The sequence below is a fragment of the Chionomys nivalis genome, chromosome 9 (assembly GCF_950005125.1).
Source record: "Chionomys nivalis chromosome 9, mChiNiv1.1, whole genome shotgun sequence".
In the NCBI taxonomy this organism is placed as follows: domain Eukaryota; kingdom Metazoa; phylum Chordata; class Mammalia; order Rodentia; family Cricetidae; genus Chionomys; species Chionomys nivalis.
In genome coordinates, this window is record NC_080094.1 from 44161409 (window position 1) to 44421925 (window position 260517).

The following is a 260517-nucleotide window of genomic DNA, read 5'->3' on the forward strand; positions in this document are numbered from 1 at the left end:
GCTGACGCGAGTCCCCGCCCAGGGCGCGTCCGCGAGTATGGCTGCTGTCCCCCACCGAATCCCCGCGACGCTGCAAGACCTTAGGGCCTGATGGTGTGTTGTCCTGGAATCGGGGCGCCCCGAATCGGTCCGGTCCAAAAGCCGCACGGTCAAGCGCTCGGCCCCGAGCTCTCTGACGCCCCCGCTGCGCGCGCTCCCGCCCCGCCCCCACGTGCCCGCGCGCGCCTGCCCCGCCCCCTCGGCGCGCCCTCGCTCCGCCCTGCCGCTGGCCCGCTGCGGTGCCGGCCCCAGCGACCCTCCGCGGCCCCGTGGTCCTCCACCTCCAGCCTCCATGGACTCGTTCGCCACACAGCAGCCGGGACTGCCCCGCGCGCGCTTCACTGGCACCTCTGGCCGTGGGGCGGCCTCCGTCAGGTACGCCGGGGTCGAGGCCGCCAAAGGGTGGCCCGGGATGCGCGGTGGGGCGGCTACGCCTCGGGCGGCAGGGCGTGGTCTGATATGGCTTCCTTGCGGAGGATTGTTTGAAACGGCTCCCCGAAGAACGTTTGCCTGGGGACGGCGTCCTTCCGGGGGGGACAGTGCTGTGGGTGAAGCTCGACAACCCACCGCGGTTCCCGGGAAGACCCTATTGTGACATCCCCTTCCCACGGACTGGTTTCCACACAGACAACCCACCGCTAGAGGCCCTGTCTTCACGCGAGTGGCTCCCCCAGAAACCGCACGAACCCCTGCCTGCGCTCCTAGGTGTCCAGAGCCTTTGCCCCAGACCGTAGCTCGGTTTAATGTTCCTAGCCCCCTACATACACATAGGCAGCGCCTCCCGTCACCTATCCCTGGCCATTGCATCCAGCCCCCCCCCCGCCCGTTGCCGGGATGTGAAGGTCATTGAGGGCGTAAGGGGGGGACCTGGATGGATAGGGAGAGAGGGCCCAGGACCCCCAAAAGAGCTGACAACAGGACCCTGTTAGAATCCAAGAGTGCTCCACGAGTGTCGGTGCACGGGGAGGGGAATAGATAATTAGGGAGGGCCTCCTACCCTTTTCTGTGTAGAAGGTCTGTTTCCGATTTGTGCTTTCTGTCTTTGGGGCTGACCTTGATAATCTGGGCATTGTTTGTGACCAAGCTGGTTGGAGTGATGGAGATGTTGCAGAAGGAACCTATAAAAAAGGGAAGGGAGAGTCTCTGAGGTTTGAGCACTGCTAACCTGTCATTAAATCAGAGGAGGCTTTTTTGTTTGCTTACTTGCAGCCATTTGGCAAAGCAAATATGTTATTGTTCCTTTGAAAGGGGGCTGTCAACTAATACGTTAGAATGGCTTTTCCTGTATTCTGTTTTTTTTTTTTTTTTTTTTTTTTTAAGTTGAGACAGGCCCTAACTCTGTAGACCAGGCTGGCTTTAAACTCACCCACCTCTGCTTCCTGAATGCTGGCATCAAAGGCTGTGCCACTATGCCTGGACTGCTTTTTCTATGCTCTTGTTTGGGTATTTATGTGTGTATGTGTGAATGTATGAGCCTCCAGTGTTGAGGAGCAAATTCCAGGACATTGCATGTGTTAGCAAGTGCTGTATCACATTCAGCCTTGTTTTCTGTAGAGTTTTGTTGGGTTTTATTTTTATTTATTTATTTTTTTACCTAGGGGGTGTTGTTTGTGAAGAGTCAAAAACTATATTTATTTTTGAGACAGAGTCTTGAATTCAGACCCACCTGCTTCTCGGTGCTGGGATGAGGGACATGAGCCACCTTGCCTGGCTTCTTTCTGAATTTTTAAATTAAATGTATTTATTCTGTGTCTGTCTGCCTGCCTGTGTGCACGCCACAGTGAGAGTATTAAAGTTAGAGGACTCCTTGCCTGGAGTCTTTGCTCCTCTCTCTCCTATGTGGGTCACCAGGATTGGACTCGGTCAGGCTTGGCAGCAAGCGCCTTTACCCAAGGAGCCATTCTGCGAGCCCCCAAACTAATTCTCCTCTTTCATTTCCCAGGGTTCCTTCACACGTTCTGGCAGTGGAAGAAGAGCGAAGTGATTAGATAGTAATGAAACAATGTGTTTAGGAGTCCTGCTCTGCTTCCACTCTGACACTGTGTGAATTCCTCTGCCCCTCAGGAATTCTTTCTGCTCTTTACAGTGTGTAGTGGTTAACCGCTTGTGGAAACGGCCTCCAGTCTCTCTTGAGTGCTTCTGCCCGAGAATACCACTGTTTGAATGTATTTGAACGTTGTACGAATATTGAACAGGATGCTTCAGAACTCGGAGCAGCCACCTGATAACTCTAGGCTTTCTGCAGGGGTGGGTGTCTGTCTGCGAGTGTCCACGCGCCACACTTGTTTGGAGTGGTGCTGGAGATGAAACTTGGGGTCTTGTGCGTGGCAGCAGAGCGCTCTCCCTCTGAACTGTATCCACATGACAAGCTCAGTAACCTTTACTTGAATTTTAAAAATAGTTGCATTTTAAAATACTTCAGTTTGGATTCAAGTATGAATGTACCGTGTTTGTATGTGGGAATGTGCAGATGAGTGCAGCTTCCCAGTGAGTCCAGAAAGGCGCTGGATCCCCTGGAGCTGGAGTTACAGGCAGTTGTAAGTTGTCTGACACGGGTGCTGAGACCTGATCTCAGCCCCTCTACAAGAGCAGTAGATGCTCTTAACTGCTGGGCCACCTCTCCAGCTTTACACTTTTATTTGCTTAACAAAGTTCTGTGTATGTGTCACAGAGCACCTCTGGTGGCCGGACAACTTTGGGGAGTTGAATCTTTCCACCGAGCTGGTCTCGATCCAGTTTGTGTTAGCATTCTTGGTGGCGAACTCCTTTACCCACCCAGTTCTTTTGCAGGCTTTTCATTTGAATATTTTGAGACTTGAGGGTGGAAAAGCAACTTTACCATAAAAATCTATTTCCAAAATAAATGAGACCTACCTACTTGCTTCTTGTTTCTCTTTTTTTTCTGAGACAGGGTCTTCACTATTATAGCCCTGGCTGGCTTGGAACTTGCTGTGTTGACTGAGCTAGCCTTGCACTTGTGGTAATTTCCCTGCCTGTCTCCACAGAGTGCTGGGGTTAGAAGAGTATGTTTACTGGCCTATTTACTTTCTTTTTAAATTTTTTTATTATTTATTAGTAGTGGCTTTGTGGGGGGCAGGCACGTTGGTCCCATGGCACATGTATGGAGGTCAAGAGGGTGATTTCTTCTCCATGCACAGTGGATCTGAAGATTGAACTCAAGTTCTCAGGCCTGCACAGGAAGCACTTTTACTCACCGAGTCTTCTCTGACTCCTTAGTTTCTTTTTTTTCTCTTTTTCTTAGTTTCCCTTTGGTTTTTTTGAGACAGATTCTCAGTAAGTAACCTTGGATGGCCTGGAACTAACTATGTAGACAAGGCTGCCTCTACCTCCCCAGTGCTGGGAGCTCTTTACTGTCTTGAAGATAGTGTTTTTACGTTAAGATCTATAGAGAGCTGGGAGTATCCAGTGCCCTCTTCTGACTTCTTCAGGCATTGGCACACGGGCAGCATACACTCACACAGACGAACATACAGACATCCATACATATTTTAAAATGAAGACATATATGTTGGATGACTTTATTAGTCATGTCTAAACCCTGAATTTTGCATAAAATGGTTTGACTAAAACTTGGCTTTAGACCGTGCATGGTTTAACATCAAAGGAATTTTGATAAAAGATCCCCTCATTTCTCCACCTCCCTGTAGTTGGACATGCCTTTCTTACTATTCAGGTCTTGCCTTATTTTCCCTACTGGTTTTGAATTAAGTCTCATTCTGCAGCTCAGGCTGGCTTTGAACTTGGTTGATCCTCCTGCCCCAGCCTCCCAAGTGCTGAGATTTCAGGCCTTTGGCACTATGCCTGGCTTTCCCCTCACGTTGCCATTTGAAGGTTCATGTCAGGTTTCAGCCCAGCACTTTGTTGTCAGCTACATTTGGTTTCTTTCTTGGAGTTTGGTTTCTTTGTTGCTCTCTGTCTCCAGTGATGAAAGAGGCAGGCTTAACTAGTGAAGTTACATTCCTGGAGACTGTAGATAGTGCAAGTGCATTGAGTAAGGGAGTCCATTCTCATAGATGGAGAATGGAGATCAGAATTGAAAGTACTGTCCTCAGAATTAGAGACTCCTTTCTCAGGTTGTGATAGTCATCATACTGTCTATCAGGTAATTTCGATTTCTGTCTCCCAAGCATGTAGAATTAGAGTCGCTTTCCCTTTTCAAATTGCTTGTGAGTTGCTCTTGGTTCATGAAATGTGCATAAGAATCACACTGTAGTCCTGTTCAGTAAACGCTTCGGCAGTGTGACTTGTCACTCTTGTCTCTTCTGCTGTGGTGGCTGTTACTGCACCACATGGTTGCCCCTCCATCACTCTAGAACCGAGAGTGAGCAAGAGAAAGAAGTTAAATGTCTCTGGAGTTTTGAAGTAAAAAAAAAAATTTTAATTTTTATTTGGATTTTTAAAAAAATTTCATTTTATGTGTTACTGTTTTGCCTGTGTGTATGTCCATGTGCATGCTTGGTGCCTGCAGATGTCAAAAGAGGTCATGGGATCTCCTGAAACTTGAGTTACAGATGGTTGTGAACCACCATGTTGGTGCTGAGCATCAAACCGAAGTCCTCTGCAAGAGTATCAAGTGTTGTTTACTGCTGCGCCATCTCTCCAGCCTGAATAAAAAGTTTTTTGGTTTCGGGTGGTTGATATACTCCTTTAATTCCAGCATTTGGGAGGCAGAGGCAGATGCCTGTGAGTTTGGGACTAGCACGGTCTACATATCTTTTTCAGACCAGCGAGGACTGAATAATGAGACTTTCTCTCAAATAAAAATAAAATTTTGTTTTTTTGTTTTTTTGTTTTTTATTTTGAGACAGGGTTTTTCTGTGTAACCATCCTAGCTGTCCCTGGAATTTACTTTGTGCACCAGGCTGGCCTTGAACTCACAGAGATCCACTTGCCTCTGCCTCTCCAGTACTGGGATCAAAGACATGAGCCACCATTGCCTGGCTTCAAAAATTTTTAAAGAAATTTGTGTGTGTGTGTGTGTACGCACATGCGCTTACACAAAACATGTGCCACAGGGTATGTGTGGAGATCTGAGAACAGCTTATCTGGAGTAGGTTCTCCTGCTCTGTAGATCCTTAAGTCCCTGGGATTAAAATCAGATCGATGAGTCTTAGCAGCAAACACTTTTACCTACTGAACAACCATCATCTCTTTGGCCCTAGGATTTTTCCTTAACCAAAGTATAAATAACCTAACTTATCTGAACTAATACTAAGGAATCAGTGGAAATCTTTCTGAAATATACTGCCCTATCTACTTCAAAGTATTTTTCTGCAGAAGAATCTCTTTCAGGAACTTCAGAAGTTCTTTGGTTGTATATCCAGTTCAAGGTCAGTCTATGTTACCTCAGACTCTGGCTGAGGTAACAAGTAACAACAAAAACTCTTCAAAAATCCCCAAGCAGCTTGTAATACTGGCTAGGAAGGCTCAATGTGGTTTTAGGAGAAGCACAAAGATCTGCTTGTTAAGATTTGTAGCTTCAATCCCAGCACTTGGGAGGCAGAGGCAGGTGGATCTCTGTGAGTTCGAGGACAGGCTCCAAAGCCACAGAGAAACCCTGTCTCGAAAAACCAAAAAAAAAAAAAAAAAAAAAAAAAGATTTGTAGCTTCATTTCTGCCCAGAGGTAGTGGCCTCACTGTTTGCCTTTGCGCTTAGGTCTGGGGTGACAGTGCGCTTGCTGTGTGCCTTCAGTTCTGTGACATCCCTATAGCACAGTAATGTGGCAGTGTCCCCCAACTTCGGCGCTCCATGCTACGCAACTTAAACTTTTGGTTTTGCCCTGAAATTTATTTTCAAAGGGTCTGTAGAGGTAGCTCAGCAGTAAAGGTGCTTGCCACCAAGCCTGAGGATACATGGTAGACAGAGGAACCCAGTTCCACACCTGTGTGTATATGCCGTGAGATATGTGTGCCAACACATACAATATACAACCCAGACAAATAAGTGAATACGTCAATAGGAAAAAATTAAAAAGAATAAGGCATTATAGTTTGGGTACTTAAAACTGGCACCTTTGATTTAAAGCCTAGTTTGAAGAAAAGGCAGCTTACTTGGTATTTTATTTATATTTGAGACAGGGTATCAATGTATAGCCTTGGCTGACCAGGAACTTGCTCTGCAGACTAGGCTGGCGTCAAACTCAGAGAGATCCATTTACCTCTGCCTCCAGGGTGTTGGAATTGAAGGTATGTGCCACCACACCTGGTTTTATTTAACATATTAACATTTTAAATTATTTACTCTGCGTGTGTACACGTGTGTACATGTTGGTGCCTATGGTATGGCAATCAGAACTACTTGAGGGAGTAGGTTCTCTCCTCTTCCACCACATGAGGCCTGGGATTCTAACTCAGGTTGTCAGACCTGGTGGCACGTACCTTTGCCCACTGAGGCATCTCATTGGACCCTTACCATGCCTTTTACAAACTTCAGTTTTGAAATAATTTTAGACTTATAGATGAATTGTAATACAGAACGATGGCGCATTTATTACAACGAAGGCGTCAGTGTTGGTGCAACACTTTAATTAGTAAACTTTTGTTTACCTGGAGTTTAGTCCTCCGAACTTTATTTCCCCAAATGAACTCTCTATTCTGAGATCTAACCTAGGCTTCCACGTTCGATTGTATTTGACATCCTTATAACAGTCAGCGATGCGAGGGAGGATAATTGTGGGTGCTTCCTGAGTGAATATTGTGGCGCTGATTTTACAAAGAGCAGGAAGTGAGAGAAGTGTTCACAGTCAGCCAGAGGGAAGGAGCAGCACGGAAAATATCTACAGTAAGCAGACCTCTAATGGCATTTTCTGTTTGTGATGACTCGTTTTCTGGAATTCTTGAATTTAGCGTCCTTTTGTTGTTTTATATTGGTTTGGTTTTTCAAGACTAGAGTTTCTCTCTGTAGCCCTGGCTGTCCTGGAACTCACTCTGTAGACCAGGCTGGCTAAGATCCACCTGCCTCTGTCTCCCAAGTGCAGGAATTAAAGGTGTGAGCCACCACTGCCTGGCTGAATTTACCATCTTTATTAATACAAATTCATGAAATTTGTATAGGTATAAGTTTCAACTGAATATTAGCTTTTAACCATTTTAAATCAGGTGATCTGTAAGGAATTACATCCAGTAGTTAGTAAGAGATTCTTAGCGAGCGTGAGTTGCATATTTATTCTCTGTTGCAGAAGATGTTCTCCAGAGGAGACAGGCCTCTTCTGGTGTAAAGCTATCAAGGAGCCAGGCTGCTTCTGTGCTTTATTTGGTGACATTAGCAGGTAGTTTTCATAATAAGAGGAGGAGAGTAGTCCTCTTAGTTGAGTCAGTGCCCCTACAAGAGATGCTTCTAAGCCGGGCGGTGGTAACGCACGCCTTTAATCCCAGCACTCGGGAGGCAGAGGCAGGCAGATCTCTGTGAGTTCGAGGCCAGCCTGGTCTACAAGAGCTAGTTCCAGGACAGGAACCAAAAAGCTACGGAGAAACCCTGTCTCGAAAATTAAAAAAAAAAAAAGAGAGATGCTTCTACACAGCTTCTGAACATGCCTCCTTAGTCAGATCGCCCTAGAAGCAGAGGAATCTGGCTTATTGCTAACCTAAGTAAAATGTGTGTATTATTAAAGAAAGGGAAAATGAGTATGGTTGTACCCCAGTGATAGAACTGTCTAGAATGAGGATGAGACTGCACTGGAGTGTTGGGGTCGTGTGGAGGTGGGTGTTTTAGTCAATGTTCTGTTGTGTGAAGAGACACCATTACCACCGCAATCCTTATAAAGAAAAACATTTAATTGGGTCTGGCTTACAGGTCAGAGTCCAGTCATCATGGCAGGAAGCATGCTGGCACACAGGCATACATGTTGCTGGAGAAGTAGCTTAGAGGTCTACATCTGTATCCTCAGGCAGCAGGAAGAGCAGAGACACCGGGCCAGACTTGAGCGTTTGAAACCCCAAAGCCCACCCCAGTGACACACTTCCTCTAACAAGGACACACCTATTCCAACAGAGTGCCACTCCCTAAGCATTTAAATATATGAACCTGTGGGGGCCATTCTTGTTCAAACCACCGCGTGATAGTCGGATGTTCTTCAGTCATACCGCATGTGTGTCAGTGTGAGCCATTTTATGGCTAGTGGCTAACCGCTTTTGGTCATGATAGCAGCAACATTTGTCTTACCTGTCACCAGTGTAGGACATCAGTGGAAATGGTATTTGTTGCCTTGCCACATGTCTGCCTCTGCCTTTCTTCAAGTTTCTTAATTTTGACAAGGGAAGTAGATGGTAGTAGCTTTACTCTAAAGACCAGGCCTCGTCATCTGTCTCAGTCCTGTAGTGAGCTCATTCTGATCTAGACCTGAAGTCTAGGTTAATACGGATATGGTAGCCTTTGTTATTCTCGCTGTGATTCCCTCTAGCATTGCAATATGAAGAATCTCTAAAGTTCAGAAAAGCTGAATTATTCAGTGAGTATTCCTATTTGCCATACCTAGACTCCATACTTACTGTGTTTGTTCTTTCTATGGCGCTGCAGTCAAGCCAGTCAGTGCTTGAGACCAGTCCCAGTGCTCTGGGATTGCTAGGCAAGCACTCTGTCGGAGAGCTGGGTCCTCAGCAGGATCATTTATTCTACTTTTGAATATGGCTTGATCTTCTGTCCACCTGGAAGAGATGGAGATCACCAGAGCTGCTTGAAAGAGACACTCTGACCTGTTGAGCCGTCTGTAGTCTGTGCCGTGAGCTCCAGGTTCCTGCTTTTGTGCACTGTCGCCTGCATTGACAGCTCTGTCTGTGAGTCATTTCTGCTCCTGTCAGGAGCCCCAATAAAACTCACTGGTTCACCAAGTTGAACTTCAGTGGTTTCCTTACTTTGGTCTGTCCTAAGTTCCCAATCTGGGATGAGTAGACATTGATTGGTCTTCCCAGGAATAGTGTCTTACAACACAACTTGAAGTCCTGACCCTTCCATCTCTACTCCCAGTTGTTGAGGTGACAGTTGTGTGTCTGTCAGTGACTTTTAATTGACCTCCTGGAATCAACCTATTTCCCTTCACTCTGCTATCAGTTAAGCCAATAGAGTCATTTATTGAAGTATGTGTCATTTCATATGTCATTGCTGTTTTCAGAACACTTCTAGTAAAGGCTCACCTGTGAACCGGGGGTCTGGAGAGGTATGTGTGTGGAGGTCAGCGGACAGCGTAGGAGTCAGTTCTCTCACCCACGATATGGATCCAAGACCAAATTCAGACTCTCCTATTTGGTGGCAAGGCTCTTACCTGCTGAGCCATCTCACCTGCCCCTCAGCTGTTTTTGGTTTGGTTTGGTTTGGTTTTTGTTTTGTTTTGTTTTTGAGACAGGGTTTCTCAGTAGCTTTGGATCCTGTCCTGGAGAACTAGCTCTTTTAGTCCAGGCTGGCCTCGAACTCACAGAGATCCACCTGCCTCTGCCTCCCGAGTGCTGGGATTAAAGGCATGTACCACCACCACCAACTCAACTTGCTGTTTTGCAAAGAGTTTGTATCCAACACCCAAGCTAGCATCTCACAAATGCCTGCAACTCCAGCTCCAAGGGATCTGATGCTCTCTTCTGACCTTCACAGTCACCTGCACACACCTGGCATATACATATCACTTGTGAACTGGAGTTTTCCAGGGGGGAAAAAAGGCCAAACCTGTGTGAAAGATTATCCAAGGCTGCTGACTGACTAGAATTTCATGAAAAGAACAGAGACATGTCATTTGTTCAGTGTCTTTTTAAGCTAGACACTGGTTTGGATAGCTTGTAGCATCTTTTCTAGTTTAAATGGTGAAGTAATTGGGAAACTAGTGAGTAGAAAAAGATCATGCATGGGTTTCCTGGCCTTTGAAGGAGGCATCTGCTCATGTGTCATGAGAGCATGAACACTAGCTCAGGCTGGCTCTCCAGAGGTGTCTGGCTCACCCTCCAGCTGGGGGTTGATAGCCAAGTTGTTGCCACTGTAGCTTTCTGCAGCCATGGTGGCAGCCTCGGGTTCTCTTCACCCTCCAAGAGCTTGCAAAGCAATTGTGAACCTGAGAATGCCAAAGGCTCCACTTTTCTGTTATGTGCCCATTGGTGACAATTGAGTTGTCATCTCTCATGCCTAAACTGTTTCTAAACCTAAGGAAAACCCAAAAATTAATAATAGTGTAAAAGCAGCATTCTTCTTTGAGGTCTTGAAGAGTGGATCCAGGATATTGTTATGTAAGTGCTTTACCATTGAGCTATATTACCACCCTGAAACAATTGTAGAATGTGTGTGTGTGTGTGTGTGTTCTGTATTAGGGATTGTACCCAGAGCCAGGCAAATGTTCTGCCATTGAGCTATATCTATCCTCAGTTTATCCATGAGTTTTTTGTTGTTTTGTGGAGTTTTTTTGTTTGTTTTTGTTGTTCTTTTTTTTTTTTACATTTATCTTTTACTTACTTGGTTGGGTGGGGGACATGCTCTCTAGGTGCATATATGGTGGTCAGAGGACAACTTGGGAGAATCTTCTTTTCTTTACCATGGGGTCCTTCCTATCCAGCCCAGGTTTGGTGGTAAATGTCTTTACCCCTTGTTATTAGGGTTCCTATTGCTGCGATGAAACACCATGACTAAAAGCACTGGGGAGGGATGTGTTTATTGGCTTATGCTTCCTTATCGTTCATCACTGAAGGAAGTCAGCACAGGAACCCAAACAGGATAGGAACATAGAGGCAGGAACTGATGCAGAGGCCACAGAGTCGTGCTGCTTACTGGCCTGCTCTCCATGACTTACTTAATTTGCTTTCTTATAATTGCCCAGGACGACCAGACCAGGGGTGGCCCCACCCGCAGTGGGCTGGACTCTCCCACTTCAATTGTTAATTAAGAAAATACCCTACAGGCTTGTCTACAGCCCAGTCTTGTGGCAGTGACTCTACCTTGTGTCAAGTTGTCATTAAACTGGCCATCACACTCACTCCATGACTTCTGAAGGTAAAACTCTGTAAGTTGTGAACAAACACAGGCCTATCCAGGATGTACCAGCCTTGCTCAGGTACTGTGAGCTGCAAAAGTGTTGCTGTAGACTATCGGGTATATTCATGTAGACACATAACGAACTATCTTAACCTTTGGTTATTAGAATCAATGAAAACTTTAGTTTTGTACAAGTTTTTTATTCTTTCTGAAAGGACAATAAACTAGTATTTTATGCATATAGTTTCAAAAAGCATTAATATGAATAAAGCAGATATGCCAAGATGTTAACTGTGATAAATTCTGGGTTATGGGTGGGAATAGGGTGATTGTACTTTTCTTTGAACTCATCAGGACTTTTTTTTTTGCTCTTAGTTAAAAGTAAATAATTAAGTAGCTGTAATGCTTCGTGGTTCTGTGACAGATCGGCTGTATTCTTGTTAAAGATTAAATCTGAGAAACAAGAAAACGTACAAAGGGAAAAACCTGAATTTAGTTTTACCCATTTGATACGAAAACACTAATCAGGATAATATTCTACGTAAGGAAAAAAGACACTCTTTACATTTATGTGCGCCTGCTTTATTTGGACTGGACAGGGTACAAGTAGGAAAAAAGTCTCCTATTTTCAGTATTGTCTTGGCTTTCAACAGCAGTTGCCGGGGAAACACTTTTGTTTCTTGGTCACATGATCTGGACATGCTTTTTGTCAGTGGCTGGTTGTAAGTTTGTAGACCAAAGAGCTCTTGGTAACCTTGGCAGTTAGTCAGCGTGCTGTCCTGAATAGAAAGTGGGCCAGAGGGCCAATGTGCAAAGTCTTTCTAGTGGGGAGATGACTAAAAAGGAAGCATACAGGGGAAGGTAGACGTCATTCCTCAGGGAAAGAAGTTTATTTAATATTAAAATTATCTTGCCATTTTTACACTGTTGCTTCTAAAACCTTGTTATTCCATATGACTCTTTCCTCATAGCCTCTAATTGTTATTATAAAACTACAGAAAAAGTAAAAGGATAGTATGATAAATACTCATGAAGCCTACCATATAGTTTATTTAATTTTTGAAATAGATCTTACTATGTAGCTCTAGCTGGCCTGGAACTCTGTCATCTCACTAGCTCACTAGACCCATATATTTTAGAATAGATCCCCTCACCCCCAAGACACAGTTCTTCTGTACAGCATGTGCAGCATTAGAGCCTGTCCTACAGACCAGGCTGGCCTCGAACTCACAGCATGTGCAGCATTAGAGCCTGTCCTACAGCCCAGGCTGGCCTCGAACTCACAGAGATCCGCCTGCCTCTGCCTCCTGAGTGCTGGGATTAAAGGCGTGCGCCACCGCCTAGCTAGAATAAACTTTTCTATGTCCATAAAATTTTTTGGCAGTTGATTGGAATTGTGTTAAACCTACATGCTAATTTGAGGAGAATTGATATTTGTACTATGTTGTGTAACCACACCCCTGAGTAAAAATGACTCTTCCTCACCTCGCAACCATCAACTGCCAATAGCTTCTCAGCTAGAGATGGGAGCTCAAGAACCCTTTCCCCAGCTGTGTTGAAATTTTGACTGTAACTGGGCAATGGTGGTGCACGCCTTTAATCCCAACACTTGGGAGGTAGAGACAGGTGGATCTCTGCAAGTTTGAGGCCAGTCTGGTCTACAGAGCAAGTTCCAACACAGCCAGTACTACACAGAGAAAGTGTATCTCAACCCCCCACCCCTGTAAAAAAGAGAAGAGGTATTTTGGCTTGCTCTTGTGCAGGTAAGCACACCCACTGTGAGTTCATGGGTGCAGTGTTGTATCCTGTCTGGAAAACAGCACTTCACAGTACAGCTCCCTATCCTCCAGCTCTTAGTCTTTCTTCCTCTTCTGTGATGTTCACCAAGCCTTGCTGGGGTGGTTGTGGGGTTCCTATGAATGTCCCATTTAGTAACTCACAGCCACCTGTTTAATTCTCAGCATTTTGACTAGTTGTGAGCTTCTACAGTAACCACTAACCCAGTGTGAAAAGAAGCTTCTTTGAGCAAGGTTGGGAGGAACATAGCTCTGTGAGTCTAAACAAATACTTAGAAAGCAGTTCGATGACTTCTAGTCAAGAATACAATAGTACTAGGTTTCCCCTGGTTCCTGTGACCACCCCAGCCAAGGGCTTTGGGCCAAGTTTACAGTACCAGACATGGATTTCCTTCTGTGGAGCAGGCCTCAAATCCAGTTATAAGGTAGCTGATTAACCCATAACATTCATGATATTATTATTATACCAGTGGGCACATCTTGCCTGGAAGGTTGTTATTGTAGCATGCAGGGGCTGGTGTTGGGTATAGCCACTGATGTCTTTCTCCTCTGGAAGCCTGTATAATATATTCCAGCATCATGAAAGCTGGCCATCAGGGAGAGAGCTCACTAGTTAGTTACAGATGTATTTCTCTGTCCTGCAGTGAGAATGTGGGATGTCTTCTCCAGTAGGGTTTTGTTTGTTTATTTGTTTGTTTATTTGTTTGTTTTTTCCAGAGAGAGAGAAAGAAAGAGTCTTTCATTGTGAGTCCTGGTAGCTCTGGAACTCATTATGTAGACCAAGCTAGCCTTGAACTTAAAGAAATGCACTTACCTTGGCCTACAAAGTGTTGGGATTAAAGGCACCCACCACTGTGCCCAGCCTGAAATATATTTTGTGAAATTTTTCATGTGCATATTTTGTCTTTATGCGTTTCTATATATCACATGTGTGCCTGGTCGCTCACGGAGGCAAGAACAGCATGTCAGATTCCTGAACTGGACTTATATATGGTCGTGAGCCACCATGTGGATGCCTTAAACTCAAATCCCCTGAAAAGCAGCCAGTGTTCTTATTACTCAACCATCTCTCCAGCTCTTTACTCTCTGTTTTTGGTAGACAACCAAGAGCAGTGGCAATACCCTGTCTTGTTTTGGGGAGCCTTTGGAGCCTCCCTGATCAATAACTTATAGGGTAGGATCTATGCCTGGTACTGGATTTTCATTTAATAGCCCATGTCTTCTGGGAGCAGCATTGTCCATCCATGCAGGGTACCTCCTTTCATCTCTTTTTAAGTCATATTTTTCAAGAGGGGTGTGTGTGTATGTGTGTGTGTGTGTGTTGTACCATGTATGTACAGGTGCCCCAGAAGGCTAGAAGAGGGCATTGGATCCCCTGGAACTGAAATTACAAGCAGGTGTAAGTTGCCAAAGTGTGTGCTGGGTTCTGGACCTGCATCTTGGGAACTGAACTCTGGTTCTTTGGAAGAGCAGCAAGTGCTCTTAAATACTGCCATTGCTCCAGTCACTTAAGTCATAGTTTAAAATGACACAGTAGTGGGTTTCCATGAGAGTTTTCTTTTTATAAATCCTTAGTTTTGATTAACCCATCCCTACTCCTTTCTCTTACCTCACAACCTTAACCCCAACCTACTTAAACCATAAACTTCCCATGTTCTCCCCTCTTCCTTCATAGCACCTGTTTTCTACCATTCTCTCCCCCAGTTCAAGCTTCTTGCCCTCCTCCTTACCCTTTCTGGTATCTTGACCTCTGCAAATATTACAAGTTAAATATAGAAATCTAAAAATTTGAAGCTAGGTGCTGAGACAGTGCTGCTCTTGCATTGGACCCGAGTTAAGTGCCTAGTACCACCATTGAGTGGCTCACAACCATCTTAACTCCATCTCCAGAGTGATCCTGTGCCTCTGACCTCTGTGGGTACTTGCATGCATTTACACATAATTAACATTCTTTAAAAAGAAAAGAAAACTCAAAGCTAGAACTGCATGTAATAGAGACATGCAATGTGTGTCTTTCTGGGCTTAGATTAGCTCATTGTTAATATTTTCCGGCTCCATCTGTTTTCCTGAAATTTTCATAATTTCATTTTTTTACAGCTGAATAAAATTCTGATATGTGTATTATCACATCTTTATTATCCATCAGTTGATGACCATTTAACCTGATTCCATTTCCTAACTATTTTGAATTGACAGCAATAAACATAGATGTGCCAGCATTTCTGTTGTAGGTATGAGTCCTTTGTGTAGATGCTCAGGAGTGCTAAGGCTAGGCCATATGGTAGTTCTATTTTTAGTATTTTGAGAAGCCGCCACACACCATTTACCATAGTGTGTGCACCCGTTTATACCTCTACATGCATATATCCCTGCCAGCTAGTAAATAGGGGTTACTGTTTCCCACATGCTTGTCAGCACTTGTGATTTGTTTTCTTAATGATAGCCATTATGACTGGGGTAAAATGGAATCTCAAAGTAGTTTTAGTTTGCATTCCTAATGGTTAATGATACTGAACACTTAAAAATGTTTATGGTGGGGTGTGGGCTAAGACCTGGGGGTGGTGAAGGATCAGGCTTGACCATGACATTGGGTACTCATCTTTGGGGTTACTGAGAAGGAATAGAGGGAGATAGGAAGGCAGAAGAGTCCATAGAGATTTCATTGTTTAGGAATACATGTTTTCTTACACTTTGCCTGGGTGCAAGAAATGTCCCTTCTGCCAAAGGAGTAATAGCTCTCTAGAAATCAAGCGTTTCTCCTGTGCCGAGATTCCATGAGGGTGGTCAAATGGATGAATTGGAGCTGAGTTTGTTGAGCCATTTATGTCAATTTTTGTTTGTTACTTTTGATACAGACTGGTAAAGACCCAAATTAACCTAAATCAGCATGGAAATTTGTCTTTCAGATCCAACAAAAGTAAAAAGGCGTTGGGAGTTCTTGAATCATCTCCTGATTGTTTATAAATGGGGCCTTGGTGTCATCCTTCACTGAACCAAAGAGCCACTGACAGTCTGGTTTATAATCAGTAGTCCAGGTAGTCTTTAGACCACTTATACATAATCATCTGGTCCAGAAAATGGAGGAGAAGGCTATGGTTCTGATTAAAGAGACTAGTATCAGCATCCGGACCTAACAAAGCCATCCCTCCTGCGTGTGCCTTTTAGGGATTTTCATACAGTGCTACACTCAGGAAACTGTTGTTCTGTTACAGCTGCAGCCGTCTCCGCCAGGTTCAGAGCATCCTGACACAGAGCAGCAAGTCTCAGCCTGATGGGATTCTCTGCATCCTAGGTCAGTGCTTTCATGAAATGGGACTCACAGTGGCAGTGGTTTGCATTCTTGATCTCAGGAAGATAATAATAATAATGCTATCATGGAAGGTACATTGTAGGGTAGTGTCTTCCCAGTTCTCTTCCCTGTGAAATCTCCTGTTCTGTTGTGGGTGAATATTAAGAGATGTCAGTGAGATAAGGAGCTCTTACAATTCTTGGAGCTCCTGCTGCAACCCATTCTTTCTAAAATCATATAGACAACAGCTACTGACCCTGATCCTGCCATCCTGCACATGGCTGTAGGCTCGGGATGCCTCAGACATTGAGAGGCAGTGGGAGACAGTGTCATTTAATTTCTGTTGTCTCTGGTCACACCTTTCTAGATAGCCTTAGTGAGGGCCATCTGCAGGAGCATATATCACCACACCACACTCAGAGTGCATCCCTTCTGATGCTTGTGAAGGATTAGGGTTTATTGTTCCACCCTCTTGTCTTCATCTTTTTCAAACCACCGATCACACATTTTTCATAAAGATCTCTTTGAGATCTATTCTTGGGCTAACTGAAAGTATTCCAAGATCTTTAGTAAGTCAATAGAAGACCATAGTTGCTGGTTCTTTCTGCCCTTAAGAATTGCTTTTTATGGGGCTGGAGATGTCTTAGTAGTTAAGAGCACTTGATGTTCTTTCAAAGGACCCAGGTTCGATTACCAGTACCCACATGGTGACTCACAACCATCTGTAATTCCAATTCTAGGGGACCTTATGTATCCTGGAGGGTGCTCTTCTTGCCTCATTGGGCACCAGGCATACATGGTACACACACATACATATGGGCCAAACACCTATATATGTAAACTAAAAACCAAAAGAAAAAAATGCTTTTCAGAAATCAACAGCCTTAGTAATATTTGTTACTTAATTCTCCCATCTATGTAGATCTTGAGATCCAAGAAAGGGGTCTTAAGGTTCAGCCTGTTTTTTTAACAAAGGGGTTGTTTATTTAGTTTTAGCTCAAAACTGGTTTGAACTGCCTGAAGCCATGAGGGCTTTATCACTGGCGTTTATTGTGTTCCATGGTATAAGACTGCTAAGTCACAGCCTTCCTTGCCTTGCAGGAATTGACAGCAGGTACAACGAAGGCTGCAGGGAGCTGGCCAATTACCTTCTGCTCGGATTATACAGCCAGAATACCACTGATTTTGAGAAAACAGGATTTTCTGAAGAAATTCTAGATGGTAAGTTTGTATTATATTGGCAAATGGTAGGAGAGAGTGGTTTATTTCTTTGGATCCTTAATTCATGATTTTTTTTAAAAAAGTTTTAATTTTAATTTATTGTGTGAGTGTTTTATTTGCATGTTTGAATGTGCACCTTGTGTATGCTTGGTGTCCTTGGGCCAGAAGAGGACATTGGATCTGGAACTGGAGTTACAAGTGGTTGTGAGCCAACATTCAGGTGTTCGGGTTGAAACCCAGTCCTCTGGAAGAGTAGCAAGTACTTTAATTGCTAAGCCATCTCTCCAGCTCCAATTCATGGGCTTTTGTTTCTGTGGGTTTTTTGTTGTTGTTGTTGTTTCTGTTTCTGTTTTTATGGGTTTGTTTGTTTGTTGTTTGTGACAGAGTCTTGTGTAGCTCTAAATGGCTTGAAGCTCATTTGTAGACAAGGCTGACTTTGAACTCTGGCATCTACCTGCCTCTGCCTCTCTAGTGCTGGAATTAAAGACATACACTCAGCACCCCATGCATGATTTTTTTAAATGGGAAAATGTGGTCGAATTTTAAGTAGTTCAATGCTCTGGTAAATTCTTGCCTTATTTTGCTTTATTGGCTGAATGATGTGTGACGTCCTAATTAGTCTTGAAATTGGCAACCCTCTGACCTCAGCCTCCCAAGTAGCTAATATTAACAACTGATAAGATTTTGTCTTTTTAATAGTGAAAAGTTGCATTTCCTAATTGACCTATTAAGTAATATATTCTGTTGGTCACACACTGCATAACAGACTATCAACAAGCAGGTTCCAGAATACATTTATTGGGTAAATCATCTTTGAGATCAAAAGCTGACCTCAGGGTTTGGCATTCTCTCTTGGCAGTGCGCGAGTTTTTCTTAGCACTGCCTACTGCTGCTTTTCACCGAAGGTTTAGATTGTGTGCTGTTGCCCACTGAAAGCACTTTGAGCTTTGAGGCAAGGATGATTTGTTCTTGTAAGCTGCTCTTGTGAGGAAGAACACTTCATGTGAATGGTTAGCTGAGGAACAAGGGCCTATTGTCCTGCTGTCCTTGGGAATTGTTTTTCGTGTGACTTTTTACAATGCAGGCTTTCTGCCTGCAGTCTGCCTTCTCTGGCTTGGAGACACTGCGTGTGTTGATGCTGCTGTGGGCTGTTGCCCAGAAGCTATCTCTGATATCATATATTTAGCATTATAAATTGTCTGCGAGATGAGTCAGAAGACCTACAACAAACAAGTGAAACTGGACAAGAGACAAGACGCTTTTGCAGGGCAGCTGGGGAGGGCATGAAAGCAAACATTTGATGTCAGATGATCTCACTTGAGTATAGTGGTTCTCAGCTGGGGGGCAGTTTTGTCCCTTGGGGGACATTTAGCAATGTCTGAAGACATTTTTGATGGCCATGGTTTGGACCATGGTACTACTGGCATCTAGTGGATGCCAGGGCTGCTGCTAAACATCTCAAAATGCACAAAAAGCCTCAATTAGATGATGAAGAATTATCTGACTTCAGCTGTCACTAGTTCTGAGTCATAGACTGTTTGAGAATTCTGTCATGCTAAAGTCCCCAATACTGTTGATTCATAGTTTAGTTAAAGCTGTTACGAATACAGAAAAAGCAGACTGAAATTACTCTTTTTGTTACCATCCTTTCCTCCTTTTCCTTCCTTCTTTCCTCTTTCCGTCTGAGGTAGGCGCTCTCTCTGTACTCAGACTGGCTTCAGATCCACAGTGCTTTCAGCCTCCTGGGTGCTAGGTTTACACGCATGAGCCACCACTGTTATCTTCATCGGTTCTTTTTCTTTTTAATTTTTGATATTAAAATAAAATTATAACATTTTTCCTTCCCTTTCTTTCCTCTAAACAAGTGGTTCTCAACCTGTGTGACTCTTTTTGGCAACCCTCTACCTCCAAAAAACATTTACATTATGATTCATAGCAGTAGCAAAATTACAGTTATGAAATGGCCAATGAAAATAATTTTATGGTTGGGGTTTACCACAGCATGAGGAACAACTGTATTAAAGAATTCCAGCCTTAGGAGGGTTGAGAACCACTACTCTAAACCCTCATATGTCCTTCCCCCTCCCTTCAAATTCATGGCCTCTTTTTTAATTATTATTGAGTACATATACATATATATTCCTGCATATAATCTTCTCAGTCCATATAATGTCACTTGTACGTATGTTTTTAGGGCTGACCATTTGTCTCTGGACAACTAGTTGGTGTGCTCTTCCCTGGAAGGCCACCTCTCCTTCTCCCAGTGTTTCTCAGTTGCCTGTAGTTTTTTGTGTAGAGTTGAGGCTTCAAGGGCTTTTCCCTGTCCACTTAGACATGTCCATTGGTAACGTCCTTGCTCAACTCATGTTTGGGTGGTCATATTGGTGAGACTTTTATGGATGTAGCTTCTGACATTACAATTGTTTTTTAATTCATCTGTTTGCTTATTTGTTTGTTTCAGATTTTGATTTAAAATTACTTGGCCAAGGCGGGTGGATCTCAGTGAGTCTAAGACTGGCCTGACCTACAGAGTGAGTTCCAAGACAGGCAGGGCTTGAATAAAATAAAATTTCTTTCAGGGGGCTGGAGACAGGACTCAGTGGTTAGGAACATTGACTGTTCTTCCAGAGGACCTGGATCCAATTCCCGTACCCATATGATGACTCAGCTGTGTACAGCTCCAGTCCCAGGGGATCAGAGGCCCTCGTCTGGCCTCTCTGCATGTACCAAGAATACAAGCGAGACACAGACATACATGTAAGCAAAACACCCATACAAATAAGATAAAGTAAACATCTCAAATATAAAATATCTTCCCTTAAATGTAGTGTTCTGGTCAGAATTTATTTTGGAAGCTTGTACTTGTTACACATTTCACTGCAACCATAGTTACAAGGACATATCAGTACTAAAATTAAGGAAAGTGCTTAATTCCTAAAGATGTGTTTTTTCTTTTTCTTGTTTTTTGGCTTTATCCTGTCATTTGTCACAGTGGATACTTAGCAAATAAGCGTTTTTCTCCAAATTAATAAAGTCATTTTTATATCCACCTAGTTTGAAAGCTAAAATCACCAGATTGATGCTGCTGCTGTTTCTCCTTCTTCCCCTCCTTTCTCTTCTCCCCTCCTTCTCCTATCCCTCTTCTTCCTCCTCCTCCTCCTCCTCTTCTTCTTCTTCTTTTAATTTTTGAAGCAGAGCTTCACGATGTAATCCTGCTGTCCTGGAACTTGTTATGTAGGCCACACTGGCATCAAACTCAGAGAACTCGAATTCACAGAGATCCTCCTGCCTCTGTTTCCTAAGTGCTAGGACTAAAGGCACAGGCCACCACAACTAGCATGCTTCTACCTTTATGAGCATAAAAAGGCCAATGTGAGATACTTATTTTTCAGACATTTCAAAAATATTAAACATAATTTTACTACTATTACTACATAATCGACGATGAACGGTTCTCTTTATGTAGCTCTGGCCATCCTGGAACAGACTGTGTAGACTATGCTGGCCTCAAACTCACAGAATTCTGTGATTAAAAGCTTGTTCCACCACACTGGCCAGCCCTACTATCCCTTGTCCTTTCCTCCTCTTCCTTGTCCTCCTGCTTCTTCTCATTCTCCTGCTGCTGTCCTTCTGGAGGGATTTTTTTTTCACACAGTGTCTCTATTTAAATCAGGGTGTCATCCTTGAACTTGAATCATAAGCATGTGCCATGATATCCAGCTTCCCTGCTTCATTCCTCCTCCTCCTCCACCTCCTCCCCCCCCCCCTCCTCTTTCTTCTTTTTAGGTAGAATCTGGCCATCCTGGAACAAGTCACTGCGTATAAAGACCATGCTGGCCTTGAACTCACAGAGATTCTCATACCTCTGCCCCCACTCCCATTGCTTGGATTAAGTGATTAAAGTCACCACACCTGACCATATTTTCTTCTTTATTTGTTTAACTCTGTTAAATATCAGTCTATTGAGAGTACGAAATTTGTTAGCAATTGTTACATTTGTGAGTTTTTTTGTTTTGTTTTGTTTTTGGATCCTAAGTCTTTAGGGTTACACTTCAGTGTATAGTGTGTGTGGTGTATAGTGAATCATGTGTGGTGTATGATGGGTGCCTCACATTTTCAGGTATCACAAAATTTCTCCCTTAGCAGGTAGTCTACAGGGCTCTGGGGGTGGTGGAATATGAGGAAACCCAGTACTGAGACATAAGAGAGGGTTGATTCTTCCTTTGCACTTTTCTTCCAGCAAGTCCTAGCTTAGTGTTGTTAGAAAGAGGTCTAGTGGCACCGCCGTCACAGGAGCCATGGAATGAAGCCCGCTTTTCTTTTGGAATTATGCCTACTTTTATTTTCCATGCCCAGACTAGTTTAATAATTCTGCCCTATTCCATTATTCTCTCTCAGGGATCTTGACTTTGCCTGGGTTTCTTTGCACCCTTGGGATTTCCTTATTTACTTGATCTACCAATGTTGATGACTGTTGTAAATCTGCTGTCTGTTGGTATGTTTCCAGAAGCTCTTTCACTTGCCTGCATTTCCTTCCTTCCAGCCTTTCCTGTGTGCAGAGTTCACTGCTGCACACAGTAACCTTTTCTAAGACTGACAGGCAGTGTCCAGATTCACAGTTTCCTGGAGCCAAGTGAACCTTTGCCCAGAAATTTTAGACACTGGTTTTAGTGTGGAGTCCCTGCTGTTGGTGCTGTTTCTTGACTCAGTAGCCCTGTAATTTCCGTTTGATACTTATCTCCTCGTTGAAGTATTTTGTAAAGCCAGGTGTGGTGATGCACATCTGAAATCCCAGCACTTTTGAGACAGAGGTGAGGAATGCTGTAAATTAAAGGCCAACCTGGTCTACACAGTGATTTCTAGATCAGCCAGGTCTGTGTAGCCTGAAAAAGAAGCCAGGCCTTGTAGCACAGTTCTGAAATCACAGCTGCTTGGGAGGCTGAGACAGGAGTGTTGTTCAAGGCCTCCCTGTGCTGAGTACTGAGTGGAAGGCCAGCTGAGGCAATTTAGTGTGATGAGTGCCAGCCTAGGACCTGTGTAGCTCTAGCTCAGCCTTCAGTAATGCAGCCACTGTCATCAGTTAATCAGTAAATAAAGAAGTAACACAGTACCGCATCTCTGAGTTTGTTGAACTTTGCAGTACACTGCTTCAGCTAATGAAGCCTGCTATTTTGACTTATTCTGGGCACACACTGTCATATCTAGGAGGCCATTGCAGCAACACTAGAAAATCCTTACTGTCCACACTTGACCCTGCTTGGTTAAATAATTATACGTTTAGATTTTTGTTACATTGTTTCTGAAATAGCTGTATGTTTTGGTTTTGAGATTTATTTGTTTGTTCGTTATAATAGAAATGAACCCAGGGCCTGGCCATGCAACCCTGAATTACTGCACTACAATTCATCAGGCATTAGTGGAAGTTACTATTTTATGGGCAGAAAGTGTCTGAAGGGAAAGCCTTTGACAATTTTGTGTTTTGCTTTTTTCTTACAGATGTGATTATATTGATTAAATCAGATAGTGTCCATCTGTACTGTAATCCTATCAACTATGGATACCTTTTGCCTTATGTAGCACATTGGAGAAACCTGCATTTCCACTGCATGACCGGAAATGAGGTGAGGAGGGAAGACAGGCTAAGTACTTCATTCAGCAAAGTGTCAACTTGGACCAGAAGCCCCTTAGCAAACATCACAGATCCAGTGTCAGAATCTGGTCACACAGAAATGAATATTCAAGAAAAAAGCTTTTTAGTTGTTTACCTGGTGGAGACAAAAGAACTTTTACACTGGGCTTCTGAGCTGCCTTCCTCACCTGTTCTGTCCCATGCTCAGGGACTGCTCCTGCAGGCTTTTCCAACCTCCACATTCAGGGCTGGAGCAGGCAAGAATAGCTGCAAATGTCACTCAACACAAAGTTGTAGGCTTATTTAAATAGTTATAGGATCTTTATTTTTATTTATTTGTTTTGGTTGAGACAGGGTCTCACTGTGTAACCTTGACGGCCTGAAACTCAGAGGTCTACTGACTTCTGTCTCGTAAGTGCTGGGATTAAAGGCATGTTCCACCAGCCAAGAAGATTATTATTTTTTAATATAATTTGATAATGCAGTTTTTGAGTGAGTCTAAACTATAGATGGCAAAATAGAGTTACAGTGTCAAAAGACTGGACATGCCTAACAAAGCTTAGAATTTCTTAAACTTTGGGGCATTTATGTCTAGGTTCTTAGTGTCTATTTCAAATAGAAAAAAAAAAACCCTTTGGGTTCTTTCTAGAAAGAAAACTGGGATTTTTCTGCCTGTAACGTCATGGTAGTTTCTACCCAGCATTGATTAAGACCTTTTATTTCCATGTGATTGTTGGGGGAACTTGGAGGAACAGGTCTTATGTCTTCCATTTACATCTCAGTCAATCCATTTAGGGTTGAGTTTTGTTTATGAGATGAAGAAATGGAGACTGCCTTTGACAATAAACAGGATAGGTTGACTTTAGAGCCCAGCCTTCCCTAGTTGACAATAAATAGGAGAGATTGACTTTAGAGCCCAGCCTTCCCTAGTTGACAATAAGTAGGAGAGATTGACTTTAGAGCCCAGCCTTCCCTAGTTGCCATTTAAGACCAATCCTGAGGCTGTACAGTGATAATGTGAAACTTTGGCTGATGTATCTTATCAAAGCTCATCTTCCTTTTAATTTCTCTTTTTAGTATGAAGATGAGGAAGCAGCAGAAGAATTTAAAATTTCCAGTTTTGTGGACATGGTTCGAGACTGCAGTAGAATTGGTATTCCTTACAGCTCCCAAGGTGAGTATCTGACTTAAGCAGTTAAGAAATTTGCTTGGATGATATGCAGGTTGAATACCCTTATCTCTTTCATGGTAGATATTTGGCTAGAAAACCATTTGACCCATTTTCACTAAGGCAAAGGATCAGCCAGAATGAAATTTAGGGACACTCCTATATAAGCTTCTGTTCATAACTGTGAAGTTACCACAATAACATACCAAGGCTACCTGTAGTCAAGGAGAACTGATAAGGGATTTAGCATAATTAACATCTAGTCTGTATCATTTATTACTTAGAGTATAGATATAAGGCATCTTCATAATAGGAAATTGTAGTTTGAATAGCTATTTAAAAAGTATGCTTAGCCGGGCGGTGGTGGCGCACGCCTTTAATCCCAGCACTTGGGAGGCAGAGGCAGGCGGATCTCTGTGAGTTCGAGACCAGCCTGGTCTACAAGAGCTAGTTCCAGGACGGGCTCCAAAACCACAGAGAAACCCTGTCTCGAAAAAACCAAAAAAAAAAAAAAAAAAAAAAAAAGTATGCTTATTGTACTGGCTTTGTGGGAACCTAGCGGGTTTGGATGCTCACCTTCCTAGACCTGGATGGAGGGGGGAGGGCCTTGGACTGCCCACAAGACAGGGAACCCTGACTGCTCTTTGGACTGGAGAGGGAGGGGGGAGGGGAGTGGGGCGTGAGGAGTCGGGGGGGGGGGGGAGGGAAAAGGGAAGCGGGGAGGAGGCGGAAATTTTAATTAAAACATTTAATAAATAAAAGAAAAAGTATGCTTATGAAGTGAGAAAGATGGCCAAGAGCATGTACTGGTCTTTCAGAGGACCTGAGTTTGGTTGTTGGCAGTCATACATATCAGGTAGCTCACAACTGCTTGTAACTCCAGTTCCAGGGGATCTGGCTTGATGGATACCCACACATATATACACATGAGTTAAAATAAATCTTTTTGCAAATAAATCTTTTCGCCAGGTGTGGTAGCATGTACCTTTAATCCCAGCACTTGAGAGGCAGAAGTAGGTGACTGTCTAAAAGTGTGAGGCCAGTATGGTCTGCATAGTGGGTTCCAGGCTGGCCAAGGCTACATAGAGACCCTGTCTCAAAAAAGCAAGCAAACAAAAATGCTCATAGGACATGGAATACAGGGGGAAAGTCAACAAGTTTACTAGTGGTAATATTGTGGAAAGAAAAAAAAACACTGAATATTGAAATTGTTATTACATAAAGGACACCCATTTTGTTTTGTTTTGTTTTGATACAGGGTCTTCCTGTAGCCACTCTTTGCTAGGCTGGCCTCAAACTCTAGAGAGTGCTGAGTGCTGGAATTAAAGGTGTTCAACACTGCTGTTCAGCTTACTTTTTTTTTTTTTATAGAAAACTAAAATGTGAGCATGTGTTGTAGAGAAGTCTGAATTTATATTATTTGCTGGTGATTTTAATTTCTTGAATTTTGCATTATACTTCTAATTTCAGTGTCTAACTCTCTTATTTGTTCATACTTATTTGCTAGAGGAAATGAGATTGGGTTCGAACTGTCATGTCCACAATGGTATTTGATATGTGTTGGTGTATGTGATTCTTCTAGGTCACTTGCAGATATTTGATATGTTTGTGGTAGAGAAGTGGCCAATTGTACAGGCCTTTGCACTTGAAGGCATTGGAGGAGATGGGTTTTTTACCATGAAATATGAGGTATGTATGAAAACTAGTATGTTTGGTTATTGTCACAAAGTGAACATGAAGTTTTAAAATAAGAAGATCTTACGGGAACCAATAAGAGATCTGCCTGTCCCTGCCTTCCAGATGCTGGGATTAGGGTATCACCATGCCTGGCTTTGAAAGAGATGGTCTTTGCACAGTGTTCACATAGAAACTATATTATTTGCAATACTATAATTAAGTATATTAAACCAATAGCTTAAGCATATTTCTGGCTAGCTCTTACATCTTAATTAACCCATTTCTGTTATTTTATATTTTACCACAAAGCTCATGGTTTACCGGCAAGGTTCCAGGACACATCTGTCTCCTTAGGCAGCTACATGGTGTCTCTCTAACTCTGCCTACTCTCTCTGTATATATCTCTTCCAGCCTGGCTATGTTCTGCTCTGCTATAGGCTGAAGGAGCTTCTTTCATTAACCACTAAAAGCAGCACATATACAGAAGAACTTTCCACACCAGCACAGTGTTTTTATTTCTGTATTTTTTGCATATTGGAAATGACCAATAAATATCTGTTGAGATAGATTAATGGGATAGAGTGAGTCTAGAAAATGACACTCATTCATAGTACAGGTTAGTGGGGATGGCCTGGTGACAGAAAGCATCTGTTTGACTCCAGGAGACCCCAACTGATGTGACATCACCCAACAGAAAACCAGGGAGGAGAAGCATTGTCATGCTAGAAATGGGGACATCTTGTTGAAATAGTACATGTAGAAGCAAGTCAAAGGTCTAACATCCTGAGGAAGTGCGGGAAGACTTGCCTAGCAGGACACCACGCTCTCTAAGGCGGTCTGTGAACTTTATAGTTATAGTGTGCAAATAAGGCTTTGGGAGTTGCCCTTGAAATGTCCACAAATTCAAAAGGAACTTGGAGGGAATCAGGCCACAGTAGAAAGAAAGGAAGCCATTTTACAATAATGGTTATTTTTGTTTTATCTTTTCTGGGTTTTTTTTTGGGGGGGGAAGGGTTCAAGAGAGGGTTTCTCTGTGTGTAGCCCTGACTGTCCTAGAACTGACTTTGTAAACCAGGCTAGCCTTGAACTCAAGAGATCTGTTTGCCTGCCCTTGCCTCACGAGGGCTGGGATTAAAGATATATATATAAAGTGATTTAATTTGAACAGTGACTCTCTGTGGTAGGTACTGTTCTGTGTCTCTCTAACAGAGGGATTAAATAAATTTTCCCAAAGATACAGAGCTAGTGAGTAGTGACAGGGCTCGGTCCAGGCCCAGATGATCTGGCTTTAGAGCCTGTGCTCCTAACCTATGCTGTGTCGGGAGGGACATTAAAAAGTGGCACACCATTGATACAGTCCAAGTGAGACAGGCTTTATGGCTCTTGCCTTAAATGTTTCATACTGTGAAGTCATATTCACAAGGGAAAATCCTCCTTCCCTCTGAAACCTTTGAAGGGTTAATATAGATCTTTATTATGGGATCTTGCCTTTAGGGGTGGGATGGGCCATGTGAAGGAAATGGCAGATATATAAGACTACAAATCTTGTAGGCGGAATGTCTCAGGAGCCACTTCCAATTACCATACAGAGGCAGATATTAATTGTAAATGCTCAGCTGATAACTCAGGCAGGCTTATTACTAACTAGCTCTTATATAAGATGATACATATTTCTTATTTATGCTCTACCACATGACAGTACCTTTATTAGCATGGCACGTTCATCTCCTATTCCCTCCATGTCTGACTGGTGACCCCTGTCTCTGCCCTCCTTTTCATCACTCTCAGTTTGGCTTTCCCACCTAACTTCCTGCCCAGCTACCTGCCTGTCAGCTTTTTATTAACCAGTGAAAGTAAAACATATTCACAGTGTATAGAATGATTATTCCACAGCATTTCCCCTTTTGTCTACTTAAAAAAGAAGGTTTAACTTTTTTTGTGGGGCGGCAGTTTCTCTCTGGCTTTGGAGCCTGTCCTAGAACTAGCTCTTATAGACCAGGCTGGCCTCGAACTCACAGAGATCCACCTGCTTCTGCCTCCCGAGTGCTGGGATTAAAGGCGTGCGCCACCACCGCCCTGCGTAAGAAGGTTTTAACTTTATGATAATAAGATTATATACAACAAAAACAGTTAAGAATTACAGTTACAAAATCCAATTCATTTGTATTTGACAAATTAGAGAAAATACTCAACTATCTATCCTATCTTGATGAGTCTAAAGTTTCACATCTAATTTATCTTTTACCGTATATTTAAGAAAAATTATAACTATGAACCTCTAGTCTTCTTTGTCAAAGACCCCAGAAGAATGAAATGTTGCCTAAAGACAGGGACACCTTGCCTGGACAGTCACCCCGAGTTTCTCTGTAGTGTTAGGGCATCCAACTCTGGCCTACAGACCTAGCATATCTAACAGACTTTCCTGTAAAAGATGGAACTCTGAAGAATTGTCCTACCTTGTCTTGGCAAAGTTTGACAGTTGCCTTTTTTGTGTCCTGCTGGTTTAGTTTGGACTGCAGCTGTCAGCAGTTGAGGCAAGGGTAGGTTCTTGGCCCACATGACTAGCTTTTACCATAAAGAACACAAACTCTTTATGGAGTTTCTTTAATGCCTGTCTTCTTCTCTGAAGTAGATTGGTGCTTCCAAGAGCAGATGTGTCTCAGTATCATGAAAAGCCTTAAGTTATTAAGCATATAAAATGCCATATTCTGTACATCTTTGAAGTGTTTGAAGACTCATCTATCTAAATATGTCTTTGAAATATCCTTGAAAACATACCTGACTATAAGTTTCACTATTATAGATGACTATTAATCTGTATTTCTTAATTATGCATTGCATTTTTAAATTAGCTGCATAAAAACAATACCTTAAACAAGAATATAAATATACATACAGTATAACACAATTAACTTTAAATTTGTAACAGTAAGCCAAAATCCTTATCAATGTAAAATATTTAAGACTAGGAGTTGCTTTTTTTAGTTTAAAAGTAGATTTGAGGAGCTGGAGAGATGGCTCAGTGCTTAAGAGGACTGGCTGTTCTTCCACAGGTAGTGAGTTTAATTCCCAGCAACCACATGGTTGGTCACAACCATCTGTAATGAGATCTAGCTCCCTCTTCTGGTGTGTCAACATACATGAAGGCAAAATGTTGTATACATAATAAATAAATATTTTTTTAAAAAAGTAGATTTGATAATCCACCCTTTTATTGTTTCTATATCATATCCCCCTTTCTTCTTTTAGAAAAAGATCTCTGAATCTAACTCCTTTGGTTTTTTTTTTTTTTTTACCATAATCAATAATAATTTGTAACCAACCTCCCTCTAAACAAAGACAGACATTCATAGTCCATTTTTTTGAGAATGTGAATGTAGTTCTTTAGACTACTTCCTATTGTTTGGGGGCACTGGTAATCTTTGGACTCTGAGAAAATTTGGGATAATTGTTAAGTCTTGGCTGTAGACTTCTGTGAGGCTAGATCATCTCAGTGAGCTGCCTAAAAGCAGTTCTGGATGCTGTACCAACTGGGCCATCAGTTTTTATTGGTGTCTGGTCCCTTTCCTCTGAAAATATATAAACTTTTGAAGGTAACATACTTATCTATTAATATAAGTATAAACTGTGTATTGTACACAAGTCAGCCAAAGATGATTTTTTGTTATGTGTTTGACCAGGTGAAATATACATCACGTGTCTTATAGTTCCTTTAGGTTTATCTTTTTATGTCTGTAGTTAGGATTTCAGGGGGTCTTCCTCCATCAGACCTGATTTTCTTTAACCCAGAATGAATCCATAGCCTCTCATTTCCTATGGAAATAAAAACAATCTCTCCCCCAAAGTAACTTACCTTTTGACTTAAATTTTGAAGTCAAGATATTTATAAAATATATAGATTGGTTTAATTAATCAATTTTCATAATTCAATGTCTTTCTTAGCAACCAAAAAATTCAAAGACAACACAATAACATACAGTATCCAGACTCTGTGTATATTCCATCTTTACATAGCTTATTATTTTCTTATTACTCTACTTTTAAGGACATTATTTTGAAACTATTTCAGATCGAAAACTGTGTATATTCTTTCTCCTTTCTCCAACATACCCACATATATTTTCAAGTATACTGTGACACGTTTAGAGACTTTTTCAGTCTGGATCTGTCTTTACTATGTATCTGTAACCTTTTCTGTCTGCATGGTTAACAAGAATTAAATCATGGTTGTAGAGAACTTTTCCTTCCTTGAAGCAACAGGAAAAAAGTTCTTCCTTGGCTCTAGCTTCCTTCTTACTGTTAAGATGCTGAAACTGACAGAGAAACCTTGTCTCGAAAAATCCAAAAAAAAAAAAAAAAAAAAAAAAGATGCTGAAACTGTGACCTGGCAATGTTAAATTTACAGTGACAAGCTCCCTAAAGAAAGGATATTATCAGCAAATACTAAATAAAAATAAATACGAACAAACGTAAGATCTTCAATTGAAAGTTTAATAATACTTAAGAAAAAGAATTTAAGGCTGAAGTTGTAATTAAGTCAGGAGAATGCTTGTCTAGAATGCACAAAGCATTTGGCCTTGAGAGGAAAAGTGCAAGAGGAACAGGCTTCCTAGAGTCTAGAGATGTTGTACTGCGCAGGAGCATCTGCCTGGGCAAGGAGATGGCGGTAGTAGACTGTGGAAGTGGGGGTGATCCTGGAGTAACGAGTTTAGGGTTGAGTTGCTAATCCCAGCACTCAGATGGTAGAGACAGGTAGACCTATGAGGTCATACCAGCCGGGCTACAACACAAGCTCTAGGCCAGCCAGAACTCATGGAGTGAGACTCTGTCTCAAAAACAAAAAACAAACAAACAAAAAAACACCTAACAGCTAGGTGGTGGCAGCACATGCCTTTAATCCCAGTACTCAGGAGGCAGAAGCAGACGGATCTCTGTGAGTTTAAGAACAGCGTGGTCTACAAAGTGAGTTCCAGGACAGGCTCCAAAGCTACAGAGAAACCCTATTTCAAACAACAACAACAACAAAGCAAACAAAGATTATGCTAGTGAAAAAAAAATCGGAGAAGTTAGTATAACTGATGAGGCAATGAGGGTAGAAGTATACTTTACCTAATATTATGGTAATATGTATGATGGTATGTATAATGATATTCGTATGGTGCTATAAACAGCTAATGATGTAGCCAAAAAAGTGATATTAGAGTGTGTGTGTATAGAGAAAAAGTGTGGGGTGAGATGATAGAGACCTGCATCTTTGCATAAGTTAATACTTAACTTCTAAATTGATAAATAGTGAAAGGAATATATGTCAAAGTATAAACATAAATAACAAAAAAGACAAAAACTCTAAGTACTTGTTTCTGATTGAGATTAATGGGCTTTCCAGAAGGTTAAAGTAGGAGTCAAATGTTTTATTATAAGCCTTTTGTACTGTTTGATTTTTTTAACTCACAAGCATGTATTACTTTAATTAAAATTACAAAGAAAAAACAATGTATATATATATATATATATGTATAAGTTTGTATGTACCATCATTGAATGTAATCAGATATAAACTGAAGATTCTGAAAATAATTTCTTTGAATGAGAAAACATTTATTAATTTGTATAGGTTCTAATAAATAAGGTTTTGGTTTATTCTATTGGTGTTAATAAAGCCTTGGTTTAATAATAGTAAATACAGTTAACAAGAATTAATAATTGATAAATAATACAATGTCACCAATAATATAAATAATTTAGTTATTAGTCTAGTAACACCATTTATACAAAAGTAGTAATTTTTGAAGATCAGAAGATGAGAATTGGCTGCCCTGTGATTTGACTTAATTATGTCAATGTTTTGCTCTTTGTTGCAGTTGCAGGATGTGAGTGTGAGTCTATGGAATGTCTACAGCAGGACGGATCCTATGTCTCTGGAGAACATGCTTTCAGAAGTAAGGAGCCCAAGTGCACTTAACATAATTAAGTTATCCTAGCCATGTCAATTATTAAATACCAAAGGTATATCTTAGTTTGCTTTAATCAAAGAGCAGAGTGCCTCTTTCTAGATTGTGCCGAACTCCTCAAGGTAGAAAACCTGGAGAATGAGGCTTCCTCTTCCATTCTGAAGAAAGTCTAGGCCTTTTGCCTGGTGAGGCAGCTAGTTTCACCTAAAGATTTTTATGGTTTGTTATTCAGAGAGAGGGCTGGTTGTAATAGGCTTTAGTGAAACAGTGAAGTTGTCTTTTGTAGCATGAAAAGTTAAGATGCTTAAAGAGATCTAAGTTTGAAAAGAAGTGGCTAGATAGTAATGTTGTAACATCCTGCCTAGGTCCTGGCAGCTGCTCAGCAATATCATTGTAGCACAAAAACTGTTCTAGACAGTGCTTAAACTGGGCGTGTCTGTGTTCTACAGCTATCTTGTTTACAAAAATGTGTCCAACCCTAGACTGTAATGCCAATCAACTCCTCAGTCTTTAAGTTTTCATCTGACCGGGCAGTGGTGGCACTCTGCCAGCAGTCTGGAAGCACAGGATGGTGGAGCTCTGTGAGTTCAAGACTAACCCCATCTACATAGAGTTTCAGACTAGCCAGGACTACACAACACAGTGAGATCCTGTCTTAAAAGAAATAAGCAAAAACAAACAAAATCTTGTTATGGGGTCAGTGAGATAACTCAGCCGGTAGGAGCACTTGTTGCCAAGCCTTAGCCTGTATTTGGTCCCATAAATCCAGAGAAGAGAACCAATCCCACAAAATTGTCTTTTAATCTATAAGATAAGTAAATGGTCATAGTTTACAGAATCTGTTGAGATCTGTCACATGCTCTGTGCTAACCATTTAGAATAGGTAGAGTAAATTGTGTTTACTGTTATTTTTAATGAGCAGTAAATTAAAAAAAAAAAGAGTATCTAAGACTGATCTTCTTGGAGACTACACAGAGAAATTAGAATCTGTCTCTCCCCTTCTTGCCTGTATATTGAAAAAGATAGCCAGGCATGACAACACTTGCTTCTAATCCTGGCACTTGGAGGCAAGACAGGTGAACATCTGTGTGTTTGAGGCCAGCCTGGTCTCAGTGAATTTCAGGCCATCTCATAACCCAGAGAACCTTCCCCCCGAATGTTCAGTACTGATACATCGCCCCTTCCCCTCCTTGTCAAACACAAACAAAAAATGCTTTGGCAGCCATAAACAGATTTTTTTAAAAAGTAAGATTCATGGCGGTCAATGAAGACTGATGAGAAGCCAAGGACAATGGCACTAGGTTTCGATCCTAATACATGAACTGGCTTTGTGGGAGCTTAGCCTGTTTGGACGCTCACCTTTCTGGACGTAGATAGAAGGACCTTGGTCTTCCCGCAGGGCAGGGAATTTGGACTGCTCTTCAGTATCGAGAGGGAGGGGGAATGGAGTGGGGGGAGGAGAAGAGGAGTGGGGATAGGGGAAGGGAAGTGGGGGGAGGGCAATATTTGGGAGGAGGGGAGGGAAATGGGAAATGGGGAGCAGGTGGAAATTTTAATTAAAAAAGAATAAAAATAAATAAATAAGTAAAAAAAAAAAAAAAAAAAAAAAAAAAGAATATCCAGGCAACGCTAATAGGCTTCATTGAGGATTTTCACTTCAGAGCCCCATGACACCAGAGTTGGGGTTGTCTGCCCTGAGCGTGCCTTTCTGTTGGACAGGATCTGATTGGACTCAGTATGGTGTTGCCAAGAGCAGGCTACATTTATGCATCATCAGAACAATATGAATTTAATACATTTGAGTAAGCAAATGGAAAATAAACCAACCGAATTAAAAATGGCAAAAAAAAAAAAAAAAAAAAAAAAGATTCAGGCTGGTTTGGATTTCTTCATTACAAAAACTAAAAACAACAACAACAAAAACCAAAACAAAAACCAAAAGAATGGAACAGTAAAGCATGTGGTGGCACATCCCTTGTTTGTTTGTTTGTTTGTTTGTTTGTTTGTTTGTTTGTTTGTTTGTTTGGGGCAGGGTTTTTTTCCCTGTAGCTTTGCAGCCTGTCCTGAAAGCTGTCTCTTGTAGATCTGCCCACCTCTGTCTTCCGAGTGCTAGGATTAAAGGTATGCGCCACCACTGCCCAGCTTAGTGGGACATCCCTTTAACCCCAGCACTTGGGAGACAGAGACAAGGCAGATCTGAGTTCCGAGCGATCCTGTTCTACAGAATAAGTTCCAGGACAGCCAGGGATACACAGAGAAACCCTGTCTCAAAAACAAACAAACAAATAAAGAAAACAGTAAAACAGTACTTATAATAAACCCCCTCCATAAGTATGACTCTAGAATTTTATATTGTGAAGCAATAAACATTTTGAACATGCATTACTGAGGTGAATGTTTCTCAGGCAGTTAGCTCTACGTGGGTTCTGAGAATCGAATTCTGGACCTCTGAAAGAGTACTGAACCATCTCTCCAGCCCCCAGTTTTTTCTTTTTTTCATGACGAAGAGTTGAAGTTAAATTAAGAGATTTAACATATATTTAAGCACTCAAGTTACTTGAAAGAAAGGCACTTAGGACTAAAGTAAGCATACTAAAGATATTCATGTGCTAGAAGCTGTATGTCTGGGAACCAGGAAGACAGTCAGGCATATTTTCCACAGTAATGTAACTAATTTTATTATTGGGCATATTAAAGAATTTAAAAATTAGATTTTTACAATAGTTACCAGGTAAACTCTAGAACTGAGTAGTAATAATAATTTTTATTTTATTATTTATTTATTTATTTTGGATTTTTCGAGACAGGGTTTCTCCGTAGCTTTTTTTGGTTCCTGTCCTGGAACTAGCTCTTGTAGACCAGGCTGGCCTTGAACTCACAGAGATCCGCCTGCCTCTGCCTCCCGAGTGCTGGGATTAAAGGCGTGCGCCACCACCGCCCGGCTGTAATAATAATTTTTAAAAACAACTTGGTAAGGTGGCAGAGGCAGGCAGATCTCTGTGAGTTCGAGGCCAGCCTGGTCTACAGAGCTAGTTCCAGGACAGGCTCCAAAGCCACAGAGAAACCCTGTCTCGAAAAACCAAAACCAAAAAAAAAAAAAAAAAAAAAAAAAAAACCTTGGTAAGTTAAAACTTTCTTTCAGTTTTTGATAAAGATGAAACTTAAATCAATGTATCAAGAAACAAAGTCATAAAAATCTGTTTATTAATACCTAAATATAGTTAGAACATTACTTAGAAATTTTCAGATGAAAATAAGTATCAAAGGAAATACTAGGGAAGAGAGAGCTGGTGAAAAGGAAAGTAGATGGTTATAGCACTGGCCAGGCAAGCCGGATGCCCTGTAATAATCCCTAGAGTTACACTAAGGTGGAAGGAGAGGGCTGACTCCACAAATTTGTCCTCTGACTTCCACATGTATATTGTGGCATGTGTTCACCAAAATAAATTTTATTTATTTTTAAGAATGTGTCTCGAAAAAGAGATGGAGTCATCTACCCCCTCTGGCTGGCCTTGAATTCAGCAGAAATCCATCTCTCCATCTGCCTCTGCTCCCAAGTGCTTAGATTAAAGGCATGTACTACAGCACCTGACTAAATCGAAATTTTAAAGAAAAATAGGAATTAATGGCTTGTAAAGATGGCTTGGAAGTTAAGAGCATTGAATACTCTTCCAGAGGACCTACATGGCGATGCTCCTCTAGCTCCCACAGTAACTACACCCAGACACACGCCTTTAATCCCAGCACTCAGGAGGCAGAGGCAGGCGAATATATGTGAGTTCGAGGCCAGCCCGGGCTACGAAAGCTAGTTCCAGGACAGGCTTCAAAGCTACAGAGACACCCTGTCTCAAAAAACCAAAATAAACAAATAGATAAATATAAAAATAAAAAAGTTTTTTAAAAATAATTTAATGAATTAGGAAACAAGAAAGTGGAATTCATAAATAAATTCAGAACTTGTTCTCTAAAGCCAAGAACAATAAAGTTGATAGATCATTAGCTTAAGAGTAATAGGATATATTATTATTATTTGCTCTTCTTATTTTTCATTTACTGGCTTAGAAGTTTTCACACTATATATTGTGATTATCTTCTTTCCCTCCTTCCAATGCCTCCCACCCCCCAATTTTATATTCTTTCTCTCCCCCAAAAAATCCAAAATTAAGACAAACAGAAAGATAAGAAAATCAAATAGCAAAAGCACACAAAAACCATGGAATCGACTTTGTGTTTGCCACCACTCCTGAGCGTAGGGCCTTCCTTGAGTGTAGTTGGTGCACTGGTGTCTCTACACTGGAGAACACTAGTTCTCTCTTCCCCAGCAGGTGTCGATTGCAAATAGATTGGTAGATGGGGTGGGACCCTATACATGCTGGCATTCTGGCTGGCTGGCTCCTGTGCAAGTTTGTGTGTGTTGTAATGGTTTCTGTAAGTTCAGATGTATATCAGCTCTGTTAGTCTAAAGATGTTGCCTTGGAGTCATCTACTACCTTTGGCTCTTACAATCTTTCTCCCTCCTCCTCCACATAAATCCTTGACCGTTGGGGGAGGGGCTTGGTAAAGACACTCCATTTAGGACTGAGTGTTCCACACATTGTCCAGTTGTGGGTATCTATGTTAGTTACCATCTCCTACAAGAAACTTCCCTGGTGAGGGTTGAGTCATGCACAGGTCTATAGGTATAGCAATACATGATTAGGAATCTTTTTTTTTTTTTTTTTTTGCTATACTCACTTAGCAGAATAATATTAGTAGCCCATGACCTATTTAGTCTCAAGTTCTTGACTATTCAGCAGTGTCAGATATGAGTCCATCTCAGAGTGGGCCTTAAGTCTGGTTTATTTTCTAAAGTGGCTGGTTACTCCCATAATATATTGTGCCAGTCTATCTTGATGGTAGGTCATGGTTTAGGTTGCGGGGTTTTGTAGATAGGTGAGATTCCTCTGGCAGTATGTATAGAGTATTTTCTAGCATCATGAACAGTAGTCAGTAGGGGTGAAGCTTCTAGTTGAGCACCTGTTCAACTTCTCCATGTTTGGTGGCATAAGTAAGTAGTGTACCTCCGGATTGTGGAAGGTACCAGTAGCACTGTATCATATAACATGATACCTTGTCTCCTCCATTCTAAAGTAACTAAATTTCTTTTATATATGTATACATTTTAGAAAACTTCTATAGCAGCAAATTTCCATATTGCTTTTCAAAAGGCCATTAATATTTGTTATTCCTCTCCATATCCCTTCCTTTAATCTGCCATCCTATCCCCCTGCCCACTTAACTCTCTGTTCTAGTTTCCCCTTAATCCCTTTATAACATTATATCCTAGTTCTTCTTTGGAAGATCTCCTCCTTCCACTTGATTGCTCACAAGATACCTAACCTCTAAATATCTAAGCTTAAGAGCTAATATTCACATATAAGAGAAAGCATGCAACGTTTGTCTTTCATACCTCACTTAGGATGAATGTTTCTAGCTCTAACCATTTATATACAAATTACATAATTATGTTTAATAGCTGAATAATATTCTATTACATCTTCATTACCTATTTTCCAGTTGATGGATTTCTAGGCTGTTTTCAATTCTTGCTATCGTGAATAGAGCCGCATTGAACTTGGAGAACAAGTATATCTGTAGTAAGATATAGAGTCTTTTGGGTATACACCCAAGAGATGTATAGCTGGACCTTGTGGATGATCAGTTTTCAGCTTCTTTAAGTGCTTCTCATCCATTTGTTTTTTCATATTTTGAGAACTATCCGTTTAGTTCTATACCTCATTTATAATTGTTTTTTGATGTTCAATTTTTTTGAGTTCTTTGTATAATCTAGGTACTAACCTTGTCAGATGCATAGGTGGTAAAAGTTTTTCCCATTCTGTAGACTATTGCTTTGCTCAAATGATGTGCTTTGTGTACAGAAGAACCTTTTTAGCTTTATGAGTTCCCATTTATTAATAGTTGGTCTTAGTGCCTATGCTGTCAGGGTTGGTCTGAAAGCCTCTCAGGGTCCTGTTCAGGAAGTCCTTTCCTGTGCCTGTGCATTCAGGTTATTGGCTGCTTTCTCTTCTTTCAGACTCAAGGTATCTGGCCTTACATTAAAGTCCTTGATCCATTTGGAGTTGAGTTTTGTACAAGGTGATAAATGTGGATCTATTTGTATTTTCCTACATGCAGCTCTCTAGTTTGACCAGCACCATTTGTTGAAGATGCTATCTTTTCTACTTCTGCTGACCTACTTTGTCTGCATAGATATCCCTTTTCTGGATATTTTCTTTTAAATAATAATAAATAATCCCCATATAGAACAGCCTGGTATTTCAGATAATCTCATGATTCCTGTTTTTGTTTTCACATAGGACTTGGTGGCATTCGAGCATCAGTGGGCGAGCTTCTTTGCTAACTTTGACACAGAAATCCCTTTCCTGCTGGAACTTTCAGAATCTCAGGCGGGTGAGGTGTGTAAGTGAAAGTCATAAAGAGAAAGTAAAATTGGTTAATTTATTATTGTTTATTGTTGTTGTTGTTATTTTATTATTGAGACAGGGCCTCACTGTGTGGCCCTGGCTGGAATTTACAGATACCCAGCCACCTCTGCCTTCCCAAATGCTAAGGTAAAAGGCATGTGCCTCCATGCCTGGCTTATTAAATTTTTTTTCAGGATACACCACTGTCTAGGTTTGTTTTGGTTATCATTGCTATAAATGATATGTCACAAAAATCCTCTCCCTTACTTATATAAAAAAGTTGTTTTGGAGCCAGGCGGTGGTGGTGCATGCCTTTAATCCCAGCACTCAGGAGGCAGAGTCAGAGGCAGGGGGATCTCTGTAAGTTTGAGGCCAACCTGATCTACAAGAGCTGGTTCCAGGACAGGCTCCGAAGCTACAGAAAAACCGTCTCAAAAAACCAAAAAAAAAAAAGGTTGTTTTTGGAACTGTGAGTGTAGTTCAGAGATAGGTTCCATGCATAGTGTGTTCAAAACCCTGATTTCAATCACCTATGTCCCAAAAATATATTTTTTTTGTGTGTGACAACATCTCTATTAGAGGGATATTGACCTTTCCGCACAGTGGTGTCCCCAGCCAGCAGTTATATTGAGTGCTAGTTAGTAATTCTGTACCTCTGAATACCACCAATCGAGCCCCTGGGGCTATCGTGAGTGCTCTCCTGGGTTCAGTTCTAGCACCACACTGTGTGCTTCCGGCACTTCCTCCCGCCAGCTCTCCATTACCAGGGGCTCAGGTTAGTCGTGGGCTTGTCTGTGCTGTTCTATTGGTGCAGATGAGCAGATAACATGCATTCTTATATCCTCTTCTGTCTTACACTAAAGAGTAGTGTAGAGTCGTTTCTGACAGGTGTGGTGCCACACCACCTATAAACCAGCAATCCTGGAACTCTCGCCAAGTCAGTTCCTTGGGAGGTTCTTAAGTTTTTCATATAATTCATAGTATATATTAGATTTATCTCTTATAGGATATGCATATTTAGGTTGTTCTCAATATTTTGCCATTGAGAACAGTACTGTCATAGTAAATAGATCCATACTTGAACATTTTTATATTCAATATATTATCAGTATAAAAATGTTCAAGTATGTATCTCTGTGATTTAGAGGCCAGCCTGGTCTACAAAGTGAGTTCCAGGACAGCCAGGGCTGTTACACAGAGAAACCCTGTCTCAAAAATTAAAAAGAAAAAAATCTTACTATACATTTTGAGTATTTCTTCCATGTTTATTGCAGTTGAATTATTAATGATTTTCCTTTTTGCCATGAAAACGTATGTAAATTTATCACTATACATTTGTGTATATACATGATATACCTGTATATTTGTATCCATGTGTATTCTGCACACATGGTGCCCACCTACATATAGAGGCCAGAAATCAATGTCAGGTAATTTCCTTGATTGTATTCCATCTTATTTTTAAGGATTTATTTATTGTTAGTTTATATGTGTGAGTGTTTGCCTACATGTGTCTCTGTGTACCACATGTGTATGTGGTGTCTGCAGAGGCCAGAAGAGAGTGTTAGATCATCTGGAACTGTAGTTATAGATGGTTGTGAGCCACTGTGTTGGTGCTGGGAATTGAATTGGGGTCCTCTGCAAGAGTAACAAATGCTCTTAACTCTTAAACCATCTCTGTAGTACCTACAGTAATCATCTTGATATAGAAGATTCAGTAATAGTATTTTTAGAACAAACAATAACTTCAGTATAATCAGTAATAGTCTATGGATGTAATAGAAAATTTGCCAAAATGTTAATGGTTACTAGAGATTGTATGTGATTTATTATATTCCGCAAGAAAGAAATATTGACTGGTTGAAAAAATACAAGAGATGTTTACTGGAAGGCACTGAAATTTTTTTGAAATTTTGAACCATTCGGACATGAGACCCTGTATGGTAAACTTTTGATTGATAAGTTTAGCCTAATACTTCATCCAAAGTCAAGAATTAGTTCTTTAATTTCCTAGGAAAAGTTTATTATTATACTTCTGTGTTCTTTAATCCCCGATTACTGATTGAATTAGCAGTTATACTTGTGTTTTGGTTTTTTTTGTTTTTTTTTTAGATATAAAACTGATAGGCCCATTAGCTCATGCCTCTTATTAGCCTATTGTTCTTATCTATGCTAGCCACAGGGCTCGGTACCATTCACAGCGGGGCAGGTCACGGTACCATTCACAGCGGGGCAGGTCACGTGTTGCTTCTTTGGTGGTCTGGGCTGGACTGCAAAAGAGCTTCCTTCTTCCCAGAATCTATACTTGTGTTTAAAGCTATTGGAATGTAGGGACTTTAACAGAAGAGAAGAGACCAGGTAAGATTAGTGGTTTAACTATAGATGCTGATTGGTCAGGGTTCTTTTCTATAACTAAACACTATGCATTTGAATGGTTTTGCTTTGTTTTTCTTTGCAGCCTGTTTCTGTTTTCTTCACTATGTTTTGTTTCATTGCTATACCCCAAATTCATGATTTTATCTACCACATTATCTTTCTGTGTTTTTATACTCGCTACACATATCTGTCTCTCTGTTACGTACTACTTATTCTCCTGATGTGTATATGTACATGTACACATGTGGAAAGTCTTACTTTCAAAGCTGTTGTCTTACATCAGATGTTGGCTCTTTTTTAGCCATTCAGAAGCTACTTCAGTCATGGGATGCTCTCCAGTCATATTACTGAAAACAGGTATGTTCCCTGGGAAGGAACTGCAAACGGTGATAGAGAAAATGGAGTTGAAAACAGGGGTGTTGAATGAGGGAGTGAGTTTAGAGTGTGAGTTGAGTATAGTTACAGCAAAAAAAAAAAAAAAAAGTTATTTGTGATGAATTTGTCTTGGTGCTTTGAACTTTTGATTTGCTTTGTTTTTCTGTAATCTTTTAGTAAAATGGCTTTAAAAATATTATAGATAATCTGCTTCAATCTAAAAGAAAGGAATTTTATTCTACCTCTAGCTCAGGAAAGCAACATGAAGCAGTATCCCATTGCAGACAAGGAACAGCAGTATTTGGGGGAGGGGTTAAGATGGATTAAGCTAAGAAGCCAGCACCTTGCAAAAGATGGGGTGGTCAGAGTTTCTGAGCATTTCCTTCAGCATCTTTGTCATGATCAGCAGGAGTTTTCTTTGGTGGGTAGAGGAGACAGACTCTGCTTTTCCCCAAGTCCAGTTCAGTCTAATAAACAAATCACCTTCCTGGGTTTCAAACAAAATCATTTCTGTTTAAAGTGTAACTTAGCTTGAAGAAAGTTTCAGGAGAAAATGAGTCATGGTCATTTGATTTTTCTAAATGCTACATGTGAAATTTCCTTGGTGGCTCTTAGGAAAGCTCCCTGACTAAACTGTCTGGAGGGATTGGTTAGAACACGTGCAGAATGAGCAGGAAGGCGAAGTCTAGTGAGAGGCGAGGGAAGATGACAGGACTGGCAGTGGGCGCGTGGAGGTGGTGCAGTAGAGGACCACCATCACATCCTTTTCCTTCTGCCCTCCTGAAAGGTTCTTAGAAGTTGGCAGCTGCTCTCTTGTCTACTGAATCTGGGTAGAGCAACCACTATGACTTTAAAGCTGTATTTCTGTTAAAATTTTATCATATAAAGAATTGGGGGTTGTCATCATTATATTTTTGATAGCAGACTCCAGGAAATGGTTTCTTAAAAAGGAGGTCAAGTGGGAAGGCATAAACTTTGCAGGAGTATAGTTATATCCTGAGTGCCTGATCCCTAGGGCTCTCTAGGAAGAGTCAGCGACATCTGGCATCCCTTCCATGCCCGCCAGGGACATTAGGTAGAGTGCCCATCCTATAGTCACAGCACTCAGAAAAGCCTGAAGTCCGGTCATGGAACCTTGTCTAATTACATTTTGCTTACTGCTCTAGCCCCCATCGACAGCCGTTTGTTTTCTTTGGTAACCACTCTACACGAGACAACCTGAGCGCGGGAAGCTTTAACTTCCCTTCTGAGGGGCACCTGGTGCGCAACACTGGTCCTGCGGGGAGCTTTGCCAAACACATGGTGAGTGGCCAGACTGTCTGGTACTTGATGAACTTTACTGTCTAGTAACAAGGAAGGGCTTCTGGCCCAAAGGAATCTTTTTAGTTATTATGTTGACTTGGTCCTGAATTTGAAGTTTTTTACAGTGAAAAGAAGTGACTCATAACTCATTATATATGTCTATTTTAATAAGTATTGGGTATGTATTTGAAAACACGTTTATTTTATTTGTATATATGTAATGTGCAGAGAGGAGGGGGTCACCCATGTATCACAGTACATGTGTGGATGTCAGAGGACAAACTTGATGGAGCCAGTTCTTTCCTTCTATCTTCACATGGGTTCCAGGGATTGAACTCAAGTCATTAGACTTTATCCACTGAGCTATCTCACCTACTCTCTGATTATTCTTTATTACATGATGGTATATTGTTTGCTGTATTCTTTAAAAAGAAACTACCGGGTGGTGGTGGTGCACAATTTTAATCGCAGCACTCAGAGGTGGAGGCAGGCAGATCTCTGTGAGTACAAGCCAGCACTATCTATAAAGCAAATTCCGGGACATCTAGGACAGCCTTGGCTGAGAAACCCTGTCTGGAAAAGAAAAAAAAAAAGAAGCATTAGGGTTCAAGACCTAGTGTTTAGATACCCAAAACCCACATAAAAGCCAGACAGGGCAGACAAGTATGTGTGATCCCAGCATACCCCTGTCGGAAGTTGGGAGGCAGGAACGGGAGACTCCAGAAGCTTGCTGGTTAAGTTTGCTAGCCTAGTGTCTGCAGCAGCCTGTTTTAAACAAGATGGACAAGCAGAGACCAACACCTGAAGGGTATTTAAACACATACCATGGCATGTTTATGCCTGCACCCATATAAACAAACATGTGCAACCCCTCCCTCTCATACACACATGCAAATAAAGTAACGGGATCATTATACTTGAATGTGGGACTCTAATGATTGTCAAGGTCAGTGCTGTCTTAGAAGAATGTTAAGTATTTTCAAATATTTCTAAGAAAGTATTTTTTAATGTTGTAAGAAATTAGGAAAGCTGGAATGGTAGGTGTTTTTAGTTAGGATTTTGAGAACACAAGACCCAAGTGGATATGGTAGCATTCTAAAAGCCTTGGGCCACCTCCAGCCCAGCTTAGGTCAGAGGACTACCAGAATACATGTGCTATAGAATCTTGCTGTCTTGTTGTCCCAGGTAAGCAGTAACTGTCAACTTGACACAATCTACAGTGACCTCAGAAATGGAGTCTTCACTGAGTAACTAGCTCTTTTTATCAGACATGTGGCCATGTAAGGGATTTTCTTATTAATTGATGTAGGAGGACCCACCCAGCCCACTGTGACATTACCCCTTCCTGGAGTAAAGAGTGATCTTGAGCTGCATAAGAAAGTTAAGTAAGCATGAGCCTGTGACCAAGCCAGAGAATGAGCCACAAGCCTTGTCCTCCATAGTTTCTGCTTCAGGTTCCTGCCTTGATTTCCCTCAGTGGTGGACTATGACCTGGGAATATAAGCCACATAAATCTTTTCCTCCTCCAAGTGGCTTTTAGTCATAGCAATGGAGATGAAATTAGAAAACTCCATTTTAATCTCCAGAATTGTTGGAAATACGGAAAATGCCAGAGGAAAGGAAGCTCTGTATAATGTTTCTGTTGACCTTATGTGTTAAATCCAAATAAAGAAGATAGGATGAGCCGGGCGATGGTGGCGCACGCCTTTAATCCCAGCACTTGGGAGGCAGAGGCAGGCGGATCTCTGTGAGTTCGAGACCAGCCTGGTCTACAGAGTTAGTTCCAAGACAGGCTCCAAAGCCACAGAGAAACCCTGTCTCGAGAAACCAAAAAAAAAAAAAAAAAAAAAAAAAAAAAAAAAAAAAAGATAGGATGACTTGTATATCCCATTTTTTAAAAATTCTTTTAATTTTTTTTTTTAAAAATGGTATGGGTATACTTTTCCTTTACCTGCTAGGTTCATTTAAATTCCTTGGACATTTGACTCTGAAAGGTGAAGAGAAAGAGGCAGACAGGCTAATAAGTTCAGCACCAAAACCATGAGGTGAAGTTTTCTGTATATCATAGACACACACACATACAAGTGGTGGTTAAGTTTTCTGTATATCACATACACACACACACACGCACACACACACACACACACACTGGCTACTCAGAAATGCCCACAACTATCCAGAGAACCAAAAGACAGCCTCCTAAGACCGAAACTTGTGGATAAAAACTTCTATGCAATACCACAGAAAAGCATCATCCCCTACCTCTTCCTAGACATACTCCCTATGGACCGGAATGAGAACGAGATGCTATTCCACCTTGACTCTTCTCAGTGTCATCTCAGAGAAGGCCAAGTGTCGTTACCAGCCTTTGACACCGCCCAGCCAACAATAACAAGAAGCCTCTCTTCTGGGCAGAATCCCTGAAGGCCAATCAAGAATCATGACTTTCTGGACAGGGAGAGATTACTCAGTGGTTAACACTGGCTGGGATCAGTATTTTGGCTGGGCAGTGGTGGTGTATGTCTTTAATCCCAGCACTCAGGAGGCAGAGGCAGAAGATCTCTGTGAGTTTGAGGCCAGCCTGGTCTACAGTACAAGTTTCAGGACAGACTCCAAAGCTACACAGAGAAACCCTGTCTCGAAAAACAGAAACAAAACAAAAAAATGAGGACCCAGGTTTGATTCCCAGCACCCACTTGGTGGCTTACAACCATCTGTAACTCTAGTTCCAGTGAATCTGATGTCTGAATCTTTAGGCACAAGGCATGCAAGTGGTGTAAGACATATATCATACAAAATACTCAAACACATAAAAAATAAACAAAACTAATTATGAATCTGAAGTGTTAAAAAGCTATTCTTAGACCAGTTCAAACTGCCACTCTGAGCTCTGGAGGTCAGGTAAAACCAAAGAGCCGCATTCAGTCCCCTCAAGTGGAAATTGTCCAAGTTACTCCTTCAACATCACGTGTCTAAGTTGCTCTTTTTTACAAAGTGGATTATTGTGTATATGTTCATGAAGCAGGGCCACAGCACATGAGTAGAGGCAGAGGACAGTTTTGTGAGGTCTGTTCTCTGCCTCCATCTTTGCCTGGGTTCTGGGGAATGACATCAGATGGCCAGGCTTGGAGGTGAGCACAGTTAGCACTGAGCCAGCTCAGCAGCTCCCAGCTCACTCATCTTTCTTTCTCCCCCATATTCAGGTCACTCAGTGTGTCTCACCAAAGGGACCGCTGGCATGTTCAAGGACATACTTTTTTGGCGCTACTCATGTTCCTTACTTGGGTAAGTCCCCATAAATACCTAATGGTATTTCCCATGAAGGAGAAGTTAGCATGCAATTTACTATTTTATGCAAAATACCATCTTGTGGGCCTTGACTCCCTCCCTGATTGCAACTTGAGAGTTGATGTGTCTGACTCATTCCTCACAGAAGATATTTCAGGAGAAAATCCATTGGTTCATCCTGTAGTTTGAGGTTTAGCCATGTGTTTGCCCCGCGCTCAGGGTCAGAAGATGAGATCTAGCCTTGTGTGTATGTACCCTGTGCTCAGGGTCGGAAGATGAGGTCTAGCTTTGTGTGTACCCTGTGCTCAGGGTCGGAAGATGAGGTCTAGCCTTGTGTGTACCCTGTGCTTAGGGTCGGAAGATGAGGTCTAGCCTTGTGTGTACCCTGCGCTCAGGGTCGGAAGATGAGGTCTAGCTTTGTGTGTACCCCGTGCTCAGGGTCGGAAGATGAGGTCTAGCCTTGTGTGTACCCTGTGCTTAGGGTCGGAAGATGAGGTCTAGCCTTGTGTGTACCCTGCGCTCAGGGTCGGAAGATGAGGTCTAGCCTTGTGTGTACCCTGTGCTCAGGGTTGGAAGATGAGGTCTAGCTTTGTGTGTACCCTGTGCTCAGGGTCGGAAGATGAGGTCTAGCCTTGTGTGTACCCTGTGCTTAGGGTCGGAAGATGAGGTCTAGCCTTGTGTGTACCCTGCGCTCAGGGTCGGAAGATGAGGTCTAGCCTTGTGTGTACCCTGTGCTCAGGGTTAAAAGATGAAGTCTAATCTTTTGTCTGCCCTGTGCTCAGGGTTGGAAGATGAGATGTAGCCTTGTGTCTGCCCTGCGTTCAGGGTCAGAAGAAAGGCCGAGATTACTGAGGCTTAGTTGGAGATAGCAGGGATGTGGGTGGCAGTGTGAGTTTGGATAACATGACTCAAGTCCTGTCTAATTGCTTTTGTGAGAAGAGGGAGAATTGGCTGTGATAGGATGCCCCTGAGTCCTTCAGGAAGGCTAGGCTGAGCAGGAGGACCCTACTGGAGTACTCTGAAGCTTCAGGTATCCAGAGAGACATGGGGAAAAGTTTTGAATTGAGCTCCCATTATTGCTTCCCAGAGGTCAGTACATCAGTGGTCATTACTACAGAAACCAGGAAACTCTAGAAAGAAAGACTACTTAGGTCAGATAATTAAGGAAATATGGAAGGATGGAGGAAGCAGAACCTCAAATAAAACATAAAACATCCCAGAGCCTAAGATTCTGTGGAATGAGTTGAAAAGGGTCAGGAGGTAAAGTCTAAGAAAATACTGGGGAAAGCCATGTACCATGTACCACTGTTGTCTGTGCACATCTGTATTTAACTTAAAAGGAAATATTTCCCTTTACAGGCGATGATGACAAGCTGCCCAGTACAACTGAACAAATGTAAGTTCTGTGTTAGTTTTATTTCTTCTTCTCAAAACTGAGTTTCTCTCCTGCTTGCCCTTGAGGTCAACAGTGACTAGGATGTCCGGTTATGAGGAGACATCGCTGTGCATTTTCCCAGTCAGTCCCCAGAGCCTCTCAGCTTAGAACCCAGGCCAGAGCTTTGCCAGCTTTGCCATCTGCTCCTTTCTCTGGAACCCCTCCCAGACTTCCTGTTTGTATGCCCATATACTTGTATGACATAACTTACTTGCATACATTTCATACATGGTGAAACATATTTAATTGAGGTTTTTTTCCAAAACCAAAACATTCTGCAATTCCTTGGGAAAAATCTGTTATCTAAGGTGGTCTGAAGAGTGTTTTCTCTGGACTTGACATTGAGTCTTGTGGAACAGAGCTGTGTAACTTTAGGGAGGCCCTATTTAGTACTGACTTCCCTCCCTTTACATAAAGAAGGAACCCACAAGGCCGGGCGGTGGTGGCGCACGCCTTTAATCCCAGCACTTGGGAGGCAGAGGCAGGTGGATCTCTGTGAGTTCGAGATCAGCCTGGTCTACAAGAGCTAGTTCCAGGACAGGCTCCAAAACCACAGAGAAACCCTGTCTCGAAAAACCAAAAAAAAAAAAAAAAAAAAAAAAAAAGGAACCCACAGACAGGAAATAAACGCATTGAAGTTCCAAAGGGTATCCTCTTCACCCAAGTGCCCAGTGTAACTATGAGTTCTAAACTGCTTCTTTCAAAGGCCAGCAGGGTTGGTCACAAATAGTTGTCTGTGCATGACTTCAGAACGAGTAGGTTTCTGTGTATGCGGGTAATCTGGCTGCAGCATTCCTGTTGAATATCAAGGTTGCTTGGCTAATCTGCCTTGTTAGTGCCATCCCCTTCTCGCACAGTCTGTGTACTCTGCAAAGTGATGAATTCCTTCTCCAGTTGGAGGGAAGTGATAGTCCAGGGAGCACAGGTATTGCAGTCTCCTGTGAGAGTCTCTAGACAAGCTCTCACGACCGTGCGCTGATCATAGTGACGCTTCGCAGCACGTGACACTGCTTACTGCACGTGACATTCTGCTCACCACATCTTTTTTTCTTGAGACAGGGTTACTTTCCTTGTCACCATGATAAAATACCTGGCCAATCCGCGTGGTAGTGGCACACGTCCTTAATCTCCATACTTGGGAGGCAAAGACAGGCGGATCTCTGTGAGTTTGAGGCAAAGTCTGGTCTACAAGGGCTAGTTCCAGGACAGCTAGGACTGTTACACAGAGAAACCTTGTCTTGAAAAACAAAGAAAACAAAAAAAAAACAGCAAAAAGAATTTTAAAATACTTGGCCAAAACATTAAAATTAAAAAGGGAGGGGGAGCAAGATGGCTCAGCATGTAAGAGTGCTCACTGCCAAACCTACAATCGCTGGAACCCAGGGAGAAGAGAACCAACTCTCCTGAGTTGTTCTGTGACCTCCACATGCGTGCACTGCACCGTTGTGTGACACTGTTCCTGGAGACACAAACATCTACTCGCTTTACCACAAAAGTTCAACTTGGTGGGGGGGGGGTAGAGAGATGGCTTAGAGGTTAAGAGCATTGACTGTTCTTCCAGAAGTCCTGAGTTCAGTTCCTAGCAACCACATGGTGGCTCACAGCCATCTGTAATGAGCTCTGTTGCCCTCTTCTGGCCTGCAGGCAAACATGCAGACAGAATATTATATACATAATAAATAAATAAATCTTTTTAAAAAAGCTCAGCTTGGTAAACTAGTGAGTTTATTAGGGTTACTTGTAGAAGCGTGGATGACTCAGAGGCAGCTACAGTTGCGTCCCTGCCCACTCCAGCCTGGGTGATGAGGCTCTGAATGGAGTCTTCTCCGCAGCCTTTTCTGCTCACTTAACCCTGGAGACAGAGGGGCCTTGTACAGTTGGTTAGTTTCGGGGACTTCTGAGACTTAACAAGTTGTTTACTTTCTGAGTCTTCATCAACTTTTCTTTAGAATTTCCTGAGTCTTGCCAGGCATGGTCAGGAGGCAGAGGCAGGTGAATCTCTGGGTTCAAGGCCAGTCTGGTGTACAGACTGAATTCCAGGACAGCCAGGGCTACGCAGAGAAACTCTGTCACAAAAAAAAAAAAAAAAAACTAAAAAAAAAATCAATAAAGAAAATAAAATTAAAAAATAGAATTTCCTGAGTTTTAATGAGCATTCCCTTTAGGATGGACTATTTCATATAGGAGGGAATTGCTATACAGCATGGGTGCAGGCTGCATACCCTCCTATATACAAGCCAATAAATAAATATTTTTAAATGAAAAATAAAGAGCCATCAATGGCTTAACAGGTAAAAGCACTTTCTGAACAAGCTAGATGACCTGAATTCTATTACCAGAACCCAGAAAAATCTGGATGCCATGGCTTACATCTGTAATTCCAATATTCCTGTGTCAAGAGAGGAGGCAGAGACAGAGGAATTACCTGGAATCTCATGGGCCAGCTAGCATAGAGTACATAGAGCAGCAGGACAACCAGAAAGACCCTGACACAGGGGAGTGAAAGGAGATAACTGACTATGACAAGTTGTCCTCTGTGCATGTGCTGTGGCAGTGCGCACGCCTCACCCCGTAATACACATAGCATACATATACATTCAGTAATAAATGATGATGATGATGATGATGCAATGAAGCTAATATGAAGAAGGATTCATTCCTGCTTACAGTAAGAGTGTGCAGTCTGTCATAGCAAAGACTTCATGGCAGGAAGAACATAAAGTGGCTGATCTTATTGTACCCACTCAGGAAGTCAAGATGACTGCCTTGTATTCGTAGGTGGTGAAACCCACATTTAGGTAAGTCATCAGAAATGACTTAATCTAGATAATCTATTACAGACATGCCCAAATCTTCCTCCTGGGTGAGTCTTGTTTCTGTCAAGTCTAGTTCAAGTCAAGTTTCTGTAAGGGTCTTGTTGTGTAGCCCAGGCTGGTCTGGATTTGCTGAGCTCTCTCCCACCTGTGTCTCCTGGGTGTTGGAATTACAAGTGTGAGCCAACCTTGCCTAGATTAGTCTCCCTTTTATTGTGGTGGGGGAGAGCCAAGTGTGGCAGCTCACACCTGCAGTCTTGGCACTGAGAAGGATGAAGGAGGTGAATTGCCACAAGTACAGAGTGAGTCCCTGTCTAGGAAAATATAATGCAAATTATGTAATCAATACAAAAATATGAAAATAGAGAAGGAAAATAGACCATCCATAATTCTCTCTGGCATTGCCTTTAATATCTTCTATGCAGTATATCTTCCTGTGTACCTAAAGCAGGTTCTATTTTGGGGGACTGGAGAGACAGATAGCTCAGTGCTTAAGAAAGTGTACTGCTCTCATGGAGGACAAGAGTTAACTTCCCAGCACCCGTGTCAAGCTGCTCATTTAAATTATCCACAATAGTTATTTATTTTGCTAATTAAGCCAAATAAAAGTATATGAGTTCTTGTATAAACTGGCATTCGAGGACAGGCTCATGCCTCAGAGTCTATGGGGGTTGAAGCTTAGGAGTACAGCATTTTGGTTTGGTTTGGTTGGGCTTTTTGGTGTTTTGGTTTGGTTTTGGTACTAGTGCTCTGTCTGCATGTATGCCTGCATGCCAGAAAAGGGCATCAGATCCCATTATAGACGATTGAGAACTACAATGTGGTTGCTGGGAATTGAACTTAGAACCTCTGGAAGAGCAGCCAATGCTCTTAACCACAGAGCCTTCTCTCCAGCCCAGGGTAAGCATTTTTAAAAACAAACCCAAATTACATTAGTGTTTGAGGGGGATCGAAGCAACTTCTTTCTGCAAGCTTGACAGTATTTTCCAGACACCGCATGCCAGTGTTTTCTGATTTACACTTCCTATTAGTTGTTTTAGTTTATGTTTTAGCTCGCACAAAGATCGGTTATTCTGCTTGATACTTCTGGACCATGGTCAGGGCCACGGTCAGTCCCAAAAGAGTTGACACAAGATAGAGTCAGGACAAGATGTCATTGCCATTTGATCACAACCACGTGTAGCTCCATATGTAGGAGGTCTGGTGCCTTCTTATGGCCTCTGGGGCACCTACACACATAATTAAATTTTGAGAAACAAAAGATTGTGTTTTTAGATTATATGTTACTTTAACCATAATGTATATATCAGGTTTTTCTTTTTTTATATATATTTCTTTCACTTTAATAGAAAGTTGACCCTTTTTTCCATTTCCCTGCCCTCTGTGCTTAACCACTGTCTAGGACCTCATTCTGGACCATTTGATATTTGCCTAAACCAAATCCATTCGAGCCTTGCACCCAGGGTTAATATTAAGGGGTAATTAGGCCCATGTCAGATATTCCAGATCACGGTGCTAGTGGGGACCTGGACCTCGTGGAATACTGGTGAAGGTGACACTAACAGTACACAGGCTAGTAAGTGGCTTGGTAGTCAGGTGTTGGTTTCTGTATTGACATATAGTAATACTCTGACAAAATGACAACCAGAAGAGAGTCTGGAGAGATGGTTTAGCGGTTGAGAGCACTGGCTGAGCTTCCAAAGGACGCAGGTTCAAATATCAGCAGTACACAGTTTAAGGAGCTATGAATTAAAGTTGAGAGTTTCTTTTGACATAAGTTTAGCGTTCCATTTTTCAGTTAGTTCCATTTTGGTACTTTTCTTGGTTTATTTAAAACCATTATTAAAAGTAGATTTCTTGGGAGGCAGTCATGGTGCTTTATGCCTGTGATACAAGCAGTTTGGAAGGCAAGAAGATTGTTTGACGCTAGCGTGCCTTACATACAAGACCCCATCTTTTTAAAAGATTCTTATGGATCATTTATGGGCATAGAACTTTTCTTAAAGAATATTTTTTTAATTTATTTTACGTGAATAAATGTTTTGTCTACTTGTATGTTGTATACCGTGTATGTGCAGTATCTTTGGAGGCCAGAAAAATGACATCGGATCCCCTGAAACTGGAGTTACAGACAGTTGTGAGCTGCCATGAGGGTGCTGGGAATTGAACCCTAGTCCTCTTGAAAGAGCAGCTGGTGCTTTTAACCACTGAGCCATCTCTTTTGCCCCAGGCATGCAGTTTTTTATGAGACTGTGTGATACTATATTAACCATTATTTTTTGTTTTTAAAGTAGGCTCTTATCCCAGATATATGCTGCTGTTATTGAGGCTGTTTTGGCTGGCATTGCATGTTATGCTAAAACTTGCAGTCTGGCAAAGGTAATTTAAGTACCATATTTCTGTTTTGGTAGTCATTATTTTAAAGTAAATCATCCTAACCGTTTTGTTCTTTGAAAGCCTTGCAATACTCACTTTTGTGTGAGTTGGGGTCTTGGTAGCCAAACCTGCAACACTTGAGCGGCTGCTGCCTGTGGCCATGATGCTGTTATTTTATGAGCCTTTTTAAACACCTGTTTGTGTTAAAGTCATTGTTTCATTAATAGTTTAGATAGGACACTTTTAAAAGTCAAAAATAGTTTATTCTGTTGAATTTTAATGAAATTAGTAAAGCTTATTTTGAGCTATGTAGTTGTTTCCTGTAATTGAGTTTTTAAAACTCAATACAGGCTAGAAAATCTGACTTACCTTTTCTAGGCAAGCCTGCTTATACTTGCTCTCTGACCATTTTCTTCCTTGCTGTTTTGCGGTTAACCTGCCCTGCTGTGTTGGATTCCTAAATCTGACCCAGTAAGATGAGAAGAGACGGCTTGATGCCTTCCAAAGCCAGTAGGACTTTTCCTGAAAGAAGCCAGTTGACAGTGGAAAGGTTGTGTATGATGTAGATGTCAGAGGGGCTGTAGCTGTAGTCACCAGCTCCTTGGCAGCCCCCTTCCTACGGAACTTGAATCCTGGTAATGATATGGGTGTTCTCAGCCCTTTTAGCTGCTTCGTAGTAGAAAGCCTCTGCAAAGCCATGAGCTGTCCTTCAATATACATTCTTACACTTTTTCCCCTAACTGACATCCATAGATTGAGTTATTTGAATAGTCTTAATGTCTAGCAGAAACTGAAGGCATTGGTCCCTCCCCAGAGCCAGGGGAGAAGGGACGAACCGGCACGTTTCTAGTGCTTGCACAGCAATCCAGCTGCCTAACTGGCTGCTTCCATCTCTCCAGCAGATCAGATGCCAGTGCGCCCCTGCCTAAGTACAGTTTCCTGTGAGTCCAGCAGGCACCTGTCCCCATAACCTGATGCTTTCACTTTAATCTTTTGAGGTATACAAAGTAGTTACATAGAAGGGAAGGGCTCTGGCCGCCTTTTAGAAGGGCCTTTCCTATCAGTGATATATATACTTTTGCTACTTGAAAGCTAATTGTTCTGTTGCTGCTTTTACAGGCCAAGGAGGTAGCAGAGCATACTCTGGAGAATGGGCTAGTGTTCTCTGAGCTGGTTCCACTCAAAGCCGATCTACGGTAAGCTACAAGTGATATTTTTATGATAATTGAGAAAAATTCAAAGACTTCTTATCCCTTATAGTTTATATTCCACCCTTCTCTCCTTTTGAGAAATGTTCCAGTAAAATAATAGGCAGAAGGAGAATCAATCATGATGAGGATGGAGAAATTATATAGGTTTTGAAAGTAGAATATGAGGCAGATTTGTACTAGAACTGTGGGAGTCCTGATGGGCCAGGTCCCAGAGATAGAGGTTGTGAGGGTCAGGAGACTTTGGCACATGAAGACAGTCACTAATTAAAAGCGCCTGCTCTGGAGCTCCCTGCCTTTCAGGTGGTGGGAGCCTGGCTCCTTGTCTTCCTGTCGCACCTCCCAGCATGCCCCGTTACAGCTCTGCACTGCCTTGGTCCATAGCTGAGCTCTGTTGCACTCAGTCCACTCCCCCCTCCATCCCACAGGACTATTGTGTGTGTGTGTGTGTGTGTGTGTGTGTGTGTGTGTGTGTGTGTGCTTGTGTGCGTGTGCGCATGCAGTTTTATACAAAGGATATGAAAGACTAATACTGGAAAGTTTATTTAAGAATACTTCTAGCCAGGCATGGTGGTGCATGCCTTTAATCAGAGACAGAGGCAGGTGGATCTCTATGAGTTAGAGCCAGGCTGATTCACATGGCAAGTTTCAGGACAGTCAGACCTACATATTAGGAAGACACCCTATCTTTAAAAAAACAAAAACAAAAGATACTTGCAGGTGTACATTGCCGTACTACCTGCTACCGCATGCCCCACATTTTTTTCCACATCTGTGGTCCTGAGTAGTGAGAAGGGAGCATTTGGTCAGATAGGTTAGTTGGCTGACATAATAGGAAGAAGAACTCTGTTATATGGCTGCAGCTCCATGAGTAGAAGGAAGAGCCGGAACTCTGGTGCAAGGCCTTCATCTTGTTTCACGTCTCCTTTCCCAGAGGTCCTGGCTATGAAAGGGGAGAACTAGAGGAAGCCCCTTCTCCTACGGTGCTGACATGTGCCGTCTGTTCCTTAAGGCCTTTGCTGAGGAGCCCCTTTTCCTTCCCAGCTGTGCTGATTTAAGTAAGATGGGGAGCTTTCACATCTGTTTGTGGAGCACTCACTTTGTAGAGTGATTGGACATGTAGATCATAGTTGCTGTGGTGGTGAGGCCTTCTCTGTCGCCACAAGGCTGACACAGTCACTCTGTTTCCCCTCCAGCTCTTGCCCCTGCCACCATCCTAGCTGGAGAAAGGCAGAAGGAGAAATCACTGAGCAAAACGAAAGTCTCTCAGGCTTCCCTCCACCAGGATCACTTCACTGAGGTCCCTAAGTTCATACATTAGCATATCTTCCCCCTAGAAGGGGAAGGAAGGAGGAGCAATTAATAGACACAGGAAACTCGTGTGTTATTTCATCAACTAGTTCCTGCTAAGACATGAAATTATAGACAAATGCAATTTAAAAAGTTTCTTAGGCTGGCAGGATGGCTTACTGGGTAAGGTCACTCACTGCCAAGCCTGATGACCAGAGCCCACATAGTGAGTGGAGAGAACTAACTCCTGCAAGTTGTCATCTGACCTCCACATGTGCAAGGTGGTATGCACACATAACACACATATACACACATGATATAAATGTTGTTTAAAAAAACTTACAGAAAGAATAAGCCAAGGCTGAGCATGGTGGCACATGTCTGTAACCTTAGCACTCAAGAGGCAGAGGCAGGAGTATCACTGCAAGTTTGAGGCCAGACTGATCTACAGAGCAGTTTTTAGCCAGTCAAGGATACACAGACTGTCTCAGAAAGACCCTTGTCTCCCAGAGAGAAAATAGAAAAGTTCTTCAATTCTGAAGGTTTGACCTGCTATGGCTTCATAACAGTGGACTTTGAATAGCAAAAGCACCTTCTGCTTGAGTACAGAGCAGGGCTGGCAAGTTGACCCAAGAGTACTGAAAAGCAAGAGGAGCCTAGTCATCTTGTAGACACTGAGCAGCAGAAGCCCTGGCCAGGAGAGGACCGTTCCCAGTCAGTCTGCATGGGTATTACACCTGCTTACAGCCAAGAATTGAGGCAGTCTTGAGAACCAGCACAGATACGGGGCTATGGATAGAATAAGATTCTGGCTGTATACTTGGTGATGTCATGGGACCTTAAGAAAGACATCTAAAATAACTAAGCAAGGATGACACTCCAGCATTAGTGGCACATGCCTTTAATCCCAGCATTTGGAGGCAGAGACAGGAGGATCTCTATGACTTAGAAACTAGTATGGTCTACATAGTTCCAGGACAGCCAGAGAGCTACATAGTAAGACCCTGTCTAAAAAAACAAAACAGCAACAAAAAAAATATGACAATATGACATCACTTGATTGAGTGGCCTTGATGGTCTAGGGAAGATACATTGAAGAAGCAAGTATTTCAGAGAATTCTGACCCAGTGCTGAACAAGAGTCTTGACTTCTGTTGTGTTTCTTTTCTGGTCTACAGCTCCAGGGTGACCTTTCATATACATGCTGTGAACAACCAGGGAAGGTAGGTGCGATTACGGTGTTTCCTTTCATGGGAAAGTATGAGGATGAAGATCGTGGCTCATTCGTTTCCCTACTGCTCAGACCCGAATAACCACACAGAAACTCTATTAATTACAACACTGTTCGGCTAATAACTCAGGTGTAATTCTAGGTAGCTCTTGCATCTTGAATTAACTCATTTCTATTATTGTATCGGCACGAGGCTTTAGCTTACTGGTAAGGATCTAGTGTCCGCCTCCTTCGGCAGCTACATGGCGTCTCTTTGACTGTCTGTCTGTCTGTCTGTCTGTCTATCTGTCTATCTATCTAATCTATCTCTGTTCTGATTTCCCACCTGGCTTTACTCTGCTAAGCCATTGACCCAAAAAGCTTTATTCATCAACCAGTAAAAGCAACACATATGCAGAAGGACATCCTACATCACAAAGAGAAGAGACTGTCCAGTTGTGGTACATGCATGGAATCTCAACACTCAGGAAGCAGAGGCAGGAGGATCAAGAGTTTGACACCTGGGGGCTGGAGAGATGGCTCAGAAGTTAAGAGAACTGGTTCCTCTTTCAGCACCCACATGGCAGCTCACAACTCTCTGTAATTCCAGTCCCAGGGAATCTGACACCTTCACACCAACGCACATGAAATAAAGTTAAATAAAATTTAAAAAAAAAAAAGAATTTGACACCTGAAGACCAGTGAGATGGCTCAGAAAGAGCAAGAAGATCATAAGTTCATGGTCATCTTGTGATACGTAGAAAATATAAGGCCAGCCTGGGATACATAAGGCTGTATTTGAGAGAGACCTTATAGCTGCTACCATTGTTGGCCTCAGCACATTTCCACTCTGGGAGAGGTGCCATTCCAGATGGGACCTATGCTTGCTGTGCTTGTCTGGGTCCCTGTACCCAAGTTTTGTCTCATGAAATTATGAGTCTGGAGTCAGATACTAGCATTATTCTTTCCGTTGCCAATTCTGGATACATGTAACCCAATGTTTGTTATTTTGTTCTTTGTTGAGATGGGTCTCATATAGCCCAGGTTAGCCTTAAACTTCTGTCTTCCTGCCTCTTCTCCTCAGCTGCATAGTGAGTGTGAAGCCAGCCTGGTTACATGAAGCCCTGTTTTAAAACAAACAGAAACCAAAATCGTTTAATGTTTTTCTCTCCTGTCTCTTTCTTCTAGAATTGTGCCTCTGGATAATGAAGATAGCTTATCCTTTGTGAAAACGGTAAGCACTTAACAGAGCTCTTCAGAGTCAGCCAACTGGGAATGGCTGCAGAGGGTCATCCACAAAGGACTTGGTGCAAGTAGATGACTGAGAAGTTCTGCAGGCAGCTAAGATCGTGGGCCACTGCATGAAAACATGAACTGAGCACAGCAGACAAGTTTTCAGTGGTTCATTTTTTCCTTTTTTAAAAAGATTTTATCTTTATTTGTGTGTATGCTACATGTGTGCTAGTACCCAGTGGAGACCAGAAGAGGGTGTCAGATTCTCTGGAGCTACAGGCAGTGGTGAGCTGTCCAGTATTTTGCTGGGAACCGAACTCAGGCCTTCTGGAAGAGCAGCACATGTCCTAACTGCTGAACCGTTTCTCCAACCTTCCAAGGTCTTCTTTTCACTATAAGATCTGCACTGGCTGCCTTCACAGGAACCAGGGGATTTATGGCTCAGTGGTTAGGAGCACTGACTGCTCTCCCAGAGGATCCGGGTTCAATTCCCAGCACCCACATGGCAGTTCATAAGTGATTATAAATCCAGTTCTAAGGTATTCTGACACCTTCACACCATTGCACATAAAATAGTTAAAATAAAAGTTAAAATATATCATAGATAATAGTCCTCAGGTGCCTGTATGTCTTGTGAAGTCAGGTAGTCAGAGCAGGGTTTTACATATCCTCTGCTAGGGCAATGGAATGATTTAAAAATAAACTGAGCCAGGTATGATAGTGCACACCTTTAATTCCAGAACTCCAAAGGCAGAGAGACCTGGCTGGTCTCTGTGAGTTCAAGGCCAACCTTGTCTACAGAGCAAGTTCCAGGACAGCTAGGGCTGTTACACAAAGAAACGCTGTCTCAAAAACAACAACAAAAAAAATCACTTGATACTGGAAGTACTTTACTTTTTATTTTTTATCCTATTCTAGATCTGTTTTAATTTTTTATGCATGAGTGTTTTGCTTGATCTGTGCAACACATACTTGCAGTACCCTTTGATGCCAGAAGAGGGTGTTGATCCCCTGGGGTTGGAGTTACAGAATGTGTATATCAGACTTTCTTTCTGAGTGCCTCTCCTTCTCTTTAATGCATGAATCTGTGTTAAGATATTTCTTAGCTCTGCCAAAACAAACAAAAAAAACAACAACAACAAAAAAAAAACCCCTACTTGTCTATGAGCATTTTAATACTATGACAAGTCAGTCTGATAACTCAGACAACTATAAGCAATAGATAAGTAGTATATGAACTAGAGTGCTGTGGACAAAGGGATGATTCATATCCTAAGCAAGATGGAGTGAGACAGCATAAAATGTAGTCATTCTTTCTTGAATGGAATACTGTTTAAAATCCATGCATTTCTTCTTTCTGGAGTTGAACATTTAATACTTTTGTGCTACCACTGGCCCTGAGTAACTGAAATCTCAGTGAGCATAGTCATGGCTAAGAGGGAAGAAGGCTCTACTGTGCTGGAATGATCGTTTGCAGCTGTGTGCTGCTGTGCACTCATAAATACCCATGGTGACAGATGTGTATACCAACTTAATGAATACCTTTCCTGGCTCACCGAGAGAGAACTGCAGCCTAAACCAGAGGATTGTTGGACGTGTGATACTGTGAAAGTGTGAAGTGGATGGGCATTCAAAAGCCTGGAAGAAACACCTCTGACTCTGTAGGCTGTATCCAATCATGAATAGGAATGAAGAGTTAACTCAGTGGTCTAGAGTACTGTCTGCTCTTCCAGAGGACCTGAATTAAATTCCCAGCCACCACATGGTAGCTCACACCATCTAAAATGGATATGATGCCCTCTTGTCATGCAGGCATGCTTGCAAATAGAACACTCATACATATAAACAAATTTTTAAAAAGATAAATTTAAAAAAAAAAAAGAAGGCAGACTGTGGGCCTAGAGAGGGGCTCAGCAGTTAAGAGTACAAACTGCTCTTCCAGAGGACCCAGACTCAGTTCACGACCCTCATGTGGGGAGGCTCACAGCTACCTGTAACTCCAGCTCCAGGGGATCCAGCACCCTCCTCTGGCTTCTATAAGTACCTGCACACACACAACATACACATAAAAAAACAGTTTTAAGTTTAAAAAAGAAAAGGGAAAGAAGAAAGATTGTGTTATTTTTTCCGAGGATGACAATCTGAGGGAATTCATAAGAACATAAACACACTGTCCTTCCAGCCTATGCATGTCACAAGTCTAGGGTCACCTGCTGGAAAGTCTGAAGGCATTTCTCCGGTCAAAGTGTATGGATCCTTCGAGATCTAAGCATTGATTTCAGCATAGATCCTTAGAGATTTATCAGTATTCTTTTGCCATGTACTTTAGAGCGATAGTCCTGCCTGTTCCCTCTGGCTCTCCTCCTGAAGTGCTAAGCTAATAATGGTTCTGTACCTGCTTCTCACTCACACAGGCTTGTATGACCGTCTATGACATTCCTGACTTGCTGGGAGGAGGAGGATGCTTAGGATCTGTGGTCTTCTCAGAGTCATTTTTGACTTCTCGGATCCTAGTTAAAGAAAAGGGTAAGTGTGTGTGTGATGTCTAGAAGGCAAACGTTGAAAAATTTATAAAATCATAAATTAAGCCAAAGATGACATAAACTGATTAATATGTTAAACTACTTACAATAAGCAGATGGTATATATTCTAACTAGTGAATAGTACTTATAAATTAATAAGAAAAAATATACTATTTAATAGTTACATGAGCAAAAAATACAAGCAGGCTGTTCACAGCGGTAGAAAACAAAAAATAACAGCCTGGTCTACAGAGCTAGTTCCAGGACAGGCTCCAAAGCCACAGAGAAACCCTGTCTTGAAAAACCAAAAAAAAAGAAAAGAAAAGAAAACAAAAAATAAGGCTGATGGGCTTATGTTTATGAAGATATGCGGCCTCTGTAATGGTCAAGAGGAAACAATTTATAAAATAAAAGTTAGATACGACTTGTTATTCCTTATATTGGCCAAAAGAAAAATCTGCAAAGGATGATATTGTGTGGTACTGGTACTGTCACCAGTTAACCAGCTGGTCCTTTTGTTCTGCCTTGACAGAAATCAGCATAAGAAGTCCACCAAGTGCTTTGGCACCTTTTGTAAATTTCAGTGTTTGGCAGCAGCAGCAAGGGCCTCTCTAGTGTTAGAACCCTCATTACAGGCCTAGGGTAGCAGAACTCCCAGTTTTCCAAGTGTGAGCAGCTCTCTTATACGCCTAGGAAGCTAGGACCCTGAACTGTACAAGTGTCAACTCCTTTGTAGACTTAGAAACTTGGGATTTCTTAGCCCCTAGCAGCAGCTGGTATAGCACCTGGTGGGCCAAGGTGTCAGAATTTCTTTGCTGTTGACATTTGCCGTTGTCATAGCTCCCAGGCCTGAAGTGTCTGAGACTTTTAGCCTTAAAAGCTTACTAGCACTCTGAAACTTTTCCAAATATCAGGACCTGCAGTTTCTCTTAACTAATCTTTATGCTTTTTTATCCTTTAGCACCAGCTATCCAGCCTCTCCCTAATTCTGCCATCCCTCTTGTTCTCACCTCAGTTACCGTCAGACTGTCCCTCTGCCTCTTGTTGTAAAGTAGCTAGCGGCATTGCTGCTGTGCCTGGCCTGTGATCTGTTCCGTATAGCCCCTCCTTTGCTACCTCTGCTGTCACTGTCACTCTTTGCTTGCTTGTTTTTCAAGCTAGGTTTCACTGTTTAGCTCTGGCAGTCCTGGAACTTGCTTTGTAGACCAGGCGAGCTCACAGAGATCCACCTGTCTCCCAAGTGCTGGGATTAAAGGTGTGCACCACCACCCTTTATTGTCACTGTTACTGTCTTTGTCCTTCTCTGTGTTACCAGGTCAGTCAGTACCACTAAAAGTAGGTAAGAAAAGATCACTTGAGAGAAGCCTATTGCAGTACCAGGGAAGGCAGCAGAGGAGTATATTGTATAGCCGGAGAGGAGGGATTACAGGTTTGCATCAATCACAGTTTATCTTACATATAAACAAAGGTGTATTTTCACTAATCACACCATTGTCTCTTTAATGCCATTCACAGTAATCACTCTGCTAGGCCATTGGGGGAGTGCCCCACCTTTGACCTCAGTAGAAATGGCTGGTGGGTTATCTATAGTTTTCCAAGGTTTGTGATAGCGAAGTCTGGTACAAACTGAAATACTTCTTGCTGAGTCTACACCTTCAAGAGCCAGAACAATAAACTCTTAAAGTTGTGTAGAACAGTTAGCATGCATGTCATCTAGCTGGCCCTTTGACTTGCAGTCCTGTTCACAACAGCCAGGGTAGCAACAGGGAGTCCCAGACTGCCAAATAGCCCCATCTTGTACCAGTTTTGCTTGTTTACAAGAAAGTGAAACATAAGTATAGATGGAAGTCTCAGTCCCACAGTTGTTCAGTCCCAAAGAAACACACAGAAGCCTATATTAATTACACACTGTTTGGCCTATTGGCTCAGGCTTATTATTAGCTAGTTCTTACAACTTACAACCTTTTCTCAGTATAGCATTCTCATCTTGCTTCTTCTGCATCTGGCTTTCTGTCTTCCTCTTTCCACAATTCACCTCATCTGGTTACCCTGCCAATACTTTCTGCCTGTTACTGGCCAATCAGCATTTTATTAAACCAATATGAGTGACAAATCTTTACAGTGTACAAAAACATTCTCCCACAGCACATAAGAAATGCTTGCAGTAGTAACTTAACTTATTTGTGATGGTGAATACAGGGCATGTCTGTAATCCCAGGAGTTGGGGGCAAAAGCTGGAGGATCACTACCAGGAGCTCAAAGCCAGCTTGGTCTACATAGCAAGTTCCAGGATGGGCTCTATAGCTACAGGGAAACCTCTCAGAAAAGCCAAAAAAAAAAAAAAAACCACAAACGTCATTACCATGAAACAGGATTTGAGTAGAGTTTTTTGGAGTTTAACCCCTGTTCAGTCATCCAGTGAGAGGACAGTCCTCTTCATCTTTCTCAGTAAAAGTGTCCTGCTGTCTTAGTTACTGTTCTGTTGCTTTGAAAAAACACCATGACCAAGGCAACTTAGAAAAGAAGGTTTAATTGGGCTTCTGGTTCCAGAGGGTTAGAGTCCAAAGCAAAGGCATGGCAGCAGGAACATCTGAGAGCCAAAAGCAGAAGACAGCATTCTAGGAATGGTGGGAAAGTTTTGAAGCCTCAAATCCCTCTTTTGTGACACATCCCTTCCAACAAGGTCACACCTTCTAAACCTTCCCAAACAGTTCCAACAATGAGCCTATGGGGGCCACACTCAAACCACATCATTCTGCTCCCTGACCTTCATAGACTTTTAGCCATATCAAAATGTATTCAATTTAACTCCAAAAGTCCCCATAGTCTTTCAGTTTCAACACTGCTTAAAAGTCCAATTCCAAAAAGAGCTAGTTTTTTTTTTTTTTTTTTTTTTTTTTTTTTTGTAATTCCATTCACAAAGTGTAAGAATTAACTGTTGTAGCTCAGCTTGACCCACATGGGGTCACATAGACGGCACAGGTGGGGCCTGGGATGCTTTCTTTCTTTCTTTCTTTTTTTTTTTTTTTTTTTTTTTTGGTTTTTCGAGACAGGGTTTCTCTGTAGCTTTGGTGCCCATCCTGGAACTAGCTCTTGTAGACCAGGCTGACCTCGAACTCCCAGAGATCCACCTGCCTCTGCCTCCTGAGTGCTGGGATTAAAGGCATGCGCCACCACCGCCTGGCTTACAAGAGCTAGTTCTAAGACAGGCTCCAAAGCTACAGAAAAACCCTGTCTTGAGAAAAAAAAAAAGTCCAATTTTAAAAGTCTCTTCTAAGACTCAAGGCATTCTCTTTAATTATAAGCTTCTGTAAAATCAAAAGACAAATTACATGCTTCTAACATACAGTAGCACAGAATATACATTAAAAAGGAAAAATTACAAAAAGGAAAAATCAGGGCATAGTGAGTAAGTACTGGACCAGAGCAAGATAAAAACTCAGCAGGACAAACTCCAAATCCCATAGCTCCATATCATATCAAAGGACTCTTGCCTTCCAGCTTTGTTAATACCGGATAGTGGTAGATGTGGCATACATCATACTTGTTTTTTATTTTATTTATTTATTTTTTTATCTTTTATTATTTATTTATTTATTTTTGGTTTTTTCGAGACAGGGTTTCTCTGTGGCTTTGGAGCCTGTCCTGGAACTAGCTCTTGTAGACCAGGCTGGTCTTGAACTCACAGAGATCTGCCTGCCTCTGCCTCCCAAGTGCTGGGATTAAAGGCGTGTGCCACCACCGCCCGGCTCATACATAATACTTGTACATCTTGATAAAAAATGAAAAGTAAACGGACTCATCTATGATTACTCATTTATACCCATTACATTCTGAAGACTACTCGGCCACCTTTCACCATCAGCTTATCAGTCTCCCTGTAGCTAGGTGAAGACGCTCCCTTTGTGTTGGTGGGGGCACTAGACTCTGCTAAAAGAAGCCCTTGCTTCGGAGAAGTGAAGGGGAACTTTCTATCAGAGTAGGCCTGCAAGGTGTGCTAAGATGTCTAGGCATAACTGGCATGTCTTTGGTCTTCCTACAGGTGGCACTATTACACCAGAAACCAGTTACATCATCCTGACAGCTGCCATCCCCAGATTCTCTTCCTGGCTGGTTAGTATCAGGCCCTGGTCACAGGGAACCTAAACCCAGAAAACCCTGGGGCAGAGACTTAAGGGGGAACCTCTTTAAGGAGTCCCTGGAGGGCTGTCAGATTGTGATCTAGCTTTTATTTAGGAATAGAACCTACTCATAGTAGTGGAAACCTTCAAAAAGGGAACAAAGTGATTTGTGCAGTCACTGAAGGAAGACATTAACACCCTCAGGTTGCAGATAAGTACACTAGAGTGTCTTTAATCCCAGCACTTGGGAGGCAGAGACAGGTGGATCTTTGTGAGTTTGAGGCCAGCCTGGTCTACAGAGCAAGTTCCAGGACAGGCTCCAAAGCTATACAGAGAAACTCTATCTCAAAAAGAAAGGAGGGAAGAAGGGAAGGAGGGAGGGAGGGAGGGAGGGAGGGAGGGAGGGAGGGAGGGAGGGAGGGAGGGAGGGATGAAGAGAGAGAGAGAATACAAACATAACTACACAACTAGAGTTTAGGCTGATAGCCAGGGACTAGTTCTAATACTCCATTCATCTCTCACTCTGACCAGGGATGTCTTGCTCCTCCGGCCTCCAGCTTTCAAATGCTAGGCAGTTGTGAGGACTACAATCACTACCATTCCCACATAGGTTTTTTGAGACATAGAGAAGATGTTAGCAGGGAATCTGGTATTAAACAGTTTAAGTACTTCAGGGATACATGAATTTCTTGATGATAGCATCTCAGACCACGAAAAGAAGGGTGATAACCAGAGACTAGCTGATAAAGCAGTGCTCTGAATGTTGGCCTAGATTGAGTGGTAGGTTAGGTGACTTCAACACAAGAACCTACAGCCGAAGCCAGGAGCAAATCCAGTACCAGATTGAGCCAGTGATCTGACTCAGAGTCAGTGATTTCCACCAGAACCAGCTATCTAGGACAGAGAGTGAACAAGCTCCACCAGGAGCAAAAGCCAGGAGTAAATCCAGTCCCCAGGAGCCAACCCAGTCCCAGGACACTGACAGATCAGGATTGAGAGAGCGACCAGATACAGAGTCAGCGATCTCCACCAGAACAAGTCCAACTCCAAGCCAGGGACTTTTGCAGGAGGAGATCCAGACCAGGATTTACAGAAACAGGGCAAAGCCGCAACCTAGGCCAAAGTAGGCCTGAGACAGCAAACTCCAAGGGAGCAGAGCATAGCACAGGAGCGCTGAGCTATCTCCAGGACACCGAATAACCAACGGGGTAACTAGAACTGTGACACTGACTGTACCACAAGGAACAACCATCTGAGCTTTGGATTTTCTGGCACCTAGAAGATTATTCAACAGAATCTCAGACAGCCCCAACCACACCTATTAGAGGAAAAGATGAATAGAAAAGGTAAGATCACACGCTACACTACAAAGAATGACACAACACCAGTAAAACCTAAAGATCCTACAACAACAAGACCTGAGCAACCAAATATAGATGAACCAGAAGAAAATGACCTAAAAAATAACTTCAAGAAAATGTTTGAAATTCTTAAAGATAAAATGAGAAATTCCCTTAAAGAAATTGAGGAAAAGACAAACAAAAAATTGGAAGATATAAGTAAATCACTTAAAGAAAACCAAGAAAAAGAAATCAAACATATAAAAGAAACTATTCAGTATTTGAAAACTGAAATAGAAACAATAAAGAAAACACAAGTCGAAGGAATTATAGAAACAGAGTCATGAGAAAAAGATCAGGAACCACAAACGCAATCATGAACATCAGAATACAAGAGATGGAAGAGAGAATCTCAAGCGCTGAAGATACAATAGAGGAAATCGACTCATCAGTTAAAGAAAACATCCAATCAAATGGACCTAAGAAACAAGCGGGTGTAGCTATCCTAATATCTAACAAAGTAGACTTCAAGCTAAAATCAGTCAAAAGAGACAAGGTCATTTCATATCAGTCACAGGAAAAATCCATCAAGAGGAAATTTCAATACTGAACATCTATGCCCCAAATATAAGGGCACCCTCTTAAATCATACATTAAATTCCACACACTAATAGTGGGAGACTTCAACACTCCCCTCTCACCACTGGACAGGTCAGACAAAAAAATGAACAGAGAAATAAGAGAACTAATAAATGTTATGTCTCAAATGGACTTAACAGACATCTATAGAATATTCCATTCAAACAGAATATACCTTCTTCTCAGCACCTCATAGAACCTTCTCAAAAATTGACTACATACTTGGTAACCAAACAAACCTCAACAAATACAAAAAAAAAAAAAAAGCAATAATCCAATGTACCTTATCGTATCACCATGGTTTAAAACTTGAAGTCAACAGCAGTACTAATTCCACAAACACGTGGAAATTAAACAATGCTCACCTGAATCATCAATGAATCAAGGAAGAAATAAAGGGGGAAATTAAAAACTTCGTAAATTCAATGAAAATGACCACACAACATACCCAAATTTATGGGACACAATGAAAGCAGTGTTAAGAGAAAGTTCAAAGCACTAAACGCCTACCTAAAGAAGCTGGGAAAATCTCACAGTAGTGAATTAACAGAACATTTGAAAACTTTAGAACAAAAAGAAGCAAACTCACCTAAGAGAACTAGACAGGAGATAATCAAATTGAGAACTGAAATCAACAAAATAGAAACAAAGAAAACAATACAAAGAATCAATGAGACGAAGAGCTGGTTCTTCGAGAAAATCAACAAAATAGACAAACCTTTATCCAAACTAACCAAAAGATAGAGAATATCCAAATTAACAAAATCAAAAATGAAAAGGGGGACATAACAACAGACACGGAGGAAATACAGAGAATCATCAGATCATATTTTGAAAACCTGTACTCCACAAAATTGGAAAACTTAAAGGAAATGGACAACTTTCTGGATAAATACCACTTATCAAAATTGAATCAAGACCAGATAAGCAAATTAAACAGACCTATTACTGCTGAAGTAGAAGGACTCATCAAAAGTCTCACAACCAAAAAAAGCCCAGGATCAGATGGTTTCAGCTCAGAATTCTACAAGACTTTCAAAGAAAAACTAATACCAATACTCCTCAAATTATTCCATACAGTAGAAACAGAAGGAACATTGCCAAACTCTTTATGAGGCTACAATTACCCTGATACCCAAACCACAGAAGGACATTACTAAGAAAGAAAATTACACACCAATCTCACTCATGAACTTTGATGCAAAAATACTAAATAAAATACTGGCAAATCGAATCCAAGAACACATTCAGAACTATCATCCACCATGATCAAGTCGGCTTCATCCCACAGATGCAGGGATGGTTCAACATACGAAAATCTGTCAATATAATCCACCATATAAACAAGCTGAAAAATAAAAACCACATGATCATCTCATTAGATGCCGAAAAGGCTTTTGACAAAATAGAACATCCCTTCATGATAAAGGTCTTGGAGAGAGCAGGGATATAAGGACCATACCTAAACATAATTAAGCAATATACAGCCAGCCAACAGCCAACATCAAACTAAATAGAGAGAAACTCCCAGAGATTCCACTGAAATCAGGAACAAGACAAGGTTGTCCATTCTCTCCATATCTATTCAGTATAGTTCTTGAGGTCCTAGCTAGAGCAATAAGACACCAAAAGGAGATATAAATTGGAAAAGAAGTCAAACTCTCACTGTTTGCTGATGATATGATGGTTTACATAAATGATCCCAAAAATTCTCCCAAGGAACTTCTACAACTCATAAACACTTTCAGCAATGTAGCAGGATACAAGATTAACTCAAGAAGAATTCAGAGAAATAACACCCTTCACAATAGCCACAAATAGCATAAAGTATCTCAGAGTAACTCTAACAAAACAAGTGGAAGACTTGTATGACAAGAACTTTAAATCTGTGAAGAAAGAAATTGAAGAAGACACCAGAAAGTGGAAAGATATCCCATGCACTTGGGTAGACAGAATTAACATGGTAAAAATGGCAATCTTACCAAAAACAATCTGCAGATTCAACGCAATGCCATCAAAATCCCAGAAAAATTCTTCAAAGATCTTGAAAGAATGGTACTCAACTTCATATGGAAAAGCAAAAGACCCAGAATAGCCAAAATAATCCTGTACAATAAAAGAACTTCTGGAGGCATCACAATCCCTGACTTCGAAGTCTATTACAGAGCTGCAGTACTGAGAACAGCCTGGTATTGGCATAAGAACAGACAGGAGGACCGATGGAACCGAATAGAAGATCCAGATATCCATCCACACATCTTTGAACACCTGATATTTGACAAAGAAGCAAAAAATATCAAATGGAAAAAGAAAGCGTATTTAACAAGTGGTGCTGGCATAACTGGATATCAACATGTAGAAGAATGAAAATAGACCCATATCCATCACTGCACAAAACTCAAGTCCAAATGGATCAAAGATCTCAACATAAATCCAGCCACACTAAACCTTATAGAAGAGAAAGTGGGAAGTACACTTGAACACATTAGCACAGGGAACCACTTCCTAAATATAACCCCAACAGCACAGACACTGAGAGAAACAATAAATGGGATCTCCTGAAACTGAAAAGCCTCTGTAAAGCAAAGGACACAGTCAACAAGACAAAATGACAGCCTACAGAATGGGAAAAGATCTTCACTAACCCCACATCAGACAGAGGTCTGACTTCCAAAATATACAAAAAACTCAAGAAATTGGACACCAAAAGATAACATAATCCAATTTAAAAAAAAATGGAGTACAGTCCTAAACAGAGAACTCTCAACAGAGGAATCTAAAATGGCTGAAAGACACTTAAGGAAATGTTCAGCATCCTTAGTCATCAGAGAAATGCAAATCAAAACAACTCTGAGATTCCATCTTAGACATGTAAGAATGGCCAAGATCAAAAACACTGATGACAACTTTTGTTGGAGAGGTTGTGGGGAAAAGGGAACACTCCTGCATCGCTGGTGGGAGTGCAAGCTGGTACAATCTCTTTGGATGTCAGTGTGGTGATTTCTCAGAAATTAGGAAAGAACCTTCCTCAAGACCCAGTAATACCACTTTTGGGTATATATCCAAAGGATGTTCAATCGTGCCACAAGGACATGTGCTCAACTATGTTCATAGCAGCTTTGTTTGTCATAGCCAGAACCTGGAAGCATCCCAAATGCCCTTGGATCGAAGAATGGATAAGGAATATGTGGTACATTTACACAATGGATTACTACACAGCAGAAAAAAATAATGACAGCTTGAATTTTGAAGGAAAATGGATGGAGCTAGAAAACATTTTGAGTGAGGTAACCCAGATACAGAAAGACGATTATCACATGTACTCTTTGGTGCTTTTTAAACGTAAAGCAAAGAAAGCCAGCCTGCAAATCACAATCCCAGAGAATTTAGACAAAAATGAGGACACTAAGAGAGACTTACATTGATATAATCTACATGGGAAGTAGAAGGTATAAAAAGACAAGATCTCCTGAGTAAATTGGGAGCACTGGGACTTTGGGGAAGGATTGAAAGGGGGAAGGGAGAGGCAGGGAGGGGAGCAGAGAAAAATGTAGGACTCAGTAAATATCAATTTAAGAAAATTAGCCAGCATAACTGACCTTGTTTAAAAAAAAAAAAAAAAAAAAAAGAGCCTATAGTCTTTCTTTCTCTGAGCTGTTCCAGGAGCACTGCAGATACTTTTGTTAGAAAAGGACCAGGGTGAAGGGAAGTCTCAGTTTGCAGAGGGCACTGATTCTTCGTTTTTTGTTTGTTTGTTTTTTCAAGGCAGGGTTTCTCTGTGTTACCCTGACTATCCTGGAACTCACTCTAACTGGCCTCAAATTCATAGAGATCCACCTGCCTCTGCCCCCCTAAGTCCTGGGATTAAAGGCATGTGCCAGCACCTGACCCTATAACTCTTATTTATTGTAAGCTCTACATATAGTTTGCTTCCACTAATTAAATCTAAGTCATTTGAGACTAAACACACACAGTCACATAGTATGCATACCATGAACAAGCATGGCAGCTCATACTTGTAAGCCCAGCCCTGAAGGCTGGAGCCAGAGGACTTCAGGTTTGAGGCTCACCAGGATTATATAGCATTACATAGTGAATTTTAGAGTAGCCTGAACTGAATAAGGCCTGCCTTTAAAAGATGACGTCTTAGTACCTATTTTAGAATCTGTTTTTGTATTTCTGATGTAGATAGGGGAGAACAAAGAGTCATATTCTAACATATGTTCAAGTAAGGAGCGCTGTGGCCAGGCATGGTGGCACACACCTTTAATCCTAGCACTTAGTAGGCAGAGGAGGTGGATCTCTGTAAATTTGAGGCTAACCTGATCTACATAGCAGTTGAGGGCCAGTCGGGGCTACTTAGAGAGATCCTGCCTTTTAGTATACTCTGGAAATGCTTCAGTGTGTTCTCATTCATCGCAACATGGGTTTCCCCCTACTGTAAATATCAGTGGAGATTATGCATTCTCCGTGTGTCTGAGCTCATTAGCTGTGCCTGAGATCCTATCTGGAAAACCCATCTCAGCCTAGTGCTTGAGTTCTGATGGCCAGCAGTGTCTTTGCCAGTATGTCAGGGCCTGAGAGGATTCGATGTCACAGAGGAACTACCTAGGGAGAAACAGCAGGATTCTATCCTTGAAGCACTAAATTGAAAATTCTTCTTTTCCATTGGATACAGGTAGAAGATAATGAAATAAAATTGTCTGAGAAAACTCTGCAAGCAACACGGGTAAGCAGCATTTTTGTTCCCAGTGATAACATCATCATTAACATGAGATGGGGCTAGAAAGACGACTCAGCAGTTAAGATCTCTTGCTGCTCCTGTAGGGAACCTGGGTTAGGTTCCCAGCACCCACATGGTGGCTCATAACTGTTCATTGCTCTAGTTCCATGGGATTCTGTGTCCTCTTCTGGCCTCCCTGGGTAGCGCACACACATGTGGTGCACAGACATACATGCAGGCAGAGTACTTATACACCTAAAATAAATATTTGTGTATTATGGTCCAAATATAAGCAGGTTGTAATGATAAAACATTTAACCTTGGGGCTGCAGTGATGGCTCAGCAGTAAAGTTCACTGGCAGCTCTTCAGAAGACACAAGGTCTGCTCCTCGCACCAACATGGTAGCTCACAAACATTTGTATCTCTACTCACAGGGGATCCTATGGCCTCCAAGGACACCAAGCACACTTATAGTACATAAATGTACATGGTAGACAAGACACCCATGCCCATAAAATACATAAATAATTTTTTTTTTAAATACCTAACTCTTAGAAAAAAAGTTTGTCTTCGATACCTGTTAGCATTTCCTGCTTCCTGTTAGGTCTCTGATGGAAGAAAATGCTTTCAGGGAACAAAATGAAAGAGATTCTACCTAGAATTTTTAATGTTTTAAAAAATCTCCCTGTGCAATTTTTTTAATATTTATTTATTTATTATGTATACAGTATTCTGTCTGTGTGTATGCCTGCAGGCCAGAAGAGGGCACCAGACCCCATTACAGATGGTTGTGAGCCACCATGTGGTTGCTGGGAATTGAACTCAGGACCTTTGGAAGAACAGGCAATGCTCTTAACCTCTGAGCCATCTCTCAGCTCTTCCTGTACAAATCCAAAGCCTTGAGCATTCTAGACAAGAACTCTCTACCATGGAACTGTCTATCTCCCCATCCTGTCTTAAGCACTATTAAAAGCAGTTTCCATGGGCTGGGTGGTGGTGGCACACGCCTTTAATCCCAGGACTCGGAAGACAGAGGCAGGTGGATCTCTTAGTTCGAGGTCAACCTGATCTACTAGAGCTACTTCTAGGACAGCTAATAATGTAACACAGCGAAACCCCTCTCTCAAAAAAAAAAAAAAAAAAAAAAAAAAAAGGAGGTTCCAAATTGACCTACCCAGAAGCTGAGATGACAAAAGAGGTGACTTTTTTTTTCACAGACATCAGTGTGGAAAAAGACCACCCCAAGGAGAGTACAAAGCCAGGTATGATAGGCCATTCACACCTATAGTCCCTGCAGTCAGTAAGCTCAGGCAGGAGGATCACTGCAAGTTCCAAGCCATCCTGGCTACAGTGAAACTTTGTCACAAAACCAAAGCTCACAATGTTGGTGATTCACCAAACGAACCAGATTATGTCAAAGCACTTGGTATCCGTTGCAGTCAAATCAGACTCACCTTTTTATACTGACAAAATGAATAAGTTTTTGATTCTGTAAGTTTTTATGCTGTAAATCACCAGCTTTTTGTTGCTATTGTTTTTAAAGGGGGACGAGTGTTTCTTGGGCACATTGCTAACAGGAGGAAAAGGAGCATACCTTTATTCCAGCAGTCCGCAGTCCGGGCCTGAGGAAGGTAAGCAGCTGTGATTGTGTTCTTGGCTGTGTCTAAGTCCCTTGTTTGCAAGTGTTAGCACAGTGTTGTAGCTAATAATACACCTGCTCTCTGAAAAGACATGCTGGCAGAGAAGGGTTCTCCTGAGCTGTTTTCCTTTGGCTCAGCTACTTGAGGAAACTGGTGCTGGCTTCACGAGCATGGGTGTATCCCAGAACTACATGTGGTCTCCCTTCTTCCATTGCTTTGTCCTCAGGATGGGCCAAAGTGGCAGCACTTCCAGCAGGAAGCCATGACCTACACAGTTTTCTCCTGTGTAACAAGCTTACTGGTTTCATGTTTTAAAACAACTACTTGATGGGCAGTGGTGGTGCATGCCTGTAATGCCTTTATTCCCAGCACTCGGGAAGCTAAGGCAGGCGATTCTCTTGTGAGATTGAGGCCAGCTTGCTCTACAGAGTGAGTTCCAGGACAGCCAAGGGTACACAGGGAAACCCTGTCTCAAAAAAACAAAATACCTCATTATTGACTCCAAGTTTTGCAAGTCAAAACCCTAGGTGAACAGGGCCTGGTGGCACATGAGTAAGCCCAGTATTGGGGGTGGGGGCAGAGGCAGAAGTTCTGCCTGTGTGCTAAAGGCGGCCTGTACAACACAAGGAGTTTGATGCCATACAGGTCTGTTAATCAGATAGTCTTTTTTTTTTTTTTTTGGTTTTTCGAGACAGGGTTTCTCTGTGGTTTTGGAGCCTGTTCTGGAACTAGCTCTTGTAGACCAGGCTGGTCTCAAACTCACAGAGATCCGCCTGCCTCTGCCTCCCAAGTGCTGGGATTAAAGGCATGCGCCACCAACCGCCCGGCTAATCAGATAGTCTTGATGAGAACAGACAGACATGTATAGATAAAGGTCTAATGAGGCCGAAATCAAAGGTGAGCCAAACCTGACTCTTCACTGTAGAGGCTGTGGGGGAAGAGTCTGAGTTGTTGATCTAGCACTTCCTTTTGTTTACAGGACTGAAATCCATTTTATACCTCCTGCTAGATAGAGACTGGTCTCAGACCTCCCTTAGCCCCAGCAACAAGTGAGGCCATCGCCTCTGTGTCAGCTCTCACATCAGTCTGTCCCTGGCTTCTGTGACACACACCATTTCCTCATACATGATACAGTCATGCCCTTGCAACCATGGCATCCCTTTATGGCAGCTGTTCAAATCTCAATATCATGGGCTCAGATATTCCAGATCCCATCATCATGATTATCTCCAGGGACTGGAAAGATGGCTTAGTAGTTGAGACTGCTTTGCTGCTCTTACAGAGGACCCAAGTTCAGTTCCCAGTCAGACTACTCACAACCCCTTGTAACTCCGGAGAAATCCAATACCTTTGGCCTCCAAGGGCTCCTATGCTCAAGTGCACATACTGACACATAGAGATAAACACACATAATTAAAAATAAATCTTTTTTAAAAAATGAAATGAATCCTTAGCCAGGTGGTGGCAGCACATACCTTTAATCTCCGGGAGGCAGAAGCTGGTGGATCTCTTGAGTTTGAAGCCATCCTGATCTACTAAGTTCCAGGATAGCCAGGACTATACAGAGAAACCCTATATTGAGAGAGAGAGAGAGAGAGAGAGAGAGAGAGACTGACTTATTATTTAATTTATTTTATTCCTTATTAATTTTTTTTTGTTGAATTTTTTTTTTTTTTTTTTTTTTTTTTTTTTTTTTTTTTTTTTTTTGCAACAGGGTTTCTCTGTGTAACAGCCCTGGCTGTCCTGGAACATTATTTTCTTTTTTGTTGTTGTTGTTGTTACTTATTTATTATGTATACAATATTCTGTCTGTGTGTATGCCTGCAGGCCAGAAGAGGGCACCAGACCCCATTACAGATGGTTGTGAGCCACCATGTGGTTGCTGGGAATTGAACTCAGGACCTTTGGAAGAGCAGGCAATGCTCTTACCCTCTAAGCCATCTCTCCAGCCCCCTGGAACATAATTCCTAGACCAGGCTGCTCTCAAACTCACAGAGATCTGCCTGTCCCTTCCTCCTAAGTGCTGGGATTAAAGGTGTGCACCACCACTGCCAGGCCAAAAATTTTGTTTTTTAAAAACAGAACGTCTCTAGCCATGTCCAGCCTATGGTTTATGGGGCATCTGTGACACAGGATAGCTGGGAATTATAGCCCAACACAGAATCATGAAGTTAGTGCAAACATTGAGACTTCCTTTTTTGCAAATTTTACGGAATTCAGGGGACTTGCTTGTGTGGCTCTCAAGTATGACCTTTGTAGACAGCAGTTGTGTTGCAGTGTTAAAAGGCTGGGCACACCTGAACCTTATATGGATAAGGCTCAAGACAGTAATCAAGTACAGGTCTGAAATAGAGTTTTCTCTTTGTGGACTTACGAAACTGAAGAACTAACTACTTGTTCCTCACTCTCCCAGTAGACAAAGCAGAACTAGCATGGGATAACCCTACAACTTCAGGTTCAAAGGGGGAGAGTTGATAAGGGAAATGAGGTCACCAACTTAAAGCAACTTTAAAATCAATTTCGGCAGACTGGAGAGATAGATGGCCCTGAGGTTAAGAGCACTGGCTGCTCTTCCAGAGTTCCTAAGTTCAATTCTCAGGAACTACGTGGTGGCTCACAACCATCTATAATGGGATCTGGCGCCCTCTTCTGGCATGCAGGCATACATGGAAGGAATGTTCTATGCATAATAAATAAATACATACATACATGCAGGCAGAACAATGTATACATAATAAATAAATAATTGAATGAGTAAGTAAATAAAATCTTTTTTAAAAAAGTTCTAGCTGGACAAGTAATACATGCAGGCAGAACACTATATACATAATAAATAAATACATACATACATAAAATCTTTTAAAAAAAAAAAAAGATCCAGCTGGGCAGCAAGCTGAGTCTGGGGGTACATGCTTTTAATCTCTTTTATCAGCCATAGGAGAGTGAGGCAAGAAGATCTCGGGCTCAAGACCAGCCCCTGGGCAGCTTAGTAAAACCTTGTCTCAGAATAAAAGTAAGGGAAGAAAATTGGCTCAGTGGCTAAGAGCACTGGCCACTCTTCCAGAGGACCTGGAAGCACCCACGTGGTGGCTCTCAACTGTGTGTAATTTCAGTTCCCAGGGACCTCATGCCCTCTTTTGGCCTCCAGTGACACTCACTGCACATATATGGTGCACTTACATAGGTATACATAAAAATAAAAAATAAGAAAAAGAAAGTAAAAAATAATTCTTGGATATAGCTCAGTGTATAATGCTTATACAGCATGTTCTGAATTTGTTGCCTTGGTTTAGTATCCAACACTGGGGTGTGGGTGTTTAGTCAGGTGTTCAAATTTGATTCTTTGATTATTATCAAGGCCTGAGAACTGTTCCTCGTGGCTTTCAGCTCTGTCCTTTGAGGTGTTAGTTTGGGGTTTGAGGGTCTCCTGTCTCCTAGGGTGGTCTCAAACTAGAGGTCTTCCTACCTTTGCCTCCTCCCAAATGTTGATAATACAGGTGTGTGCTCTTACACTCACATTGTATAGTATGCTTGTTGTTTTGATTATAGGGTACTGGGGGTTGAACCCAAGGCCCTATGAATGCTAGGCCAGCTTTGTATCAGCTACTTCCCAATCCTTGGGTCATTTTGTTTTGTTTGGGGGCAGGGACTCACAGTATGTATTTATTCTTGACTCATCTGGAACTCACTATGTAGACCATGTTGGCTTCAAATTCATAGATACCCACCTACCTCTGTCCCACCAGGTTTTTTAAAACAGTGGCTTACTTAGCCCAGACTAGCCTCATACTTACTGTGTAGCCCATAATGATTGAACTGCTGCCCACCTGCATTTATTTCCCAAGAACTGAGATGTATGTGCCACCATGCTGTGCACCAAAGGCTTCATGTACACTAAAACCAGTCTTCCAGTGGAACTACATCACCAGACCCTGCATACTGCTTTAAAAGTAAGCTGTAGATACAATAAAAAGGTGGTTGTGTGATGCCATCCTTGATCCATTTTTAATAGTCATCTGGAATATGTGCCAAAATTAGTTTCTTTTCAGCAAAGGACCTTATTAGAAAACTGATTTTGTATTATATTGTGGTATCCAACAAGATTTAATTTATCCAGCTCTGTGTAAGAATGAAGGTCACAACTAGAGGTTTCTGGGTCCTTATTAGTCACACTGTTTATGTTCTACACAACTCCAGTTCTTCTGTATGTTAGGCAAACACTCTACCACTGGGCCACTCCCCGGCCCAGTCACGCCATTTTCAGATCTTAAACCTAAACTGGGTATGCTGGCACATGTTTGTAATCAGCACTAACTCCTGCTCCTAACTTGGAAAATTGAGGTCGGAGGATCACCAATCCAAGGCCAGCCTATTCGCATAGTAAATTCAAAGCAAGTCTGGATAGCAAAGCCCCCTCCCAACCCTTTTTACCCCCAAGAAAACTTAAATTTCACATTTATCTAAGTTTACACAGCTTGATACTACAGAACAATTCTATAGAAGCAGAAAATTTTAAGAAGCAAGTCTGTGTATTAAATATTTTACCACTTTAAAGTCAAAAGATTAACTGACCTTTAAATTTATGTCATTTAAGACCACCCACCCTTGGGCTGGAGAGATGGCTCAGCGGTTAAGAGCACTGACTGCTCTTCCAGAGGACCTGGGTTCAATTCCCAGCACCCACATGGCAGCTCACAACTGTCTGAAAATGCAGTTCCATGAGATCTGACACCTTCACACCAATGAACATAAAGTTAAATAAATCATTTAAAAAAAAAAAGACCACCCACCCTTGTAGTACTATAAATTGACCTTCAAGCCTTACACAGCCTAGGCAGGAACTCCTTCACTAGACTATATCCTGCTTGTTACTATTGCTATTTTGAAGGGGGACAGGGGTTAAGACAGGGTTTCTCACTGTAGCTTTGGAGCCTGTCCTGGAACTAACTTTTGTAGACCAGACTGGCCTCAAGTTCACACAGATCTGCCTGCCTCTGCCTCTGCCTCCCAAGTACTTTGATTAAAGGCATGTGCCACCACTGCCTGCTAAATTTTATTTTGGTGCAGGGTCTCTCCTAGTTTCCCAGACTGTCCTTGAACACACTCTAGACAGAGAGGCCTTGAACTTGAGACACCGCTACTTCGGGAAATCAAAAGCAAGTGCTTTGTCCTGCTAGAGCTCTCTTAAAGGGCCTTGGAGGGGGATTGCAAAGATGTGAAGAGTTGTTAGTGTCTTAAAATCTGCCTCTAATTAATTGGAATATAATGAGTTTGAAATTGGTATATTCCCATCCCTCACAGTATTTATCTTGAGCTCCTCAGCGTGATTGGTCAAATTCTGAGCTCTGTGTCGTGAACACTTGCCTGTGGTTGTAGTACGGCTGGCAGCAGCATCTGTAAAGTTCAGCTCTAGACAGCTGCTCAGCCTTTTGACTTTCCTCCCAAGTACTCAGGACTGAGGATGGCATTTCTTTCCATGAGCTGCCCGTCTTCTTCCCTTCCCCAGCCCAGGGACTTTACTATTATGAGACTTCTTGCTATTCTGCTTTGCCTTCTGCTTTGCCTTCTTCGTATCCTTCATGTGCCCTTGTCTTCTGCTCCTGCTGTCCTTGGCCAGGCAGGCTGCCCAGTAACTAATCCTTAAAAACTTGGTTTAGACTCAGATCCATATCCTTAAACATGTTGTTTTAAACTTACCCCAAATAAAATCACACTGTGTGTGCTGTCCTGGGGCTTGCTTTTGGATTCAGTATTATGCTCCTAGAATTTATCCCCATTGTGTTTGGTTTGGGAGCAGCACACAGCAGTGCAGTGCGGATGGAAGAACTTGCTGTGAGGATGTGCTTGCACAGCAGACTGCTAGTGCGGTCAAGGAGGCTGAGACAGGGGAAGTTTTTAAAGACAAAAATGAGGAAGGTTACATCAGATATTTTGAAGCCAGATGTGGCATTGATGCTGGGTGTCAGTTCCAGGATGAACAGATAGTTGCTGGGTAGATTCCTGGTAGAAGTACTTTTTATTTAGAGTCGCAGTGGACTCTGCACCAGTTCAGGCTTGGCACTTTTCTGTGATAGCCACTACCAAGCAATCACGTGTAAAAATTCATCCTTCTTAATTTGACATTTTTTACCTTTTGGGAGGATTGACATAAAGTGACTCAATTTAGATTCTCAAAATTTCCACTGATCATAGTTATAAGTATTCATATAGTTCACTGATTTTCATAGCTCCAAAGCATCCTCATATGAAAATATGACATTTATCATTTTTATTTTATGTGTATAGATGTTTTTCCTTACCTACATGTATGTCTGTGTACCATGGGAGGCTGGAAGAAGGTATCATGTGGGTGCTGGGAACTGAACTTTTCCATCTGCCTGTTTGCTCTTAGAAATTGAAGGGGGGGAAAAAAGAACTCTCTACTCTCTCTGCTCTGTCATCATCAAAATCTGTGGAAGTGGTAGCATACTTGCATAAAACTCCTGTACCGCAATCAGGTCCTGTACTTGAAATCATTTCTAGATTATTTAGTGCCATGTAAATGTTATGTCAATAACCATTAGCCTGTATTGATTAGAAAGTAATGACCAGAAAAGTTGTCTGTGGGTATTAAGAACAGATGTGACCCCTAAGGTGCAACCACTCAGTGTCTGTCCTTCCCAGTAGCCCAGCCTTTGTTTTGAAAGCTATTCTTCGCCGGGCGATGGTGGCGCACGCCTTTAATCCCAGCACTCGGGAGGCCGAGACAGGCGGATCTCTGTGAGTTCGAGACCAGCCTGGTCTACGGAGCTAGTTCCAGGACAGGCTCCAAAGCCACAGAGAAACCCTGTCTCAAAAAACCAAAAAAAAAAAAAAAAAAGAAAGCTATTCTTCACCTGAACTAGTTTGTGGAACCCAGAGGTGTGTCCTCTGACATCTTTTTATTATGCCTTACATAATGCCACTAATCTTATCTGGTATGTATTTCTGTATTTTTCATTTCTAAAAGTTTGTTTGAATCTTTTTAAAATTATCCTTCATATGCCAAGTAAATGTAGTTCCTGAACATAGAGAATATGATTATAATCATTGACTTGAGCAGGCCCCAAATGTAATGGGTTGTCCTGTCCCTTTAAGAGACTAGTCCTGCCTACTCTCCTCCCCAGTCTGCTAAGGCAAGCAAATCTTCTTTCTGCTTCGAGTTCCTTTCTGTCTCTCTTCCGAAGAAGCAGAAGCAGCTTCTGCCTCTCTCCCTTCTCCCCTCCCCCGTTTCTCTTTCTCTCTGCCTCTCTCTCTATTCTTCTCCCTTCTCCCCTTTCCTTCCCTTCTATAACCTACTAAATAAATACCCATCTTCACTCTGCATGCCGTGTGCCTATTCGTCTCTGTCTCTCACCCACCACTTGGCTCCCTGCCTGGGACTCACTGCTCTCATGGCCTGCAGGACCCTCAGGGAATATCACCATTTTATTTTTACCTTAACACCAAAGGCCCTGCCTCTGTGGGGTTGTTGTTGCAGCTCAGTTGCCATTCAGTCGTCTCTTTCCCTTACTCTTTCATGTGATTCTTTGGTTTAGGGGTTTTGTTTTGTTTTTTGAGACAGGGATTCTCTTTATAGCCCTGGCTGATTCGGTACTCACTTCTCTAGACCAAGCTGGCTTAGAACTCACAGGAGATTCCCTGCCTCTGTTTCCTAAGTGCTGGAATTGAAGGTGTGCACCACCACACCTGATGTCTAAATCTTACTTTTAAGCTTCATTCATTAGACAGGAACTTTTTCTTACCTGATTGGAATCCTTCTTAGTACTCAATATTCCTGTGAAGTAATTGTTATGCCCAGATCATGGGGACCACCAGATCACCACCATGGAGACCGAATGCCATATGTAAAAGCAAAGAGCCTTTATTCAAGCCCGAGCTCGGACTCTCCAACTGTCCAACACAGCAGTTGAGAACAGAGTGCCCAGCCCAGTGGGGTAGGGTTTTTTATTATACTAGAGTTTGGGGGCGAGGGGGTTTCCAGGGTCCAGGACCCTGACTGATAATGGTTTAGGGATATCTTGGCAAAAGTGGAATAGGTGAGTCCTGGACTCAGGGACATGTGGTGATCTTATCTAATGGTTGGAATGTTAGATACTGCCCTTTAGATGCTGGCCCTCCCTGGGTGGTGTCAACTTAGGGCTTTTCCCGGAACCTGGTTTTGCCTGTCAGTAACCCCGAGAAACCCAGGCCTACTTTTTAGCTGATCTCGATCAAGCCTGCTATGGCAGCTGTGCTACCTGGGCCCCATATGTGTGGCCAGGCTGCTCTGGGCCCCACAGTAATGAAATTTCGTCTGTGGCTGGTGGCATGGGATAGAATTTCCAACATAAAGGGTCTGTGTGAATGTTTGTTTTACATATGAATATCCAGTTTTTACTGCAGCATTTGTTGAAAAGATCTTCCTTTCTCCTTTGAATTGTCTTTATTGAAAATCAACTGACCGTGTATGTACAGGGTTATTTCCTAACAGGCCGTGCTAAATGGTTGCTTCTCACTCCTTCATTCTCCCTATAGCAATTAGACTTGATAGTGCTTTGTTTTCTTTTGTTTCCTTCAGGAGAATTAATTGTTCAGCAGTGAGGAGCAGAGGCACAGGTCACACACCTGGGACAGCGAAAGTGATAAGACAGTCTAGGAAATGAAAATCCGCCTTATTCTGAACCCTGTTCCTTTCTCTTATGTTTGCATGAAGCTGGTGACAGACACTTTAAAAAAGGAAAGGGGGCTGCAGAGATGGCCCAGCAGTTAAGAGCACTGGCTGATCTTATGGGAGAAGAGGGTGTGTATTCATGGACAGCTCCTGAAAGGCCTCAGTTCCGTGTCCAGTTTGCATTCTCACTTTGTACTCTAAAACCACAAGATGGGGTGAGCAAGCAAAAGACATTTTACAGAAGTGTATGTGATAGTCAGCTTTTTTTTTTTTTTTAACAAGATGTATATATTAGTTGACTGGTGTAAGCTTTAAGCTTTATGGTCAAGTTGTTAAGGACAGTGACCCATTGTTTCAGGTATTTCACCAGGTCACTCTGTTCTAGGTAACAAATGAAGTCATGCTTGGAAATAAGTGGTACAGTAATGCTCTAAGTAAATCTCTAAATAAGTCAATAAATCAGTATCTGATCATTTGAAGGCGCAAGTCATAAACAATCCCACACCAGTTTGGAATTGTGATTAATAGGGTGGTATTTATTTAAAGGGGAATAAACTTACAGATCACGGTCCCAGACAACAGCCCTCTGCGCACGCAATTGGGAAGAAGTCTAGTCGCCGGAACCGGAGCAGGAAGTAAAGAGAGAGAGGAGGGAAGTGGCCGCTTTTTTTAAAGGGAAAGATACCACGCCCCAATGGGCTGGTATCTTGGTGGCTATTGGCTGGAGGAGCGGAAGGACCTCCCGCAACACCTCCCCCTTTTATTTAAGTAAGAGAGTTCTAAACCTACTATGAAATTATATACAATAAGTACAAATATCCTATTCTAACTAGCTTAGGTCTTATATAATAAATAGCTTGGCTAAGTCATGAGTCGAAAGTAACTACATTTATATAGTCTTCAACCCCATCGAAGATCTGAGAAGGGAAATAATGTTACCTGAGTAATTAGGAAGTGCAATCAAACAACTTCTAAAACATGCAACAAATCACAGAGACAACTAGCTACCTGGGCAATCACCCAAGGTCACGTTTGCAGCGTTGAAGCAACCAACTTTGGCTAAGGCCTAACATAACTGACACACCATTTTCAAAGGCAAGAAACTTGTCAAAACTATCTTACCCTGTCTTGGCAGGATATGACAGTCCTGTTTTTTCCATTCACAGATACTCTGTATTTCTGTCAGTGGTTGAGGTATGGGCATTTCTTTACCCAAAGGCCAGTTCAGCCAAGAAGAAAGGCTCCGGGTGGAGTGTCTTTGGTGCTCAACATTCTCTCGGGAATAGAGCGGTGTTGCCAGGAGCAATTGTGTCTCACTACCACAAAACTCTGAGTTAGATTAAAGGCCATTTTATACAGCTCTTTGAAGAGGTTGAAGATTATCTATCTATACTGAGTATAATCTCTATGTATCTAAAGAACCTGATTAGTCTAATTATAAATGACAAACTTAGAATACTATTGATCTATATAATTCTCAATACCTATCTAACTTAAAGACTAAGACAATAAATAACTGTGAAACAAATGAGGACAATGACCTCCAAATATAAGCAATGTACAAATATACATTGCAGTATGGTAAATATATATCAATACACAAGCAATATGTAAATATCTTAATCAGAGGTAGAAATGTACACTGCAATATGGTAAATATATACAATATATATCAATACAATATATGTCAATACATAAAAAATGTTTTTAAACAGAGGTAGAAACATGCATGCATACAATAGTCAATATAATTTCACTTTGTATCAATATATAAGAATCGATACCAATACATTTGTCTCAAAACAATAACTCACAAGTACCAACAAGTACCAATCTATTATCCCTCTTTTTTTTTTTTTTTTTTTTCAAATGATCCCTGAGCTTATTATAAAATTCCTTCCCCAACCCTCAACCATATACCAATTTATAATCAACCCCTAAATGATGTCCCTAAACCCAAGGGCAAACTTTACTGGGAGAGGGGACGTCGTCCTCTAGAGTTACTTCCAGCTGTCATGGGGGCGACGTTCTTTCTGGGGGATCCTGTGAAAGTAAAATGATGGTTAAATTTCAAGATCGATGTCTTTTAAAATTGCAAATAGTCTCTGAGTATTTTGTGCAGGTCTGGCCAGAATGTTGTATAAGAGGTGCACCATTTCAGCTAACCAAGTTGGGATCGTCTTGTGCAGCTGGTACCCAAAACAGGTCTTGTAGTAGCGCTATCGGTATCATGACGTCATATCAACCAGGTGGAGTCGTTGTTATGGGGCCCCATCTTCTTCCTGGAAACTTTAAATGTCACTTCAGGAAAAACTCATTGTTCATTGTGAAAAACTTAAACATCAATCATATAGACATACACACACACACATACACACACACACATATATTCAATGAAAGGAATGATAGATATATTCAATGAAAAGTATGATAGATATGAAGAAAAGCAAAGATGTTTTCTAAACTCATATTTCTTTCTGTCCCCTATCATGGCTCTTGACATGAGACAGAAACTCCAGAAACTCTGGGTTTTTCTCTTACCAACAGGCTTGGAATTGGAGAGGGACTGAGCCAGAGTCCAACTTCAAAACCAGCTCTATAAATTTAGAAATATGATTTAGTATATTTTACTTACACAACTTATTCAGTTTTCTTAATAGTTCCTATTGGGCAAGTATTTTTCCATCTGTCAGTATCCAAACATCCAGGATCCCTTGAATTTTTTCAAAGATGAGTGTTTTCCTGTGGAGATAAGAACAGAACCCTGCCCCCATTCTATATGTTTTTCTTACCACCTGTAGGAATATCATCATTGTGGATGAGTTGTCATTTCTCCTTTCCAAGAGGTTTCTCCTCTTCAAATCGAACCTTTATTAATTTTGATGGTATCCACAATTTTTCTTCTCCTGTGGAAACAAGAGCAAAACCCCTTCCCCAACGTAGCACATCTCCTGGCTTCCATTGAGAGGTCAGCACATCTTTGAAATAAATTGGTTGATTTAGTTCAGCAGACTTTTCCATTATCCAATGTCTTTCTGCTGCTGTCGTTCCTTTCTCATTAGCGTTAAGAAAATTCAAGGTCAATAAAGCATTATGTAATCTATTTCTGGGGGTATTTTCGGTCCCTTTCTGTTTGTTCAGCATATCCTTTATAGTACGATTTGATCTTTCTATAACTGCCTGACCTGTGGGATTATGTGGTATACCTGTAATGTGTTTTATATTATAATAAGCAAAAAAGCGTTTCATTTTCTTAGATACATATGCTGGACCATTGTCTGTCTTTATTTGTGCAGGTATTCCCATGATGGCCATAACTTCCAATAGATGTGTGATTACTGAATCAGCCTTTTCTGAGCTCAGGGCAGTAGCCCATTGAAAACCTGAATACGTGTCTATGGTGTGGTGTACATATTTTAATTTACCAAATTCCATAAAGTGGAACACATCCATCTGCCAGATTTCATTTCTCTTAGTACCCTTTGGGTTACTCCCTGCAGGCAACGGTGTTTGATTATAGAAGGAACAAGTAGGACATCTCTTTATAATGTCCTTAGCTTGTTGCCATGTAATGGAAAATTCTTTCTTTAGGCCTTTACTATTGACATGATGCTTCTTATGAAATTCTGAGGCCTGCAACACGCTTCCAATCAATAATTGATCAATCTCAGCGTTGCCTTGTGCTAGAGGACCAGGCAGACCTGTATGGGACCGGATGTGTGTTATGTACATCGGACAAAGCCTGTTCCTGATTATGTCTTGTACCTGGATAAACAATGAAGTCAACTCTGTGTCATCTGGTATAAATTCAGCAGTTTCAATATGCAAGATAACTCTTTCTGCATATTGTGAATCTGTAACTATATTAAGAGGTTCTTTAAAATCCCTTAGCACCATAAGAATGGCATATAATTCTGCCTTCTGGACAGAATTATAAGGGCTTTGTTCCACCTTACTCAATTCATCTGACTTATAACCTGCTTTCCCTGATTTATTTGCATCAGTATAGAATGTACGGGCTCCAGTTATTGGAGCATCACGTACAATTCTAGGAAGAATCCAAGAAGTTCTCTTTATTAGGTTAAGTCTACCACTTTTGGGATAGTTGCTATTAATTTCTCCCAAAAAATTAGCACAAGCTCTTTGCCATGGTTCATTGTCTTCCCATAACTTTTTTATTTCTTCAGTAGTAAAAGGCACTATAATTTCTGCTGGGTCTATACCTGCTAGTTGACGAAGTCTCAGTTTACCCTTTATAATTAATTCAGAGACTTTTTCCACATAAGTTTTTAATTTTTTACTTGGTTTATTAGGTATAAATATCCACTCTAAAATAATATCTTCCCTCTGCATTAGAATCCCTGTAGGAGAAATTCTGGAAGGCAATATGACTAGGATGCAGCTAAGATTTGGGTTCACCCTATCCACATGTGCCTCCTGTAATTTTTCCTCAATCATTGTCAGTTCCTTTTCTGCTTCAGCTGTCAGTTTTCTTGGACTATTCAAATCTTTATCACCATCTAAGGTTTTGTTTAAATGAACTATTAGATCAGGTGTTATCCCAACAGCTGGTCGTAGACTGGAAATGTCTCCTAACAATCTTTGGAAATCATTAAGAGTCTTTAACCTGTCTCGCCTAATTTGTGCCTTTTGCGTTTTAATTTTCTCTAACCCTATTCTGTAACCTAGGTAATTAATAGAATTTCCTCTTTGAATCTTTTCAGGGGCAATTTGTAATCCCCACCTAGGCAAGACTTTCTTTACTTCTTCAAACATCCTTTCTAAAGTATCTTTATTTGAATCAGATAACAAGATGTCATCCATGTAATGGTAAATTATGGACTTGGGGAATTGTTTACGAATTATTTCCAATGGCTTACTTACAAAATATTGGCACAATGTAGGACTATTGAGCATACCCTGTGGGAGGACAGTCCATTGATATCTCCTATTAGGCTGAGAATTATTATAAGTAGGCACTGTGAAGGCAAATTTTTCTCTATCCTTTTCTTGTAACGGTATGGTGAAAAAACAATCTTTCAAATCAATAACTATAAGAGGCCATCCTTTTGGTAATAGAGAGGGCAAAGGAATTCCAGATTGTAGTGGGCCCATAGGTTGAATTACCTTGTTGACAGCTCTTAAATCTGTCACCATTCTCCATTTACCGGATTTCTTTTTTACAACAAACACAGGAGAATTCCAAGGGCTGGTTGATTCTTCAATATGGTGAGCATCTAGTTGCTCTTGCACCAGCTGTTCCAATGCCTGTAATTTATCTTCAGCTAGAGGCCACTGTTTGATCCATATTGGCTTCTCAGTTAGCCATTTTAAAGGTAGGGCTGTTGGTACCTCTAAAGGTTTGGTATTTGCTGTATGTTCTTGTACAGCCTGAATGGCTGGTGACCTTTTCCCATAATATCTCATCATGTCCTTCCCAGAATTATGAGTTCCTGGAACTACAGGAATGTTAATCTGGGTATTCCATTGCTGTAGCAGGTCACGGCCCCATAAATTTATTGCGATATTGGCAATATATGGCCTTAGTCTTCCTATTTGCCCTTCAGGCCCTATGCATTCAACCCATCTTGTGCTTTGTTTTACACGAGATAGGGTTCCAATTCCCAGGAACTGAACATCTACCTCTTGAAGAGGCCAATTCGGATGCCAAGATTCTGGAGTAATGATACTTACATCCGCACCTGTGTCCAATAAGCCTTCAATAAAAGTGCCATTTATACAGACTCTTAGCTTTGGTCTTTGATCATTAATAGAAGTCTGCCAAAATATACGTTTACTCTGTCCTACTGGGTTTTTTGACTCATCCTCCATGCGTAATTCATCATTTAGACCAGTAATATTTTTTACAGCAGAAATTGGAGCTTTTAATTTTCTTGGTGAGGCACGTTCTCTACTGTGACTGGGAATGACTGGGCCACTGTTGGCTTGGGGGCCTGCGAGAGGCCCCTCAAGGAGTTTCCCGACGGTATCGGGTTGCCTTGTCTGTCTGTTGTTGACCTGCATTCGTTGGACCAATGTCGGCCTTTACCGCATCTCCTACATATACCTGAAGGCCGAGGTCTCCTATTTTTGTCATTCCCAGAAGGGATATTATTCCTAGAAATCCTTTGCCTGCAATCCCTTTTCAGATGTCCTAATTTACCACAATTAAAACACCTGGCAGTTTGATGTCTCCTCATTGCTTTGGAAATCGCTTCTCCTACCCAAGATTCATCATTATAGCTAAACGTCTCGACATTCATTGTATGCTGAATCCATTCATCCATAGGTGCTGATCTAAACTTTAAAGGCCCAATTATCTTTTTGCATTCTATGTTTGCATTCTCAAAAGCTAGAGATTCAAGAAGTAGTCGTCTAGCTTCTGGGTCTGTTACCCCTATGTCCAGAGCCTTAATTAATCTTTGCAAAAAGTCAATAAAGGGTTCTCTCTGTCCCTGCCTAATTCTGGTATATGATTCAACCCTTTTTGCTGGATCTTGTAGCCTATTCCAAGCATTTAAAGCTGCTTGGTGACATAAACACAGTACTTCATCATCATAAAGAGCTTGGACCTGTGGGTCAGCATATTCTCCTACACCAAGAATTTGATCTTGGGAAACCTCCACACCTTTTGCTCTTCCTTGCTGTTCCATATGTTTGGATTCTTCTCTGAAATAGATTCCAAACATCAAGGAAGGTCCATTATCTAAAACTGCAGACACTAACTGATGGAAATCGTGGGGGGTAGCTCTAGCATTAGAAGCCCAAGTCCTTATCATTTCCTTAACATATGCAGAGTGCAAGCCAAAGGTAACTATAGCTTGCTTAATTTCTTTTAGATCATTCATTGCTATTGGCATCCATCTAGCTTCTCTGACTCCCTTTGAGCCTTTAGAAGTTGACGCTTTGTCAGAATGAATTACAGGGTATGTCGCTAAAACCCTGGGTAAGCCAGATCTAATAGCTGGTGGTGGCATTGTATCCTGTCCTTGTGCCTTCTTACTCTGTTCACCAGCTCCAATAATTTCTTCAATCATTTCAAGTCTTTTTATCATTGTCTCTCTTAAATCCTGAATCTCCTGAGCTACATGTGTTTCTAGTGATTTCACTGAGGTATCAATTTTTTGGTCCCCATTCTGCACCTGTGATTTCAAAGTTTTTGAATCCTGAATCTCCTGACCTGTATTAGTTTCTGGTAAAGATTGCATGGTTCTTAGGAGTGCCATAATTTTCCTAAATAATAGAATATTCAAAAGAATACTGAAACCTAGTAACCAGTAAATTAAGTTATCTCCATAGTCGTATAAACCTTGCATGAAAAAACCCATTGTTTTGGTAGTCAAAATAGTAAAATTCATGTTGGAAATGAAAACTGCCATATTACCTATTATCCAGCAGGTGGCGCTGTTCCCAAGTCGCGACGAAAACGGGGTCCTGTTTCAGTGTCCGCCTAGTATTTGTTAAAAACTGGGAAATGCAAGTTGCTCAACAAAGTAAATGTAATTAAATCAATTCCGTACACGGAACCATAAACCCAGAATCCAGGGGTAGAGAAGAGTAACCCGGAAGCTGTGTATGCCTCCACGTGACAGAGTCGTCCCAAGGGGTTGCAGCTTTCCGCAACCGGTAACCGCGTGCTCTGGTTCGCTCCGCTTAAGAGCTGTGCTTGCAAGGGAGATTTGAAAACGATTCAGAAAAGAGCAAACCACGTGGGCAGAGACTACGCGGTCCTGTGGAATTTAAATCCACGTAGCGAGGCAAACGATAGGCTGCGTGGGGACTTGAAGTCAATCTGAAGTGTCTAAAGGGAAAATATAAAGAACTGCAGCAAGAAAAGCCACTGCGTGATGATTTATGTTAAACTGCTGGCTCCACGCACAAGGCACAGGCCGCAAGGCACAGGCCGCGGCCGAACTGGCGGCCAGCAGCCGAGCGGGGGAAGGAGAGGTCCTAAAACCAAACGTTGGGTGCCAGATGAAGGCGCAAGTCATAAACAATCCCACACCAGTTTGGAATTGTGATTAATAGGGTGGTATTTATTTAAAGGGGAATAAACTTACAGATCACGGTCCCAGACAACAGCCCTCTGCGCACGCAATTGGGAAGAAGTCTAGTCGCCGGAACCGGAGCAGGAAGTAAAGAGAGAGAGGAGGGAAGTGGCCGCTTTTTTTAAAGGGAAAGATACCACGCCCCAATGGGCTGGTATCTTGGTGGCTATTGGCTGGAGGAGCGGAAGGACCTCCCGCAACAATCATTGGTCTTTTCTACTTTAAAGTCTATTTAAGTCTTGAAAAGGACTTGGGTTCAGTTCCCAGTACCCACATAATGACTCACAATCATCTGTAACTCCAGTCCCAGGACATCCAACACCCTCTTGTGGTTTTCACAGCCACTGCACACATGTGTTACACACACATACATATAGGCAAACACTGTAATGAGTCCTAGCGAGAGGGAATTTGGAGGGAAGGAGTCAAGAGCCCCAACGATGGGTGAGAGACAAACACGCCATGCAGACAGAACTTACGTGGGGTGTGTTATTGAGGTAAAGGGAATGGGGTAAGGAAAGGAAGAGAGAAAGATGCAGAGAAAGGAGAAGAGGAAGATGGGGGAGAGGTAGGTGGAATTTTGCCTTTTAAAGGGACAGGGAACTGACTGCCATGCACTCAGGCGTGACTCGGAGTGACACACTGTCAGGTCCTCAAGGGACAGGTCCAGGCTCTCCTGGATGATAACATTCCTCCCTTCTTTATTTAAAAAAGAAGATGAGGAATCAGGCATGGCAGGTTAGGGAAATGAGGGCATTGAGCTCTCAGGACTGCTTCCTGATAATCTGGGGTCAACAAGCTGCATCAGAGTTCTTGAGAAGCATAAATTTTACCTGAGTTCATGATTAAAAATGGCAGATATTTACTTGATTGGCTACTTAGACAGTCACCCCAGGGTCCTCCATGGTTGTTGAGGGCAGGCATTAGGGCAGCATCAATCTTCTGGCTGGCAGAAGCAGGCCTGCCAGGCCCCAGAAGATCCTACAGGCTTCTGTGGAGTAAGGACTCATGGGAGGACTTCACCTTTGTCATGGGCAACTTGAGGCAGTTGGTTCCCCAGTGTCCTGTTGTCCATGATCTGAAGAGAGCCTTAGCAGCAGTCAAGGTGAAAGGCTGGTTTGCTCAATGGCTAGTGCTGCCACATGTAAGGCAAGCTCTGACTTCTGTTCCCATCCATCTTCTTATGAGGAAATAGGGGTACTCCCAGGAGCTGACCTGTATCTCTATTATGAAAGTCTTTTTAGTTAAACATTTGAAATGGCATAGTCTCTAGATCTCTGAGCCTCTGAGGAATGTCTGTTGAGGACTGGGCATGTCTGAGTTGTGACAACAATCTCACTAGCACAGGATCTGCCTGGAGAGCGGCTCAAGCTGAGAGGTGGAGGAGGAGTGATTTAAGGAGATACAATGAACAGAGTTCACTAGGACTGTTAAAAGAGTTCACTGTGGTTCTTTAAAACTTTAAACAATATTTACATGTACACATACATGCAGTGGAGTTTGAGTTACATATACACATACAGAGTTAAAGCTAGCTTACATTCACACATACAGGGTTAAATCTAAATAACATGCATATACTCACATACATAAATTAAACAGTAAATAAGAAGGGAGAAGCAGTGTGTGCTGAGTGAGAGGAAACTGGCTTCTCCATCTCTGACTCGCATGTTGTAGCAAACAGAGTTCATTTAAAAAGGGAGAGAGTAGACAGACATAAGCAGGTCTTTGAAGAAAAAAAAAAAAAGATTGAAGGTTACAATGGTCCTCAAACTGCCAGCAGGCAGGAGGAACTTCCAGGAGAGCTCAGTCTTATGGCACCAATACAATGATTCTACATGAGAGGAACCTTGGCTGGAAGGAGCCAAGCGTCCCCATGGTGGGCAGGAGACAAATACACCATGCAGACAGAGCTCATGTAGGAGTGTTATTGAGATAAAGGGAACAGGAGAGGGAAGGTGTTACTCCTTTTTAAAGATATAAAAGGGGAAGGCCAGACCCACAAGGGGCAGCCAGTCCCACGAGGGATAGCAGCAGGCAACCCAAGGCCTTGGCGGGTCACCCTGGTAGGTGGGAGACCGCAGCAGGTGAGAAACAGATACATCATGCAGAGAGAGTTTTGAGTATAGAGTTTATTCAGTGGGTTATGGAAGGGAAGGGGAAGGAGGAGAGGGAAAGGGAGAAGGGGGAGAGAGAGAGCAGAAGTTACCTCTTTGGGAGAGAGATGGAAAAAGAGAGTGCAGGCTGGAGGAGGTGGGATATCCGCTTCCATCGGTGGAAGGGGAGGGGTTGGGAGGGGCCAGGACTTGTCTCTTAAAGGGACAAGTATCCAGGTGACAGACTAGGCCAGCAGATCATAACATTCCCATCTCTCTCTTTTTTTTAAATTTATTTTATTTATTATATATAGTGTTCCATCTACATGTTTGCCTGAAGACCAGAAGCAGGCACCAGATCTCATTACAGATGGTTGTGAGGCACCGTGTGGTTGCTGGGAGTTGAACTCATGACCTCTGGAAGAGCAGTCAATGCTCTTAACCGCTGAGCCATCTCTCTAGTCCCCATTTTTTTAAAATATTTATTATTATATTCTTTCTGTGTGTGTGCCTGAAGGCCAGAAGAGGGCACCAGACCTCATTACAGACGGTTGTGAGCCACCATGTGGTTGCTGGGAATTGAACTCAGGACCTTTGGAAGAGCAGACAATGCTCTTAACTGCTGAGCCATCTCTCCAGCCTCCATTTTTTTTTTAATACACTGAAAAACCAAGGAACCCATCTCTTTCTTATAATAAAAAGGCGGGAAGTTAGGCACAACAGGTTAAAAGAATTGGAATGGCAGGTTCTCAGGACTACTTCCTGTATATTTGTGGGCGCTGTCTTGGGGGGACCTGAGAACTCTGGGTGCTGGTCACATCCTGGGGTAGCTGGTCGCTTTACTCCTGTCCAGGGCTTGTGGTGTGGAACTGTCTGGTGTCTCTTGGACCTGGCAAGGTGCTGGCAGAACAGAGGACAGGTTAAGTTTAGGAAGAGAAAAAAATTTTCAGGACCAGGGAATTGGGAGGGGTGTATCTGACCTGTTTAAGGTGGATCCTTCAATTCGGCTCCCTGGAACTCACAAGAATTCTTTGGTTTTGTGAAAACCTAAGTTTTAGACATATACATTGTATAAATAGTAGCATATTTATGTCAAAATGACTGTGACAGATGTTTTTGCACAATGAAAAGTATTTTTAAGACTAAGGAAGGCAGCATGAGAGAGAAATTTAATAACTTGTATCTGTCCTTATACTTTTATATACAGTATACAGTTTAATAACTTGCATTTGTATTTTACTGAAATTTGTTTGATGAGGTTGTCCTTTTAAACTTACAGAACCCCTCAGCTGTCAAACTGCATCAGAGATCTTTGAGAAGGATAAAAGTTTACTTGAGTTATTGATTAAAAAACGACAGAGCACATAGTCGGTTGGCTACCTAGAGCCCCTCCTCAGGGTCCTCCATGATTGTTGAGGGTCGTATTTGCCTTTTGCTGTTTAGTGCAGGGGCCGGCCAGGTTTTAGAAGATCTTATGGGTTAGAAATCTGTAGGAAGACAAGCCTACCCTTACCTGAGCAGCTAGGCTGTCGATTCCAGTGATTCTGTCCACTGTCTAGAGATATTCAGTTTAGATGAAAGACAGTTTTTCCCAGTAGTCAGCGCTTGGCAGTTGGTGAAGCAAATTGCAGATGGATGTAATTCTGTGCCCATTTGTCTTCTGTCTTCTTCGGAGGAAGTAGAGTGCTGCTGCTAGGAGCCAACCTGTCTCTGTTATGAAAAGTCTTTTAATAATTAAATATTTAAATGCCAAATTCCCCAGATCCCTGAGCAGTTGAGGGATATTTATTGGTTGTGGCTGATGAGTCCAAGCTTGGCTGAAATGGCTCTCACTTAACAGGTGAGATTATACTTGTGAAAGACAAAGAAGGAAAACCTGTTTGCAATAGAAGCTTACAATAGTCGAGAACAGCTTAATATATTTTAAAGCAGGGTTGGATTACATATACAGTATTTTTGTAAGAGACTTAAAAGTACATAACAATTTAAAACATGAGACTTACTATTTTTGTAGTCTGGAATGAGATATAATGAAACAGACAATTATTTAACATTTAACAGTAAATATACGTACATGTACACACAGTTGAATTTTTGTTTTATACACATAAAGTTAAATGAAAGGTGAGTGAGAAGAAGCTGGCTGGGGCGGGACCTCATGTGGAGAGCCTGCTGCCAGAGCTCTTTGGCTAGGGGTGGAACCTCTGGCTCCTCCCTTTGTTAAGCTCAAAGAAAATGGCATCAGCCATGTTTGTCCACGTGGTGTGACTACTTAAATTTAGCCATCCACTTGTGAAAATTAGAAATGTGGTTTTTTTTTTTTTTTTTTTTTTTTTTTTTTTTTTTTTTTTTGAGACAGGGTTTCTCTGTGGTTTTGGAGCCTGTCCTGGAACTAGCTCTTGTAGACCAGGCTGGTCTCGAACTCACAGAGATCCGCCTGCCTCTGCCTCCCGAGTGCTGGGATTAAAGGCGTGTGCCACCACCGCCCGGCAATGTGGTTTATTTTAATAGGTGAGAACGTGACAACAGTGAAAACGATGCAGACCCCAGGGCTTTAGCCGGGCATCTCCAGGCTAGTGTGGGGTTTGACAGTAAAGCCAAGCTGATTCCCGGCCCATCGGCTCAGAAACCAGGGCCTAGGACTGGTCCAAGCAGTCCTTACAGTGGAGAGGATCACTTACGAGAGGTCCAAAGACAAAACACACAGACACACACACACACAAAAAAAAAATCTGAGCAGTGTGAGGACCACTCTGAGTGGTCTGCTCACATTTTCAGCTGTGGGAAGCAATGAGGCAGAAAAATATCCGAGGGGCCCTGGGCCCCAAAAACAAATGCACCACTCAGGGAGTGCAGTGCTAAGGGAGAACTAGAGAAAGGGCAATCACATGAGAGGCTCTAGGCCAGAAAGGGACCAGTCTTACCAATTGTCCCAGTGGACTGACGGAAAGTTGGGAAGTGGGCTGGTAGAAGGTCCAGGTTTAGGGTTTTCGCCGGCAGCACAGCAGTGGTAGAAACAGGGCTCCATGAATGGAAGAGACAGATTCCACTACTGCACTGTGAGGTGGGGGGTAGGGGAGTAAGGGAGTAAGAGTGTTGCAAGACAGAATGCCCATTATACCACCAAGCTGGGAACCAGAGCCGAGCCCACAAGATGGAGCAGGGCCCAGCAACCACGGGAGAAGTGGGGAAGGGAAGAAAAAGTGAGGGGAGAAGGGAAAGAGGCAGAAGTTGCCTCTCCAGAAGAAAGGCAGAGAGAGAGAGAGGAGGGGGAAGAGTAAAAGGAATTTACAAACAAAAAACATAAGTAAACCTTGAGACTAGGCAAGGAATACCTCAGTGAAGATGGTAGGAGTTGGTCACCGGGCTTGCCCTTAGTTATGATGGCGGTTAGGTCACCTGACCTTAGTCAAAATGGCGGTGGTCACATGTTGTATGGAGAAACCAATTTTTTTTTTAAGGGAGAGAGAGAAAGAGATGGAGTAATTCATAGAGAAAAGGGGAAGAGAAGGGGAGAGGTAGGCAGAGTTTTGCCTTCTAAAGGGACAGGGTACTGTCTGCCATGCATGCAGATATGACGTGGGGTGACACATTCTGACTGGTCTTTGAGGGGCAGGGGCAGGTTTGCCTGGATGCTAACAAACACTCGTACACATTAAATAAAGTTTTAAAAAAGAAACTCTGTCTGAAAAGCTGAAAAGATAGATAGATAGATAGATAGATAGATAGATAGATAGATAGATAGATAGATAGAAAGAAAGATAGATAGATAGATAGATAGATAGATAGATAGATAGATAGATAGATAGATAAAAAGATTTCAGCAACTAGAGCAACAACCACTCACTTGATAGCTTACAACATCTGTAACTTCAGGTCTAGGATATTTGTCCCTCTCTTCTGACCTCTGTGGGCACCAGCATGCTTGTGGTATACATACAGATATGTAGTCAAAACACTCATACACATCAAATAAAATAAATCTAAAAATGATAGAAAGGAAAAGGAAAAAAAGGCTCTATTAGGTCTTTCAAAATAACTGTACCCATTACTTCTTGGGCTCTCTTTAGGGCTGAGCTAGCTTAGAGACAGAGAATTATGAACTCACCGATGTCTTAGAAACAAAGAATAATCTGAGGGTAGCACAAAGGACCACGCAAACAAAGCAAAAGTAACCTGGCAAAGCAATTTCTTTTTGTAAAAAGGATGTGCCAGAACCCAACGTGTTCTAGGAAGAGAATGAAGAATGAACTAAAAGGAAGACATGACTACTCTTAGAGCGTGGAGATTGAGAGTCCAGGCTGAGCGTGGCCGGCAGCTAAATCTGACAATGAAAGGAGCCACCAACCAAGAGAGGCAGCCCAGGCTAGCCAGAATGGCTGAGTTATATAGGGATCAGACTGGGGGCAGGAAAGGTTTAGGGAAGCAGGGGAGGAGCATTGGGAGGAGCCACAGGTACTGAGTGAGATTCGGCCTGGGTTTGAGACCTAACAGGAAGCACACTTGGTTGTTATTCTAACACAGATGATCAGTTTGTCTTTTCTGATTGGCTGAGATCCAGCCTCACACTCTTTCACGTTTGGCTAATTTAAAAAAAAAAAAAATCAGCACAAAAGAAATGATAGAAAAGGGGAAGGGGACAAGTTCTCTCCGGTTCTGGGAATACAGAGGACGCTTGTGTAAAAAAAAAAATTTTACCAGGTGGTGGAGATTAAAAGATTTGCATGCAGGTTTTACAAGGTAAGGGAGATTTAAAAAAAAAAAAAAAAAATCTCACAAATGGAGCAGATATCTCCAAATTATTTTAAACATATCCTCTATATCCTCTGAAGATACCCAATAAGGGAATGTGAATTTTGCTTCTTGACATCTGCTGACAGTATGTATGCTTGCTGATTTTGGATTGTTTTTCCTTATGGATTTTTATTTTTTATTTATTTAATTTTTTTTTTTTTTTTTTTTTTTTGGTTTTTCGAGACAGGGTTTCTCTGTAGCTTTGGTGCCCGTCCCGGAACTAGCTCTTGTACTCACTATGTTGCCAAGGCTAGCCTTAAACTCCTGTCGGTCCTCCTACTCAGCTTCCAGAATGCAGGGATTATAGGCACTTACTGAGCTGAACACCTACTCATATTTTTTTTCTCATTTTTATGCAAAAACCGTATGTGCTTCCTTTCTCTGTTTGAGACCCTGGAGGTCATTTGAGCTTGCCCAGAGCAGAGGATCAGCATCAGCGCACAGGTTATATAAGTGCACCTGATAGCGGTATCTAGTTACTCTACTGGAGTTGGGGAAAAGCCTGGTCTCTGCAGCCCCAGTGAGGAGTCAAGACATCTTCAGATAAACAGCTCCTGGTTTTGCTGACCATCTCATTAGAGTCTTGGGGGGCAGGGGGATCAAGCAACAAATACAGCGAAACAAGGCTTTTCTATGATTTGCTTCTTTGTTTCTTTTTCTTTCTTTTTTTTTTTTTTTTGGTTTTTTTTTTTTTTTCAAGACAGGGTTTCTCTGTAGCTTTGGTGCCTGTCCGGGAACTAGCTCTTGTAGACCAGGCTGTGCTTCTTTGTTTCTGTCAGAAGAAATAAAGAATATTCTGGGTGTCACACAAAATATGTAGCCCAACTAGCCAGTTCTTTTGTTTAAAAAAAAAAGAAGAAGAAAGGAAGGAAGGAAGGAAAGAAAGAAAAGAAAAGAAAAAAGAAAGGTCTAAACCAACTAGTCACACATCGGGCCAGGACATTGCTTGATTTTTATTCTAACAGGTGATGACTATGTCTTTTTCCTGGGGTCTGACCTCACAGCCTTTTGAGATTGGCTAATTTTTGAAGAGTTGTTGGAAGGGAAATGAAGAAAGGAGGGAAGGAGTCAGACACTTAGGTGACTTAAGTTCTGAGTATATAGTAGGGCCTTTGTCTAACCCTAAACAAAGATTTTACTAGGTTGGAGGAGTAAACATTTGGCATAAAGGCTTTACCAGGGAAAAATAAAAGGATTTGAATACCTTTCCATAAGCAAAGGCTTTACAGTGTTTAATAGAAAACCTGATTTTTAAAAATATTTCTTACAGTTGCCTATGTAATTAAACTTATGATTTTGTTGTTGTTGTTGTTGTTGTTGTTGTTGTTGTTTGGTTTTTCGAGACAGGGTTTCTCTGTAGCTTTGGAGCCTGTCCTGGAACTCCCTTTGTGTACCAGGCTGGCCTCGAACTCACAGAGATCCGCCTGCCTCTGCCTCCCGAGTGCTGGGATTAAAGGCATGCGCCACCACCGCCCGGCTAAACTTAAGATTTTATTGGTTATTTAAATAGCCAATAAAGGTGATATTCTAAAGATGAGTCAGATGTGGACCAAGGGACAGCCACTTGGGGATGTAACAAGGTCTCCCATAAGTATTTTGGCAGAGAATAAATTCTATAGCAGCCTCTCTGTCCTTCATGCAAGGTCCCTCGCCAAACAGGGGTGGACTGCAGGAGAGATGTGGTCAGGGTCATGGATGTTCAAGGTCCTTGCTTAGCCTACATGGCTTTTTTTTTTTTCTTTTCCGTGGCTCTCAAGAATCCAGCAAACTACCACACAAGCTAGGCTAGGCCACCTATGCCAACACACCAGTTAAAGAGACAGGCAGTAGCAAAAAGTAGAGAATAGAAATGGATCCCATATAGTCTCATTAGAAAGAGTCCAATCATGGAGTCCAGTGATGCTTAAGTCTGTCTTCTTGGTTCTATTCGAGGTGGTGTTTTGGTTTTCTGTTTCACTAGTTTTGTTTGGGGGAGGGAGAGGCTTTTTAAATTTATTTTTATTTTATGCTCACTGGTACATGTATGTCTGTGTGAGGGAGTCAGAAGCCCTGGAACTTGAGTAACAGACATGTGTGAGCTACCATGTGGGTGCTGGAAATTGAACCTGGCTCCTCTGAAAGTATAGATAGTGCTATTAACCACTGAGCCATCTCTCCATCCCCAAGAGAGCTTTTTTCAAACTTATTATTTAGTTGTCTTTTCATTTATTATGTGCTTCAAGCTGGCCTTGATTTACTGTATAACCAAAGATGATGTCGAGCTCCCTAATCATCCTGCCTTTGCTTTCTGAGTCCTGGGATAATAGCATAGACAACCACCACACCCAGTTTTATGAGGTTCTGAAGACTGTGCTACATTTCATTCCCAAGGTTTAGGTTGAAATAGTGAGCAAGAAGCCAAGCATGGTGCCACATGGCTTTAGTCATAGCACTTGGGAGACAGAGGCAGGTTGGATCTCTGAATTCAAAGCCAACCTGATCTACATAAAATTCCAGGACAACCATGGTTCATATAGAGAAACCCTGTCTCAAAAAACAAAAAGAGAAGATATATAGAAGGCAAAAGAATGTTCAGTTGAACAGTCCTGAACACAGTGCTATCTCACTCATTGTAGGTTTATCATTATCTCAGCTCTGTTCTAGCCTGCCTGCTGGATAAATTCTCAGAAGTGTTAAAATCTCTTCCTCAGAAGCAGGTTCCTTCTGATGATGTGGGATTTTCCTTTGTATGTTGTGAATATGTTTTATTACCATTGATTAATGAATAAAGCTGCTTTGGCCTATTAGCTCAGGCTTCTTATTGGCTAGCTCTTACATATCTTAAATTAACCCATTTCTGTTATATTTACCATGAGGCTTATGGTTTGTACCTCTTGCTTCTTGGGCAGCAACATGGCATCTGCCTCCTTTGGCAGCTACATGGTGTCTCTCTGGCTCCACCTACTCTCTCTCTCTCTCTCTCTCTCTCTCTCTCTCTCTCTCTCTCTCTCTCTCTCATATATATATGTTCAGATTTCAAGCCTGGCTTTGCTCTGCTAAGCCATTGGCCAAAATAGCTTTATTCATCAACCAATAAAAGCAACATATAAACAGAAGGACATCCCTCATCATTCTCTGACTGGTGTCAAGACTACAGACTTTTCTCTTTTCCCGGCATGAGATTCCTTGGGAGATTATAATTTTTTGGGATCCATTGTTTTAATTGTTGGAGCATAAGTGTCTCTCTTTAGGATATCTCTTTTTCCAGGAAGGTTACATTATTGCTCTAGTACATTCAAGAAGGACACTGGACTCTTGCCCAAGAGTCTAGTACTCCAGCTCTGACCAGCATTCTTTTTCTTCTAGGGAATGTGCATTTCTTCTCTGGTGGCCTCCTGTTTTCTCACCGTCATCATGGAAGTATCATCATTTCCAAGGATCACATGAATTCTGTTTCCTTCTATGATGGGGTATGTGGTTTTTCAACCCTGGCTTTGGTGCTCTAAAATATATTTTACATATAGACCATTTTCCCTTCTCCATTACCGTGTGGCAGGATGTCAGGAACCCCCATTGAAGCAGGCCAGCAGGGGGATGAAGAGAGGCTTGTATATTTTCAGAACAGTTCAGTGCTTTGCTAATAAGGCCTGGGTCAGAAGAACCAACCACGTGGCCCAAGTTGGTCATCCTAAAGATAGTAGAAAGTAGCTGAAAAAGACCTCCAATAGCTCATCACACAAGCCCAAGGCTCACACTTCTGAACTGGAAGGTTCATCTATGACATTGGTGGGTTTCTAACCACAGGAAAGAACTGTATGTGTTCAAGGAGGTGAAAATTGCTCACTTTCTCCATGAGACTTGAAAGCAGAACTGGTCCCCGCCCCTTGCTCATGGATGCAAGGAGTGAAGTAGCCAGGGCAATGCAGGAGAGCGCACCTTTGTGGAGAGGACAAGTAAGAGCTGGTGGGCTGACAGACCTGCAGCTAACCATGCTTCTCCTGGAGCATGTGAACAGACCAGTCTTGCAGACCCAAAACTGCGGTCCCCATGACACAGGGCAACAGCAGGATATCCAAAAAAGTCCCAGTGAGGGCCCAGCATCAGTAGTGCAGCAGAAACCAGAGAGCTTGAACCAGACCACTGACTCTGCAGTGAACACTTGCCAGTAAAGATTTATAGATAAGAGGGTCTACTGCATAACTCACAGTGTCACACTGCAGCTTCCATAACAAGACTGATTTTTCTTTTTTTTTTTTTCTTTTTCTCTTAAATTTTATTTTATTGGGGGCAGGGAGGTTGCAAGGGTAGAGGGCAGGTACAAAGGGATGGGGAAATGGATAGGATAGAGATGCATGATGTGAAAGACAGAAAGAATAAATAAAAAAGAAAGAAACAGTGATCAAGAGGCTGGTGAGGTGGCTCAGCAGTTAAGAGTATTTACAGCTCTTCCAGGGGACCCAGGTTTATTTCCCAGTACCCATGTCAGCTCACGACCACCTGTAACTCCACCTCTAGGGATTCTGACACCAGCAATACATAACAGATACTCCAGCATGTACATGAATACAATTTTAAATTTTTGCTTTAAGAATAAAGAAATGGGCCACGCAGTGGTGTTGTAACTGAGTAGTAGCACGCCTTTAATCCCAGCACTTGAGAGGCAGAGGCAGGAAGATCACTGTGAGTTTGAGGCCAGCCTGGTCTACAAAGCAAGTTCCAGGACAGGCTTCAAAGCTACACAGAGAAACCCTATTTTTTTAAAAAAAAAAAAGAAAGAAAGAAAGAAAAAGAAAGAAAGAAAGAAAGAAAAGAAAAGAAAAGAAAAACAACAAATGGGTTTAAAGAGATGGCTCAGCAGTTAAGAACACTTGTTATTCTTGTAAAGGACCTGGGTTCAGTTCCCAGCACCCACATGTTAACTCATAACTATCCATAACTCCAATTCCAGGGGATGTAATGCCCTCTTCTGACCTCCTTGAGCACCAGGCACACATGTAGTGCACATACACATAGGCAGGCAAAACATTCATAAAATAAAATAAATCTCTAGAAACAAAAAGAATGGAGAAGCAGTCCTGGGAGAGCAAGGTTAGCTCATTGGGGGAGCAGTTCTATTTGTTTGTTTGGTTGGTTTGGTTTTTATTTTGTTTGAGACAGGGTCTCTCTACATACCCTTGGTTGTCCTGGAACTTATTATATAGACCAGGTTGGCCTCAAACTCAGGGCAGTCCTCCTGCCTCTGCCTCTCAAGTGCTGGGATTAAAGGCATGTGCCACTACCATGCCCGAGTGTGGGAGTAGATTCTTACCTCCATTAAAAAAAATTGATGTAGGCTCTGAAGAGATGGTTCAGTGACTAAAAGCACTTGCTCTGCTCCTCCATAGAACCAGGTCTTATTCTTAAAATGTTAGCCATTTACAACTACCTTTAACTCAGACTCCAAGAGGGTTCAACTCCTGCTCTGGTCTCTCCTGACACCTACACTCACATGGAGACATGCACACATACATTTTAACTTTATTACCGGTAGAGAAGAGGCACGCATCCCACAGTGCACACACGAAGGTCTGAGGGCAGTCTTCAGGAGTCAGTCCTTTCTTCTGTCATGAGTTCTGGGCATCAAATTCAGATTATCAGGCTATGTGGCAAGTGCTTTTACTTCCTGAGCCATCTCTCCAGCCACAAATTAAATATTTAAAATTTCATAAGTATATACCAAAATTAAATCAAAACCAGATAAGCAAATTAATTCGACCTATATAACTACAAAAGAAACAGTCATCAAAAGTCTTTCAACCAAAAAAAAAAAAGCTCAGGAACAGATGGTTTCAGCACAGAATTCTACAAGATGTTCAAAAAAGAACTAATAACCAATGTTCTTCAAATTGTTCCACACAATAGAAGCAGAAGGAACATTGCCAAACTCATTTTACAAGGCTAAAGTTACCCTGATACTCAAACCACACAGAGACACTACTAAGAGAACTACAGGCCAATCTCACTCACAAACATTGAGGCAAAAATACTCAATAAAATACTGACAAACCGAATCTAAGAACACACCAGAAAAATTATCCACCATGGGTTTCATCCTAGAGATGCAGAGATGTTTCAACATATGAAAATCTATCAATGTAATCCCACCATATAATCAAACTGAAAGGAAAAAAATCGTGTGACCATTCGATTAGATGTTGAAAAAGCTTTTGGCAAAATTCAACACCCCTTTATGATAAAAGTCTTGGAGAGAACAGGGATACAAGGAATATAATAAAGGCAGTATACAGCAAACTAACAGCCAACATCAAACTAAATGGAAAGAAACTCAAAGCGATAGCACTGGAAATCAGGAAAAAGACAAGGTTGTCCACTCTCTCCATATCTATTCAATATAATACTTGAAGTTCTAGCTAGAGCATTAAGACAACAAAAGAGGTCAAGGGGATACAAATCGGAAAAGAAGAAGTCAAACTCTCACTATTTGCTGACGATATGATAGTATACATAAATGACCCCAAAAATTCTGCCAGGGAACTCCTACAACTTATAAACACCTTCAATAATGTGGCAGGATACAAGATTAACTTAAAAGAAATCAGTAGCCCTCTCTTATATAGATGATAAATGGGCTAAGAAAGAAATCAGCAAAACATCACCCTTCACAATAGCCACAAATAACATAAAATATCTTGGGGTAACTCTGATCACACAAGTGGAAGACCTGTATGACAAGAACTTTAAAACTTTGAAGAAAGAAACTGAAGAAGACACCAGAAAAAGGAAAGCTCTTGGATAGGTAGAATTAACATAGTAAAAATGGCAATTTTACCAAAAGCAATCTACAGATTCATTGCAATGCCCATCAAAATCACACACACACAAAAAAAAATTTTCCATAGACCTCGGAAGAACAATACTCAACTCATGTGGAACAACAAAAAACCTAGGCTAGCCAAAACAATCTTGTACAACAAAGGAATTTCTGGAGGCATCACAATCCCTGACTTCAAACTCTACTATAGAACACAGCTATAGAACTCTACTTTAAAAAACTTCTGGTAGCCGGGCAGTGGTGGCGCACGCCTTTAATCCCAGCACTCAGGAGGCAGAGACAGGCGGATCTCTGTGAGTTCGAGGCCAGCCTGGTCTACAAGAGCTAGTTCCAGGACAGGAATCAAAAGCTACGGAGAAACCCTGTCTCGAAAAATCAAAAAAAAAAAAAAAAAAAAAAAAAAAAACCCAAAAACTTCTGGTATTGGCATAAAAACACAAAGGAGAATCAATGGAATTTAATCGAAGACCCGGATTTAAATTCACACACCTACAAACACCTTATTTTTGACAAAGAAGCAAAAAATATCAAATGGAAAAAAAGAAAGCATATTCAACAAATGCTGCTGGCATAACTGGATATCAACATGTAGAAAAATGAAAATAGATCCATATCTATCACCATGCACAAAACTCAAGTCCAAATAGATCAAAGATCTCAACATAAAACCAACCAAGCTGAACCTCATAAAAGAGGAAGTGGGAATACATTTGAATGCATTGTCACAAGAGACCACTTCTTAAATAGAACCCCAGCAGCACAGACACTGAGAGAAACAATGGGACCTCCTGAAACTGGAAAGCTTCTGTAAAGCAAAGGACACGGTCAACAAAACAAAACAACAGTCTACAGAATGAGAAAAGATCAGGCCAAGATCAAAAACACTGATGACAGTTTACGCTGGAGAGGATGTGGAGTAAGGGACTGCTCCTTCATTGCTGGTGTGAGTGCAAACATGTATAGCTGCTTTGGAAATCAGCATGGCTATTTCTCACAAAATTAGGAAACAATCTACCTGAAGACCCAGCAATACCGCTGTTGGATATATACCCAAAGGATTTTCAGTCATACCACAGGATATATGTTCAATTATGTTCATAGCAGCATTATTTGTAATAGTCAGAACCTGGAAACAACCTAGGTGTCCCTCAAACAAAGTATGGATAAAAAAAATGTTGTACTGCCAGGTGGTGGTGGCACACGCCTTTAATCCCAGCACTCAGGAGGTAGAGGCAGGTGAATCTCTGTGAATTTGAGGCCAGCCTGGTCTACAGAGCGAGTTCCAAAATTGATTCCATAGCTACTGAGAAACACTGTCTTGACAAACCAAAAAAAAAAAAGAAGAAGAAGAAGAAATAAAGAAAATGGAAAATGTAGTACATTTTTACAATGGAGTACTACACAACAGTAAAAGATAATGATATCTTGAAATCTGCATGAAAATGGATGGATCTAGAAAAAACCATATTGATTGAGGTAACTCAGCTCCGGAAAGACAGATATAATATGTACTCACTCATAAGTGGCTTCTAGACATAAAACAAAGAAGAAAACCAACCTAGACACAAAGAGGACCCTAGGAAAGACATAACATGAATTCACATAGGAAGTAGAAAAAGATAAGATCTCCTGAGTAAATTGGGAGTGTAGGGTTCACAGGAGAGGATAGAAGGGGAGGGGAAGGAAAAGAAGGGACCTCAGTAAAAACAATTTAAAAATTCATATATATTCGAGACCAGCCTGGTCTACAAGAACTAGTTCCAGGACAGGCTCCAAAACCACAGAGAAACCCTGTCTCGAAAAACCAAAAAAAAAAAAAAAGAAAGAAAAGAAAAAAATAAAGAAAAAAAAGAAAAAAATTCAGATGTATAAAATATATAAAAATAAATGTTCATTAATCTCTAGGAGCAGAAAGACTTTCTAAGTTTAGGAAATACTTAATAGCCTTAGATGTTGTGGTGCATGCCTGTAACTCAGAAACAGAGGCAAGAAGATTGCCACAAATTTGAGGCCAGTCTGGTCTACATAGGAAGTTCCACGCCAGCCCGGGTTATATAAAGAGAAACCTTGTGTGCAAGCTTTGTTTCTGTTATTGAAACAAATACCCTAACAAAAAGCAACTTTGCAAAGAAAGGACTTAGACATTACAGTTCATTGTGGTAGGGAGGTCACAGTGGTAAGAACTTGAAGCAGATAGTCACACCACATCTAGCTTTAAAATTTGGGTGGATGGATTGCCGGGCGGTGGTGGCACACACCTTTAATCCCAGCACTTAGCTACAGAGAAACCCTGTCTCAAAAAAAAAAAAAAAAAAAAAAAAAAAATCTGGGTGGGTAATCTGAATCTCGCTGAGGCCTCCAGAAAATGATTTTCCCACTAGTTGAGAATAAGACTACTACCACAGTTTAAATTCAAATTTGAAACAAGATTTAATTAAATATTGGCCAGGTCCATACCTGGTTCCTGGGAAATGGCCTAGAATTAAGTATGGCAAGGGCGTAAGAAGGAAAACCCGTAATTCATTGCATTTCCCATCAGGTCCAATCAGGGGCAAGTATGCATCCTGACCTATTTCCTGCCTGTGAACCTCCTACCCACATGTGATCCTTTGCAGATGGGTCAAACAAACTTGGTTAGGGAGGTGCAAATGTGGCTGGCTTGTTATCTCCCATAAAAAAATAGCCTCTAGCCGGGCGGTGGAGTTTAATGTGGAGTATGTGTGGAAAAGAACTTATGGAACTTGATTCTTTCTCCCCTTCGTGTAGATAGATCTCCAGGAATTGAACTCAGGTTCTCAAGCTTGGCAGCAAGCACTTTTACAACTGAGCCGTCTCACTGGCTCAAATAAATTTTAAAAATTATACTTGCTGAGTATGATGGCATATGCCTGCAATTTCAGCATTTGAGAGGCCGAAGAAGCTTACTAAGAGTTCCAGACCAGTCTAGGCTATATAGGAAAACCCTTTGCAAAAAATAAAGGTAAATTTTAAAAGCTTCTGTACATCAAAGGAGACTCTCAAAAGAATGGAAAACAATTCATCAAATGGCAGGAATCCTATCAATCATAAGAAATAGTATCTTAGCTGGGAGAGATGACATAAGCCTTAATCCCAGCCAAGGAACTAGAATCAGGACTACCAGAAATCCAGGGTCATCCTCTACTGCATAGTGAGGGGAGTCCAACCTGAACTTCATGAGACCATGTCACAAATCTGTCCCCATCCTCCCTAAAACAATACCTCAGAAGGAATTTGGAGATGACGTTTTCAATTTGAGAAAATATATATCTAAATCAGTGTGACAGCACATGCTTCTGACCCCAGCTGAGAAATTGAGGCGAGATTGTGAGTTCAAGGTTAATTTGGGTTTTGGTGAGACCATGTCTCCACCAAAAAAAAAAAAGAGTTCCACTATCTCCTGTAGCTAGAAGCTGGAGAGCGTGTCTGTTACTAAATTCAGTAAGCCCTTTTCTGTTGAGAAGTGGACTCTAGCAGGACTGAGGCCTACAAGTGGACTCTGTTCTGACTCTCCTTTCTCTCTCCAGGACTCCACCAGCGTAGTAGCCGCCCTTGTCATCGACTTCAGAAGCTCGCTACTTCCTCACCTCCCAGTTCAGTTCCATGGATCGAGCAATTTTCTGATGATTTTCCTTTTCCCCAAATCAAAGATATATCAAGCGTTTTACTCAGAGGTAACATCAGTTGTCTGTCAACTTAGCAAAATAGCTACTTTTTCCTATAGCAATTTAAATGGTAAGATAGTGTCTTAGAACCTACTGATGGTAATGCAAAGCCAGCCTGGTGGCTCTGTCCTTGAATCCCAACAAATTGGGAGGCAGAGGCAGGTAGATCTCTGTGAATTTGAGGCCAGCCTGGTCTCTGTAGTGAATTCTAGGCCACCTAAAGCTACATGGTGAGACCCTTTCTCCAAAATAAGTGGGGGTTAGGGGACCTGAAGAGATGGTTCTGTGATGCAGAGCACTGGCTGCTCTAACAAAGGCCCGAGTCCCAGCACCCACATGGTGACCCACAACCATCTGTGACTCCAGTTCCCAGGGCTTCCAATGCCCTCTTCTGGCCTCTGAGGGCAGTATACACATGTGGTACCAAACATACAGACAAAACACTTACACAAATAAAAATTAATGTTTTTATAATTAGAACAAACATTGATGTGATTCAAGTGAGAGTCGAAGCCAGGTGTGGTAGTGCAAACCTGTAATCATAGTATTTAGGAGCCTGGTCTACAGGAGCTAGTTCCAGGACAGGTTCCAAAGCTACAGAGGAACCCTGTCTCAAAAAGCCGATAGATAGATAGATAGATAGATAGATAGATAGATAGATAGATAGATAGATAGATAGATAGATAGACAGATAAATACATTTATTTTCTTTTTAGCTATTTTATTAAATAATAAGCCCTACTTAGCTAGAGTTCTCTGTCCCACCCTGTGCTGTCCTTCCCTATGAATTACAATCCCCTTCTTGCCTTTGCAAATGGCTCTACATGATAGTAAGCTTACTATATATGCTTAGTATAATATACGGGAAGGGCCAAGAATTCTGTGTCCCCAGAAGATAGGTGTTACATGCTTGTAACTCCAGCACTTCACCGGTAAAGGCAGGAAGATCAGAAGTTCTGAGATTAACCTCAACTACATAGTGAGTATGAGGCCATCTTGAGCTATATGAGACCCTGTTTCTAAAAGTGGGGAGGGATGAATGAATTGTGTGATACACTTAGAGGACCCCCCCCCCCAAGTAGCCAAAGCCAGAATAATGGGTAGCATCACAACTGGAAGTTCTTGGAAGGCTGTGGTCATAGCAGCTGATGAACAGCGTCCCTTCACGACGGAGTCATAGAATCCAGAGGAGCAGGAACAAGGACTGTCACTGAAGGGTTCTCAGCAGTTGCTTAGTCTAAGTATAGCCCTTGCTGCCCTGCCTGCCTGCCCCCTGCTTCTGCTCATCTGTCCCACTTGGGAACCTAGACACAGCCTTTAGAATCCATTCCTTTCAGCTGTCCTCTAAGGAGCTGTTTCTTTTGAGGCCACCACTGCCTTCTGGTCCTGAAGCAGGAAGGAACGTGCTCTTGCAGCCAGAACAGTGCTACTGACACCACCTTTTGGGTTTTCAGTCTCTGCTGATAGTAACCCAGAAAGGCATTGCTGGCTCTGAAAAACCCTGAACAAAATTGCTTTCCGGCCTCATTTTTGAAGCAAACTTGTTTGTGATAATGTTTTTCTCTGCACTGACAGTGTTGATTTTCAACAGTCATCAGATCCCATGTGGATTCCATATCCTGTTGTTGGGTTTAAAGTGTTCTTTGTTTAAATTCTGTTTTGTTTAGGTCTTCTCCCCTTGGCAACAGCAGGGTAACTCAGGGCTTTCTTTAAAAGTGATCCAGGAAGATGGATTATCTGTGGAACAAAGGAGACTGTAAGTGGCTCTCTCCAGTGTTTGTGCTCAATCCCCAAAGCTTTGTGGGTGTGCTTTCTCTGCAGGGTGACTCACATTATGTAAGAGGGGTCTTTGCTTCTGAAAGGGCCAATAGTCATGTCATTGTTGCCAGCATGCAGATAGCGGGTGTGCTTGAGGAAACAGCCAGACAGATGACAGCCAAGCTGGGAACATTAGAAGAGCACTTGCCTAGCATGCAAGATAGGTTTGATCCCATCCCAGCATAAACCAGGCATGGGGGCACATTCCTGGGATCCCAGTATTTGCGAATTAGAGGCAGGAAGATCGGAAATTCAGAATCATGCTCAGCTATCTAACAAGTTAGAGGCTAGTTTGGGCTACATGAGACCCTGGGGAGAATAGGAGAGGAAGAAATTCACTGATGTTTTATCTAGGTTTCTGCTGCTGTGATAACATGGCCAGGGTAGTTTATTTAGAAAGAAGAATTTATTTGGGCTAAAGAGTCCATGATGGTAGAATGGAGGCAGCAGATGGCTGGAACAGCAGCTGAGAGCTCACACATCTCAAAACCACAGACAGGAGGCAGAGAGAGCAGACATGCCCCCTCCAGGAGGCCACGCTTCCCTGTTCTCCCCAGACAGCCTCCAACTAGGGGCTAAGTATTCACAGGCTCATGACTATGGAGGACATCTCGTTCAAACCACTACAGCTGATAATTAAAACCTGAGACCACTGTCAAAAAAAGAGAGGCCAACCATCCTATGTGAGCAGGCCAGTTGTCATGCCTGCTACCTTATTTTGCTTAAGGCTGTGGGGTGTTTAAGTTGGCACTGTTAAATTATCTGGCTTAGAGGCCTCAGAACTAGTTGTGTAAGGTGCCTTTGCTGTGGGAGCTGTAGCACTAATCTGAGCCTTGGTGTTACAGGCACTCCTGTGCACAGAAGCTCTTCAGTGCCCTGAGCCATCCTACAGAGGAGTGGAGCTCTCCAAGGCTGCTGGCAGCCAGACTTCCTGAGCTGGAGCGGTGAGTTCTGTGCATCTGGTTGAGATGTTTACTCTTGGTCCTTCCTCAGCTTCTTTACACAGCGCTCCTCACGGACCTGAAAGGGGAGTCATGACATGCCATGTACCCTTTCATATCATGAAAGAATCTCTCCTTCTTAATTTAATTTTTAAATTTATTCTATTTTATATGCAGTGTTTTGCTGCATGTATGTCCGTGTGAGGTGTCAGATCTTGGAGTTGCAGACAGTTGTGAGCTGCCATGTGGGTGCTGGGAATTGAACCCCAGTCCTCTGGAAAAGTAGTCAGTGCTCTTAACTGCTGAGCCATCTCTCCAGTGCCAACCCTCTCCCCTTTTTTGTTTTTTGTTTGTTTGTTTTTGAGACAGGGTTTCACTGTGTAACCCTGGCTGTCCTGGAATTTGATCTGTAGTCCATCCTGGCCTCAAACTCAGAGATATCTGCCTCCTGAGAGTTGGGATTAAAGGTGTGTACTACCATCACCTGGCCTAGAAAAAAAAATCTCTTTAAGGCTTACTAGCACTTAGGTAAGAAATCACTAGTGTGAGTTGACATGCCCAGAAAAGCTGGTGACAGTGATGTGACAGTTGTCTTTGTTTTTCTAGGTTTCTCCAGCATTTCGCTGTCGGCAGCGTTGGTCAGGAGCCTGTGATGCGGACCCATCTTCCAGGCCTTCTGCAGCAAACTGAAATCAGCCCTGCTCAAGGATTAGAAAGTGACAAGGTAGAGTTCACCAAACACCCATGATCTTGGGTGAAATACCATAGATGTTTCTCTTTCCATTTATGCTTAAATATGTTAAAGTCTTTTCTGTATAAACTCTAATATTGCTTTTTACAAAAAGGAAATATTTGACTGTGCACGTGTGGTTTAAGGAACTGAGAGGTAGCACTGAAGAGTAGGGAGCAAAACGGGAAATGCTGGGGTAAGAGGGAGAACACAGTGTGAGTTACATTAGTACTTGCAGGGAGCAAAGAGGGACATAGAAACCTTGGTCCCAGGTTGGAAGGAGAGCTTGGGTTTGTGGGTTTCCACAAAAAAAAAGAGATCAGCAGCCATCTCTGTGCTCACACAAGCAGCTGCTGCCAGATGTCAAGCTCAGTGTTAGTGCACATGATCTGTGGTGGGCTGTCTTGATGGTCTCACCTGGTATAAAACAAAACATAGCCAGGTGTGATGGCCTGTCCTAGTTTTCAGGAGACCGAGACAGGAGGATCACTGCAGTTTTGAAACCATTCTGGGTGGCATAGAGTTCTAGGCCAGCATGGGCTATAGAGTAAAACTTTTTCTCAATAGGAAAAGAAGGCATCCTGCAGACAGGCCTTCCTAGGCCTTGCCATTGTGATAAATCTTCTGCGAGTGCATGAGGCTTGTCCTCCTCTGCTAGTCTCCCTCATTCAGTAAATTCCTTGAATGACCTTAGACTGTCTACCTGAGGGAAACCTAGTATTGTGTGCTAGTGTAATGGAGCTAGGACCATTGGGCTGGTTCTTCCTCTTTCCTCCATGAGAGGCTTTCAGAGAGCTTATCATTCCTGGGAGTTCTGAGCCACCACAGGCAGCCCACAGAAGCATCTTCAGGAGAGCTTCCACTGCCCAGCAGTTTCCATACCACTGTAGCTGGACATTGTTTCCCCAGACTTTCTTTCTGCTCCCTAAAAGCGTAGCAAATGTACTATCCCTAAGTGTCTCCTGTACTAGAGGTCTGTGGTCATAAGAAAGTTAGGCTCTCTAAATGCTTAATATTTGAAGTTATACAGTTACAAATGTTCCATAGAAATTTGTTTACTACTTACATAAGTGAAGTTGATGAACCTTCACACCTACCCTGTAAGGTAAGTAGGTATCTTAGCTTGTGTTCTAGAGCTGTGATAAAACAACATGACCAGAAACAACTTGAGGAGAAAAGGGTTTATTTCAGCTTTTCTCTCTCAGGTCACACTCCATCACTGAGGGAAGTCGGCAGGGATCTGGAGGCAGGATCTGATGCAGAGGCCATGGGGGTGCTGCTTACTGGCTTGCTTACTTCCCATGCTTACTCAGCCTGCTTTCTTTTTGTTTGTTTGTTTTGAGACAGGGTTTCTCTGTGTAGCTCTGGAGCCTGTCCTGGAACTCGCTTTATAGATCAGTCAGCCTGCTTTCTTATGTAACCCAGGACCACCTGTCCAGGGATGAGCCACCCCAGTAGCTGGGCCTTTTAACAATTTGCAATCAAGAAAATGTCCCACTGACTTGCCTACAGGCCCGTCTAATGGAGGCATTTTTTCAGTTGAGGTACCTCTTACCATTTGACTCTCGCTCCTGTCAGATTAACCAAGAGAGAGAGGGAGGGAGGGAGGGAGGGAGGGGAAAGAAAGAAAGAGAGAGAGAGAGAGAGAGAGAGAGAGAGAGAGAGAGAGAGAGAGAAGAAAGAAAGAAAGAAAGAAAGAAAGAAAGAAAGAAAGAAAGAAAAGAAAAGAAAAGAAAAGAAAAGAAAAGAAAAGAAAAGAAAAGAAAAGAAAAACCCTACCCAGGACAGTAGACCTTATCATTCACTGTAAATCAAGGAGCTAGTGAGTAGTGGTGCTGAACTTCAAACCCACAAAGTCTTGCTCTGGAGACTGGTTTTCTTTACGTCTTACACAGTGTTCTGTAGTCGAACTAGAAACCCACATGACTTTTCTTTCATGTAGGTCATCATCAGCATTGTAACTGGTCTCCCTGGCTGTCATGCTAACAAGCTCTGTGCTTTCCTGGTCACTCTACATAAGGAGTACGGCAGGTTAGTATGGCTTCTACTTTTGCTTTGGGAAAGAGATTGTGTTCCTGGACCATCTACTGGCATTTAGCATGACATTATTGGCCCAACAGTCATCCGTCTTCTCCTCATTAAATACTGTGTGCTTAGTGCCTTGTTAGTTAAGTGTTTACAGGTTAACCAGATCCTCACATCTAGTGTTTTGTCCTATAAACATTCTTTATTATTTGGGGGATAGTCTCATGTCCTTTGGGCTTTCCTTGAATTTGCTGTAGCTGTAGCTGAGGATGACTTTGAGTTCTTTTTTTTTTTTAATTTTTTTTAAGATTTATTTATTATGTATACAGCATTCTGTCTGCATGGATGTCTGCATGCCAGAAGAGGGCACCAGATCTCATTACAGATGGTTGTGAGCCACCATGTGGTTGCTGGGAATTGAACTCAGGACCTTTGGAAGAGCAGCCAGTGCTCTTAACCTCTTAGCCATCTCTCCAGCCCCCGACTTTCTCTCTCTCTCTCTCTCTCTCTCTCTCTCTCTCTCTCTCTCTCCCTCCCTCCCTCCCTCCCCCTCCCTCCTTTTCTATCCCCTTCCCCCTCTATTTCCTCCCTCTCCCTCCTTTCTTTCTCATGTCTCTTTCTCCCTCTCCCTTTCCTTCTCCTGCTCCCTCTCCCCTCCCATGCCTTTGTCTCTCTGAGATGGTGGCCTCAAATTCATTGGAAGTTCTCCGCTTCAGTTTCTTGGATGCTGGCATTACTGGCTCTTTTCTAAAACATTCTGAGTTCTTGACCTTGCCCATTTCTCACTAGTCTTACCAAGCATGACACTAAAGTCATTTCACTTAGGAAATCACTGCCAGGGCAGAAGTCTCTCTCGTCTGAGGCCTTCTGACCATACGTTACTTTGTCTTTTTTCCTGGTGGAAGGAGATTTCCTACAAACGATCCAAAGATCTGTCTTTTCCTGTGGTGCCACAGTGGCTTTCTCTCCATAGACAGAGTAATTGGAAGCATTATCTTTGAGACTACTGGTCATATTAAATCCATGACTGAGCTTTCTATGGCAGACCATATGTAACCTTATGCTAAGATTACCTTTGCTGCTTCCAGATGGATGGTATACCGCCAGATCATGGACAGCTCTGAATGTTTCCATGCTGCCCACTTCCAAAAATACCTATCCAGTGCCCTGGAGGCCCAGCAGAACCGCTCTGCCCGACAGTCAGCTTACATCCGCAAGAAGACCAGACTGCTGGTGGTATTACAAGGGTGAGTGAGCGATGGAGGCCTGGCATGGAAGTGAGGATGGGGACCTTGTCATTATTGTTACTTTTTATGTACCCTGATGCTAGCGACACTCCTCAGAAAGGCCAGGATGCTGTTGCCATACTGTGGCTAAGGGTAGCTGATAGCTACATACACAAAATCTGGCTTCCATAATGTAATATTCCCAAGATATGAGGAATTAGGGAATCTGGTAAAGATTCTCCAGTAATTTATAGAATGATTGATAATAGTCTTTAAACCTTGCCATCTAGGTATGGGAGCCTCATCTGTCTCACTCCTCCCTCTTTTAGAATTGCAGATTTGGCCCCTATCCCTACATAGTCTGTAAGCCCTACCCACCTCCCTGTTCTCCAGTGGCTATCCCAGAAGACCTTACTGGGACCCATAGTGAGAAATACACATAGTATAGTTGAGCAGGGAGCCTGCTTTATACCTGTAGCTGTGACTGTAGACCCTGAAGTGTCCCTATAAGTACCATTATTGTCAGAGGAAAGATGGGTCTCTGCCCCCCCCCCGTGTGTGTAAGTGTGTGTGTGTTATAGATGTGTGTGTATGAGTGTGCACCCTGTGTGTTCACACGTAGAGCCAGAAGAAGACATAGGATGTCTTTGCATCGTATGCCCTTGCTGTATCTGTCTCACTCCTTTGAGTCGGCATCTCTCACTGACACTGGAGCTAGGCTAGCGGCTCCTGTCTCTGTCTCTCACAGCACTGGGGTACATGTGGGCATAGCCATGTCTTTTCAGATTCACACCTTCATGCTTGCAGAGCAAATGCTTTTACCCACTGAGCCATTTCCCAGCTCAGAACAAAGATTTGGCAGAGTGTGTGCCTCTGCTCCAGAGAACTGTTCACTGGCCCTCCACGGAATGTCTTGCACCTGGGCCCAGAAAAGAATGTGTTGTCAGGGGAACAGAGCAGGGGCTGGGCTTGTTTCTGGTGTTATGGTTGTAAAGAAGCTTTGTGTTATTCTTGCAACAATTACTGTTTCCAGTTAAGAATAGACCCAGTTCCAAAGCTCTGTTTGGGCTCCTAGTTGTAGTGATGGGACCTGGGAGGAGCTAGGATGGTGGTCCTGAGAAAGGAGGTAGGTGGCAGTGTGCACCCTTGGGACCTTCCTGCACTGATAGACCTTGCTGCAGTCGGACCCATCATGCTTCCCTTCTGTCAGCCCTTTAGGCCAGGAATCATCAAAGGGAGACTTGGGCCTTGAAACCGCTTGTTTTCTTGGGGCTTTCTGTTGTTTCTACTAGTCAGAGGAATGGGTCAACCCAGCATCACAACCTTCTGTTCTGCCCTTGTCAGAACTGAGTCGCAGGGAGTGGGGGCCTAGAAGAGAACTTGCCGGTTTGTCAGTATACACAGCTAAAGTCACTTCCATTATCCATTCATTCAGAGAATCTTGTTGACTCTTTATCTCTGACTCTACAAGTCTATAAAAATGTTGGATATTCTAGCTACTTCCATCTCATGCATTATAGACCCAGCATTCACCCAATCATACCACAGGGTATGAGGGACCCCAGTAGATATCCTAATGGACTCAAGTCAGAATAACAGCTAAGCCCAGCCATGATGGCTCACACTTATAATTCCAGCACTTGGGGAATGGAAGCAGGAAGATCAACCATTGGCTATATGAGTTTGAGGCCAACCTGAGTTATATGAGAGTCTCTAAAAATAAAAAAAAAGAAATAGCAGCTAAATGTTGTGACTCTTTACTAAGGCACTTACAGATTTGACCCATTTTTTTAGAGCCAACAGTTAACCTGCTTTATAGCTTGTACAACTCCTTAGCACTAGACATTATATCAGGAATTCTGGGCTAGAGAGATGGCTCAGAAGTTAAGAGCAATAATTGTTCTTCTAGAGGTCCTGAGTTCAATTCCCAGCAACCACATGGTGACTCACAACTAACTATCTATAGTAAGATCTCATGCCTTCTTCTGGAATATAGGCAAACATGCAGACAGAACACTGTATACATAATAAATAATAGATAAATGTTTTTAAATTTATTCTATTTTTAAAATTTTGTTTATTTGCATATCTTTTATGTACTCTGCATGTATACCTGCAGGCCAGAAGACAGCATCAGATCCTAATACAGATGGTTGTAGCCACCAATGTGGTTGCTGGGAATTAAACTCAGGATCTCTGGAAGAGTAACCGGTGCTCTTAACCTCTGAGCCAACTCTCCAGCCCCAATAATAGATAAATCTTAAAAGAAAAAAATAATTCCCTCTGTCTTTCATCATACTACGTAGTCAAGGCTGGCCTCAGATTGTGATCCTCCTGCTTCAGCCTACAGAGTGCTGGAAGTGCACAATAGTCGCCATAACACTTGGCTTGTTTCTTAAATCTGTCTTTTCTTTTCATCAGTATATCTCTGATTTGTTTGCTTTTGTTTTTTTGTTTGTTTGTTTGGTTGGTTGGTTGGTTTTGGTTTTTTGAGACAGGGTTTCTCTGTAGCTTTGGAGCCTGTCCTGGAACTAGCTCTTGTAGACCAGGTTGGCCTCGGACTCACAGAGATCCACCTACCTCCTCTGCCTCCCAAGTGCTGGGATTAAAGGCGTGAGCCACTGCCACCCGACTTTGCCTCTGATTTTTTTATGTATGTGAATGTTTTGCTTCCATGTGTGTTTATGTATACCATGTACATACAGTGCCCATATGGGAACCAGACAAGGGCATCAGATTCCCCTGAAACTGGAGTTAGAAACAATCTTAAACCACCATGTAGGTGCTGGGAACTAAACCCACAACTTCTGTAAGAACAGCAAGTGCTCTTAACTTCTGAGCAATCTCTCCAGTTTTAGTTTTTGGGTTTTGTTATTTTTGGGTTTTTTGGTATGTGTGTATGTGTGTGTATTTATCTATGTATGTCATGTGTATGCTAGTGTTCACAGAGGCCAGGGCATCAGATCCTCTGGAGCTAGAGTGTGAGTTCTGAGGCTCAGACTCAGGACCTCTGGAAGAACAGCAAGCACTCTTTTTTTTAAAAAAAAAAAAAAATATTTATTTATTTATTATGTATACAATATTCTGTCTGTGTACGCCTGCAGGCCAGAAGAGGGCGCCAGACCTCATTACAGATGGTTGTGAGCCACCATGTGGTTGCTGGGAACCAAACTCAGGACCTTTGGAAGAGAAGGCAATGCTCTTAACCTCTGAGCCATCTCTACAGCCCCCAGCAAGCACTCTTAAATGCTGAGCTGTCTCTCCAGCTCTCCCACCTCCCCATCACCAGCATATCTTTGGAGAAAAGATTGTACTGTAGGAGTAGAGGCTTCCTTAGTCTCCACAGTGACTGTTTCCCCTCATTTTCCATCTCAGAGGCTTTGACACTGAATAGAACATTGTTTTAAAAATGAAGTTAAATGTCTTGTCTTGTTTTTAAGACAGGCTCTCATTTCTCATAGGCCAGCCTTACCATGTAGCTGAAGATGACCAGGAACTTTTGATCTACATCTCAAATGCTGGGATTATAGGCATGTTTATGCCCAGTTTATCTGTGCTGGGAATTGAACCTGTGACTTCCACTCTAGCAACTGAGCTATATCCCCAGGTCCTAGAGTGTTCTTTTACCCTTAAAAATCATACTTGTAGTTGCCGAGCTTTTAAGGATAGGGTAAGTGAAAGGGAAATAGATGTAGTTATAAAAGGGATCTTCTTTTTTGTAAGTTTTACATCTTGACATAAAATAAATACATCTTTAAAAAAACAAAACAGGCCTTGTTCCATAGCCTTGGCTAACTACCCACTTGTTACCTTGCTCATGCTAGCCTTGAACTCAAAGGAATCCTTCCCCGTCAGAAATCCTTTATTTTCCAATGTGCTGCTTGCTGTAAGGGCCTGCAGTGTGTAGGGCTCCCCTGTACCCAAGCCTACCCAAGTACTGCACTGGGAATGGATGCACGCATGCCCAGGAAGAGAAGCCAGGGAGTAGAGCCTGGGTTTCTTGAGCAAACCAGGCAGAGTGACTCAGGCTGGGAGTCCTTGCACTTCGGAGGTGGAGGCAGGATTCCACAAGTTCAAGGGCAGCCTGTTCTAGGTAGCAAGTTCCAAGGCACCATAGGGGTACACAGTGAGAGCCTATATAAAATAAAAATAAGTAAACACCCCTGGAGCAGCCTGGCAACCATACCCTGTCCTTCCCATGGCTCTGATGGTTGGGCAGGATGGAGGATGATGCTCTAATCTGGGATAAAGCTGAGTTCCTTTTTACAGGTGAGCTGTGACTAGGAACTCGGGACATAGCCCTGGCGGCTGCACCCACTCCCCCACCTCCCGCTGCTCTCCCAAAGGCCCACACAGACGCAGGTCCCTCTGATCTGCTGAACTGTCATCAGGTCTGACTTCCCTCGTAGACTCAGACCTTTTGATAATAGTCTAGGTCCCTCGGGCCGTGCTGTCGTCTGTGAGGTGAAGAGGCCCCTTAGAGTCGTCCCAAGTTCTGCGGGAGGTCGAATGTCCAGTTTATTGACCTGTATTGCTTTAGGCTTCAGAGACTGTAACACTGAACAGCACGTTACTGAGGAGACAGTGAGGGGACGAATGAGGGAAGATGGGACCGAAGATGCGCACAAAGAGAACAGAGTAACAAGAGGACTGTAGCTGACAGTCGGTGCTTTGTAGGAAAACAGTAACAAGGGGACTGGAGCTGACAGTCGGTGCTTTGTAGGAAAACAGTAACAAGAGGACTGTAGCTGACAGTCGGTGCTTTGCAGGAAAACTGGGGGGAGGATACAAGGCACCCCAAGGACTATTACCATCATTGCACTGTGCGAAGGCCCAAGATGTCTCCACAAGGTGCCACTTGACGTAGCTTGGTGGTGGAGCACTCAGCTAGCACATGCAACACTCTGTGAGTTCGATCCCCAGCACCACAAAAACCAACCGAGCGCCACTTGAGCAGAGACCTGAAGGAAGCCAGCCAGGCAGGCAGATGCCAGAGGAAAAGAACATTCCAGCCTGAGGGAGCAGCATACAAAAGTAGTATGCCTGGCATGCTCAGAAGACCCAGGAGGGCAGAAGGTTGGATCAGGGGAAGGGATGGGATAAGCAATGGCGTCCCCTCTGCTGTGAGAGATCAGATGGCACAGGCTGCCTGGCCCAGGGTAAGGGTCTCGGCTTGTGCACTGAGAGGAAAACCACTCGAGGATTTTGAGCAGAGCAGGGATGTGATCTGTCAAAGGGCCTAGCATATCCCTCTGGCTTCTGTGTTGAGAAGTTTGTAGTGAGGCAGGACAAAAGTAGGGGGGCAGCTGGGAGGCCATTGGGGTGGCCTAAGTAAAATACTGTGAGCAGTGATCTCTTCCGGGTATATGCTGAAGACTAAGAAAAAAGTGGAATCAGAGAGGACACAGATCTTTTGGCCTCGCATCTGAAAGAGTAAAGTCCCCTGGGCTTAGAATAACAGGAACCTGGGAGGAACCAGCTCCAGGGTTTGGACTACAAACATTGGCTCCTAAGTGAAGACATCAGATTGGAGGGAGTTCCAGGCGGAAGATGGGACTAGAAATGGTATTTGACAAATCTGATGACCTTGTGAACTGAGGGGAGGGGACAGAACTAAAGAAAACACAGTCTGGCAGGACTCCTGAGTTGTGACTAGAAAATACAGTCTGTCCCGTCCCGTCCGTCCCCCGTCGCGTCCCCGTCCCCCGCCCCCGGGGTGTCCCCCACACCCCCGGCAGAGCCCAGTTGCTTGCTTCTTATCTCCAGCTTAGGCTGGCTCTTCCACCCACTCTTTAGAGGAAGCAAAAGAAATTGGGAATGAAGGCCAGGCAGTGGTGGCTCACACCTTTCCAGGACAGGCTCCAAAGCTACAAAGAAACCCTGTTTCAAAAAATCCAAAAAAAGAAAAAAAGAAAGAAAAAGAAATTGGGAATGAAGAAGCATGTTGTGGATCATAAAGTGGGGTATCACCAAGGAACTCTGTGACTGTCTTCTACTTTGGGTCTTCAGCCCTCGGCCATCAGGCACTCAGCGCTCCCCTCTTCTCCTAGTCTGTATCCACAGCCAGGAAGCTAACCATGTGCTTTCCCCCTAGTTACACAGATGTCGTTGACGTTGTCCAGGCCCTGCAGACTCACCCAGACCCAAATGTCAAGTCCTACTTCACCATTGGTGCTGTCACCGTGTGTGTGGAGCCCCTGAGCTGCTACATGGAGCACAGGTAGACACGTAAGACCACCTCCAGCCCACGGTGTGGTGTTGAAGTGAACTGTAGTGATTTCCCCTCCCCACCAGACTGAGACAGGCTTTACACAGGTTTGGTTTGTGGAACACATCAGCCTGTGGTGTATGCAGTAAGTACCCCATGACTGATTTGTATGAAGTCCTAAAAGGGTACAGAACAAGATAAAGTAGATTATGGAAGACAGGCTTCATTCAGCTCTGTGAGAATAGGGTTCATGTCTTTTCAATGCTTGGTACATAGTAAGTATTCGTGAAAGATCTGTTGTGAGCTTGATGGTACATCTCAGAGTTGGTGACTTTCCAGGTGTATGTAATAGACCCTGGGTTCAGTCCCAGCACTGAAAAAAAGGATAGAGGGGAACAGAAAGAAGAGAGAGAAGAAATAAATAAATCTGATGAAAATTAAGAATGGCTGCCAAAGACCTGTGATCCCAGCCCTCAAGAGACAGAGATGAGATACAGGCAGACTTTCCTTTCCCACCAGCCACTCCCCCAAATAACCAGAGAGTTAATATTTGTTATACATGCTTGGCCAATAGCTTGGGCTTGTTTTTAGCTATGTCTTTTAACTAAAATTAATCCATTGATATTAATCTGTGTGCTGCCCCGAGGTTCCATGTATGCACTTCCCATCCTGCTCGCTTGTGTCTCATGGCATCATCTCTTCTCCCCAGCATCCTCTCTGCCCCGAAAATCCTGCCTAGTCATTGGCCAATCATCTTTTTATTAACAGTGAGAGTAATATGTCTTCACAGTGTACAGAAGGATTGTTCCACAGTGGGGGGTGGGGGGGTCACTAGTTAGAAGCCAGCCTAGGCTACAGTGAGGCTCTGTCTCAAATTAAAGAACATTTAATGACTAGTCAGTGCTCAAGAGTGATCAGCCTGGGCTACAGCAGAGTGAGAGATCCTGGTTCCAAAAAAAACCAAAACAAATGAGTAAACAGTAAATGGGTGTGCCAACGTGTGTACCACAGACATGATTTAATAAGATAAGACTGGAGTAAAGGATAATTATTTAAATACAGAAGTAAAGCTAAATTGAATTAATGCTTAAATACAGAAGCCAGCCTAGGCTACAAGAACACTGTCTCAAACAGAAAAAAAAAAGAAAAGAAAAAAGAAATTTCAATAACTTTTAGTTGGAAGGAAGCATCAGTGGCAGTGGTGGTACACACCTTTATTCCCAGCAATCGGGAGGTAGAGACAGGTGGATCGCTGTGAGTTCGAAGCCAGCCTGGTCTACAGCATGAGTTACAGGAGAGGCTCCAAAGCTTAACCAAGAAACCCTGTCTTGACAGACAGACAGAAAGAAATTATGAAAGAGTCAGGAAGAAAACTGAATTAATATCCTAAAGTAGGATTTACCAAATTTGGTCCTTATGGCATGTGTCCAGCTGTTTTATGAAATCAATTAAAGAATAAAACTGTGTTCCTAAGCATCTGACTTGCTGATCTGGGAACCATGGAGCTCTGTGGACCCAGACAAACCTAGTCCTGTAGGGAATGCCTTGGGCAAGATGCTCAGCCTCCTTACCAACCCTCCCCCTAGCTTCTCATCTGCTAATAGATAGCAGCGGAGTCATTCCTGACTTCTTGTGTGCTGCTCATCCTTATGAGAACATGATAAAACTCATCAATGGTGGCTCTCTTCTCTAAGAGGATCATTATAATAGTTGGGAATTTTAATTTTTTTTCTTATTTTAATTAACTTTTATTTGTTTGACTTTTTGTTTTGTTTGTTTTTTGAGACAGAGTCTGTCTCTCTGTATAGTTCTGGCTGTACTGGAACTCGCTCTGTAGACCAAGCTGGCCTGGAACTCACAGAGATCTGCCTCCTGAGTGCTGGGATTAAAGGTGTGCACCACCACCACCCAGCTGTCATGTAGGAACTTCTATGGGACATAAACTTCAGTGTAAAACTAAATGTTTTGAATAACTATAGTTCTCTCAATGCTTAGTACCACCTGACACTTGCATTATCAGTCAGATTCATGCTTTTGTGGGAAATAATGACAACTCAAATAAATGGTTTTGAAGTACATTTTTTTTTCTCCTTAGGTTTCTCTTTCCTAAATGTCTTGACCAGTGTTCACAAGGTAAGCAGTACATTTTGTTTCCTGCTTATATGCCCATCACATTCTGTCAGATACAGTAGGCTTTTCTCTGTGCTGCTACCTTTCTGGAATCTACTTCATACAGAATTGGTTCTTGTGTCCTGCTGGGTGGACACATACCCTCGGGAGCTCTTCTTGTGATGCCCTGGCTCACTCAGCAGCAGCACTCCTACCCTGGCCTTGCCGCTGATGAACCTCTAGGTTAGCAAGGTTGTTAGGGTCCTGGAGATGCAGAATAAATTCCTGGCAGTGGTTCTGAGACGCTCAGTGCTATCAGGGGACATGCCTCGGGGAGTGGAGGACATGCCTCGGGGAGTGGAGGGCTGACAGGGGATATGCTTGGGGGGTGAGCTTCCTGAATCAGCACGGCAGGCAAGTTTCCAATAGAAGAAAACAGCTCAATGTCCCCAGCCTGCTTGTACCCTGCTGACCCCTTTGCCAGTCCATGGGGACAACAAAAACAGCACACCAGAGCTGTCTTGGCAGACCGCTGAGCTGGCAGCTGCGCAGGCAGGAGACCAAGGAGGAGTGTTCTTATTGGACTTGGCAGACCAGGTAGTAGCAGTCCCCCTTTGCTTTTCTGAGACAGAATCTCATGTCACTAGCTTCAAGTCAGAGGTCACTGTAGCACAGACTAGCCTTGAACTCCTGATACTCCTCCTCCTACCTCCCAAGTGCTGGGTTAGTATAAGCTGTGGTACCTGCCTTCAGCAGCAACAAAATGGAATGAATGTTTGGGTCCATCCCTAGTGCCTAATCCAAGTAGATTCGGGTTTTGTGGAGGTTGGGTTAGTAGAACCTTTTGACAAACCAGTTGTGGGGCAGAAACTGGAAAAGAGATATTTAGAATGCCTCTGCTTTCTGGTTTAGAGGATTAGGAAAGCTGAAGATAGTCGCCCTTGAATAGAAAGCACAAGAGAGACACTGGAACAGGAGGTAATGTGGGAGGCTTTCTGATCCTTGTTTCTAGGCTTCGAAGCCATGATCAAAGACAAAGGCCCAGACAGATACTCAGTATCCAGACATGGGGTTGAAAAGGTTAGAAGGCCAGAGATGCGAAGGGGATTGGAAAATCCTGGAGCTTGAAAGATGAAACAGGAATAAACAGTACTTTAAATATCAAAGACAGAGAAAAATCAGTTGTATTTAATGTTGCAGAGACCTCAAGGGAAGTACAATTTAACAACAAAACAAACAACAAGCATTGGTTTTGCAAGTGTGAAGGGCACTGGTGACCTCAACAGGAATGTCTGAAGAATAGATAGGTCAGAACTCAAGTCAAGTAGGAGTTAGTACAACAGGTGATCTCTATATAGAACCAGACCTAGTAAGTCCCAGGTCAGTCTGGAACTATATAGTGAGACCCTGTCTGAAAAAAGCAACAAACCAGAATTGCCATTTCTGTCAGGGTAGCTGTGGCAGGCTGAGTAATAGGATCACCTGGGTTGCATAGGAAGATGTTTTCATGTGTATGTATGTGTGTATGCGCACGCACGTGCACACACATGAGAGAGAGTATTTGACATAGGTTATCTCTGCAGCCCTGGCTGGCCTGGAACTCACAGAGACCCTCCTGCCTCTCCCTACCAAGTGTACTACACCCCATCTGTCTGTCTGTCTTTCTTTCTTTCTTTCTTTCTTTCTTTCTTTCTTTCTTTCTTTCTTTGTTTTTTCTTTTTCTTTTTTGGTTTTGACAGGGTTTTTCTGTGTAGCCCTGACTATCCTGGAACTTGCTCTATACATCACGCTGCCCTCTAAATCATAGAAATCCAGCTGCTTCTGCCTCCTGAGTGCTGAAATTAATGGCATGCATCTCTATTGCCAGGCAAGACATTATGGGTTTTTGTTTTTAATGTTTGTTTGTTTGTGGATTATTTGCTGAAAAATAAGCCTGAGGACTGAGAAGGCCACTAGTCTTGATAGAGGGAGTCTGGGAGATTCTAGAGCTAACAGTTAGGAGATGAAAGCTGACTCAGACTGTGATAACTTCCAGGGAAATGGAGGAAGTTGCTTGGCTGGTAGTGCACGCTGGGCTTGGGGGCTCACACTGAGAGCCCAGCACTCAGGAAACTGACGCAGAACTATCAGCTATCAATAGGCTTTAATCCCAGCACTTAGAAGGCAGAGGCAGACAGATCTCTGAGTTCAAGGCCAGCCTGGTCTATAGAGCGAGTTCCAGGACAGCCAGAGTTACATAAAGAAACCCTGTCTAGAAAAACTAACGAACAAAAACAAATCAACCTTAAAAAACTTGTTGACCTTCCTTGACCCTTCCTGTCAGTGCTGGAGCCACCTTCTTGCCACTTTGCCCCTCAGCATCTTCCCACTTTTCTCTGTGAAGCATAAGCACAGATGGTTAGGTTCCCCTGCAGAGTCTTTTTTTAAAATAATTTATTTATTTTCATTTTATATACATTGGTATTTTGCCTGCATGTATGTCTGTGTGAGGGTGTCAGATTTTGGAGTTGTAGTTGTTAATTACCATATGGGTTTTGCGATTCAGGGTTTTTCTGTAGCTTTGGTGACTGTCCTGGAACTCATTCTGTAGACCAGGCTGGTCTCAGACTCACAGAAATCTATTTGTCTCTGTCTCCCGATTGGCGTGTGCCACCACCGCCCGGCTTCAGAGAGTCTTGAGGAAATGATCTGTCTTCATCATCTTTGAATCTGAAGCAGCCTGGGCCGGTATCTCAACCAAAAACCTCTTTTAGTGGCATCCTTCTTTGGGCACTTGGTAGTGTGTTTCATAATGATTCCTTCCAATGCATTGTTCAAAGGCGATTTGTCTAAAGTTTGTACTTGCTAACCTGTGGGCAGGTGATTATGGGGCCATAAGTTGTTTTTTTATTTTATTTTATTTTATTTTTTTATTTGAAGAAAGGGTCTGTCTGTGTATCCCTGGGTTCCAGGGTTCCCTGGAACTTAGTGTGTTGACCGGATTTACCTCACAAAGATCCACCTGCCTCTGCCTCCCTAGTGCTGGATTAAAGGTGTGCAGTGCCACACAACCCAAGTTCTGTCCCACTGAGTGTCAAGGAACTCAGGAGTTGTAGTGCCTTAGTAAATTATCTTCTAGTTGTATCTGGGCCTTCAGCACTCTGAACTGGCTGACTTGGCTCGCCTTAGATGAGAAGGAGATTTAGAAAAAAATGTCCCCCTTCTCATTAGAGGTTCAGTGACTGTTCTGGAAGTGGAATCTGCCACCAGGAGACAAGTTCTTCATGTCCTGAAGGAGCTTATTGCCTCTTTGCTCCTGTTCATGACTCAGACTTCCTGGTTCTCCCCCATCCCACCCACTGTGACCATTTTACAGTATTTCTGCAGTATTTCGTGATAGCAGAGGCTTATGTTATGCTTAGCAAGGCTCATTATAATGCTGACTTAAAGTGAAGGTGTTCTAACTACCTTTAACTGTTTTAGAAGTGTATATAGAGAAAAGAAGAAGAAGGTGGTTTCATCTTTTCCTGGGCTTCTGAAAGCCTTTAGCCTAGTCTGGAGTAGCCAGACAGTGATGTTTCTCTATTCTTGGGAACAGGCCCGGCTGAAGTACCTGCCTATAGCTCAGCTTGTAACCTCAGTTAGTCCTGGTGTTCACTTAGATAAAAGCAGAAAGAAACTCCTGACCCCAGTAAAGCGCAACTTCTCCCTGTGGCTTGTTTGGCCTGTGTGCCAGACAAGCTCCACTTGCCTCACGGATGGCATTTCCTCTTGGCAGGTGGCGGTTTACATAGCTGGACTAAGGAATGCTGGAGATAATCCTTTTGCTCTTTTGCTATGGAGTAAAGCCCTTTTTCTGTACCTAGTTCCTGACCTAGAATCCTACCTCCTACAAAATTAGTCCATACAGTACTTGTATAGCAAGCAGAACATAGACGGGGTTCATCTAACAGACTCCCACAGCCTGGACAAAGAAAGGGACAGGACTTTGTCTGAGACCCTGGCTCACTGCTGAGAAGGGCAGGTTTGTCCTAATTTGACTTGCCCCTTTTAACTAAGGAACTATCATAGTCTCTAGGTCTCTGTAGGTCTCTACTAGCTTTCCTGACTCCTCACTACAAAGGCCCACCATATTGTTCTCTTCTTCTACCCATGGTAACCTCTCAGTCACCTTGCAGGGTCTGGCTCCTTGTCTACCAATCCTAGAATGTCCTGAGACTTCAGGGATTCCATATATTTGCCTGTGGTGCCACATTTTGGGCATGGCCTTATGACCTCAATCTCCTCTGTTTCCAAAGGCTCCAGTGGCTTCCTGTGGTTGCACCAAAGTGTGGGGATCTGGCTTCAGCATTTCTAGGCCAGCCCTTGATGTTTCTCTGCAACCTCCAAAATGACCTTCCCAATATAGTGTCAACATATAGGTACCTCCAGCACCCCCTCATTCAGAGGAGAGGGCTCCCTGGCACTGGCAGAGGGAAGTCTATCCTTTTTGTCTTATTTTGTTTTTCAAAGCAAGGTTTCTCTGTAGCTTTGGAGCCTATTCTGGAACTAGCTTTTGTAGATCAGGCTGGCCTCGAACTCAGAGAGATCCACTTGCCTCTGCCTCCCAAGTGCTGCGGTTAAAGACCTGAGCCACCATTGCTAGTACTGATAATTCTTTTTTTTTTTTTTTTTTTGAGACAGGGTTTCTCTGTAGCTTTGGTGCTTGTTCTGGAACTAGCTCTTGTAGACCAGGCTGGCCTTGAACTCAGAGAGATCCACCTGTTTCTGCCTCCCGAGTGCTGGGATTAAAAGTGTGTGCCACCACCTCCTGGCTGTATTGATAATTCTTTTGTTTTAAATTTATTTCATGGCTGGTGGTGGCACATACCTTTAATCCCAGCACTCAGAGGGCAGAGACAAGCGGATCTCTGTGAGTTTGAGGCCAGCCTAGTCTACAGAGCAAGTTCCAGGACAGGCTCCAAAACTACAGAGAAACCCTGTCTCAAAAAACCAAAAAAAAAAAAAAAGATTGATTGATTATGCACACAGTGTCCTGCCTGTATGTATGCCTTATAGATGATTATGAGCCACCATGTGGTGCTGGGACTTGAACTCAGGACCTCTGGAAGAGCAGTCAGTGCTCTTAATCTCTGAGCCATCTGTCCAGCCCCTTGATAACCCTTTTTTTTAATTTATTTATTCATTATGTATACAGTGTTCTGTCTGCATGTGTGCCTACAGCTCAGAAGAAGGTGCCAGATCTTAATACAGATGGTTGTGAGTCACCGTGTGGTTGCTGGGAATTGAACTCAGGACCTCTGGAACAGCAGGCAGTGCTCTTAACCTCTGAGCCATCTCCCCAGCCCCCACCCCTTGATAACTCTTAAAACCAGAGTTTATTTTCTAGTTTGGTACATATTTGAATGGTTTTCATTCTATTTTATTCTATTAATTTTTTTGCCTGCTTGTGTATATGTTTGTGTACCACATGCATGTCTGCTGATGGTCGGGAGTCAACATGGGCGCTGGGAACCAACTCTGGGTCCTGTTCAATAACAACAAGAGATTTTAGCCACCAAGACATCTCTTTTGCCTCCCATTTGAAATTTTCACAATACAATATAAATAAAAATTATTGAATAGCCAAACAGATCTCTTATATATTTAAGGCCAGCTTGGCTTGATCTGCATAGAGCATTCCAGTACAGCCAAGGCTACACAAAGAAACCCTGTCTCGAGAAAACCAAAATAGTAATAATAAGAAGAATTCCACTGAATAACAAAATATTCTATTGAAGAGGTTCTAGATATATCTAGGCATGATAGCATGCTTGCCTACCATGCTTGAAGTACTGGGTTTGATCTCTACCATCCCATAAACCAGTGCATGCCTGGAATCCAGACCTCAAGAAATGGAGGCAGGAGGATTATAACTTAGTTACATCATGAGTTCTAGGATGCCCTGGGCTAGACACTGACCCCATCCCAAAAAGACAAATAATCTTATAGCAGAAATAGCCTATATTGATAAGAACTTTATAAAATATATTTATAACTAAGAAAATAAGTATGAATTTGGAAGAAGTATAATTACACTAGAATGGGTAATGACTTTGCCGATTACTAAGTTCCCCATAGTTTTGTGAATCTTACCTTTTTACAAGTTGTAGAGCAGTTTCATTGTTATCCAGTCTACAAATCCTTTTTCCCATGTCACTGTATGGAAATCTGTGTCCACACTGGTCTTGCAGTTGTGAGACTCTGAGAATATAGTTGTCAGCACCTAGTGCTGTAGTGAATGCTTGGTGGTAAGCAATGTGTCCTGAGCTGCTGAAGGCAGTGGCATCGGTTCCTAGCTTTGGAACCTGTCCTGGAACTAGCTCTTGTAGATCAGGTTGGCCTTGAATTCACAGAGATCCGCCTGCCTCTGCCTCCCAAGTACTAGGATTAAAGGTGTGCACCAACACGCTCAGCACAGCACCGATTTCTAATAAGGTTGAATGTAAGCAATGCTAAAAAGCTCTTTGATCAAGAACTCCAAGTAACAACCAGAAAATTGAATTAAGAGAAGCTGAAGTAGTTTGGGAACCTATGAGTTGGCTTAGTGGTTAAGGTGCTTCCACCAGGCCTAGGTGACCTGAACTCAATTTCTTTTTTTTTTTTTTTTTTTTTTTTTTGGTTTTTCGAGACAGGGTTTCTCTGTGGCTTTAGAGCCTGTCCTGGAACTAGTTCTGTAGACTAGGCTGGTCTTGAACTCACAGAGATCCGCCTGCCTCTGCCTCCCAAGTGCTGGGATTAAAGGCATGCGCCACCATCGCCCAGCTGAACTCAATTTCTGTCCCGACATGGTGAAGGAGAAAGCCAGCTCATGCCAGTTCTTGTGGTGCATGTGCTTGTGCAGATAGGCTTGGTGGCCCAAGTTTATAGTCCCAACACATAGGATCGTTGTGAATTCATGGTCACACTGGGCTGCATAATGATTTCCAGCAAGCTTAGGCTACATCTTAATAGAACCATGTCTTGAAAAGCATAAAGCTAACCATGTTGCTTACATGTATAATCCCAGCATTCAGGAGGCAGAGGCAGGAAGATCACAAATTGAAGCCCATTCTTGTCTACGTAGTACGTTCCAGTCCAACCAAAGCTACTATGTGAAACCCTGTCTCAAAAACAAAACAAAAACCAAACAAACAGAATACAAATACATGAGATTAGGAAGTGAAGTAACTAAGCATGTACTCTTAAGATGTGGCAGTTCCCAGAAGGGGAGAAAGAAATGTGGCGAGGTCAGTGGAAGGAGCAAAGCCCACATTTGTGTGAGCCTGCATCCCCAGTCAAGATTCTGAAGGTGGTTATGTTTTGGTTCTACTCTTCAGGCTTGGTGAATAACGTGGTGTTTACCAGTCACACGACGGAGCAGAGGCGCCCTCTCCTTGTTCAGCTGCAGACCCTCATCAGGGCTGCCAATCCTACTGCAGCCTTCATTCTTGCAGAAAATGGGGTTGTTACAAGGTAACTTCTGCAGACTCCACTCTGTGTGCCCAACTTCTTTCCCAGATGACACAGCACGGACTAGCCCACAGGGACACACCTGGTGGAAGGAAAGAACCGACTACTGCAAGGTGTCCTCTGACCTCCACATGCATACTGTGCTGCACACACACACACGGAAGAAATAATAACAAATTTCTACTTCATGTATGTAGGTATTTTGCGTGTGGGGGGGTGTCTATCTATACAGCACATGCATGCCTGGTGCCCATGGGGGCCAGAAGAGGGTTTAGAGCCTCTGGAACTGGAGTTGTTGATAATTATGACTTACGTTTTGGATGTTGGAAATTAAACCAGGGTCCTCTGGAAGAATAGCCAGTGCTCTTAACTGCTAATCCATCTCTCAAGTCCTGTAAAATGCTGTTTTTGTTGGATACAGGATGCTACTTTGCAGCCCTGTCTTGCTTAGAATTCAGAGGGACCCACCTGCCTCTGCTTACTAGGTTCTGAGAGTAATGTCAACCACCGCCACCACCACACCACTTCTTAAATAAAGTGCGTTTAATTTAATATTTAATGCTCTGAGGTGTTTTGTTACTCTGTTTTGACAGATTCTTTCTCATACACTGAAGAATTGAAGTCAAAACTGTCTTCAGTGGTCCATGTGTTAAGATGTGAGAGTGTGTTGGGCTGGAGAGATGGCTCAGCCATTAAAAGCTAGGCTTACAACCAAAAATATAGATGTGAGAGTAGGGGTGCGGTGGTGGCGCACGCCTCTTTAATCCCAGCACTCGGGAGGCAGAAACAGACGGATCTCTGTGAGTTCAAGGCCAGCCTGGTCTACAAGAGCTAGTTCCAGGACAGTCTCCAAAACTACAGAGAAACCTTGTCTCAAAAAAAACAGCTGAGGGGCAGGTGAGATGGCTCAGTAGGTAAGAGTCTTGCCACCAAGTGGGAGAATCTGGTTTGATCTTGGAATCCACATCGTAGATGAGAGAACTGACTCCTACAGCTGTCCTCTGACCTCCACACACATACCATGGCCACACATGTACACACACCATTGAAATAGCACTTGGGAGGTGCATCTCTGTGGGCATGTATACGGAAGCCAGAGGGCAACTTCAGGTGTACATTGTTTCGTTATCCAGGGAAACAGTTCAGTCAGTAACGTACTTGCTGTACAAGTGTGAGAACCTCAGGTTGAGCCTCAGCAAGGATCCTTGCTAGCAGGTGCATCACCTACATCCGGTCCCTTAGTTACACACACAGACATAAACTGGAGGGCTGGAGACATGACTGTGTACCATGTGCTTACCTGGTGCCTAGGAAGGTCAGAGGAGGGCATAAAATCCCCTGAAACAAAAACTGTGGACGACTGTAAGTTCCCATGGGAGCCTGGGATCAAACTCTGGTCCTCGGCAAGAATAACAGGTGCTGGGAACAAAGCCCCCACCTTTACATTCTTAAGATCTGGCAGGCACTGTGTTGACCAAGTGATAACAGTAATGGGACAGTCTGATATGATGATCCTCTCTGCTCTGAGTCAGTGAAGCAGCACCACCTGGGTCGTGATCGCCGTCACTAGATAAACCAGGCTTGGTGGTACATGTCTGTAATCTCAGCACTTGAGAAAGTAGAAGTAGGAGGATCAGGTCATCCTCAGCTACTTAGTGAGTTCAAGACCAGCCTGGTCTACATGAGACCTGTGTTCTTGTGTTACCCCCCCCCCAAAAAAGTTTGTGATTCAGTGAGTCACCAGCAGGACCTGAAATTCTGCATTCTGATAGGAGTACTAATTCCTCAGGTGTGGTAGTATAGTGTGGCCCTGCAAGAGAATGTATTCTTCTTGTTTTGGTTTGTCTGTTATAAGACAGAGTCTCTATGTAGCCCTAGATGGTCTAAAACTCACAATATAGACCAAGCTGTCCTCAGACTCACAGAAATCTGCCTGCCTCTGCCTATGAGCAACTATTCTTAGAAGACGCATATTGAAGTAGAAGTGAACTGTTCTGCGTACAACTAATTTTCATATTCTGTGTCAGGAAAAAATGCGTGCAAATGTGGAGAGGTTAACACTGACAATCCTAATTAATCTGGGTCTTCTCTGGTTCTCTGTGTTTTTAAAGGAATGAAGACATTGAGCTGATTCTCTCAGAAAACAGTTTTTCAAGTCCCCAGATGCTACGTTCTCGATATTTAATGTTTCCTGGCTGGCAAGTATCATTACTGAATAGTAGCTTTAAAAAGAAATGTGAGCCACATCTGTAGCAAGGAGCAGCAGAAATGACAATAACATGTATGCTTCGCAAGGGTCACTGTGTTAACTGGGATAACCTGCTGTGGCCAGGAAGCCTTCCTAAGGGGCCAGTGCTCCACAATCTGAGCCTCTGAACACTGTGATTCAAGAGGTCATCCTACAGGTACCAAGTACAGTGAGTGGTACAGAACCAAGACTTAGATTCCTCAGGTAAAAAAAAAAAAATTGCCCTGCCCAATAATCAGCCATCTAGAATAGGTAATCAGTCATCAAAAGTAGGTAGGCTTCTGCTAATGAGATCATGGAATATTCTCTACAGCTGCATCCCAGCCCAAGAACATCACCAAAAAGAGGAGAAAGGAGAGATGCTAAGTCCCCCATGGTCTTACTCTAACACCATTGTCACCTGAGCTATCTCTAGAACTAGCCACATAGCTTCTGAGTGTGATGTAGATGTAAATTAATAAAACTCAAAATTTAGAGTTAATTGTGGCTGCCTATGCCTGGCAGCCACAGTACTGGGCACTGCAGAACCAAAGCATTCCCACAATGCCAGGAAGTTCTGCTGTGCAGTGCTGCTTCTTCAGAGCTTTGCCTGTCTTGGCTTTTTTATTTCATATAAACAAAACACATAATAAATGCCACTATTGTTCACATTTTATAGATGACAGAAGCAGCAAGAGTTCAGTGATGTGTCCAAGATACAGCTAGTAGCCGGGCGGTGGTGGCGCACACCTTTAATCATCCCAGCACTTGGGAGGCAGAGGCAGGCGGATCCCTATGAGTTTGAGGCCAGTCTGGTCTGTGGAGTGAGTTCCAGGACAGGCTCCAAAGCTACACAGAGAAACACTATCTTGAAGAAAAAGAAGGAGGAAGGAAGGAAGGAAGGAGGGAGGGAGGGAAGGAGGGAGGGAGGAGGGAAGGGAAGGGAGAGGGAGGGACAGACAGACAGACAGACAGACAGACGAAAAGAAAAGTCTAAGAACAAGAGAGATGACTCAGTGGTTCAGAGTACTTGCTTCTCTTGCAGAGGACCCGGGTTCAGTTACCAACACCCATGTGGTGCAGTTCAAAGCTTTCTGCAAACTCAGAGTGTACATGGTACAAATACACACATTCAGGCAAAATACATAAACACGTAGAATAATGATAATAAATTTTTTAGAAAACAATGAAAGGAAAGAAAAAACCTATTGCAAGTAAGGCATGGTGGCACACATTCTTATCCCAGCACTCAGGAGGATAGAAACAGGATTGGGAGTTTAGGATTATCCTTAGCTACATAGTAAGTTGTAGTTCAGTCTCACAGGCTACATACAGGAAGCCCTGGCTCAAAAAACTTTAAAAGGGGTTGAGCACAGTGGTGAGTGCCTTTATTCTCAGTACTGGGAAGCAGAGGCAGAAGAACCTCTTAGGGAGCAGCCTGATTACATAGCAATCTCTAGGACAAACCTTTTTAAAGGGCTAGCAAAATAGCTCAGTAGTTAAATAGCAAAATAGCTCAAGCCCCCATGGCCTGAGTTCAATCCCAGAGTCCCTCACAGTGGAAGAAGAAAACCAGCTCCTACAAGCTGTCCTCTGACCTTCATGTGTGCACTGTGGCAAGTGCACACACATACACACACACACACACACACATTGCTGGGCTAGTACACGCCCCCAATCTTAGGACGGTAGGAATGACCCCTCCAGTGGTTCTGTCCTCCCCTGGAGCAGTTCCAAGTCAGAAATAAATCAGGAGTTGAAATGAAATGTCCTTAACTGTGAAGGCTGAATGAAATATAAGGGTTCATTATACTCTCATACTTCTGTTTTTGGTTTAAACTAGAAATTTTCTATATTAGAAAGTTTCACAATGTGGACATAGTAGCTCATACTAACAGTGACAGCATTTGAGAGGAAGCAGGAAGACCAGGGAATCTGCATGATCCACAGCAAGCTCAAGCCCAACCTCGGGAAACACAAAACCCTGTCTTTAAGAAAGAAAAAAAGTTATTTCATCCAGGTATAGTAGTGTATGTACTGATAATCCCATATATTCAGGGTCCTGAGGCAGGAGGATAAAACGTGAGTCTAGGAGTTCAAGACCAACCTAAGCACAGAAATGAGACATCTCAAAGTTTGAACACACACACCACACACACCAAACCCTAAATTTATTTTTTGCGTATTTTATTTTTAAATTTTTTTAAATTTATTTTTTGTGCATTGGTGTAAAGGTGTCAGATCTCCAGGACCTGGAGTTACAGACCATTGTAAGCTGCCATGTGGGTACCAGGAATTGAACCCAGATCCTTTGGAAGAACAGACAGTGCTCTTAACTGCTAAGCCATTTCTCCAGCCCCAAACCCTAATTTAATGCTCTGAGTTTAGCCCTGATATTAATGGCTCTGTGACAAGCAGTGTGATTACACAGCAGTGGCCTCACAACTTCTTAGTTCCTTCCAGAGAAATGTGGATGTTTTAAGTTCCCTACCATGAGATAGACGTGTCTGGAGTGTTGAAAGTAATCCTAGCTGTTTTGAACGCTGAAGTAGGTGTATCTTCAGTTCAAAGTGGGGACAGGGTAGAGTAGGGGTGGCCCCAGCTGTGTTAGGAAGGACTCCTAGTATCGTGAGGTCTGAGGGAATGCACCAGCCCTGGACTTGAAGGAACTTGTGCTAGTCTAGAGAAGTTAGACCTGCACTCTCAGGAAGGTCCTGCTCCAAGGCGCCATCCTGCTTTCCAGTCCCACAGTGAAGCAGAGGTATACACACTGGAAACGGTACTTCAGCCAAGCCTTGTGGTGCGGAACTTTAATCCCAGCACTTGGGAGGCAGAGGCAAGAGGATCTCTGAGTTCAAGGCCAACCTGGTCTACAGAACAAGTTCCAGGATAGCCAGGGCTGCACAGAGAAACCCCGTCTTGAAAAAAACAAACCAAGCCCCCAGTTCAATCCCTAGCCCCATATAAACCAGTGTGGTGCCCCATGCTTTTAATCCCTGCATTAAGAAGGTGGATGCCCAGATGATCAAAAATGTAAGGTCATCGTTGGTTACATAGCAAATTTGTGGCCAATCTGGTATTGATAAGACCCTAGTTCATATAGGAAAAAGAAATATATATTGTAAACAAAATATTGTATTAATTAGTGAGAGAGGATTGAACAATGATGACTAGTTTATCCCAAGATAATATATATAACACTGAACCCCAACACTGAATGGATGAGATGGGGGCAAAGGGTACTACAACTTCTTGTATACGCTCATGAATATGTCAAAGAATTGAACAACAATACTTGTTCTTACGTTTTAAAAACTATTTTAAGGTATGAAGGTAGATTTGATTCCGGATCCGTCTTTCCGCTAATGGTTCAGATCTGCGTGTGGTTTGACCGACCTCTGGAGAAAACCCGCTTTGTGGCCAAGTGTAAAGGTGAGCGTGGCTGGGACACATTCCACCCTCGATGGAAGACTTGTCCCTTCCCTGTGGCCCCATTTCAGTCAGTATCCTCGGGTTTCCTCTTCTCCATACTGTCAGGATCAAAAGCAGGTAGGGGGTTAATGAGATCAGATCTCCGGTTCCGATTGTGTGTGGCCACGCTTGGCTCACTTTGAGGGATGGTGGTGGAGGCCCTGGGCGGGAGGAGATGGAACCTTGAGCCCTACCCCTGGTCCTGACCTTCTGACTCTGTTGATCTAAGCTTGGCCTCTGCCTCCAGGTAGCTGAATTCCTGTCCTTTTCCTCCACCAGCAATTCAGTCTTCCATCAAGCCAAGTCCCTTCTCTGGGAATATCTACCACATCCTCGGCAAAGTGAAGTTCTCAGGTAAATGGGGTGAGTCTTGGTAGCTTGGCACTCACGGCTCCTGGTGTGAGCTCACAGCCCTGCTGGCTCCGTCCTCTTTTCCACAGTGGAGGATCTGTCTTCAGCTCATGGGAACTCCAGTGAGCTGTACAGAGGTTGGGCTGTAGCGCAAGGCCACTGAAGCCCAGCTAATATGTGTCCATGCTTTCTTCCGTTCTTTTATAAAGCTGTTCTTTTTACATTTTACATTACATGTTTTGACAGTACATGTATGGGCACCACATGTGTGTCTGGTGCCCATTTGATCTCCTGTCCCTGGAGTTAAAATTGGTGTGAGCCACTGTGTGAATGCTGGGAATCAAACCCAGGTCCTCAAGAGAGTATTAGCTAGTGTTCTTTACCACTGGGAGGTTCCCCAGCCCCTTCCTCAGGTTGCTGCCCCTCGGGCTGCTAGGTAGTACTTAGTCCTTGATGTCACAGCCAGCCGCTGCATTCAGCCTCTGAGGTGAATCCCTGGGTGTTACTATCAGTGCAGTGGCCTCTCCTTTTATGACAGATCTTGCAGAGGCAGTGGTGAGTGGCCCTGCTTATCTGACCTCTAAGCATTTTCTTCCGCTTGTGTTCCTCTGCCCTATTAACAGTGTGTGTCTGATCACCCATACCTACCAAGCCATATACTAATACTCATCCTTTCCAACTCGCCACTACCCATCCTGTCAGTCCCTAGGAATCTGTCAACCTGCCAGCACTGTTACAGTCTAGCATTCTTGTGGGATTTGTTCTCAGGGACAAATGTGTTCTCTGTGCAGATTCTGAGAAGACCATGGAGGTCTGCCACAACACTTTGACCAACTCCCTGAGTATTATGCCGGTTTTGGAAGGACCCACTCCACCCCCCAATTCCAGAAGCACGCCTCAAGAGAATGGGCAGCCAGAATGCTACCTCGTGTTCATTGGCTGCTCCCTGAAGGAGGACAGCCTCAAAGACTGGCTTCGACAGTCAGCTAAGCAGGTGACTTGTGAAACCAAGTTAACTGAGCCCAGCTATGGCCGGCGCACTCCTCCGACCCTGGCCTCCTTCCCTCTGACACCCACTAGTCTACACTTCAAGGCTCAGTCAGAACTTAGGGACATTTGGGGATTAAGAAGTAGCCTGTAGGGGCAAATTCCAGGTGGATATGTCAATACTGTGTTTCGTTTTGAGTTTGGGGTTGTTTTTCTGGACAAGGTCTCTGCATAGCAGTGGCTGTCTGAGAACTCACTCTATAGACCCTGCTGGCCTCAAAACTCACAGAGATCCGCCTGCCTCTGGAGTGCTGACATTAAAGGCCTGGTCCTGTACACTTTTTATTTTATGTGTATGAGTGTTTTGACTGTATATATGTCTGCACCACATGCATGCTTGGTGCCTATGGAGGTCATAAGAGATCAGATCCCGCCGGGCAGTGCTGGGTCACGTCTTTAATCCCAGCATTTGGGAGGCAGAGGCAGGCAGATCTCTGTGAATTCAACGTCAGCCTGGTCTATAAGAGCTAGTTCTAGGACAGGCTCCAAAGCTACAGAGAAACCCTGCCTCGAAAAAAACCAGAGAGGAGAGAGAGAGACACAAAGAGAGAGACAGAGACAGAGAGACAGAGAGACAGAGAGAGAGAGAGAGAGAGAGAGAGAGAGGAGGAGAGAAGAGAAAGACAGAGTGAGACAGAGAGAGAGAGACAGAGAGAGAGAGAGAGAGAGAGAGAGAGAGAGAGAGAGAGAGAGAGGAGGAGGAGGAGGAGGAGGAGAGAAGAAAGAGAGAGAGACAGAGTGAGACAGAGAGAGAGACAGAGAGAGAGAGAGAGAACACGAACAGATCCCCTGGAATGGAGATATAGATAACTGTGGGCATTAGAAGTCAACCCCAGGTCCTCTGGAAGGACAGTGTTCCATGCTGCTGAGTGTCTCTCCAGCCCAGGCCTGTGTACTTTGACAGCCAGGCGTTTTAGAAGCTGTGGTGCTAAGCACAGACAGTATCAGTGGTTTGCTTTGTCCTGGAACTCGAGGAGTAAAGTTGCCTGAGGTCTTGGGTCTTGTCCATTGATGGTAGTCTTCTAGGAGCTATGAGCTTCCTCGTGTGACTAAATTCTTCTGCTTTTGCTTATTTTAAGGGTTTTTTTTTTTTTTTAGGAGGTTGGGTGTTTTGGCTGAGGTGGTTAGGTGGAATCTCACTGTGTAGGCCAGCCTGGCTTCAGATTTTAATCCTCCCGCTTTAAACCTCCCAAGTGCAGGGATCACAGATGTGTGTCACCACTCCTACTTTAGATAAGGACTTAAATGTTACTAGACTGTGAAACCTCCAGAAGTCCATTATCTGTCATTGTGGTTCAAGCATAAGAATCTACCAAGAGGCAGTTGTGCCCATTTGCAAAGCACTGGGCACATTTGTTTCCAGCTGTCTTGCAGGGCTCTGGTGGGAAAGTAGTTTACTCAGGGGCGTAGTCAAGCAAGACAGCATCTCCATGAAACCTGGTTCATGCACTCTTCCCTCTTCTGGGGTCCTTGATGCTTAACTGGCCCCCAAACTCCTGTGAGCCTTTGGCTGCCCTTGTACTCCCTCAGTCCTGTTGAAATGTGTGTTTTCTTTACATCCACTTAGAAGCCTCAGAGGAAAGCTCTGAAGACCAGGGGAATGCTGACCCAGCAGGAGATCAGGAATATCCACGTGAGTGACTGCCCTCGCTCCCCTCAGTGTTTGTCCTCGACTTGTAGTGCTGTCCTGTTTGTAGGATGTCCTGGCATTCTTGCTGCTCTCAGGACATAAAGGGAGGCTGGTCAAGAAGCCTAACCTTGTAGCTTCAGTAAATGGAGTGGCCACTTCTGCTGTGACCTGTGGATGAAGTGGAGGAGATCTGGGTCTGTAAGAGGACTGGATAATGGGAGAACTAGCCTTCTCATCCTGCCCAAGTAGTTTAGAAGATCTCTGTTTAAGATAAGCAGTCAGCCGGGTGGTGGTGGCGCACACCTTTAATCCCAGCACTCAGAAGGCAGAGGCAGGTGGGTCTCTGTGAGTTCGAGGCCAGCCTGGTCTACAAGAGCTAGTTCCAGGACAGGCTCCAAAGCTACAGAGAAACCCTGTCTCAGGAGGGAAAAAAAGGGTTAAAGCAGTCAGCAGCACAGCTGCAGGCCAGAAAAAGGGCACGTACACAGCTGTTCATGGGAAGGCTGTAGATAGCTGTTCATGGGAAGGCTGTAGACAGCTGTTCATGGGAAGGCTGTAGACAGCTATTCATGGGTGAGTGTTACTAATAGCTGACCAACCCCTAAGCCTCTTCCCCAAGCCCATGCCCACGAAGGCCTTTTAGGCCTTTTTTCAAAGGTCTTGGGACAAAAGACTAAAAGCTACGTTCCGAGCCCCATCATGGGCTGTCACTAGTCCCAAGTCTCTGCTTTATCCTGGTACCTGTAGAAGCCGGAAGATGGTGTCAGGTAATTCAACAGGTTTCTTTTCCAACAGGTGAAACGCCACTTGGATCCCCTACCTGCAGGCTACTTTTACAATGGCACCCAGTTTGTTAACTTCTTTGGAGACAAGACGGATTTTCACCCACGTATCCTTGGAAACAGTTTGGTCCCAGTGTGAAAATCTGGGAGATGCGAGCCTCTCCTGTAAAATTGGTGTGTGCTAGGAGCACCACAGCAAGCCCCAGGAGCAGGCAGCATCTGTAGACCTGGGGGAGCTCGCAGGGACAAGCCCCACAGGCACCATCCATGTTACCCTTTTAAAATTGCTGGTATTAGATGTGCCCTTCACTGACCAGTTGTACTGTCATCCTCTGTGCAGTGTGGTTTGAAGGCAGCATTGGTAGCAGCAGGGTCATGACATACAAAGTAAAGATGGCCTGTTCCAGCAGTCCAGTGTGAAGATGGGCAGGATGAAATGCAAGACTAGCAAGTTTCAATGCGCTTGAACCCAAGAGCTTAGTTCTACGACTTCATGCTGCCTGTTACCCTCATTGTAGCTGAGATGCTCTGTAGTAGATACTTTGGTTTCCCATGCCTTACCTGCCCACAGGTCCCCCTGGGAGAAGCACTCCTTCCTGTCCCCAGGCTCATAGCTCACCTCCTTAACCAGGTACCAGTCATGGACCAGTTCATGAATGATTATGTGGAAGAGGCCAATCGGGAGATCGAGAAGTACAACCGTGAGCTGGAGCAGCAGGAATACCGTGACCTCTTTGAGCAGAAGCCCTAAAAAAAAGCTGGGCCTGTGCCCACGAGAGATGAATGAGTGAATGGGTGTCCATCTTTCCTGAAGGCCCCTCCTGAAGGAGCTGACACTGTCCTCCCTGGCCTGTGCCTGCCAGCATAGTACATGTTGTCTCTATTCTCTCTCCTCTCTACACCCTGAAAGGCATTGTGTTCACCGCTGAGTGAGGGCTGTGCACAGGACGAGCAGCTAGACTGCCCTGTGTTCCAGCGTCTCTGGGTGTCTGATAACAGACTCTCCCGTAGACAGCTGGACACTGAGGCTGAGGAGAACCCTTTGGCTTGCACGGTGCAGCTGCTGGGAGTGAGAAGGGCCCTGGTTGCCTAAGCAGTGGCCAGGCAGAGATCCACAATGCCCTGTAGATGAGAGCACTTCTGTGGGGTGAATGGAAGCAAGATAGGATGCTTTCTGTAAGTGCGAGGCTACTGCATTAACGGTCCTGGAGCTCCGCCGCAGCATCACTTTGGTCCTCTAATTCAGAGACAAGAGTAGGCCTGCTACTCAAGCCTGGCAGTGCTTCACCTCCCAGTCAAGGTGAATATCCTGCAACTGGTTAGTCTTGGGCCCAGGGTCTAATAATTTGGGGGCTGTTGATCTTTCACCCCATCATGGAAGGCAGTGCATTTCAGAAAACCTCCCCTGAAACTGCCCCTGGATATGTTTACTTGATTCCCGAGGACCAGGAATTTCAGGAATCCCCTCCAGTGGTTTTTCTTTTTCTTTTTTTCTTGATTGGGTTGCTCAGCAAAGGTGAACTAATTTGCATCCCAAGACTGACCTCCTAAGTAGAGTGGGGAGCAAGGTCCCTAAAGGTGATGCCTGCTAGGACTTGAGTGCCTCTGCTGCTTGAACTATAAATGTTTTCCGAGTTTCATGGACTTTTTGCATGCCTTAGGAAGAAGCACATAGGGAAAGCCAGCATCGTGTTCTGTAATGTAGAGAGACTTCTGCAGAAGGGTCCTGGCACAGGGGAGATGTAGAGGGAGCATATGAGGCCATGTGCCTGGTAACAGAGCTCTTTGGGCAAAGTAATAATCAAGGCTCGTCAATAAAATATTCTTGTATTATGAAAAAGAGGTTGAAGCCAAACGAGCCAAATTACAAGTTCCATTGGATAAGAATTCTTGCATTAAGAAAAACATGTGAGAAAGGCCCATATGCTCCCATCCCTACTCCAAAACACACTGGTGACAAGGCCCTCCTGTTGAACTCTAGTCTGGAAATCCCTGACTTCTGGCTGGGGTTCAGTAGCATAGATCTTAAGTGCAATTGATTAATAAGCAATGAATTACTATAGCTCCCTTTGTCTTCACCAAGCTCTTTTTAAAAACTAAAATTTGAGCTAGCAGCCTTAGAAAAGGGAAAGGGGGACCACGAAACAATTTCATTTCCTTTGGGGGGTGGGGGTAGACCACAGGCCATTTCATTTCCTGCAGGGTTACTGTGAAGATTTCAGAGGGAGCTCTAGATTAAGGGCTCTGGCTGCTTTGGCCTGGCAGCCTGGCTGCTGCACAAAAGCGTTTTTAAAGAGGGGTTGGGGCCACGCTGTGTGGTGAACTTGGTTTCTAGCCATCGTCCATAGAAGTGTGCTTTTACCAACCTGCCCATCGCCCCCATTCCTCTCATCAGAGGGGAAACTGATTACCTCAACTTGAATATAAAACTGTGGTTTTGAAGAAAAGGCAGAACATTCAGAAGTTATTTGCCCCAAGAGGGCAAAGCTAGCTGAAGCCTCTGTAGATGTTCCCTAACCTGCTTGGGACTCTGGAGGGGCCCTGCAGCCACACACTGTGAGTTCTTTGAGGACTAGGAGGAGACCTTGCTTCTCCTCTGCTGCTCCCCACAACCTGCGGGCCTCTTGACTTCCATGGGGTTTAACATCCACTTGATTCCTTCTGGTCAAAGAGGCTATCTCCAGAGGAAAGCCATGATAGTCTCTAGCCTCTAATCTTAGAAGTGGATGTCAGGGACCCAGCAAGGATTTTAGGGAGCAGTTCCCAGGACAAGCAAAGTCCCCCAGGGGCTTCCATACTTTCCACCAGCTTTCCTGTTAGCAGCTTCAGTTCCCATCACCAGAGTGAGTGGGATAGTGGTGAAGTCACTGAAGTTATGGGTTGTTTTGTTCTAATGTGGGATCTCCCCAAGTGGACTGGGGGGAAGAAGTAGACATTGGTGGCAGGTTGGCCCCACCAAGCCCTCAGGCTCTTTGACCTGAGGCCTGGACACTAGCCCTTTAGGCTGTGATCAGTAAAAATGTCCCTCCTAAATCCTCTTGGGATTTTGGAGAATTTTTGCACAGTAATAAGCTCTGGCTTCTCAAAAGGGAAAAGTTCAACTCAAAGACTGTAAACGGTTAAGTATTCCAGCCATGCTGCTGACTAGTTGGATAGTTGTACCTCAAAAACTAGGTGGGAAGTGGCTTTCTCATTATCCCACGATCAGATACTAATGGAAGAGCTCGCTTACGTGCCAAAATTCACTTTTATACTAGTTTTTCAATGCTTTAATATTTGTAACTTAAATTTTAAATTCATATTTACAAACACTACTATAACTTCAGTGAAACTGAATTGTGTGATTGAAGCTTTTTGCTTATTATAATATTTATTACACTACTTAATTCAGTAAATATATAAAAGTAGCCTTCAATTTATTTTTATATTATTTTACATGTTTTTATCTGCAGTTGTGTCTGTGAATCTTGGAGATTAAGATGTAATACTAAGGACCAATAAACTGTCACTCAGCAAGCTTTCCCTGCCTATTCCTGTGTCTCTGGTGTGGCTTTGGAGGGTGGAGCCCTGGGAACTGGACCCTTTCTCAGTCTGGCTGGGATGTTCCTGGCTAGGATTGCTGAGAGGAGCCCTTGAAGCTCACACTTGGAACCCCAATAGAGGGTAAAACTCACATCATACAGTCACCTACGCTGAAGCTGGATGTGGTGGCCTTTAATCCCAGCCCTGGGAAGGCAGAGGCAGGCAGATCTCTGTGAGTTCAAAGCCAGCCTGGTCTATGGAGTGATTTCCAGGACAGCCAAAGATACACAGAGAAGCCTTGTCTTGAACAAAACAAATCAAAAAACAATCACCTCCCCTGGCTTAAACACTTGAGGAGCCCAGGAGCTGGAGGCAAGGTACACAGAACTAACTGTCCCAAAGAAAAGTGCCCTACCCCCAGGTTCTCCCTGCCCATTCCTCTCCACCTCCCAGCTTTGTTTTATTGCAAGGCTCAGGGTGGATCATGCTGGCCATATGGCTTCATCATTGATCTATACCCCCAGTCCCTCTACCCTCCTTTTTGTTGTTGATTTTGAAATAGGATGTCATGTAGCCCAGGCTGGCCTCAAACTTGCTGTGTGACAGAGGCTGGCCTAGAACTCCTTGTTCTGTTCTCACAGTAGTCGGTGTATAGGCATGTGCTGCCACGCTTCCTCGTGCACCCCTGAACCCCTGAGCACCTGGCAGAGCTTAGCTGCTGCAGCGCCTTCACAGGTTGATCAGCCCCTCACTCTCACTTTAGGAATATGGACGAACGTGCCAGAGTAACTGGCACGGCAGTAGGGACACTGGTCTCATCCAGTTAAGTCTGGAAGAGCCTGTGGAGTGGGGCTGTGGAAGCACAGACTGAGAGCTTCCAGAGTTGGCCTGAGTATTTGCAGCACTAGAGGAATAAAACAAACATAGGCACTGGCATGGGGTTTGGGTCCCATGGCTCAGGCCTCCCATGGCTCCCCTCTATCCTGTCATCCCCAGCCCCAAAGCTGAGAGGAGGGAAAACAGCTGATCCTAGAGGGACACCTCTCCAGGCGCTTCCTGTCCTACCCACAGGGACCTGAGGCAAACGGAAGTGCCCCAAGGGCAGCTTTGGGAGCTAGCCCAAAGAAGTGCTGAGGACTAGCTTCCTAAAGCAGTGCAGAGCGCTTAGGAGTTTAAGCACCACTATACGTGGAAAGGTCCGGCAGAAGTCAGAAAGGCCCACAGCAGTAACCCTAACCCCCAAGCCTCCTGCCTGTGACGACGTAAATGAATGTAGACAGATTATAAAAATATATACAGCTTTAATAGGGAAATAGACTTACAGGACCACAGGTTCCCGCGGAGAACAGGAAAAGCAGAGAAAAGGGGCTGCTGGGATCACGCCCGGCAGATTTATCAGTAAACATTAGCCCAAGGCGAACACGCCCCCAATGGGTGGGGCTTATCCCTACATCTCCCCCTTTTGTCTAAATAAGATAGAACTAAACCAAATACAACTATATACAATAATAACAAATAATAAATATAACAATATTGAGAACAAAAGTTTTGTTAAACATTTTATCTCAAGGAGTCTAAATAACATAGAGAGTAACTACAATTATATAATCTTCAACTCCGTTAAAGATTTGAGAAGGGAATAAATATTACTTAACAAACGAGAGATATCCAAAATGTGTAACAATTGACAGAGACAACTGACTACCTGGGCAATCACCCAAAGTCTCGTTTGCAATGTTGAGTCAACCAACTTTGGCTAAGGTCTAACATAACTGACATACCATTTTTAGAACTATCCTACCCTGTCTTGGCAGGATAAGACAATCCTGTTTTATCCACTTAGGGATATTTTGTATTTTTGTCAGAAGTTGAGGTATGGGCTTTTCTTAACCCAAAGGCCAGTTCTGCCAAGAAGACAAGCTCCCAGTGGAGTGTCTTTGGTGCTCAACGTTCTCTCGGGAGTAGAGTGGCGTTGTCAGGAGTAATTGTGTCTCGTTGGCACAGAAATTTTAGGTTAGATTAAAGGCCATTTTTTACAGCTCTTCGAAGAGGCTGAAGATCATACTATCTATATTAAATATAATTTCTATGTAACTAAAAGACCTGATTAACCTAAAAATAAATATGACAAACATATAATTCTCAATATCTATCTAACTTGAAGACTAAAAGAATAAACAACTGTGCAATATATGAAGACAATGTTCTTCAACTGTAAACAATGTCATAATATCAGAGGTAGAAATGTACATTGTAATATGGTAGATGTATCAATACAATATAGACAAAGTTATAAGCATACTCATACAAAAATAGAGGTAGGAACAACTTACAGGACCACAGGTTCCCGCGGAGAACAAAAAAAGCAGAAAAAAGGGGCTGCTGGGATCACGCCCGGCAGATTTATCAGTAAACATTAACCCAAGGCGAACACGCCCCCAATGGGTGGGGCTTATCCGTACACCTGCCTCACATCTTGCGGACTAGGGAGACCCAAGTTCCAGGAAGATCGGGTGGGGAGAAACAGTGAGTGTCAAGGGCTTGCTCCCAGGCTGTCATTTTGCATCTCCAGTAAGCCTTTTCAGAGCTTTCCTATCAGTCAGATATCCCTGACTGATTTTCATAAATACTGTGTTTTGGTAGTCTTCCCTAGTACAAGTTAGAGGAAGGATAGGGTGTTTTGGTTTTGGTTTTCATTGTGCTAATGATATAATGATTTTTGACCAAGAAAAGGAAAACTAAAAGCTCTCTAAAGGCATAGTGGTACACACCTGTCATCCAGGTAATGTGCCAGTAGCATCAGGAGATCAGCCCTGGCCAGGCCGGGCTATATGAGTCTTTGTCTCTACAACACTGTGGCAGGAGTAATTAGCTGGTCAGTACAGATCATTGCACAGTGTTGCGTGTGCTTTCCGTTTACTTTACATGTGAGAGAACATAAAGTTGGGTGAGAGGGAGAGCTGAGCAAGGGGAAAGAATATAATCAAAATACATTGTATGAAATTCTCAGAAATGGCCTAGTCTGAGGACCTCAGTTCGATCCCCAGAACTCAAGTTTTTAAAAAAAAAAAAAAAAAAAAAAATCTGGGGTCAAAAAGATGGTTCTTCAGCCACCTAGAACGCTAGGGAGAGATGGCTCCTGTTCCAGAGAACCTGGACTTGATCCCCAGCAACCACAGAGCAGCCATCTCAGCCATCTGTAACTCCAGTCCCGGGAGAGCCAACCACACAAGGGATGCACAAATAGACATGTGGGCAAGACACTCAAACACATAAAAAAAAGAAAAATCTGGGTATGGTGGCACATGCATGCAACACCAACACTGAGAGGTGGAACCACGTTAAATCCCTGAGGCTCACTGACCAGCCAGTCAGCCAGCCTAGTCTACTTGACTAGTTCCAGTAGGTAAGAGACTGTCGGGGTTGATGGGGGTGGGGGAGTGAATGACACTGATGAACTTGACAGAGGAAGGTTGTCCTGTGTGGGATATTCCTTTACACTGTATGACTATATGTCACTGTGATTGATTTAATAAAGAAGCTGACTGACCTATAACCAGGCAGGATAAAGTTAGGTGGGAGAGTCAAACTGAGAGTGATGGGAAGAAGGGCGGAGCTGAGGAGTCGTGAACAGAAGCAGAGAAAAGCAAGACAGGCGTGCCATACTAAGAAAAAGTACCAAGCCACGTGGCAAAGCGTAGGTAAGAAATAATGAGCTGGGCAGTGGTGGCGCACGCCTTTAATCCCAGCACTCGGGAGGCAGAGGCAGGCGGATCTCTGTGAGTTCGAGACCAGCCTGGTCTACAAGAGCTAGTTCCAGGACAGGCTCCAAAGCTACAGAGAAACCCTGTCTCAAACAACCAAAAAAAGTGGGGGGGGATAATGGGTTAAATACTTATTTATTTATTTATTTATTTATTTATTATGTATACAATAGTTTGCCTCCATGTATGCCCACACGCTAGAAGAAGGCGCCAGATCTCATTACAGATGGTTATGTGGTTGCTGGGAATTGAACTCAGGACCTGTGGAAAAGCAGCCAGTGCTCTTAATCACTGAGCCATCTCTCCAGCCCCCAATAATGGGTTGATTTAAATGTAATAGTTAGCTAGTAACAAACCTGAGCTATTGGCCAAGCATTTATGATTAAAATTCAGTCTCTGAGTCAGTTATTTGGGAGCTGGTGGGTGAGAAAAGAAGTCTGCCATAGACCTGCACACACATGCACATGAGCACAGGCACATACACCATACGCACACCAAAAAAAAAAAAAATCATTCTCAGGGTAGAGTTGCATAGAGTTGTTAGTGTACTAGCCTAGCAGGCAAGAAGCCCTGGGTCCCACCCTCAACACTGAATAAATTGGGCATGGTGGCACACACTTGTAATCCCAGCACCCAGAGGCAGCAGAGGCAGGTAGACCAGGACTTCAAAGTTATCCTCAGCAGCACAGAATTCAAAACCAATCTAGGTTGCATTAGATCCCGTCTCAAAAATAATAGGGTTGTAGGATGGCTCAGTGGTTAAGAGTGGTTGTTGCTCTTGCAGAGGACCCAGGTTCCATTCACAGCGCCAACATGGTGGCTCCCAAGCATCTGTAACTCCAGTTCCAGGGGATGCAATGCCTTCTTTTCATTTCTGCAGGCACCAGGCATCAACCTGGTGCAGATATACATGCAGGCAACACATACACACATAATAAATATAATAATTATTATTCTGTACATTAAAATTAGCCAGCATGGTGACACATAACTTTAATTCCAGCACTTGGGAGGCACAAGTAAATGAATCTATAAGTTTGAGGCTAGTTTCAGCTAGACAGCAAGTTCCAGCCGGCCAGGGCTACATCGACCCTATGTCAGACAAGCAAAGTAATTCACCGCCATCCCACATATGGAGAAAAGGCCACCACTACCTGACTGTATCGTTCCTTTGCATACCCAGTGCACCAGTGTCTGGGGGGAACCTATTTGACAATCCTTTTTGTCCCTTTAAATAGGCTTATCTGGGAGGAGGCCTGTTGCTCCAGGTTGGTGGTAACAAGTGTACCAAACAAAGAGCCATTTTGAAGGAACAGTTGATGACAAGACAACAGCTGAGCCAAGGGGATGACCTGGAGGTAAAAGTGGAAAAAGCCAAAATGGAAAAAAACCTAATTTCTGACACACTGCCAAACATGTTTCATTCTTCAGAAATCTGAAGGAAAATAAATGTGTTTATTAACAAATTATTCTCCTTTCCCTCTTCAAAGCCTCTGAGATGCTACATTGGTCAGCTTGAAGCATGAGGCACAAGGACTTTTATTTCATATTGGTAAAAACCTGCAAAGGAGAAAAGAATCCGGCAGCTTGAATATGTGTCCACTTACCCCGCAGTGGCTGCTGCTTTCCTGAAGAAAAATTTTCCCCTCATTGTTTCACGTTTTGAGAAATTGCATCTCTGAAATTTCATGCCTGGCTGAATGTACAAATAACAGAGAAATAAGGACAACAGGAAAAGGAAAGATGGACCGATAAGGAACACTGTTTTGGTCTGAGACTAAATCTTCGTGGAATTTTCTAGCTAAAGACTCATTTCCGGGGACTGGGGAGACAGATGGGTCAGTCAATAAGGTGTTTACTATGCAAGCATGGGGCCTGGGTTCCCTCCAGGGCACCCACATAAAAAGCAAAAAGTTGAGTATTCTATCTTGAGCTGCTAATCTAGTGTTGACTGGGCTGTGGAGGCAGAGCCTGACAGCCTAGCTTAACTGGCAACCTCGGGTACCAATCACTAAACAGCCTTTCCCAAAGACAAGGAAGACAGCATCTGAGTTCTAATGGGCAAGGTTGACCTCTAGCCTCCATGCGTGTCCACATTAGTGCATGTCCACAATCCCCTCCCAGTCCTGACATACATACATACACACACGTGTGTGCGCGCACACACACACAACACACCTCCATTTTAACATTTTTTGTTTTGTTTAGTTTTTGTTGCATTGTTTTGGTTTTTGTGGAGGTTTTTTGGTTGGTTGGTTGGTTGGTTGGTTGGTTGGTTGGTTTTGGTTTCCTTAGACAGGGTCTCTCCATAGCCCTGGCTGTGCCTGTCTTGGAATTTTCTATTGGACCTGACTGGCCTCAAACTCACAGAGACTGACTGTCTCTTCCTCCCCAGTACTGGGATTAAAGACCTGTGCCATCATGTCTGGCCCACATTGTTTTTTTTTTTTTTAATATTTATTTATTTATTTATTTATTCTGTATACAGTATTCTGTCTGTGTGTATGCCTGAAGGCCAGAAGAGGGCACCAGACCCCATTACAGATGGTTGTGAGCCACCATGTGGTTGCTGGGAATTGAACTCAGGACCTTTGGAAGAGCAGGCAGTGCTCTTAACCTCTGAGCCATCTCTCCAGCCCCCTGGCCCACATTGTTTTTGAGACAGTGTCTCACATATTTCAAGATGGTGTCAGACTCTCTGTAGGTGAAGATGACCCTGAACTTATTAATAATCCTCCTGCCTCTGCTTCCACCTCTACCTGGGTTACAGCTGGAAACCTATACCTAAGTGAAAGTAGAGGAATCACTGACTTGAAATACCACCAGGTATTACAGGTGTAGACCAGAACTGTCTTCATCTTTGTTTAAACTCTTTCCCTAACAAGCCATGTAGACATGAAAGCCCGACATGAGATTGAATATGTATATGGGGAGACGCTGTTGGGTGTTCAAAACATCATCAGTTTATTACACATCTCGCATTCTCTACCCTGTACCCTGGAAGAACAAACACAGGCTGCTGTTTGTCACGTCTAGCCAGGGGATGAAACCAGACAGCAGCTAGAAAGAATGAGCGGCAGTATTCCCACCCCGGAACCAGGAGAGCCTGCCGAGGAAGGCAGTATTTAACTCTAGGACAGATGAACGAAAAGTCTCTGAGACTTGAAGAATGAACGGGGTCATGTCAAAGCTCCTGAGACTGCAAGGCTGGTTGGAGCCGGTAGTGATGTAGGGGCTGTGACAGTCCCTGCAGGTGGACATCTCTAGGAGCAGGAGGTAGGATGAGGCCAGGGGCAGGCTGTAGCCAGCTTGGGTAGCAGCCCCACTTCCCAGGGCACAGAGTGTGATTCTCTTTGTTGAGTGGGAGGGAAATCACCGGAAGGAAAAGTGGCTTACAAAATGACAGAGGCGGAGACCAGGGGACAAGGCTGGAGATGCAAATGAGCCAATTCAAGCTGTTTTGAAAAGGTAACACTTGTTCCTGGATTTGGAGTCAGTCAGGTGACTTTCTGGTTTGAAGGAGCTGTGTGCCTGGCTCAGAAACCAATTCTGGAGTGAGCGCTCTCCCTTCACCTCTATGTGGGCTCCAGGTGACCAGCACTTTTACACATTGAGCCCCCCCTCTATGAAAGCTCTTTATTTTTTGGAGAGAAACATGTACCACAGAGCATGTGGAGGGTCGCGGTTAGAGAACAGCTTGTGAGACTGGTTCCTTCCCTCCACACATGGGCTCCTGAGATTGAACTCAAGTCCTTAGGTTTGGCGGCAAGAGCCACTACCTGCTCAGTCATGTTGTCAGTCCCCCATTATAAAAGTTTTTGATGTTTTGAGTGGGTTTTAGATCAATTTGTTTTTATTTTATGTGTATGAATGTTGCCTGCATATTACATATGGGCACCCATGACTGCCTGTAGAAGTCAGAAGCAGGCATCAGCTGCGAGCCACTTGTGGGTGCTGAGAACCAAACCCGGGCGTTCTACAAGAGCAGTAAGTGTTCTTTTTTCTTTTTCTTTTTTTGTTTGTTTTTGTTTTTTTGAGACAGGGTTTCTCTGTAGTTCTCTGAAGCTTTGGAGCCCATCCTGGAACTAGCTCTTGTAGACCAGGCTGGCCTTGAACTCACAGAGATCACCTGCCTCTGTCAGCCAAGTGCTGGGATTAAAGGCACAGGGCACCACCACCTACCTGCCCAGCTGAGCAGTAAATGCTCTTAACTAGTGAGCAGATTCTCCACCCTTTTGTTTTTTTTAGTTTTGGTGGTTTTTTTGTTGTTTTGTGTGTGTGTGTGTGTGTGTGTGTGTGCTGTTGTTTTGTTTTGTTGTTGTGAGATTAGATCTCAAAGTGTGTAACTCTGGTTTGCCTGGAACTTGCTCTGTAGCCCAGGCTGGCCTCTGCCTCCAGAGTGCTGGGACTAAAAGTGTGTGCTGCCACATCTGTCTTGTCTTCTTTTTTTTTTTTTAATGAGATACTCAACGGTTGCTTCTCACCCCAGAGCCTAAAAGTGGCAAAGAGCAGGCAGAGCTTAAGGTACTTGGAAAGTCACTGCCTGGAATACAGTGATGTCAGAGACTGTAGAGGGGGAATGAGAGGGGATGTGTGCCTATTTTGGGGTCCCTCAACTTACCTGCTCATATTATCACCAAAGCAAAGGCAGGAGGAAGGACTTCAGTCTTCTAAATCTGTCTGCCCTCAGTCTCTGATCTGCATAGCACAGAGCAGGTGCTGCCTAGGAGGCTGAGGATGGGGGGGGGGTCAGTGCCTCAGTTCATCTAAGTCAGAGGAGGTCACAGGCACGTGCAGGGGAAATGAGCTTTTTCCTCCGTGAGGAGAGAGTTGGGGAAGTCATTCCCCCTGTCGCCAGAGGTTTCCTGGAATAGCCTGGGTTGGAACAACCAGGTATTGGGACCAGAATGCCTGAGGGGGAAGAAGGATCTGGGACCTGTGTCTGCCATTCTACCTGGCTCTTCAGCTTTCCTGAATCTCCATCCTGTAACTCCACAAGCTTGTATAGGGCTGGAACGCTAGAAGATAGAGAAAGGAGGTCCTATGGATAGGTGGAGCAACACGGCCTGCAGCTTCTCCTCCCAGGGATTTAAGCTTAACCCCAACCAAAGCAGCCTGTGGCTGTCCTTGAGTCAACAGGGTTCTAGGGGTGGGGTTCCTGGTAGTGTGCAAGTGAGGAGGGGAGACTTCGAGGCCCTCCATGCCTTCGCTCCTAATGCCTGCCTGGTTCATCATACCTACTTATATACCAATTCCCGCAACACTCTAAATGCCTGCCCTCTGTACCCCCTCTCACTAGGTAGAGGGACGGTGGAGATTACTCTGTGCAGAGCCTATCTACCGCGGAGTGGTAGAGGGGTGGCAGGTGTGCCCCAGAGTCAGAGCGAGGTCGGAGGTCTGTAGAATCTCATACTTGAAAGCCTCGAAGGATCGGCCCGGGGGTGGAGTGGGGTCGGGGAAAGAGGTGCTCATCGTGCTAGCAACCCGCAAGTGCTTCACCGCAGCCCGCTCTCCAGAGACCCCGCCTCGTGTCCTAACCTGAGGAAGAGATGAGGAACCCAGGGCGGGTGCCAGCAGCAGAAGGGCGGGGGCGGCTTAGGGCGCTAGCCCACGGGCAAGTGCACAAAGCAGCGTGGGCCGGGGCCGGGGACCGCCCTGGCAGTCGGGGGCGTGGCAAGGGCAAAGGGGCGCGGCAAGGGCGGTTGTGGGCGGCTCTGCAGCCCGCTAAGGTAGGGGCGGAGCTCCGTCCGCTTTTAAGGCGGACGCTCTCGTGCCTTCGGGGCGCGGATGAGTAGCCCCGTGCTTTGGGACTGTACCGAAACTTCGTAGTCCCTCCCGGGCCCGCTCTCCACGACGCTTGGGCCTGAGCACGCGAGGCGCCACGGATCCGGAGCAGACGTCGCGGGTGAGCGCGCGACCTCGGCTGGAAGCGGCCGCACGGTTGGCTCGTGAGTTTATCACCGGCTACCGCTGCGAGCCCACCCGGAACGGCGGAGTGGTGGGTGAGAAGCCCGGGGCACGGCCACCAGGCGTGTGTGCCAGCGCGGACCCGGGTGGGCGAGAGGCTGTGCGGTCTTCGCGCCTCCGGCGGGGTTCCACCGAAGGCGGCCCGAGTCCCAGTGCGCGCTCGTGGCAAGGGGCGGTCGGGGACGCCGTGGGCATCCCTTTGCTATTTGTTCTGCGTTCGCCGCCAGGACACACCTTCAGTATTTGAATGAAAGATGTAAACTAACCGGCGGGGCGGAGGGTGGGGAACTAGGAAGTAGGCTGGGTGGTGCTGCGGTGTCCTCAGCACCGGCGAACGTGCCACCGCCTAGAGTCAAGACCCACCAGAGCCGGGTGCGTCGGGTCGCTCACCTGCTCTTGGTGTGCTTTGTTCTTTGCTACCGCCCCTAGTGCCTCCGAATCCTGCCCGTTCCCTCATTCTCAGGGCCTGCGAGTGTCGATTATATCCCTTTCTCGTGCATGCGGCCCCTCCTTTGAGTCCTTCCTCGCACAAACATCCGGATAGTACCACAAACCTCAGTGTGTTCTGCATACCCACTCCGCCCCCTACTTTCTGAGCCAATGGCTCTTCTCTGGAGGCCCAGGACCACGGTGACGCCGTGGGATGGAGGCGGTTGCTGGGTCGGTCCCCCAGGTGACCCCTGGAGATTGGGGAGATCGGGAAAACAGCGCCTGAGATGGGCATGTGTGGGCCCTGTGACCAGGGCAGATCTGAGAGGCTCAAGGACACTCCCCCACCCCAAAGTGCTGGGCGTGGCAGGGCGGGATCCAGGAAGGAGGCGAGTTCCAGTTGCCTTCCTCCGGAGCTGGACGCGGCTTAGTCAGAGATGCTTGGGTTAGTGAGCTGAGTACTGATGATTTAGGGATGAACTGACCCGCGAAAGCACCCTTCACGCTCTTTGCATATCTCGGCAGCCTCTAGTAGAGGAGTTAAGGGATTTAGTACCCTAGATGAAGACTGGCCTTCCCAGGTACTGCAGGAGACCCCTGCCCCTTGGCCTGGTCTTCCTAGGAAGGATAAGGAGTGGGGAGGGCTGAGTCAGGTGGGCTGAGTGGAAGAAGGCACAGGAGACTGTCTGGGGGTGGTGACAATTCTTTGGCTTCTCTTGTAGAAGACTGTCCTTTGGCCATGTCACAGAATGGACACCTTGACGACCCCAGTGAGTACTTCTCAGGTGTGTATCTGGAAAGCGCCCATGGTTAGAAATCTCTAGAGAACTCCGCCCATGCACCAGCCAGGAAATGCCAAGCAGAAGTGGCTTGTGTAGCCTGGTGCTGGAGCGGTCAGGGCCCTTCTGGAGGCTGTGCGGCTTGCTGGGCAGGTCCCTGGTGAAGCTGACCAGTGGCCTGCAACCAAGGGTACTGAAGTCCCAGGAGGGCGGATGGCCACCACCACGGCTTGCTGCTTTCTCCTGCGGTTCGCTATTCCGGGGCCCTGCATATCTGGCCAGCATTAGACTATGCCACATGCTATGCATGTCTTGACTGCTCAGTCCCCACTTAGCCCTGGAGAGAGAGGCTGCGATTGTCCCTGCTTCCACTGGTCTAGCTTCTTCCCTGCCTTTGGCTCCATGCTGCCTATCAATGTCTACTCTATGGTTTTTGTCTTTGGTTTTGTTTAAGAAAGAAATCTTATGTATCCTAGGCTGGCCTAAAACTCCCTATGTAGCCAATATGATCTTGAATTTCCAATTATGTCCAAGTATTAAGATTACAAGCTTTTGCTCCCAAGCCAGGTTTATAGGGTACTGGGGCTTGAAAACTCTGGGTTTCACAAGGTAGGCACATACTCTACACACTGACTGGATCCCAGCTCTCCCGTGTTCTTTAGTGGCACAGTGTTTAGGCATCCTGGTCTGTGTTTTCATCCAGGTGCCCAGGGCATGAGGGGCCTTTGTGTCAGGTTGCTAGTTGGCAGGTTATATTTTAACCCTAGCTTTGGAGCCTGTCCTGGAACTAGCTCTTGTAGACCAGGCTGGCCTCGAAATCCGCCTGCCTCTGCCTCCCGAGTGCTGGGATTAAGGCGTGTGCCACCACTGTCCGGCTTTGCTGGCAGATTATCTTTGAGGCTTTGCTATGTGGAATGGCATGGCAGGAGGCCTGCAGAGACCTAAGGGGTCTGAGAGCCAAGGCTAAGAAAAAACAGCTCCAGGTAGAAAAGGAAGTACTGGGCTGAGAATGGCAGCAGACGCAAGACTGGGACTGGAGGGTGGATAATTATTTAGACAGGGTCTCGTGTAGCCCAGGCTGGCCTCTGGCTCATGTGGCTGAGGAACGCTGAACTTCTGATCCTCTTGCCTCTTAAACAGGGCTGTGCCACCTGGCTCCCGTCCCCAGCCCAGGTAGTTTAAAATAAGGCAGGCTTGCCTTAAGGAGGGTGTTTGCCACGTCCTCTACAATATAGGCAGGGAGGACATCTTTCGGCTCAATAGTCCCGGGCCTGGGATAGGGTAGGGTGATCATCAGGTTCTGAGCTCAGGATATCGATGTGCAGAGGACGCTGAAGGGCAGGAGTGGAAGTGAGTCAGGGCGCGTCACTGGCTGTCAGGTGTGGGCATGCCATTGACTTGTCCCTGTGCAGGTGTTTGTCAGTCACTAGTGGGGTCTGAATTACAAAGGCCTTTTTCCTAAAAGTGTCCATAGATGGGGAGCTATAGGGCGGTCTGAAAGAGGTTCTGACTGGGCTGGAAAAGAGGCAGAACTCTGTGTAGGAAGAGTGTACCAGATGAGCCTAAAGATGGCCCTGGAGGGAGTCACTTTGCTGGCACATAGGGCAAGAGTGGGCATGCCCATGGCCCTAGCTGTCAGCCCAAGGTCTGACAGTGAGTGGCCTGAAGCACCAAGGCCTAGGGGAAGGTCACAGGCTGTCTCGGGCTGTGATTTACGGGTTACGGAAGCCTTCATGTAAAGGGTCTGGGAAGGTGGTGGAAGCCGCAGGACTGACCACAGCCCCTGTGCTCAGGAGTTCCTGCTGCATCTTGGAAGGGGCGTGGTGGGAGCCGGACTAAGGAGGCCTTCCATCTTCTGGCTGTTTCACGGGCTTTCTTGCCTCCTGGGTGTTATTCAACTGCTGAATTTGGTCTCAGCCTTGACGCTGTTCCCTCAGTCTCACCTGCCCTCCCTGGGAGGAGAGGCTGTAAGCCCTGCACCAATGAGGGAAGGGAGGTGGGGGTCGCTTGGATCTCTAGCAACTTCACCTTCCTTGGGGTTCCCAGCCTGAGAATTCTGGAAGAAACAGTCTTTTTATCTTTTTTTCATACTCATATACACACACACACAGACACACGTTCAATATGTGGCTTTTTGACACAGGGTTTCTCTGTGTAGCCCTGGCTGTCCTGGAACTCACTCTGTAGATCACGCTGGCCTCAAACTCAGAACTCTGCCTCCTGGGTGCTACAGTTAACAGCATGTACCACGCCGGCCCACTGCCCACCAATGAGACTTTATTTGAGCATATGTTTGTGTTCTGTATTACTGCATACGTGTACGAGGCTAGCAGAGGGTGTCAGATCCCTTGGAGCTGCAGTAGAGGCAACTGTGAGCTATCCAGCATTGGTGCTGGGACCTGAACTCCTGTTCTCAACCACTAAGCCATCTCCCCAGCCCCACTTCTTTGTATTTGAAATATAACCCAGGTTGGCCTAGACCTCCTGCTGTCCTTCTGCCCCAGCTTTCTGAGTGCTGGGCTTTACAGGAATGAACCACTGGCACAAGTTGGGTTTTGTTTGGCTTGGTTTTTTTGAGACAGCGTTTCTCTGTGTAGCTCTGACTAACCTGGAACTCACTAGGTAGACCAGGATGGCCTTGAACTCACCGAGTGCTGAGATTAAAGGTGTGTACCACCATGCCTGGCCTTATAGTTGTTTTCTTTTTTTTTTTAAATTTATTTATTTATTATGTGTACAATATTCTGTCTGTGTGTATGCCTGCTGGCCAGAAGAGGGCACCAGACGTCATTACAGATGGTTGTGAGCCACCATGCGGTTGCTGGAAATTGAACTCAGGACCTTTGGAAGAGCAGGCAATGCTCTTAACCGCTGAGCCATCTCTCCAGCCTCCTTATAGTTGTTTTCATTTTTGTTTTTGTTTTTCTTCTTAGACTGGGCCTCATTGTGTAGCCCAGGCTAGCCTTAAACTCTTGATGTTCCTGCCTCAGCCTCCTGTGTTCTGCATTAGAGGCATGTGCTAGCCTGTGACTCTATATATAGACCAAACTGTCCTTGAATTCACACAGATCTGTCTGCCTGTTTCCCAAATGTTAGGATTAAACTTAAGCTGAAGAATCAGAATAGTACAGAGAGCCCTGGTTCCTTTTTTTTTTTTTTTTTTATTTTGTTTTGTCTTGTTTTTTGCTTTTAGTGACAGGATTTCTATGTGAAATACTCCTGGCTGTCCTGGGACACACTCTGAAGACTAAGCTGGCCTTGAACTCACAGAGGTCCCCCTGCCTCTGCCTCCCAAGTGCTGGGATTAAAGACTTGCATCACAACCACCCTGTGAGCTCTGATTCTTAAAACTGAAAAATCCCCTGGGAGGCAGAGGCAGGTGGATCTCTGAGTTCAAGGCTAGCCTGGTCTACAAGAGCTAGTTCCAGGACAGGCTTCAAAACTGCAGAGAAACCCTGTCTCAAATAAATAAATAAAACTGAAAAATTGTACAGACGACTCCTGGGTGTGAGCCTCAGCTCTGTGTGCCTGCTGCTGCAGTCTGAATGGGGCCAGGCAGGACCAGCATTTGCTTCCCGTAACCAAAGCTCCTTCTTTGACTGGTAAGAGGCCTCTTACTATAGGGTGCACTCAGGCGATGGAGCAGAGGTACCCACTCCTGGGTCTTAGAGCCCTCCTTATGGTGTGTAGCACTGATAGATGGTCTCTCCTGGTGACAGCTGCAACTCAGGGATACTTCAAGAATGAGGTGGAAGACACCCTTGAAGTCCGGGAAGACAGCCTGGGGGATGAGGCCTTCGACACCGTCAACTCCTCCATTGTGTCTGGCGAGAGCATCCGGTTTTTTGTCAACGTCAACCTTGATGTGCAGCCCTCCAAATCTGGTATGGGGACTGTAGGTGGCCCTGCTCTGCTAAGGAGCCCTGAAGAGGTAGGGCAGCATACTGAGCTCTCCTCCCCGTTCCTCCAGACATTGAAGCAGCAACCGGTGGCTGTGTGCTCCTCCACACCTCCCGCAAGGTAAGGCTCATCCTGCGGGGCTGTGCTGGGTCTCCGCTGGGTCTCCAGTCAGGGTTTAAGAAAGCTGATTTCCTTATATCTGCTGTGCCGTTCCCACGTTCTCAGGCATTCATAGCTCAAACTAACCCAAGCCTGGGCCTTCTCTCCTGGATATCGTTCCTAGTGGGCAGGGACATTCATAGACCGTCATAGAGGGCAGGTGGGGGCCAGAGAGACAAGGGTTTAACTCAGGCCTCTGTGCATCTGCACCTGGGATCCTTACAGTATCTGAAGTTAAAGAACTTTGAGGAAGAGGTCCGTGCACACCGGGACCTAGACGGCTTCCTGGCCCAGGCCAGCATCATCCTGAACGAGACAGCTACCTCGCTGGATGACGTGCTTCGGACTATGCTGAGCCGCTTCGCCCAGGACCCCAACCATGCCGAACCCGACTGTGACCTGGACCTGCTCATGGCCAAGCTCTTTACAGATGCTGGGGCCCCCACGGAGAGCAAAGGTAAGGCCAGCTCCCTGCCAGGTCATGTGACAGCGCTGCCCGCACAGCTGACTCTCCTGTATCCTTTCCTCCGTCCTCAGTCCACCTGCTCTCGGATACCATCCAGGGAGTCACCGCCACCGTCCGAGGGGTGCAGTACCAGCAGTCATGGCTCTGCATCGTGTGAGTTGCCGTTACCACCACCACACCTGGTCCCCTACTGTTACCCTGGAGCTAGCCAGGGATCTCACATCCCTGCAGAGACGAACCTCCACACAATGACACAACTGTGGCACCTCCACTTTGAGAAAAGAGGATACGAGCACTCTGTCCTATTCAATCTTTTTTTTTTTTTTTTTAAAGCAAAGCAGCCAGCTACTACCTCTTAGCTCTACCACAGTCTGAATATGGTGATCCTGCCTTCAGGAATCCTCAGAATGATACTAGCTGAGAACTGTCTCCTCCTTTTTTTTTCCTTTAGATTTATTTATTATATATACAATATTCTGCCTGCATGTATCCCTGTGCAGAAGAGGGCACCAGATCTCATTACAGATAGTTATGAGCCACCATGTGGTTGCTGGGAATTGAACTCAGGACCTCTGGAAGAGTAGCCAGTGCTCTTATCCTCTGAACCATCTCTCCAGCTCAATCTTTTTTTTTTTTTTTTAATGTGTTTGGGTATTCTGTGTACATGTATGTATGTGTACCACACACATACCACAGATACCAGAGTTCCTGATGCGTTGTTAGCTGCTTTTTGTTTTCCCTGGTAACCTCTGTTACAGGCTCTGCAGGGTGGCAGCTGTCTGTTTGTTCTCCTGTCTTATCCAGCTGTACCTTGAAGGCCCTACAGAAGCGGCACGTGTGCATCAGCCGCCTGGTTCGACCCCAGAACTGGGGGGAGAACTCCTGTGAGGTCCGCTTTGTCATCCTGGTGCTGGCCCCGCCCAAGATGGTGAGTTTCAGTCTCGGGTGCCTTGTGAGGCAGGTCTCCCGGTTGCTCTGTCGTTTCCTTGGAAACCTCTCTACAGGCTTCCTAGTGCCTGCTCTTCCTCTCTATCCAGTGTTTTATTAGAGATGTTCTTGCAAAGTCCCCATTGCATCTGAATTTCCCTGGAAATGCCCAAAAGATTGCCTTTCCTACTGAAAAGCAGGCTTTTAACGATTACAGATTCAGGCTGCTGGCAGTGTAGATTGATAAGGCCCACCATGTATTCGGCATGTACAAGGCCCCGGATTCAAGTCCCAATAGAATGACTATACACATTAGACCATTCTTTGGCTGGTTTCCTGCCCTTCTTGGGCCATATGCTACTTGGGCAAGGAGATCCTGCTGGCTTTGTTTTATGTTTGTTTTTGCTTGCTTTTCTTTCTTTTTTTTTTTTTCTTCTTCTTTTTGGTTTTTCGAGACTTTGCAGCTGTCTTGGAACTCACTCTGCAGACCAAGTTGGCCTCAGACTCACAGAGATCCACCCACCTCTGCCTCCCAAGCCGTCTACCACCCAGTCGGATACCCTGCTTTTGTGGAGGCTGTTGCTGGTCCAGTCTGGGAGTTCTCCCTATAAAGAGAAAGATTTAAAATTCTGAATAGGCAACTGTAATTCTCTGCCCAAAACTATGGAAGGGCCTTAAATATTTAATGCGATAGTTAAGATTTCATTAGCCACTGTGCTCTGTTTTTCCCCAGAGCTGGGGATGGACCTCAGAGCCCTCATGTACACATAGCGCGCCAGCTGCTCTGTCACTGGCCCACACCTCTGCCCTCTTCAGAAACAAACTGGAGCCTGGCTTTGAACTCCCAATCCTCCTGCCTTCCCAGTGCTGGCGTTATGACCTTCTCCACAGCATCCTTTTTCATTAGCTTTTCGATAACTCTGCCTGACTCTGGAGCCTGCTCGGGATTCTCTGGGATTCCCTTCTAGTCGTCTAATAGCTATGCTGCCCGTCATATTCCCGTGCTAGAAGAGAAGTGAGCACCTCACGAGTTAGCGGGGTGGCAGCTGGCACTGTGGCCAGAACAGTTGGAAGGGGCAATAGCCTTAGTACCCAAGTCACTTGAGGCAAGTCAGGCTGCACCAGCACGGAGTTCTTGCTCAGGAACACACAGTAGGCACAGCCCGGACTGCTGCCCTGCAGCTGACAGAGGCCTCCTGAGACTTGTGCTAGAGAGTGAACAAGCCATGTGATGGAGAACTCAGAATCAGCTTGAAGGACGGAAGGTTGACCTCAGTTCAGGGTCTCAGTCCGTAGCTGGCTGGCTCCACGGCTGTGGAGCAGAGCAGAATATCATGATGGTGCAGTGGTTAGGATCACTGGCTGCTCTTCCACAGGACCTGGGTTCGATTCCCAGCACCTACATAGCAGCTCACAACTGTCTGTAACTGCAGTTCCAGGGGATCTGACAGCCTCACACAGCCATATATACAAAACACCAGTGCACATACAGTAAGAATAAATAAATCATTTAAAATGTTAAAAATAAACAGGCGGGCAGTGGTAGCACACACCTTGATCCCAGCACTTAGGAGGCAGAGGCAGGCAGATATCTGTGAGATCCACAGCAGTTCCTAGTGGGAATAGTGGCAAGGTGCATTAATGTCTGAGCTTAGGGGAACAACCTACAGCCAGCTGCCTGTGCGGGACTGCACTCAGCAAAGACAGGGCGTCCTCCGCTACAGGAGCTGGAGGTGTGACCGCAGCACCTTCTGTTCCCAGAAAAGCACCAAGACTGCAATGGAGGTGGCACGCACATTTGCCACCATGTTCTCAGACATCACCTTCCGCCAGAAGCTCCTGACAACGCGCACAGAAGAGGAATTCAAGGAGGAGTTGGTGCATCAGAGACAGCTGCTCACCATGACGATGCCAAGAGCAACGGGGCACAGCATGAGCTCCCTCCACACTCACAAACACCCTCAGGTTCAGAAGAGAGCTGGGGCGGTGGGAGGGGCGCGGGCCAACCAGGGCTAACATGGGGGTCTGTCTGTCTTTTCTCCCAGCCTCCGAAGTGCAAGGACTTCTTCCCTTTTGGAAAGGGCATCTGGGCGGATATCACGCACCGGTTCCCTGTGTACCCACTGGACTTTACCGATGGTATGTGCCCAGCCAGAGCTCAGCCTTTCAGGCCCCGAGTCCATGGGTGCCTGTCCAGCATCTCCAGCAAAAGCTGTCTGTCCCGCGTTCCTAGGCATCATCGGGAAAGGCAAGACTGTGGGCAAATATGTCACCACCACGCTCTTCCTCTACTTCGCCTGCCTCCTGCCGACGATTGCTTTTGGATCCCTCAATGATGAGAACACTAACGGGGCCATCGGTGAGGGGTGGGGATGGTAGGGATGCACCAGGCCGGACCCTGGGCTGTGGGTGAGCCCTGACCGTGTCACCTCCACAGATGTGCAGAAGACCATAGCTGGGCAGAGCATCGGAGGCCTCTTGTATGCACTCTTCTCTGGGCAGCCGCTGGTGATCCTGCTGACGACCGCACCCCTGGCCATCTACATCCAGGGTGCAGTGGGGTTGAAATGGGAGATGGGGCCCAAGTTCTGCGGCCCAGCCCAGCCCTGACAGCACGTCCTGCCCCGTTGCAGTGATCCGAGTCATCTGTGACGACTACAACCTGGACTTCAATGCCTTCTATGCATGGACGGGCCTGTGGAACAGTTTCTTCCTCGCGCTGTACGCCTTCCTCAACCTCAGCCTGCTTATGAGTCTCTTTAAGAGGTGATTGCTCCTGAGATGCAGTGTCTGGGGGTGTGAGTCAGCCTCATGCCAGGGCCCTATAACCCCAGGATAGATAGTGTGCTTCCCATAGGCCAAGGTGGACTTACTGGGCGTGGTCCCCCGGGGGGGGGGGCTCTTTCCTGGCGTTGGTCCATACAGAAGTTCGGGCAAGCCTCTCCTTCAGTAATCACTTCCCCTCCCCACCCCACCCATGTTGAGGCATTATCACCGCTTTGCAGGTCAACAGAAGAAATCATTGCCTTCTTCATTTCCATCACGTTTGTGCTGGATGCTGTCAAGGGCATGGCCAAAAGTGAGTGCAAGTCAGGTGTGGTGGTGGTACATGCCTTTAATTAGCCCTATCACTCAGGAGGCAGAGGCAGGAGGATTTCTCAGTTTGAGGACAGTTAAAGCTGTATAGTGAGACCAAGCGAGTACCGACCCAGAGAGGGACCCACTTGGACGTGGGAGGGCTCTCAGCTGTGCTCGATGGGGCAGAGAAGAAGGTGTCAAGCTAAGGTAGCGCAGCAGCGGCAGCGCCAGTACTGCTGAAGGGGAGGAGCTTCTCCAGGCAAAACCAGAGAGGGGACAGAGGCATGGGCCAGGCAGGGTTGGGGATCGTCAGCTACAGCAGAGGTAGTAGCAGACTTGGGAGACAAAAGGTAGATGGGCATGGGATGGTTCCTGGTTGACCGAGAAGGCCAGAGCTCTCCCCGTTTATGGTTCCTTCCCTTCCATTCAGCATACCCTACCTCACTTAGGACACCCCTCCACCTTATATCAATAAGAAAGCTAGGCTCCAGCCTCCCAGATCCCAGACGGCTTAGGTCTGTTGACGTGTCCCACAGTCTTCTGGAAGTACTACCATGGTCACCACTACCACACAAAAAAGACTTCGTCCTTGGCCAGCTTGTTGAGCGTTGGCAGAAGCCCCAACACCAGCCTTCACTCTGCGCTCAACACCAGCCTCCTGCCCAGCCCCGTTGAGATGGCCACAGCTGGCAGCCCCAGCAGCACACACTCGGGCCAGGCTACGGCAGTGCTCAGTCTCCTTATCATGCTGGGCACGCTCTGGCTGGGCTACACCCTCTACCAGTTCAAGAAAAGGTAAGGGAGCACCCTTGATCCCAATACTCAGGAGGCACAGGCAGGAGGATCTCAAGTTTGAAGCCAGACCTCCTCAGAAGAAATGAGGGGGCCTGTGGGTGGGAGGTAAGGGCCGGCCAGCCCCTGAGCCACGCTGATCCCCCATTACCTCCAGCCCCTACCTGCACCCGTGTGTCCGTGAGACCCTGTCTGACTGTGCCCTGCCCATCGCCGTGCTCTCCTTCTCCCTCATCGGCTCCTATGGCTTCCAGGAAATTGAGAGTGAGTGGGAGCGGGATGAGCTGGGGGGCGGCATGGCCTTGCTCCCTGGGAACTGTGGGCCAAGCCTGTCCCATATTGCAGTGAGCAAGTTCAGATACAACCCCAGCGAGAGCCTCTTTGAGATGGCACAGATCCGCTCTCTGTCCTTCAAGGCCATCAGCAGCACCATGGGTCTTGGTTTCCTGCTCTCTTTGCTTTTCTTCATTGAGCAGAACCTGGTGGCTGCCCTGGTCAATGCACCAGAGAACAGGTACTGAGGGCTGCGGGAGGGTGGGGCAGGGTCCCAGACTTCTGATGGCCAATAGGACTCTTGTCCATGTGTGCCCACCTACCTCAGGCTGGTGAAGGGCACTGCCTATCACTGGGACCTCCTGCTCCTGGCCATCATCAATACGGGGCTGTCTCTCTTCGGGCTACCCTGGATCCACGCCGCCTACCCCCACTCCCCGCTGCATGTACGGGCACTGGCCTTAGTGGAGGAACGTGTGGAGAACGGGCACATTTATGAAACGTGAGTACGAGCGATCCCTAGGATCCTAGGGCAAGAGCCACGTAGACCTGAAGGTCAGAGGGGGACAGCCTTGGGCTGCAGGTGACCTAGGAAAGGATGTGGCTTAGAGATAAGGGCTCAGAGGCAATGAAGCCCTAGCTAGACCCACAGGTAGCCTTTGCTCTGACCCCGCAGGATTGTGAATGTTCAGGAGACCCGGCTGACCGCGCTGGGCGCCAGTGTTCTGGTGGGGTTCTCTCTCCTGCTGCTGCCCTTCCCACTGCAGTGGATCCCCAAGCCGGTGCTTTACGGGCTCTTCCTCTACATCGCGCTCACCTCCCTGGATGGCAACCAGCTCTTCTCGCGAGTGGCCCTGCTGCTCAAGGAGCAGGTGGGTGCCTGGGCCAGGGAGGGGATGTGGGAACACAGCCGTCGCTGACCGCCAGGTTGCCGCTGCCCACAGACATCCTACCCACCCACCCACTACGTCCGGAGAGTGCCCCAGAGGAAGATCCACTACTTCACAGGCCTGCAGATTCTGCAGCTGCTGCTGCTCTGTGCCTTCGGCATGAGCTCCCTGCCCTACATGAAGATGGTCTTTCCTGTCATCATGATTGCCATGATTCCCATCCGGTATGCCCAGGCTGGGTGGCTGTGGGGAGGGCTCCGCCCACTGCTGGGCTCAGTGTGGACCCGCTATAACCATCTGTCACTGAGTTTGCCTCTCCTTCTATTCTGCAGGTACAATCTCTTACCCCGAATCATTGAAGCCAAGTATTTGGATGTCATGGATGCTGAGCACAGACCCTGACCTGTGCCACCCTCCCCCATGCCTTCAGGCCTGTTCTGTGACATTGTAAGGGGAGGTATGAGCTGGCTCAGACCCAGCCCCATTGCCGCTTAAAGTCCCCGGGGCATTGTGGTTTTCAGTGGTGTGTGCTCACCTCTCACCCCATTAACCTTTACTTTGGGGTCCAGGGACATTGCCAGCGCGGGGCTAAGAAGTGTAGATTTTCTTTTGATAAAAGAGTTGATGCCCAGGAGCGAGCCCATTTCCTTGATTGTGTAAGGAATTCACTGTGCACCATTAGCTAATAAAAGTCTTGTTTCTGTACTTCAACATGCTGCCTCCATCTTTGCTACTCTCCCAGACTTGGGGACAGAAACAAAGTCGCTGGGAGGAGAGTAAAAGGGACCAGTGTTTGTTGAATAGCATCTATATGCTGTCAATGCCAACAGTGGCCTCTGGCCCAATGGTGAGAAGTAGACAAACCAGACCTTTGTGTCATCCTGATGAGAGACTCCTGCAAGGGATGTGTTCTGGGATCAAAGACCCAGAGGTTTGGGTACAGCAAGGTGCTGTGTGGTGAAGAAAGTGGCTCCAGGATATGGCGTGGGTGAGAGAGAGCAGGAACATCCTGTACGGCCAGTGATGTGACTCGGAGAGACTTGGGAAAAGGGCTGATTAGTCTGAGGAAGGAAGAGGCCATGCCTCTGGCTTGATCACAGAGGCACAGATGGAGCCGTTCTCCACGAGTCCCTCTCCACATGCTCTACCTCTTGCCCAGGCCACATGCAATGAGGGTAAAGTTGTGTATGAGTGATAGAGTGCTGGGTACTCAGGTGAGGGGCTCTGCTCCCCATACCCGTCTGGGGGGTCACCAAGCCCAGGTGGATGATCTGCACGTGGTGAAGTGAACTCTCAGAGCAGGATTTGACCCGGAGAATAGTCACAGATTATCCTCCGCCCGTTCCTCCTGCCTTCGCTTTCCTTCTGCCTCCTTTTTCAAGGGTCCCTGAGACTGGGGCTCTGCTGGGGGTGTGAGAGAGATATCTGACTATTCTCCTCAGAAATCCTGAACCCTGGTACCCTCTGGACATTCCTCTGTCTTTGGAACACAGCTGTTGACAAGTCTGGACAAAGACAGGAACAGAAGACTATCAGAATGGATAGACTGCAGTGACCTACGGTAGAAAACTCATGGGCCAGCACCTTCCGTCCAGAGCACTTGCTCTCCCCTGGAGCCCCTGACTTCCCTGGTCACAGGTTGTCTATTCTCTGTGCCAGATAGGAATTTCTCCCTGTGAAGCGGACCTCCAGTCCAATCAGAAACGTGGTTCTATCCACAGCCACATGGGCACTCTGGGTACCAGTGCATGTTGCCTGGCACTTCCATCAACAAGCATGCAAGACCCACAGCTGGGCAGGACTTCGAGGTTTAATTTTCCTCAGCATCCTTAGTAGAAACTTCTGGCGCTACAGGAGCTAGCTCTCAGGGAGGGACACCTCTAGCCCAGTCCCGGCTATTTCTCCAATCAGGTAGGCTCGTCAGCAGTAGGGTCCTGTCACTGGGTTCTGGAAGGCAATCAGCAACTGTGGCAGAGCATTTTTTGTTTTAGAGGCCTCATGGGCCTGTCTGGGAGGTAACTGCTGGCACCAGGGTTCCCAAACAACCTCCTATGGCTTTTAGGGGCATCTGGTTTGATCTTTTGTTTGTTCCTTAGCATTTTCAGGCACCTTGGTGGGTATCAACACAGCAACACCTGACCTTTACACCCCCATGGTGGCTTCTCCAGGTGCACGCGCACTTCCCGTCAGTGACTTGTGTCACCTCTGTGTAAGGAGGAAGACAGAGCCATGATGTGAAGTCCTGAACTCACATCTCAACGTAAAGTGTGGAGAAAAACTCTTGGTGGTGTGCTTGTCATTCTGTCCCCGGGAGTACCCATGTCTGTGTTGTCACCTCCAGGAGTGGGGCTGGCCCTGCTGTGAACAGTAGACAAACTGAAGACACAGTGCGGTATTAGTGATCTGACTTGTGCCCTGGGTTCGGCTCCCAACTCCACAAAATACAAAGTAAATGCTGGGTTAACACCACAGAGAAAATAGAAGATACCTCCTGTTAGCATGCAGTGTGAGATCGGACCTTGGCAGGTCCAAGGTGTCCCACAGCGAGTGAGAGATAGACACGCCATGCAGACAGAACTTACATGGGGAGTTTCATTGGGAGAAGGGAAGGGAGAAGGGAAAGGAGAGGGGAGAGAGAAAGAGGCAGAGAAAAGAGAAGGAGGAAAAAAGAGAAAAATGTAGTCTGAATTTCGTCTTCTAAAGGGACAGGATACTCACTGCCTGCATGCAGCCTTAATGTAGGGGTGAGCCTGCAAGGTCCCCAAGTGAGTGGGGCCGGGTGCACCTGGATGCTAACACCTTTGTAGCATGAATAACAAAAACCCAGAGACAGATGTTGGGGTTCAAGCTGATGATCAGAAAAAGCAGCCAGCTGTTGGTTCTACCTTAGACTGAAATGGGCGATCCTGCCTCCATGAATCTCAGACTGAGACCTGTCTCCTCCCATTTTATATTCCTCTCTAGTGCTGGGATTAAAGGTGTGTGCCACCACCATCACCACCCCAGACTAGTATGGCTGCTGGGATCACCACTCCCTGGCCTATATGGCTGACTAGTGTGGCTGCTTTGCATTCTGATCTTCAGGCAAGTTTGATTTATTAAAACACAAATGATATGCCACTCACCATACACCTCTATACTAGGACACAGGCCCAGCACACCAGCAAGAGGAAACATGACAAGAATGGCAGAAGATGTTCAACCCTCTCAGTAGAGCTGGGTGTGGCTCTGCAGAAAGCCTCACACAATGGCGTCTCCCTGTTTGCCCACCATATTGAAAAGAAAAAAGAAATGAGAAATGCAAGTCAAAAGGGATTCCTAGACTTGAGCTGGCCGTCAACAGGCTGGACGCACTGGATGAGTGGCACACGGGTGTGAACCTGAGTCTAACTGTGTACTAAGGGGGTCAGGTACAGTTTGTTCTCCATAGCTGTTTGTAGAGATGGGCCAATAGAATGGGAGAGATTCAGGAAGGAGCTGAGCAGCAAATACCACGCTGTCTGCTGTCCGTACACCCACCTACCTGTCCACACCTGCAATTCAAGTAGGGAGGGGTGGACTTCCTCAGCAGCCTGGGCATTCCCTGAGGAGAAAGTCTGCCAGAATCATAGGCAGGGGCAGAGAGACTCCCACCCCCAAGTCCTCCATGTTGCAGCCAGGCAGCACCGGGACCGGCACGCAGTTGGGGAGGCAGGCAGGGAGAGCCGTGTTCTATACTCAGCCACACACCCTGCCTGGGGTCGGGAAAAATGCCTTCAGCGTAATGGCTGAACCCCAGGCCACCTTGCCAAGTCTGGGGGCATGAGGGACTATTCCCAGGACTGCCTGGGCACAGAAGCCTGCTTTCTTCCGTGTTTCCCGAGCACACCCTTTCTCATCAAGAGCTGCAGGAACCACAAGGCAGGTCCTGAGCCCAGAAACCCTCCGGGGGGAATGGCTTGGGAAGAGGGGGTACGCATATGGGACAAGGCAGCTTAGGCAGGAGTCCTGTGGGGTTTCTGAGGAGAGGGGGCCTTTAGCATTTATTTGTGCATGTGGATGCAGGGTCCACGCTATGGCATACAGAGGTCGGAGAACAAGCTCCAGGGGTCAGCTCGCTCCCTGCACACATGGGCTCTGGACTGAACTCAGGTCGTTTGTGCACTGTGAACTCAGAGTATCATGTGCACTGTGCCGCTTACAACACCTCGTCCCCAGCATGAAGGTGACACGGGAAAGAGGACAGGCCACGAGTCACAACTCTAAGGACAATAACTCAAGCAGAGACGTAGGATGCCAGCTGTCCAGGCAGGTGAACACCCCCTAAACAGCACTGCCCCTCTGGTCACCATCAGGATGGCTTCCCACCTGTCAAAGGACACTCAAGAGGCAGAGAAGGCTCAAAACAGATATACCATTTATTTTGGAAGCATGCCTTCCAGAATTTACATTTGCTGCCTTATAAAATCAAAGGTTGTGTATTTCTTTGCCAACCCTCAACCCAGCTAAGAATTGTGAACACCCAAAGTTCTCTCAGGATCCCAGAGGCTACAAGAGCAACTCTGGTTTTTTTGTTTGTTTGTTTTTGAGACAGTATCTCACTATGTAGCTCTGGCTGCCCTGGAACTCACTATCTAAACCAGGCTGGCCTTGAACTCGCAAAGCTCTGTCTGCCTCTGCCTCCCACATTCTGGGACTAAAGGTGTGCACCACTATGCCAGGCCAAAGGAAACTCATGAATCCCAAAGGGCAAGGGTTTAGTAACAACTGGCCCAGAGTTCCCCTATGCAGAGCAAACTGCTCCTCCAGACCTGGCTACTAAAGCTGCCTGGATCCCCTGGCAGAGGGAAATCCAGAGAAACAGCTGCCAGGAGTGCCTGCCTCCTGGGGAGCGCTACACTAGTCCTCCCCATCCCACGGCTTTACTGGCCACCAGCCCCAGCAGTCACACTGAAGTACTCTTGTAGCTTGAGCAGGGCCCGGAACCGATGAGAAATGGCGTTTTTTTCAGCCTTTGGCATCTCTGCATACCTAAGAGGCAAAGAGAAGTAGCTCAGAAAAGAGGGAACCCAGATACCAGGAGGATGGGCACTCCACTGTCATCCTGGAGCCCACAGTCCAGTGATTCTGTTGGGGTGGGGAGGTCCCTGTAGGTAAAAATATTGAGGACCTGTGCAAATGCAAGGGGCAGACAGGCCCTAGTACTCCATGTTTGAGCCTAAGCAAATGACCTTCCAACCCCGAGAAAGCCAGAAAATGAGGCAATGGGCCACCAGCTCGTCAGCCCGTTATACCAGACAGTTTTAAATTCTTCTGTAAGGTAGAAACCCACAGTAACGGGCTTGGAGAGAAGCTGAATCTGCCCTAATGTGTCCCTAAGTTCTTAAGGGAAGCTGGGGGACAGGAAGAGAGGTAGGTGTTTGACAGGAAGCAATGGAGCCTGTCAGGTCAAACAATACTGTGGGTTGGGGGGGCCAGGCAGCTGGCCGGGCCAGTTTTGTCCATGTGAGGAAACTACTAAAGAGGTGAGAGGTCACCCCCCGCCTTTAGGCTTCGGAACTAGCTACACGTGGCTAAGTTAATTACAACTGAAGGAAAATGGGGCTGGAGAGGTGGCTCAGTCCCCGGAATCTGACAGCCCTTCTGACCTCTGGCCATACAGTCATCTGGTGCACAGGGGTGCAAACAGGCAAAACACCTATTAACATAAAATAAATAAACAAAATAAAAGTAAACTCAGTTCCTCATCTAGCTAAATTCCAAGGGCTCTGTGATCACCCAAGCAGACAACCATGGATGGGTTGACTAGGGCTGCTTCGTGAGGTGCCAGGTGGGGGAGTTACAGTCTGGAAAGCCTGGTCCAGTGATGGCGCTGTACAAACATGTACAAATGAGAGGGCGCTGTTAATGTGAAGTGCTAAGCACGTGTACCGCTGTGTGGGCTTCAGATGATGAGCAGGCGCTACTAAAGAATGCGTTTTCCCAGCCAGATGGAGCTAGTATCATCCCACAAAACCACAAGGTTTATGCACCTTAATAAGCAGGGCCAGAGGGTAAGAGTCACCTGACATAAAATGGCCAAGTGACTTGTGAGCAGAACCTAGGAAACCTGTGTTGTCCTACTATGGACTAGGTCACCTGGATTCCTTGTGCCCACTCCAGCAGAAATGGCTTCAGCTGGAACAAAGCTTGCCTTGCCCACATCCGCATGACTGTGCACGGGCAAAGGGCCCACCCAAGCCCATGCACCAGGGAAGAAATGTGGGTTCCTTACGTTTGCTCATATCCATCGGGCTGAAAGCAGGGATCCCAGCCAAAGTCCCGGGAGCCTCGCGGCATCACAATCCGGCCCTGTAATAGGGAGGGCAGGTGTGTAACTGGAGACATACTGAACCAGAGTGAGTTTGTTTAGTTTGCAAATCTGACTATACCTGAATTACTCAAAATGTCTAATAGTTCAAAGGATCCGCAGTACCGATAAATGTCTGTTAGGCATCTCAGTAAGGTGCAGAACAGTAGCGGGCTATGAGGGCACGCCTGCAATGGGAACACAAGGAGCTGAGGCAGGAGGACTGCTGAGTCCCCAGGCCAGTCAGGGTTACAAAGTGAGATCTGTCTTCAAAACATCAGAAGGCGAGGGAGACAGCTCAGCTGGTGATTCTCTTGTCTTATAACAAGGACCTGAGTTCAACTCCCAGAACCCACAATAAAAACAAAAACAAAAAACTTTAAAGAAGCCAAGTACAGTGGTGTTTGTAGTGCCTGTAATCCCAGGGCAAGGGAAACAACCTAGTCTATTTAGCAAGTTTCAGGCCAGTGGAGACTGTGTAAAAAAACAATATGAGCCAGGCATGGTGGTACACACCTTTTAGCCCAGCACTTGGGAGGCAGAGGCAAGCGGATTTCTGTATTTCTGTGAGTTCAAGGCCAGCCTGGTTTACAGAGTGAGTTCCAGGACAGCCAGGACTACACAAAGAAAGCCTGTCTTCAAACCCCCCTCCCCACAAAAAAAAAACCCAAGATGAACTCAGTAGGCAGATGCTCTCTGAGTTCGAGGTTAGCCCAGTCTACAGTGAGAACCTGTAAACAAAGCCCCAAGATGAGCAGCACCCTGAGGTTATATGTGATCTTCACACGTTCAAGGCCATCCTCAGCTATAAGGTTGAGAAGGATCTGAACTATGACAAGTACTCAAGGTGGTGGCAGCAAAACAGAAGAAGCAAGACTTCAAGGCCACCAGGGCAAAATGGCACACACCTTTAACCCCAACATTTAGAAAGCAGGCACAGGCAGGTCACTGCATTCAAGGTCAGCCTAGTCTACATAGCAAGTTCCGGTCAGGTCAGCCAGGCACATAGTGAAACCGTTGAAAGAAAGAAGGGAAAGGGCACACAAATTCAAACATAGACACGTCACAAAGATGACAACCAGTGTCGCGTCCAGTGTTATGAAATGCCACGTTATCGAGTAACAAGTCTGATCTGGATCAGGGATGAAGCTCAAGGGGAGAGCTGGGCCAGTACAAGATCCGGTCAGTAACACCACTACTACAGACAAAGCAAGACAAACTGAAGGAGGTGTAATTACAGAAAGGCTCCTAGAATCGCGGTTCCAGGCTGAGGCAGAGCACTCCAAGTTCAAAGCAAATCTGTCGTTTGTGACCAGCACAAGCAACAGCAAGACCCTATTTCGAAACAAAATCCAACAAAAAGGACTGGGAGCCGGGCGATGGTGGCGCACGCCTTTAATCCCAGCACTCGGGAGGCAGAGACAGGCGGATCTCTGTGAGATCGAGACCAGCCTGGTCTACAGAGCTAGTTCCAGGACAGGCTCCAAAGCCACAGAGAAACCCTGTCTCGAAAAACCAAAAAAAAAAAAAAAAAAAAAAAAAAGGACTGGGAATATAGCCTGATGGTGGAGTGCATGCAGAGGATCTGGTGTGTGGGGGAGAGAAGAAGACACAGACAGTGGCCAGTGTGGCTATAAATGATAGAAATTAAGCACATAAGTTGGACAGTGCCAAAGTTGAAATCATGCTTTTGCCAGTGGGGAGCTATGTGGCCAAAGCCAGTGACTGAGGCCCTCTGAACTTCAATACTGCCTGAGGCCAACATTCTTAGCTGGAGCCACAGCAAACCCAGACTTCTCCTACAGTGGATGCTGTAAGGCCAACAGCTACTCCCAGGAAAATGCTGTTCACTACCACTCCGGACAATGTGTAACAAGCACACCAAGGACAATGAGTACACAGGGAGACAAAACAAGGATGAGAAACAAGACCACCTCAAGGAGCGTGGGAGCTGACAGGCGGCAAAGTGCATGGGCAGCCAAAGCTGATGGGAAATCCAGAGGGACTGCAGTACCAGCCAGTCTAAGGCAGTTGCTATTAGTCAGTGCAGGAAGTGGCTAACTGGAGACTTCTGGGAAAGCCACAGGTGGCACCACTAATTATTAACATTCTAACTGGGCTGTGACAGCAGCCCCGACCACATACTGCATGTTTAACCTAAAGGGCTGAAACAGGATCTTGACTCCTCTGCACCCCTGGGTCCCAACAACATCATTCACAAGATCCAAGAGGAGCAACCTGAGGTTGTCAACAAAGAAGCCAATGGAGAAAATATAGACCACGGGAGGGGGACATGTACTCCTAGCTCCTGGGAAGTGGAGGCAAGAGGACCAGAACTTCAAGGATATCCTCAGCTATACAGTAAGTAGGGGCCAGCCTGGGGATACAGAAGACCCTGACTCGAAACCAAAAAAAAAACAAGAAAGAAAAGGATAACACGTGTACATAAACAACAAACCCTCAGCCTGGAAGCTCTGAGAGCTCTGTGTGCTACAGCATGGGCAAACCTTGAGAACACCATGCTAAGTGAGCTAAACCAGGCACAAAAAAAGGAAATACTGAAGCAGGGACCTGGTGGCAGACACCTGAAAATCTTGGTACTCAAGAAGCTGAGACAGGTCAGCCACAGCTTCTTAGTGAGACCTTGTCCCAAAAATAAACACAAACAAAAGAAGGGGGAGGGGACACAGATAGACAGGCAAACAGTGGTGGCGCACGCCTCTAATCCCAGCACTTGGCAAACAGAGGCAGGTGGATCTCTGTGAGCTCAAGACCAGTCTGGTCTGCGGAGTGAGTTCAGGACAGCTAGGGCTACACAAAGAATCCCTGTCTTGAAAAATCAAAAAAATACTGGCTGTTCTTGCAGAGAACCGAGGTTCAATTTCCAGCACCCATACGGCACTCACAACCCTCTGTAACTGCAGTTCCAGGGCAGCCAATGCTCTCCCCGGCTTTGATGGTCACAGTACATGTTGTGGACAAATATACATGCAGGCAAATATTCATACACATAAAGTAACTTTAAAACAGTAACAGCAGTAGAGTAGTCAAACTCTTAGACGTGTTAAATAAAATGGTGAACAAAAAAAGGGGGCTTGCTCAATGTGTATCTCAAACTTATAAGATGCAAAACTTTCTGAAGTCCGGGTAAATACAAATACACTTAGTACACTGAACAGTTAAAATGGGTCTGTAGGGCTGGAGAGATGACTCAGTGGTTAAGAGCACTTAGTGCTCTTTCAAAGACAGGGGTTCAGTTCCTAGCACCCACATCTGATCATCTGATGGCTCACATCATCTGTACCTCCAGCGCCGGGGATCTGGTGCCTTCAGCCTCCATGGGCACCTGTGCTCGTGTGCACATATCCACATGCACACACACACATCTACACACAATTTTAAAAAAAGATGGCTTTGGGTTGTGTCTGGGTTTTGCTTTTGTTTTACTACTATCCAAAATATTTAACCAAAGAAAATGAAACAAAATATCTATGTACAGTCCAACTGGGGAACTATGGACAGGACAGACAGACATGCCGGAAGGAAGACTGGGCGCTGGCCCGAGCAGCTCTAATGGTGGTCTGGTGGACGCACAGAAAATCAACTCAAAAAGCTCAGAAAAGTCAGCCTCGGGTCTGACAAGCAACTCCAGGGGGTGCTGAATGGTCACTGGCAGAGAAATGAACTTAAGAACTGAAATTCTGGGCTGGAGAAGTAGCCCCGTGGTAGAACCTTATACAGCTTCAAGAGAAGCTGTAGCCGGGCGGTGGTGGTGCACGCCTTTAATCCCAGCACTTGGGAGGCAGAGGCAGGTGGATCTCTGGGAGTTCAAGACCAGCCTGGTCTACAAGAGCTAGTTCCAGGACAGGCTCCAAAGCTACAGAGAAACCCTGTCTCGAAAAACAAAAGAACAAAAAAAAAGAGAGAAGCTGTAGGCCGGGTGTGGTGGCACACTACTGCTTGGGGGCAGAGGTGGATCTCTGTGAGTTTTGAGGCCAGTCTAATCTACATAGTGAGTTCCAGGATATAAACAGCTACAAAATAGAGACCTTGTCTCAAAGAGAAAAAAAAAAAAAAAACAGAGCTGCAGGAGCGCTGCAGAGTGGGCATAATGACACAAGACCACTTGGAGGTAGAGGCCACAGGATCTAAAGTTCAAGCTCCATCTTGGCCACATGGCAAGTTCAAGGCCAAACTGGGATAAATGAGAGACTATCTCAATCTCAAAAACCTGAGTAGGGAGGAGACTCTGGTCCTGGCAGAGGAATAAGGCCATCTCAGCATGCTGGCCTGTAGTTTTGGCTTTGAGGTGTTTGTGCACCTGCACTTTACCAGGACCTACTCTGGCAAGATCTGAGTGCATAAGACTAGCAGTCAACTAGGTTTGGGATTGACATTTTTCTCATTGTAGTGTCCAGGTTTGTCTCAAAGCAAGCATATTGCCCAAAAGCCCCTGCTAAGTCTAGCATCTTCTTTTTTTTGGTTTTTCAAGACAGGGTTTCTCTGTGGTTTTGGAGCCTGTCCTGGAACTAGCTCTTGTAGACAGGCTGGTCTCGAACTCACAGAGATCCGCCTGCCTCTGCCTCCCAAGTGCTGGGATTAAAGGCGTGCGCCACCACCGCCCGGCTGTCTAGCATCTTCTTGTTTTGTTCCTGCAGCAGATTACAGGCCATTTATTCAAGTCACAGAGTCCTCTGATGACCTGCAGGACTGCTCAGGTGGGAACACACCGAGGTTTGGCCCCTGAACAGGAGGACTGGCTGCTCAGGTGGGTACGCACCGCGGTCTGGCCCCTGAACAGGAGGACTGGCTGGCTTGGGTCCCCAGTGCTGAGAGCAAATGTACAAAGTGCGTAGGCTGATTTGTCCTCAAAGCCGGCCAGGAGCTGGTGGAGACCTGCAGGCAGAGTTAGAAAGGGTCAGTGAGTCCATGCTGTCCAGGAACCACCCTTACTCCAGAAACCCAAGGGTGTGCAAGAACTCTCCAAATTGGACTGTGTTGGGGTGGGAGGCTGCAAGGGCTGCCTTCTAATCCTCAAGAGGGAGCTGAAGCCCCTCTTCAGGCTCTGACACAAACTAAAAGGTTCCTGTTGAGATTAAAGTCTCATGTAGACCACCCAGCTTGGCCTTGAACTCACTTTGTAACCCAGGCTGTACTGGAATGCTAGATTGCAGGCATACATCACCACCCGTGGTTTATGTGGCACTAGGGACTGAATCCAGAACTTCATGTACGCTAGGCAAGCATTCTGCCAACTGCAATACATTCCCAGCCTTTGCTGTTGTTGAGCCCAGGATCCCAGGTAGTCCAGGCTAGCCTTTACTTACTATATAGCTGAGGATGAACTTCTGATCCTTCTGCTTACAGCTCTCAGGATTATAGGCTTAGTCTACCATGCCTGGCTTTGTTTTTGTTTTTAATACAGAATCTTGCTTTGTAGCCCAGGCTGAACTCCAGAGCCTCCCTAGTGCTGGGTCACATGCATGTGACTCCACATATGGCTGACACAAGATTGCTTCAAAAAGTAAAATGGGCTTTGTTTTTAAGATTTGTTTATTTTTACATTTAGAAGTGTTTTGGTCATATGCATGTGCACCAGTGCCCACAGAGGCCAGAGGATGCCAGATCCTATGGAACTAGAGTGATGGACAGCTGTAAGCAGCCTTGTAGGTGCTGGGAGCCAAACCTGGGTCCTCTGCAAGAGCAACAAGTATACTTAACTGCTGAGCCAACTCTCCAGCCCATTTTTTTTCTTTTGAGACAGGATCTTATGTGTGACCCAGGCTGATCCTGAATTCTGGATCTTTCTGCCTCAGTCCCCTAAGGGCTGGGATTATAGGAATGCACCACTATGCCTGGTTTAAAATGCTTTTAAAAAAAATTTAAAGAGGGCCAGGCAGTGGTAGTGCATGCCTTTAACTCCAGTACTTGGGAGGCAGAGGCAGACGGACCTCTGTGAGTTCAAGGCCAACCTGGTCTACAGATGGAGTTCCAAGTTAGTCACGGCTACACAGAGAAACCCTGCCTCAAAAACAAACCAACAAAACTACAAATAAACCCAAAAACCTAAAGAGAGTTATCTTACACTCCCGAGTAAGATAAGATTCTTGGCTTAGAAAAAGTAGCTCCGTCTCTGAGGATCAGGCTAGGCCATGGCTGAAGCGAAGAACCACAGTCATTAAGGTCAAGTCCCTTGATAACTAGAATCGGCTATGACCCCTTTGTCCCTCAAATTCAAAGCTTTTATCGCCTGTCCCCAACTGTCCACCACAGTGCTTTCCGGACCACAGGTAAAGAGTGAGCTCTAAGCTACCAGTGTGCAAACGGAGAAGATAACGGAGGTCGACAGCAGGGGCTAGAGCAGCAGTTACTAAGTGGGAACTACTCCCCGACTCAGTGCCAAAGACCCATGGGAAGAACCACAGGGACGCGTACCTTCAGGCTTTAGCTTCTCGAGGAACCATTTTCTGCAAAAGAAAGAAAGGAGTCAGTGCCAAGGGTAAGAGCGACCAATCTTCCTGTCATCTACCCCGGCCTACAGCCCACAGGGCTAGAGTTCCCAAAGGCAAGAGAAATGAAAAAGAATGTCTCAAGTCAAAACTTAAAAAAATAATCCAAAGCCTGGGCATATAGCTCAGCAGCAAAGCAAAGAAGGGGAAGAGTGAGGGGCTAAAAGGAGAGTAAACAGAGGCAGAAGGAAAGGAAAGAGAAAGAGAGATGGTGGGAGAGATAGCTCATCCGTTAAGAGCACTGTATTCTCTTCCAGAGGTCCTGAGTTCAATTCCCAGCACCCACATGGTGGCTCACAGCCATCTATAATGAGATCTGGGATCTGGTGTCCTCTTCTGGTCACTGTATATATAATAAATAAATCTTTAAAAAGAGAGAGAGAGACAGAGAGAGAGATATGAGTCCAATAAGAAAAAACGGAGACCAAACAGGTATAAACAGAAGGCTCAATATACAAAGGAAGATAAGGATCTAGAGGGGACTAGGGAAAGATCCAGGCTGAAACAGGAAGACCACAAGTTCTAGGCAAGCTTAGGCTACATAGAAAGTTCCAGGCCAGCCTGGGGGCTACAGAGAAGCATACTCTCAAGAAAACAAACCAAGTAAGCACATGGTAACATTCTACATTCCCGAAACTGCAAACTATTAAAGTCACAACGGTGCCGGTGAGCCTGTGGAGCAGTGCAGGCTGCAGGTTAAAGGTGTGTCCTACTTTGACAAAACAGAATAATCTCTTTTTATTGTCTTCTTTCTTTTTTGAGACAGGGTGCCATATCATCTCAGAAATGAGCAGACACCACTTTTCAACCTCAAAGACCACACTCTCATAATTAAAGAAAACTGTGTCTCTGGTTGTTTGGTTGGTTTATGACAGGATCTCATGTAGCTAGACTGGCCTAGAACTCCCTATGTAGCCCAGGATGACCCAGAACTTTTGACCCTTCTGTCTCCATCTTGCAAGTGCATGCACTACCATGCCTGCTCACCTAGTATACACAGGTAGGAATTAAACTCGGGGCTTTACGGCGCAATAAAGGCAAGTACTCTAACAAGGGCTCGCCCACCTGTTATTCTTTTGTTATTATTTTATGTATATCTATGTTTTGCATACATGTATGTGTATGCACCACATATGTGCCTGCTGCCTGCAAAGGGGAGAAGAGGAGGTCAGGCGACCTGGAAAGGTAGCTACAGATGGTTGTGAGCTGCCATGTGAGTGATGGAAACTGAACCTAGGTGCTCTTTAAGAGCAGCCAGTAGCTGGGCGGTGGTGGCGCGCGCCTTTAATCCCAGCACTCGGGAGGCAGAGACAGGCGGATCTCTGTGAGTTCGAGGCCAGCCTGGTCTACAAGAGCTAGTTCCAGGACAGGAACCAAAAGCTACGGAGAAACCCTGTCTCAAAAAATCAAAAAAAAAAAAAAAAAAAAAAAAAAAGAGCAGCCAGTGCTCTTAACAGCTAATCCATCTCTCTAGCCCCTCTTTTTAAAGAGCAATTTATGTGTGTGCACACGTATCTAAGTGAATGCATGTGCATATGTATAATATGTATATACAGGTACCTGTAGAGGCCAGAAGAGGGTGTTGGATCCCTTGCAGCTAGTTACGGGAGTTTGTAAATTGAATGTGGATGCTGGAATCTAAACTCCCACTCTCATAACTGAGCAACAAGCACACTTAAGGGTTGAGTCCTCTCTCCAGTCCCCTATATTCTTTGAGACAGGGTCTCACTGCATAGCTCTAGCTGGCTTGGAACTCATTATGTGGACCAGGCTGGCCTCAAACTCAGAGAGCTGCCTATCTCTGCCTCCTAGGTTCTGGGATTAAAGGCATGCACCATCACACCCAACTCTTCTTTTCTTTATGTTATATCTAATTGTGTCTGTGCATGTGTATTGCATGTGTGGTGTGTGCATGTGAGTGTGGGTACCCACAAAATCAGGTTCCATGAAGCTGAAGTTATAGACAGTTGTAAGCTACCTGATTTAGGTGCTGAGAATCGAAACTGGGCCCAGTGGAAAAGTAGCGAGCACTCTTAACTAATAAGTCATTTCTCCAGCCCTATCTCAACAGTCTTACTCCTTTCTTGGCGTCGACGGCAAGATAGTGAAAGACCTATAACATTAGGTAACTAATCACCTTACTATTCTAGCACTTTTGTGGATTGATGGGGCCCTGCAGGGCAGGGTGTAGTAAGAGTACTCACATGTAGGGGCCAGGGAGCCCCCCGAGGGCATTGAAGCACAGACAAGTATCCTCTACCAGCACAGGACCCTGCACCTGTAACACAAAGACACACAGCCTGAGATTTCTACCAGAGGTAGGCTTCATTCCCGACCCTGGGTCTACTCAGGCTGGGGCCTAGCCCACAACTAGGTGAGGGTGAGATCTGCAAGTGCAGGTTCATCAGGAGCCATGCAACTCAGCTCTGTCTTCGATTTAGCAATGTGGACACCAGAGCATTGGCAAGGTAAGTCTTGCTTAGCACAGAGGAATGAACTGCTGGAAGCCCGATTCTCTAATGGGTTCCTCCCCACAGGAGTGGGGAGGGGTGGGTATGTGTAGGTAAGATGTATAGCTGGAATGTATGGAACTAAGAACCAGAAAGGTGAGAGCTGGAACACAAGAGGCAGTGTCCCAACGAACTATTTATTCTCTGCCTGCCCCCACGAGGCACAGGCCTCAGGAACCCACCAGAAGACTGAACGGGAGACCATGACGGTTAAGTACCTGGCGAGCGGCCTCCCGACACTTCTGTATGGAAATTTCATCCGGCTCTCCCTGGTACTCAGGCACTTATCGGGGAAACAGACACACAGATGTATAGTCAGGACACAGGAAGGCAGTTAAATCAAACCACTTCTAAAAATGAAGCAAAACAGAAACATACGGTCAATTTTCTGTGCCACCAAAGTGCACGGAAACTTATCTCCTAGAATCTGAATGACCTGTTCCAAAATGAAAGAACATTTGTCACGCCATTTGCTAGTAACTCCCCGCCAGTTCCCTATGACTATGCGAGGTGCTGTCTGCCTTTCTCGTTGGCTAATGTTCCCACCAGTCCCCTAAAGCTTATCCAATTGGGCCCATAAACCTCATCTCAACTTTCAGAGACTCACTAAATTAGCATCCTTTCTCTTCTGCTTTGTTGTTGCTATTTGATTGCAGGGCTTGCTTTTATTTGTCTATTTATCTATTGATTTATGTCCAGTGGTGTTTTGCCATGGGTCAGGTCCCCTGGAACTGGAATTACAGACAGTTGTGAGCTGCCATGTGGGTGCTGGGAATCGACCCAGGTTCTCTGGAAGAGCAGTCATGCTCTTACCATTGAGCCACCTCTCCAGCCCCCCCATTTTTGTCTTTTACCTCCCCCACCCTTCCATCTGGAACACTCTTTTCCCTTCAGAACTCTAAAAAGGCACTCATTCTCCTAGACTAGGAATTCTCTATCAAGGGTTAGCCAGAACAACCTTGCAAAGAGAACTGTTTTATATTTTCACTAACCCCTAGTTAACTTTCACCTTTTCAATTTAGAATACCAAGCCAGGCCAGGCGGTGGGGGCACACGCCTTTAATCCCAGCATTTAGGAGGCAGAGGCAATGAGGAGACTTGCTTATGCTTGTACAAGTCCCCTCATTCAACTCATAAGCAAGTGCTCCACTACCCACTAGCCTCAGGCCCTGTAAAATATGGCAAGGCCATGTGCTCAGTCAGAGGATTGGGGTTCAGCACCCACCGTTCTTCGACTCCATTCAGATGGCACCGCCTGTCTACCTGACTGACCTGGCCTTAGGATCCCAAACCTTTAGTCAGAATGGCTCTGGCTCTTTCAGAGCCCACCCTGGTCCTGTACAGAAATGGCAGGCCTCCCTGTTTTCAAATGATGAAGGTCCTCCTGCTGTGTCACTTGGTCAGCCTCTGAGTCCCCACCGTGATCCTACCTTCTTAGCAATGCTGACTAAAGGAGGGCAAACTCAACTGTGGCTAGAGCTGACACCTGTCAGAGCGTCACTATCTCCTCTCACAGACGGGGAAAAATAAGAAAAACTAATTAAACTAAGAATGAGCATCCATGCCAGGCAGTGGTGGTGCACACCTTTAAACCCAGTACTTGGGAGGCAGAGGCAGGCAGATCTCTGTGTGAGTTTGAGGCCAACCTGGTCTACATAGGACAGCCAGGTCTACATATGTACATACCAAGGCCCTCTCTCAAAACAAAACAAGAAATTATCTGACCTATCCTCACTTCAGTAACAGTCCTACCACATACAAGCAGGACATAATGCACAAGGAAATGCCCAATCTGGATGGACCTGCTGAGTTTGCCCAGTCTGTTAGCACTGGGCCATACCCTTTCTGATCATTTCCACAGGAATGCATCATCAAATCTACATAGAAAACAGCTTCCTCAGGCTAGGAGTGTAGTTCAGAAGTAGCGCAGTGACAGCAATTCTCTAAGTCCTGGGTTAGATCCACGGCACCTACTGTCTTTGGGTCTTCATTCTAAAAGCTGTAGCATGTAAAGCTTAGGCTTGTGTTTTTCTTTCGCTAACCTGGCTGCTGTTATACTGTGACATGCCAGGAATCTTACAAAGTATGGCACATTTCAGATATGGGTAGTGCCTAAGGGTAGTGAACCACAGTGGGGCGTGAACTACGCAGACTGGGTCAACCCCACACACTTCTGTTTGCCATTACTTTTGACGCGGAGAGGTGTCAGAACTTAGGGGGTGATCTTTGCCACAGATGCCACTACTTCAGCTCCCACAGTCCGGTGACTTTACCAGTTCATACCAAAACGGGTGTGGTGGGCCATGCATGTAGACCTAGAACTTGGGAAGCTGGAGGGTCAAGAGAACAAGGTCTATACACGACCCCAAATAATAAGAAATCTAAAATCGGGTTGGAGAGATGGCTCAGAGTTTAAAGGCACTGGCTGCTCTTCCAGAAGTCTTGAGTTCAATTCCTAGCAACCACGTGGTGGCTCACAACTATCTATGATGAGATCTGGTGCCTTCTTAGGGTATGGAGGCACACATGCAGACAGAACACTGTATACATAATAAATAAATAAATACTTAAATCCTCTCGCACCTCAGGGCGCCGCATTCCACGGAGATCTCTCTCCAAGCCCAGCCCTTCCACACAAGCTCCCCGAGGGTCCAACTCCCGGGGTTCCTGGCACCTTCTCCCATGCTTCCCACCCGCGTTCTAGAGGGTCCCCAAACCCTACGACACCTCCTCCAGCTTCTTTGCGTTTCCTGTCACAAACACGATCTTCTTGCCCACCAAAGACGAGGCCATTGCAGGGGCTGGTTACGGCCGAGTATTCCCGGAAGCTCTTTGAGGGGAACCGTAAGACACTTCCGTCAGGAGGCGGAAGTATATAGCCCAATTTCCGGTCCTACCCGAACCCTAAAGCACGCCCCAGGCTGAGGCTACCTGCAACAGCAAGGTGGCAGTCGGGGCAGACGGGTTTCCCCGCAGCGACTGCTGCGTGGGGTCCTGGGACGCGCTGCGGGCAGGAGAGGCCATTCAGCGCCGGGGTCCTCTGCCACGCACCCCTGTGGACTTGGCCAAGGAGGGAGCCGAGACGCCGCCCCTCGGAACCCCAACTTGGGCATGGAAAACTATCTTCTGGACAAGGGGCTCCCAGCCTGGGTTTCTGTCCTAACCTTGCCTCAGCCCCACACCTCGCCAGCTAGATCATCTACTTCACTGCGAATTTAAACAGCGTAACCACATTTGCCCATCTCTTAGGCTGGGGAGCTAGTGTTTCTCTTTTTCTTTTCTCTTGGCCCGCTTATCAGACCCCATCCCTTCCCCAGGGACATTACATTCAGTCCTGTCTCTGCATTGGGAACACAGCAAAGATTAGAATGCCCCTGTTAGCCCCCCCCCATGTGTCCTTGAGACCGCTGAAGCCACAGGAGGGCGTCACGTCCCCTGTAACTGGAGTTACAAGTGATTTTTGAGCTGCCTGATGTGGATGCTGGGAACCAAAGCCAGGTTCTCTGCAAGTTGTAAACTCAGGCTGGTGAGATGGCTCAGTGGGTGAGAACACTGACTGCTCTTCCAGAGTTCTGTTCCCAGCACTCAAATGATGGCTTACAAATGTGTGTAACCCCAGTTCCAGGGGTCCGTTGCCCTCCTTTGGCCTCTAAAGACACCAGGTACACACATTGTGCACATACATGCGCAGGCAAACACTCATACTCATAAAATTAAAACAAATCTTTTAAAAAAGAAGTTCAGGGTGCTAGCTAGACAGAGGGGTGCCCACTTGTAATCCCAGTACTCAGACTTAAACAGGAAGATCATGAGTTCAAAGCTAGCCTGGACTATATATTGTGTCAAGGCTGTAGCTCAATGGTAGAACATTTGTATAGCATGGTCCTGGGTTTGGACCCTAGATGCTCACAGACAATGGAATCCTAATCCGGCCTGGTTGTTTAGCTTAGTATTATTGATCTCTTATAGTCTTGGGTATTTGTGTGTTGCTATAAATGCAACTTGGGGGGTTATGGAACTTCAGAAACCCTGTACCTCTAAACCACATGCCCAGTCCACTACTGATTTTTTTTTTCACTACTGATTTTTTTAAACTCTACAACTGTCCTCACAGGATAGCCACTGCTATGTTCTCCAAAAAGCTTTGCTTTGTGACCTTAATATTATGCTTCACAGCTCAGTGGCTTTGGAGACAGGTCATAGTTTCCCCTTCATCGCCCTCCCATGGTGTTTTTTGTTTGTTTGATTTTAGGATTGGAGCTGACTGGGAAAGGCTGGGTTAAGTACACGGCTCTTCTATGTGACGCTTAACTTTATAAATCCTCAGGAAGGTGGAGAAGTAGAGGAGGTTTTAAAAGCAAAGGTGACTTATTGGATGCCTCAGCTCCAGCCTCTGGCTTGGAGGAGCTTGTCACGAATTTAGATGCAAGCACTGATAGATATCATATAGTATTGTCAGTTAATTCAACGATCCCTAGATACTACATCCCAGGGAGTTTGAGTCCAAAGATTCTGGCAAGGGTGGTGAAGGAATGAAGAAAGGACAGACCACATACACAATGAAGCTGGAACCAGGTGGGGTTCTCTAACTGATAGATACCTCTGCCTGCAACTTCAGCATTGTTTGATCTTCAAATAGTAACTTTGTATCAGCAATGAGCAGATAATTGGCCTGACATATCAGGTCACGCTATTACTTTAAATAAGTATTTAGAAAATCTAAGTATTTGTTCAGTGGTTATAGATAGAAATATAAAAATATGTGCCAAAATACTTGTTTTTCAAACTTACAAAAGAACTAGGAAATTATTATGAACCCTTAATACCCACAGAATATTTATGAACATATATTTATAATTTTAATACCCACAAACTAACTTTTATCAATATCTATTTTTATTACATACATTCTGCCATTTTAAAAAATTTTATTTATTTATTTGGTTTTTCAAGACAGGGTTTCTCTGTAGCTTTTGGAACCTGTCCTGGAACTAACTCTTGTAGACCAGGCTGGCCTCAAACTCACAGAGATCCGCCTGCCTCTGCCTCCTGAGTGCTGGGATTAAAGGCATGCGTCACCACCACTGCCCGACCATTTTTACTTTCTTAAAATTTAATTTTAGCTGGAAGCCCCTAGGTTTATCAACATTGAAAAATAAATTTCTAAATACTCAAAATTTACAGAAAATAACGCAATAGATGCCTAAGTTATTAGTAAAATATTAATACACATGTTGCCTTTTCTCAGTGCTCAAAATCAAACCGTGCATGCTCTGATCTACTACAACGTCCAACCCCAGTTTATCAATCCCCACTTACCCACCCCGCTCTTTTCTTTTGTTTCTTTCTTTTTTTAAGATTTGTTTTATGTGTATGAGTGTTTGGCGTGCATGTATGATTGTGTACAACGTGCGTGCCTGGGGTTAGAGAAGTCTGAAGAGGACATCGGATCCTCTGTAACTAAAATCACAGAAGGTTGTGAGCCACCATGTGGGTGCTGCGATCCGAACCCGAGCCCTCTGGAAGTGCAGCCAATGCTCTTAGCTGCATACGGAAATGCTGGTTTTCGGGTCTCCACTTCCCGAACGCTGGGGTGACAGGCACAGGCGGCAACCAGGTCTCGGTTAACTGAGGTCCCGTTACCCCTGGGCGGGGGCGGAGCACAGCGTGCGGCTGGGCAGAGCGTACGGTAGTGGGCGGGGCCTGGCAATCCGGGTACCGCGGGCGCGCGGGCTTCACGGCGAGGCTGTCTGTCGTCATGGTGGGGCCGTGGGTGTACCTGGCGGCGGCGGTTTTGCTCATCGGTCTTATCCTCTTTCTGACTCGCAGCCGGGGTCGGGCGGCAGCAGGTAGGAGGTGCCGCCGTCCCAGAGCTGGAGGAGTCCGTTTCTCAGGTTCCTGGGCTTTGGTAGGCCGTGGCGTCGCGACTCGTGCGCATGCACTGACGTGTCTTGCCGTGCTTACGAGGAGCTCGTGCGCGGACCTGGGACAGCTCTGCGCACGCGCGTGTGGATGCACTCTGGACTAGTACAGAGCCTAGGGTTGGAAATGCAACCTGGGAACCAAGCCTGCGGTTCTGCTCTGCACCAATCCAATAGGAGAGGCTGCAGGTTTTCTAATCCTGCCCTGTGTGTTCCGCTTACTGGCAATTGGAGGGCGAGGCAGCCTCAGGAAATTCTGAAGGCATCTCCTTCCCCATCAAAGAGGGTCACCCTTGCTGCTCGGCCTCCCCTTCACCAGGCCCAGAAGGCAGTATCATTGGCCTGACACGAAGCAGTCCTCCTTACTAACACTTCTTGTATGCTTAGGAGTTTCTGAATGTCACTGAGGTAAAGGTGATAGCCAGCAAATCTTCCAGGGAGGAGATTCAGCCCCTGACGGTGAAATGTGCTGTCTGGTTGGAGCACTCTCTAAAATTATAGCATAGTGTTAAGAAGTAAATGCCATCTTACAGCGGACATCAAGTGCGAGATGTAAAGCTCAGGGTGAGAGCGTTCTAGTGGGTCTCCCGCGAAGCGGAGGGGAGGGAGTTGAAAGGAGATGAAGGCTTTTTTTTTTTTTTTGGTTTTTCGAGACAGGGTTTCTCTGTGGTTTTGGAGCCTGTCCTGGAACTAGCTCTTGTAGACCAAGCTGGTCTCGAACTCACAGAGATCCGCCTGCCTCTGCCTCCCAAGTGCTGGGAGAGATGAAGGCATTAAAGCAGGTAGGAAATGAATAAGCTTGCAGCATCAGACCAAGGCATGAATAATAAAGGCTTGACTGACCGAAGTTGGAACACTGGGCTGTGGGCAGCTATAGTCTGGAAGGAGGTTGAGCAGGGGAGGCTGAGACTCGCACAGTGCTGTCCCTCCACTATCAAGAGGATGGGCTGCCTGACAGTGTCATGGTTCCTCCCTCCCCGAAGCTGGTGGTGAACCACTGCACAATGAGGAAGAGCGGGCTGCAGCAGGCCAGGTAGCCCAGCCTGGGCCGCGGGAGTCTGAAGAGCAGAGAACTGGAGGCCGGCCACGGCGGCGGAGGGACTTGGGCAGCCGGCTCCAGGCCCAGCGTCGAGCCCAGCGAGTGGCCTGGGCAGAGGTGGATGAGCATGAGGATGAAGCTGTTATTCCAGGTGAGAGGGCCCAGCCTGGGGGGAGGGGGCTGGATTCTGGGGGTTACCCAGAGTAGGTAAGGGCAAGGAGTATGAAGCCACAGTATAGGAAGGACATTTAGTGGTGGGGCCAGAGTCTTGGGCCTGGACTTTGGTCCTTAAAGTCAACATTTGTTAGCCCAATCCGTACCCCATCAGGCAATCCCCCTCTCCCTTCATCTTGGTTCAGTGGGGTTACCTGTAACCCTAGAATAAGTGCTTGAGGATAAAGACATTCCTGGTGACATGCACCTCCATATGTCAGCTACTTGGAGTCTCACGAAGTCCTCAGTATGAAGGGAAAGAATGTCTCTTCTCTGGTACTTGAAGTCTGACTTCAGGGTGAAGAAGAGATTGCTAGACCTTACTCAGAATTTAGGCAAGTTTGGGACTTTTCCCTTGGTTTAACATTTGCCTTGGGATTATTAGCCCTTTTGGCTTAAAAAGAACGCGATAGTGAATTATATGATTATAATTCCTACATCAGAAGACAGAGGCAGGAGCATGGCAAGTTTCAGGCGGATCTAGGTAATATAGCTGTCTCAAAAGCAATACATGCAGCAGGGAAGAGGCCTCTCGTCGCCAGCCTTCCTGTCTCAGAGTTCAGTCATATACTCTAAGGCTCAGACATCTACATATCATTCATTTTCAGCTGGCCCTGGAGTGGTCCTCAGGCTGGGATTATTTTTTCAGTCTGTCTCTGTTAAGGTAAAGGGAGAATCCTGGTTGAATTTGCGGTTGGAATAGATTTATGCTCAAGGTCATTCTTCCCTGGAGGTTTGGCACAGAGACTTCTGTAGGTACAGACACCTGTGAGCCACAAATGTTCAGGGGTTGACATCTTGCATCTGTGCAGTATCTAAAGTCTCATTTGTCCCCGTGGCCTTCAAATCCGTCAAGTACATACGTGTATGTTCTCACACCCACACTCAGGTGTGCATGCACATTTATGGTAGATGCTTCTGAAAGGCAGAGGGGGTGGAAACCCCACTCCACCCCCATCCACCCATCCCTTAAGGAAGGTGAACGGGGGAGGGGGAAGGAGTTCTGCCTAGGACTTCAATTGTTTTCGTCTGACCATACCCAGCCCAGGAAGAAGAAGGCATTGAGAAGCCAGCAGAAGCTATCCCAACAGGGAAAATTGGAGCCAAGAAACTACGGAAGCTAGAGGAAAAACAGGCTCGAAAAGCCCAGCGTGAGGCAAGCAAGAGGATGGGGCACGGCTCCCGAGGGACTGTCTTTGGGGTCCCTTTGATGCTAGGCTGGTATTTGCTGTCTGCCTGGCTTTGTCTCCTGCAGTCTTAGCCTATGTCCTGGCACAGGACTTGGCAGAGGAAGAGGAGATGTATATAAAGAAACCTCTCTCCAGGCAGAGGAGGCTGAACGTGAGGAACGAAAACGCCTAGAATCCCAACGAGAAGCCGAATGGAAGAAGGAAGAGGAGCGGCTTCGCCTGCAGGAAGAGCAGAAGGTGAGATTGACTCCAGACACTGTCGTCTGACCTATTATAGCCTAGCCTTGCTCCTGGATAGCTCCCAAATGTCTCTATCCTACAAGACAGGCCACGGTACCGTATTGGGTGTGGTGGTGGCTCGTATCTCTAATCCCAGCAATTGAGAAGCTGAGGCGGGTCATCTTGGGCTAACTAGCTACCTCCTGTCTACAAAACAGAAGATGGTCCGTGGATCCAGTGCAGGGGCCTGCCCTTGTTTATTCTTTCCCCTGGCCTTAAAATATCACCTGTGGAAGCACCATGGGTTTGAACTGAGGGTTGTTGTTGTTGTATTCAAGATAGTATTTCTCTATGTAGCCCTAGCTGTCCTAGAACTCACTCTGTAGACCAGGCTGACTTTATACTCAGAGATCCACCTGCCTCTGACTCCTGAGTGCTAGGACTAAAGGTATGTGCCGTTATGCCTGGCTCTTTTTTTTTTTTTTTTTTTTTTTAATTTTATTTGTATGGGGTTTAAAAAATAAAAAGCCATACATGGTGGGTGCATACCCAGCACTCGGGAGTCAGAGGCAGGCAGATATCTGAAATTCAGGACAGCCAGAGCTATATAAAGAGACCCTGTGTCAGAAAAACAAAACAAAACAAATTATATGGGTGTTTGCCTGCATGTCTGTGCACCCTGTCACTCTGTGCCTGGTGCCCATGGAGGACAGAAGACATCGTAATTGCAGTTAGAAATGACTGTGAGCTACTATGTGGGTTCTGGGATTGGGACCCAGGTCCTTTGGAAGAATGACCAATGCTCTTAACTGCTGAGCAAACGGGGATGCTGTGACCATGAGCTGCGAAGGACAGAACATTTGCAGAACATTGAACATGGTCAGAGCATCTGGACAGAGAAAGCACTGAGGAGAAAAGGAGGTGGAGAAATAGGGCAGTTCTAGGTCCCAAGGACCTCGAGGTTCTCCACAGTCTGAAGAGATGGGTGAATCCATCCAGGGCCTGGCATAGAAGTGATCCTGGAGAACTGGAGCCACCACAGAAAGGTGGTTCGTGGCTCCTTGTCTGCCAGATTATTCCAGATTCAGGTTTCTAGGAAAGGGGAAAGTGCAAACATGTAGGGTACATAAACAAGAGGGCCTCTGGCAGGCCTTGTTCCAGAGCTCCGTGTCTGCAGGAACCATGGAGGCATGGCAGTGGGAGGCATGAGCAGAGGAAGTGATCATGCCTAATATATCTTCGGGGTTCCGACTTCCTGTTTTGGGTTCCTCAGCAGCTGTATATATGGTACATTTCTCAAAGCAATAGTAATACACCCTTAGATTAAGAGTCACACTTTTTCAGATTTTTTTTTCTTCTTTTTGGTTTTTGAGACAAGGCTGGCCTTGAACTTGCTGTGGAGCCAAGGATATTCTTTCCTTCTGTTTCTCCTTCCCAAGCCCTGAGAGGAGAGGTTGCACCATTATGCCTTGTTTAGATGGGAATTAAACCCAGGGCTTCATGCTTGCTGGGCAAAGACCCCACCAACTGAGCTGCATTCATCCCAGCCCTAGTATTTTTTTTTCTTTTTGCCAGTTATTTTATATGGGTGTTTTGCCTGTACATATGCTTGGGGGCCAGAAGAGGGTACCAGATTCCTCTTGACCTGTAGTTACAGACTGTTGTGAGCCACTGTGTAGGTGCTGGGAATCAAACCCAGGTCCTCTGGAAGAGCAGCCACTGCTCCTAACCACTGAGCCATCTCTCCAGCCCAAGTACTTTTCTTTTGCAGGATCATACCTAACGTACCATGTTTCATTTACTTGTCATTTCTGCTTAGGCCTCTGTGGGATTCAATTGTCAGGTTTTCCTTGTTTATTCTCTTGGTAGATTTGAAGAGTACTGGGAAGGTAGTTGTAGATTATACCTTGGTTTGGATTGACTGGTTTTTATTTCATTTTATTTTCTTTTTAGATTAAAAAAATAAGGGCCGCCCTATGAGTGCTAACAACCAAACCTGAGTCCTCTGAAAGAACAGCCAGTGCTGTTAACTGTTGAGCCATCTCTCCAGCCTGACTTTTTTTTTAATTAATTAATTATTTTTTTTTTAAATTTTTTTTATTTTTCGAGACAGGGTTCTTCTGTAGCTTTTGGTTCCTGTCCTGGAACTAGCTCTTGTAGACCAGGCTGGCCTCGAACTCACAGAGATCCGCCTACCTCTGCCTGGGATTAAAGGCGTGCACCACCACCGCCCGGCTTAATTAATTAATTATTATTATTTTCGTGACAGGGTCTTACTATGTAAAGACAGGCCTCAACCCTCAACAGGGTGTCCCCAACTTGTACTCTGCTTACCTCTGCCTTCAGAATGCTGGAGTGACCGGTGTCTGTCTTGTGATTAGAATGGGGTTAGGTTTGGTTTTGTTTCCCAGTACTGAATATTGAACAGTGCCTGTGCCTTCCAGGGAAGTGCTCCGCTGTTTAGCTATTACTGATTGTTTTACTGTTTTTTCCCGTCTTCACATACTTGTTGAAAGTCAGTCACTGTTCTGCTGCGTTTAGAAAGTAGAGAGCTGGATCTAGAGTGATGGGTCACTGGGTAAGAGTGCTCACTGCTTTGTCAGAGGACCAGAGTTTGGATCCCAGCACCCTCATCAGGCGGCACACCAACACCAGTATCCCCAGCTCAAGAGGGTCTGATGTCCACTTTTGGCCTCTGTGGGCAAGAGGGAGGGCAGCAAAGTGACTGACTGAATAAGAGGCAAGGTGATCTCCTCTGACATGCCCGTTTTGTCTGGGCTGCTCCTGGTAGGTGGGCCTTCCCACACACATCAAGGCGGTCAGGATGGTTCTTCAGGTGAGGCTGTCTACACAGGTAGTTCAGAAGCCAGACTGTAGCGGGCTGGCTGCGTGCATGGGTAGGAGGAAGTAGAATCTACTGGTTGTTTGTGTCTGGACGTGACCAGGGAAAGTTGTGACATTTTCAAGAATTTTCTTCCTACGCATCTCCTGAGCATGGGGGCAGGGGAAGGTCTAAGCAGCATTGCCAGGGTGATGGCGAGGAGAGAGCCTCCGCCTGTTGTTTAGCTTGAGACCAAGGGGCGAGAGAAGCACCTGGAGAAGCACCATTTCTGGTGATTCGTGCTTGTGTCCTGCAGAGACAGCAGGGACAAGAGCAGATGTGAGTGGGCAGCTGCCCCAAATACCTGCCTCTTCTTTCTCTGCATCCGCAGGAGGAGGAAGAGAGGAAGGCTCGGGAGGAGCAGGCCCGGCGGGAGCATGAGGAGTACCTGAAACTGAAGGAGGCCTTCGTGGTAGAGGAGGAAGGTGTCAGCGAAACCATGACCGAGGAGCAGGTGGGCCCATCACCCCTGGGAAACCTGTGCCGCAGCGATAGTGTGTGTTGGGTCCAAGGCCACTCACGCCACCTTAGATCCTTCTGGCTGTGTGCCAAGAAGCAGGTTGGATGCCTGTAAGTGTAGACCCCTGTGACTGTAGCCTTGGTCTCCACAGGGAGTGTTGTCCTGTCGTCCCTTAGTCTGGAAGGCGCTTCCCATCAGGAAATCAGGTGGTGGGGTGGGAACACAAGACAGCCTGCAAGCAAGCAGCATGCGGGTGAGCCAGGAGTGTAGCTAGCTAGGGCCAGGCACACAACTCTGTGCCTCCAGCCAGGGCTAGTACTCACTGGTTTCTTTGCTCTCTAGTCTCACAGCTTCCTGACAGAATTCATCAATTACATTAAGGTAAGAGGCTCAGAGAACTCTGGTATCTTCTCCTGCCATGTGAGTGTGCGTAAGTATCTGTGCTATTTTGTGTACATTGTCAGGACCAAGTAAGGGCTGTCCCATTCAGTCCTGGACTGGAATGGGCATGGGGTCCAGAAGGCTTGAGCTACTGTTTCTTGGCCAGGAAAGTCCCTTCCCTTCAGACCCAGAAGGTAGAGAAGGGACAGTGGTCTGTGTGGGAGGCTCAAGCCTCTGATAGCGTCCTAATTCTTGGTTTGACAGTTCCTCTGCTCTTCAGACCCCACGCTCAATGAGTCATCGTATTTTGAAGTCAATTCACATGTGTTTTTTGTCAGTTTCTGACACTGAGGTGCCACTGAATTGGAACAAATGTCCTGTGCTCTGTGGTCCTGCCTGGGAACTTGGGCCTTCAAGAAGAAGTAGGATGGTGTTTCCATTGTAACCTAGGGCAGCCAGCAGTGTCCCTCCATCCATCGCCACCTCACGGGCTGCCCTGATGCTGCTCTGGGTTGCATAAGCACATCCTGATCTGCTTTGCTGCTAAGCAACTTCTCTCCCACAAAGGATGCGAGAAGGGGAGAGGTTTTTAAGTGCAGCTCAGAGGTGCAGAGGCAGCTGAGGGAAGAAGTGCAGAGGGAGCGGGGGCGATGGTGGGGGTGGTATCAGGGGCTGCCAAGTAGCTGGGGCTTGCATAATCCTCCCCCACCTCTCCTAAAAGAGAGCAGAGTTTAGATGCCTCCCAGCAGCAGTGAGGGGCTGGGCACATGTCTAGGGCCCAGGATCCCTAGAAAGGAGAAGCGATAGCTTCTTCCAGAAGGTCCTTTTCCCTTAGGTTGTGAGCATTTCCCTAATGAAGCCCACACTGCACCCTGGCACACTGCCCTGAGCAAAATTTTTCACACTGTGCCGCCGTTGTTGCGAGAACTTCCTGTCCCTGACTACACGCGGGAAACCGTGTTTCCTCACGAGGCCTCCCAGGTGGGTTAGCGGTCAGCTGCAGGTTACCCTCTTTTCTGCAGAGGCCAGAAGAAAGTGTCCAGGTAGGTCTGGCTCTTACTTTGGTGGCTCCCTGGAGATTCCTGTTTTGTTTTGTTTTCTCCAAGTAGTTCTTGCTGTCCTGGAACTCACTCTGTAGACCAGACTGGCCTTGAACTCAGAGATCGGCCTGTCTCTGTCTCCTGAGTGCTGGGATTAAAGGCGTGTGCCCTCATCATCTTGACGTTCTACAAACTCCTGGAGCTTAGGAATTTGTTCAGCCTGTGCTGGTTTATTCCCTTGGAGCTACCATCTTAAAGGAAGGAAGAGGACTTCTGAAATCCATTTCTTCCAGCTTCTTCCTCACTCCAAGGGACCTTTCCCTTTAGACACAATTTCAGAGCTGGAGGAGGGTTTCTGTACACAGCTCGATTTCACTCCAGCCCCACCATTTTTTATTTTTAAAAGCTTAAAAACAAAAAGACCAACATTTGGGCTGGCAAGATGGCTCAGCAGGTAAAGGTGCGTGCTGTCAAACATGAAGATCTGGGTCAGCCCAGGGAGTCACATGGTGAATGGAGAGAACCACTTCTGAGAATGTCCTCTAACCGCTCCTTCTCGCTCTCTCTCTAAATAATTTTAAAATGTCCGTTTAAAAAAATGGTGTGTAAACCAGGTGGTGGTGATACACACCTTTAATCCCAGAACTGTGAGGCAAAGAAAGGTTGGTAGATCTCTTGAGTTTGAGGCCAAACTGTCTACAAAGCAAGCCCAGACAGTCAGGGCTACATAGAGAAACCCTGTCTCAAAAAAAAAAAAAAAAAAAAAAACCCTTGAAAACAAACAAACAAACAAATGGTGTGTGCATGCATGTAGAAGCCAGGCGACAGCTGTGGGTGCGTTTCTTAGGTGCCATCGACCTTGGTTTGTTTGTTTGGTTGGTTTCTTGTTATTTTGTTTTGTTTGTTTGATTTTTTTTAATTTATTTATTATGTATACAATATTCTATCTGCATGTATGCCTTCAGGTCAGAAGAGGGCACCAGACCTCATTACAGATGGTTGTGAGCCACCATGTGGTTGCCGGGAATTGAACTCAGGACCTTTGGGAGAGCAGGCAATGCCCTAAACTGCTGAGCCATCTCTCTAGCCCTGTTTGTTTGATTTTTCGAGAGAAAACTTCTCTGTAGTTTTGGAGCCTGTCCTGGAACTCACTCTGTAGACCAGGCTGATCACAGAGATCACCTGCTTCTGCCTCCCTAGTGCTGGGATTAAAGGCATGCGCCACCACTGCCTGACATTAACCTTGTTTTTAAAGAGGGAGCATCTCACTGGCTCAGAGCTGGCTAAGTGGTCTCAGCCTCTCTCCCTCTTCCTCATTTTACCTGTAGCAATCCAAGGTTGTGCTTTTGGAAGACCTGGCTTTCCAGATGGGTCTGAGGACTCAGGTAAGCCCTGGAGCGTGGGTTGGAACGTGGAACGCAGCTAGAGGGTCTGTGTGGCAAGTGTGGCTGGCCTGAGCATGGTAAACTGTGATGCCCCCAGGCTGACTCCAGCCAAGAGGGAACAGGGTATAGGAATTTCTTGGCATTCCAGGAATCCTACATTTCTACAGAGATGAAAAGAACAGGAAAGAAAAAGGAAATTCAAATGTCATACTTTAGCCTTCCCTGTGACCAAAGCAGCCCAAATCCAGTTACCTCTTACAAGCTGGCAGATCCTAGGATCAGAGCCCCTCCACTTGAGAGTTCCCTCCGAAGGGAAGCGTGGTCACAGCCAGGGGACAAGCTGTCTGTAGTGGTAGAGGGGTAATGGGTCTGTGGGCATGGGAACACAAGACAAGCTCTGAGACTTGTTTCCCTCATAGGACACCATAAACCGCATCCAAGACCTACTCTCCGAGGGAACTCTAACAGGTGAGAGAGTGAGTCGGCCTGTATATATACAGCCCTGGCCTAGGGGAGTGTGTGACCACAGAAGGCTACTGGGACTTGTTCCAAAGGTGGCTTGGCCTCTCCAAGGTGGGAGGGTTATGCAATGAGGGACACTGAAGAATTGGACTTGGTTACAAGGAAGACATAGAAGCCTCACCCTGACTCATCTAGGTGGGGTTTGATATACCAGGAAGGGCCAGGCTGACAGGAAAACCGAAAAGCTCTAAATCAGTTATAAAGGATAAACGGGCATTTTCAGTCTAGGTAGGGAAAGCCCAGGAGGGCTTCAATCCTACAACGTGCATGTCCCCACAGGTGTGATTGACGACCGGGGCAAGTTCATCTACATAACCCCAGAGGAACTGGCTGCCGTGGCCAATTTCATCAGACAGCGGGGCCGGGTGTCCATCACTGAGCTTGCCCAGGCCAGCAACTCCCTCATCTCCTGGGGCCAGGACCTTCCTGCCCAGGCTTCAGTCTGACTCCAGCCTTGACTTGAATGTATCCTGTGGCCTCCATGCATCACCATCCTTCCTGCCGTCTTGGAGCAGGGATGGAATATGACCAGAAAGTTGTGAGTTAGAGGCCTCTGAGTGCTACTGAACTTCTGTGGCTTGGTGTGGAAGGCCTGGTCTGGGATATCAGAGAAGCAGATGAAATATGCTGTATCTTAGGGTGAGAGGGTCCCTTATGAGGTGGCAGGAGTCCCATTTCATTAAAAACAAACTATCACATATTTATTGTATTCGTTTGTGCCCTGCAAGCCCAGCTCCCTCAATGAGTTCCCTTCTGGGGCAGAGAAAAGTGCAGATAGGAGAGTCTCTGAGGCCATATCTCCTCCAGTTGGTGAAGTCTCACCGTCTTATTTACAGACCCAGGAGTTCCATGTAGAGCCAGGAGCCCTGGGGAGAAAAGTTACTGAGAAATGCCAGGGATAGAGAACCTGGAGAGCTAGGTCTCACTCTGTAGCTTCTGAAAGGGAGGTCTCTGGAAGAAGGACTTGTCAGCTGCTTCTGAGGCAGGGAGAGGAAGAAAGCCCGTTTGGACTGGGTGTCATTGTTCTGACCGCACAGCACATGGACTCAGCCCTGAATCCTCAACCAAAAAAGTTCTGAGTGGCGTGGGTGATTCCACCCGCAGGAGGATGAGGAACATATGCTCAGAAGTGGGTGTGGGATGAGATGTGTGTCTCTTGCAGGGTCGTTTGCTCTGGTTCCTGTGGGCTGTCATACTATACTGAGAATAAGACACATTTTTAAATTATTTTATCTTATGTGTATGGGTGTTTTTGCCTGTGTGGTTTGTGTGCACCGTGTACATGCCTGCAGAATCCAGAAGAGGGCATCAGATCCCTTGGCACTGGAGTTAGAAAGAGTTGTGAGCTGCCATGTAGATGCTGAATACTCTGGAAGAGTAGCTGGTGCTCCTAATTTTTGAGCCATCTCTTCTCTGGCCTCTTGTTTGGTACTTTGATGAGTGAGTGTGTGTGTGTGTGTGTCTGTCTGTCTGTCTGTACAAGATCTCACTAGCTGACTTAGAGCCACTGTATAGACCAAGCTGGCCTTGAACTCACAGAAATCTGCCTGATTCTGCTTCCTAGGTACTAGAATTGAAGGTACTAGAATTAAATTACACCACCATGTACAGCCTTCTTTGCTTGCTTTTTGAGACAGTAGGCATTTTTAGTTAAAAAAAACAAGGGGGGGGGCGGGTGCATTGTTGGTAAGGTGAAGTATACCTAAGTCTTAGTAGGAGAGGAAGAAATACAGATGACCATGGTAAGAGGTAGGGTAGGAGAGACTTAGTTGACAGTGGAGTCAGCTTATCAGTGGTTACCATTCTTAGTTATACATTAGAATAACCTGTGGGGTTCTTAATACTTTCCCCCTAGACTTCCCCCAAGGCCAGTTAAGACAGAATTTTGATATCATCAGAGTCCATCAGCAGGACACGGCCAAGGACAGCAAGTCCCATCAGGTAAAAGCACTATCCACGCAAGCATGTTGACTCAGGTTCAATCTCTGACATCACATATAAAGCTAGATATGTTACCATGCGTGTGTAATCTCAGGATTCCTGTAGGGAGATGGTAGCAGAGCCCAGAAACTGATGGACTGCTAGCCCGGAATATGCAGCGTAACAGCAGACACAGGAGGGATCCTGCCTCAGCAAGTGGCAATGGAGACCTGCTCCAGAAAGTTGTCCTCTGACCACCACACAGGCTCCGCGGCAGAATCACGTTCACTTACACACACACAGATAGCAAAAAAACCCAAACCTCCAGCAGTAGAGGCTTCTCAGTTAAGACAGCAGCTCAAGTACCCTACCTCTACCTAACACATCCTTCCGCATCTGTCTCTAGGTTGCGAGATGCAGCTCTGGCATTGCTAGGCCATTCTCAGGACCATACACCAAGTCCTTTTTTGTTTTGTTTTGAGACAGGGTCTCTCTGTGCTGGAACTCACTCTGTAAATTAGGCCTTTAACTCACAGAGATCCGCCTGCCTCTGCCCAGTACTGGGATTAAAGGCGTGCGCCACCACTATCACCCAGATCTTGTTTTGTTTTGTTTTTTTCGAGACAGGGTTTCTCTGTAGCTTTGGAGCCTGTCTTGGAACTAGCTCTTGTGGACTAGGCTGGCCTCAAACTCAAAAAGATCCACCTGCCTCTGCCCATGAGTACTGGGATTAAAGGTGTGCACCACCACCACCCGGCAACCCAGCTGTTTGACATCTTCTAAAATTGATTTTTTTTTTTTTTGAGACAAAGTCTTATGTAGCCCAAGCTACATCACCTGGCCCCAGCCTTTAATTCATGATGTTCCAAGGGCTTAGTGTAAAAGGAAACATCTAAACTCTGTGTGTGTGTGTGTGTATGTGTGTGTGTGTGTTTTGTCTGTATACCACAGACATATAGTGCCCATGGAAAACGGAAAAGAGCATTGGATCCCCTGGAACTGGATTTATAAACAATTATGAGCTGCTATTTGGATGCTAGGAATCAAGCCCAGGCTGTCTGGAAGAGCAGCCTGTACTCTTTCTTAACCACTAAGCCATCTCTCCAGCCCTTTTCGTTTGTTCGTTTTTATTCTGTCTGTCTAACTCAGGCTTCCCTGGAACTCACTACATAGACCATACTGGCTCTCTTTGTAACTTTTATATTGCTGTGTGAAGAAACACAAGAGCAAGGCAATTGTATAAAAGAAAGCATTTAATTGGTGTCGTGCTTACAGTTTCAGAGGGTTAGTCCGTTCTCAAGGAGGGGAGTATGGCAGCAGGCAGGAAGGTTCTGAACGGTGGTTGAGAGCTCTATGTCCTTATTGTCACACCTCCTCCAGCAACCCTAGGGACACCTCCAACTGACTATCCACTCTAACAAGGTTAACACCCAACCCTTTTCTAACAGCAGTAGACCAAGCATACAAATATGGAGGCCAAGTTCATTCAAAACTGGCATGAACTTTTTATCCTGCCTGTGCCTCTCAAATGCCTGGCTGCCTTAATGTCCTTTTTTTTTTTTTTTTTTTTTTTTGGTTTTTCGAGACAGGGTTTCTCTGTGGCTTTGGTGCCTGTCCTGGAACTAGCTCTGTAGACCAGGCTGGTCTCGAACTCACAGAGATCCTCCTGCCTCTGCCTCCCAAGTGCTGGGATTACCTTAATGTCCTTTTATTCTGTGCGTATTGTCTTATATCAGAGTAGACTAGAGTAACAAATACAAATTCATAAGTGAGATATTATTGAGAATATTGTCCATAATCTTCAGGAAATTGTTTCTACAACTCAGTTACTGTCCCTATTGAGTGACAACTCAGGAAAAGAAAAGTTGACTGAGCAAAGTGAAAGATACAAAGGCGGATTAGGTTGTCACCAAATCTGTCTGTAGTAATTTTGTAAAACAAGCTTACAGGGCTGGAGAGATGGCTCGGAGGTTGAACACTGCCTGTTATTCCAGAGGTCCTGAGTTCAATTCCCAGCGACCACATGATGGCTCACAGCTATCTATAATGAGATCTGGCGCCTTCTTCTGGTCTGTAGGCACACATACCGACCGAACACTATATACATAATAAATAAATCTTAAAAAAAAAAAAAAGGGCGGTTTCCGAAGAAAGCTGAGCTTGGTTGATTTATTCCAGCCAACTATTACAGAACTTAGAACTGTTTTAAGTCTGCACTTCCATGAAATTGGCTGGGTCTCTGTAACCCCAGCAGATAGGAGCTACAAGATGAGGAGTCCAAGACTCTCTTTAGCTGTATTGCAAGCTCTAGCCAGACCGTGGAACCAGAGGCTTTTCCTTCAGAACAAAACAGAAAAATCTCTTCTGCTTCACAAATAGTTGTGAGGACAGAGAGCTTACTTAAGGGTAGTGATGGGTCTTTCTTTTTACTTTGTATCTTGCGAGGAAGTTTACAGTGGTCAAGTACAGGTGGTCCTTGGTATTAAAATATAATCCATCAATTATTTTATTTTATTGTTGTTTATTTAGAGGCAAAGTCTCACTTGGCAGGCCTGGAACTCTCTCCAGACTGGCCTTGAACTCACGAAGGTTCAACTGCCTCTGCAGAGCTTGAGATCAAGGGTGTGTGCCACCACTCCCAAAACAAAAATATCACTGAATGTTGAGACCTGGAGGAACATAAGAGTAAAAACTGTCTACTTTAGATGAGATATGCAGTTAGTTAAAAAGTGATAGAATACAGTCAGGAATATAGTTTTACATTTTTCTCTACCTTTTGGTTTTCGTGCACTGTGTGTGTGCACATGTAAAATCAGCTTATAAAACATTATTAAAGATTGTACCAAGCCCGGTGGTGGTAGTGTCCGCCTTTAATCTCAGCACTTGGGAGGCAGAGGCAGGTGGATCTCTGTGAGTTCGAAGCCAGCCTGGTCTACAAAGTGAGTCCCAGGACAGCTAGGGCTATTACACAGAGAAACTGTCTCAAAAAAAAAATTGCACTAGCCAGGCGGTGGTGGCGCACGCCTTTAATCCCAGCACTTGGGAGGCAGAGACAGGCGGATCTCTGGGAGTTCGAGGCCAGCCTGGTCTACAAAGGGAGTTCCAGGACAGGCTCCAAAGCTACAGAGAAACCCTGTCTTGAAAAACCAAAAAAAAAAAAAAAAAATTGCACTATATACACACACACACACACACACACTTTATTTTATATGTACTGGTGTGAAGACGTCAGATTCCTTGTGAGCTGCCATGTGGGTGCTGGGAATTGAACCCAGGTCCTCTGGAACAGTAGTCAGTGCTATTAACCACTGCGCTATCTCTTCAGCCCCCTTGAGCCTTCTCTCCAGTCCCTATTTCAGTTATAGTTTTATATTGATCTATTTAGTTCTAAGAACCTTTATAGGTAATTTTCATAAATATTTTGTCCAATTTCAGAGATTTTTAGTTTCTCAGTAAGCACTGCTGTAGGAAAAAAAAACCCTCATACTGAAGCTGGGCGATGGTGGCGCACGCCTTTAATCCCAGCACTTGGGAGGCAGAGGCAGGTGAATCTCTGTGAGTTCGAGACCAGCCTGGTCTACAAGAGCTAGTTCCAGGACAGGCTCCAAAAGCCACAGAGAAACCCTGTCTCGAAAAACCAAAAAAAAAAAAAAAAAAAAAACAAAACAAAAAAAAAAAAAAAAAAAAAAAGACAAAAAAAACCCTCATACTGATACTGGGTCTAGGTAGGTGACTCAGCTGGTAAAGTGTCTAATGGGTGCCCATATAAATGCCAGGTGCCAGAATATGTCTATAACTGGGAGCAGGCTGGTGCATACACATGCAGATCCTTGCTCGGCCAGTAAGTCTAGTCAAATCCATGAGCTAGAGCTTTAGTGAGAGACCTTGTTTCAGAAAGCGAGGTGGAGAGCCATCAAGGAAGGTACCCGACGGCCTCCAGACCCCACATCTGCATGTGCACCACACTGCCCTGACTCATATGTAAGTCACACAGACTTTAGTACAAACGCCCAGACTGAGATGTGAATATGTTCATCATCTACCAGTTTGTGTTCGGAGGCACAGTCCTCCCACAGAAGAAGCCCCAAGTTCTCCTTTGAAGCTGAAAGTTTCCCACTTCCGATGGCCATCTGGGTTCCATGAGTGATCTCTTTGCCTGTTCTTCTGTAGACCTGGGGCCTTTGGGATTTTATTCGCCATTCAACAATTTTCATCCTTCTGTGTCTTTCTCACTGCTGCCGTGATGTCTTACCCAAAGCCTGTGCCAGGAAACAACACATTAGTTTATGTATGTAGATATTTTGATGTGTTCTCCTATATCTCAGGCTGGCCTTGAACTCCTTGTATAGCTGTACTGATGCTGAACATATGATCCTCCTGCTTAACTCCAAGTGCTAGGATGGCAGGTGTGCATGCCTGCTCAGTTTTATGTCCTGATAGAGCTCAAACCCGGGACGTCATGCACGCACTGAGTTATAGCCACAGCCAAACGTAGATTCATTACGTTTCAAGGCTTAGAACTCCAACATAGGTTTTACAGGGTAGGACAGAGTTCCTTTCAGGAAATGGCCCATCTCTTTGCTGGTTGTCCTACATCTGCAAAACCAATTATGTCATTCTCTCTAGCCTTTTTTCTATAGCAAACTAGCTTTTCTTCTGTTTTTCCTCTCTTGTTTGTTTAAACAGGGCTTCTCTGTGTAGCCCTGGCCATCCTAGAACTAGATCTGTAGACCAGACTGGCCTCGAACTCAGAGAACTGCCCGAGTTGGGATCAAAGGAGTGCATGACTGCACCCTGCCACATCAGTGTTCTTTTTTAGCAGGTTGCAGCTGCTGTCAGGTCTGAAACTTAACACAATAGAACAGGCTGACCTTGAACTCAGAGAAATCCACCTGCTTTTGCCTACCCGGCACGGGGATAAAGGAATGTGCCACCGTTCCAGACCCAACCATCAGTCTTTTCTCTTTTCCTCCCTGCCTACCTGCCTTTCTTCTCCATCTGTCTCTTTTGACTTTTGCTTTTAATGGCTCTTCTTTCTCCCATTGATAAGAGAGGGATTCTCAAGCCTAAAGTCGCAGGAGCTGCCAAACAGAACACCTGACACCAGACAAGTGAGTTTTTTTTTTGTTTTTTTTTTGTTTTTTTTTTTTTTTTTTTTTGGTTTTTCGAGACAGGGTTTCTCTGTGGTTTTGGAGCCTGTCCTGGAACTAGCTCTGTAGACCAGGCTGGTCTCGAACTCACAGAGATCCGCCTGCCTCTGCCTCCCAAGTGCTGGGATTAAAGGCGTGCGCCACCACCGCCCGGCTGACAAGTGAGATTGATAGCGTGTGTTCCTTAGTGTGCCCACAGCTCACGGGAAGACGATGCTGCAGGCCAGGCACGGCTGCACTGGAGTTGCGCTGAGGATTGGAGACAAGTAGGAGCTGTGGAGGCAAGCGTCCTAGTAGCAAGATGGCGGGGTGCCCTCTAGCTCTGGTAATGCATGTGACAGGCCAGTTTGAGCCCTGGAGCTTTATTCACACAAAGTAGGAGGGCAACCTGTCCTGATTTACCAAAATCAAGGTAGTACATAAGCTTGAGTCTTAATATCAGCTGTGATAAATTAGGGTTCCTCTCTACCCTCCCTAGGTTCTCCCTGTCTAGCTCAGGCTGGCCTGAAAGTATATAACCCAGCTTGGCCTCGAAGTCACAGTAATTCTGCTTCAGACTCACAAGAGCTGGGCTTATAGGCTTGAGCTACCATGACTGGCTTGGGAAATTTTTAAAGTTAATTTATTCTTTGTTTGGAAACTGTATCTCACTATGTAGTCCAGGCTGACCTAGAACTCAGTATATAACCTAGGTTAGCCTTGAACTTTGATCTGCCTGTCTCAGCTCCAAATGCTAGGTATACAGAAGAGGGCCCACTACACACAATTTTAGGTATTGGTTTCTCCTTTGTTTTATTAATTTTCTTAGCTACCGTCTCTCTGTGTAGCCCTAGCTGATCTGGAGCTCACTATGTACCCCAGGCTGGCCTTGTAGCTATCTTCTTGCTTCTCTCCTACCCCAGTGCCCAGTGCTGGGATTACGGGAATATGACACCTTTTGTGGTTTTTGGTTTTTGTTTTTTAATGTGGATGGATGTTTTGCCTGCATGTATGTCTGTGTAAGAGTGTCAGATCTTAGGGTTACAGACTGTTGTGAGCTGCCATGTGGGCACTGGGTCCTCTAGAAGAGCAGTCAGTGCTCTCAACTGCTGAACCATCTCTCCAGCCCTAATTTACTTTTTTGGATTGAGTGTTACTATGTTGTCCAAGCTGATTTCCAGTTTGTATCCCAAGCTCCTGAGTAGCTTGAACTACAGGCATGTGCCACCACACATAGTTATGAACGACCCAATTCTTTTGAAACAGGTTTTTGCCAGGTGGTGGTGGTGCACACCTTTAATCCCAGCACTTGGGAAGCAGAAGAATGCAGAGTGAGTTCCAGGATAGCCAGGACCTCACAGAGAAACCCGAGAGAGAGAGAGAGAGAGAGAGAGAGAGAGAGAGAGAGAGAGAGAGAGAGAGAGAGAGAGAGAGAGAGAGAGAGAGAGAGAGAGAGATTGATTTTCACTCTGTAGCCCAGGCTGGCCTCCGACTCTAAGCACTTTAGCATTCTTCCTGCATCTGCCACCTGAGTGCTGGGATCACCACATCCTCCTTTATGGTTTGAATAGGGACCGAGAATTGTAAAGCGAGTGATGTGAAGTGAGGATAGAGGTGTAATAGAATGGAGCAACAGGAAAACAAAGTGAGCAGAGCCAGATCTTCATGGAGACTGATGAAAATTAAACTTGTGATTGCTAAGAAAAGCTCCACATGCCGGGCGGTGGTGGCGCACGCCTTTAATCCCAGCGCTTAGGAGGCAGAGGCAGGCGGATCTCTGGGAGTTTGAGGCCAGCTGGTCTACAAGAGCTAGTTCCAGGACAGGCTCCAAAACCACAGAGAAACCCTGTCTCGAAAAACCAAAAAAAGAAAAAAAGAAAAGAAAAGCTCCACATGAGCGCTGCTTGCTCAGGGTGCAGAGACATAGTTTATTTGACAGTGGTCATTTAGTGCGACAGTTTGTAGGGATGACTTTTGTGGGTTTTTTTTTTTCTTTTTTCTTTCTTTTTTTTTTTGGTTTTTGGTGGTTTTGTTTTGTTTTGTTTTTTGTTTTTGGAGACGGATTTCCTCTGGTTGTCCAGGAACTCAATTTGTAGATCAGACTGGCCTTGAAGTTACAAGATCTGTGTACCTCTTCATCCTGAGTGCTAGGATTAAGGGTGTGTGCCACTATGCCTGGCTGGTTTTGGTTTTTCAAGACTGGGTTTCTCTGTTTAAAACAGCCCTGGCTGTCCTGGAACTTGCTTTGTAGAGCAGGCTGGCCTCAAACTCACAGAGCTCTGGAATCAAATGCCAGCGCTGGGATTTATCCTGAGTGCTGCGGTTAAAGGCTGAGCTGCCACATCCAGCATGTTATGACTTTTCGAAGTTGAAAAGACATCTTTTGTTTCTAGAAAGTTAACAAATGGTGCTCCTGAGACATATAATAGCAACATGTGTGAGTTCTGAGGATAAAGAAAAACCCCAGACAGATGAGATAGTTCAGCAGGTAAAAGTAGTGCGTGGGACACAACCCAAGTTCCGTCCCCCAAAGCCATGATGGAAGAGGAAAAATGATTCCTGAAAGTTCTCTGACCTCCACACACCTGCCATGGTACACCCACTCTTTCTCTAAACCTCATCAATAATAATTTTTAAAAGGTAAGACACTTTTAAAAACACGGGCAAAGTATGTGCTGTAAACTGATTAGCCAGCCCTGCCACCATTTCCAGCGAGAAGGCAGCGCGGTGAGGCTGGACATGAGAAGAACCCTGTGAACGTGAAGAGTCTGGGAAAGCGTTTACAGATCAGACGCTCAGAAGAACTGTCCTCCCAGAAATTGGCCAAAGAAGGAAAGGAAATCCAGAGCCTCAAACTGGCAACGACATTGAGACCAAGTAAACAAAATTGGCAGAAGCAAAAGAGAACTTATTTTATTTTTCTTTTTTTGGCTTTTTGAGACAGGGTTTCTCTGTGTAGCCCTGGCTGTCCTGGAGCTCGCTTTGTAGACCAGGGTGCCTCTTCCTCCCAAGTTCTGGGATTAAAGGTGTGTGCCATCATCATTCAGCCAAAAAAGAACTTAAAAAGAGGATGTGTGCAGGATTTGGTGCACACTTCTTTAAACCCAGCTCTTGGGAGGAGGCAGAGGCAGGCAGATCTCTGTGAGTTCAAGGCCAGAGTTTCAGGACAGCCAAAGCTGTTACACAGAGAAACCCTGTCTGAGGGGCAGGGAAGGGGATTGTGTGGTGCTCGGTGGAACCCAAGGTCTCACACACACTAGGTTAGTACTATCCCTGGATTACATCACCCTCACCTAGCACTGGGGAGGCAGGGACAAAGCCCATCTCTGGTTTCAGGGCCATGCTGAAAACTTAGTTAATTCAGGCCAGCAGGCAGCCAGGGCTACCTAGTGAGGCCCTGGCTTAAAAAACAAACAAAAATTGAAAAAATTGAAGAAGAAAATAAACAAAAAAAAAAAAACCCTCACCATAACTTCTCAAAATATATGTGTATGTGTGTGTCAATCAAAATTTTCTCTTGCTTGGCACATTGGCACACACCTTTAATCCTGGCACTCAGGAGGCAGAAGTAGGTGATGATCTCTGAGTTCAAAGCCAGCCTGGTCTACCAAGTGAGTTCTAGGACAGCCAGGCTATGTAGAGAGATCCTGCCTCAATGCCCCCCTCAAAAAGAAAAAGAAAATTTCTCTTAGAGAGTCTTTCCATCTTCCACCCTTTCCTCATTGTTTACGCACTGAAAAGGTAGCAGATGGGGCTTATCTGTTTAAAGCAAGTGCGGCATGCAGGCACATTACCTCTCTGACTGGAAAAATTAATTTATCTCGTGATATGGTTGGTGGCCACAAGCCAGGAGGATCACTGCAAATCCCGTGACACACTGGTTTAGAGTTCCAGAACATAAAAGTGATTTGTCATTGACTAATACTTGTGAAATAGGAAGTTAGTTAATACATTTAAAGGCAATCATTAGGACTAAAAACAGGCATTAATGAAGTCACCATAGAAAACAAAAAACAATTAGAGAAAAAAGCAAAAAATAAAAAACTATGACACAGGATGAATATGAATAGGACGTAGGATGAGTATGAATAGGAGGCAAAACTCATCAGGTATCAACAGATATTATGAATTAAATCATATGCCAGCCTCTTGCTGAAGTCTGGGCCTAGCTTTCAGAAGTCTGGGTCTAGCTTGGGTCCCATTCTCATCAAGCCAAGGCTGTAGTTCAAGGCAGTCTTCTGGCAGTCTTTCTGGGCCGCTGGCTCTCACCGCAGTATACGCCACGTGCTTTTTTTTACCAAGGTGGTGATCTGAGTCAAGATCAAGTATTTACACCACTCAGCCTCTTTGGTATGGGAAAGAAGATTGTTAGTTTTTTTGGTTTTTTTTTTTTTTTTTTTTTTTGGTTTTTCGAGACAGGGTTTCTCTGTGGCTTTGGAGCCTTTCCTGGAACTAGCTCTTGTAGACCAGGCTGGTCTCGAACTCACAGAGATCCGCCTGCCTCTGCCTCCCGAGTGCTGGGATTAAAGGCGTGCGCCACCACCGCCCGGCTAAGATTGTTAGTTTTACATGAGCACAAGGTGAAAACATTTAACCCCACTGGAGTATAAAATGCATATTTTCTGTAGCGACAAATTTTTAATTGGCCGGTTTACTGGTGCTTTTCTCCAGCGATATGGTAACCACAGGTGCCTTCACACCCTGGACGCACCTTTGCTGGTTTGAAGGATCTTAAGGTGTTTGTGTTGTTGTTGTTGTTGTTTTTCTTAAATTTTAATGTTCTGTGTGTGGCTGTTCCGATCGCATATTTGTACAGCACCCACGGAGGGCAGAAGAAGGGATCGGTTGAAACGAGTCATTATGTGGGTGGCGAGAATTAAACCAGAGTCTTTGGAAGAGCAGCAGCCAGGGCTTTTGACCACTGAGCCTTCTCTCCAGCCCCAGATTTGAAGGATTTAGGACTTCTGCTTTAGGTCATAGCTGGTACAGGAGTTAAATCCAAGTGGGGTTGTCCCCAAACGAAAGGGTTCATATTTTTTATTCAAGATGTGGGGTTCAGAGAGACTAGAAACCCGCTGGACTACTTGAGAGCAGAAACTGGGGGCTGACCCCCAAAATTTGGTACAGTGTTTTTGTTTTTTGTTTTTCTTGGCAGGGTTTCTCTGTATAACAGTCCTAGCTGTCCTGGAACTAGCTCTTGTAGACCAGGCTGACCTCGAACTCACAGAGATCCAACTGCCTCTGCCTCCCGAGTGCTGGAATTAAGGCGGCTGGTACAGAGTTTAAAAGGGACTGAGGCCGAGTGTCTGTGCCACCCTCCCTGTGGGGCAGGCGGGCCAGCGCTCAGCAACCAAAGGGGTTAAGGCACCGAGTCCCGCCCCCGTCCAGGATTGGCGGTTCCAGGGGGCGTGGTTGGGGGGCGGGCCCGCGTTTGCCGCAGCCGCTGATGGGCGGGGCGGGAGCGAGGCGGGAGGGGCCAAGAGCAGAGCCGGGCCGCGCCGCGCGCCCAGCGGGGTGGGCTTCGGGCTGCGCCAGAGAGCGGGGCAGCTGTCGCTGGTGTCTGAGCCTCTGCGCCGGACTCTGAGGCAGTGAGTAAGTGATACAGGCCTGCCGGGGCGCCCCTCCAGGTTCTCCCTCAGGTCACCATGTCCGCTACATCGCGTACTGCTTTTAGCCGGAGGGAAGCTGGGGAGGGGGCGCGTCCCGCTGCTAGGGTACCGGGAGTTGGGGGATGAGGCCGATGATGTCATGGACGCTTCACCCGGCGACGGGAGGGGGGTGGCGGCCGGAGGGGGGTGCGGCCCGGATTATGTCACCTCTTCTCTCTGCACCCCGCCCCCCCCCGGGGGGCCACGCGCGTTGGTGGGGACCGAAGGAGGTTTGGGTGGAATTTCTCCAACCGCAGAGACCTCTGTGGCACCTTTGCAGAGGATTTGTGGCTGGGGTCTATGTGCTAGTAGATGACGACACCCCACACACACTCTGACACACATGCACAGCAGAGGCAGGCTCCTGTGTAAGAGGGTGGGTGGGGGTGTGCTGTCGGTACTCTCAGCCCTTAAGCACTGGTTTCATCAGAGCCGGAATCCAGGGAATGGGCATCTTCCCCTGCAGGTGCCCACGTTTCCAAGGAAAGAGGAATCTGTTCTCATACATCCCAACCAAGAAGTTCTGCCCCGTGAATCCCTTCCCTTAATCCTTCCTGGAAGCTCTTCCTGATTTCTCTGTCTGAATTCATTTCCTACTTGCATTGCTCATAACCAACATTCCCACATGCATTTGCCTTGCATTTTCTTGATGTCGGGGCCCAGAGACCCCCTAAAGACATCTTTTACGCTCTGAGGTAACACTGGCTTCCGATGGGGAAGCTACACAGTGCAACCTCCCTGGGTCATCCTGAGCTAAGTGCTCCAAGACCCCTGGGGCATCAAGGATGCTCTGCTGAAAAGCAGTATTTGGACCGGTTCCAGGAGAATATAGCCTGGGCAGAGAGCTGAGAATGGGTTGTATGTGGAGTGAAGCGCTCATGTTGGGAGGAATACAGAATGGCTGTCAAGAGAGGCCTCAGGGACTCTGCTACAGGCTCTGTTTGGTTGTGGGTGCCAGAAAGAACACCAGCATTTGACACATTATATGTTCCCTTCTTCAAATTGCTGTAAGGTAGGTGTGAGAATCTGAGGTGGAACGGTCTGCATGAGGTTCCCCTCCTAGTCAGTTGAGCTGTGATTTACACCTGGGGCGGATGCTGCAGGAACTCAAACACCCTGCTCCGGGAAGGGTTTAGCCAGTGTTCACTTGGGGCAAGGGACAGGGAGTCGTTCCAAAGGGTTGACTAGGACAGGTTAGAGTCCTGGCAAGGAGCTCTATGGGAATTGCCTGCTGGTTGACTACAGAGCAGCCCTCATGGAGAGCACGAGAAGGGGGGCTCGGGACAACATCGAGGACCCTAAGCGTCTGAGTCTAACAAGGACCCACTCTAGAGGAAGAGTGACGTGGAGTGGCCCATGTCCACCTCCAGACTGTGCTCTGGTCCTCCTTTGGCCCATGTCCACCTCCACTGTGCTTTGGTCCTCCTTCCTTGGGTTCCAGAAAGGCGAGCACTTCTCAGTTATTTATAAAACATCTTCCCAAGCATTCATTACGTTTTCCCGTCACTCAGAATCAACATAGTCGCTCCTGTAGTTTGTGCCTCCTCCACCCCAGCCTCTGGTGCAGCTCCCTTGCTAGTCCTCTGCCTGCCTCTCACGAGCGGCGTCTGCCTTCACTGTTTCTATCAAATTTTAAATTCCTATCGAAATTTTTGTTTTTTGGTAAAGCCATTAGTGCACTCAGAGAGGAATGGTGGGTGTCCTGCTCCATCACTCTCTGACACATTCCCTTGAGACGGGGTCTCTCACTGAACCTAGAGTTAGGCTGGCAGCGAGCAAATCTTGGTGATCCTCCATCAGTGCTGGGGTTTCAGGCACTGCACAGCCACACCTGGCTTTTTGTGTGGCTGCTGGGGATTTAAACTCAGGTCCTTATACTCACCAGCAGGTTCTCGTACTGAGAAGCTCCCAGCCTGTTTATATTATTATTATTATTAGAGACAAGATCTAATGAAGCCTGGACTGGGCTCAAACTCGATATGTATTCAAGGCAGGCCTTGAACTCTTGATCCTCCTGCCTCTGCCTCCATGCCACCATGCCAAGCTTTCGGGGTTAATTTTAAAAGAAAAAGCAAATGGCCTTTGATTCCAAACTTACTTTTTTTTTTAAATATTCATTTTATTTATTATGTATACAATATTCTGCCTGTAGGCCAGAAGAGGGCACCAGACCTCATTACAGATGGTTGTGACGCACCATGTGGTTGCTGGGATTTGAACTCAGGACCTTTGGAAGAGCAGGCAATGCTCTTAACCGCTGAGCCATCTCTCCAGCCCCCCGATTCCAAACTTTCTTAAGTGAAGGCAAACGCCTCTTCTTCTCCAACAATTATTATTATTATTATTATTATTATTTTACTTCTCTTTCTCTCTTTTTCTTTTTAGAGATAAGGTTTCTCTGTAGCTTTGCAGCCTTTCCTGGAACTCACTTGGTAGACCAGGCCGGCCTTGAACTAACTCCTGAGTGCTGGGATTAAAGGCCTGTGCCACTATCGCCCGGCTACTTTATTTTTGTATTTTATGTACATGGTGTTTTGCCCAAGTGTATGTCTGTGTGAGGGTGTGACTGTCCCAGACAGCTGCGAGCTGCCGTGTGGGAACTGGAAATTGAAGCTGGGTCCCCTGGAAGAGCAGAGGATGCTCTTAGCTGCTGCGCCATCTCTCCAGTCCTTCTCTGACCTCAGCTGTCTGCTCAGGCCTTTCCACCCCTGTGGTCTGTCTGTGTCTGTTTGCACCATTTTCCCAAGGCCGCTCTGACATGGACCCCGATGAGGTTTTCAGCTGCTAAATCCAGGCCACACTCTTCAGTTCCAGTTTTACCTTCTGGACCCTTTTTCTTTTCAACACTAGAAACTGTTCTTGTATTCTTTTCCCTCCCTCCCTCTCTGCCTCTCTCATTTTGTTTTATTTCTTTGTTTTTTAGTATGGAATCTCTTGGTTCTCAGAGTTGTATCAAACTTCTGGACTCAAGTGACTCCCCCCAAGTAGCTCGGGCTGCTCCACTGCTCCCCCGCCTGCCTTTCTTCCTTCTCCTCCTCCTCTTCTTGATTTTTTTTTTTTTTTGTACTAGGGACTGAATCTGGGGTCTTCACTTGCTAGGGAAATAGGCAATCACTGATCACTTTTTTCTTTTTTAAGACAGGGTCTCTCTCCATTGCTCAGGCTGGCCTTGAGTTTGTAATCTTTGCTTCAGAATCCTGAGTAGACAAGATTATGGGCTTAGGCCTCCAGGCTGGCTGTTTTGAACCCCCGCCCCATGTTGGTTTCCAGGCACAGGGTCTCTTGGACTCTTTCTTGCTCCCACACTACCTCCCAGGCTTATGGGGCTCCACCACCCTTGCTTGCTGCTAGGCCCACCCACACCACTCTCAGATGCTAACACTCCCAGCCTTTCCACCCTGTAAGAGGTATCTTTGGGTCTTCTCAGAAACACCCATTTCTCCTAAGCAATCTTTCCCTGTCATGTTAATGATGTCACACCCACACGGGTGCCCTAGCCTCTTCTCATGTTCCCTCCACCTGAGCTCCACCTGCTTGAGGATTTGCCAGTTCTTCCTGTAACCATGCCCAGGCCTCCCTCTCGGCTTCACCCTGCCAGTCCCAGCTATCCCCTACATTGAACTCAGTGAGGATGAGCGAGGGGCAATGCTCAGGGTAGGAGGGGCTTTCAAGGTTGAGGGCTAGCGGGCTACAGCGTCTCCCAAGTGGAAACTGAAGGAACTAGTGTAAGGCAAAAGAGACCTCACTCTTGGGTGGCACACCTGCATTTCAGTGATTTCACTGTCAGGCTGCACGTGGGCACAGAATGGCCTAAAGGAGGAGGGTAGCAACTGTGCTGTTTCCGTACCTGTGGGGATAGGCACTGAAAACATTTCTGCAATGCCGATGACCAGTTTGCTGGAGAACGTACCCACTACCTAGAGCCACAATGTGTATTGTGGCTAGAAGAAATTGAAGGGCACACGTGTTGGCAGCCTCCCTGTTGGCAGTTGGAAGCTGACAGGAAGGATGCAGCATTAGATTTAGGCATCTCAGTAGAAGCATTATTCACGGACCTCTTAATTTTAATAGGGAGAAAGGGTACCCTGCGTGGTTCTGGGGTCTACAGGCCTGAAGAGCATCCCTCTTTTAGAACTGGCACACGTATTTGAACTATTAGAGCCTCATGCCAGTGGCTAGGATTGGCCCGGGATTCCTGCCCATCTGTATTATACAGATTTCCGGGACAGGTGTTCCAAGGTGCTGACTTGAGACAAAAGAACCAGGAAGCAAGCTAGGCCTCTTTGAGCAGGGCCTTGCTCCCCCTTCCGTGGGAGAGAGCACACCCAACAGAACTGGCTCAGAGGACTTCATGGTCAACTGAACGGGGTCAAGGTCCAAAGGGAAAGGGGGGTGTGGAGGAATGGCTAATCCAAGAACTCTTCCTGGTGGTACTGCATTCTTAGCAGGGTTCAGCAGGCAGGGCATCCTCAGGGGTCACCATCGCTGGTTGCACAAGTCCCGCCCCTCCTTCACTCACCTGTGGGAAAAGCCAGAGGGGGTGAGGGGAGGAGCTGGCTGCTGGTGTTTTGGTGTTGCTGCGTTCCTGCCCGGGTCTCTGCCAGTTTAGGGACTGCTATGGAGTACTGATCTCAGAGAGTAGGGCACTCTGGGGCCAGGCTCCCAGGAGGCCAAGTTAGGAAAACCTCCGGGAAGGCTTCCTTGCCACCTGCTGCAGCTTGCAGCCTGTGAACGTCGGTCTGCAGAACTAAGGCTGCGCCCACCGGCGACCTTGGCGCAGGCCGCAGCGGCAGCTCCGCCCACCCAACTCCGAGACTGGGCTTTTTTCCCTTGCCTGCCGCCTCCAGGCGCCTGTCGCGCGGCAGCTCGGTTTTCAATTCTTCCCATTTCACAGAGGAGACTGTAGTGCGGGATGGCTTGGTCGGCTAGTCCAAAGTCATGCAGCTGGTTCGGGCCTAGCCCGGATTTCCAGAGTGATCCACATGGCCCCTGCAGACTCGGCCTCGGAGGGTCCCAAGCTTGAGGACCCGCCCGTCCCCCACCTCTTTGGAAAGGTAAGGAGAGAAGTCTCCCCTGTAGTTAGCTTTCACCTTGTTTACCACCTTAGATCAGGGGGCTGGGAAAGACCCGCACTGTCAGCTTTTTTTGTGTAGGGTTATTGTGTCTCTCCTTCAACCTCTGAGGTCCCCTACTGGATTCAATACTTTCCGAAACCAATCCCATCTTCCCAGTCGAGGAAGCTGGAATATAGGAATCATGACCCAGGGTAAATTCAGTGAAAACTAAACTCTGGGAATTGCAGCACAGGGAAGTCACTGAGTCTGGGAGGCTCATGGGTAGAGTGGGGTTAAGGAGTGAGCCCAGCTGAGAAGGCATGTGCCTGGTGGTGCCTTGGGACAAAGGCAGCTAGCTGTTCTTTCATCTTGGAAGCCGGGATGACTTGCCTGGGGCTGGGGGTGAATTCTGACCTCTCTACCTTCCCACTTGTGCCCACAGTGCCCGTCTGGCTTAGCCATGGCGAAGCTGGAGACGTTACCTGTGCGCGCTGATCCAGGGAGGGATCCTCTCCTGGCCTTTGCCCCCCGGCCTTCTGAGCTTGGACCCCCAGATCCCCGCCTGACCATGGGCAGTGTGGGTAGTGGGGTGCCCCATGCCCAGGAGTTTCCTATGAAAAGCGTGGGCACTCGAACAGGGGGTGGGGGCAGCCAGGGCAGTTTCCCTGGTCCAAGAAGCAGTGGTAGTGGCGCCAGCAGGGAGAGACCTGGCCGCTACCCGTCAGAGGACAAGGTTCTCGCCAACTCTCTCTACCTCAATGGCGAGCTGCGGGGCAGTGACCACACAGATGTCTGTGGTAATGTGGTGGGCAGCAGTGGGGGCAGCAGCAGCAGTGGGGGCAGCGACAAGGCTCCACCACAATACCGTGAACCCAGTCACCCACCCAAGCTCCTGACCACCTCTGGCAAGCTAGACCAGGTTAGTCCCCAGGACCTGAGAGCCTCATAGTCTAGTTTAGAGTGGTGGTGGGTAACCAAGACAGGAGGTTAAGGTGGGACTTCTCAGGGGGAATCATGGGAATCGGGAGGAAAACCATTATGGGGAGTTGTGGCGTGCTATCCCGGGGCCAAGTCTCACGTGTGGATTCAGGACAGAGATGGCTTGTGGGAGAGACTAAGAGGTGGAGCCTCAGGGGAGACTCGGTTTGGAGATATAATTGGGGCAGAGGGGGTTCTTGAACAAGTCTTAGACTAAGGAAGAGGAGGGGCCAAGGATAAGATCTCAATCTGATGCTTCTCCCCCCCCCACCCCCTCTCCTTCTATGCAGTGCTCAGAGCCACTAGTCCGGCCATCAGCCTTCAAGCCTGTCGTACCCAAGAACTTTCATTCCATGCAGAACTTGTGTCCTCCACAGACCAATGGGACCCCTGAGGGACGCCAGGGCCCTGCTGGCCTCAAGGGCGGACTGGACAAGTCTCGGACCATGACACCGGCGGGTGGGAGTGGGGGTGGCCTCTCAGACTCAGGCCGGAACTCACTCACCAGCTTGCCTACCTATAGTTCCAGCTACAGCCAGCATCTGGCGCCCCTCAGTGCTTCCACCAGCCATATCAACCGCATTGGCACGGCGGGCTACAGTAGTGGCAGCAGCGGTGGGGGGCCAGGCTACCAAGATCTGGGGACCTCTGACAGTGGGCGGGCCTCCAGTAAGAGTGGGTCATCATCATCCATGGGGCGGTCAGGCCACCTGGGGTCTGGGGAGGGTGGAAGCGGGGGCCTGCCGTTTGCAGCCTGTTCACCACCCTCGCCCAGCGCACTGATCCAGGAACTGGAGGAGCGGCTGTGGGAGAAGGAGCAGGAGGTGGCGGCTCTGCGGCGCAGCCTGGAGCAGAGTGAGGCCGCGGTGGCCCAGGTGTTGGAGGAGCGGCAGAAGGCATGGGAGCGGGAGCTAGCTGAACTCCGGCAGGGCTGCAGTGGGAAGCTGCAGCAGGTGGCCCGCCGTGCCCAGCGCGCCCAGCAGGGCCTACAGCTGCAGGTGCTGCGGCTACAGCAGGACAAGAAGCAGCTGCAGGAGGAGGCAGCCCAGCTGATGAGGCAACGGGAAGAGCTAGAGGACAAGGTGGCCGCCTGCCAGAAGGAGCAGGCCGACTTCCTGCCCCGGATGGAGGAAACTAAGTGGGAGGTGCGGGCTGGGGGGGCTTAGATCTTTCCTCTCTGGCGCCCTTTCAACTCCTCTTCCTCTGGAGACCTCAGAGCCGCAACTTACCACTGGGTAGTGGGGGAAGTTGTGACAGGGAAGGGGACCAAATCAGTTCAGAGTGACCCTGAGAACAGAAGCTGCCCTTGGGCTGTAGCAGAGGGTCACTTCTGTCCCGAGTAAGGCGGGAGCACCCTGTAGGTCTGAGCCTGAGTCCAGCAGAAGCTCGGTGCCCCTGGAGCGGGAGCTGGGTTGAGATGAGCCTTTACTCCGTCTGCTCTGCCTTTACCTTGCCTTCTGCTTCCGCCTGTCCCTGTCCAGGTGTGCCAGAAGGCCGGCGAGATTTCCCTCCTGAAGCAGCAACTGAAGGACTCCCAGGCTGATGTGTCGCAGAAGTTGAGCGAGATCGTGGGACTGCGCTCACAACTTCGGGAGGGTAGGGCCTCACTCCGGGAGAAGGAGGAACAACTGCTCAGTCTGAGGGACTCCTTCGGCAGCAAACAGGCCAGCCTGGAGCTGAGTGAAGGCGAGCTGCCCCCTGCCTGCCTCAAGCCTGCATTGACCCCTGTGGACCTGGCCGAGCCACAGGAAGCCCTGGCCTCCTGTGAGAGCGATGAGGCCAAGATGCGCCGCCAGGCTGGGGTGGCGGCAGCAGCTTCCCTGGGCTCTGTGGATGGGGAGGTGGATGCTGCGGGAGACGGTGGGACACGGGCCCTGCGCAGGGAGGTGGGGAGACTGCAGGCTGAGCTGGCTGCTGAGCGGCGTGCCCGGGAGCGCCAGGGTGCCAGCTTTGCAGAGGAGCGCCGGGTGTGGTTGGAGGAGAAGGAGAAGGTCATTGAGTACCAGAAGCAGCTCCAGCTGAGTTACGTGGAGATGTACCAGCGCAACCAGCAGCTGGAGCGGCGACTTCGGGAGCGTGGGGCAGCGGGGGGTGCCAGCACGCCTACACCCCAGCATGGTGAGGAGAAGAAAGCCTGGACCCCCTCCCGCCTCGAGCGCATCGAGTCCACAGAAATCTGATTCTCTTATCTGCGTACACAACCTTCTGACAAGTGCTCTGTCTGAAGGTTGGAGTCACCAATGTCCCCTTCCATCCATTTCCTTTCCCCGTGTGCGCTGCATATCCCCAGACCAAAGAGGTTCTCAAAGCAGCTGTGACCAGCCCCCTTATCCTCAGTCCATGCAGCTCTAGCACTGCCTTTGTGGGTAGCCACTCGAGACCCTCCTGCCAAGGAGAACGTGGGGGAGGGCAGAGTGCATGGGGGTGAGGTCCCAGGTGCGGGGGGGGGGGGTAGCATGCTCCTCTTCTGGGAAGCCTCTTGTTGGAGATGGAGGCAGCAGGCTTGCGTTGCCAGGAAGTACCCCAGCCCCCTTCCCAGATCTTGGGCCACCGCTACTGGTCACCTTGTGTCCAATGCTACTGTCTGTGCTCTCCTAGGCCACACAGCCTGAAGGAGCCTGCGTGGGTCTATCATTGCTGACAGACCCTAGGTTCCTGGTCTCTCTCCTTCATGTAGTGTTTTCCTTCCCCAGGCAGATTAGCAGAAGTGGGAGCAGATGGCCTGCCTGTGGTTGAGAGGGCTACCTGCCCAACCCCTCCCCCAGCAAGGTATCTTTGGCTCAGGCCTTAGAGCCTGGACTAGTCCTGAGCATGTGTCCCTCTGTGTATATTGAGGGAGGTGAGAGTTGGGGCTGAAAGCTCAGTACCCAGGGGAGATCTGCCTTCCTTTTCTTGGAAAGGGTCACCTGGAGGCTTCTCAGCCCCACCCTCACCCTCTGGCCAGGATCCTACAAGGCTATATATCCCCTGCTGCTTTGTTGACCCCGCCATACCCAGGGTCACTGGTCAGCTCTAATTATAGCTATGAAGTGCGACCTGCCTCTTAGGTATTCTGTTTGCCTCAATCTGAGGTCAGCTGGATGTCTGAAGTCTTCCCTGTCTTCCCTCACTGTCTCCCCCAGCCTCCTGCTCTCACGCTCACATCATCCTCCCAAGCTGCCTTTTCTTCCAAGTCTCACCTTTGCGCCCAGCAGAGAGCTCTGCTTGACTTTTGGTGCACTGCTCACTCCCCAGCTCCGCTGGCCCAAGTCTAAGCGCGGGGGGGGGCCCCTTGTTTTGAGGGGCCAGTCAGGATTGGATGTGACTACCCCTAAAGAACAAGGCTAACCTTTGGCTGTTTGCCAGACTTTGAGTTGGCTCGTTTGTCCGGGCAGGGATGACTGATATGGGTTGAGACAGTCAGCGTCACTTTCTTATCTAGGATCTCTCAGAGTCTATCCCCCCCCACCAAGACAGGCAGGGAAATTCTAATTTCTCTTTTAAGAAAGTAAATTTCCAATTCACCAGCAATAACAATCAGAGGAGACTTGGCCCTCAGTCCTTGTATTTCTCTTTTTCACTCCCTCTTCCAGCCCCAAGATGGAATTTTGGGGACTGGATGGAGAGGGTTGGTAACTACTGTGAGCAAGTCCCCCAACCCCTGACCAGCCTCCTCCATGACTGGTGACTGTTTAGCGAGCTGTGCACCCCCCACAAAAAGCAGGAGTGCCCTCTTGTGCCCTCCAACCCTCGGCACAGCTCCTTCGGGGTGGTCCTCAATGGGTTTTTGACCTTGATTGGAGGCCACTTTGGCAAGCACTGCCCATTCCTCTAACCCCTCACCGTACCTGCTCCAGGCCCTGGGCCTGGTCCACAGGGACTGGGAGAAGGCATTAACACAAAACAAAACAGAGATGGGGGGAGAGAAAAAAATATGAACAGCTTTGGAATGTCCAACCACAAAATAAATTATATATAGATGTATAAATATATAAATATATATATATATATATATATCTACCATATGTGATGGAAAGACTTTTCATTTTCCCAAAGAAATAAAATGGAGAAAGCCTCTTAAATGGCATTCTGTGGCCAGCTTGTATTTTTGCAAGTATGGGAGGTAAGGTTTGGGGATGTAGGCAAAGCTGGGACAAACATTCCCCAGAGGACTCATTGTGCTATGTGAGGAGATTGACTCAAAGCTTAAGTCTTCCATGTTTGTCCAGGAGTCGTGGTTCTACCTTTCCTACCAATGGGCAGGGACGGGGAGGGGAGGGACAACGACTGGCTGTTAGCAGTGTTACCAACTGGCTATAGGTCAGGAGCTGTGCACTGGGCTGCTGTCCAGAAAGCAGGTGATACAGGATAGCTAAGTAACACCTGCAGCCACTTAAAACACCTCACAGTGAGTACCATAGAATCACAGAATCAGTTTTCAGTTAATGGCAAAAAGACCCATGTATGCTGTAAGAGGTGACCTGTCCTTTATGGTAGTTCCTTCAGTCTTCCCAAAGCCTCACAGTGAATAATTAGTTTTCTGTAAACATCACAACTAGATTTACACTGTCCTGGAACTCACTCTGTCGACCAGTCTATCCTCGAACTCAGAGATCTGCATTCCTCAGCCTCCCAAACGCTGGGGTTAAAGGCGTGCACCACCACTGCCTGGCCTAGATTTATACTTGTAAAGAGTGGCTTATTTTCCCTTCACCCCATACCTCTAGGTGTAGATGTCACAGACACCTCCTTTTGGAGATACAGCAATGATTCTCCACCTGTGGGTCGCGACCTCTTGGGGTCAAACATAGAGTGGCATATCAGATGTTTACATTAAGATTCATACCAGCAAAATTACAGTTATGAACTATCAACAAATATACTTTAATGGTTGGGGTCCCCACACATGAGGAGCTGTAGTAAAGGGCGGCAGCGTTAGGAAGATTGAGAATCACTGCTCCAGAGTCCAGATTTTTCATCCTCCCACTGATCCTACCTTGTTTCCTCTGCCACAGAGCGGCATAGCTCTCTGATGAGTTTGGTTTGTACCACTTTATTGTGATATAAAAGGTTTTTGGAGCCGGGCGGTGGTGGCGCACACCTTTGATCCCAGCACTTGGAAGGCAGAGGCCCGTGGATCTCTGTGAGTTCAATGCCAGCCTGGTCTACAGAGCGAGTTCCAGGACAGCCAGGGCTGTTTGTTACACAGAGAAACCCTAGAGGTGGGCATTGAATTTTTTCTGAGGCTGAATGTGGTGGCACAGGCCTTTAATCACAGCACTCAGGAGACAGAGGCAGGCGGATCTCTGTGAGTTCAAGGCCAGCCTGGTCTACACAGTGAGTTCCAGAACAGCTGGGGCTATATAGTGAGACCCTGTCTCAAAAATAAACAAAGAAAGAAAGAAAAAAATAAAGAAAGAAAGGAAGGAAGGAAGGAAAAAGAAAGTGCCTGCTATACATGAGAACCTGAGTTTGCGATTCCAGCACCCATATAAAAGCAAGCCCTGAGGCCCGGTCTCTGTCTAACCCCAGCACAGGGACCACCAGAATGCAGGTGGTCCCTGGAGTTCATGGCTAGTGTGTATAGCTGAATCTGAAGCCGCAAGCTCCAGTTTTAGTGAAAAACACTATCTCAAAAAGTGAGATGGAAAATGATTGAGAAAGACACCTGATGTTGACCACTGGCCTACACAGACACACACACCAAGAAACCATGCCATAACTCTTCCCTTCCAGTCCTGTTGGCTAGAGAAGGACCAGAAGCTCCTCACACTTCAGAGGAGACTAGGAAACAGTACTTGGCAAAGAGAACCTGGACTATGGTGGCTGCCCAGGAGCAATCAAGATTTTCCCCTGGGTGTGGGATTTCTCCTCCTGGGTTTGCAGGCAGGTTGTAATCAGGTAAGAGAAAGAAAAAGGAAAGGACACGGCTGCTCCTAGGCATGGTAGAGAAGTTTCCTGTCGATAAAAAGGAGACACAGGCCGGGCAGTGGTGGCGCACACCTTTAATTCCAGCACTCGGGAGGCAGAGGCAGGCGGATCTCTGTGAGTTCAAGGCCAGCCTGGTCTAGAAGAGCTAGTTCCAGGACAGGAACCAAAAAGGCTACAGAGAAACCCTGTCTCGAAAATCGAAAAAAAAAAAAAAAAAAAAAAAGGAGACACAGTCAGAGACAGGGACTTCTGGGAGAGTCCAGAGTGGACATAACCCTGAGCCATGTGATGAGAGGGGGAAGGGAGAGGGAACCATGTGCAGCAGCCAAGAGGACTGAAAGAGAGCAGACAAAAAGGGGCCAGGTAACCAAAGTGGTTGATTTTATATATATATAAGGAAAGGTAGGAGGGGGAAGAGCAGCCCAGCTGCTGGGTTGGAGAAGTTTAGGGTAGGGGTTGAGGTAGGGACTGAGGGATGCTGGGAGAACCTGGCAGCTAGGCACCTTGGCTGTTTGTCCCTGACCAGTATAAACCCTGTTACCAATGGTTTACGGGCACAGTGTTCACACCCAGGCAAACTGCCTTTCATAGAATTCAGAAGTTTGGATGCTGAGCTAGAACTTCTTTGTCACCACCTCTTACATTGTCCTGTCTCCCCACCAGTGCCCTGGAGGAGCACGAGGTCTCCATTCTCTTCCACAGCTTTTCAAATAGATGGTAGCCTGGGACAGGGCCTTCTTACTACAAAGGGCTTGAGAGAATCTTCCAGCCTCGGTGTGAGGCCCTCCTAAGGGGGGTACAAGACCATCCTGACTTACCCTCCTCCAGTCTCAGCGTCTTGCATCCATTTTTTAAAAAAAGGCTTTTCTACATAGGGTTTCTCTATGTAACAGCTCTGGCTGTGCTGGAATGTGCTCTGTAGACCAGGCTGGCCTCGAACTCAGAGCTCTACCTGCCTCTGCCTCCTGAGTGCTGGGATTAAAGTTGTGTGCCACCATATCCAACTTGTATCCATTTTTTCTGTATCATTTATTTATTTATTGGCAAGATCTTGCTACATAGCCATGGCTATCCTGGAACCCACTATGTAGACCAGGCTGGCTTCCAATTCAAGAAAATTTGCCTAAATCGGGCCGTGGTGGCGCCCGCCTTTAATCCCAGCACTCGGATCTCTGTGAGTTCGAGGCCAGCCTGGTCTACAAAAGCTAGTTCCAGTACAGGCTCAAAAAAACCTAGAGCAAAACCCTGTCTCGAAAAAAAAAAAAAAAAAAAAAAAACCAAAGCCGGGCGATGGTGGCGCACGCCTTTAATCCCAGCACTCGGGAGGCAGAGACAGGCGGATCTCTGTGAGTTCGAGACCAGCCTGGTCTACAGAGCTAGTTCCAGGACAGGCTCCAAAGCCACAGAGAAACCCTGTCTCGAAAAACCAAAAAAAAAAAAAAAAAAAAGAAAAAGAAAATTTGCCTGTCTCTGCCCCCTGAGCGCTAGGATTAAAGGCATAATACTCCCAGTTCCCAGTTCCTTGTTCCCATTTTTCACCTACCCATTGCTAGTTCCTCTTCTGAAAGCATAAGCATTTTCAATATTGGAAATGCATCATTATCTTCATTGTATAGATGACAAACTAGGCTATAAAAGTTTATGTGGTTTTCCAAAATCATAAAATCTTGATGGTAATCCTAGGATTCGAACCTGAGCACAGCTGCTCAATTACTACCAAAGCGATCCATCCAGCGTACTATTTTACCCTCTGCTCATTCTAGGCTTCCTCTTTACGTCTGACGCTAGAAAATGCCAGTGGAAAACGCTGCCTGGAGTTTTTTTGAGCCTCGGCGGCTCCGGAACTGACGCAGGCGGAAGTAGACGGCCGCTGGCCCGGAAGTGGGCTGTGGAGCCGTTGCTGCTGGAGGGCTGTGTGTGTTGACTTACCCTTTGCGGCCCGGTACTGGAGCTGGGGCGCTACCTTTGCGGGTGTCAGGTGAGTGGGCGGCCGGGGAGGACGTGCTGCCTGCGTTCTGGCCACCGGCCGGTTCTCCCGGGCCTGCTCCGCCGAGGCAGTGCTTCCAAGCCGGCAACCCGGGCGCCTCCCGAGAGTCCCTCGGTATCTGGGCCACCTTCGCCTCTCCAAACAGCTGTGACTGAGGGCAAAAGACTTCTTTGAAAGCTGCTTTTGAGCCCTTGTGAAGTGGAGATCGTGACTGTATGTACCTCACAGGACTGTTAAACATTCTGCTCGGTCCCACTCCACATCCTAGCGTCCACGCGAAGCCCTTAGAAAGTGACTTAGCCGGTTTTGGGTGGGTCCCTAGAGCAGGTCTTTCTTTCTTCTCCCCCCGCCCCCAGATTTTCGAGACAGGGTTTCTCTGTGTAGCCCTGGCAGTCAAGGAACTCACTGTGTAGACCAAGTTGGTCTCGAACTCGGAGATCTGCCTGCCTCTGCCTCCCGAGTGCTGGAATTAAAGGAGTGTGCCACCATCGGCCGGCCGAGTCCGTATTTCTTAACCAGCTTCTCGCCAGAAAGCATTTTTAACAGCGTTGGGTTTAGGGCTTGGGACGGGGTGAGGCAGTGAAACATATACCTTTTCTGTTCAAATTACTGCCCCTTTTCTGTTCAAATCATGACATCTCTTTGCTCTAACTCAAGGAAGGAACTCTGCATAGGAGCCTTTCTACTAGATACATTTGTGAGTCTTCTCGGGGGCTTCCTTGCTCTCTCAGTGTAGACATCCGGGCTTTGCTTCATCCTGTGGAGCGCCTATCTAGGCATTTTAATGTAAAAAATAATTGGTATTTTGTGTTCATGTTTTCTGTACTTTGCCCACACTGTGAGTACTCAAAACAGTAGCTTTCTAGATCTAGGTTCTTAGGCCTACTGCCCTCAGTTGCCACAGGCTAGCCCTAGGTGATTTAGTCCTGCTTGGTAGACCAAAATGAAATCTCAAGACTACTACGTGCTTCATTTAGCTGAGAAAGCGGGGTCACTTTTGGCAGTTGTGCAGGGCTGCTGTGTCTGTATGTCTGCCATACTTAGTGGTTTATTGTTTTCTGGTCCCCAATGAAGCCTTGGCATTCATCGTGTAAATAGGTCAACTTAAGGTTTTTTCTTTATTTTTATTTTCTGTGTCTGGGCGTTTTGCCTTTGAGCATGTCTGTGCACCATGTGTGTGCACTGCTGGAGTAGGCCAGAAGAGGATGTCAGATCTCCTGGGACTTGAATTGTAGTTGGTTGTGAGCCAAAGTGTGGGCTGAGAGAGCAGCCAGTGCTCTTAAACACTGCGTCATCTTTCTGACCAGTAAGTCAACTTTTATATAAAAGAAGTCTGGCTTGGTGTGGTAGTGCACATCTTTAAGTCCAGCACTCAGGAAATGAAGGAGGCACATCTCTGTGAGTTTGGGGCCGTACAGGGCTATAGGAAGACTGTGCTCTCCCCACCCCTCTAAGAAAAATAAATACAAAAATGGAAATCTGAAGTTTCTTATTTTTGAATTTTTCTGGAATTGTTGTTGGGAATTTTCTCTCTTGGCTGTGTGGGTCTTTCTATTTATTTTTACCTGCTCTTTAGCCATCCTCTAAAGTGGAGGGAAGGGCATGCAGGCGTTTGCCTTTAATCCTGTCACACTGGAGTGCAAGGCCTGCCTCTGCTGGCTATGGTTAGGTCTCAAAATCAAGCTAAATGACTGACTGAGGTGCATATTTAACATATCAAAGGGGACCTGGCTGCCAGGTCCTCCCAGCATCCCTCAGTACACAGAGTCATCCTGGCTGCCATACCCTTCTCTAAACTCCCAGCTTCTCTGATTCCTATATAACCTCAGCTATCTTGACTACCTGCCCTTTCGCTAAGGGCCCTTTTTCCTCTTGGCTGCTGCTCTTGGTTCCCACACTCCTGGCCTCTTGACTTCTACCTCTCCCCGCCCACCTCTCCCATATGGCCCTGTTCTATCTGTCAGCCATGTTCACTCTGCACTTCCAGGTGCCTCTCCTTATGCTCTCTTTCATGTTTACAATAAACCTCAACCCATACCTAGGAGCAGTCATGTCCTCACCGCCCCCAACATTCAACTGCATAGTTGAGACCATTCTAGGATACATGAGACCCTGTCTTTTTGTTGTTGCTTGTTTGTTTGTTTAAGACAGGGTTTCTTTGAGACACCTTTTCTTTGGGTAGCTCTGGCGGTTCAGGGATTCCCTCCATAGACCAGGCTGGCCTCAAACTCAAGGAGATCCACCTTCCTCTGCCTCTTGAATGCTGGGACTAAAGGCATGTGCCACCACCACCCAACTGAGACCCTGTCTTAAAGAGGGATGGTTTGTGCTAGATTTGGACTCCCTTCTCCCCAGCTTTGATTTTGTTTTGACTTGGTTCATAGACCCTTCCCTTGACCTCTGCAGTTTGCAGTGTGCCTTAACCTTCCTAGACTACTGGTAGATTCTGCTCCCATGTGGGAGCAGAAGGGAAGAAACGACCTAGTTAACATCTCACTGACAGCTCAGGGTCATTACTGTCAGTTTATAAGCCTTTGTGGCTTTAAATTTTGGTAAACTCCCATCAGGAGACTTTAGCCCCTAATAAAATTTAGGAACTAAGGCTATAGTAAGCCTAGCCTTGAGTTTGATTACTAACACTGCAAAAGAGAAAAGACAGTATGAGAATGAGTAGTTGGTAATTTGTATATACTAAATGTATCATACACTTAATTGACTTACAGTTACCATGGCTGCCCTTTTCTGCCCGGTTCCCTTTTTCTAACTTCTGGACTGTGGTTTAAGATGGCCTTGCTGAGGCATGTATCTGGAAGATAAAAAGGTAAGACTTCTGGCTTCTGTGTTATCACTTCGTCTGGGTGGTTGAGCGGTGCCTTTTGGAGATGCCAACACCATGAAGCTGTGCTATGGTCTATTAGCAGCCCTAAGGAGGAGATAGAGAGGAGGATATTTTTAGAAAATTGAAACTAGGCAGGGAGCTTAGTGCAGTGACGTCAGGTTGGAGCCTTTAATTAAGGAGTCAGGAATTAATTAATTAATTTTCAGCTTTCTCGTTTGTGCTCTGGGAAACCTCGAAGAAAGAAAAGTTAACTAACTCCCTCAGCCTGTTTTCTTTACCTGGCAACAATCTCCTTTGCAATGCTCTTCCTTGCTCTCTTACTCTGCCTCTTCTCTTCTTCCCTACTTTTTTCTTAAAGAAGGCGATCTTGCTGTATAACCATGGCTAGAGCTGGGAGCTTGCTGTATAGACCGGGCTGGCCTCAAAACCACAGAGCTTTACCTGCCCCTGCCTTCTAAATACTGGGATTAAAGTTGTGCACCACTAGACTTGGCTTGTCTTTGTTTTTGGTTTCTCTGTGTAACAGCCCTGGCTTTCCTGGATCTCACTCTGTAGACCAGGCTGACCTTGAACTCACACAGATCTGCACGCTTTTGCCTCCCAAGTTCTGGGATTAAAGACTTGCACCACCACTCCTAGTAAGTTAGACTTGGCTTCTGTTTTAGAGACAGGGTCACGTGTATCCTAGCCTGGCTTCAAACTCAGTGTATAGTTAAGGATGACCGTGACTCCTGCTTTCACCTCACAAGTGCTAGGGTTACAGGCATGCACCACCACACGTCTAACATACATATTTTGTAAATTTAAGTTTTGTTGAAGTTGTGCTTGTTTGTGATTTAAATAGTTCAATAGAACTTGTAACACTGTCAGTTCTTTCTAGTTTCTTCCCCCATTTTTGTTCCCCAAAATCGTTTTCAACAGTCTGTTCCTTTTGGCATTTATTGGTTTATTTCTTTTTCTTTGAGGTTTGATTTAGTATTATAGCAGCATGATTAAGAGAAGTCTTAGAGCAGCTGCTTTCATATACATTTGTATTGCATTTCCTTCCTTCCTCTCTTCCTTTCTTCCAGCTTTTATGTGGCACTGGGTAGTGAAAACAGGGCTTCTGTATGGCAGGCAACGAACAACTACCGAGCTACACCCACGGGCTCTTTTTATTGTTTCTGTTTTTAGATTTTATTTTATGTGTATGAATGTTTTGCCTAAATGGATGTATATGCACTACATACTCTCCTGGTACCCACAGAAGTTAGAAGAGGGCATCAGACCTTCTGGAACTGGAGTTGTAGGTGGTTGTCAGCCACTTTGATGGTACTGGGAGTTGAACCCTGGTCCTCCAAAAGAGCAGCAAGTGCTTTTAACAATGTTGTTGTTTTGAGACTGGACTCACTCACTATGTTGCCCAGGTAGAATTTTGTATCTCTTCTCAGCATCCTGAGTACCTGAGATTTCAGGTATGAGCCATCATATAGCTAGTGTTGCTCACTCTCGATCTCTCTCTCTGTTTTGATTTTAAACAAAGACTCTTAATTTTATTTTACTTCTCTTTATGTATATATGTGAGTAAGTGCCATGTGTATGCGTGTGTTACATTTACGGATGTTTCTGAGCTGAACTCAGACCCTCTGGAAAAGCAGAAAGTTTTCGTAATCATGGAGCCATCTATCCAGACCCCTCCCTCATTTTTTTTTTTTTAATTGAATATAAGTACTGGAAAAATGGCTCAGCAGTCAAGAGCACTGACTGTTCTTCAAGAGGACCCAGGTTCAATTCCCAGCACCCACATGGCAGCTAACAACTGTCTTTAATTCCAAGATCTGACATCCTCAGACAGACATACATGCAGGCAAAATATCCATGCACATAAAATAAGAATAAATAAATAAAAAAAATTATAAACCATATCTCAGTGTAGCCCTTGTTGGCATCAAACTCATGATCTTCCTGCTTCAAACTCTTTTTTAAAAAATATTTATTTATTTGTTATATATACAATATTCTATCTGTGTGTATGCCTGCAGGCCAGAAGAGGGCACCAGACCTTATTATAGATGGTTGGTGAGCCACCATGTAGTTGCTGGGAATTGAACTCAGAACCTTTGGAAGAGCAGGCAGTGCTCTTAACCTCTGAGCCATCTCTCCAGCCCCTGCTTCAAACTCTTAAGTGCTGGGGTTATATGCAGACTACAGCTGTAATGTATACCTGGCAATAATTTCTGTTAGTGTTCTTACTGGCTTATTTTTCTGTCAGTCTGTCCATCCCTAGATTATCCATTAGATATTCCATTCTCAGATACTGCCCATCCATCTCTTGCAGCATGAACTGCTTGCGCTTTTTGTCTGGTCACAGTTCTTGTCCTGGCATCTTTCCTCTATTTTTACCATGAGTTTTCTTTTTTGATTTTGGTTTTTTTGTTTTTTTGTTTTTTTGTTTTTTTGGTTTTTCGAGACAGGGTTTCTCTGTAGCTTTGGTGCCTGTCCCTGAACCAGCCTTCTTTTTTGTAAGATGAAAGTCTGAGTATGGAATCATTGCTAAGCTAGAACTACGTAGGCAATGTTTGCCTCAACTCACAGAGATCCACCTGCCTCTGCCCCTGCCCTCTCGGTGCTGAGACTGCAGGTGTGCGTTGCCATGTCCAGTTATAGAGGTAATCCCCCCTCTTTTTTTTTTTTTTTTTTTTTTTTTGTTTTTGTTTTGAGACAAGGTCCCTTTATATAGCCCTGACTGTCCTAGAACTCTGTGTAGACCAGGCTGGCCTTAAACTCACAGAGAGCCACCTGCCTCTGCCACTTAAGTGCTGGGATTAAAGTTGTATACCACCATGCCTGGCTTATAAAGGTAATTAAAAAAAAATTTTCTAGATTTATTTCTTTTTATCTTTTGCCTGCATGTATGTGTGTGTGGTGTGTTCATGCCTAGTGCCCACAGAAGCCAACAGAGGATGTCAGATCCCCTGGAACTGGATTTGACTCTGAGCCACTATGGGTCTTGACAGCTGATCCTGGGTCCTCTATTAAGACCAGCAAATGCACTTAACCATTGTCTTATAGAGAGGTGATTTTTAAAAATTACTGTTTATGGGTCTAGGGATAGAGCTCACTTGGTCAAGTGCGTGTTTAGTATGCAGGAGGCTCTGGGTTCAATCCCCAACACCTCATAAGATAGGCATTGTAGCACACACTTGTAATTCAAGCACTAGGAGTGGGAGGTAGGACGCTCAGAAGGTCAAGCCATCTTCAACTACCTAGTGAATTTGATAGTAGCCTGAATGACATCACCCATTCTCAGAAAACAGACAAGCAAAAACTCCTAGAAATGAACATTTATAAACTAGATATAGCAGCACATGCCTGTATTAGCAGGTGAAGGAAGCAAGATCGTAGGCTTAAGGCCAGCGTGTGTTTTATAAAATCTTACTTGGAAAAAATACAAACAAATACAAACAAAAATAACTGCAGAGGTAATTTAAAAGTAAACAGGGGGGCTGGAAAGACAGGAGTTTGATTCCCAGCATCCATATGGCAGCTCAAAAGAACCTATGAACTCTAGCTTCATCCAGGGGATTTGACTGCTCTACCTTTGTAGACACACACACACCTATATAATTAAAAACTTATGTATATATAAAAGTAAACAGGATTTGTTGTTAATTGATATGTTCTTTCATATTAACAGTTTTAGTTGCAATTAACTTGTGGTCTGCAGCAGAGGACTGTGAACTGTTTCCATAAAGAGCCAGATAAGAAACATTTTATGTGGGCTGGAGAGATGGTTCAGAGAGATTAAGAGCACTGACTGCTCTTCAGAAGAGTTCAGTTCCCAGCAACTAGACACATGGTGGCTCACAACCATCTGTAATGAGATCTGGTGCCCTCTTCTGGCCTGCAGGCAGAACATTGTGTACATAATAAATAATAATAATAATAAAAAAGAAACACTTTATGTTTTATAGCCATACAGTCTCTGAGACGGTTACTTACTCGGTTCTTGTATTGAGAAAGCTAACACAGACATGAGATATGTCCATATAAAACTTTACTTGTGAAAACCAGGCACAGGGCTTAATTTGGGCCTAAGGATGTAGTTTGGGATCACTTGAGCAGTTGAAGCTGGGCACATAACACCAAATGTAGCCCCAGGTATGGTGGTGCACACCTTTTGCCCCAGCATTAGGGACTTGGAGACAGGTAGAGTTCTAAATTCAATCCAAGTTCAATATAGTCTACCTAATGAGTGTCAGGGCCACATAGTGAGATCCTGTCTTAAAGAAAGGAACCCAGTATATAAAATTAGAACATTCATTCCTCTGTCTCAGAGAAAGAAACCTGGTAGGCAGAATAAAGTCCTTTGGCCTGCCCTTCAGTCCTGGCTCTTTATGGACTCTGGAAAGAAGAGACTGAATGAAAAAAGGAAATAGAAAAGGAATGAACATCACTGGTCCCGGGTTTTGGTACCAGATGAATTAAAAAATAAATAAATAAAAAGGAAAGGACATTGCAGAGGGTCCAGAGAGACTCGGAGCAAGATGCAGAGTCAGTGAGAAAAACACACAGACTTCTTGTCCAAGGGATGAAAGCTTCTTTGTTATTTTTTCTTGTTCTACTCTATTCTTTTTTGCTTCATTCATCTACCCTGGTGTTCCCCTTCTGTGTCTTTCCTGATGTCTTCTTCTGCAGCTTTCCTTCTATATCTTTCCCTTATAGCTTATGTACTGCAGCAAAGTCTCTCAAGCAGTATAAAAATTACAGTGGTTACATTCTGTTTTCCAAGTAAATGATTACAATGAATACCAGTAAAACATGTTTTCCATATCCCTTACATCATTTAAACATTTTATGTATTACAGGTAAAAAACAAGTTGTTCCAAGAACCCACATACATTCATACTCAAGCAATTTGTTATAATTAACAGAGTGCAAACAAACAAGGTATTTTTCTCAGCTAGTTCTTTTGCTGACAGGCTGCATTTTTTGGTTACAAAGAAAGGGTCAATCACTTTATAACTTATCTTAAAAGGCAATCTTTTTTTTTTTTTTTTTCTCTGAGACAGAGTTTCTCTGTATCTTTGGAGCCTGTCCTGGAACTAGCTCTTGTAGACCAGGCTGACCTCAAACTCAGAGATCCACCTGCCTCTGCCTCCTGAGTGCTGGGATTAAAGCCACCACCACCCGGCTCAAAAGGTAATCTTATAAAACTCTTAAGAATCACAAATCTAAATGTTTGTATATGAAAAACAATCAGTCCTCTCTTCTTTAAATACCCACTCATCAACAGTTTTTTTTTTTTTTTTTTTAAGATTTATTTATTTATTATGTATACAACATTCTGCCTCCATATATGTCCGCATGCCAGAGGAGGGCGCCAGATCTCATTATAGATGGTTGTGAGCCACCATGTGGTTGCTGGGAATTGAACTCAGGACCTCTGGAAGAACAGCCAGTGCTCTTAACCTCTGAGCCATCTCTCCAGCCCCTCATCAACAGTTTTTATATCAGGAAGCTGAGGGCAGAAATGGGTACAGGGAATTGGTCACCTTTGATCACCAACCCATCCTAGCCAGCGTTAGCCAGGCTGCCATTGTTTTGTTCTCTGACCTCAGGGAGTCCCTTGCTCAACTGTTTGTCTTTCTAAACTTTAAATTGTTCCCCAAGATTTTCTACCTCAAAGCCATTAACAAAAACATCTTACCCTAACCTTACTAACAATTCTACATGTCTAAATTCTTTCTAAGGGTGGTGGTTGAATCATTAATTTGCCCCAGCAGCAATGCTTGGAAAAAATCTGTCACTATTATTTTAAGTACCAGTAACACTGCCCAGTGAAGGACTAGACACCCCTGAGAGTTTTCATACAACCTGTAGGAGGTTATGAGGGACGTGGTGACCACTAGGGCAACCGTCAGAGCTGTGCTCAATAACAGCATGAGGGGGTCCTCAGGACACATAGTCCTTGGGGCTCTGCCTCTCCGAGGCTCACTCAGGTGTGGCTTTACCAACTGCCCAGCTGTGTTCATGAGTTTAATGTTGCCTGTTGGTCCCCTTGTATGGACCCTGATGGGATATGACTGCTTTTATGTATGGTTGAGGAGAAAGTTTATTTTACATAAAAAGGGGGAGCATTGCCAGAGGCAGAGACATATAGAAGAGTCCAGAGTGGACTTTACCCTGAGCCATGTGAGGAGGCAGGAAGGGGAAGGGAGAAGTGAGAGGGGGAACCAGCTGCAGCGGCCAAGAGGGCAAAAGGTTTAAAGGAGAGCAGATAACCAAAATGTCTGGATTATATAGGGAGGAGCCTCTGGGGGGGAAGTGCAACCAGTCTCTGACCTGGAGAAGTTTAGGGTGGGGGTGGAGGTGTGCCAGCCAGGAGGACCCTGAACAGGTAGGGACTGAGGAATGCTGAGAAAATCTGGTGGCCAAGTGTGCTTTGATATGTTAAGTAGGCACCTCAGCCGGTTGTCCAGGGTTTGAGACCTAACAGGCTAAAAGCACAGAGGAAGAGATTTCAGATCATTCATGGAAATTCTGCAGCAGTAACCCTCTGTGGTCCATTGATTGACTGCTTACATCCCTTTGGACTTTGCTAGTAAGTATATAAAAAAAAAAGAATGCGCATTGAAGAGAGAAAGAATCTGAACAGGAGAAATGACTCGACAGTTAACAGGACTTGCTGCTCCTACAGAGGACTACAGTTCCAGAGGACCCAGCACCTTGCCTCCACCACACACAAATGATGCACAGACATAGAAGCAGGCAAAGCACCCATATACATACAATGAAAAGATAAATCTTTTGCTAATTTGTTTTTTGTTTTTGAGACAGAACCTCATCATGTCACCCTGGCTGTCCTGGAACTCACTATGTAGACCAGCATGGCCTCAAACTCAGAGAGATACACTTTCCTATGTCTTCTGAGTGCTAGGATTAAAGTCATGTGCCACCATACCTGGCAGGAAAAGAATAATATGTATGTATGTATATATATATATAGTAAAGAGGAGGTAGAGAAATACGGGAGAGTCACTTTCATGGCCTGCTCATTTTTTTTTTTCCATGAGAGGAAAATGAAAATTGTACTGCTTCTAGCCAAGTGAGGACCTAATGAGTACCTGGTTCAGTGGCAGCATTGCCCGTCTGCCTCCTCCAGAGGAGTTTCGTGCTGTCTCTGGACTGGTCAGCAGGACAGTCCTGTGACCTGGGATTCTTTGGACCTTGAAGCACAGCTTTGAGTGACTCTTTTCTACCTATGGACCAGCGGGGATCAGGCTTCTGAACTTTGCTTCCGCCCACTGCCATGTATGAGTTTCTGAGTCTGCTTCCCAGCTCCTGATGATCTGTGCTAGTGGTCCAAACTCTGTGATGAGCACCCACCTGCAACCCCAGCATCAGGGAGTAGACTGAGGCAGAAATCCTATGAATTTGAGGCCAGTCTAAGCTACATAAGATCACTCAGAAACCAAAGCAGCCTAAAGAGGGTAGTCAGCCCTTCCTAAGAGGAATAGCACCCAAATGCCAGGACTCTATAGTTAAGCTTGTACTGAAAGGACTGGGAGGGTTACTGTGGTTATAATTCTTTAAAGCTAAGTAAGGGACTGGAGATGGTCAACCTTCTGAGTAGCTGAGATTACAGTCCTCCATGCCAGCATTAAAGTTTCCCAAAGCAGTGCCTGGAGTTCAGGATTCCTCCTGTCTTTTCTTCATATCCTCTAAAATGAAAGGCCTCCTTATTTAGATTTTGTTGACTTTTCTTAGTCCCTGATCCTTCCTACTGGAAAGAATCATCTTGGAGTTGAATTGGTATTTTCTGCTTAGTTCTGTCATTCACATTTCTACTTAAACCCAGCTTATTTCCATTTTAAAACTGGACCTTGGTTGGATGTAGTGGTCTGTGTCTTTTATCCTAGCACTTGTGAGAGAGAGAGAGAGAGAGAGAGAGAGAGAGAGAGAGAGAGAGAGAGAGAGAGAGAGAGGAAGACGATCTCTGTCAGTTCTAGGCCAGCCAAGACTACATAGTGAGACCATGTTTCGAAAAAAACCTGGACCTAGAAGAATAGAATCACAAAGTGCCTGTTGTGGGCTGGAGAGATGGCTCAGCAGTTCAGAGCACTGCCTGCTCTTCCAGACGTCCGGAGTTCAATTCCCAGTGCCCACATGTCTGCTCATAGTCATTTATAACTGTAGTCCCATGGGATCTGATGCCCTCTTCTGGTATGCAAAACACCCATGAAAATAAAATAAAATAAAGAAATGGAATGAGTTGCCTACTTTTACTCCCCGCTTCCTTTTGGAAATCTGCCTTCCCCATCTTGTCCTTTCCTACAAGGAAGTGATTTATATCAAGCTGCAGTCTAGAAACCACCTAATGATGCTTCTGATATGAAGTTTTCTGGTTTGCACTTGATGGCTTGTGCTTTGGGCATTCACTAACATTGAGCATACTTGCATGGACAGTAGTACAACCTGCATCTTTTTATCTTTTTTTCCTTTTGCCTTTTGAGATGAGGCCTTAGAAGATAGTCCTGACTGGCCTGAAACTCCCATAGTTCTTCTTGCCTCTACGTCTTCTTTTTTTTTTTTTTTTTTTTTTTTTTTTTTTTTTTTTGGTTTTTCGAGACAGGGTTTCTCTGTGGCTTTGGAGCCTATCCTGGAACTAGCTCTGTAGACCAGGCTGGTCTCGAACTCACAGAGATCCACCTGCCTCTGCCTCCCGAGTGCTGGGATTAAAGGCGTGTGCCACCATCGCCCGGCTTTGCCTCTACTTCTTAAGTATTGCTTTTAAAGGGTGTGTACCACCATGCCTGGCTGTACCTATTTCTTATAACGTGTAAATTTTGTGTTATAGGTAGAAGCCACTCATTCTTCATCTACCCTTTTTTCAGTATCTGGCACCAATTCTGGCCCCACCATTTGTGGCCCACGACTCTTGTGGTATGCCGAAGATTTACAGGCAGTTTCTGTGAACCACCTCTCTGTCCGTCTCTAAGCAAGCGCCGCATAAACAAGAACTTGCCTAGTCACACGTGTGAGGACTGTGCTCTGACTGCCAAAAAGATCAGTACAGACTCCAGAATGGCAGCCACTCTCAAGTTGTTAAAACTTTTAAAATACCAAGCATCTTGTAATCCTTCTGGTTACTGTGCAGCCCAAAGCATGGCATATTGGAATATGGAAAACATCATTCATCATGGGGGACGGAACCTTCCTGAACATAATAGCTCCTGCCATCCTGCCCGAGAAGTTAAGAACATTGGTGATATCACCTTGTCTCAGAGAATCTGCACAACCAGCGGTGCCCACCTGGGTTTGGAAATCGACAAAGCTTTTACCCCTAAAGCCAACACATTGCATCCAGACAAACCTAGTGCCGAAAGAGTTGGTAAAGAGGATGTAGAGGTTTTTGATGCCTTCGGAGGAACCCGAGTATTCTTAAAGCTCAGGCCAGAGTACCAGCTACACAGCTATAACAGGTCTGAGACTCGCCAACCCCTGTCTGTTTCAGAAGGTGAATTAATTTTGCACAAAGTCAGAGTTTATCAAAATAAACTCCAGCCAGAAGTCATTACTACTTACTTTTGTAAGCTGAGCTCTCTGCCAGTGGAACAGCATTCTGGTTTGCTGTCCAGTAAGAGCTTTGCGTCGCTCTGCCAACTGAGTGTGAAAAACATTCAGCTCTTCGATACCTCAGATCTGATCAGCATTTTGAAAGCCTTTGTTGATTTACGAATCCCTCTCTCCCCTTCCACGCTAGATGTGTATGAAACCAGGTTTTGCCGTCAGGTGTGGGAGATGAATCTGGACCAGCTTCTCCTGGTTGCTGATCTTTGGCGGAACTTAGGCCACAGAGTGCCTCGTTTTTTAAATTTTTTTTTTAGTTACCTTCATTTACACTGGAAAGAGCTATCCTTGTCTCAGCTGATTCACTTGATTTATATTATAGGTGAAAATCGTCAGGTACCACAGGACCTAATGCAAAAACTGGAATCACTGATCCTTAAGTATATTGATCTGGTAAATTTGGAGGAGATTGGTACAATCTGTTTGGGTTTTTTTAAATCAAGTAGTAATCTCTCTGAATTTGTCATGCGGAAAATTGGTGACCTGGCTTGTGCTAACATGCAGCATGTCAGCAGCCACACCTTAGTTCACATCCTGAAAATGTTCCGCTTCACTCATGTAGAACACGTGAATTTCATGAAGCGGTTTGGAGAAATTGCTCCTCAGCGAATTCCTTCCTTGGGGGTTCAGGGTGTTATGCACCTCACTCTTGCCTGCTCAGCCTTACGCATTCTGGATGAAAGAGTAATGAATGCAGTAGCTGTCTCTTTGCCTCCAAGGGTAGCACACTGTCGAAGTAAAGACGTTGCCAAAATTCTGTGGTCATTTGGAACGCTGAACTATAAGCCACCCAACACAGAAGAATTTTATTCCAGTCTGATAAATGAAATCCGCAGGAAGATGCCTGAATTCAACCGGTACCCAGAGCATCTTCTGACCTGCCTGCTTGGCCTGGCATTTTCTGAATACTTTCCGACTGAGTTCATCAATGTTGCTCTGAGTCCAGAGTTTGTCAGATTAGCTCAAGAGAGTAGTAAGTTTGAACTCACGAAGGAACTGTACACACTTGATGGTACAGTTGCCATTGAGTGTCCAGATTATAAGGGCAGTCGTCTTGATCCCCACCTTCAGCAAGAGGCATCTGTAATGCTGTGGAATTTAGCATGCAAGGATATGAGGTCAAAACCGGAGTTCCTAGAAGCTCTCTGTTTACTTGAGACCATGTTAGGTGGCCCTCAGTACATCAAGCACCATATGATTTTGCCTCACACCCGGTCTTCTGACTTAGAGGTTCAGCTTGATGCTAACATGAAGCCATTACCAATTAACAGTGAAGTGAAACCAACGGAAGATGCAGCCCGATTACAGTTTAAGCAGGTGGGAGTCAGCCTTACAGATGATTTGATGAATCGGTTGCTAAAGGGAAAAGCCAAGAGATATCTCCAGGGGGAAACTGAATTAGAGACTGGCCAGCCACCTGTGGAGTTAAGAAAGAAGACAGCCGGACCCTTAGTGGACTCTGCTTGCAGTGTGACAGATAGATCGGGGAGTGTGGGAACAGATGGACTGTGTCCTGTAGCCCATATGCAGCCCCCACTGGTGAAGCTAGCTATTCAGTTTACAAATAAGAATCAATATTGCTATGGTACCAGGGATCTGCTTGGACTGCACAATATGAAGAGGAGGCAGCTGGTTCAAATTGGGTACCGCGTGGTAGAATTATCTTACTGGGAATGGCTTCCACTACTGAAACGGACTCGCTTAGAAAAGCTAGCATACCTCCATGAGAAAGTGTTCACCTCTGCTCTCTGAAGGGCTTCATGAGCATTTCTGCTCATAAACGCAATAGGTGCACACCCTATACCTGTAGGTTGAGCATCTTTAACCAGAAAATCAAAGTCAGAAATATTCTAAAATATGAAACTGAGTACTGACAAATCTCAAATCAGGAATGCTCAAGTGGTAATCCATGCAGATACTCTAGACTTGAAATCTGAAACACCTCTGGTCCTAAGTATTTGATAGAGGGATCCTCAACCTGTCTTCCAACCAAGTAATTATAAAAGTCAGTGTAGGTGGATAATGAAACCATCTATCGAGTAGCTGTTGGTATACTCTTCTCTGTTGCAGAGCCTGTAGCTATAATGCTACTACAGAGTGTGTCTAACCTATGGTAGTGGCAAGCTGCTGTAGTTGTATATTTTGCTCAGAATAAATAAGATCTTCAAAATGACCTTGAGCCACAAAATCTTAAGCATTTTTTTCTTTATCTGTTAACCTTAAGTTACAGTTATTTTGAGGTGGTGTTTTATTGTTTCTGTTTTTATTCCTATTATGTGGGTGCCTGTGTACTGGAAACCAGACTTGGGTTTTCTGCAAGAGTAGTAAGCACTCCCCCCCACCTTTTGGTATTTCTCTGTATCACAGCTCTGGTTGTCTTCGAACTTTCTCTGTAGGCCAGGCTGACCTTGAACTCAACCTCACTTGATCCACTTGGATCCATCTGCCTATGCCTCCTGAGTGCCGGGACTAAAGACATGCACAAACACCAACTCCTGACTTGTTTTTGTTTTTGAGATGGGGTCTTTCTATAGCCCTGGCCATCTTGGAACTCCCTATGTTATCTACTTTCCTCTGCCTCCCAAGGGCTGCTATTAAAAGGCTGGTGTCACTATGTTTAGCCAATGGGACAGTCTTAAGTCTGAAAAAAAAAGTCATTGTTTATCTGAAGCAGTTTAAGTAAGTTGTTTGTTAAGTCTGGAAACACAGATGGTACACAGATGGTATCTTGGGGTTTAGGGTCACAGAAGAGATCTGAATGAGATTGTGTTAAGTTAGGATTCAGTAGGCAGAGATTTAAGTTGAAAAATTCAAGTGAAACTTAAGAGTATATGAAATAAGGTCCTAAAGAGAAGTGACAAGGTCAGGGTCAAATTTGCCTCCCCAGCTTACTCAGGACCCCACAGAGTTTTCATCCAGAGTTACTAAAGCACTGTTGTCTTGATGGCCGTCGTTAATCTTGATAGTTTTCTAAGAGGAAAAACTACTCGTGTTCCCCCCCCCAAGAGCAAAAGCGGGGCTGAGAATGTGAGTCAGTGACCGTGTGTTTGCCACACATATGTGAGGTGCTGGGTTTGATCCCCAGCACCACAAATATAAAACTGTTCACATGTCCATCCTACAATGTCTCAAACACTAAGCCTTTGACTTGCCCGCACATAGCATCAAGTTGTAGGTATCTTTTAGGCTCGTACCTGGGTTTGGTCTTTCTCTCCTGGTGGGCATTGTATGGAAAAGGCTAGGAGAGCTGTCTTTCATTTTAACTTGCTCTGAAAACTGTTGCAAGTCACACTTTCTTGGATGGACAGGTAACTCAGTTTAGAGATTATAAGAAGTACTGTGTGTCTTTAAAAGCTAAAGTGTCCAATTTCTGAAATTGCTCACTGCCGCGGTGTTTCACCTACTGTAAGGTTAAATGCTTTTCCAGTATTTGACAGGTAACCCCACCTCCCCGCTAGCCTGTTTGTACCTTCTCTTTTAAAATACATGTGTCTTCTAGAATTACTTTCCATTACATTCTTGTAAAACTCAGAAGTTCCATTGTGTAAGTCGTCTACTTCTGTGTGGGCCCCAAATGGGTGTTGAAGTGCTCCGGGTGTCATGGGCACCCTAATCTCTTCCAAAGTCGCTCTCTATGCTTCTCCACCTCCAGGTTTGAACCTCAGCAACAAAAAGTCAGTGTGGTTGCTTCAAGCTCTGGGGCACACAGACAGCTACCTTTTAGAGACAGTGACTCATCCTGTTTGCCCAGGACTTTCCCCACTTCAGAATTGACAGTCCCATTTTACAGAAAGTCCCTCAGTCCTGGATAGAGCAGTACCTAGTAGACAGATAATTCCTCTTGACTCCTCCCTTCCTAAGCCTGAGCACAGGAAGGCAGAAGAAACAGATTTGTCCCTACCCAGAGTATGGATGTAGCTGCTCAGTCCTTACACCTGTGAGAATCCAGTCCAGTGTTTAATTATTTACCTCAACTTTATAAGTACAGAAAGGAAAACACCCCAAACTTAACTGTCTAGTCTAGTTAATTTCTACATAACTCACATTACTTTCCAAACTATGTGTGCATTCCTAGATGGAGTGGTTTTGTTTTTGTGGTGCTGGGGATCTGACACTTGAGGCAAGTGTCCCCCTTTTGAAGACAGACTCTCTGTGTAGCCCAGTCTGACCTTGAACTCTAAATTGTCAGCTTCCCAAGTTGTCCTTTACCTTAGACCTCCACACATGCCTTGGCATATTGTGTGATACCTCCCCACGTATAAATGTTTTTAAATTGGTATGCAGTTTTGCTGGCCATATTGCTCATACGTGTGATAGCAGCAATGGTCAGGCTAAAGCAGGAGGAGTGCCTTATTCCATGCCCTCCTGGGCTACATACTGAGTTCCAGGCCAGCCTGAGCTAGAGTAAGACTGTCTCAAAAAAGGCAAAATAACTCCAACCAATTTCTTAGAAGCTTTGAGATTTTTTTCAGTACACTCAGTAATACATGAAACATAGTCCATAGTCCTTGTTTCTTTTTGGATAGTATTCCTCCCTCAAAAAAAAAAAAAATCAGGAGGGAAAATATATCAGAGGAAAATATGAAACTAAAGGTTTTATCTGAGTAGTTTGTACCTTAATGCTTATTGTTGCTGTCTTCATGCCCTTTCTGTAGAATAGAAAGATTGTGAGAACCCTTCAGCCAGAAGAAAGAGGAGCCCTTTGAAGACTGAATTGCTTCTAAGTGCTTCAAAATTACTTTTGTCATCTGATTAATGGCCAATCTCAGTAATGCCTTTTATCTCCCTTGTTATAAGCCCTCAATTACTTACCTATGACCAGTAGCTTTTAGACTTCTTTTGTTTGTTTTTTGAGACAGGTTGTCATACAGTCTAGGTTGGCTTTGAACTCATCATGTTGCCAGGGATGACTTTGAAGTACTGATATTTCTGCCTTCACCTCTTGAATACTGGGATTACAGATGTGTATCCCCACTGCAAGTTTATATGGGAAAGGGGTCAAATCTAGGGCCTTGTATATGCTAGACAGGGATACTGCAAATGGCGCAACATCACCAATTTGAATTTGAAGAGTTATTTTGGTGTGTGTGTGAGTGTTGTTTCTGTTCTGGGGATCGAATACAGACCTTTGTAAGTGATAGGCCTCCCACTTTACAACTGAGTTATATTCCCAGCTCTTTGTATGTCTGTGACTGTGTATGGACATGTAGGTATGTGCACATGTAGGTGTATGTGGAGGCCATAGGGTGATATCAGTTGTGTCTTCTTCAACCGTTGCCTATTTATTTTTCGAGATAGGGTCTCTCACTGAGCCTGAAGCTCACCAATTGGCTATAGACTGGCTGGCCAGCAAGTCCCAAGACCTCCTGTATCTGCCTCTTTAGCACAAGGTAGATTACAGGTGTGTGCAGCCACACATAGCTTTTTATGTGTGTATTAGAGATCTGAACTCACTTTACCAACTAAGCCATCTCCTCAGCCCACTTTCTCATTGACTACAGACCTTAGAAAAAATTCCTTTCACATACAAACCTTGAATGCAGGCGTAAGTAAGTATATGTCTTAGTTAGGGTTTATATTGTTGTGGGAGACACATGGTTGTGGAGCTCTTATAAAGGAAAACGTTTAATTTGGGTGACTTGCTTACAGGTCAGAGGTTAAGTTCATTATTGTCATGGCAGTGAGCAAGGCGGCAGCAGGCAGAATGCAACAGGAAGTGGTCTGGCTCACTGTGTGAAGCTTGAGCATAGGAGACCTCAAAGCCCACCTCCAACAATGACACACTTCCTCCAACAAGGCTACACCTCTCACTAGTGCCATTCCATTTGGGGGCCATTTTCTTTCAAACCACCACATTTTATGTGGCTTTTAAATTTTTTACAATTTAATTTGCTACCGTATTGTGTGTGTTATGTGTATGTGCGAGTTTGGACATGCACATGCTACAGTGCACATGTAGAGGTCAGAGAACAACTTTTGAGAATGAGTTTTGTCTTCCCACTTTTAGTTCCAGCAATCAAACTCAGGACATTAGACTTGCATAGTAAGTTTTTATCCACTGATATATCCTACCAACCTTGTGTGTATGTTGTTTTGAAATAGGACCTTATATATCCTAGACTGATCTCAAAGTCCCTATGTAGACAAATAGAACCTTTGACTCTTAATCCTCCTGTCTCTACCTCTCCAGTGCTAGGATTACAGGCAAGTTACACCATGCTCAGTTTATGCAGTGCTGGTGGTCAAATCCGAGACTTCATGCATGTGAGTCAAACACTACCAGTTGAGCTACATCTTCAGCTCAAATGAGTATATGTCAATTTACACACACACACACACACCTGTGACTGAAAACAGTGCTCACTCTTTCTATGTGGTGCATTCTGGTGTTTGATTTTTAAACTACTTAATGAAAAGAAATGCTTGTGTGGTGGCTTGCGTTTGTAATCCTAGCACTAAGGAGGCTAAGAAAGGAGGATAGCCCATGAATCTGAGGTCAGCCTGGGCTATGGAGAGAGAGACCCTGGTCAAATGAATACAACACACTGTAAGTGATATTGTTGGTTTTTATTTTTAGACTGGTTTATTTTATGTGTATGTTTTGCCTCAATGTATGGATGTGTATCTTGTGTGCCTGGTACCTGTAGAGGTCAGAGGAGAGTGTTGGGTCCCCAGGAACTAGAGTTGGGGATGGTTGTGAACCACCATGTGTGGTACTGGGAATTGAGCAACAAATTCTCTAAACTGCTGAGCCAGTGCTCTTGCCTCTTCTATGTAAATGTTTCAGTGTTTAGCTTACATGTATGAATGTGGATGACATGCATGTCTGGTGCCTGTAGAGGTTAGAAGAGGGCATTGGATTCTCCTGGAACTGGAGTTACAGATGGTTGTGAGCCACCATGTGGTGCTGGGAATCAAGTCAGGATCCTCTGGAAGAAGTTTGTTTGTTTGTCCTGGAACTTTTTTTTTTTTTTTAAGATTTATTTATTATGTATACAACATTCCTTCCATGTATGCTTGCATGCCAGAAGAGGGCACCAGATCTCATTACAGATGATTGTGAGCCATCATGTGGTTGCTGGGGATTGAACTCAGGACCTCTGGAAGAGCAGTCAGTGCTCTTAACCTCAGAGCCATCTCTCCAGCCCTGTCCTGGAACTTTTTTGTAGACCAGGTTGTCCTTGAACTCGAAGGGACCCACCTGCTTCTACCTTCCAAGTGCTGGGATTAAATGCATGCACCACCATCACACCTGGCTCTTCTTTTTCTTTTAATTCTTTTATTAGTTCTTTGAGAATTTTACACAATGTTTTGGTCATATTCACTCATTTCCCTATTTTTCTTTCAGTGTGTGTATGTGTGTGAGACAAGGTCTCAGTATGTAGCCCTGTGTGGCCTAACATGTTCATTGCCCAGTACTTATATTTTATTTTATTTATTTATTTGTTTGGTTTTTTTTTTTCTTTTTGGTTTTTTTCGAGACAGGGTTTCTCTGTGGTTTTGGAGCCTGTCCTGGAACTAGCTCTGTAGACCAGGCTGGTCTCGAACTTACAGAGATCCGCCTGCCTCTGCCTCCCGAGTGCTGGGATTAAAGGCATGCGCCACCACCGCCCGGCTTATTTTATTTATTATTTTGTTTGTTATTCTTCCCTTTTAACACTTTTGGGAAGTTGTAGACATGCCATGGTGCATGTGTGGAGGTCAAAGGACAACTTGTGGAAGTCAGTTCTCGCCTCTGACAACATGCATCACAGGGATTGAACTCAAGTCTTAGGCTTCCTTTGTTATCTGGCCAAGCTACTTCTTTGGGCAGCCAACTACTTTAACTATGATCTGAGGTCCCCAGTTTGTATTTTGAGATCTCATTTGGCGAAGAAGGCTACAGTTTGAAAGTATTTTACTGGACAGAGTTTACAGTAAATTTGGGTTGCAAGGCCATTTCCTTGGCAGAACTGGGAAAGCTGTTTTTCTAGGCTAGGCTCTTTGTCTTTTTTGTATGTTGAATCCTCCTGCCCCCATAAAGCATTAAGGTAGGAGGTTCTTGACCTTTAAAGATCAATATATTGAAACTAGGTAGCTCATAAGGCTAGACCAGCGAAAGACCTTGACAGAGCCAGCATTGGTGGAACCAGATTTAGGAGGTCGTTTATCTAACCGCTGCAATAATACTCAGTAATGTTCCCACCTGGCTACTTCATTTTCCTCTCTGTCTCTCAGTGCCTTGTGAAGGATTTATAAGTATATGAATATACAGTAGGATTCAGTTGTCCATTTAAAGAACTGTTTGGTTGTATGCAGTGGTAGAGTATGCAATCCTAGTCTTCAGGAGGCTAAGACAGGAGAATCTTAGGTTTAGGGTCAACCTGGGCTACAAAATAAGACATGGTCTCAAGCCACATAGAGCCTGTTTTGGGAATTAAAAAGATAGTTTAAGGCTGGGCAGTGGTGGTGCACATCTTTAATTCTTCAATACGCGGGAGGCAGAGGTAGGCGTATTTCTGAGTTTGAGGCTAGCCTGGACTACAAGAGTTCTAGTACAGCTAGGGCTGTTACACAGAGAAAACCTGTCTCAAAAAAAAAGTTTAAGTATAAAAATAGGTTAGTATATCCTGGTCTGTCAGATAAGATAAAAAGAAATATATTACATATACACATATGTGCATATATGTAATTCAGAATTTTCAAGAAAATGTAAGAATTAGTATATTGCCAGGCAGTGGTAATTCCAGAACTTGGGAAGCAGAGGCAGGTAGATTTCTTGAGTTCAAATCTAGCCTGGTCCTACTGCACGTACTGGCTTTGTGGGAGCCTAGGCAGTTTGGATACTCCTCCTACTAGACTGGGTTGGAGGTGGATGGTCTTTGGACTTCCCACAGGGCAGGGAACCCTGATTGCTCTTAGGGCTGACGAGGGAGGGGGACTTCATTGGGGGAGGGAAATGGGAGGTGGGTTGGGGAGGAGGCAGAATTCTTTAATAAATAAATAAATAAATAAAAAAGAAACCAGGCCAGCTATTCCAAGGCAACTCAGGTTGATAATTTCCTAGATTTAACCTAAAAAAAAAAAAAAAAAAAAAAAAAAATCTAGCCTGGTCTACAGAGTGAGTTCCAGGACTGGCTCCATAGCTACTACGAAACCCTGTCTTGAAAAACCAAATAAAATAATTAAAATAAAAATTATGATGTTAATAAAAAGTATCAGTTGAACAATAAACATTGTATTTAAAGTTGCATTTTCTTTTAAACAAAAAACTTAATGCTTGGTATGGTGGCACATCCCAGCATTTAGGAAGTAGAGGCAGAGACCAGCCTGGTCTAGGACACCCAGGGTTACACAGAGGAACCCTGTGTCTCAAAAAACAAATAACGAAAAAATGTATTAAATTTCCTGGGGAAGGTGTCTGCTACAGTGTGTGTGTGTGTGTGTGTGTGTGTGTGTGTGTGTGTGTGTGAGAGAGAGAGAGAGAGAGAGAGAGAGAGAGAGAGAGAGAGAGAGTCAGTTCTCTGTCCTGATGGAACTCAGGTCATCAGGTTTGGTGGAAAGTGCTGTTGCCCACTGAACCATGTATCAAGGCTTTCATTTTCTTTTTTTTTTTTTTTAAACAATTGTATTTATTTATTATGTACACAGTGTTTTGCTTGCATGTTTGCCTGCAGGCCATAAGAGGGCACAAGATCTCGTTACAGATGGTTGTGAGCCACCTTGTGGTTGCTGGGAATTGAACTCAGGACCTCTGGAAGAGCAGCCACTGCTCTTAACCTCTGAGCCATCTCTCCAGCCCAAGGCTTTCATTTTCTTACAAAGCATTTTATTATGAGAATGAATAAGAATAGCAACTCTGTTATAGAATTCTGAAAGTTGTAGTAATACACAGACAAAAATAAGAATTACCTAACACAGCACTTGGGAACTAGAGGCAAACAGATCTCTGTCTGTGAATTCGAGGCCAGCTTGATCTACAGAGTGATTTCCAGGACTGTTAAACACACACGTGAAATTATCACTTCAGAAAGTGTACTATGACTATTACTTGGTAAATCTACCTGGCATCTGTTAGGTTGAGTGAGTTAAAGCCCTGAAGATGTTGGGCGGTGGTAGAACGCCTAGGGTGCATGAAGCACAACGCCTAGCCCCACCAAAAACATTCAAAAATAAAATAAAAAATAAACTGATCGCATATAAAGGCCCTGAAATGTGTATTTCCTTGTAAGTAGAATAATTGACCCCCAAAATTAATGCAACTTGGCGTGATGGTGCATGCCTATAACCCCGGTAGTAGGGCCTTGGAGACCGGAGGGTCAGGAATGCAAGACTACTTGCCAACCTTCTTTAGAAAATAAAAAATTACAGCCGGGCGGTGGTGGCGCACGCCTTTAATCCCAGCACTTGGGAGGCAGAGGCAGGTGGATCTCTGTGAGTTCGAGACCAGCCTGGTGTACAAGAGCTAGTTCCAGGACAGGCTCCAAAACCACAGAGAAACCCTGTCTCGAAAAAGCAAAAAATAAATAAATTAAATAAATAAATATTAAAAATTACGAGAGATCCAATTTATTATAATTGAAATATTTAAAAGCATGTAGAATCTGTTAAAAATGTAAACTGAATTAAGACTAAATGGGGAGGGGGCTGGAGAGATGGCTCAGTGGTTAAGAGCATTGCCTGCTCTTCCAAAGGTCCTGAGTTCAATTCCCAGCAACCACATGGTGACTCACAACCATCTGTAAGGAGGTCTGGTGCCCTCTTCTGGCCTTCAGGAATACACACAGACAGAATATTGTATACATAATAAATAAATAAATATTTAAAAAAAAAGACTAAATGGGGAAAGACAAAAATCTACTTAAAATGTTTCTCTCAGGTCTGGTGTGGTAGCACACTTGGAAAGTGGAGGAGGAAGATCAGTAGTCAGGTGTGTCGTTGCTGCATAGTGATCTTGAGGCCAGCTACAGGAGATGATTTACTATTGAATTATACTTTATCTATCCTGTTTGAAAATTATTTCAAAGCAATTTTATGCTCTATGACATAAATATTTTAGACAGATACATTTAAGTGCCAGGCTACAGATTTTATTACTGCTTTTTCTTTATTCCTTTTTATTTATTTATTTATTTATTTATTTATTTATTTATTTATTTATTTTTAATTTGTTTTTGGTGTTTGAAACATAGTCTCTCTAAATAGCCCTGGCTGTCCTGGTACTCAGAGATCTGCCTCTAGTTCTGGCATTAAAGACTTGTACCACCAAACTTGATTTATCCCTGCTTCATAGCAGCCGAAGTAAAGGACCCTTGTCATACCTTAATGACATTGAATTTCTTTGGGGAAACAATTATTTTAGTATAGAAAACAAGGGAAAAATTTCTCATGGATCTCAAAAGGAGCATATCAGGTAGAGTAGAGCATAATTGTCTTAAGAAAACTATGTCTTAAGAAAACTATGTCCCACTTTACTGTTGTCTCTGCACAGTTGGAACAGTTAGGTGCACGCGCATGTGCTGGAGTGGAAGAAGCTTGGTGACGTGAATGGCTGGAGTGGTCTTAGAGATGGCCCAGCTGAGGAAAGGCGTGTTGTACCACCTGTGTCCTTCTGTACTAGTTAGTTTGGATAAACTTTACACAATCTAGAGTCCTCTGGGAAGAGAGGAGAACTTCAGTTGGGAAAATTGGGGGCTGGAGAGATGGCTTGGTGGTTAAGAAAATAACTGCTCCTCCAGAGGACCCGCCGCGTGGCAGCTTGTAACCATCTGTAACTTCTGTCTCAGGATCTGAGATGCCCTTCTGGCTTCCATAGGCACCAGGAATTCATGTACAGTTATACATGTGGGCAAAACAAAACAAAAGCCTCCTGCCAGCTGTCGTGGCACACCCCTTTAATCCCAGCACTGGGGAGACAGCCAGGCAAATATCTGTAAGTTTGAGGCCAACTCAGCTGGTGTACACAGTGAATTCCAGAGCAGCCAGAGCTACATAGACAGACCCTGACTCAAAGGCTAAAAAAAGCCTTTATCAGGTAAGCCTGTAGGCAAATCTGTGGGGTCATTTTTTTTTTTTGATTAGTGATTTGTGTGTGAGGGTGTAGCCCACAGTGGGCAGTGCCAGCCCTGGCAGGTGGTCTTGGGGAATATAAAAAAACAGTTTGTGAATTAAGTTGTGAAGTTTAGAAGGCGAGTAAGCTGCAGCGCTCTGTGGTCTCTGCTCCGGGTTTCTGCCTCCAGGTTGCTTCTTAGTTCCTGCCCTGACTTCCCACAGTGATGGACTGTAAGCCAACTAAACCCTTTCTCCAGCAACAACATGCAGACTAATACGGTGCCATAGTTACTGTTCTATTGCAGAGGGAGACTCCATGACCGAGGCAACTTATAGAAAGAAAGCACTTAATTTGAAAGCTTACTTACAGTTTCTGGGGCTTAGGCCTTGATCATCTTGGCAAACAGCATGGTAGCAAGCATGGTGCTGGAGAAATAGCTGAGAGCTCACAGTTACAGGTAGATAGAAACAGAGACAGAAATGGACAGACTGGACCTAGTGTGAGCTTTTGAAACCACCTCCAGTTACACACCACCTCCAACAAATCCTCCTAAACAGTTTCAGTAGCTGGGACCAACCATTCAAACATAAGCACCTATGGAGGCCATTCTCACTCAAATCACCATATATAGCAACTAAATTATTTGTACACATTTTAGATTTTCCAATGCTAGGAATTGAACCTAGAGTTTTACAAATACTACTCAACCTCTCTACCACTAAGCTATCTTTTCAGCCCTAATTTGTATATTTTAAAGTTATTTGTGGTGCTTGGGATTGAACTCAGAACCTCATGCATGCTAGCTAGTCAAATGCGCGTCACTGAGGTCCACCCACAACCCTAAAATTGTATTAATGTGTTACCATTTGTTTTTGCTATAGGTGAGGATCATCCAAACTCCTGAGAAATCTGTGACATAGTAGTATGGGATAAGATCTGCCACTACTGGGCAGGGAGCAAGAGGTGGTGTTGAAGCTGACAATGGAGAGAATTTAATGTGGATGGACTGGACAGCCTCTGTGTGTTCCTTCCAACTTCGTAAGCGCTGTGGAGAAAGGTGGTCCATGGGCTGCTGTCCTAGGCTCAGGCTTCAGTAATGTTCTCGTGGAGCTGGCTACCATTGACCTACTTGGAGCAGCTCTATGACTTTTGACTAGAAGGTTCTTCTTACACGGGTAAGGAGAGGCAGTCGCAATGCACAGGGCCCATTAAAGTTCCCCTCGACTTGATCCAGTATATGCTGGAAAGGGTAATCGAGATTTCCATGGGTCAGGCTGGGGAAGTAACTCATTTGGTAGAGTGCTTGCTTAGCATGTAGGAAATCCCTGATTTAATCTTCATTCCCACATAACAGTGTGGTGGCATGTACCTCTTGAAAAGTAGAGGTGGGGCCGGGCGGTGGTGGCACACGCCTTTAATCCCAGCACTTGGGAGGCAGAGGCAGGTGGATCTCTGTGAATTTGAGACCAGCCTGGTCTACAAGAGCTAGTTCCAGCACAGACTCCAAAACCACAGTAGAGGTGGGAGGATCAGAAGTTCATGGCCTGGGCTACTAGGGACCTCATCTCAAAAACACAAACAAAAAAGACTTCCACATTCCTTTATCATACATTAATTTTAAATTTTATGTGTATGTTTGTCTTACCTGCACGGTATTTGTACCATGTGCATACCTGGTGCTTGAAGAGGCCAGAAGGCACCAGATCCCCTGGACTGGAGTTAAAATTGGTTGTAAACCATCCTGTGGGTATTAGGAATTGAACCTAGGTACTCTAGAAGAATAACCAGTGCTCTTAACTTCTGAGCCTTTTCTTAGAAACCACCCTAATTTTAATTCATTGAGTACTCTGGGCACAGGTAGGGTGGTGCAGCCAATAAAGGCACTGTCATGAAAGCCTGAGGACCTAAATCCTGCCGTTAGTAGAACGAGAGAAACAACTCCTGCCAAGTTGTCCTCTGACTCCCCCATACACCCTGTGGCATGTATGAGCCGTACATGCAGTGTACAATAATGTGATTTTACAAAAGTCTCTATCTCTCTGTCTCTCTCTGTCTCTCTCTGTCTCTGTCTGTCTCTGTCTCTCTCTCATTTGTTTTTTCAAGACAGGGTGTAGTCCTGGCTGTCCTGGAACTTGCTTTTGTAGACCATGTAGACCAGGCTGGCCTTGAACTCACTGAGATCTGCCTGCCTCTGCCTCCCAATTAAAGGCATACACCACTGCTTGGCTTACAGAAGTTTCTTAAATGAAGGAACCTGAGGGATCAGTGAGATGGCTCAGAGGGTACAGGTGCCTACAGTGTGAGCCTAAGCCTAACTACCTGCTTTAGAGACCTAGAACCATGTAGAGGTGAAAGAGGAAAATGTCTGTTCTCTGACCTCCCATGTGCTGTGATCTATGTGTCCTCACACACATGATACGTATAAATACACAGTAACAATTTTTGTAATTTTTAAAAAAAGGACTCTGGTATACTTAAATAAATGGACATAAATGCCATGCTTGTGAGGATTCCATGCCATGTGAGTGCATGATAGCACCCTCATGCTACATAGAGCCTGTAAGCCAAGAAAAGCACCCCAGCCGTCTCAAAAACAGTTTCAACTCTTCCAGGTGTGGAAGGAAGTAATAGCAAGGGTTGAGTGTGCAGCACCACTCTGATTGTGTTCTGTGACCCTTCCCATTCACCACCACCGCCTTGTTATCTGCTGCTGTGCACTGGCTCCTTCCTGTGGGACCCTGCAGCACCGACACGCTTTGCCCATCTGTAGAAGTTAGGCTAGAAATCGCCTTCTCCAGCCTGAGACATGGCTTTGCAGCTGGGAGCGCTGGCTGCAGGGCACCTGGGTTCTGCCAGCAGCACATGGTAGTCCACAACCTTCGGTAATCCTAGTCCCAGGGTGTCTGAAGCTTCTTCTGACACCCACGGTGCACAGACATACACTCAGACACACACATAAAGCTTAAATAAAATATGTTTTTAAAAGGAAAGAAAATTGCCTTCTTAACTTTTTGGTGAGTAATTTCCCCCATCATCAGTAGGACACAAGGAAAATGGTGGGACTGGGAGAATATACTAGAAGTTCTGCTTCTGCTCTGTTTGCTCCTCTTTTAGATTCAACTCCTGAAAGTTTAAAACTGATCGATCATTGTTTGTTTGTTTGTTTGTTTTTGGTTTCTCAAGGCAGATTTCTCTGTGTTACTCTGCCTGTCCTGGAACTTACTCTGTAGACTAGGCTGGCCTCAAATTCACTGCGATCTGCCTGCTTCTGCCTCCCAAGTGCTTGGATCAAAAGCATGTACCACTATGCCCGGCTTTAAAGCTGAATTATAATGTATCTGGCTAATATTAAGTTTCACTTCTTTTTTTTTAAAGGCTGTTTCTGATGCTTGGAAGCTATTCTTTCAGCCACAAAGATGGTAATAAATCTTTGCCTCCCACAGTTCAGACCAAGAATTCACTGCAATAAGGTAAGCCAAACAAATATATACACAAAAATATGTAATGTGTTCTCATGCTTTTCCCCATTTCCTGCCTTGTGTGTGTGGCCTTGATTTAGGCTACTGAGTGCTCACCCTTGGATTCCAGCAGACAGCATTTAGACAAGTATTGGGCAGTCACGGATCCCAGAGCACGTCTGTGAGGTGCTCTGTCACTGTGGAAAATCGACTTACTGCCTTGGTGGATCAATGGCACATGCACAGTCATAGCAGAGTAGAATCAGTCACTCAATATCTCCTTTTCCCTCACTCTGTCCCTCTTTCCCTTGCCCTCCCTCTCAGTTTTCTGTTGTTTTATTGTTGCCTTCTTGTTTGTTTTGTTTTTAAGGTTCACTTACTTTTGTCAGGTGTGGTGGCAAATACATCTTAGCAGGAGGGAGGCAAAAAAAAAAAAAAAACCACATGGTGACTCACAACCATCTATAATGAGATCTGGTGCCCTCTTCTGTGTTTTATATATATAAAATACTAGCTGTTCTAGAAGAGCCAGATGTAATTGCTAGCACCCACATGATGGCTCACAACCGTCTAGTACTTCAATTCCAGGGGCTCTGATGCCCTCTTCTGGCTTCAATAGGCACTGCACACACATGGTGCACAGACATACAAGCAGTCAAAACACCCATATACATGACATAAAATAAATAAATAAATAAATAAATAAATAAATAAATATCTGAAGTATTTTTGTAAGTGACAATTCTTGAACACCTGTTGTCTTCATTTGGATCAATGTGTCTTCTCTTTGTCATTAATCTAGGTGTCAGCTGATGGTTATGAAGTAGAAAATCTCATCTCTGAAGACCTCACAAAGAGAAGCCATGGCTTTAGGACAGAGTACTTCATTAGACCTCCAATCTATGTGACAGTCTCCTTTCCCTTTAACGTAGAACTCTGTAGGATTAATATAGATCTCACAGCGGGCGGATGCCAGAATGTCACTGGCCTGGAATTATACACATCTGCCTTATCTAGCAGAGCTTCTCTGGGTTCACACGAGTGCTGGACTACAGACCCAATGGAGCTGTCTGTCCCAGACAAGGAGGCATTCACCTTGGTAGGCAAAGTCCTGCTAAAAAACCAGAACCACGTGGTGTTCAGCCACCGGGGCTTCAAGGCCAGGCCACCTTTTAGCCCAATGGAAGTCACACTCCTCTCTCCTGCTGTTGTAGCCCAGGAGCTCTGGAATAAAGGGGCTCTTTCCCTTAGCCATGTGGCCCATCTCAAGATCGGAATCACCCATGTGACAGGCAGTGGCATCTCTTGCATAAAGCGTTTAGAGGTGTGGGGTCAGCCAGCCAAGACCTGCTCTCAGGAGGTAATCAATAGTGTTTTGTTGATAGCATCAGGAAGCCTGCCGAAGGACTTGGGTCTCCACACCCCAGCCTCACCCATGGAGAGTGACTATGACTCTGGGGGTCAGTCTGAAGGCCAGCAGGCTCCCTGTCTCTTACAGGAGACGTCGGAGGTGGTTGATGATGTGCCTGAGGAGTTCCTAGATCCGATTACCCTGGAGATCATGCCATGCCCCATGCTGCTGCCCTCAGGCAAGGTCATTGACCAGAGCACTCTGGAGAAGTGTAACCTCAGTGAAGCTACTTGGGGCCGAGTGCCCAGTGACCCATTCACAGGGTTAGCCTTTACCCCACAGTCCCACCCGCTACCTCATCCCTCCCTGAAGGCCCGGATCGACCGTTTCCTACTCCAGCACTCTATTTCTGGCTGCCACCTGCTTGGGAGAGCACAAACTGCATCAGCAATGACCCCTTCTGTCATTACTCTGCCCTCAAGGAAAAGGAAGCAGGAGCAGGCTGAACACAGCCTTGGCATGAATGCCGCTTCCTCTCCCACAAGCCCTCTGCTCTCACCCACTACCTCAGAGCCCACTGCTAAGAAGATGAAAGCCCCCAGTGAACTCGGCCTGACGGATATGGACTGTTCAGCAGGTAACCCCTCCGTGTCCACGACTCTGTCATCCCTGCCCTTCCCGTGCTTTACTAACTTAGATTTATGAAGCTGGGAGCCACTCTGCTTTTCATTTTGTAGGGCATCTCAGTTTTGTCCTTGCTCCATAGATAACCTGTAAGTCCCAAAGTGCTGTGTGTGTGTGTTCTCTTATTATCCTGAGATTTAATTTTTTCTTCTTAAAATTTTATCTTTATTTATTTTACTTGTTTTGAGAGAAAGAGGGTTTCACTCTGTAACTCAGGCTTTTTAAAAGCTGTGTAGTGGCCGGTGTTGAATCGTGCTGATCCTCCTGTCTCGATCTCTTAGTGCTCAGACTACAAGTGTAAGCCCCACATCTGACTATTTGAGTTCCGTCTTCATGTTCTGTGCCCTCTTCTTTGCATTTGTGGACTTACCTGCTTTGTGTTCCCGATGTCTTTTCTAACAAGATCAATGCCTTTTCCTGTCTTGAATCCTCCATTCTGATCTGCTGGAAGGAGAAACAGTAGGTCCCTTAAAGCAGTCCCTGTCTTCTTTTCTGCAACCTCTATATGTCATGTGTTTGTGGGGTACTATGTCTAGTCTTCCCAGAGGGGATATTTTTTTTCTTTTTTTTCTTTTTTCTTTTCTTTTTTTTTTTTTTTTTTTGATTTTTTGAGACAGGGTTTCTCCGTAGCTTTTTGGTTCCTGTCCTGGAACTAGCTCTTGTAGACCAGGCTGGCCTCGAACTCACAAAGATCCGCCTGCCTCTGCCTCCCGAGTGCTGGGATTAAAGGCGTGCGCCACTACCGCCCAGCAAAACGTGTAGCCCAGGCTGGCTTCGAACTCGTGATCCTCCTGCCTCTGCCTCCTTCAGCAAATCCTACCAGCGTGCGCCACCACAACCGGCTTTTTTTCTTTTTTGAAATGTTCTGCCTACATGTATCCCTACAGTCCAGAAGACGGCACCAGATCTCATTATAAATGGTTATGAGCCACTATGTGGTTTCTGGGAATTGAACTCAGGACCTCTAGAAGAACAGTCAGTGGTCTTAACCTCTGAGCCAGCTCTCCAGTCCCCCCCCCCCCGCAGAGGGGATTGATGGAAATGCACTGTGGGTCTCTCTGTCTCACTTACCCATGAAGTACCACAACAAAAGTGGCAGAGTGAGGTTGGAACCTGTCTCTCAGGAAGAAAGTATGCTTGGTAAATGTGAGTGAGTTGTATTGTTGCTGAGTATGAGGTTTAAGCTGCCTGGCTTCCCGCCTTTTCCCTCTGGCATCACCAGTGATTCCTGGAAGCCGCGGTCCTGCCACCCCACCCCCCACCCCCAGGAGAACCTGGAAATGTCTGGTGTAACTTTTCAGACTGACAAGATGTGTTCGTCATTTGGTTGGTTGGTTGGTTTGAGACAGGGTTTCTCTGTATAGACCTGGCTGGCTTTGAACATGGAAATCCACCTGCCTCTGTCTCCCAAGTGCTGGGATTAAAGGTGTGGGCCACCATCTTAGTTAGGGCTTCTATTGCCGTGACAAAACATCATGAAAAAAAAGAAAGCAAGTTGGGCAGGAAGAGGTTTATTTGGCTTAAACCTTTAGCATTGCTGTTCATCACTGAAGAAAGTAAGGACAGAAACTCACACAGGACAGGAACCTGGAGGCAGGAGCTGATGCAGAGGTCATGGAGGGGGTTGCTGTGTACTGGCTTGTTCCCCATGGCGTGCTCAGCTTCCTTCCTTCCTTCCTTCCTTCCTTCCTTCCTTCCTTCCTTCCTTCCTTCCTTTCTTTCTTTTGTTGTAGGTTTTTTGTTGTTGTTGTTTGAGACAGGGTTTCTTCGTGTAGCTTTGGTGCTTGTCCAGGAACTAGCTCTTGTAGGCTGGCCTTGAATTCACAGAGCTCCGCCTGCCTCTGCCTCCTGAGTGCTGGGATTAAAGGTATGCACCACCACCGCCCGGCTTTCAGCCTGCTTTCTTATAGAATGCAGGACCAGCAGCCCATGAATGGCACCACCGGCCAAGGGCTGGGGCTGGGCCCTCCCCCCTTCTCCCTCCCCCCTTTCTCTCTCCCCCTCCCCCATTGATCACAGCTGGATCTCAGTGAGGCATTTCTTCAGCTGAGGCTCCTTCCTCTGATAACTCTAGCTTGTGTCAAGTTGACACACAACCAAGCCAGTACAGCCATCATGCTGTTATTTTTGTAAAAGACAGGCAGATAAGAAAGAAAGGAAGATTGGAGCTGGAGAGATGGCTTATCAGTTAAAAGCACTTAATGTTCTTCCAGAGGCAAACAGTCACATCAGGGGGACTAAAAATCCTCCTGTAACTACAGTTCAGGGGACCTCTGGTCTCTAACCAGCACCTGCATACAAGTGGTAAACATAAACCCACATAGATGGGTGCACATACATACACATAAAACTAAATAAGTAATTTTTAAAATGGAAGAAATATAAAGTGTCATTTCATCTGACACCACCTGAGCAGAATTCTAGTGCCTTAATTAGGAAAATTGTCCCTAGATCTCTTATGGCAAAGACTTTTTGAAAAATAGAATTTGAGATGTAGACCTACAGAGATGGCTCAGCAGTACATAGCACTACCTGCTTTCAGAGGACCTGGGTCCAGTTCTCAGCACCTACATGGGTGCTCACGGCCATCTTTAACTCCAGTTCCAGGGGATCTGACTCTCTCTTTTGGCCTCTGTGGGAACCAGGCAAACATATATGCAGGCAAACATTTATATGCGTAAAAAATTTTTATTTTAAAATAAACATAATGCAACTTAGAGCATGGCATAGTAGCACAAACTTTCATTTTAGCACTTAAGAGGCAGAGGCAGATAGATCTATGTGAGTTCAAGGCCAGCCCAGTCTACATAATGAGTTTTGGCCCAGCCAGGAGTACACCATAAGAACCAGTGTCAAAAGAACCAAATCAAACAAAACCAAAACCCATCCAGAAGAAAAATCAAAGTTGGTCAGATCTTTGGCTTTTTCTTTATCTTCTTTGTTTTCTTTGGAATCACCGTTACAATGCATAGTGCTGATTGGCATTTAACTAAATCACTTTATAGACAAGGTTGGCCTCAGATTTGGGACAGCCCTCCTTCCTCTGCCTTCCGGTTTTGGAATTACAGGTTTATACCACTTTGTTTCACTCAGTAAAATTTTAAATGCCACGTTGAAGCAAAGTAAAAGTTAGTGGGGTTTGGAATCTAAGATCAATTACAAGCTTTTTGTTGTGGGGTTGTATGTGATAACAGCTTTCGGAGTTAGAGCTCAGATCATCAGTGTTGGATCAGTCACTGTCTTAGTTAGATTTCTCCTGCTGTGATTAAACACCATGACTAACACCTGCAGAGGAAAGGGTTCATCTCCAGTTCTCAGGTCACACTGCCCTGAATGACTTGAGAGCAGAGCCACAGCGCTGCTTACTGCTTGCTCATCACGTCTTGTCACACTGCTTTCTTACCACCAGGGCCCGCCTGCCCAGGGGTAGCAAGAAAAATTGCCTTTTTTCTGGCTGCCCTCTATAGACCAGACTAGCCTCAAATTTAGAGATCCACGTTGTCTCCCGAGTGCTGGTATTAAAGTTGTGTGCCACCACTGCCCAGCTTAAATGGAGAGTTTTAGAGACAGCCTTTTGTTGAGACAGGGTCTTATATAACGTAGGCTGGACCAGAATTCTCTATATTAGGGTGATTTTGAATTTATGATTCTTCTACTTCCACCTCACAAGTATTTTGTGTGTGTGTGCGCGCGTGTGCTCACATGCTCCCACAGGCACTCATGTGCCATGCTGCGTGTGTGTAGGTCAGAGGACAACTTGCAGGGCTTAGTTATTCTCTTCCACTGTGGGTTCTGGAGATTGAACTTGGGTTGCCAGGCTTGCCTGACCAGCAGGCTCAAGGCATCTGCCTGTCTCTGTCTCCCCAGCACTGGGATTACGGGTGTGATCAGTGCTCCTGGATATCTGACACAGATTTGGGAGAGCAGACTCAGCTCCTCATGCTGATGCTGAAAGCACTGTACTAACAGAGCTGTTTCCCTAGTGCTTGAGCTTGTTTGTTTGTTGTTTTTGGAGACAGGGTTTTTCTGTTAACAACTCTGGCTGTCCTGGAACTTGCTTTGTAGACCAGGCTGGCCTTGAACTCACAGAGATTCCCCTGCCTCTGTCTCCTGAGTACTGGGATTAAAAGCATACACCACCACTTAGCTTTTCTTTTTTAAATAGAAAAGCATGGTAGCAAATGCCTGTATTTCCAGCATTCAAGAGGCAGAGGCGGAAAATCAGCATGAGTTTGAGTTTGAGGCCAGCACGGGCTGCGTAGTGATACCCCTGTCTCAAAGAAAGGGGCGGGAGGGAACGAAAGTACGCTGAGGCAGAGGATAGAGAGTATGGGTACTGTGCAGAGCTGGTGTCTGCCGTCTCATCATTTCTTGGGCCAGCAGGCAGGCCTTTCAAAATGTAACATGGACTTGGGATGTAGCTGAGAAGTAGGGTGGCTGTCTGGAAGGCACAAGTCTGGGACTATATCCCCAGCATCACAGAATGAATGAGGGAAGGAAGAAAAAGGAGGTGCAGTTCTGTATCAAAGCCTCCAGATGGCTCTGTCCTGCACAACACTTTGTTTAGGGGAAAGATAGAGAAAGCCTCAAGCTTTGAAAGCATTTTAGGTGGGGAGGCGGCAGGATTCCCAGGACTTTGGCTCTTTGTTCTGCTTCACAGTCCTGGGAGACACAGGAAGAGATTTTCTTCATTTTCACATGTCTGAAGTTGGAAGGCTCGTTTTCTCGTCCTCCAAGAAAGAGTAGCCGTCTCTCTTTTGCTGAGCCTTCCCGGATGTCATGATCTCTGTGTCTCCCACAGGTCCAGTGTCCCATGAGCAGAAGCTGTCGCAGAGTTTGGAAATCGCCTTGTCTTCCACCCTTGGCTCCATGCCTTCCTTTACTGCCCGGCTCTCCAAGGGGCAGCTCCAGCAGCTGGGCACAAGAGGGAGCAGTACTGCCAGGAGGCCAGACACCAGCTACGGTAATCCTCTGTGAGCTCTAGCATCTGCCTGTGGAGTATGCCGGGCCTAGTCTTCGTGTGCTGTGTGTGGGTGTATAGCCAGCCCCCTTAATGTAATTCCCATTCTGGAGAGAGAGCTTTTCTCTGTCTTCTCCAGAAGGGTTTGAGGGGCTGCCTGGAAATGGGACTCATCACAGGCAAGATCCTTAGTTGACCCTGTCATTCTGTGGACTCTGCCTGACTGTCCTTTACTGCAGGTTTGTTTTGATTTTTTTTGACATGGGGTCTTGCTGGCCTTGAACGTTCCAGTCCCCAAGTGCTGGGATTACAAAGGTGCACCTCACACTTGGCTGTGGTAGACTACATAGTTCTCTCCTGGGACTTTGATGGTCCTCATCTTCCCTTCGTCTGATATCTGGGCTGTTTCATCTACATATGAAGAAAGGTTTAGGTTTCAGAGGTCATCTTCTTTCTTCTTGGTAACATTTTTATCAGTGTACTAGAAAAGCACCAGAGGTAGATTAATGGCCCAAATTTTGCCCCCCAAAAAACAACAACAACAAAACAACCTAGGATCATATTGTAAGGTAGATACAAAGTGAGGAATTGACTAATTTTTTTAATTTTATGTGTATGAATGTTTTTTTCTGTGTGTATGTATATGTACCATGTCCATACCTGGTGGAGATCAGAAGACAGTGTCAGATCTCCTGAAACAGGAGTTGCAGATACCTGTGAGCCACCATGTGGGTACTTAAAACTGAACCCAGGGTCCTGCAAGAGTAACCAGAGCTCTCTAACCACTGAGCCATCTCTCCAGCTCCCCAGTCCCCTTTTTAAAGCAAAGGACAAAATGAAACCTGGTGGGGCTACTCAGGCTGGCTGTTGATTGCTCCTGCTGGTGCAGAGCCCATCCCTCCTCCTGTCACCTGGGTTTCCATCACACTCTCCCTACTCTGATTGTCTCTTCCTAACTATTTCCAAAAGCATGTCTTTCAAAGTGCCCAGGAAAACTGCCAGTCTCATGGCTGCTTGTCCTCGTAGCATCCAGGGGTGTGATTGGCGAGCCTGACCGGCTTTACCCACCTTCTCTTTCTTTTAGCCTTCAGATGATGCCTTCAGCCATTTCTTTTCAGTTTCCCTTGCTAGAGTTCCTGCCAGTGAGAGCCCTCCCTAGTGCTGCTCTCGTGACCTTCCTCTCCTTCCCTCCCTGACAGCTGCTGGGACCCTTCTCATTGGCATCTCCAGCCACTCTGAACGCACTGTCTGCTTTCAAAGCTCTCCTCCCCAGCACCCTCTGAGCCTGTCTTCCACTTGGCAAGCTTTCACCATAGGAGTCCGCTTTTCCTCCAGTGTCCTCACCCATGATTAGGTCCTTGTATGCTCTTATTTGTGAGTGTGCCTGTACATAGTGCACACGTGCCACAGCACACACGTGGAGGTGAAGAGACAACTCTCAGAAGTTGGTTCTCCTCCACTGTGGGTGCCAGGGATGGAACTCAGGTCGTCAGACAGGAAGTCCTTCTGTCCACTGAGCCATCTCATCAGCCCTTTTATGCTTCTCTTTGCTGTGATTCTGAAGAACACCCTAGTACCAATCCTGAATCCTCTTCCCCAGCCCTTGTGAACTCCGTGCAGCTCCTGTGCTCAGCATCCACATCGTCCTTACACAGAGTCTTTCACAGCTAACGATCGCAGAGGTGTTCCACCTCTAAAGATTCACATGATATGAATCAAAGCCCCACTGTCCTATGGTGTAGACCTTACCTCCTTTCCTCTGGATCACATCAAGGGAATCTGTAGTGAATCTTAAGGTGGGAGGGCCCGCCCAAGGCCAGGGCAGTTCCAGAAAGGAGCTGAGGGGTTAGAAGGCAGCTCCTGACAGATTGAAGTGCCTCTCTGGTGATTTCCCTCCACCCTGACTGTTCTGACCCTGATATATGGGCCACATTGTGGTTTTCCCTCTTCTTGCAGCTGATCTTGTCAGGGTAAGCTTGTACCTTGCTCCAGCTTTGGCGGAGGAGTATACACTTTGTCTGCTCCCATGCACTGCATTTAGAGGCCAGTTCTTAAGCATTCATAGACAGCACCAAGATTGATAAAGATGGCAGAAGGGAGGCCTGCCAGTTCCCAGCTGACTGAGGAACAGCCTCACCTGACCCTTCCTTGTTCTTCTGACTCACCAGAGCACCCCAGGAGTGTCTGTGGTCCAGCGTGTGCCTCCTGCAAAAGAGCGTTTTCCTCCTACTGCACGGAGGAGCCTGTGTACCAGCTGCGCTGTGGCCACCTCTTGTGCCGACCCTGCCTGAGTGAGCAGCAGCACTCCCAGCCCATGATGTGCGCAGCCTGCCAGCAGCTAGTCACCAGCCAAGATGTGCTGCGGGTCCATTTTTGAGGGACCAGCCTCAACTGAAGAAGCCCCATTTTGTGGGAGACCTGCAGGTGAAGGAAGCAAGAGCAGGATCCCAGTGGCCCCATTCTCTCCTGGGTTTTAGCACCTCATGGTGTATTACGGGGGCTGGGTCAGGACAACCCCTCTATGGATAATAAAGCCATAGGCTGGGCTGGGGGGATATCCCTGTTCTCCCTGGCCTACCTTGCCACTCTCCAACCAGAGCCAGACTGTTCAGCAGCACTACCCCAGTACCCATGGTGTCTGTACCACAGTTTCTCTGTGTAACAGCCCTGGCTGTCCTGGAACTTGCTCTGTAGACCAGGCTGACCTCAAACTCACAGAGATCCACCTGCCTCTGCCTCCCAAGTGCTGAGATTAAAGGTGTGCACCACCACCACCTGGCTACACACAACCTTCTGATGGAGTTTTGTGGATGGCGCTCAGTAGACTGTGACTTGGGACCTCATACAGCCTTCTCTGCCTCAGGGTCACGCAGAAGTAGACCATGGTAGGGCACATGACTTAGCCATGTGTACCCCCTCCCCTGCAGACACTTGGAGCCGTAATAAAATGGCAGTTGACATTCACCGAAGCTTCCTCCTGGCACACGGGACAGGAAAGCCATGTGCAGTTGTTGCCAGCTGTCAGGCAGTGGTTTAGATCTGTCCGGCATGGGTGTGTCAGTGCCAGGGGAGGGGCAGTGGCTTCCATCAGGCCAGGTACCAGTGTGTGTCTGGTTGCTCCTGGAGCCACTCTCTGAAGGAGGAGATTCCTGTTCTGTATGTAGCCCACTGCAGGACGATACTGGTTTATAGGCCACGTCTTTAACAAATTGTGTGTATGCGCATAGGCACGTGGGTGCCATGGTGTGCCTGTAGGAGTCAGGACAGTTCAGGAGTTGGCTCACTCCCCAGCCTATGTGGTCGCAGAGCTAAAATTCAGGTCATTAGCGCTGTGGCAGTCTTCTCTACTCTCTGAGCCACCTCTTTGGCTCCTGAGGGTACATTTTTCCCACCCATTTAAAATGAAACCTACGGAGTCCCAAAGAAAACAAGGATTCCATACAGGTCTGTTCATTGTCAAGAGCTTCCAGCTTAGAAGGATATCTATGCAGGTCACCAACACTGTCCCCAATCCCTTGCAGGCATGCTCCACCTTGTCTTTGAGATAAATCACAGCCCCTTGAACCACATGTTCTTCGTTCCTACAGGTGGCCCGGAGCTCAGTCCTGAGGCTTAGGGAATCTGCTTTCAGAGTTCCCGGGGGACTTTTCCACGGAGGTGGCCAGTAGGGGATTGTCACCTCCGTCCTCCTACACAGCACACCGCCAGTGCCTGCTGTGCTGCCTTTCGTGTGAGACCCCCGGGTCTGCACGGACAGGCCCCCTGCACACCCTACTCCACGTCTGAGCTGCCCCGCCATGTGCTCTGTCCTTAGCCGCACAACTACAGAGGGCATGGTTTGGGGCAAGAACCTCCCCACGACCTCTCATGGTCTCCGGAGTAGCCCACTTCTCACTCAGCCTTTACACCTCAGTGGGAGTGTTGGGAGCTATGTCTGCCCTCACCTCCCAAGAGCCCCCAAAGAACTCTGCAGCTCTACCAGAGGTGCCTGTCCTGCTCTGCTGGACAACAAGGTCTGGGGTGGGCAGGACCTAGCCTGAGTCCAGTGGGGAACCATTCCACACCCTTAATATGATTAAGCTTTTCTCTTCAAGATTTGACCCCCACCCCCACCCTTGCCAGCACCACAGAGCTCTGGTTTTCTTGCCTAGAACGCAAGAATGAAAGTCTGGTGTAGTGCGAGAGTAAAGGCCAGCCTGGGCTCTGTAGCAGACACTGTCTCAAAGACACCAAAATAAAAAGAAATATGCGATTTGGCCCCATGGCGTTTTATTTCTCATTAGACTGGACCTGGGACCAGGCATAAAATAGCTTCCCAGTCAACATGCAGAGCTCAACTCCACTGACCAAGAAGACTCAGCCACAGCTTCGCCTTCACCAGGCAGCATTCCTGTCCTGGTCTTTGCCTGGTAATGGGGTCAAGTAGGCAGTGGAGGTGCGAGGCTGGAGACCAGCTGCAGACATGCTGCCCTGTGGTCTTCTGAACCAGAAGCAGGCCAGCTTGAGGTGACAGGCCACAGCAACCATAGGCTTCACTCCCTAGGTGAGCAGGTGAGGTCTGATCAGCTGTCCTGTGGGGCCGAGGCTCTGACCCTCAGCCACCCCCTGAGCAGGCGGAAGGGAGGCTCTGTCCAAATTAGTCTTGGAAGCAGAAGAAATAGAAGAACCAGACAGCCAGGAAAAAGACCAGCAGCTGCTCAGTGCTCAAAGAGAACCCCTCCTCCCTGCAGGGGGGCAGCTGGGCCCAGCAGTTCTGGGCTCCTGAGGCTGACTTGGAGCACCCAGCCCCACACCTATTCGACTTCTTCCTATGGGTCTCCATCTTGAGGCCACTCAAATGCTGGGCTCCTTTCCATTCCCTCAGGAAACAGGGTTTCTGACGCTGGAGATCCTGTAACTAGGTCTGCAGACAAAGAAAGCAGCCTCCCACTGCCAGTGCCATTGTGATGCTGTCCTGAATGCCATTGTGATGGCCACCAGGGTAGGAGTGGGGATTCTGTGGACTGGCCTCCCACAGAGCTCCTGTGGGGATTAAGGAGGGCCTGGCCCCCAGCTTCCCCGCTCTGCCCCCATTGAGACCTGCTGTCTTCTCACCTGGCCCCGAGGCCGCGTGCACGTGCAGCATCTTCTCTTGGGTCCTGAGTGGAAAGGGGAGAGCTGGGCTGGGGACTGGCCAAAGCCACAC

At 45.3% G+C, this 260517-nt stretch overlaps 7 protein-coding genes across 17 annotated transcripts; 6 read left to right on the plus strand and 1 right to left on the minus strand.

Moving 5' to 3' along the window:
- Positions 1-250: 250 nt before the first annotated feature.
- On the plus strand, positions 251-141734 carry Dnaaf9 (dynein axonemal assembly factor 9). Of its 3 annotated transcripts, none has more exons than XM_057780317.1 (37): positions 251-414; positions 16011-16090; positions 17189-17308; positions 22805-22929; positions 24015-24111; positions 25688-25794; positions 31644-31721; positions 38090-38188; positions 40875-40930; positions 42115-42250; positions 45454-45535; positions 46898-46934; positions 52078-52165; positions 53282-53358; positions 55838-55882; positions 57058-57103; positions 59517-59628; positions 63668-63738; positions 70404-70454; positions 71993-72080; positions 99044-99147; positions 106055-106201; positions 107860-107948; positions 108856-108954; positions 109558-109675; positions 111624-111712; positions 112795-112953; positions 119027-119152; positions 121236-121273; positions 128587-128722; positions 130831-130917; positions 134272-134378; positions 134697-134771; positions 135560-135762; positions 137383-137448; positions 138241-138334; positions 138866-141734. In XM_057780317.1, the coding sequence occupies exons 1-37, from the start codon at positions 332-334 to the stop codon at positions 138976-138978; spliced, it is 3528 nt and encodes a 1175-aa protein (XP_057636300.1). In that variant the 5' UTR covers positions 251-331; the 3' UTR covers positions 138979-141734. The 3 variants fall into 3 exon arrangements, with proteins under 3 accessions (XP_057636300.1, XP_057636301.1, XP_057636302.1); XM_057780318.1 differs by having other exon boundaries at positions 52081-52165; XM_057780319.1 differs by lacking the exons at positions 251-414; positions 16011-16090; positions 22805-22929 and having other exon boundaries at positions 17257-17308.
- A 9551-nt stretch (positions 141735-151285) lies between these two features.
- On the plus strand, positions 151286-163809 carry Slc4a11 (solute carrier family 4 member 11). Of its 3 annotated transcripts, none has more exons than XM_057780997.1 (20): positions 151286-151511; positions 152632-152694; positions 156408-156572; positions 156659-156708; positions 156973-157204; positions 157285-157366; positions 158018-158141; positions 159902-160105; positions 160186-160279; positions 160374-160499; positions 160578-160691; positions 160774-160906; positions 161146-161219; positions 161755-162013; positions 162168-162274; positions 162356-162524; positions 162612-162785; positions 162960-163155; positions 163228-163397; positions 163506-163809. In XM_057780997.1, the coding sequence occupies exons 2-20, from the start codon at positions 152649-152651 to the stop codon at positions 163573-163575; spliced, it is 2589 nt and encodes an 862-aa protein (XP_057636980.1). In that variant the 5' UTR covers positions 151286-151511; positions 152632-152648; the 3' UTR covers positions 163576-163809. The 3 variants fall into 3 exon arrangements, with proteins under 3 accessions (XP_057636980.1, XP_057636979.1, XP_057636981.1); XM_057780996.1 differs by having other exon boundaries at positions 151287-151418; XM_057780998.1 differs by having other exon boundaries at positions 151305-151515.
- A 3749-nt stretch (positions 163810-167558) lies between these two features.
- On the minus strand, positions 167559-181351 carry Itpa (inosine triphosphatase). Of its 2 annotated transcripts, XM_057780849.1 has the most exons (9): positions 181248-181351; positions 178899-178956; positions 178739-178803; positions 178215-178288; positions 175937-175968; positions 174282-174397; positions 169584-169689; positions 169427-169503; positions 167559-168183 (listed from the first exon to the last, which is right to left on the minus strand). In XM_057780849.1, the coding sequence occupies exons 1-8, from the start codon at positions 181311-181313 to the stop codon at positions 169433-169435; spliced, it is 588 nt and encodes a 195-aa protein (XP_057636832.1). In that variant the 5' UTR covers positions 181314-181351; the 3' UTR covers positions 167559-168183; positions 169427-169432. The 2 variants fall into 2 exon arrangements, with proteins under 2 accessions (XP_057636832.1, XP_057636831.1); XM_057780848.1 differs by lacking the exon at positions 169584-169689.
- A 2852-nt stretch (positions 181352-184203) lies between these two features.
- Positions 184204-195325, plus strand: Ddrgk1 (DDRGK domain containing 1). The gene is made up of 9 exons (XM_057780847.1): positions 184204-184369; positions 185425-185631; positions 186737-186849; positions 187019-187120; positions 190315-190437; positions 190786-190824; positions 193193-193249; positions 193669-193717; positions 194051-195325. The coding sequence occupies exons 1-9, from the start codon at positions 184279-184281 to the stop codon at positions 194215-194217; spliced, it is 948 nt and encodes a 315-aa protein (XP_057636830.1). The 5' UTR covers positions 184204-184278; the 3' UTR covers positions 194218-195325.
- Positions 195326-206289: 10964 nt separating this feature from the next.
- Lzts3 (leucine zipper tumor suppressor family member 3) lies at positions 206290-216566 on the plus strand. Of its 3 annotated transcripts, none has more exons than XM_057781077.1 (5): positions 206290-206412; positions 211363-211522; positions 211965-212441; positions 212791-213645; positions 213982-216566. In XM_057781077.1, the coding sequence occupies exons 2-5, from the start codon at positions 211451-211453 to the stop codon at positions 214678-214680; spliced, it is 2103 nt and encodes a 700-aa protein (XP_057637060.1). In that variant the 5' UTR covers positions 206290-206412; positions 211363-211450; the 3' UTR covers positions 214681-216566. The 3 variants fall into 3 exon arrangements, with proteins under 3 accessions (XP_057637060.1, XP_057637063.1, XP_057637062.1); XM_057781080.1 differs by having other exon boundaries at positions 212791-213582; XM_057781079.1 differs by having other exon boundaries at positions 206305-206408.
- A 3783-nt stretch (positions 216567-220349) lies between these two features.
- Ubox5 (U-box domain containing 5) lies at positions 220350-259621 on the plus strand. Of its 3 annotated transcripts, XM_057781172.1 has the most exons (7): positions 223118-223218; positions 245761-246054; positions 248255-248349; positions 249140-250325; positions 255174-255335; positions 257501-257756; positions 258920-259620. In XM_057781172.1, the coding sequence occupies exons 3-6, from the start codon at positions 248296-248298 to the stop codon at positions 257707-257709; spliced, it is 1611 nt and encodes a 536-aa protein (XP_057637155.1). In that variant the 5' UTR covers positions 223118-223218; positions 245761-246054; positions 248255-248295; the 3' UTR covers positions 257710-257756; positions 258920-259620. The 3 variants fall into 3 exon arrangements, with proteins under 3 accessions (XP_057637156.1, XP_057637155.1, XP_057637154.1); XM_057781173.1 differs by lacking the exon at positions 245761-246054 and adding an exon at positions 220350-220388 and having other exon boundaries at positions 223121-223218; positions 257501-259621; XM_057781171.1 differs by having other exon boundaries at positions 257501-259621.
- Positions 223135-235011, plus strand: Fastkd5 (FAST kinase domains 5). Of its 2 annotated transcripts, none has more exons than XM_057781169.1 (2): positions 223135-223218; positions 232113-235011. In XM_057781169.1, the coding sequence occupies exon 2, from the start codon at positions 232303-232305 to the stop codon at positions 234598-234600; it is 2298 nt and encodes a 765-aa protein (XP_057637152.1). In that variant the 5' UTR covers positions 223135-223218; positions 232113-232302; the 3' UTR covers positions 234601-235011. The 2 variants fall into 2 exon arrangements, with proteins under 2 accessions (XP_057637152.1, XP_057637153.1); XM_057781170.1 differs by having other exon boundaries at positions 223166-223218; positions 232076-235011.
- Positions 259622-260517: the final 896 nt, after the last annotated feature.

Coding starts and splice junctions, on each gene's coding strand:
- Dnaaf9 (XM_057780317.1), top strand. CDS start 332: ATGGACTCGTTCGCCACACAGCAGCCGGGACTGCCCCGCGCGCGCTTC. Junction 24,112..25,687: donor TATTCCTTACAGCTCCCAAG/GTGAGTATCTGA, acceptor TGATTCTTCTAG/GTCACTTGCAGATATTTGAT. Junction 119,153..121,235: donor AGCTGCTACATGGAGCACAG/GTAGACACGTAA, acceptor TTTTCTCCTTAG/GTTTCTCTTTCCTAAATGTC.
- Slc4a11 (XM_057780997.1), top strand. CDS start 152,649: ATGTCACAGAATGGACACCTTGACGACCCCAGTGAGTACTTCTCAG. Junction 152,695..156,407: donor CCCCAGTGAGTACTTCTCAG/GTGTGTATCTGG, acceptor TCCTGGTGACAG/CTGCAACTCAGGGATACTTC. Junction 156,709..156,972: donor TCCTCCACACCTCCCGCAAG/GTAAGGCTCATC, acceptor GGATCCTTACAG/TATCTGAAGTTAAAGAACTT.
- Itpa (XM_057780848.1), bottom strand. CDS start 181,313: ATGGCCTCGTCTTTGGTGGGCAAGAAGATCGTGTTTGTGACAGGAAAC. Junction 174,398..175,936: donor CGAGAAGCTAAAGCCTGAAG/GTACGCGTCCCT, acceptor CTCTGCCTGCAG/GTCTCCACCAGCTCCTGGCC. Junction 169,504..174,281: donor TGTTCAGGGGCCAGACCGCG/GTGCGTACCCAC, acceptor TCCCTATTACAG/GGCCGGATTGTGATGCCGCG.
- Ddrgk1 (XM_057780847.1), top strand. CDS start 184,279: ATGGTGGGGCCGTGGGTGTACCTGGCGGCGGCGGTTTTGCTCATCGGT. Junction 187,121..190,314: donor GCCTGCAGGAAGAGCAGAAG/GTGAGATTGACT, acceptor CTGCATCCGCAG/GAGGAGGAAGAGAGGAAGGC. Junction 190,825..193,192: donor AATTCATCAATTACATTAAG/GTAAGAGGCTCA, acceptor TTTTACCTGTAG/CAATCCAAGGTTGTGCTTTT.
- Lzts3 (XM_057781077.1), top strand. CDS start 211,451: ATGGCCCCTGCAGACTCGGCCTCGGAGGGTCCCAAGCTTGAGGACCCG. Junction 211,523..211,964: donor TCCCCCACCTCTTTGGAAAG/GTAAGGAGAGAA, acceptor TTGTGCCCACAG/TGCCCGTCTGGCTTAGCCAT. Junction 212,442..212,790: donor CCTCTGGCAAGCTAGACCAG/GTTAGTCCCCAG, acceptor CCTTCTATGCAG/TGCTCAGAGCCACTAGTCCG.
- Fastkd5 (XM_057781169.1), top strand. CDS start 232,303: ATGGCAGCCACTCTCAAGTTGTTAAAACTTTTAAAATACCAAGCATCT.
- Ubox5 (XM_057781173.1), top strand. CDS start 248,296: ATGGTAATAAATCTTTGCCTCCCACAGTTCAGACCAAGAATTCACTGC. Junction 250,326..255,173: donor GGATATGGACTGTTCAGCAG/GTAACCCCTCCG, acceptor TGTCTCCCACAG/GTCCAGTGTCCCATGAGCAG. Junction 255,336..257,500: donor GAGGCCAGACACCAGCTACG/GTAATCCTCTGT, acceptor CTGACTCACCAG/AGCACCCCAGGAGTGTCTGT.